The sequence below is a fragment of the Rhineura floridana genome, chromosome 8, assembly GCF_030035675.1.
Source record: "Rhineura floridana isolate rRhiFlo1 chromosome 8, rRhiFlo1.hap2, whole genome shotgun sequence".
Lineage (NCBI taxonomy): Eukaryota > Metazoa > Chordata > Lepidosauria > Squamata > Rhineuridae > Rhineura > Rhineura floridana.
The window spans coordinates 41,573,126-41,841,476 of record NC_084487.1 but is presented as its reverse complement, the minus strand read 5'-3'; the positions used below and the strand labels follow the sequence as shown (position 1 = coordinate 41,841,476).

Below are 268,351 nucleotides of genomic sequence, written 5' to 3'. Positions count from 1 at the left end.
CAAAAGGCAATAATAAAAGCATCAGAAGAATTCCTACAGCAAATCAGTATGCAGTCCCATACGCACAACCCTCAATCCATGCAGTTGCCCACATGGCGCTTTGTCTTCGGGCTTCATGGAGTTCCCAGTCCAAGCTGATCCCTGCTGCTGCCTGCAGGGTCTTGGGACTCCTCTCCAGGAACAGATTGGTTTCCTCATCAGCACACAGCAAACTATAGCCATTTTCCTCCCACTCTCTGCTCTGGGAAAAGTCTTTAAGCCAGTCCACTTCATCTCCTGCCTCAAACTCCAAATCAAAGTCCTGCCACAAGTCTTTATCTGGGGGCATCTTTAGCTGGCCTAGCCCACCCAGGTTGGCAGAAAGAAATCTTCTCTGTTCTCCCTTACAATCTCCAGTGTGAAACATGGGCCCAAACAGAGGCAGGTAACCCTCCCAGTGTCTCTTGCCCTTCAAACTCACAGGGTGCTGGGTGCCTCTCACTGCTGGAATTTGCCCAGGGACTGCACCCATCATAGGAGCTGCATCCCACCCTATAAGACCATTATAAGACCCAAGGGGCAAAGTCACTTGGGGATTTTATCTCACCCATTTCTCCAGGTGCTGGGAGCTCCTCTTGGACTTGCACTCCCACCTCAGGCTTCTCCTCCTGAACTTTTTCTTGCACAGCCATCTTCCAGGTGCTGGGAGCTCCTCTTGCACACACGCCTCCAACTTTTCCTCCTCTACTTTCTCTTCCACAGCTGGCACACATGGGGTGAAGAAACCTATCAACAGCTGCTCCTCTATAGCCTTTAGTTCACCTTTCTCTAAGACCTTTTCTTCCTCTTGCATTACTCCTTTAACAGCAGGCACACATGGAGCAGAGAAATCTATCAGCAGCCTCTCTTCTCCAGGATCTACCCCGCTTTCTTCCAAGGCATCTTCTGCTTCATTTTCCAGCCTGTCCTCCTTCAAATCTTGGGGCTTTACTTCCAGCTTTCTGGTGTCTTCCCCCCTGGCAGGCTCCTGGACAATCAAAGTCTCTTCTTCTTTTTCTGCTACTGACTGAAACTCCTCACAGTCCAAACCCTCCAGCTGCCCATCCACTTTCTGGATCTCTTTAGCCACCCCAGTCTGGGTGTTCTGCAGCTGGACTCCTGGGTCACTTTCGACCCCTTGTAGCGGCTGATCAGGCAGGGCTCTCACTTCCTCACATAGGGTCTCCCTTTCCTCTCCCAAGAAGCTTCCAATCATCTCCCCCATTCGTTGCCAGTGCTCCCATTCCTCTTGGCGCTCTCGTTGCCTCTGCTGCTGGTTCTTCTGGCTATACTGCTGGAGCATCAATTTTATCTGTTCCAGGAGGATTGCTGTTTCTCCCTCCATTTTAACTCAGGCACACCTTGCTCCCAATGCTTCTTCCAGGAAACTCAATCCCACTTCTTACACCAGTGTTGCACGCCACTTCAATCTCCAAGCGATGAGATTTCCAGAGGTCCCTGCACTCGCCCTGGATTTGGTTTCCTTGGGAAGAAGGTCAGCGGAGACTGTGGTGTCTTTACGAAATATGGTTTGTTTATTTATAACAGTATCTTGGTTGGCCACTGTGAGAACAGAATGCTGGACTAGATATGCCTTTGATCTGATCCAGCTCTTCTTATGAGAAAACTTAGAAAATACACACTGAACAGTTATCCAAATCCCACACAACCTCATTCATTCAGGTAGCTGGCTGCTTCCACATTATCTTCTGTTAGGCCAGACATATTGCTATTCTAAAGCTTTGCTGTTTGTGTACTATTAATATTCCTTCTCTCCAGATATGCCAATTTAGATTTCTTAATCACTGAAATTTAAGGGTTGGGGAAGCAAAGCACACTGGAGCCCTTTTCAGATGCCATAAGCATGGAGAATGTGCAGACAGGCATGAAAGCTCATTTCAGATTCTGAAACTCTTAGCATGTACTTATTTGACACATTTAAATCGCACCCTGCAAAATGTAGCATTTTCCCAAAATAATGTCTGAATAGGCCTAAATTCTTCTTCTGTCTCAGGTACAATCATGCTACACTTGAGCTTCAGCAAACACTACCCCCAAGCCCAGAGGCAGACACATGATGAGAGTGTAATTTAAAAAGTAAACCTTCAAGCTGGAATATTACATTCAGTAAACAGCAGTATATACCTGCTACTGTGGTAGTATAATGCCTGTTCATCCAGATACCCATTTGGTTTCTGCTCTGCTGCAGAAATTTCTCCTACAGCTGAGAGGTACATTTCCTATCTCAAACAAAATATGTGGACTTTTCCCTGTAACGGAACCCTGAATTTTGCTGGATACAGCATCACTACATCTACTTGCACAGCTGCTAAGATATGTTTCCACTGACCTACCTTCTTACACCTGCCCTAAGTCACAGAGCATGAACCAAAGGTGAAGGAAAATAACGGTTTTGTGTCACTGTTATCCAAACCTTTCTGCTTTGCTGACTTGTACACTTGGTTGCTGTCTCTAACATTTTCCGTGTACTACAGTCTTGAATGCTCACTAACTTCAGAGTTCATGTTGGATGGCTTTCTTATTAGGGAACAGCATTCTGGGGAAGAATGTGACCAGAATTTACATAGGGTTTCCATTCCTTTGTGCATCTCAAATTCTGAGCATGTAGCAGCCTAGAGGATGCCTACAATATTTTTTGCAGTGTCAGCACTGTCCTTATGTCCTTGCCCTCTAATTTTCAGTGATTACCAAGGAGAAATAATGAGCAAATACTCCCATTGTTCCATGCAGCTTCAATTTTATTCAAAAGCTTCCAAGCAAAAAATGGTTTCAGACATTCAAGACACTATTGACTTTTGCTTCCTGTTCTCTGTGATTGTTTGTAATATCCAAAGAGCATTCATGGCCACCCACCCTCAGAAGCACATACTTGAAAGCGAGCACTACTGCACTCAGTGGAATTTACTTCTGAGTAAACTTGTAGAATAAGGCTCCAAACCATTCTTCGATTAATGCTCTTGGAATCTCTTCTTTAAAACGTACAAGGAAATCTCATGTTGTTCTAGCATTGTTAAGTTAGAGGTACTTACAGTATATTGTTCCAAACTGTATAAGCTAAGTCCACTCCGCAGCACCTTTGTTTTTGCCTTTGCTTACTTGCTGAGATAAATAGTTGCTCTCCCTTCCTCTGTATGGCAGCCTTTGAAAACTGCTCGTATGTCTCCCCTAATTTTGTTTTTAAGTTAAACATACTCAATTCTTTCATCATTTTCTTATGTGTCATGTATTTCAAATCCAGTGAGTAGAAGACTGCCTTTCACACACACACACACACACACAAATTAAGGCTGTGGGTAGATTCTTAATACCAAGGAGTTTCTGATAATAACAAAAATCGTATGCCTTGAATAAAGGTTTCTTCATCATCCTGTTTTCCTTCTTTCTTTGTTTTGCTCCCCTCTCTCTTCCTGAATTTTGTTCTATTTTTTCCCTTTATCAAGTCCTCTGCTCACACTTTTTCTGTCAAAGGCCCATACATACCTCCTTAGGGTGGGTCGACTCTAAGAACAATGGTTTTACAGTCTGTTCTTCAGAACACCGCTTCATTGGCACTGTAACTATTATATTTTCTGTGTCCTGTTAGATCTGTCTCCCACAGTGTCTGACCATCTCATCACATTGTAAGAAAACAACTGTTAACCTCTACAGATAGAAATCTAAAGTATAGTGTGAATTGAATCTTAAGAAAATGAATACAAGAGGGAGCTAAATCCACACCTTCTAAGTCCCAAGCGAGTGTCATAAGCAACCTTCCTCACACTCTTACTTCAAGAGTTCCCCGCTTTCTTATTTGAAAGCTGCTCTCCTGACTCCCTGAGGTAGTCACAAGGAACTACTGCATTTTCTAAGGTTTCTCTAGTACAGCAGTTCCCAAGGAATTTACTAAAAGAGGTTCGCAACCTCTGTCAAAACTGGAATTAGGGACCACAGTTTTACAGTTTGAGATCCCTTTTATCCACTTGAGCTATTCTGAGGTTGTTACTGATTTTACCATCTGGATTTTATGAAGCTTTTTTCCCTGATACTTTTACTTACGTTGTTTTTAAGTTCGTATTGTAAGTTATGTTGAAGCTATGGCCAGGTTCAGCCAGAATAAACCTAGGCTGATAAACAATGAATTCTGGTTTTATATATTTAGGACCCACCCTTTTCTATTGATTGTAAACTTTTAACAGGTGTTATATTATATTTTATATTGTTGTGAACCATCCTGGGACCTTGGTAAAAGGCAGGTAAGAAATCTAATAAATAATAATATATTGGCTTGGAGGGAGCCATGAACCATAGGTTATCAGACTAAACTGAGTTTACATTTGATAAGGGTTGAAAACTTGTAAATGCAGACTTCTGAATAAACATAGATAGGATCAGACTGTGCTGCTTTAGAGTTGAAAAGTATTTTAAAAATAGCTGGCCTGTGTTTGCCAGGATAATTGGAACACGGGCCGGGACACTTACAAGGCATGATTATCACCCAGGAGGGAAGATGCTTCTTGAACCTACTGATTCTTCCCTTCAAATATACTCCTCAGATCATTTCCCTGTGAGCTGGGCTCACTTCTCATTTTAGAGACAGCTGAGGAGAAAATGCTCTAAAATTATCAGGAAGGGTATGTGCAGGGAAGAATCTGCAGGGAGCAGAACAGAATCTTCCTCCAACTACCATTTCTCCCCTTGCAAATATCACCCAGCTTTTGCATGTTTCCTTGGTAACATTTAGTTCCACCCAATTTTAGCCTTTAACTAAATCTGACTTAATTAATCAGTGGGGCTAGATTTTAATTACCAAGGACAAATTTTAATTGGTAGGGCTGCAAGTTAAGGTCATGCTTATTTGTTTTAAAAAAATTGTCTAGAGCATTGTTGCAGTATAAATAAACAAGAAAATATTTAAGATAGCATGGAAGTTTTTGTTTAATTTTAAGATATCTTACACTTTCTCCAATATTTAAAAAAGACACTACATGGAAGCTTTGATAATATGTAATTTATTTAAAATGCATTAAGTTGTTCAATAGTTATTTGGCAACATAAGCCTTAATGGGGTGATGGGGGAGTGAAATTGTTAAATGATCTTTGGCAATAAAGATCATAACATGTTTTGTGCATTAGGGAGGATCTGTATATGACATAATAGTAGTTTAATATATATGTATATTTTTCTTGGTTCCATTCTTGTTATTTTCTGTGATCCAGTTCCTACCCACCTGTCTTTCTGGTCCAAAGCCACTGAGTTTAAAAAATCATTAATACTATCTACTGTAATTTTATTTCATTCTTAGTATTTTCAGTTGTCTTTACAAACAGGCCCTCTATTTTAAGCAAGCATTTACCCCCTCCATTCATTTTAATATGTACACTTGGATGGAAAGAAATTCAGTAGCTACATTTATTAAAAGAAAGGTACAGGGTCTCAAGCCTGCTTAGAGCCCCTAAACTCTAGCCAAAGCTTGTTTGGGGATGAAAGGATACTCTTGCTGATATTAACTCTGCACCCTAGTCAGAGGCAGTATGTTTCTGAAAACCAGTTGCTGAAAGCCTCAGGAGGGGAGAGTGTTCTTGCACTCGGGTCCTGCTTGTGGGCTTCCCCCAGGCACCTGGTTGGCCACTGTGAGAACAGGATGCTGGACTAGATGGGCCACTGGCCTGATCCAGCAGGCTCTTCTTATGTTCTTATGTTATGTCCTTAACTGGCACACTCTCCTCTTTCTTGAGGCTTCATGTTGGTAAATGTAGGCTTTTTAATTCAAATTGGCTTTTGGTGGCCAGGAACAGAACAAGATTCGGGCAGTAATCCTACATCCACTTACTTGTGAGTGAGCCCCATTGAACAAAATGGGACTTACTTTTGAGTAATTAGTTTAAATACAAGTTTTGTGTGATTAATATATTGTTTCTCAACCTGAACCCATACGGTGGTTAGGGCTCTAAATTAAAAAGGAAGTATACAACACATAATTAGCATGTGGAATTCACTGTCACAAAATATGGTGATGGCCACTGGCTCAAATGGCTTTAAAAAGGAATTCACAGAGGATAGAGTCTATGAAATGGCCAATAGTCATGATGTCTAATGGAACCTCCATGTCCTGAGGCACGATATCTTTGAATGTTAACTGGAATGTTAAGCAGAAGGCTATTGCCATCATGCACTGTACTTTGGTCCAGAAGAATTTTTGCATTCTTTTGAATTCAGCAATTTATTAAATGTTTTGAGTCCACAGGGTTGCCAGGTGTCCAGTTTTCACCCAGAGACTCCAGTTTTGGGGGTCCTCTCTGGGTCTCTAGGTGAGTCACCTTAATCTTTGGACTCTTAGCTTTCATTTTAAAAAAATTAAGAATCTAGGTGGTCTGGTTCAAAAGATATAAACCAAAATGTCAGCTGCCACACACACCCCGCAACTTCTGTTAATAACGGCTGCTATAATCCCTGCCCTTTCAGGTTTTAGCCAATAAGTGAAGTCAGGGTTGTGACTGAGGATAGCAAGAGCTAAACCCCATTTCAGGTTCTGGGAACAGTTTCCTTTTCCTGCTTGTCTCACATTAGGAATTCAGTAAATATATAGCTTTCAGCAGCATAAAGAGTACTTTCTCTGTACAGGATTCGGACTTGCTTCTGAGTAAAGATGCATAGGATTACGCTACAACAGAAGATCACAGCAGGATATTGGTAGGCATAAAAGTATATATGCAGTGTTTTTTAAATTATTTGCAAAAATTGTAGATTATACTTTTTATCTTTCAAATAATTTTTGAACAGAAGTTTTAAAAAGTGTACATGCTGCAATGTTATACTTTGCTAATTAAGGAGTCAAAGTTTAAATTTTACTGGACTGTTAAAGAGGGCAGTTTATTTGTCTTATTCATAACCTGTTTTGAAAACCTTTCCAATAAGAATTTTTTCCAGGAGTAAAGCTGCACTGCTAATTCCACATATCTGGGAGTTAACCCCATTGAATTCAGTAGGACTTACTTTTGAGTAGACATGGTTAGAATTGTGCGGAAACTCAATGGGACTTGAGCAAACATAGAAAAGATTGTGTTGTAAATCTTTCTCTCCCCCTCCAATCCTTTTTTTAAAAAAGCAGTTAGGTAGGGCTTCCTTGGTGTCATTGCTTTTATTTGGCAGGAAACTAATTTTTTTTTTAAAAAAAAATGTTCTGCCATGGCCAACTGGTTTTGACAATAAACTATTATATGGGATGTATGTATTTTTACATCTCCAGTGTGTATATATGTAGTCTTTCCAACAACCCTGTGAGGTAGGGTTGAAAACCAAGGCAGCTCACAAGAAATAAAGCAATTTAAATCCAATAACCATAAAACACATATAAAACAGTTGGAAAACAGCTTAACATGGCCTGATTCTGAATTTTGGATTGGGTGAGTGAAGTTCCTTATCACTGAATTGCAGTCCTGTGCATGCTTCCCTGTCTGAATAAGCCCCATTGAATACATTGGGACTTGCTTCTGAGTAAACATGCATAAGATTGCACTATAAATATCTTTGCAGGTTAATAAACATATTTGACATTCATACTTATATAAATATTTCTTCATACTATGTTTTGATATGTACCTGATTTCACACTATGGTTGTAAATTATTATTTACATATGATTATTTCCTCTAAGTTTTAAGTGTGCCCTTCTTCCTTGGGGTGGTCATGGTCCCTCTCTGGTGTTTTCACCCTGCAGGGCAGATTAGGCTGAGAGATGGTGCATAGCCCATGGTTATCCAGTACAATTTGTAGCTTATTTCCATTTTAAAATTTAATTAAAATTATTTATACATAGGCAAAGTTGATGAAGTAATGCAGATCCACATAATACATTTAAAGCACATCCAACTTGTGTTTAAAGCACATGACTTTGCCTAAAGAATCCTGGGAAGTGTATTTTTCCCCTTATAGTTCCCACCACCCTTAACAAACTGCAGTTCCCAGGATTCTGTACTGGGATTCATGTGCTTCAAATGTACATTGAATGTGCTTTAAATGCATGGTGTGGATTTGTCCTAGTATGCTGTGCATTTATTAGTGAATTGAAAAAAATAATTTTAAAAGAAACATTTTTCAACAGGGCTGTAGCTCAGTGGTAGGACACATGCTTTGCATGCAAAGGTCCAAAATTCAATCTCTGGAAGAGACTATTGCCTGGAATCCTGGACAGCCAATGCTAGTCCATGTCATTACTGAGCTGGATGGTACCAAATGGCCTGACTCGGTACAAAAGAGGAAAGAGACCCAAGGGCCACAGTTCACTCCAAAATTTATTTATTTATTTTATTTACAACATTTATATACTGCTTTATTGTAAGAAACCTCAAAACGGTTTATGTTGTTGTTGTTATGTGCCTTCAACTCGATTATGACTTATGGCGACCCTATGAATCAATGACCTTCAAGAGCACCTGTCATGAACCACCCTGTTCAGATCTTGTAAGTTCAGGTCTGTGGCTTCCTTTACGGAATCAATCCATCTCTTGTTTAGCCTTCCTCTTTTTCTACTCCCTTCTGTTTTTCCCAGCATTATTGTCTTTTCTAATGAATCGTGTCTTCTCATTATGTGTCCAAAGTATGATAATCTCAGTTTCATCATTTTAGCTTCTAGTGATAGTTCTGGTTTAATTTGTTCTAACACCCAATTATTTGTCTTTTTCGCAGTCCATATGCGCAAAGCTCTCCTCCAACACCACATTTCAGATGAGTTGATTTTTCTCTTATCCGCCTTTTTCACTGTCCAACTTTCACATCCATACATAGAGATCGGGAATACCATGGTCTGAATGATCCTGACTTTGGTGTTCAGTGATACATCTTTGCATTTGAGGACATTTCTAGTTCTCTCAAAGCTGCCCTCCCCAGTCCTAGCCTTCTTCTGATTTTTTGACTATTGTCTCCATTTTGGTTAATGACTGTGCCAAGGTATTGATAACCTTGACAAGTTCAATGTCCTCATTGTCAACTTTAAAGTTACATAAATCTTCTGTTGTCATTGCTTTAGTCTTTTTGACATTCAGCTGTAGTCCTGCTTTTGTGCTTTCCTCTTTAACTTTCATCAGCATTCATTTCAAATCATTACTGGTTTCTGCTAATAGCATGGTATCGTCTGCATATCTTAAATTATTGATATTTCTCCCTCCAATTTTCACACCTCCATCTTGGTCCAATCCCACTTTCCATATGATATGTTCTGCGTACAGATTAAACAAATAGGGTGATAAAATACACCCCTGTCTCACACTCTTTCCGATTGGGAACCAATAGATTTCTCCATATTCTGTCCTTACAGTAGCCTCTTGTCCAGAGTACAGGTTGCACATCAGGACAATCAGATGCTGTGGCACACCCCTTTCTTTTAAAGCATTCCATAGTTTTTCATGATCTACACAGTGAAAGGCTTTGCTGTAATCTATAAAGAGGGTGATTTTTTTCCTGAAATTCCTTGCTCCGTTCCATTATCCAGTATATGTTTGCGATATGATCTCTGGTGCCTCTTCCCTTTCTAAATCCAACTTGGACATCTGGCATTTCTTGCTCCATATATGGTAAGAGCCTTTGTTGTAGAATCGTGAGCATTACTTTACTTGCATGGGATATTAAGCCAATAGTTCGATAATTACTGCATTCCCTGGGATCCCCCTTCTTTGGAACTGGGATATATATTGAATGCTTCCAGTCTGTGGGCCATTGTTTAGTTTTCCATATTTCTTGACAACTTTTTGTCAAAATTTGGACAGATTCAGTCTCAGTAGCTTATAGCAACTCTATTGGTATGCCATCTGTTCCTGGTGATTTGTTTCTTCCAAGTATTTTAAGAGCAGCTTTCACCTCACATTCTAAAATTTCTGGTTCTTCATCATATGGTTCCTCCGTGAATGAATCTGTCATCCTGGCATCTCTTTTATAGAGTTCTTCAGTGTATTGCTTCCATCTTCCTTTTATTTCATCTCGGTCAGTCAGTGTGTTCCCCTGTTGATTATTCAACATCCCTACTCGTGGTTTAAATTTCCCTTTCATTTCTCTACCCTTTTGGAATAGGGCTCTTGTTTTTCCCTTTTTGTTGTCCTCTTCTATTTCTATACAATAACTAATGTAATAGTTCTCTTTGTCCCTACATACTAGTCACTGTATTGTTGCATTTAAGGTTCTGCTCGTGTTTCTGTCGCCTTTTGCTTTTGCTTTCCTTCTTTCTTTAACCATTTTAAGTGTTTCTTCAGTCATCCATTGAGGTCTTTCTCTCTTTTTAACTAGAGGTATTGTCTTTTTGCATTCTTCCCTGATCATGTCTCTGACTTCACTCCATAGTTCTTCTGGTTCTCTGTCAACTAAGTTTAAAGCCTCAAATCTGTTCCTTATTTGATCTTTGTATTCTTCTGGGATGTTATTTAAATTGTATTTTGGCATTATGATTGCTTTGTTGTTGTTCTTTAACATTACTCTGAGTTTCAATACGACCAGTTCATGATCTGTACCGCAGTCTGCTCCTGGTCTTGTTTTTGCAGAAAGTATGAAACTTCTCCATCTTCTGTTGCCAATTATATAATCAATTTGCTTCCTATATTGACCATCTGATGATGTCCACATGTACAGTCGTCTTTTTGGTTGCTCAAAAAATGTGTTTGCAAGAAACAAATTATTGGCTTCGCAGAATTCAATAAGTCTTTCTCCTGCTTCATTTCTGTCTCCTAAGCCCCATTTCCCCACAATTCCTAGTTCTTCTCTGTTCCCTACTTTTGCATTCCAGTCCCCCATGATTATCATCATATCTTGTTTTGGTGTGTGATCAATTTCCTCCTGTACTTCTGCGTAAAATCTCTCCAGTTCTTCTTCTGCGTTTGACATTGGAGCGTAGACTTGGATGATGGTTATGTTAATAGGTTTCCCATTTAATCTCATTGATATCACTCGCTCAGACCTTGCGTTGTAGCTCCTAATTGCTTTTGCAACATCACTTCTATAGAAGGAAATAAAACAATAAAATTATTGGCAAAAACAGTGATAGGCAAGTCTTTACAAATTCCAAATAATAACACCAACAATGAGCTTAAAACAGATAAAAAACATAATAGCTTCTACATGCGTGGGTAGGCTTGCCTAAACAAAAATGTTTTTAGCAGGCGCCAAAATGAGTACACTTAAGGCACCTGCCTAATGCAAATAGGCAGGGCGTTCCAAACCATAGGTACTGCCACACTAAAGGATCGATTTCTTACAAGAGCACAAGTACTACATGGCACCCGTAACATAAGAACATAAGAAGAGCCTGCTGGATCAGGCCAGTGGCCCATCTAGTCCAGCATCCTGTTCTCACAGTGGCCAACCAGGTCCCTGGGGGAAGCCCGCAAGCAGGACCCGAGTGCAAGAACACTCTCCCCTCCTGAGGTTTCCAGCAACTGGTTTTCAGAAGCATGCTGCCTCTGACTGGGGTGGCAGAGCACAGCCATCACGGCTAGTAGCCATTGATAGCCCTGTCCTCCATGAATTTGTCTAATCTTCTTTTAAAGCCATCCAAGCTGGTGGCCATTACTGCATCTTGTGGGAGCAAATTCCATAGTTTAACTATGCGCTGAGTAAAGAAGTACTTCCTTTTGTCTGTCCTGAATCTTCCAACGTTCAGCTTCATTGAATGTCCACGAGTTCTAGTATTATGAGAGAGGGAGAAGAACTTTTCTCTATCCACTTTCTCAATGCCATGCATAATTTTATACACTTCTATCATGTCTCCTCTGACCCGCCTTTTCTCTAAACTAAAAAGCCCCAAATGCTGCAATCTTTCCTCGTAAGGGAGTCGCTCCATCCCCTTGATCATTCTGGTTGCCCTCTTCTGAACCTTTTCCAACTCTATAATATCCTCTTTGAGATGAGGCGACCAGAACTGTACACAGTATTCCAAATGCGGCTGCACCATAGATTTATACAACGGCATTATGATATCGGCTGTTTTATTTTCAATACCTTTCCTAATTATCCCTAGCATGGAATTTGCTTTTTTCACAGCTGCCGCACACTGGGTCGACATTTTCATCGTGCTGTCCACTACAACCCCGAGGTCTCTCTCCTGGTCGGTCACCGCCAGTTCAGACCCCATGAGCGTATATGTGAAATTCAGATTTTTTGCTCCAAATGCATAATTTTACACTTGTTTATATTGAATTGCATTTGCCATTTTTCCACCCATTCACTCAGTTTGGAGAGGTCTTTTTGGAGCTCTTCACAATCCCTTTTTGTTTTAACAACCCTGAACAATTTAGTGTCGTCAGCAAACTTGGCCACTTCACTGCTCACTCCTAATTCTAGGTCATTAATGAACAAGTTGAAAAGTACAGGTCCCAATACCGATCCTTGAGGGACTCCACTTTCTACAGCTCTCCATTGGGAGAACTGTCCGTTTATTCCTACTCTCTGCTTTCTGCTTCTTAACCAATTCCTTATCCACAAGAGGACCTCTCCTCTTATTCCATGACTGCTAAGCTTCCTCAGAAGTCTTTGGTGAGGTACCTTGTCAAACGCTTGTTGAAAGTCTAAGTACACTATGTCCACTGGATCACCTCTATCTATATGCTTGTTGACACTCTCAAAGAATTCTAGTAGGTTACTGAGATAGGACTTTCCCTTGCAGAAGCCATGCTGGCTCTGCTTCAGCAAGGCTTGTTCTTCAATGTGCTTAGTTAATCCAGCTTTAATAATACTTTCTACCAGTTTTCCAGGGACAGAAGTTAAGCTAACTGGCCTGTAATTTCCGGGATCCCCTCTGGATCCCTTTTTGAATATTGGTGTTACATTTGCCACTTTCCAGTCCTCAGGCATGGAGGAGGACCCGAGGGACAAGTTACATATTTTAGTTAACAGATCAGCAATTTCACATTTGAGTTCTTTGAGAACTCTTGGGTGGATGCCATCCAGGCCTGGTGATTTGTCAGTTTTTATATTGTCCATTAAGCCTAGAACTTCCTCTCTCGTTACCACTATTTGTCTCAGTTCCTCAGAATCCCTTCCCGCAAATATTAGCTCAGGTTCAGGGATCTGCCCTATATCTTCCACTGTGAAGACAGATGCAAAGAATTCATTTAGCTTCTCTGCAATCTCCTTATCGTTCTTTAGTACACCTTTGACTCCCTTATCATCCAAGGGTCCAATCGTCTCCCTAGATGGTCTCCTGCTTTGAATGTATTTATAGAATTTTTTGTTGTTGGTTTTTATGTTCTTAGCAATGTGCTCCTCAAATTCTTTTTTAGCATCCCTTATTGTCTTCTTGCATTTCTTTTGCCAGAGTTTGTGTTCTTTTTTATTTTCTTCATTCGAACAAGACTTCCATTTTCTGAAGGAAGACTTTTTGCCTCTAAGAGCTTCCTTGACTTTGCTCGTTAACCATGCTGGCATCTTCTTGGCCCTGGCGGTACCTTTTCTGATCTGCAGTATGCACTCCAGTTGAGCTTCTAATATAGTGTTTTTAAACAACTTCCAAGCATTTTCGAGTGATGTGACCCTCTGGACTTTGTTTTTCAGCTTTCTTTTTACCAATCCCCTCATTTTTGTAAAGTTTCCTCTTTTGAAGTCAAATGTGACCGTGTTAGATTTTCTTGGCAATTGGCTATTTACATGTATGTTTAATTTAATAGCACTATGGTCACTGCTCCCAATCGGTTCAACAACACTTACATCTCGCACCAGGTCCCGGTCCCCACTGAGGATTAAGTCCAGGGTTGCCGTCCCTCTGGTCGGTTCCATGACCAACTGGTCTAGGGAATAGTCATTTAGAATATCTAGAAATTTTGCTTCTTTGTCATGACTGGAACACATATGCGGCCAGTCTATGTCTGGGTAGTTGAAGTCACCCATTACTACCACATTTTCTAGTTTGGATCCTTCCTCAATTTCATATCTCATCTCAAGGTCTCCCTGAGCATTTTGATCAGGGGGGGCGATAGATCGTCCCCAGAATTAAATCCCTCCTGGGGCATGGTATCACCACCCACAACGATTCTGTGGAGGAGTCTGCCTCTTTTGGGGTTTCGAGCTTGCTGGATTCAATGCCTTCTTTCACGTATAGAGCGACTCCACCACCAATACGTCCTTCCCTGTCCTTCCGATATAGTTTATATCCAGGGATAACCATATCCCACTGGTTTTCTCCATTCCACCAGGTCTCCATTATGCTCACTATATCAATGCTCTCCTCTAAGACCAAGCACTCCAGTTCTCCCATCTTGGTTCGGAGGCTCCTAGCATTACCGTACAGACACTTGTAAGCAGTGTCTCTCTTCAAGTGTCTTTGGCACTTGTGGTTTGGCCTGTGGTAATTTTGCTCTTCTGAATTTATATCCTGTGCCCCTGCTCTCATAATGCCTACTTCTAGGCCTACCCCTTTTAAAATTTCATCATTTCTTTGGTCTTTATCCCAGGGGGGAGGTTTATTCCGAACCGGACCTTCCTCAGCTCCTGTCGGGTTTCCCCCCTCAGTCAGTTTAACAGCTGCTCTGCCACCTTTTTAATTTTAAGTGCCAGCAGTCTGGTTCCATTCTGGTTCAAGTGGAGCCCGTCCCTTTTGTACAGGCCTGGCTTGTCCCAAAATGTTCCCCAGTACCTAACAAATCCAAACCCTTCCACCCAACACCATCATCTCATCCACGCATTGAGACTGCAAAGCTGTGTCTGTCTGGCTGGTCCTGCGCGTGGAACCGGTAGCATTTCAGAGAAAGCCACCTTGGAGGTCCTGGACTTCAGCATCCTACCTAGCAACCTAATTTTTGCTTCCAGAACCTCACGGCTGCATTTCCCCATGTCGTTGGTGCCAACGTGCACCACGACCACTGACTCCTCCGCAGCACTGTCTACCAAACTATCTAAACGACGGGTGATATCCGCAACCTTCACACCAGGCAGGCAAAACACCTTGCGGTCTACACGCCCATCACACACCCCACTGTCTATGTTCCTAATGATCGAATCACCCACTACGAGGATCCCTCCACCCCCTGGAGATATATTTTCGGCACGAGAGGATAGCTGCTCATCCCCCAAGGAATGGGTCCCTTCTAAGGGATCGTTTCCCTCTTCCTCAGCTGGATGCTCTCCTTCCCTGAGACTGTCGTTCTCCATGGTAGCAGAAGAGCTATCATTGTTGGAGCAGGACACAGCTATAACGTCCCTGAAGGCCTCTTCCACACACCTCTCTGCCTCTCTCAGCTTTTCCAGGTCCGCTACCTTGGCCTTAAGGAAATGAAGTCGTTCCCGGAGAGCCAGGAGCTCATTGCTCCAAGAGCACACCCACGACTTCTATCCAACAGGCAGACAGTCGTACATGCTGCAGGCGGTGCAAAACACTGGAAAGCCCCCACACCCCTGCTGGCTTCTTACCTGCATAGTTTTGTTTAATGTTTATTATGTCAATGGGTTAGAAACTGCGGTTTAGTTGAGGTCAGGGAACAGACGGGCAGAGTGGGGGGCCCTGGCCTCCTTGCCCTGCTGCCGAACTCCCTCTGCTGCTTAACTCGTCTTGACGCTTCGTCAGCTGGGGCTCCCTCCAGCTCGTGGAGCAGGCTCCCTCGCTAGGGTGCTCTCACTGGAAAACACACCTTGAACTTGGCCTGGTAGCAAATCGTCAACCAGTGCAGATTTCAGAGCAGAGGTGTTATGTGCTCATAAGGTCTCACCCACGTCAGTAATCATGCAGCAGCTTTCTACACGAACTGCTGCCCCTGGGTCAGATTGTGCTGCATGGGGATTTCTGTGACCTTGGCTAACTGGCTGCCAGGATTTTTTTAGTTTTGGTTAGGAACCCTGACTAATTGTGGGATGCTGAGTTTTCTGTCTTACTCACAGGAATCTTGTTGTTATGGTATTGCATTTAGGAAATCATCGTTTTTTCTTTTTCTTTTTCTAATTGCGTTTCATTTACCTCTGACTGATTGATTGGTTTTTTATTTACGGTCACAGACCAAACTGAACAACCTCTGACCTTACCCCCTTACATCCATAGAAGCAACAACAGTAGTTCCATGCACTCATTTCAATCCCCTTAAACCCACTGATGATGCACCTTGTTATTTGCATGATGGTTTGTTTCTTGCCCAATAGTGGTAAAAAGAGAATTCACATACTGGGAAGTGTGGCTTCAATTGCTGTTGTTCCCAATCTACTGCCTGTGAAGGTAGACCAAACTATATGTGTTTTTTCTTTGTCAGTTATTAGTGGAATTGGGTTGGCTGTCAAAGTGAGTTTATAGCAGCCGGCAGAGTAGGCAGGAAAGAATAGAGAATCTTCTTAACTCTTACCCATTTCTCAAACCTCTCTCTGCAGTGAAGGGTCAAGTCTGTAAAGAAGTTTGAAGCAGCCATGTTAAAAAGTAGGCAGGACATTCCAGGCAGGGGGTTGCCTACCCTGCTTTGATATGGATATCCCTAGTAAAGAGGGATCTCTAGTCAAGCCTTACCAACAGAATAATCCCGACAATATCTACTCAGAAGTAAGTCCTGTTGAGTTCCGTGGGGCTTAGTCCCTTAGTAGGTGTGTTTAGAATTGCAGCCTTCAGGAGCATCCATCTTTACTCCCCAATGTTCCCATCTAACATCTCCACAACACTAGGCTCCCTTTTTCCTACAATGCCTTTCTGGTGATTGGCCTGGCCTGAGGGCATTTAAACCTTCTTGCTAAAAGCTAGTAGGCTAGATTAAATGTTCTTTACCCAAGCTGTCTAAGCAGGTGAGCAGGAATGATCCCATCACTTCCTCCTACTGGGAGGAAGGGCAGGATATAAATCAAATGATAAATAAATAAATAAATCACTTCAGCTGGACCTAGAAACACCCTAATTTAGCTAAGATTTCTATCTTAATTTCCAATCAGCTATTTTTGTTTGTTTGAAAGTATGCTCCAAGCAACTGTAGTTAATGCTTAATGTATCATGCTTAATGACATCACTAGGGCCACCCACTATGACATCACTAAGGGCCACCCACTATGACATCACTAAGGGCCACCCACTATGACATTACTAAGGCCTGCCCCTGAAATCTCAGGGTTTGGGATGCTTCTGACCTGGCAACCCTAGCATGTGTGAAGTCAATGTGGTATAGTAACCAGAGTGTCAAAGTACAATTAAGAGGCAGATAGATTCAAATCTACACTAAACCATGAAGTAAACTTAGTGACCTTGGGCTTGTTCAGGGCCCCCCAACCTTTTGGGATCTGGGGACATGTTTGGAAATCTAACAAACTGTCACAGGCACCACAAAATGCCCATTTTACAGAAAAAAAAACCTGGCAATGCTCAGAGCAGCACACACACATATAGACATATCCAGCAGGAAAAAACCAACACCAGTACACACAAATAAAACAGCCAAAACAAACAAACCAGACAACCTCACAACCAAACACCTCCCCCCAAAACTCATTTTTAAAAAATAAAAATGGGAAGGGCCAGGAGCTACAGGTACCAAGGGGGTACTGGAGGGTGCCCACAAGCATCATATCGGGGGCCTCAGGAGTAGTCATTACTACCTCACAGGGATGTTGTGAGGATGAAAAGGGGGAGAAACACATGGCACCTTGAAAGACAGTATCTTTCCCGGATTAAAAAGCAGATAAATTCACTAATAGGCAAAAAACCTTGCAGTTTAAGAACGTACCTATAGCCCACAGATATTTCTATCAAACTTTAAAAAGCAGGGAAACTGGGCAGCTATAGTGAATGCACCAAGGAAGCAGATGGTCACTTTAAATATTTCTGATTTACTTTGCAATTTTAGTGACGTTTCCTATACTAAATCATTTTCTTTTCTTTTGTTTCTGTTTCTGTGAATATGTGAAGTACAGCAACACTTTGTAAAAATTACACTAAAAAAAAACTCCAAACATAATTGTGGAATAATGGCACTGACTATCCTGTAGAATAGTCTCCAGTGGACATCAGGAGTGTTTCAGTTTGCACAAGATAAAACAGTGGAAGGTGAAATATATTCTAGCAAAACTCTAGGCATGCTCTATGTTTTTAATTGACCATGCCCACCTTGCCTTAAATGAAGTAATTTAAACATAGGAAGCTGAAACATGCATCCTTTTTTTCCCAACAGCTAAGAGTCATTGCTGAAGTAGCAACATATTGTAATCAGTCTTTTTACATTAACTGCAGTTTCAGATTCAACTGTTAATGCACCCAAAATAGAAATAGAACATAACCTCCAATTTGAAACACAAAAGGCTGTCTTCACCAGCATATGACACTTACCAATAAAAAGGCTTCGAAATTAATAAAAATAAATTTGACACAGATTTCTAGGATATTCTCCACAGCAAAAGGAGTACAGAGATATTCTCCAAAGCAAAAAGGGTACAGAGTAATAGATCCCAAAACTGGCAAAGTTGAAGTATTTGTCCATTTTGATGAAAGAAAGTGTGCACACCAACCAGAAGGGGCACCACACCAAACAGATGACAGTGAAATGGAAGAAGAAGCTGAGTTATTCTTCCACCACAGAAGGTACAACAATATACCTGCAGAGGAAGGTGAGGAGTCTGAACCAGAAGGGGCATCAGAGCCAGAAGGGGCAGCCGAAGTGCCAGCACCCAGACACTCTGAATGCACCAACAGAGGTGTACCACCAGAGAGACTTGCTTACCTTGTGAGAGATGAACTTCCAGAACCAGAGACCTGGAAAGAGATTGAAGCCTTACCCAAAGCCGAAGCTGAGAGGTGGAGGCAGCCAGCCAAGGAAGAGCTGGAATCTCTACATCAAAATAAAACTTGGACACTGACCAAGCTTCCTCAAGGAAGGAAAGCTGTAGGCTGCAAGTGGGTGTTCAAAAAGAAGTCAGATGCTGAAGGAAATGTTGAGAGATACAAGGCAAGCCTGGTAGCCAAAGGATACTCTCAAAAATATGGACAAGACTACCATGAAACATTTGCTCCTGTAGTCAAATACACAACTATCAGAACGCTTCTGAGAGTTGCTGCCAACAGGAAAATGCAGGTGGGGCACATGGATATAAAAACAACATTCTTGCATGGAGAAATAGAAGAAGCGATCTACATGCAGCAACCACCAAAGTTTGAAATCCCAGGAAAGGAAACCCTAGCGTGTAAACTTCAAAAATCCATCTATGGACTTAAACAGGCTGCCACAGCCTGGAATGAGAAACTGAGGAAATGCTCTTGAAGGAAGGTTTTGTACAAGGCAGAGCAGAGCCGTGCTTGTACAGCAGATTCAAGAACAATACATGGACTTACTTACTGATTTATGTTGATGATCTGTTGCTGGCTTATCAAGATCCAATGGACAAGCACCAGCTAGTAAATCATCTCAACAAGGAGGTTGAAGTGAAGTGCCTGGGTGATGTCATTCACTACCTTGGAATACAAATTGAAAGAGAAGAAGATGGATCCTTCTTGCTGAATCAAAAACAAAAGATCCAAGACCTTCTCGAGAGTTTAGGACTGAAAGATGCACATTCAGCACCTACTCCAATGGAAGTAGGATACCTGAAACCAGACCAGAACAAATAACCATGGGAAGACCATGAGAGCTACAGACAAGCCATTGGAAAACGTCTGTATATCAGCACTGTTTGCAGGCCAGATGTGGCGGTACAAGTGGGATACTTGTGCAGAAAAACCAGCTCGCCAACCAAAAAGGACTGGGAAGCAATAAAGAGAGTGGCAAGATATCTAAAGGGCACTGCAACAATGAAACTGAAGTTAGCAGCTACCCAAGATCCCAAACTAGTGGGATATGCAGATGCTGATTGGGCTAAAGACATTACAGATTGAAAATCCACAAGTGGAAACATCTTCTACTACGGAAATTCAGTGATCAGCTGGGCAAGCAAGAAACAAGAGACTGTAGCACTCTCTTCTACAGAAGCAGAGTATGTGTCAGCTTCTGAAGCAAGCAGGACAGTTGACGTGGCTGCTTGAACTGTTTAAAGATTTAGGCATCTCTATACCTGGGCCTGTGTGATGCATGAGGACAACTAAGGATGCATCAGACCCATGGAGTCAGAAGGGGTGAGTTCATGGACCAAGCACATAGACATGAAGCACCATTTTATTAGAATTACCTACTGTAGAGGACTGCTCAAGATGGAGTATTGTCCAACAGAAGACATGACTTCAGACGCTGTCACAAAGGCGTTGGGCAAGGTCAGACATTGCAAGCTGTGAGACAAGATGAATCTCGTGGGCTGAACCAAACACTCGTTGAGAAGGGGTGTTGGAAGTGGGGCAAGAGCAACTACTGTTTTGTTCTTTTGTTTGTACTCCAGAAGGGAGATAGAGCTAGGGTCCTCCAGATGGATAGGCTTTGTTTTCCTTTTACCTGTGATGCTCTGACTGACTTCCTTCTGGCGCTAGACTGTGACTCCTTTAGGGAAGCTTACCTGCCCCTCCTCCTTCCGCCCTTTCCACTCCTTTGTCCTCCGGCTGTCCAGGAGAGAGGAGACATCCCTTTGTCTCTGCTCTCTCCAAGCCATGAGGCTAACCTCCCTACACCTGGGCGTTATGCCTCCAACTTAGTTAGTTAGTTAGAACTAGGTTTGCTTTTCTATCTACTATGTATTTCTATAAATAAAGTAGCTTTTCGTATTCTACTAAGTCTCAAGTCTCAGTGATGCTGATGCAGGGTAAAAGCCTGCTTTCTTAGGCAAACGCACGCACACACTGGCACACTCACATTTCAACATCTGCTGTTACTCTGCTGCTGTTGTGTTGCTTTAAACGAAATTAAGCACACAAATTACACACAGCGCAACAGTTTGTCGCTGTCACTGTCTTTGCTGTCCCTTCAGAGCCCAAAATAGTGACAGATGCAGCCATCCTTCTCTCTGCTTATCCACCGCCTCCCTTTTGCCCCAGAGGAGCTGTTCATTCATTGCCTTGGTTTGAGAAATCACAAGGCAAGGAGCTCGTGGTCCCTTCCTATCCTGCCAACAGTAGCCACCAGCATTCAAATAATTCCTCCCCCCCCCAATTCATAGAACTGGTGCCTGGGTGACACAAGCATCAAACGTTGCCGTCAGTCAATTAAGAAAAGGGCGGGGATTGTGGGCGAAAAGCGCAGCGACGCTCGTGGCCGTTGAAGGCGGTTTGAATCCACGTAGCTTCCATGGCCTTTTGCTGCCCTCTCCCAAAAGAGGGTGAAGGTGGGGGTTGGGGTTGGGGACAGACAGTGTCAGTCTGCGCAGGCGCGAAAAACTCAGTTAACCTTGCGCGGACCGCCTTAAACACAACAAAGTGCATAGGAGCTACATAATGGCATGGGAAGCTCCACTATTGAGTGGTGGATGGGGGTGTTTAGGAGTGTATTAGGGAAATAGACTCCGCCCTCTGAGAATTTGGGGCCTCACAGAATCTTAATGGAAAGGCGTCATTGAATCTGTAGAGTAGTTGAAGACCGTTTAATTATAGCCATTTTTTCCCTAGGAGCTTCAAACAACAAAAAATGATAATTCTGTCGTAGTGGTACAGTCCACCTGAGTGTAACCAATCATAAAATAGGTTCTTCGGCGTATCATAAATCACCGGGTAGAAAAAGACGTCTTGGTCCACGCAAGCAAAATTGTAGCTTTGCATGACTTCATCGCTTCCTAGGGATGGGGGCAGGGACGTTATAGCAGTGGACCGGAATTATTTGAAATGACTGACCATAAGCTAAACCAATACATACCTAACATTCCTTTGATCGACACTGAGAACTAATGAGCTGAGGACATTGACGTGAGAGTAAACCGCCAATGGAAATGTAGGCGGGCACAAAGCGCAACCAATCGCTTATTTTACGATGGGGGAGCCTCCGCCAATAGGGGTATCGGCGGTGGTGGGGAAAGGCTGTACGTTTTAGAGTCCTGTTGCTAGGACAGCGCTGAGGTTCTGTGTTTTTGTATGAGAGGAAGGAGAGTGTGGTGGGAGTCACTTGGGAGCCTGTGCTTTTCCTTCTCCCTTACTACCCTCATGGTGGCTCGTCCTCTAGCAGAGTCCTAAGGGGACTTGCAGCCTAACCACCGCTATACGCAAAACTAAGGAGGGCCTCTTCTGAAGCCCCTTCCCTGGCTTCCTTAATTGAAACCTCTTCATCCCGACACCTCCCTCCCCAATACGTGCTAGTCTCTTCCTCTCCCCGTTCCCCACAAAATCTTATGGTGAGAGGTAGCACAGACCATGGTGAAGCTGGCTGCCAAATGCATCGTGGCAGGTGAGTTCCAAAACTGGCCGCCTCGGCAGCATCTCTTTAAACTGTGTCTCATATAATGGGCCTGAGCATCCCTTGCCAAGACATGCCCTCATGACTGACACCCCCTACTGGGAGAAACAGCATCTCTGCCTCTGAACAGCGTGCACAATCTAAGGCTGCAGTTATAAGCAGTACTGAAATTCGTTGGCCTTTGAAGGTGCCGCAAGGTGTTGTGTTGTTTTTGCAGCACAGCCACCCCTCTCGAAATGGTTACTTGTAAATAATTCCCCCTGAAATAATTAAGAATTACTTCTCACTCAACATGGCTGGGCTGTTTAATAAAACGTATGCCTTGGGTTGATTTTGTGTCATGTAAAAACAAAGATGAGCTATCAGGTAGGTGAAGTTTCTCCTTAAAACACATACAAACAAGGAGGAAACAGTATAGTACACCCACTCTGATTATTCTGTTCTGAGATAAATCTGACCTTCCAATGTCAAGCATCACCTCTCCAGGTCAGGAAATTGCTGAATCCATCAGTCTCATCCTTTATTTGTTTTTGTGATGTGAGGTTTAATGTTTTGTCACTGTTGTTGTAAGATACTTTGAGTAGGGAGGTGGTATATAAATGTGATAACAATAGGTTCTTTCAGGAGCAAAGGCCTTAACAGAGCAGATTGTAATAGGGGTGCAGCTGCTACTGCCATATAAGGTTCAGTCTCAGTTTGATGGTTGCTGAAGCAACATCAGAGTTCTGCTCTTCTGTGTTTTTATGCTCAGGATGGATCCAACTCTGCCTGTCGGGTATTCCTGTCCTGGCATCCATAGATGGGTATAAAGTTTGAGTAGGGTACACACACAGGCCTGAAAAGCATAAGTTCCCTCAACTATTCATGGAAACATTTGCTCAATTTGAGCCTAAGTGCTGGATTTTTCATGCATATGCCATATTCAGACTTGATTCTCATGCATTTACGTCTAGCAGGACAATTATGTCGAGTGGGCAGGCAGGAAGATGTGATCAGAGAGCAACTATTGTTAAATCTCAGTGATTAGTGTGACTGATGCAAAAGAATTTTAACCATTGTCCTTGCAAAATAATGATGCCTACAATGTTCATGCTGTCTTCTAACGATATTGTTGTGATAGTAATTTGAAATATCTTTTCCAGACCTAGAAGTATATTGCATCTTTAGAAAATGTTATCATCTTTCAACAGTGCTATTGTGTTCTGTTCATTTTAGTGCATTAGAGCTCATATCTTCAATCTCTGTTTCATTATGAAGACTGTGAACACGGTTATGCTTAACATTCCTTGATAATAAAAATGTTTTGGCAAATTCAAAGAAGCAAAGTAACATTTATATAGCAACAAGTAAAATATATAAGTAGACCAAAAATGTTGTCCTAATAGATGAAGATGAATGCATTGAAAAATCTGTTTGTGTAGTGATCTAAGCCAAGATTCAGGCCAATCATATCACAGAAGATCTTTGGAGTTTGTGTATTTTCAGAGATGCATGTTGCAGGAAATTGAGATCAGGGATCTTACAGCTTCATGGTCAAACTAGATGCAGCCCTGGAGTATCCTGAGGAGCTTTAGGATTAGGGAGAGGTAGTTTTTTATCTCCTTGCCACAATCCTGAGAAAAATCATTTCTCAGTCTGCTCTTTTCATTTCAAGGGGCAGCAGAGGCTTCCTTTGAAATGCAAATAGCAGTTTTGAAGAGGCAGTTTTTTGGGGGGACTGTAGCAGGGAGAAAAATGTTTCCTCCCCTCCCCCTGCGGTTCAGAGACTGCTCAGGAATACCCCAGCCGCTATTTACAGTAAAAACATGTGTTTTTTAAATTGCATTCACACAATAAATGTTTTGTCTAGTTTGGCACTGATGCTTTGCAGAGTTCGGTCTCCTTAAATCCACTTGTTTCAAAGGGGTTAGGTGTGCATATAAAAAATGTAATATTGGGCTGCTAATTGATTGCGTTAGTGTGTGTTTTTGTTTTGTAAGTAGTATCATGTTGGAAGACGACCTATAATTGTTTAGAATATACTGGGAGGAAGAAAGTGACAGCCAAATTAGAACAAAGGTCTTTTGCCTCCATTTGTCATGCAGGTGACTCGGCAGTGGGGAAAAGTGCCTTGGTCCAGATGTTCTGCAATGATGGGGCTCATTTTCAGAAAAACTACACATTGGTGAGCCACTTGGTGGAATGATAGGTACTGGAGAAAAGAGGCATCAGTAGGATCTTTCAAATATGGACATTAATCATGTATCATGGGATCGCGATCAGTGCTAAATATCTTGGTCACATTTTAGAACATCCCATCAGAAAAGTGCCAAGAATATATTTACCTGGGTCTAGTTTGTGCACATACCCAGCCAATTATCTTCAGATGCAGGAGAACCAAGAGTGCATCCCATTCCATTCCCTACAACACGAGTTGTGGAGAACCTTTGGCCCACCAGATGTTGCTGAACTATAACTTCCATTGTCCCTGGACATTGACTATGTTTGTTCAGGCTGATGGGAGTTGTAGTTCAGCAACATCTGGAGGGTCAAAGGTTCTCCACACCTGCACTACACACTGAAGAAAATGTGGAACAGGCACCACATACAGAGACCTGTACATGTGGAAACCCAAGGGGGGTGGGATTGTACAAATCAGGTCTCTGCATGTATAGGTCTCCATGGGGAAACCAACTTTTCATCTAAAGTAGAGCAGAAGGAGAAAGATGCACTACTTCTGTTCTGTGGATTGTTGGCTGAATATGTGTGTGAAACAGACCTAAAGAATATAGAGCTAACATTAGACCTACAGGAAAAATAAACTGTGTAATACTATGAGTAACCTTTATTTCCCAGCCTAGTTTTGTTTTTTCAGGCTAGTCCCAAACACCCAGTTTTCAGATTCTGAATGTTTCTATAACAACAAAAAAATCATGTAATATTGTGATAATGATTTGAAAGACCTGAAGGGTTCTGTGGGGCCTAGGCAAGCATAGTATGAAAATAAACTAGTTTTCTCTGAATCTTTGTAACATGTTTACCTTATTCTGATTGATAGACAACAGGAGTAGAACTGCTGGTGAAGACGGTACCCATTCCAGAGACGAGTGATAGTGTGGTGAGCCCAGTTATGATTTCAACAGAGGAGAGTTCTCAGTTTTTTCAATGACAGTGCTTGATTTAGTTGCATTCTGTTGGATATGTCTGCCCATATTTTATTAGTTTATTTGTGTAGCCTTAATGTTGACAGTACAGAAACTTGGACTCTCTAACTGATTCCAAGAACTTCATAGCCATTGGGACTATGGCAGGATCCCAGTTGTCATTGTCAGGATCCCAGGTGTCATTTTGTGTATGCAAGAAGTTAATACTAGGAATAAACGCTGAGCTTGTTTATTACAGAGAGAAGCACTTTTAGATCTCTGGATCATCTCAAGTGTATTGACTCTCACCACCACCACTCAATGCAGCTGTTTGCTGCCACCATTTGGTGTCTCAGCCATGGGCAGACTGGAAACACAGGGCAATGAAACATCTGCAAGCTGGCTATGACTTGCAAGGCTATCCTGGAACATGGAGTGTACTTTCTTCAGGGTTTAAAACTAAAGGAATGGGTTCGTTTCCAAAACTCAGTGGGTTACATGTATTAACATTAATTATTGTTACTGCGAGAACTGCTATAGCCTGAAGGAAACTAGTATTTAAAACTGTTTAGTTAGTATATGGAAGATTCCATGGCCACACATTATTTTTGCTTTTGCTTTCAGGAACTCTTCCTCTTTGACTCAGCAGGCAAAGAAATGTTTTCTGAAGTGCTAGAGAAACTGGCAAGTAGACTATAAGAGTTTTCATTCAATAGATATGCTGTGAAACAAACCTGACCTCCAAATGTTAATTAAAGCTTGTATAAGGGCAAGAGATAACCATTCTTGACTGCCTCCCTTTTTGCTAACAGCTCCATGGGTCATCACTGGAAAATCCCCCCTCCTTCAGTGTAAATGCTATGGGGAGAGGGGAGGATATTGGTATGGTACTTTGCATCTAGACCTCTAGTGTTGAGTATGCCAAAGAAAAGTGTAAGCTGAAATCTTCACATTTCCGAACAGTTCTATTATACCCTCATTTGGGATGTTTTTATACTTCTTCTGCTTTGACTCTGTTATATCAGTTTATACTATGGTGTTTTCATGCAGTATGGATCAGCTACTGCTGTACTATAACCCCGCATCACCAAATCTACCATCCTTGAATGTGTTTGTTCTTGAGGTTTCCTATTAGAATCTGGCTGAAACACAGAAATGGACCTTTCCCTTTGAAAGTCAGGGACGTGTCCATTAGGAATCAATAATGGAATCCTTTTTATCAGACTTGTATTTCTAGCTCTGGTTTTGTGATGCTCCTTATATGCTAAAATTACTTTCTTATGAAGCCTCTGGGGTTGTACTGGCTATTGACCATATCCATTTCTATAGAGTTGACAGTGTTTTCCTCTTGCTGCGCAGTGGGAACAGCCTAATGCCCTGTGTATTGTATATGATGTTACCAATGAGCAATCTTTCAGTAACTGTGCCAAGTGGGTGGAGAGGCTGAGGACCCAAACCTTTGGAATGCACGTCCCAGGTAGGAGGCTTTAATCATCTTTTCATGTATATTTTGAGCCTGTATCTCCTACTCTCAGATGTCAGCATCTTAATTCCAAGCTGTTAGAATGGCTTTCTTTTGTTCAATCAGTATGTGAAACAACATGGGAAGTAAATATTCCATTTGACTCCCTTGTGGTCTTCCCTTCCATTTCCTTGTCAAACAACCCATTTTCCTGTCTCTTTTACCTGTTAACTTGCTATGTATTATAGTGCCATTATTAATAATTCAATGCTTCTTTTCCTCTTTTATTTTTGTAGGTGTGCTAGTTGGCAATAAGACCGATCTGATTGATAGGCGAGTCATGGAACAAAAACAAGCACGAGAATGGGCAAAAACCAATGGCCTAGAATATTGCGAGATCTCAGCGGTGAGTGTCTTTGTATAACTGGGTGTAGGGAAAGAACTGCTTTAACTTTTAGATAGAGGAGGCACTGATTTATGTTGCAGGTTTATATAATGTAGCTTGTTTCCAGCAACAGTTTGTTGAAGTAATTCTCTTCCCCATTGATCATTTTAAATTTATTTTCTGTCTTTCCAGAAAGAGATGAAAAACTATGAAGCCCCTTTTCACAGTGTGGCAAATTCCTTCCACCGGCTGTACAAAGAGAGGGTGGAAATCTTTCACTCATTAGTGTGAGGTGTCTTTAAATGTGATATGCTTAGCTTGTTGTTTCTTTTCTTTGTGCCTGGAAATAATCAAATGTTTAACAATCACAGACTAATCATATGAGAGAGGTTAGCCTTTTATTAGCTTATGATCATTTTTTTTAAAAATATTCTTTACATTCACACACAAAAATACAAAATACATACCTTACAATCAATGCTTTCCTGTAATTCTAAGCCAAAATAAACCTATAGGAGATTGACTATTATTTCAATCCTCACTTGTCTATTACTTGTCCAATGACTTACATTTTTTATTGTGTGTGCTTTTTACATGATTGCAGTTTAAATGTTGTGAAAGCAAGTATAATGTGCGTATTCGGAGAAATTTCAAAAAAATAAAATCTAATGACCAACAACATACCATACAATATACCAAAGAACAGCATGGTCACTTTAGTAGAACCTAACCATCAAAAGTAGATAATGGGGTGGGGAATAGACTGGAGTGGGTGACCTGTGGCCCACCCGATGTTGTTGTATTCCAGCTCCAATCAGTCCCAGCTAGCATGGCCAAAAGTTGAGGGTGGTGGGATCTGTAGTCTAGCAACTTTTGGAGGACAACGCTTCCCACCCCAGTGTTAGAAGAAGAAGCAAAAGATGTGAGGGTTAGGGCTAGAATATAAGGCACAACATTGAGCCATTATATCCTCTGTAGTGCCGATACAACCTCTTAGGGTAAAAGCCCATGGACTGGTTTTCATAGCTTGGAGCTCTTCAGCATTATTACCATGACTGATCTCTGTTTGTGACTTCATAGAATTTATTCTGATTATTTTCATTTAGCACATTCTCTCTAGCTGTTGGTAGCCAAGATTTTCTTCTCTATCTTTTATAACCTGAGAATGCACTGCCCTCTGCTGGTACCCAGAACATTTAAGGGGGGGCTGGGGTAAGAAACCATTACCTTCAGTGGATTGCATTACATATTGAAAGTTGCTTTTACTTAAGTTTTCTTCCCATTTTACTACTGCTTATCACATTGTGCAGTTGTAACTGATGGGCTTCTGACATTTCCACATGGTATATAAAGAATTAATCTTGTGGGAATGATATAGAATACACTTGCAACTTTTAAATTGAGAGATTATACTGGAAAGACTTGTCATAACATATTTATTTATTCTGATTGTTTTTATTCTTATCCCAATGTCTCAGGGCAGGTCATAACATGCTGCACATAAAATAAAGCCTACAAATATCATGTTATAAAACCCACACAGCTCCAGCCATATTAATGTGTCTCAACATATGCAGAGTTGTAGCACACTTACTAAAAGCTAATCCAGATACAAAAGGCGTATGACTTTCCGTATGCCATCTACAAATGGCAACAAAATAGAAGTGGAGGAAACACAGTAAAAGCAGTAATTGAGCAATCTCATTAGAGTAATTCAAATAACTTTGACTAGAGTTATGAGGTACAGGTTACCAAGAATTTCTCCCCATGCCCCACTTACAATGTTCTTGCAAAGATCCATTCTTTTCAGTAAGGCTTACACAAGAGATATTCCTGAAAAACTAGGACTTTCTTATTGGTGAAGGCTGATTGAACTCCTAGCCAACATTAACATATATTTACTGAAAAATAATGTTTCCTTGAATCAGCAGTTTGTGTAGAACTTGTCCTTTAATGCAGAAGAATGGAAGATGGGTGAACTCATTTCATACAAGATGAATGGCAAGAAGTGAAGGTGGTGCTGTGTTTGAGCACTTCTGAATTATACTTTTAAAAAGGCAGCAATTAAAGGCAGAATTAGTAGGGCTGCTGCTAGAATCTGGTAATAAATCTACATTCAAGAACTGTCTTAAGAAAAACCAGGATTCTGATGCGGGTGCTGACAAGGAAAAATGCTTCATATCCTTTTGTTATGCAGCTCTTGCTTGCTTTAGGGACTTGCACGTACATAAGCAGAGAGAGAGGCACTCTGCGTTGGTACCAAATAATGGCTCTTCACACAAATTGGCAAAACATCTGAAGAGCAACTGCTTCCCTATAACTGGTGAGGTTCTCTTAGAACTATAATATGCTGATAATACTTAAACATCTCTAGTTTCTACCCAGTGATGACTTTTCTCCATGCTTCATCCATGTATACCAACTCTTATCTCACTTCTGTAAATGGATGGTTGCCAGTTATGTTTGCATTTTATCATCTTTTTCCTCCTTCCAGACTTACAATGTATGCATAGCTTGAGGGTGGGGGTGGTAATACTTATACACTAAAGAGTTATCCTTTGAGAGTGATGCAGCTGGATGGATATAATCATCGATGTCACATGCTTATTCACCCCCTTAATTAGGACACAGTTCCTTCGTTTGTCGTCTTGGCCTATAGTTCTCATGTTCCCAAATACCAATATGTGGGTGACTGGGGGAATTGCTGAGTTGCAGGTTCTGGTTTTCCAGTCCTTTGTGATAATTGCTGTGGGAAATACAGAGTCCTGACTCTCTCCAAGCAGCTGCAGGTAACTCTCCACCTAACTGACCCCACAGGATAGTTGTGAGGATAAAATGGCAGGGAGGATCATGTGTGCCACCTTGAGTTCCTTGAAGGTTAGATGGATATAAAAGTAATATATTCATAAGGTGTCTTCCCTGCATGTTAGCCTCCAGCAGAGTGCTGGCAGCCTAATCCAGACTTTGCTGAAGTTGCTGCAGTTTAATTTTCTCAGGTGCCAGCTATTCCTGTTCTGATTTGGGAGATTTCTCTCTTCCCTCTCTTGAAGGGACAATTTACTTCATTCTTCTGTTATAGCTTCACACCTCTCTTTGTCTGGAGATGTTTCCTTCCTTCAAAGAGGTCTGGAATTGTGTTTTCCTCTGAGTACAAATCAAAATCTGGCAATGCCCATAGGGTGAATGTGACAGACCCTGTGTGTCAAGCAGGGATTAGGGTCAATTTCATGAATTTCCCTCAAGCCACATGAGTATGAACAGGAACATGGAACTTGCAATAAGACAGCTGAGTAAGCACTGAAAACGTGTTTATCTTTGGTTCGCACTAGAAATATCAGTCATGCAGCAAGTGGATGGAATGGAGCTATTTACTTTATAATAACCAAAACCAACTCCCACATCAATGTTTCTTCTAAACTCATGCCGCTGCCACCATTCACTCTCACTCCCTCTGAACCCTTAACTTGCCTGGTAACAGGTACAGGAGTGATACAAAGGCAGTCAGATGCAGATCGTATATTTAACAAAGGTATTTATGTTTGTTTATTACAAGATTATTAAGTGCACAAGCTTATCTGGTTACTTTAAAATAGTGCTGTATTTTTAATTAAGTATATGCTTTGTTAACTTGTTACTTTCACTTTAAATACCAATGGCTTATATTCAACTGTTAGCGTTATACTAAGAAAGTTGTTAGATGTTACCTAACTATTAATATACTTAGAAAGGAAGCAGTTAGTTACCTTGTTAAAACCATTTAGCCAAATTACCCTTCTCTCCACCCCAGTTCACCTCCCCAACACTATAACTGAGGACTCAAAAAAGCAAAAAATCCATGCTGACTATAATACATTTCTTTAGGCCCTTGTAGTCCAGCCCCAGCCAATCACACTGCCTAACTCAATATTCTAAACCTGCACCCACTAATGACAAAGGACATACCTTCTGTCCTTTTGCATAAAGAGGATTCTAACTCACAGCTGTCAGTTAAACTTTCAAGAGACCAGACAAAAACCTTCCCACATCAAATACATTACAATGCAAATATCAAAATACATTACACAATGCCCATTAAAATTTAATTCAAATAGGATTTATTCACACAGTATAATGTAATACTTGCAAAAATCATGAAGTAGCTAGGTAAAGCAGAAAAGACCGCTGTTCTTGGCTTGCACATATCCCTTAAAGAAAAAAGAGAAATATCTGTTTCTAGATTTCTCTCTTACTGTCATGCATAAGCATAGATAATTTTTAAAATACCTATATTCCTTTATCTGGTCTAGCCTTGAAATATCAAAGCTTCAGATCCCATTTTGGCCATTTATTTTCTGCTGCATTATACAGCCACGAGAGTGGCTGTGTACTATAGCCAGCGTGGATTTTTCACATTCTGCAATGTTAAATTGAAAATACCCCCATGCCATTCTGATGCTTCCCATAAGCTCATTTCAAAACAAAATCTTACAAAACTTATAGTCCTGAACTCCAACGCTTGCTCAACAAGCCTCTCAATTTTCATGGCAATATACAAAACAGAGAGAATAGAGAGTTCAAAGTGTAAAAAGAGAGAGAGAAAACAGCCCTTTTGGACTTTTTTCTGATAGAGTTCTCATAACCTGTTGAAATTCATTAAAAATCAGCCATGTTCACAAAGTACCTGTAATCCTATTACTGACCTTGCCCCATACTCTGACCTTCATCTTCTGCAGTTTAAAAGTTTAAAAAAAATGCCTGGCTGATTTTTAATTAATTTAAGAAATTTAGCACTGATCTGAATGATAGTGTTGGGCATGCTCAGTAAGAACCAACTGTCAGTGTTCTAAAAGCCAGATTCACAGCTGCTTGGCTTGGCTAATCAGGGGGCCACAGTCATGCCAGACCTTTGTTTCACTTGAGGCAGTCATGGCTTCCCCCAAAGAATCCTGGGAAGTGTAATATGTGAAGGGTGCTGAGAGAAGACTCCTATTCCCCTGAGAGAGCTCCAGTGGCCAGAGGGGCTTTACAGTCAGCCGCCCTGACTGAAGCTCTGTGAGAGGAATAGGGCATCTCCTAGCAACTCTCGGCACTAACTACAATTCCAAGGATTCTTTGGGAGAAACCATGATTATCTAAAGTGAAATAAAGATCTGGTGTGGATGTGGCCAGGGACAGTTTTGGTTTAGCTTTGATGGAAGACTACATGTGCCTGCTGTAGAATAAAAAGGTGGGGGATGTTGGAAGTGGGGCAAGAGCAACTCCTGTTTTGTTCTTTTGTTTATGTTCCAGAAGGAAGAGAGGGTTAGGGTCCTCAGATGGATAGGCTTGATTACCTTTACCTGTGATGCTCTGACTGACTTCCTTCCGACTGATACGTCTTAGAGAGCTTATCTGCCCCTCCTCCTTCCACCCTTTCCCTCTTCTCTTCTTCGACTGTCCGAGAGAGAGGATACACCTTTGTCTCTGCTCTCTCTCTCCTGAGCCATGAAGGCGACTCCCAAGCCTGGGCGTTGCACCTCCAACTTAGTTAGTTAGAACTAGGTATGCCTTTCTATCTACTATGTATTTCTATAAATAAAGTAGCTTTTCTTATTTTACTAAGTCTTAAGTCTCAGTGATCTCAATGCAGGGTAAAAGCCTGCTTCTAAGGTAAACGCACACACTGGCACACATGCATTTCAGACCGCTGATATTCCCTGCTAACATTTACACAATAGGAAACCCTGAAAAAGAATGATACTGTTCACAATGTTTTCCTTTTGGAAAGCAAAGGGGCTTCCCCTCTGCCCAGTGCCCACCCACACAATCTCCTCCCCTCCCTGACCCTCCCCCAGGTCAGTGTTGGACTGCGACCTGGGAGACGAGGGTTCAAATCCCCACACAGCCATGAAGCTCACTGGGTGACCTTGGGCCAGTCACTGCCTCTCAGCCTCAGAGGAAGGCAATGGTAAAACCATCTCTGAATACTGTTTACCATGAAAACCCTATTCATAGAGTCACCATAAGCTGGGACTGACCACTATAAACTAGTATCATTCTGATGCTATGGTGCTTTACATCACCAGTAATGAATTCAAATAGTTGTCCAGGTACAGGATAATTAAATTTGAAGTTGATATATAGCATTTTACATGTGTAAAGTGCTGTATAATTTTTACTTTGCCCTTGCAACTACCCTGTAGGTAATTTCTATTCCTATTTTACAGCTGGGGAGCAGAGGCTAATAGTGATGCCTAGTCCGAGGTACAATTTGAACCCAGATCACTTGAGATTAAGTTCAGTGCTCTCTGCTGAACCATAAAGATTTTCAGTAAGGTCATAATGAATATTTGAGGTGCACAATTCCAAGCTAATTGTGTGCTTGGACCCATTAGTTATTTTCACTGAAATCAGTGGTGCCAAATGGGTTTAAATGCAATTACTGTTGAGAAGTAGCCAGAAGACTTCCTTTAAGGAGTTAATAGTTTGGAGTTGATTTCTGAAATAGCAGTTGTATCTGTTCCTGCCTGTTGTATCTGTTCCCTGCTGTTGGCAAGAGGTCATCCAACCTGCTAACTCTTAGCAGAATCTGCAGTTTTACAGGCCACTTGCAACATAGGTTGGGTTCAGCAGTGGTGTTGCAAATCTGAAACAGCTCTTGGTAACTCCCTCCTCCCCATTTATCCCTCTTGGAATTGCTCTGGGTGGCATTCATATTAACCACATTTAAACTAGACTCCAGTACAGGGATTAAGTCTATTTTTACCCTTAACGCATCCCCCACATTTTGTTGAAAAAATATTTGTGGGAGGACTTCCGGGAAGGGTGACTCCGCTTGTGCCTGCTTTTGAGACAGGCTCCCGCCTCAGAAGAAGCTTATTCAGATATAAATCAGTCAGAACATTTTTTTTTTTTGACTGATGAAATTTCTCCCGGGCAGGGAGAAACGTAGAGATCAACCTCAAAAGCCTGTTTTTGTTGGGAGGACTGGATTTCATTAATTTATGAGAAAAGGTCCAGCCAGCAATGCCGGATGGACTTCCGAACAAGCTCTATCTGATTAATGCGACACATTTATCTTTTCTTCAAAGAGAAAACGGACTAACAGGCAAGCACCCTTCTTTCTATTATTTTTTTTACTTGGTTTAAATTGTTGCAGCAAAAAGAGATTTGTCAAATGAATCAACTTTAAAGAACTTCTGGGTGAGCTATAACTCTTCTCTGTTATTCACGAAATTAACAGCTTATCTCTGCTTCTATTGCAAAAAGCTGTCCTGGAAGTGCATTCTAAAGATATAAACAGAAGAGGGATTTCTATTTCGAGGAGAAAAAAATAAAAAATATGAACTTTGGAACATTATATTGTCTGGGACTATTCTCTTTTTGGTCTATTTTATTTTGACGAATCTGCTTCTTCACGACGCCACTAACTGTTTTGATGCTGGGAACTAAATTTGTTTTGTATTCTTGAACATAGAGAGATAAGGCAGGCTGCTCTGTTTATACTGTGATGTCATCAAGCCTGGAATATTAACCCAATTGTTGCTGAAATAAGAAGTGGTTCTTCTTTATTTTTGTTTTGTTTTGTTTTCGTGGTTTTAAAAATGGCAATCAAGAAAATGGCTGAGAATCTGGAAGTAATTATGTTTCAGAAAATAATGGATGAGATTGAGATAACGAAACAAACCCTGCGACAGGGCAGTAAGGAGCTGAAAATTGAACTGAGCAAAATGACGCAGGAGCTTAAAGAAATAGGGGATCCTGTGAGAGAGGAGAATGAGATCAGAGATGAGAAAAGAAATAATAAAGGGAAGATACAAGCCCTGGAGATTGGAACAAATGTGGAATTGGAAAAAGATCTGGAGTTTATGGATATTAGAAATAAAATCTACTGTTTGGAATTTAACGTTATCTCTGAAGAAATTGATGAAGATATTAGAGATAAAGTTATCAATGGCTTGGATAATTTTCTGGACTGGAATGACGTGATGGAGCTTGATATAGAGAAAATCTATGGAATTAACTGCAGCCATGTGACAATGGAAAAACTCTCAAGAGATGAGCCAGTGCATTTTGTAAAAAAGAAGAACAGAGATATGACTTTACAACAATATTTCAGCAACTTATTCAGAATCGATGGCAAGAAAATATTTGGGATAGAGGAAATTCCCATCAGACTCTTATTATATGACTATGGCTATGACAGCAAGATTATTATGGAATACTGATAATGGAAGATTGGACACTGAAATTACTGGACTTAACAGGACTATTGAAGATGGAAGATGGAATTAATATGGATAATGGAATAATGGCTATTGAAATTATTGGACCTAACAGATTTTGATGAGATGGATTAATCGATATGTTTATTTGGACTATGGTTATGACAATAAGATTATTATTATTATTAACGAGATGGATTAATCGACATGTTTATTTGGAGAAAAATTGATAGATATATTTCTTAAAGAATTGAAACCTCTCTTTGACTTTTTGTGGAAAGAATAAAGTAATGTTTATGAGATTTGATGATTAATTAATTAAATGTAAAATATATATATATATTTGCGGGTGTAGGTTGCTGGATATACTGCCAAGTTCAAACTAAATTACATGAGTGCATAACTTGTATGAATAGGTTTATTGCAGTCATAGACCAGCATCAATATAAACATCATTAACATCATTAAAAAGAGCAAAATTTTCAATAAAACAGCGCAGGATAGTTAAAATCTCATTAAAATCAAATCTACATCATCAAATTATCAATCAACTTAAGAGATTTCTTCTGCAATGGATTGCGGCAGAGCAGAAGCTAGCTATCTTGGTCGAAATCTGGGGGGATTGATCAGATAAAAGAAAATCGACATAGAAAGCCTCATTTCTGCCAGGAATGTTTTGTAGGATTGGGGTAATTAGGTGGGATCTAAGGTCACGATAGAATAGGCAGTGCAATAGCACATGTTCGACTGATTCTACTGCCCCGTCACCACAGGGACAGGCCCTCTTGTCATAGGGGATTTTTTAAAATCTGCCCTCTAAAAGAGCAGAGGGTAGGATGTTAAACCTGGCCAGTGTGAAAGCTTTTCTGAATTTAAGGCAGAGCCTGGAAAAGTTACTTTTTTGAACTACAACTCCCATCAGCCCCAGCCAGCATGGCCACTGGATTGGGCTGATGGGAGCTGTAGTTCAAAAAAGTAACTTTTCCAAGCTCTGATTTAGGGATAGTCAAAGTCGCTAGATAATTAACGGGTACAAATGGCCTTGCATTGATTCTGAATTTTGTAGCCAGGGTCAAATGGGCTTGAAAGTCAATATCAAGGATTCGTTGGAGAATATGTTCTTTTGCTTTTACGTAACCCAGATGACGGATCATGGAAGTGGATAACTCTAAGTTTAGTAGTTTGGCATTAATCAACTTTTTCCATTTAGACTGGAAAAGGTCAGATAAGATGTAGGGGGCCAAACCCACTGGGGCAAACATCATCTTTAGCCATGATTTAATTCTGCACATCCAGATGCGGGATTCTATTGTAGGAAGTCCAACCTCTAAGCGCAGAACATAGTTGGGGACACAACATGGAACGGAAAGTATGGTGCGTAGGAATTTGTTTTGAACTTTTTCAAGCGGGGTGTATTTGTCATAGACACAGGCTTGTACCCTGTACAACAGCTGTGGGATGACTTTTGCCACGAAAACCTGTATAGCTGCTGGACGATATTGGCCCTCTTTATTATAATAGAAGGAGAGAAGTGCCTTCGTACTTCTCTGGGCGTTGGCAATGGCAGTCTTTACTTGAAGTCGCCACGCTCCCGTTGAGTGGAATATCATCCCTAGATAACGAAAGGAGGCGACCTGGTCAATTAGATGGTCATTTATCCGCCAGCGATGCTTTGTCCTCTTATTAGAGAAGACTACGACTTTTGACTTATTATAGTTGATTGTCAGTGATTCAGTTCTGCAGTAGTTGGCAAGAGCACTAAGCAAGCGCCTTAAGCCAGTGCACGACAGCGATAGAAGAGCTATATCATCTGCATAAAGAAGGATGGACAGAGGTCTTTTAGATAATCTGGGCGGAAGTAAGCAGATGGGCATCAAGGTGTCTACTAAAGAATTAATATAGAAGTTAAACAGTAAGGGGGCTAGTATGCACCCCTGCTTGACTCCCTTAAAAATAGGGATAGGCCTGGATAGATGCCCAGCATTGTTACATCTAATACGTAAGTAGTTGTTATCATGGAGACCACGTATTAGTAATAGGAGGCGCTTATCGATATTAGTAGCTTCTAATTTTTCCCAGAGTCTGTCCCTAGGGAGCGAATCAAAGGCTGATTTAAGGTCAATAAAGGCCGCATAGAGAGCTCCACTTGTGTGATGCATACAACAATCTCCTCTGTATTAAATCATGTTTAATAGATCTAGAATGTAAGCAAAGCTTTGTTGTTAGCCACTACTTTGCAAAACACAGGGCAAAAGCAAACAAGCACCTGTTGAACAAAAGATTTATTCAAGAAAATAAGAGCTTCAGGCATTTCAAAGGTGTTTTGCCTAATATTCTTTGGCATGTTATAAGCCATAGGTCAGGGCAACATATTTAGAATTACAAAGAATCCATGGTTGCTTATATACGCGGCTGGAGGAAGCAAAATTACAGATTCTGCCAACAGCAAGCAAATCAGACAAATGGTTTGCCCCAAGAAGGTAATAGCCATCTTACAGCTGTGCAAAATATTGTCACTACAACTAAACTATATATTAGCATTCACATAATTCCGAATATAAAATGTTTGGCAGGGTCATAAAATAGCATAGCTGATAAAGAACCAAGCTAAAAGCCATTTAATAAAACTAGAATGAAGAGCAATAAAAGATTCTAAATGGATGGTTTCAGTGCATGCCCGTGTGGATACTGTATCCACTGTCACACTGTCTTTTGTCTACACTCTACAGCAGTGGTTCCCAACCTTTATGAGCATGGGACCCCCTTTATAAGCTGAAAAAAAATTTTGACCCCCTCCCCCCAGGGAGGCAGGCTGGCTGCCAGGAAGGAAGGGGGAAAGCAGCCTTTCTTTGCAGGCTTGCTTCTTTTTGCTTCACAAAAAGCCCTCTCCTCTCATCCTAAGCAAGGGCGTTGCCAGTAGCAGCAGTACAAGGAGACGGGAATCAGTGATAGTAATCCCCTCTTCTTCCTGGTAGCTCTACCCTCAGCCTCCTTTGGCATCTGCCATGTATTTTATAGGCAGATGCCTGCCCTTAGTGCGCCTGAAAGACGCTCTGGAGCTTCAACAAAAGGCCTCCCCTCTCGTTTGGAGCAAGGGGGAGGTGTCATCTGCAGCGGCAGTGGGAAGCAGACAGCGTAGAGGGAGTGAAGGCTTTTTTAAAAAAATTAATAATTCATTTCTTTACTGTTCACGGCCCCCTCTGGATTACTTCGCAGCCCCCCTGGGGGTCCCAGCCCCCAGGTTGCGAACCACTGCTCTACAGAGTACCTGGTAGATGGTGGCAAAATTAGACAACTACAAATGGAACCAGAGGAAAAACATAACTGCCATTGCCAGTTCTGTGTTGATCATACTGGCCTTCCAGGCACATCTGTTACCAAAGATCCAGTGTGTTTACAACAATATTTCAGCAACACATTCAGAATTGATGGCAAGGAAATATTTGTGATAAAGGAAATTCCCATCAGACTTTTATTATATGACTATGGCTATGACAGCAAGATTATTATGGGATATGGATAATGGAAGAATGGCTACTGAAATTATTGGACTTAACAGGATTATTGAAGATGGAAGATGGAATTAACATTGATAATGGAAGAATGGCTATTGAAATTATTGGACCTAACAGATTTGATGAGATGGATTAATCGACATGTTTATTTGGAGAAAAATTGATAGATATATTTCTCAAGGAATTGAAACCTCTCTTTGACTTTTTGTGGAAAGAATAAAGTAATGTTTATGAGATTTGATGATTAATTAAGATAACTACTGGAGGAAAGTGATTTTGTAATATAATTTAAGAGACAGGTTTGTTATATATTGTAGACCTATAACTGATCTGCGACAAATCGGAAGTCAACATTTTATTTTATTGTTTAATTATTTTTGTTTTGTTTTGTTTTTGAAAATTTGAATAAAAATTAATGATAAAAAACAACCAAAGATCCAGTGTGAATGCCTCTGACAGTGTGATGAGACTATACTCGTAAGCAGCAGATTCTAGCCTTTAAATCTATTCACAGCAGAATTCAGTGGTGTTTGGAGCAAGGAGGCTCTGGAGTGTGTAGGAAGAAGAAACTCTCTTGAGTGTTCTGTGGTACATTGCCCCAGGGTGCTTCCTTGCCAAAGTTTGTTGTAGAATCTGTGCTGCTCAGGTACACATGTTTTTCACACCATCCACATGACATTGTCATGTGTCAGTTTGTAATTATTTTACATTTAATCTGGATTTCCTCTTACCATAACAAATCCAGTAAATAAAAATAATCTGCTATACATCCACAGTCACCACTGGTTGGAAGTCATTAGTGGGTTGTTGGGTTTTTTGGTGAGTAATTTGTTATATGTTTGGTGAAATTCAGTGAGTGGTACCTATAGCCATATCCCTACTTCTGTATGCTCCTCACTTGAGCATGCCCTAGCCATTTTTTCCCTGACAGCCCAAAAGATAAGTGTGTGCCTATTTCCACCATTTGGTACATGCTGAAGGCACATCAGAATTTCAACAACCCAGTTCTGGGGAACTATTCTTTCAAGATCCCAATGTGTGTGGGAGACTCCAATCACAACAGATGCATAAAGGGCTTATCCAAACGGAGCGGGATAATCCACTGTTTCCTATTCGGGTTGTCAGCTGATAGTCCTCACTTTGCCTTTCCCCCCCGCTGTTTCCCATTGGAAAAAACACTTTTTTTGTGGCACAGCGAGATTCCCGATTTCAAACAGCAAATCGCATTTTTGCCGGTATTGGAAGGAGCGGATTTAACCCGCGAAAATGCGTAACACCGCGCGACGTCATTTGGACGACCGAAAAATAATAAACACACATAGCGCGCGTGTCACACATTTTACGGTCGTCTGGATGAGCCCAAAGACTTTAAAAAAATAAAATAAACAAAGAATTTGCTATCAGAATCGCAGTATAGCTAAATAAAATCAGGTTTGCACAAGAGCTCTGTATTACTTTTTTTTCCCAAAGAAACACCAAATGGAAATGATTGTTCTTCCCACTCCACCCAAGAAGCACTCAAAGTTCATTTTGCCCATAGTGAAAAATGGTAACTAGGGATTGGTAATGTTTGCTCTTCCACACTACTTGAGGGCAGTGTTAAAGGTGCACAGGTACAGAAATACCTGCATCAACCCTAGAATAGGTAAAGGTGGTGGAGGGTGGGGAAAAAGTGATTGAGGGGAAAGGCCAGAAAACTGCACAGAAACATGCTTACTGGTGTGGACAGAAAAACTGGAATTCCTATGGGGAAAAGCCCTAAGACTAAAAAAGTTAGTATGTAGATGGTCACATGCCAAAATTGGATCTGTTTGTGGCATAAAGTCCCTGTCTGGGAGCTCTTCCAGTGTCCACTACTGGCAGCCTGGCAAACAGGCCCTACTTAAAAACACATGGTGGTTTGAGTGTAGAAATAAATGTGATTGTACATGAGGATCATTTGCTTGGTAGGATGTGTCCCCCAGGGAGGGGGGGTTAAGTCAAGATCATCAAGCAGGTGTGAAGATGAGGCAGTCTAGCAGGATCAAAGAATGATCAGTACTTATAAGTTGATTACTAAGCCCTCTTAAGCAGGGCTAGCCAATGTGGTGCCCCCCAGGTGTTATGGACTACAAGTCCTGTCAGCTCCAGCCAGCATGGAAAAAAGAGAAGATGGGAGTTATGGTCTACTGCATCAGAAGGGCACCATGTTAGCTAATCATGTTCTTAATAAAATATAGATTGATCCAGATTGCTGATCGGCCCATTATAAAGCAAGTCCAGCATCCGCACGGGAGCCTGGAGTGGAAGATTTCTAGGTTTAACAAGAAGATGGATGCTAAGGCTCAGCAGGAAACTCTTAGAGAATGTTTGTGGCTAGATTTATGTCTGTGGCCAACATACTAGGTAAGACTTGGGTTGTTTAATGGACGAGTGTTATATATGTGTGTCAAAAGCTAAGCCTCAAAACAAAGTTCTTTCCATCCTCTGTATTCTCATGTTTGAAAGCCTGGGGATGTTTCTCTTGGGCAAGGATTGAGTCACAGCTGCTGCTGCTTCTGCTGCCAATAGCCCTGTGGCCAAAGTCAGCCTTGTGGTGTGGCTTTCACTTGTTCTCACAGATAGGAGACATGACTAAACAAAAGTGACAGGGGCTTGCAGGAGAGATGGGGAAGAGGGTGCATAGCCAAAGAGGAGGCTTCTGGGCAGCAGGTAGCTCTGCTTCCTTCCTCTGCCAAGCTGAACTGGGTTGTGCCTTGCCAATACTTTCTATGTGTCTCTAGCCACTGCCCATGAACTTCATTATCAAAGTCTGGGAAAGACAACAAATCTGAGCTCGCTGTGGCATGTCTCCCCTTCCCCTTTTACAGAGCCAATCATGTCCATTCCCTCCTTCCTGTCTCTAGATTCCCTTCCTTTCTCCGGCTTTTATTTGTTCCACTTGATGCTCAGACCAGAGTCTGGCCGCTGCTTTACTCCAAATTGATGGGAAAGAGGTTGGGCTGGAACAGGATAAGCAGGGCATGACTTGAGTTTGTATGTGTATGTGTTTGAGGGTGGTGGTATCCTAGGCAGGCACTCCGTCCCCCTATCAGACTGCACCCATTTATTATACCAACTGTTTTCTCAGTGCCAGAGATGATGCTGGGGATATGTGACTTGGGGCACTCAGGCGGAAGCTGGCCTGCACAAGGCTGGGCATGTGTTTGCCTCCTAGTAATGCAGCGGTTAGCAGCAAATTCTTTGCTGCCACCGCCATCTCCTCCTCTCAACATGGGAGAGAGCGAGTAAGGGCCTGGTAGCGTTTGAGATGCAGAGAGATGGACTGTGGGAAGGAGACCAAATCCATCAGAGATTTTGGGAGATGGGCAATGTTTGAGTAGTGGTGGAAGGAAACGGACTGATGGGCCAGGTAGAGAAGAGATAAAAGGAGGGAACAGCTGCTGGGGAAAGGGAAGTTAGGAGGTAGGGGTAGTCGCAGTCAGTAGACACAGACAAAAAGAAGAAGAAAAGAGCAAGACGAGTGTCCCCTTGCGCCTTCAGCACAGCCACATGACACGAATAGCATAAATCAATATTGATAGCTAGACTGATGTGTCAGAGGTAGAGTGAGAAATGAGTTGTGTGGACCAAACTGTGGGGAAATGGCAGAAAAAGGGGAGGTGACTCGTGGGAAGAAGAGATATGGACCAGCGTGTGAGTTGAGGATATCCGGCATTCTGAGGAAGACACCTGGCTGACTTTGACAGGCTGTCAGGAACAAGAGAGTTTTGTTCCTAAGATACACAGAGAAGATGATGTGCTAGTTGTCTCAAATCTTAATGCAAATTCAAAGTTCCCTAACATACAGGGATAAAATCAGAGCTTGGAAAAGTTGCTTTTTTGAACTACAACTCCCATCAGCCCAATCCAGTGACCATGCTGGCTAGGGCTGATGGGAGTTGTAGTTCAAAAAAGTACCTTTTCCAAGCTCTGGATAAAATATAGATGATGATGCTGTCTCTGTGGGGCAGGTAGACACCACTCATGGTGGGTTAGGAGAATGTATTAATAATATGGGATGCAGGGAGAGGAAGTGAGACAATGGACTTCCTGGTTCTTCGAATGTGGGAGTGTAAGAAGCCTATTAATGCATGTACCAAATCCTTGCATGTTATTAGAATTCTGAGTGACATTCTTCTTTAGGCTAGTTCCTTATTAGTTGCTTAATAAGATAATCTTGAAAAGACTTGGTAGTTTGGGCCACACCCCTTATGTAGGACCTAGACTGGGGTTCCCAAACTCATGTGCGGATCATCAGTGGTTTGTGAGCTTTATTCAAGTGGTCTGTGGCATGCCTGTAAAAATACAATTAAAATGCATGCATTACAATTTCTACAGCAAGCAAGCATAAAATCATGAAGTAGTCTGTGACGCCCTTCCCTGGCTCTCCCTGTCAGGTTCCTACCTGCGCGTGGCTACTGCCTGTCACTAGGCACCACCAGGGACTCCACCAGTCCGGACTGTCCTTTTTTATTTTTTCTCTCCCCGCTCTAGCACAGATCTCAACAGATCCCCCTGCTAGGCAACCACCAGTCACGTCCTAATACTAGTATTCCCAGAGACTCTGAATACTGGTATTGTTATTCTCTTCACCGCTGCCACCATTTGTTACAGTTTCCCTTCAGCCTTGGTCATTACCTTACCCTCCCTTCTGGTCTGTGAAACCCCAGCCAAGGATCAGGCCTTTGGTAAACCAAATTAAGTATTTATTAAAGATAACAAAGCTAACAAGATTAACAAGATTTCTTCTTAAGGCACATAAGCATATGGTTTTACTCAATACTAATCCGAACTCCACCCCCCTCCTTCTCCACTCTCTCCTGGCAAACAACTGTCTAAACCCCACCAAGCAACCCACTCAGTTCACCTCATCCACCACCACCACCTCTCAGATTCCACTGTCTCTCTTCCTTTTATACGTTCAGCCATTTTAAACACTCAGCCAATCATCTAGCATTCTACTGCCCATTCACTCCCCCTCCTCTTTCACTTCACTTACCATGTATCTTCTAAACAACAACACTTACCATATATACATTAATATAGGAACATCACATAGTCCACCAAGACCCTCAGCAATTTTCAAGAGATCTGTGGGGAAAGGTTTAGAGAATCACTAGCCAAAATAATAAGGGGTATGGCCAAATATAAGTAGTAGTGTAGAAATCACAATAGTGGTATTTTATCTTTACTGATGGTGTGTACACCTCTGGTAAATTATATTAGGGGAGTCATATTCTTTTTATTTATTATTTATTTTATTTTATTTATTTATTATTTGATTTATATCCTGCCCTTCCTCCCAGCAGGAGCCCAGGGCGGCAAACAAAAGCACTAAAAACACACAATGGTTGACATGTGGTAGTAAAGTAATCAAAGACCCTGACTGTGAACACTAGAGATTATGTCAGGGTAGTGTTAGGATTTTTTGTTATATATGGGATGTTTGTTTGTTTTTCAACTTCATCCCCTTTTTGTCCAAATGAACTCATATATGAAACCATTTGGTGGTGGCTGTTAACCAAAGCTGAGTGCATTTCTACCCTTGCCTTCTACTCTAAAAAAGCTTCCAGGATGACCAATGGTTTAAAACAATAATAATCTCTTTAAAACAGGGGTGGGGAATCTGTGGTCCTCCAAATGTTGGACTCCAGCCAGCATGGCCAATAGTCAGGGATGATGGGAGTTGTAGTCCAGCAACCTGTGGGGAGCCACTGGTACCCACCCCTGCTTTACAATAATAGAACATTGCTGCTGTTGCTAATGTTTTGCAATGGCAAAACCATTTAAAAGCCTGCACCAGTGTAGTGGTGTGTAGTGAACTATTAAATATATTTTGACAAAGCAATTTTGTTTGCCTATGGAAATCCAAATGTTCTGCCCTTGTTTGCTGAAGTTTGCTCTTACTGCTAGTCTGCTGCACTAGGGCAGTCAAGTGTGGGGTGAAAGCACATGGCCTTAGCTCTAGCCTAGAAAGGGAGGGGTACTCGCATCAGGAGTCTTCCAGCATACCCATGCTGCTGGATTTTACCGGTTTGTATATAAAAATGATGGCAACTTAAAAGTGGCAACAGTGATTACAAGGATTCCTATCTCCATTGGGTGCAAATTATTTAGTCCTCTGCTTGCTCTCGCTCTCGCTCTCACTCTGTGTGTGTGTGTGTGTGTGAACTGAACTGAATTTTTCACCATATATATATATAATGATTCAGTTCCCAGTTAAAGGGGAACCTACTTAATTTGCACTTTCCAAACAAGATGCAAACTGAAACATAGCCATTCTTTGCAGTTTCCACTTCTCTAGATTTTGCAATGCGGTTCTCCAGCCAAGTGATGTGTACAAAAATGCATTATATTCATGAAATATGTTTTGCAAAAATATGTATATTAGGAATTAGAAAAAGGCTTCTCCCCCCCCCCTCTCTCTCACACACACACACATATATAGGTCAGATACTCAGTTTTACCAGCTAGGCAGCACTTTGTAAAAGGCAGTATTACAACAGCATATACTATATTATAAATGGTTCATCAGCACCTTTGTTCAGTGCAAGCCCAAGAAATTTTGCTACCTGAAATGAGCCCAGATGCCAGTACATTCACACACCAGTTCCTGTCTTCTTCATCTCTCCACAAACTCATGATGCCACCTGATGCAGGTCACTTCAACCTGCTGCGTGGCAGAGCCGGCCCTGCCTTTTATCATGGATATGCCTTCTATTTATAAATCACTGCACCAACAACTGCTAATAAGGGCTGTGATGCTCGGTCATTTGTATACACCCCAACTGTATGAATAGCACCAGTGTACGTTACAGTTACTTGCGCCTGTCTTTCCTCAATCCAAAGAACATTCTTGGGGAACATGCACCTTCCTTTCTCTCCCTTTCTTAATTTTGATCTCAGCAATATCTGATTATTCTATTCCTCTCCCCAATCTTTCAGGCTCTTTCTCCTTCTAATTGTATTTATGTACCATCCTTCCTTCTTGTTGGCTCTCAGGTAATTTCTTTTCATACAAAGTACTCCTTTCCAGTTACCTGAGTTTTTCCCCCTTGGGCTCCACTTTTAGCTCTGCTCTCTTCCATCCCCTTTTGTCTATCTCCGTCTCTCTGTGTGTTGAACTAGGCTGTGAATTCTATCAGCATCATAACGGGACAAGCTGTAAAACTGAAATTCCCAGTGGGTCAAGTTGTGATCATTTTATTTTTACATTGTCCTTGGATGTGAAAGGTGTTTATTCAAGGGGGAGGAGGGGTGTGTGTGTGTGTGTGTGTGTGTGTGTGTGTGTGTGTGTGTGTGTGTGTGTGTGTGTGTGTGTGTGTGTGTGTGAGAGAGAGAGAGAGAGAGAGAGAGAGAGAGAGAGAGAGAGAGAGAGAGAGAGAGAGCGCACGCGCGCGCGCACAGGCCAGAACAAATGGAGCTTAATATGAATATAGGTCAGTTCCAGGTAAGACCCTAAGTGGTCTGTGTGAAACAATGTTGTTGCTTTTGGCAAGCTACCAAAAACATGGCAACTGAATAGTACAGCTACACATGTGGATGTGTTACTACACACGTGCCTATAGTTAAAAGGCAATTACTCTAATCCTGCAAAGAACATCTGCGAATTGCTACTCTGCACACAGCTGATGGAGAATACATATCCCCAAGATGTATACTTTTATATGCACTGTGTTGAGCATTAACATTTGAATTTGCTGGATGCTGACTACAGACAGGGGAAAAATTCGATCAGTTTGCATTTAAAGCCAAATTTATAAAATTTGCAATATGAGAACTGAAACACAGCCGTCCTTTGAAATTCACATTTATCCGAATTTTGCGATGCAGTTCTTCAACCAAGCAATGTTTACAAAAATGATATACTGGAGAGAGTGTGCATACAAATGAATATATTTGTGAAAATAATGTACAAAATGCATTATATTAGTAGAAATTGCTTGCAAAAATGTGACTCAAAACTGTATTTATTAGGAGAAATTCACACTAAAATTCTGAAGAATTTTCATGAGAATTTTTTTAAAAAACTGTGAATTTCTTCTGAAATGGGGAGAACCAAATTTAATATCAGAAATATGAGAAACTAAGAGAACTGAAACTGACAGAACCATCCTTTTTGCTGACTTCACTCAGGCTTCTTCTTTGTTTTCGTCCTTATGGTATAGCCATGCAAAACATTCAGCCCTTAAGTTCATTCTTGTATACTTAAACTTATATATGTTGTCATACAAGCATGGAATTGGTGGGATTTGTGGGAGCTTTGTCTGCACTGATTTTTAACTATTGGAATCAGATGCAGTCCTTTATTTAATAAACCATTACTATCCTGCCTTTTGGCCCTTAAAAGGGCCCTAACTTGGCTCTCAATGATAAAAGCATCAACAAATATACAGAAGACTAAAAACAGAGCCATTAAAAGCATAATCAGCCAAGCAGGGAGGGGCTTGGACTAGATCAATAGTTTCCTGAACCACCACCACAACAAAAAAAGTCTTAACAGTTCAACTAAAAATCACAAGGGGGAGGGCCGATGAGCCTTCTCTTATAGTGCCTGGGTGCTGCAACTGAAAAGGCCTTGTCTTGCATTTCCCCCAAGTGCTTTTCTGAAGGGGCAGGGCCTGTAGCAAGACTTCAGATAAGGACAACAGTGGGCAGGTAAATTCATCGGACAGAGGAGATCCTCTAAATATCTGGGTCCTAAACCATCTAGGGATTTATATAGAATGTCCAGCACTTTGAAACAGGCCAGGAAAAAACTGGAAGCTCATGAAGAAGACTGGAGGAATATGCTCCAAAAGGCAGACCCCACACCCCAATCTTTAGCAGGGCTTCAACCCATGCTGGTCTCCCATAGCACATACACCACTCCTGGGAACAACTGTGGCAGCAGCAGAGGACTGTGCAGTCTATGCAGTTATCAGGGTTTGAGCCAGGATTCAACCCTGATAATTTGGCAGGACTCAGACCTGGGGGAAAAGTGGTAGGAAAATATCTCTGGCAGGCATGCATGAGTGCTTTTCTCCCTGTCTTCCGCCCCGCCGCCCCGCTCCCCGTAGCCACAAATCATAGACAGGGAAGAAAATATTTTGATTTTATTTCCAAACTGGCTTAAAAGCACAGCACCTTATTTTAGAAATTAAGCATTTTCCCCTTCCAGCTTTTGACATGGGCTGATGGAGTGGCAGCATAGTGGAATCAGTAGTCATTCTTTTTCCAGAAATTCTTTTCCCACTTCTGGTGTTGTGCTCCAGTGTGAAATCCAGAGTACCGCAACTGCCTCTGTGTCTATGATGCTCCAAAACCAATACATGAAACATTTGAAGTACATAGTAAAGTTGATCCTTTTGTCCTTGTAGTTTTGCTAATATTTCCTAGACTTTGCAATATATTGGGTCATGTCAACAGCAAATGCCTTCAGGGCTTCCTGCAGCAGCTTTGTCTTAAGTGTCAAGGTGCATGGTTTCCCTCAGTACTGTGTAAATGCACTTGTATTCCAATGTCCACTTGACCGTGAAGACAGAAAGATGCCATGTGAGATCCTCAAGATTTGACCCTTCTAGGCTACTGTACTCACTGAGTTCCTAAGCTGTTGGTTTGTCTGTTTCTCTCACTGATCTTTTCTGTGTCTCTGGAAAGTCAAATATGAACTGGCTAATGCATATCCAGGATCTGTTTTCTTTTATTGCACTGCAGATATGCTCTTTGGAGTTTTTGTTTTGTTTTGTTTGTTTATATAACATTCTCTAGAAACTCCATTTTTAGACTCTGCCAGTTAGGTATGGGTGAGAATTTCAATTCAGTTTGCATTTCAAGCCAAATCTCTCAAATATGCATTTTCCAAAACAATATGAGAAGCAAAACACAGCCATACTTTAAAATGTGCACTTATTTGAATTTTGCAGTGCAGTTTGGCAACCAAACAATGTTTACAAAAATGCATGTGTTAGGGGAAAGTGTGCATAAAAATGAATATATGAGTGAAAATAACATACAAAAGGGTATTATATGATGAGCAATTGCTTGCAAAAATGTATACACTAGTCAAAACTGTCTACAAAAATGTGTTTATTAGGAGAAATTCACACTAAAATGCTGGAGAATTTTCATGAGGATTTTTTTTTAAAAAAAATCACAAATTGCTGAAGAAATGTGGAGAATTAAATTTAAGATTGGAAAAATGAGAAACAGAGAACCAAAATTGATAAATCCTTCCATCCCTACTCAGTCCTGATCTGGCTCTTGACACACTCATACCCACCCTGGCTGCCAGTTGCTCAGATGTGCATAGCTGAACATTGCAGAATGAGTAGACTCTGCAGCCATATTGCATTCTTAATGCCCCAAGCTACAGTATATCAGTGTTTCATAAAAAGGGCAGAAAGGGTGGCCCAAAGGGATCTTAGTAAAAGCCTTCAGGACTGAACATATTTTGAAAGAAAGAAACAGCCCCATTGATGACTATTAGACAAGACAGTCCGAGATGCTCCTAAATCTCTACATGCCAGGACAGGGGCGTAAACAAAGGATAGCCCCCTCCTCCTTTGGCCCTGTAGCATCCTTTGCAACATCCAGCACTGGCCACTGTTGGGGTCAGATACTGAGCTCCATGGAGCGACAGATTAATCCACTGTGGCAGTTCTTATGTTTTTATGATTGCTTGCCGAAGCAGGCAAGTCTGTTCCATACAGAATTCAGGTGATGACTTTTCCAGGAAAGAGTTTTGTGTGTTTCTGACTGATGAGGATCAGATGCAGAGCCTGAGCAAACTATGGATTGTGTTTTGAGCCGATCTTGAAAGTGAGAAGGCTGAAGATGCAAATGGCCTTCCTTCCTCACTTCCATCTGCACCTTCCACTCATAGGAACAAGACCCATTACCATTCTGTATTGATAACCATCAACATGAATCATCCCCACTCCAGGGCTCAATGAGTCTTGCATCTTTGTTGTAGTCACATTGTTGCCCAGAAGACTTCAAATGTTTAAATGTAGAAACAGTTTTTGGTTTCTCTTTCTTGCTCCGTAACTCTCCCCCTCCCCCTCCCTCCCCCTCTACACACACACACACACACACACACACACACACACACACACACACACACACACACACACACACTTTCCTCTCCTGCCTCTTAAGTATTAGATAACTCCCCATGGGAAAATCTTTATAATTAGGATGGGCTGCCTTGAGCATCCTACCTAATAGCTATGGATATCTTCCTTTTTAAACAATCATTTACAGTGGCGGCCAGCCTATTTGGGATCAAGGGCTACATTCCCTGGGGGGGGGAGTGGTTAAAGCAACATATTGGTAGTAGACAGGGCCAAAGCTAAAAGTGGGTGGAAATACCCATTCCTCCTGTGTCACTCTCCCTGTGTACCCAAACACAGATAGTCCCAGTCCCAGATAGAGTGGGACAAGTGAACCTGTTTTGGGGGGGGACAGGACTCAGAAAGAATTTCACATGGCTCACACACACTGATGGTGGTTTATCGTTCTTATTAGTATTCATATATTGTTTCTTTTTCTTTATTTTATTTTTCTACCTTTAATATTTTTATTTCATTATTTTTCTTTGTGTTTTCCCTTTCATTGTTAAGTTTGTAAATAAAAAGATTATTTAAAACACACACACACAAACACACACACACTGAGGGAGTCCTCATTATAAATAGCATAGTGGATCCTGAAGTTCCTGTCAATATCCCTCTAGATCATCCTTTGCCAGCCTGGTGCCTTGCAGCTGTTTTGGACTGCAATTCTCAGCAGCCCCAGCCAGCATAGCTGGAGCTGGTGGGAGCTGTAGTTCAAAATAGCTGGAGGGCACCAGGCTGGTGAAGGCTGCTGCGGATAATCTTCTTTGAATTCCTCTAAAATGCCTTTTAAAAAAATGAGTGATACAGGTATCCATCGCCAGTCCTATTGGCATCACCAGTTATAATATTCCTTTGCTGAAAGAAGGCACTGTATTTGCTCATTATGAAATCACTGTAATCAGCACGAAGTACTAATATATGAGGTGAGGAGATTAATTCTACCGAAGACCCTCTCTTTTTTCCCCACCACACTTTTTGGAGGGGTGACATGCTCTCTCTTTTTGCCCCCACCACACTTCTGACCTCATCAAATTCAAGACAAAAGTCCAGAATCAGTCCATTGTTAAAGTACACATCCAAAATCCCTTCCTGAGGATCATTTGTCTCACTGTGAAATTTTACTATCCTTTTAAATTTGTGATACAAGTGGTTAAGGAATGGTCAGAGGATGGATGCATTTTTCTTTGTTGAGTCTATGCATGCTTATTAGTGGATTAGGGCTGCTAATCCAAGTTAATTATCATGCTTACAGAATGAAGGGAAAGTAGTCATTCCTAATTCATTAATTTGGAGTAAAAAAAAGAAGATATAACATTATTTATGATCCTTATGCCTGTTTTTAGAGAAACTTCCCATCGCCACTGCTTGAGATCCATCCTTTTTGTCATCTTTGTTGAGCAGTCATATTTTATTGTTTATTCATTTAAAACACTGCTACCCTGCCTTTCAGCCACATCATCCATCATCCCCAATACGGCTTGCTGCTCATCGTTTAAAGCAAAATCTATGTAAGATACACAAAAATACAGAGAGAGAGAGAGCTATATATACAGTAGGGAAAGGGCTGTACCAAAGTCAGCGCTAGAGCATCTGCTTTGCAAGGTTTAATTCCCAACATCTCCAGGTAGGGCTGGGAGACTCCTGTCTGAAATCCCAGAGAGTTGCTGCCAGTCAGTGTAGATGACACTGAGATATCTGGACCAATTGCCTGGCTCAGTATAAGGCAACTTCCTAGGTTCTTAATAAGCAAAGCATAAAAACAGCCCAAACTCCATTGTTATCTGATGCTATTAAATGTGTATCCCCTCCAAACCTCCCTGTTCCATTCCTGGTTTAAGCCTCAGGCAGGCTGTTTTCTTCATTTCAACCCCTTGAAGTCCAAGCCCTGATCTACTGAGGACTAGTATCTACTCACTACTTTATCAGATATGCCCTATACGGAAGCCTGAGGAGAGGGTTGTTCTGACCCCTTCCTCATATGTTTTCTGCAAGGGTAAGGCTTCTCTACTGTACAGACCCTCTCCTACCACCATGATCCCTGGCACACACATACACCCCCCCAAAAGTAGGCATAGTGAATGTCTATGACCCTGCACTTCCGAATTTGCAATTATGTTACTGGGTTCAACACAAAGAGCAATCAAGCTTCTCTGTGTCTCTTCAGCTTCCCAGGTCCAGACCAGACTAAAAATACCCAGGCTACTTCCTGGTCTGGGGGGGAGGTGTTCTTGACCAAATCATTTGATATGTAGATTGGGTGCTTGACAGACCTGGCCAGATCCCTTTATCCTAACAAAGGAATTGATTTGACCAGTTCAGCATATTCCTTTACTACAAATTCCGTATTTGCAAACACAGCATTACAGGCTTGGAGGGTGCCCACAGACATCATCCATACCAACTACCTAGTCCTTTTGTTGTTGTTGTTGTTGTTGTTGTTGTTGTTATTTAGGACTATTATTGTGGATGGCTTATTTTCTATGAACTACTCTGATCACAAATGTATTTGTAGAAAATATGGTATATAAGTTAATTGGTTCTTTTTGATATCTCAAACTGATGTTGCATATTTCTGTGTCCCATTAGCTCCCAATATGATGTCACATCTTATTTATTCTGAATTTGCCTCCCCCTTTAACCTATTAAGATAGTCAGCAAGATGTTACTCTTAGTAAAAAAAAAGTTACTCATAGTTAAAAAAAAAAAAAGCCAGCATACATATTATATACATTATAACATTAGGATGTCATTATTAACTGTTGGTGTGTAGTTAGCAGCTTGTATCCAATGTTAGTTATACTCAGAGTAGACCCACTGAAATTAATGGGCATAACTAGGTTCATTAATTTTAATAGAAATTAATTGGACACAATCCATTAATCATTCATTTATTTGTTATTTACATATACATCCTGCCATTTCCTCCAAGCTCAAGGTAGTGTACATGATGCTGCCTCGCCTATTGGGTCCTTGAAACCATCATGCAAGGTAGTTTAAGCTGAGATATAGCAACTGACCCAGAGTCACTCAGTTACCTTCATGGCTGAGTGGGGTTTTGAACTTGGATTTCCCCAGACCTAGTCCAACATTTGAACCACTGTGTCACATTGGCGAGAGCTACCAAGCAGTGCCAAAATTATGAAAGGAAAGACAGAGCCCCTCGATGAATTCCCAAGCTTCCAACTCCTCTAAATTTTAGTGGAGTCACGGCCAAGCTGGCTGGAGCTGATGGAAGATGTGGTCCAAAATATCTGGAGGGCACACAGTTGGGGAACACTGGCATAATTATATATTCCTTGCTGGAAGAGCCCATTACCCCAAATCTGAGTCTGAAAAGGCAACAGAGCTCCCACAGCCCAACATCCTGCCCCAGGCACAGTTTCCCTTCCTCTATACTGGGATGTTTGCTGTTAATACAAGGCAATCTTCATGCCTCAAGTTTTCACTATTAGATTAAAAATATCCCATATCCACACTTTTCTAGTGAATTCTGCGGCTACATCCGTACCAAATATCAGCTTTTTGAGTAGTCTGGAAGTACTTTAACTATTGTGGGGCACTCTTTTTGCCACCTGTTTCTAAGGGAAGAATTCCCAGTGTCTCTGTTTCAGATTTGTATAGGCATTTTGGACTATTTGTGTTCTTAGGTAGAACAGCATTACCATTGGGGGAAGACATGTTTAGTTCCCCTGTGTGTGAGAGAGAGAGACAGACAGACAGAGAGAGATGTCCGCCTTTCAGAATAGGGAATGGCTGTACCTATTTTGAAAGGAAAGCAATGGAGGCTGCTCCATTAGGGGAAACAGGACACTGCCCCACCATCCTCAGTCTTACCACCGGTGCAGGAGGAGGCACTGCCTGTCACCTCCCTTCTCCTCCTCAGTCTTAGTATTGCCCTTGTAGAACTCAACAGGAGAGGATGGGGACAAAACTAGAATTAGAGGACAATCAAAACCCAAGATCTGCCAGGATGAATGAGTTAGGGTCTGGTAGATCTCCAGGTCAGCCAGCTGAACCCTGGCTCAGCCAGGGTTACACCAATGTAAGGCCCCAACCCCGGTTCAACTGCAGATACACACCAGAGTCAGTTCCTCAACTGAGACTAGCGTAAGTCCCAAAAAGTGGTGTTCCAGGGGCATGGAGGGACTGGGCAGGGGAAAACGTAAAATCAAACCTCTTTCAGCACACTCACATGTCCTGGCAACCCAGCAGAGCTTACACTGGCAAAAAGGGTGGTGTGAGTGAAATTCTATTTTAAAGGCTTGTTTAAAATAACCAGCTCAACCGGCAGTAGCACCACTTCTGAACAGAGTTTGGAATAGGGGTAACTTTTGCCAGTGTAAATTCTGCCATCTTCCTATGGTTAGGATTGCTTTGTTAGTTGGCTCTGCCTGTCATTGGCTGTGGCTCCACACACTGTTTGGGCTTCTTGCCTTCTGCCCAACTGGTCACAATGGGCGCTGGCCACCACTGGAGGAAAAGTATTGCTTTCCTCCTCTGAGACACTGCAGGTGAAGAGAAACACATGGCTGCTTGCATAATGATTTAGGGACACTCAAAGACAGTTCATCGTAGGCTGCCTCATCCTTTAATCTGGCCCTGTCCACAAAATCTACCTGCCTACCTCCCCATAAATATTTCATGAAAAACTGTGATTCCAGCTGGTATGCCTTGTTAGCAGCTTGTCCCCTGTTTGGAGCTAATGACTCACACACATTGATTTCTCTCCTATTGATTAGGTAGCTGCTGAACATACAAACCCCCACCAAAACATGCAAAGAGAAGGGAGATAAAACAGATCTCAGAAACCCGGTGCTGTGCAGAGAAAGTGCCAGGGGAAATCTGGCCGATTGCACTTCCTATATCTCCCCAAAGGGCTACGACCCCTTTCCTCACAAGAGGGAGCAATTCACAAGGTGCAGCAGATAAGGTAACATTCATGGAACTGTGATCTAAAATAAAGATAGTATCCACCTAGGATTACACATGGTGAACATGCATATGCCTAGAGAAATTCCAGGACAGCCTTCCCCAACCTGATGCCCTCCAGAAGTTAGGGACTGCAACACCCATTAGCACAGCTGTACTGGCTGGGAGTGATGGGAGTTGTAATCCAAAACATCTTAATGGCTTCAGGTTGGGGAAGGCTGTTCAAGGAGTTTGGAAATAGGGAGAATGAATTTTGGATTCATCTCAGAAAATGTAGAAGGGGGGACAGAACAAGAGCTTTGACAGTTCAGTTCCAGATACTTGAGGAGGTATATAACAGTCCAGAATACCAATAAAATACTCAATATCACATTGTCCACTCTCAGTTCCTGGAAGTTTAAATGGCTTTCTAGTGTTTCTTATGGAAGTGCCCTACAATGGAATTACATTGCTCCAGCTAGCATTCCCATTGTGGGACAATTGCCCTTTACCAGGGCTCATACCTTTAGCCAGAGTTGCAGGTGAATAATAATTCCTGCTTCTCAACTGGCACAGCTATTGCACATCCTTTGGTGTGGGGAAAGTTGTTCCATCACTGCAGGGATTGAACTTAGCCCAGTGGCAGAATGGCAGCCAGTGCAGATCCCACAAGTAAGGTGTTATATGCCCCCATGAGCAACATAGCTGCCATGTTCTGCACCAGCTGCAACTTCCAGACCATGCTCAAGGGTAGCCCCAAATAGATCACATTGCAGTAATCCAACTCTGACGTTACCAATGCATGGACAACTGTAGTCAAGCTGTCCTGATCCAGGAACGACCACAGCTGTCTCACCAGCCAAAACTGGTAGAAGGGACACCTAGCCAATGCATGAATGAATGAAGTTAATAACTGCTTATCTTAACAATTAACAATAATATCCTACCATTATAACGAATAAAATATACATACTGTAAACAAAAACAGAAAGTCCTATGTGATATGTAACTGAGAGGAGCAAATGACGTCTGACCATTTTAAGAAGCTAAAGGGGGCAGAAAATTGGAAAGAAATAATATGACATCATATTGGGAACTAATGGGACACAGAAATGTGCAATATTGGCATGAGATGTCAAAAAGAGCAAAGAAAGAAAATACTATAAAAATGATGAGTAATAATAGCTCATAAATTTGTGAAAGTAATAAATTTGTGATGAGAAGAAGAAAAAACACAAGGCAAGTGACGGGAAGAAGGCAGGGAGGACAGAGAGAGACAAAGGTTATAAGTATGAAGCTCATTTGTATGCCCATAAATCCTATTGTAATCAATGGGACTCAGAAGTTCACAAGTGTCTTCAGGAGTGCAGCCAAAATCTATTACATAGCATGAATCTGATTGCTCGGGAAAGGCATAAGAACAGCGAGGAAAGAATTGAAAGCTAGAATTGGTGTCTCAGACATGAATGAAGCTGGTGCAGAATGTCCCTAAGGCTTTGACTGAACCAATTGGGCATAAGTCTGTTCACAGGCAGAGTGAAGGTGGCAATTGGTAGTAGTAAAGAAAAAATGATAAAGCAGAGTTCAGGGACATGAGTGGTGCCTTGGTTATTGACCAAAAAAAAAGGCCAATGGAAGAACCAATCTACCTTGGGGATTGGACTGTATTTCTTTATATTAGACAGCAATGCACCGACCCCTTACCATGGTCTAGTCCTGTTGACATCAGTGGGGCCTCATCAATATAAGTGACCACAGAAAAGCAACACCCCTAAGTGGTCTCCTTTTGTAAAAGAAGTTCAACTGAAGCAGGGGTAGAGGTTTCTTGTGGCCCTCTAAATATTGTTGGAGTCCAGTACACATCAGCCCCAGCCAGGATGGCTAATGTGAAGGATGATGGGAGTTATAGTCCAGCAGCATCTGAGGGCCACAGATTCATGGGTCATCCCATTCAAGTTAGTGCTCCAACTATGGATTCAGCATATCTGCTAGTATGTGTGAAGCAAACCTTAGATGCTGTTAGACCCAAATCCTGACAATGTAACAGACAGCAAATATATTGTATCATTTTCTTTGGCTCAACTTTCATTTGCTCAGTCTGATTCCTTCCTGTCATAATTTCTTTGACCTTTTTTAAAAAAATAAACAATTTCTAGAAGTGACTTCTTTCACCCCTGATTCTATCTTTAATCTGCACTTCAGGCTTATCCTTCAAAAATCTATCCTGGATCAGTGCTAATTTGATTTAACCAGCAGTGAAATGGCAGCATCTACACTAAAAATCTGGGAACTTGTGAGAAATGCCTGGGTGTAACAAGCTTACGAGCCTGAAGTTGTGTGGAAATGATGGAAAGGACCAAAAACTATATGTACTGAAGTTGGAGAAGGAGGGAGGTGGCTCTTTTTTCTCACTCTCACCCTGCTTGCTTCCCCTTGTTCCCCTTGTTCCTCTGCTCTCATTTGCACCCACTGAGCTCCACAAAGCACAGATGTTTCAATGAATTTCAGCTTCGGCATAGCAGTCTTCAGAAATCTTGGGGTGTGATTACTGGGACTATTTCTTTTTGAAGTCTTGTGAGAGGTCCATCAATCGCATGGTCACATGGAACTGTAGAACTGCATCAAGCACAGTCCATGTTCTCCCTGACATCCCTGGAAGTTCTATTTGCATCCTCCATTCTCTCTCAGTACCATATGTTCCTGACAGGAGATGCGTGCCCCATGCTATCTTCTAGCTCTTGATACCATCTCTAGGGAAGCATCCAGACAGACTGATATTTTCCACCGGCTGTTCCTGAAACTTCCTGGTTCTGCCTGTACTGCCCAAACATAGGAAGATAGGAAACAGCCTTATATTGAGTCAGATCATTAGTTCATCAAGCTCAGTATTGTGCACAGTGAGTGTCAGTGGCTGTCCAGGATTTCAAACAGGGGACATTCCCCACCCTACCTGGAGATGCCAGAGACTGAACTTGGGATCCTCTGCATTCAAAGCAGGAGCTCTATCACCATGTTACAGCCCTTCCCAGCAGCAAGTCTCCCTTTGGTTTCTTGTCTACATTTACTTCCTGACTTTCTTTGGGGCTAGCCCAGGGATGTGGCACCTGTGGCCCTGCAGATGTTAGTGGGCTACAACTGCCATAATCCCTGATCATTGGCCATGCTGGCTGGGACTGATGGGAGCTGAACTCTAACTGGGTGATCCCATTTCCATTTATTTTATTATACCATTTATACCACAACAGCAAAGGGCACCATAAACAAACCAAGACCAGATTATGAAATGAATTATCTTGACTATTGGTTCTAATATCCATTCCCCTGCTCCCCTTCTACTCCTTACTGCCTATTTCATCCTTCCTCTTCCTGCACTGTAAAATAAAAAGTTAAAAGCACAGGGTCCCAAAGTATTTAGCCTTCTTTGTACAATGTAAGAAATATTCCCAGTGTCAGAGTTTCATAGACCATATAATCAAAAGGGTGGTGCCTTCTGATCATGCGCTGAGAGATTGCACACAACTACTTGTACATTACCATTGTGATGGGAGGCATCTGAGTGCTGGTAGCTCATTGCTTGCTTGGTACAATAAAAGTTGGGTGGCCACTTACACATTGCCAAAAAAAAGAGGATATGCATCACCAAAAGAGGAGGCAAAAGAAAAGACATATCTGCCTAAAATCCCTTCCTCTTTCAACAAGCCTTTTAGGTAGAAACCTTATCCCAGTCTGTGTCTGTGCTGAAATTGCTTTTTAAGATGTTTTTAAAGTTGTTTTTTAAATACGTTTTTAAGATGTTTTGTTTACATATGTTTTTAAAGATGTTTTGTTTTTAAGATGTTTAAAGCACGTTTAATGTTTTTGTTTGCTACCTTGGGCTCCTCCTGGGAGGAAGGGTGGGATATAAATTTAATAAATAAATAAAATAATAAAATTGGCTTGTGTTGATTTATATGTTTAGATCCTCTTTAGAAATAATTACTATAATAGAAATAGAAATACAATATCTCTTACCTTAGTGGGAAGACTATGGTCAGGTGACCTGTGTGCCTGCTTAATCCACTGTTCAGGTGCTAACCATTGATATGACAACTTCAAAGCCCTTGCTCTCCCTTCATGGGTTTTTTAAAATTTTAAACTGGATGTGGACCAGATAGCCCTTCAAATAGAAGTCAGTCCTCTGTAAAATAAGATCACCCTAGATAAAGGAGATGTCTTCTGACTAGGCAGAATGCTTCCACAACACTGCTATACATGATTGTACCTGGAGGTGTGGCAAAATGCTTCCACAAAAGGTCAGGAACAACCCACATTGTCCTGGAATGGGTCCTGCAGTGCAGTACGTATGCAGCAGAAGTGTCTGTGTAGTGGGGTGGGGGGTGGGATACATGGCAATGCAGGTGGAACGAGCAACAGAAAGTTTAAAAGGGGGGAAATGGTGGTGAGTGACAAGTTGAAGCAAAAAGGGAAATGGCCTGGACAGAGCCTTGAAAAAGCAGGGCAGGAAGAGTGAAGAAGGGAAAGGATACTGGATGTGCTGGGGAGGGAGGTGGCTTTTTTTCTCACTCTCACCCTGCTTGCTTCCCCTTGTTCCTCTGCTCTCGTTTGCACCCACTGAGCTCCACAAAGAGCCACCCTGCAGAGCCAATTAGTCCATAGCTTGTATTCTTGCAATGAAAGCCTGTGGGAAGCAGGATGCAGGGTGAGAAGGAAAATGAGGGGAATCCAAACTCAGGGTTGGCATGAGCTGAGTGTGCAGATATAGGGCCAATTCCAAAGCAATTCTTTCTTCCAAGTGAGTGCTTTTGGAATGGTTCCTGTGGAGTCATACACTTGGAGAAATATTAGTTTGACCTACTGATCAGCCATATGGATTTTTCAGGAAGGATTTCATGACCAGAAGACTAGATCGTTGCTACTCTTACTTACATGTCTGTCTCAGAAATACTGGCTAATTTGAACACAACTTTTTCACCTATATAATTTTATAGGCTCTTTCTCAGAACTCTCTCCTTGAAGGCAAATGTCACACCAGAAAATGTCATGGCCATAACACCAAGCAGCTGCCAAGACTCAGACAGAGAGTGGGAAGAGCTGGCCAAGTCTGTCTTGCACCCCTAGCAGACTAGCAAGACCCAGCCTCTGACCTCAAGCCTGGTGCCAAGCAACCTAAGACCCTTTAATTAGAGCCCCAGAGCTGGCGCAAAATATTCTTCTACCTGGAGCAGACCAGCAGTTATTGCTGCCCTTATGGCTGGACTGTCCCTGGCAACCCGGAGATCACTGGGTGGAAGAATGTTTTTAAACTGTAACTGTGTTTTAGAACATTTTTAAACTATGGTTGTAAACACACTAGTTGCCAGAACAAATTGCTTCCATTCGCCACACCTGGAGGGGGAATGGCTTGATCTGCCTATCAGCTGCAAAATCTCTCTGAAACTGAATTTTAAAAATGCATTCAGGCTGGTCCCACCAGGTTTTAGGGCTGGGTTTGACTAGTGTCTTGTGCCCCCATTTTCAGAAGAGAGAGGTGGAGGCGCACTGGAACCAGTAGAACAGTGAGTGTGTTTCTACCCTATAACTGTGTTTTAGAACATTTTAAAACTACTTTTAGAATGCTGTCTTTTGGTTGTTGTTAAATTGTTTTGTTATGTTTGCCTCTCTGGGCTCCTTCAGGGAGAAGGGTGGAATATAAATTTAATAAATACATATGTGGCACTGCTGTGCAGTGTTCCCATGAACTCACCTCCTCCTTACCCTGCTGCGGCTGCAGCTGTTTTTGCCACTGACAGTACTGTGTTCTGATGGACTCTTTGTTGTGACACAGCATCATAGAATCTTAGAATAGTAGAGTTGGAAGGGGCCTATAAGGGCATCAAGTCCAACCCCCTGCTCAAGGCAGGAATCCAAATCAAAGCATTCCCGACAGATGGCTGTCCAATTGCCTCTTGAATGCCTCCAGTGTCGGACAGCCCACTACCTCTCTAGGTAATTGGTTCCATTGTATGGCTCTAACAGTTAGGAAGTTTTTCCTGATGTCCAGTCAAAATCTGGCTTCCTGCAATTTGAGCCCATTATTCCATGTCCTGCATTCTGGGATGATCGAGAAGAGATCCTGGCCCTTCTCTGTGTGACAACCTTTCATGTACTTGAAGAGTGCCATCATATCTCCCCTCAGTCTTCTCTTCTCCAGGCTAAACATGCCCAGTTCTTTCAGTCTCTCCTCATAGGACTTTGTTTCCAGTCCCCTGATCATCCTTGTTGCCCTCCTCTGAACCTGTTCCAGTTTGTCTGCATCCTTCTTGAAGTGCGGAGACCAGAACTGGATGCAGTATTCAAGATGAGGCCTAACCAGTGCTGAATAGAGGGGAACTAATACTTCATGCAATTTGGAAACTATATTTCTGTTAATGCAGCCTAATATAGCATTTGCCTTTTTTGCAGCCACATCACACTATTGGCTCATACTCAGCTTGTGATCAACGACAATTCCAAGATCTTTCTCACATGTCATTTTGCTGAGCCAAGTATCCCCCATCTTATAACTGTGCATTTGGTTTCTTTTTCCTAAGTGTAGAACTTTGCATTTATCCCTTTTGAATTTCCTTCTGTTGTTTTCAGCCCAATGCTCCAGCCAATCAAGGTCCCTTTGAATTTTGTTTCTGTCTTCCACGGTATTAGCTATGCCCCCCAATTTTGTATCAGCTGCAAATGCGATAAGCATGCTCTGTTCCTCCTCATCCAAGTCATTAATAAAAATGTTGAAGAGCACTGGGCCCAGGACCGAGCCCTGTGGTACCCCACTCATTAGTTCCGCCCAGTTTGAGAAGGAACCATTGATAAGCACTCTTTGAGTATGATTCTGGAGCCAACTGTGGCTCTACCTGATCATTGTTCCATCCAGCCCACATTTAGCTAGCTTGCTAATCAGAATATCATGGGGCACTTTGTCAAAACCTTTGCTGAAGTCGAGATATGTTATGTCCACAACATTCCCACAGTCTACAAGGGAGGTTACCCAATCAAAAAACAAGATAAGATTAGTTTGGCAGGATTTGTTCTTCATAAATCCATGTTGGCTTCTAGTAATCACTGCATTGTTTTCAAGGTGCTTACAGAATGACTGCTTTATAATCTGCTCCAAAGTTTTTCCAGGGATTGATGTCAGGCTGACTGGTCTGTAGTTCCCTGGTTCCTCCTTTTTGCCTTTTTTGAAGATAGGGACAACATTAGCTCACCTCCAGTCATCTGGCACTTCACCAGTCTGCCATGATTTTGCAAAGATAATAGATAGCGGGTCTGAAAGTTCTTCAGCCAGTTCCTTCAATACTCTAGGATGCAGTTTATCAGGCACCACCTTCGTAGCCATTCATTCACACAGAGTATTTTTATTTCCCTTTCTACTCCTCTTCTAAGTACTGGAAAGATGGATGAAAAAACTATCTGGGCCCCAAAGTCCTTGAGTTTCCTTCTGAGAGCTTCAAAGTCTGATGTGATTTCTTCATAGATCCATTTGGCAGTATCATTTGTTCCCACATAGATGAGGAGAAAGGGATACCTGTCGGTGGGCTTGATGAGTGATGGCAACCCTTCCATCACATCTCTAATCCATCTTCCTGGTAGACAGCATGCCTGGAGAGTCCAAGGATCTTCTCAGCATACTTGGGTTTCGATCCCATGTAGTAGGGAGTCTCCCACTACTAGTACTCTTCTCTTCTTGTTGTGGGGCATGGTTTCATTGCCCCTGCATGATTGAGCTTCAGCCTCTTGCTCATTGTCGCACGGGGTCTCCTGTAATTCTTCCACCACAGGCTGTCCTCCAGTCTCATCCTCAAGTGGTTGAAAGCAGTTCCATAGTTCCACTGGTGAAGGGTGTCTTCTAGCTCTTCTGCTCCTATCACCCTTTCCCATGGAGTTTCCCCACTTCATTGCTCCTCTCCAAAGCAGCCTCCTCTTCTGCTACCACATGCTGTTGCTCTTCCACCTCCACTTCTCTTTGCTGCTGTTGTTTCAGTGTTCTGCCTAAGAACTAGTGTGGCCACCCGCTGTTCCAGGCCTCTCACTTTTTCTTCCAACAGCATCACGAGCTTGCACTTGTTGCACGTGTACACCATGTTGTTCTCAGGCAAGAAAACAAACATGCCACACACCTTGCAGGTCCCAACCACTGGAGTATCCTTCCCATTCCTACTCTCTTTACCTTTTGTTTCTTTGTAACTACTGGTGGCCTGTGCTTTGTCCTGTCCTACTTCAGGGTAAACTTGAGAATCCCACTGGTATGTGGTAAGCTGTACAAGGAGAATTAGTAATTTATTTATTTGTTAGGGACCTCCCCCTTGACCTCCCCTGTCAAACTCCTTTGTCAAACTCCTGTTTGCTCTCCCTGTTCACTCTGTTCGCTTGCTCTCTGAAAGCCGGCTTGCATATATCTCCTCACCTGTGGACCAACTGAGACAGCTCCATCTGCTCTGCTCAGTTAGCAGTCAGGAAACTGAATGAAAGTCCCAGCACACACAGCTGCTGCTTGTTGCCCTCAGCAGTTCTCAGGCTGAGTGCAACATTATGGGATCCCAAAGAGCAGCTGTGCTGCTGCCCCTTTGCCATGGCAGTGGGTTCTTATACCTTTCAGTGAGTGCTTATGGTGCTTTTTGTAGAGGATAGAGCATCTGTGGCCTTCCAGGTCATGTTGGACTCCCTGACTATTGGCCATGTGCTAGCTGGGGCTGATAGAAGGTGGAGTCCAAGAGCATGTGGACGACCACAAGTTTCCCACTCCTGATGTAGAGTGTCATAACTTTTGAGGGCAACAGAGAAATAATGGTCCCCAGCTGCCACTCCTATATTCCTGTGAACAAAGGTTTTCCTGGGCAATCTAAGTACATCATCACCAGTAACCAAATGAAGGGGATTGGAAATTACCATTCCCCATGCCACACAAATAAGTTCCAGAGAGGTAGCCATGTCAGTCTGTTGCAGCAAAAACAACACCTTTAAGACTTAATACATTTTATTATGGCAGATGCAGCATCTGACAAAGTGGACTCTAGTCCATGAAATGCTGTAATAAAATGTATTCATTCTAAGAACAAAGTTCTGCTCAAAGTATACCCAATAAAATTAATGAACCTAAGTTAGTCATGTTCATTAATTTCTATGGATCTACTCTGAGTATGACAAGCATTGGATACAACCCTTATCTTTAAGATGCCACAAGACTCTTTGTTGTTTGTACATGAAAATGGCAAAGTAAGCAAAAGCAGTCTTCCCTTCCTCTACCCAAACTGCTTTGGTTGTTTTCCCCTGAAATCCCCCCCATTTCTGTGGGACAGATTTGCTGTCTCTCCCCTCTCCCCCAGGCCTATAGTCAGCCTAAACATTCAGGAGGGAAACACCAAGGGGTTTTTTTAGAAAAAATGTAATAAATTTAATCATTTATTTAAAAAAATGGGAACAGAAGAAAAGACAGACTTGTCTCCCCCAACCCCAATTTGCTGAAACAATCTGGTTTGGCAACTGGGTAAATACCTTAGACACAGTAGCATGGTTGCAAATGCAGAAGTGCAGGGTCCTTTCATGAGAGTCATGCCACACACCATCTCAGCCACACCCTTTTTCCACTTTCCCTTGCCTCCCTTGCTCTCCCTGTCACCTCATGAGTTCATACTCCCTAGGAGCCAATTAGCATGAAAGGGAAGGCTGTGTGTTAGCTTCTGTCTTCTCAGTGGCTGACTCACTTCCTTTCACTCTGATTGGCTCCAATCAGCATGAGGACAAGGACTCTTCTCAGTGGCTAACAGAGTTTCTTTTCATGCTGACTGGCACATACATAGGGACCTGGCTGGGACCCTGCTCCGCAAAAAGTAACTGGACTATGACCCCCTGCAACCCTAGACAACTACACCACTGCTTAGATGTGACATCGTAATGATTGTGGAAACAAAATAAAATGTCTGGCTTTGAAACAAAATGGCAAACCTGCTGTTTTGAGAGGTCCCAGAACAGGAGAAGGGGCACCAGAAGAGGAGGGGGGCACTTTTTGGTCCACAGACCACATTCATCCTTGGCCAGCCCTTTAGGGACTGCATGCCAGTGGTGTGTGTGACCACTCCACACTCTTGCACACACACTCTTGCATGCAGATGCACAGAGGATGCACACAAGTAGATACCCTGCCCCCAGCTAACCCCTGCAGATCAGAGGAGGAGGAATCGCCACCCCCTCTCCACTCATCAAATGATTGACCTGATAACCGAGGAGGCAACTTGCATTCCCATAAGAGCACTGAGCTCTGCCCATCCCAGCACAGTGTCTTCTTCTTTTGCCATCACCACCAAAATCAGCATGTGTGGGGTGAATCAGGCCCCCAAACTGGGGGTTAGCCACCCTTATGCTAAAACCTTAGGAAATCATGCACTGCTTTTTTCAGAAAATTTGAGAACATTGAAAGTTGAACCAACAAAGGTATTGAACCAACCTTTTTTTTAAAAAAAAAAAATCAAATTCTGTAATACATTTTTGTTTTTACTCACAAGCTTGACTGTAGAGTATCAGAAGTATAGCTGATGTTTCTTTACTTTCCTATCTGATTTTAAATCATCATGAGAAAGAAGGGTGGCGATGTAACAAATTCCAATCCAGTGCCATGCTTAGTTGCAATGAAGCTCCAAAAACAAACAGACAAACAGATCCTGGCCTGATAAAGAGGAAGGCCCACTAGAATAGGAAGGAAAAGGGCTAGAATAGAAAAGGCACAGTTACAAAGTCAGGCATCCTCCTCCTCTTCAAAGCCTTGCTCCATGCAGAAGGAAAGGAACGTCTGCTACAGAACAGACCAGATGCTGATATGGCTTTTGTCACTAATGCTGCCAGACACTGGTGTACATATGTTGACAAACAAATTCTTCTGAATTGCCATTGCTGCCATTTTATTTTGGCTGGGCTCCATTTCTTGGTGGCTTTCTCTTTGGCAAGGAGCAGGAGAAGGAAGGTTTACTAAGGTTATCCTGAAGCTGGCACGATGAGGAACCTGGTATGATTGGTTGGAATGGTTTTGTCTGGTACAATGATTTGTCATTGAAATGCATTGATGCACAAAACACATGAGGTGGCATAGTTACTGTCAAACCCTTAGTGCAACCCAGATTTCATACATTTTTATAGGACGATGAGAGCCAGGCTTTCACAGAGTTCAAACCTGTACCAAGTGGGCTGAAACCCAACGGGTGCTGAGCAAGGTTTGGGTTTGGCTGGAACTGAAGTCACCAGCACTAGGGATGGACAAATTGTTGATTTCCTTTCTCCCAGTTTCTCATTTTTTCCAGTCTTAAATACAGTTCTTCATATTTCTGCAGCAATTTGCAATCTTTTTTTGTTAAAAAAGCTCATATGTATATATGACTAATGTACATATTTTTGCAAGCAATTTCCCCAGTACAATGCATTTTTGTATCTTGTTTTCACTAATATATGCATTTTTAAGCACATTCCACTAATATATGTGTTTTGTACACATTGTTTTGATTGAAGAACTGTGTTGAAAAATTCAGTGAAGTACAAATTTAGGAGGATAGCTGTTTTCCAGTTTGCATATTAGAAGTGTGAATTAAGTAGTTTCTCAATAAAATACAAAAAAAAAAGAATTTCTTCCCCATTTCTACAGTAGTCAACAAGTATCAGAGAAGACTGGTTCTAGGGAGTGGGTCGCTATGCTCCCCCCCCAAAAAAGAAATCATACTTTGATGAATTCATTGTGTCATTTAAATCCAAACTATAGTAGGTTCCACAAGAGATGTTTCAGTCCATTTTGGCATGTCCTACACCTGTGTGATGATTTCACACCATTTCACATTAAACTTATTCAAACATGCTTATGTACAATCAGTAGAAAGGTTTCCACCAGTGTAACTCTGTTGCAGCCTCATTTACCTACAGTGAAGTTTGGACTGACTTTTGCTGTTATTTCCTCAGGTCAGTGGGTGGGATGGGGATCAGAGTGAGATACTGATCTTGGCCACATGACCTCTAGTACCATAGGTCTCAGTACACCCCTCTAAACTGGCACAAATGTGTTTCCACTTCTTGCCTTCTTCTGGATATCAGCCCTCTAACCAGAGCTCCTCTGAGCCATAAACCTGGTCAGTCCAGATTTGTTACATTTTAACAGGACATGATGAGCCAGTTACAGACTTCAAATCAGTAGTCACTGTGCCAAAAACAATTAACCTGATATGGCTTTATCTGCTTTATCTATGTGCCCTGAAGGCTCTCAGGAGTGCATTTCCCAAACTCAGAGCCCTTTGAGGTGTGTTAGAAGAATTGAAAAGGGGATGCTCTCTCTGTAGTGATGGAAATCTCACTTCAGAGTAGGCAAGTTCACCCTAGTTCACCCCTAAGTCACACAAAACTTGCATCCAATTTTGGGTATCATGTTCCAATTCACAGAAACATTGGGAACTGATTCTTAGGCAAAGGAAGCATCTGTAGATGTGGGTCAGCATGCCTCAAGGATCCTACAGAACCCCAAGGTCCAGTGCAGTGGTGAGTATTCTGCAAGCGCCCACATGAAAAGGAGATGATACACTGGTCCTGAAGCAAAGAACCAGAACCCCCAGTTCCATTAACTCACCAACCACCCAAGATTCCTTACTGTTCTGTAAACTCCCAAAAGAGAAGGTAGAAGGTATACCCAGAGGCCATCCAGTGATGCTGGAGTGCAAAGCTCCAAACCAGGACTCTGCACATTATAATGTTAATATGTATAATGATATCCCTATGCCTATTTTCTTTCTTTCTTTCTTTCTTTCTTTCTTTCTTTCTTTCTTTCTTTCTTTCTTTCTAATTTAGTAATTGGGAATGCTTAACCCTTTCCCACTCCAAATCATTCCCTGGCAAATTCTGAAGAATTTCAAATATGTGTTTGCTGCTCAGTGCAAAATTTGGAGAGGAGAAATGGCAGGTGAGAAAAGAGTTAAGTTAAGCAGTCCCTCCCAAGTCACTTCAGTTCATAAGAACAGCCTGCTGTATCAAGCCAGTGGCCCACCTAGTCCATCTTCCTGTTCTCATAGTGGCCAATCAGATGCCTATATCATCATCATCATCATCTATTACCTGTCCTTCACCCAAAGGTCCCAGGATGGGTCACAACAATTTTAAAATATAACATTAAAAAACAATTTAAAACAACCTATAAGAAGCCTACAAGCAGGACATGAGCACAACAGCACTCTCCCCTCCTGCTGTTTCCAGCAACTGGTATTCAGATGCATCCTGCTTCTGACAGTGGAGGTAGAACATAACCATGAGGGTTAGCATCCCTTCCAATTATCTCTTCCCAAAGTGTATTTTCCTGTTAAAGGGGTGTCATCCATTACCCACATTTCATCCAGAGGTCCCAGGGCAGGTTACAACAATTTTAAAATATGGCATTAAAAACAACAGCTGAAAACAACCTAAGATGGTAGGCTTGGGCATTCAGTAAGCCCGTCTTTCTGTTTAGGAGCTCATCTGAACTCAAAGTGTTTTCCCTGGACCAAACTACATGTTATGTTGAACGTCCCTAATTGGAACTGCTTGATGTAATTTTTTCTTCATCAAGCAGCTACAGGGAGAAGGGGCCATTTGGATCAGCACCATGGTATATGGAAGGATTTCTTAAACTTTCATCACTGTGCTGCAGCCCTGATCCAAATTGTCCCCTGAAGCTATTAGCCATGGGAGGGAAAGCATGGACTCCAAAATTCTGTCCATCTGATTTTCCCTGTATGGCTAATAACAACTTTGGATGGATGATTTAAGTTAGGAAATTGGCATGGGAGCAAAGAGTTACACACACACACGTGGCATGTTTCCTATATAACCAACTTGTTGGGAGATCTGAGTGCAAATCTTTGTTCAGTTCCATGAACTCTCTACTTAGCCTTATGCAATTCATTTTCTCATTAATGCAAGTTCCAGTGTAATATTTTCTTCCACATGAACGCTTTGGGCATGATTCTGAGGAAGGAGTGCGCTTGTAAAATGGTATGTCTTGCACTTTGGTTGATCTTTATCAGAGATAAGCAACCTTCCCCACCACCATCACCCTTGAGGGCTGTAATCTCTTGGAAGTAATATGACAGGGGTATACATATTGACAGAGGATAGGACTGGAGTCTAAAGTGGATGAAGCCAGAACCAAAGATGAGTGGGACCATTCCCTCTCTCCTCTTTCTACCACCCCCTTTATCTCTCCCTCCCTCTCTCTGCCACCCCCTTCCCCTTAGTTATTTTTCTTGCCATCCAAGTGAAATTAGGCAGAGAGCTACATGAAATTAGACCTAGACAGGCGTGTGGTCTTCTAGGGTCACAAGGGGTCATAGACCCATTACTTTTTGGGGGGAGGGATCCCAGCCAGGTCCCTATGTATGAGCCAATCAGCCTGAAAAGGGAGCAGGTTAGCCACTGAGAAGAGTTTTAGTCCTTTTATGCTGATGGGAGCCAGCCAGTGAAAAGACTTCTCTCAGTAGCTGACACACAGCCTCCCCTTTCATGCTGATTGGCTCCTAGGGATGTCTTTTGTAATGGAGTGTGGACTCGCAAAATGGCAGGGAGAGCAAAAGAGACAGGGAAAGGTGGAAAAGGGGGCTTGGGGTGATAGGGGTGTGGCATGATTATCATGAAGGGACCCCTGCACATCTGAATTTGCCATTACACTACTGGAGCTAGGGCCACACGCTGCCTTTCTCTGGTCTATATTGATGATAAGGAGGAGGAAAAAGAGGAAGGGCCGTAGCTCAGTGGTAGAGTATCTGCTTTGTATCCCAGGTTCAATCCCCAGCATCTCCAGGTAGGGCTGGAACAGACTCCTGTCTGAACCTAAAGGTGGCTTCCTATGTTCCCATCTTCCTATGTTCCTATGACAGAATTTAAAATCCTCCAGGCTTTCCTAGGAGGTCAGAATACTATATTCATGTGAGGGGAAACAACAGGGTCTTTTTCACAGGGTCACTGGAAGGACAAACAAAACCACAAGTGAAAGACTGCAAGACAACTATGAGGGCTAGAAGCTTAGAGGCTTTGGGAAATGCAGGATAAGATTCTCAGGAACACCAAGTATGCTTCAAGATACCACGATGTCCCTGCACCTGGATGAACTGATTAAGCTTTGATTACAAAAAAGTTGTTGAGTAGTTTGTGAATATTAATTATCTTTAATAGAGGTATTTGATATAATCCTTGAAAACCAAGTTCAAACCATCTTTTTCCCCTTGAGTTCGATATATTTAAAAGCATCTTAAATGAATCTTTTAAAGATGGATATTTCCCCTACTGTATGTGAACCTGACAGGCTACCCTTCATCTTCTGCAAACTTTATAATGTTTTTCAGACCTTTGAGTGATTGTTTAACAACAACAACAATCTTTAAAGCAAGAGAGAGGTAAAGAAAGGCAAAAAGACAAAGCTATGAAATTGCCATATGTCTCAACCCTTCCACAGGTTCAGCCTCGCCACACACCCCTCTGGCAAAACTGCAGGCAACCCCAGGTGGTCCTTCTACTCTCTCATTCTCTGATCTATGAAACTGATCAGAGATAAATGAAATCAGTTGGATCAGAAATTAGATGGGAGTCATTTTATTTCCTTTACTGTTGTTACATTACTGAACAATTACACATTAAGAACCATGAGGTGACTGACGTAATTAACCTCATAAAAAGAGACTACTGGGGAAAGGGAGACAAGGATTATGACATACTTTGATGTCAATACTGAATTTGGAAAAATGATATAGATAGATATTCTTGGGTCCACGCTAACTAGTTACAATTGGCAAGGAAGCTTAGTAGATTTAGGCTGCATACATGTCACATTTTATTCTAGAAACAATGGACTACTTGCTTCTTCTATGCAGTCCTCACACAATTTAGATCTATTGTATATTTTTGCCCCTGAAAAGTGCGTCTTGAGAAACTGGTTTCATTTCAAAAATAAAAGCTCATTGCAGAATGATTCTGCATTACCCCACTGTGTGTCCATTTGAAAACAGCTGAAAACACATGTAGGTGGTCCCAGTAATGGGGGGTTATATCCACACCTATCCAATGACATTGTGGGTGAGTGTATACTACTTCCTTCTTCATTCACCTGGGGCATGTGCAGAGAGGATAAGGCATGGATAGCCTAATCAATGAGAGCCAGTGTGGTGTAGTGGTAAAGGTGTTGGACTACAACCTGGGAGCCCAAGGTTCGAATCCCCACACAGCTATGAAGCTCACTGGGTGACCTTGGATCAGTCACTGCCTCAGCCTCAGAGGGAGGCAATGGTAAACCCCCTCTGAATACCGCTTACCATGAAAACCCTATTCATAGGGTCGCCCATTAGTTGGAATCAACTTGAAGGCAGTTCATTTCATTTTTTCAGCCTAATCAATGGGAGGGTTTTCAAAAACATATCAGTATCCAGCCTTGTGGATGGCAGGATCAAGAGTCAATCTAGATTGAAAGCAGCATGTTAAAGATGAGCATGAACTATTCCAGACTGAGAAAAATTACATTTCTATGCTACAAACAGGTTATTGTTTACACAGAAGGAAATAAAAAGGAGATGTGTCGCAGTGCTATTGGTAATGCACTGTTTATTAAGCTCAATGCATTTCAGATAACACTCCATCAGGAGCTACACTGTTTACTTCCTTCATGTTGACAAATTATGGACCAAAGACATCTAAATAATAACAAATTATTCTTGTTCTAGTAATGTATCCACAGATAGTTCTAATCTCAAGCCAATACTCCCAGGTACACATGATACTTGATGTGTACATAGCCAGCCACAGTGAACAATTATAGTTTTGTTTTTAAATGGAAGGGTGTAAGAAGTGGCTTCTCTCAAGGATCTATACTAAGAGTGGTGCTTTTTAGCTTGGTCATAAATGATTGATGTTTGGGATGAGCAGTGAGGTGGCCAAGTTTTCTGACAACACCAAATTATGGGTGGTAAAAACAAAAGTTGAGAGGAGTGCCAAAACAATCTCTTCAGATTGGCTGGATAGCCAATAAAATGCCAAATGTTGGTCATTATAAACAAGTGTAAAGTGATGCACAGGGGTGGGAGGTGCCCTAATTTCACAAATGGACTGATAGGGTCGGAGATGGCAGTGACTGACCAAGAAAGTGCTCTTAGGTCATGGTGGATAGTTCAATGAAAACATCAGTAAAGCATATGCCAGATGTGAAAAAGGCAAATTCTATGCTAGGTATCATTAAGAAAGGGTTCACAACTAATAATATTGTCAACTAATAATATTGTCATAGATTTATAGAAATCTATGGTGCAACCATTCTTGGAATACTATTTACAGCCTTGGTCAATGCATTCCAAAAAGCATATTGTAGAGCTGGACAAGGTACAGAAAAGGGCAACCCAAATAATCAGTGGGCTGGAGCAATTGCTTTATTAGAAAAAGTTACAACATTTGGGGCTTTTTAGTTTAGAAAAAAAGGTAAGAAAGGTGGAACATGACAGAGGTTTATAAAATTGTGCATGATGTGGAAATCGGGAATGTGGATAGAGAGAAGTTTTTCTCCCTCTCATAATACTAGAACTCAGAGTCACCCAATGAAACTGAGTGATTCAGGATAGACAAAAAGAAATACTTCTTCACACAGTGCATACAAGTAGTAATGACTGATGACCACCAACTTACAAGGCTTTAAAGGAGGATTAGACAAATTCATTGAGTGTAAGACTATCAGTGACAGTGACTAATAGTTATGATGCCTATATATTACCCCCAGTATCACAGGCAGTATTCCTCTGGATGCTAGTTGCTGGAAAACAAAAGTGCCCTCATCTCCTGCATGTGAGTTTCCTACAGGTTTCAGGCTGGCCAGTGTGGGAAAGAGGATACAAGACTAGAAAGGCCTTTGGTCTGATCCAGCAAGACTCTTTCTTCTGTTCTGATGTTCTCTCTTTTTTTGTATAAGAGCAAGGACATTTGAGGACAAGATTCTACACATGCATCAACTTCCTTATATGTTCTGCCTTATTTTGCCATTCTCAAACCTTCAAAATCAGCTTGTTGGAGCACACAATCTGGTATCTCACACAGAGCTTTCAACAGAAAGACACACAAAATAGATCCACACCCAACCATTTAAAGGAGGAAGAAGAAAAAAATCGGTTTAGATCAATAACAATCCCCCCACCCCAAAAAACATGTTTTAAGCACCCAGAGGAAAATAAAGGGAACTTTTTTTTCCAACGAACCTACCAATATATACAATATATTTCAAATTACTCTTCCGTGTTGAATTTTCACTGTCTCTTCCTAGGAAGACAAACAGTTGATTAAAGTTTTGTGCTGGACTAATTGTAATGTGAGGGTTGCATTAGGAGCTCTGGGTCTGGGCACATATTACTGGACTGAGGAGGCTGGACGGGAGGGAGGAGAGAAGAAAAGAAAGGTCCTGCTACGCCTTTCTCTGAGCTTCTGAAGCCTAAGGGAGGAATCATTTCGAGATTTGGAAGAAGAGAGGTGAAAAAACGGAAAAGATCAAGCGCGAAGGCTAGTCGCCCCCGCCCTTTCTGCTCCGGAGAGCCGAGGAGGGTTACTATCTCTTGCAGATGCTAGAGAAGAGGATCTAGGAAGTGGAAGATTTCAACCCACCCACCCCTCGCCCGCCAATCCTCCTCAGTTTTCCCAGCAGCACCCCGGGCAAAGAGGTAAAAGAGCTGTTCTTCACCACCGCGGAGTGATCGGTGCAGGGGAGCTGTCCGTTTCAGCACCACCACGTTAATGCAGTATGTGGGAGCGGAACTAGCAAGGCGAGAAGAGGCGCGAGACATCAGCGAGCAGCGTACCCTGCAGCAAGCCTCCTGGTTCCCCTGATCTTCAGAAGCTTTGCAGAGGGGGGAGGGAGGAAGGGAAATCCGTCTTGATTCTCGAAGAGAGACTCCCTCCTCCTCTGCCCATTTTACCACCACTACCAACATCACCACCAATCACAACTGCTGCTCTGCCGCTGCCGTGAGGGGGGAAAGCCATGGAAGGCAAAACCTCAGCACCTGTTCAGCTGAAATCAAGGGCTTACAATATCCCGGCAAGTCTGGTCTGGTGGTAGAACACGGGGAGAAAAGGAAAGCTTTTGGAGCAGAAGCAAGCCAACAGACAAACAAACAAACAAACAAAACCCACCAAAAACCCAAGGAAGATAACTGGGAAGGAAAGGGATTTTTCATGGCGCAGGCTGCAGAGCTAAGCAAGAAGACTGAAGGTTGCATCTCTGCTCTTACGGTCTCTAACTGTCTAGGTCCAGATAATGAGAGAGTGTGTTGAGGATGCTGTTTCTGTTGCCGCTACTGCTGCTGCTCCCCTGTTCACTGTGGAAGCCATCTCCAAATTAGCCATTACATATGGAAACTGGAGACCAGAATTTTAGGAAAAGGGATTAAGGCATCTCATTTTTGGGGGGGTTATCTATTTTTTCCTTTATTTTATTTTTATATATAACAGATAGATAGATAGATATAATATAAACTGCCGGAACGTTTCTCTTTTAAAAGGCAAGCCTCTTCCCGTGTGATTTTTTTTCATTTACACTGATTCCGTGGGCTTTCTTACCTCCCTTTTTTATATATAGATTTCTCTCTATTGATCTCGAATAGATACCCATTATATTATTATTATTGCTATTATTATTATTAGAGGAAATATTATTCTTTTATTTTATTATTAACATACAAACCACAGACACACAGACACACACACACAGCCCAAGAATCAGAAGGCGGTTGGGTATTTGTATAATGAAGAATTATGGGGCTCTTTGACAGAGGTGTTCAGATGCTTTTAACCACCGTTGGTGCTTTCGCTGCCTTCAGCCTCATGACCATAGCTGTGGGGACCGATTACTGGCTTTACTCCAGAGGGGTTTGCAAGATGAAAGGCACCGGTGAGAATGAAACCAGCAAAAAGAACGAAGAAGTCATGACCCATTCTGGATTGTGGAGAACGTGCTGCTTGGAAGGTATTTGATTCCGAATCTCAACCTCTCTCCCCCACACACCGCATTCCCTCCCATCTCCCCAAAACTCTTCCCCGTTCCACCATTTTCTCACTTCAACCCTGCCGCCATGGAACTAGGATGCTTGGGTTAGTTTCTGTGGAAAAGTTATAAATATCTAAGGTACACGTCTCCATTCTGTTTGCGCTGACCCCCCTTATTTTTCCTTGTCCCCATGAACCCCTGCTAATTTGATTAATGGTCTCTGAATTGTGAAAACACCCAAGAGATCTTCTGTAAAAACCACTCTGTATATGCGTGTGTGAGTGTTCCTGTTCCTCTCTCTGGATCCTTTAGCGTTCCTTTTTGGGAAGCGAGGAAAATGCTATATTATTGGAGTGCGCTGTCGGCTTCTAATGACAGGGGGGAAATAGCTGCTCTCCTTTTGCGAACTGATGTTGATGACGATAAGTCGGGGGGGGGAGAAGGCACAACAACTTCCTATGTCTGGTGGTGCGTTGTGCCCCCGCCCCCGCTTCTTCACATCGACAATTTTCTTAACATCAACAACAGATCTTGTTGTGTCTCGGCCGCCTAATTGGGTGAACTCGAAGGTTCCCAGGCGTCTCCGGCGGAGTTTTCAAGAGGCTTTCGTAACGTCTCCGCCCTGGCTGTGGTTTTGTTTGGGCTCCTTTCAAGGGGGGTTATGGCCATCTCACCGAATGAACAAGTGGTGGAAAGAGAAGGAAGGGGGGGAACGCCCTTTCCCTCCCTTCGCATCCTACCTCCCTCCTCTTCTCTACTAATGGGAAAGTGAACGAGAGCAAAGTCCTCTCCCACCCGGACTGACAGGCAGGATCACTACCGCAGCCAGTTTCCAAAATCAGGCGCTGTGAACAGGCGGAGGGAAGAGGGTTGTCAGTGCTTTGATTTGAAATGTGCTATTCAGCATGGCTTTCGGCATAGATGTGCAGAGCTGGGGAGTGTGGGGGGGAGGACGCTCTTCAGTTCGTGCGTGGAAAGACGGGGGAGGGAGGGGTGCTTTGTGGACACGCAGAGCCTCGCCGTAGTCAGAGCGTCTGTTTTAAGAATAGGATCGAACTGGGAGGGGGAGCCGCGGGCATGGCTTGCGAACGTGGGCAGGCGTGTACGCGGCTTGCCTCGCGTCCTCGCCTCAAACCCGAACCGATGCCGGTCGCTGCCGGTGATGCCTGCGAACGGGGAAGCAGATCCGGCAAAACCTGGTGGAGGGGAGGGGTCCGTAGAGGAGGAGGGGAAAGAGAAGATAAACTGTGCATCTGTCCACTCCTCGCTCGTGGCCTCTCTTGCCCCCAGCCCCAATCCCCACACACACACCGCCCTTAAAAAGGGGGGGGGAGGTAAGCGAGAGAGCGATCTGCTCTTTGGAAATCGTTGTGGCCCGGAAGAAGAGCGACACACACACACCCCTCGCGCGCTTGTTCTTGGTGCAAACGGTTGAGTGATGGCTGAACATGTTTTGAATAGCTAAGTGACTTCATTGAGCGATGGTCTGTTTGACGCATACTGCATTTGGTGCCCTTTCTCTATCCAAGCCGCTGCCTTAACATATTCTGCAGAGGACCTCCATGCTGAATACTCTATGCTATCTCTGAGCCAGAGGGGAGTGGGGGTTAGTGGGGAGGGGGGTTAATACCGGTACATTAACCGGCGGCGTCTTTAAACACGCAAAACGCACAGCCCTCCAGAGAAATGACATATCTAGACATCATCTGTCTCTATCTTACGAGTCTGTCAGGCAGCTATTCATTAACAGCGAAGGGAAGAGATCATCGATTGAATGAAACATTGATGCGATCTCTTGGCTGCTAAGAAGCCAAAGGAAAGAGGCTTGCTCGCCTCGGAGGCTGGCTGGCGGAGGGGGGGAGGAGGGGGACTGAGAAGCTTTCCTGATCTGTGCGTTTAGGATGGGCAGCCGAGCAGGCCGGATGCGGCGAACCAGGAGATCTTCCCGGGGACAGGCGAGAGAATGTTGCGCTTCTAGCTCCACAGACACGTATCTCCGGCTGCGAGCTATGGGCGCGAGGCTGCGGCCGCGGCGGCGTGGGGTGGGGGGGAAGAGGGTGCGGGTCGCTCAGGGAGGGAAGAGGAGCCGGGCTCTTTCCACCAGTTTGCGCTAGCCTCCCCTTCCCAGCAGCTCTCCTGTGCTCTGATCGCCCGCAGATTCAAAGGGCGAGGAGCCGGTAATTAAAAGCTCCTGATGGTCCCCATCCCAAGACGCGCCGTCAGCCTGTTTAACTCGGCGCGGGTAGCAGGCGCTGAGTGCCGCTGTCTCTCTGTGTGTGCGTGTATGTGTGTGCGCGCGCTCTCTCTCAACTGCCTTGTGTGTTTTGTAAATGGTAGCCCTACAAAAGGGGTGTGAGAGAGAGAGAAAGAGAGAGGCGACGGCGATCGCCTTGGTTGCCTCCGCGGGCTGCTGTCAGGGCGCCGAGCACACGAACACACACACCCCAGCGTTAGAGGAGGATGTTCTACACACGCAGAGGCCCACCACGCGCCCTCAGCCCCGCTCCCCGCCCCCCCCCCGTTGTGTAGCCCGTTCCGCGTGGAGCTGAAGTTTCCCTGCTAACCCCTTCTCCACCGCTCCTGCCCAAACCCGAAGAGACGGCTCAGCAGGACGGAGGCACACTCTGCCTGTTGCTCGCCGGTTCCCGGAAGCAGCGCCAGGTGGAAAAGCTTCCCATTTGGGCTGGGGCGAGGGCTGCTGCTAGCCCAGGGCTAGTCAGCAACAGCTTCTCCAGTCTCGATTTGCGGGCGCGCTCCGAAGCCGCCTCGGGAGAGCAGATCGCCCCCGGAGGTCCAAAGCAGGCGGGCCTCGGCCGGGGGGAGGGCCTCGGCCGGGGGGAGGACTTCCTGCTTCGCCCGGTGGCCGTTCCAGCTGGAGAGAGGAGGGTTCGCTTGCCTTGCCGCCCTGCGTCCCCTGGCCCAGAAAGATAAACATACGGGGCGCCGGGGTTCAGATAAGCCCCGTCGAAAGGCATCTTGGTGTGGTTTCCTATCTCTCTCTCACTCTCCCCCCTCTCTTTTCCACCCCCTCTTTTTTTTAATCGTGTGGCCTCATGAGGCATTCCTTGGGTCTTTCCCTTCTGAAGAGGGAAAGCAATCTGGGAAGCTTTCCTGGCTGGGCTTGAAAGTTGCCCACTGGAGAGGGAAGGACTCTAGCTCTCTTTCTCATCCCCCCCCCGCTTCGTTGTGATACTGAAAAGTGGGAGAAAAGAACAAAGACTAGACGTTAAAGCATCTCCCCCCCCCCCAAAAAAAAAGAATTCTGGGCAGGGTAATTTTCTCCTCACGGAGCTACAATTACCACTACCCTTAGCAAGCTACAGATGCCAGAATTCCTGGTAGTGGTTGGGGGATGCGCCTTCAATGCATGGTGCCTAATGCAACATTTTTGTTTTGTTTGTTTGTTTAGAAATACTGGCCATTCATCCCTTAGCTTCAGGTTTGTTACAGTGCAAGCCTATGTATGTCTACTTCAGAAGTAAATGTCACTGAGTTCCATGGGACTTACTCCCAGGTAAGGTTGCAATCTTAAAGGGTTTATGGCCTTGGAGTAGGTGGGTTACCACTTAGATTACCACTGCACACACACCCCTATGCTTTTAGTCCAAGATCTCCCCCCCCCACGAAGGTGTACAAAAATGACACCAAAAGTTTGTCCCTGTATCTGTTATAGATCTACAGAGATCCTCAGCAGTCTGAGCTGCATGTGTGCCAGTGTGTGTATTTAGCTAAGAAGCAGCCTTTACCCTGCATTTAGATCACTGAGACTTAAGACTTATTTATTTTTTATTTATTTGATTTATATCCCATCCCTTCTCCCAGTAGGAGCCCAGACTTAGTAAAATAAGAAAAGCTACTTTATTTATAGAAATACATAGCAGATAGGAAAGGCATACCTAGTTCTAACTAACTAAGTTGGAGGCGCAATGCCCAGACTTGGGTATTGTCCTCATGGCTCAGGAGAGAGAGCAAAGACAGAAATGTGTCATTTCTCCTCAGACAGTCGAAGAAGAAGACAAAGGAAGGAAGGGCAGGTCAGCTTCCCTGAGCATATCAGTTTATAAAAGAAGGGAGTTATGTACGGGTAAAGGCAGGCAAGCCTAGGCAGCTGGAGGACCCTAACTCTATCTTCCTTCTGGAATACAAACAAAAGAACTCAAACAGGAGTTGCTCTTGCCCTACTTCCAACAGTATCAGTGCTCAATTTACAAAGGAACCTTTTGTGATGGCCCTCTTGGCTACTGTTTTTAGAAGACCACAGGTGATCATGACTTGGCTAGTACTGGAGATGATAGTCAGGAGGGCTTGTGAATTTCATTCAGAGGGCCCTGTCTTTCCCATCATAATTCGAGCATTGCCCTGTATCGAGCAAGGACTGTGAGATGGAGAGTGATAACATCTTTCAGGTGGGAGATGATATTGGCTTTTGTTAAATAAGGATCAAATCCATATCGTTCAGAGAAGTCACATATGTAAAGTCATGTGGCTTTTAAAAGTGTTTTAATGTCACTTTTGTTGCTCTTTTGCTGAATAACAGGCAAACATCTTTCCTCAAGAAAATGTTTTGGTTGTACTCTAAAACAGCAATATTTTGGTACTGGAAACATGGGATTTTGCTCTCTAACAAGCATGGTTGTCAACCACTAATGTCAGGACTGTGACTGCATTAAGAGTCACAGCTTGGATACTGTATCCTCAGTGTTGTCTTGGGGGGCAGTTAACTTTAAGAGAGATTTGTTGCTGTGCTTGGATGTCTTTGAAGGGAAGGGCTGTAACTCAGTGGTAGAGCATCTGCCTTGCATGCAGAAGGTCCCAGTTTCAGTCCCCGGCATCCATCTCTAGGTAGGGCTAGGAGAGACTCCCACCAGAAACCCTGCAGAGCTGCTACCAGTCAGTGTAGACAATACTAAGCTAGATGGACCATTGGTTTGACTCCATATAAGGCAGCTTCCGATGTTCCTATGATGTCAAAGGACAGCAAATTGCATGAGTTCCTGGGGACAAGCTTAGGCCAAGGTGACCTCCAGATTGCCCAGCGGCCTTTCCAACTGAAATGAAGAGGATAAGAGAAGAGTGCTGCTGCACTCAGGCCATGCTTGTGAGCTTCCCATAGACATCTAGTTGGCCTCTGTAAGAACAGGATGTTGGACTAGATGGGCCTTTGGCCTGATCTAGTAGTGCTTTTACAAAATAGCAAACCCCAGGTAGTTGCTAATGTTCTCCACTGAATTGCTCTGTCACTTCATGAGGGTTCAGCTTTTTAAAACTTTTGACTTTATTTCTTTCATTTATTTATTTGAAGGGTCTGTTGCTCTTCTTTTATTAAAATGGGAGGGATGAGCAGTAGTATGGCTGTCCCCATCCAGTATTATCTGTTACCTGAATTTCACACTGTTGTTGTCTTTGAATCAGGACTTGCAGAGCTATCAAATCAGAAGCTAACATTCAGTTGGATCACACTTTAGTCAGAGCTGAGGTGCCCATCTGAGTGTCTGCAGGTCAGATCTAGTTCCTGAAGCAATTTTGTCTGGTCCCTGATGGTCCTAGCAAGTGTTAATCAAGGTATAGTTCTAAAAAATCCCCAATTTTATTCATAAGGATTTTGTTTAAGTTGTAAGAAACAGAGATATTCCACACTGAATGTTACATCTCCCTTTTGGACTTTATAAGTAATAGGTCCATGTCTGTATGTAATGCTGTGCTCGAGTGTATGTACTCCATAAAGATGGAACTATGTATAATACACATAATACATATATGTAGGGGAAAAGCTTCCGGAAGGGCTGGTTTGGAACCGAGAAGTTGTACACATAGGTGACAGTTAATCCCTTCCCAGCCTCTTCATTTTTCCTCTCCAAATCACCACTTCTCAAGCTGCCTTTCTACCTGCGAGATAATACATGTTTGCCAGAGCAAACTGTGAAGCCTTTAATGTAGGAATGGGGACCCATGACCCTCCAAATGGTGATGGATTCCATCTCCTATCAGCCCCAGCCAGCATGGCTAATGGTCAGGGATGATGGGAGTTGTAATTCTGCAGCTAGAGGTCCACAGGTTCACCTCCCTGCCTTACTGCTTGATGTTCATAACTTTATTGTAATCTCACCACTCAATGGGAGGGGGCATGTTTGTGTGACAAAACACTCTTTGTCCCCACTGTTTGTGGAATAATATCCCCCACTCAAAAAAAAAATCAGAAGTTGGTTGTCCCTGATTTAGAAGATCATGTGCTAGGGATTCTTTCAAGGAGAATTACTTTGATACTCAAGAGATTGGTTTAATCAGCACTCCTGATGAAAATAGGTGAAGGAAAATATAAAAAATTACTGGGGTAATTATGATTACTGAACTAGTGTATATTAAATGCTCTGAACAGTTAATGCATGTGATGTGAATGATAATATTTCAAATAAAAAGGGTTATGGTTGGTTGAGTGGGGAGATGCACAGTCTTACATCTGTCCAGATGTTGTGGACATTGACTCCCATCAGCCCCAGCCATCATGATCAATGGTCAGGGATGATCAGAGTTGTAGTCCACAACACCTGAATAGAATGGCATTGGCTATCCCTGATCTAGAGTGCCTTCTCTTAAGACAGCTATATACCCTGGTGATTGCCTCAGTCCTGGTTTCAACTGTCAGTTGCTTGTTTCTTTATTCGTTCATTTCTTATACCTTCCCTTCAACCCAAAATTTCCAGGATGGTGTGTTAGCTGCCACCTAATCCAAGGATGGGGAACTTGTGGCCCTCCAGATGTTGTTGGACTACAGATCCCATCAGCCACAGCCACCATGGTCAATGGTCAGAGACTTGGGAACTGTAGTCCAGTCCACTGTAATCTGGACAGCCATAGGTTAGGTACAAAAATAGGTTCACACTCTATATTCATTCAAGATAAACCACCACTTCATATAAAATGATATCATAAAAAATGGGGGGGAACCATGCTTATAGCTCAAGTCATGATTACAGTTGCCATCAGTATTTTGCCTCAAGTGGAATTTGAAATGAATCTCGAGCTCCACCTCTGATAAAACACCTGTAATATTCTGAGAAGTCAGGAGAAAGACGAGGCAGTTAAACATCCATAAAAATGTTTATCAGAAAGTGCTGAGTAAACACCCCTGCAAAAAAACCAGGTTTTAATCTTCTCCTTTGTTCGTAGGCACTATACAATTGTCACTCAGACCCATCCTGGAGGGCTTTCTTCCTCTTGACTGGATTGAACAAGGTTGTCAGCCTTTAGCTTCATTTCTGCACTGACATTCAGAAATATATTCTTTTCCTCATCTTAACAAAAAGTTCCAATCCACCCCTAGAGTATTAATCTTCACTAGATTAGGTTCCCCACTCAGACTCTTTCATTCACATGTACTAGAACCATCACATTTATTATTATTATTATTATTATTACTACTACTACTACTAATAATAATAATAATTCAGACTTCATGCTGCAGCAGTGACTAGTTTTCCAAGTTGGGGGTTCAGAAGAGACCTTTTGGATTTTTAATTGCTCATTTGTATGCCAAGCAGCTGAAATCAGAAAACTCTTATCAGCATCTTATCTGGTCCTGCATAGTTCTTTCTTTGATGGCTATTTCCCTTTTGGTCTCTATTAATTTTGATGAATGCTGTTTCTGAGCCCTGGTTAAATCTCCATAACTAGGGTTTAATTTGGTCTTCCTTTTTATAGAGATCCAGAAGGCAAACCTGATTGGTTCGCTGATGCCTCATGAAGCAAACAGAAATGTTTTTGATTTTCTGTCTCTGCACGGTTATTGGTATTGTCATGTCATTACTATCAGAGGAGGGATTGGTCTTGGAGGCTTATATATGGGACAATGGGCAGAGATAACAATCCACTGAGAGTAAGCCCGAGTGAGGCACAAGACGTTAGACATCCCTGTGGATTTGCCAGGTGTTAAGGGAAGTAATTGAATGGAGGCTGGTGATGAAAAGAATCCCAGCAAAGAGACCCTTCCTAAAAGAAATTAACAAGCTCATTGCTCCCTCTTTGCAGCTTGTCATAGCTGAGCTGTGCAGTGTGCACATGTGTTTGAGTGCAATTTCAACCAACACAAAAGCCAAGCATTAACACACACTGAGGTGGGAACCAGGCAGGCTGCTTTCTTGCTTTTCTGACATTTCCTTGACCCCTTGCCTCAGTCCCCCATATTTTTCTGCCAGCATTGTTTAGCCATGGTTCATGTCCTGGCTCTGTCATCTGAGTTTTCCACCCCAAGGCCCCTATATTATTCTGCCAGTGCATCTCAATTTCAGCTTGTCCTCAGCTTCAGAATCGCTCTCATATTAATCAATCCCCAGCAGAGTTCTTGCCAACAGACCCACAATCTTGATCTGCAGTAATAGCTGGTTTTCCCATTCTGGAGTCTCTGCAGTGCTTTGTGTCCTTAGTTTTGCCAGTCCAAACTCCTGCTATTTGTGCTAGGACTCGCATAGCTTTGTTTGTGCACGTCCAGCCTGATTTATAATACCCCTTGCGGTTCCAGCCTTAGATTTCCTCTGAGCTCAACACAGTTAATTGCTGTGGATTAAGGCAAGGTGGTTGTATCTTTGCAAACAGCCCAGATACAGCACTGTGTCTCATGCAGAGCAGCAAGTGATTGCCCAGCACATTGCATACACTCTAGTGGTAGGCTGTCCATATGCAGCAAGGGCTGAATAAGGGCTGTAGCTCAGTAGGTGAATTGATGCCATGCATGTAAAAAATCCAGTTGTTGGCATCTCTGGGTGTTGTTGGGTTTTTTTAAAACTCAAATAGCAGCACTTGGAAACCCTTCTATCTGAGAACCTAGACAGCTGCTGCTTGTCAAGGTAGATGGCACTTGAACACAATGAGCTCTTTGGTCTTTGTGCAAAGACTCGCTCATTAGGATGGTTTCATCAGGGTAGGATTTGTCGGAATTCTCTATTGAGATGCGTAGCAGAGTTGCGTAGCACTGCAGAACGGAGAGTATTGAGCGAGCTTAGTGTGTGTGTGTGAATCTTTGCTAAGATTCTACCTTCCCTGCAAATTAGTCAGACAGAGACTTTAAGCTTTAAAATAAGTAACAACTACTTTATTCTGGAAGTACATGCTTGATAGGAAAGAGTTCTATATCTAGCTAACTGGCTATGCTGGAGCAGCCTGCACTGGTCCCAGTGCTGGCCCTCATCCTGGTTGAGAGGAGAGACAAAGAGAAGATGTCTGCTCTGCTCTCGAGAGAAAGAGAACACTGAGAAAGGCGGGAAGGAACTGGGATCAACATTCCTTTGCTTATCAGCCTAGCAGGAAGGGGAGAGACAGCAGAGGATCAAAGGGATAGGTATAGCCTCAACCAGCAAGAGGTCTAGCTCTCTAGCTACCCTTATTAACCCCATGCAGCCTCAACTCACCAAGTTGGAGTTGAACCTCATACATTCCAACAGGATTTTGGGTCAGCAGCCCAGACAGGATGAGCAGGAAGGCCACAAACACTGCAGAACTAGTTTACCAAATTTTGAAATAAGGGAGGTAATACACACCACCATCTAAAGAGCACCGCCCCCCATAAGACCATTATGCCCAGAGTCTAAAACTGTATCACTGTCTGAGTGAATACAACAGTGGTGGCTGGTGGCTCCATGTCAGTGGAATCTGCTCTGGGTTTTAGCTTGAACTTCCAAGGAGCTGTCCAAGGTGCTTTAGCCTAAACTTTCGAGGAGCTGCCCAAGGCACTGAAGCTCCCTGGACAGCTCCTTGAAAGTTTGGGCTAAAACCCAGAGTGGATTCCACTGCCCCACTGACATGAAGCCACCAGCTGCCACTGAAGTACAGGCTAGGTCCTTATATTTGATACAGCTGGCAGGTTTGTCATGGTGTGGTTCCTATTGCTCTTGAGACAGTATGAAGAAAGGGGTTAAATGGGGTTACTCTGGAAGATCGACATATAGAGGCACAGTTTTCATGGATGTCAAGATTCTCCAGATATTGTCCCCTGATTCTGGTTTATTTAATTCTGCAGAAGGATAGTGACAAGAGATTACCAGGGTGGGCAACCTGTCAACATCCTGTTGGCCTTAACTCCCATCAGCCTCAGCTAGAATATCTACTGGTCAAGGATGATGAGAGCTCTAGTCCAACAATATCTGGGGGGGGCACCATGTTGGTTAGCCCTGGATTAGGCTATCATGTGATACGCAGGCCTCAAAGATAAAGCATTAAAGACTGTATGAAAATTAAGAGCAACGTGCCAGCTGTGCAGGGGGTGATAGATAGGTTAACATTGTCCTGAAATGCACCATAAATTGCCGCCTTCAAGAGAGTGGGAAGGAAGCGTAGTGAGAGGGATGTGGATCTGCAGTGTAGCAGAAGCAGCACACCACTACCATACAGATAAATTGCACGGAGATATGGAAAAGATTCTGACTCTGTCAATCACCAATCCTTCTTCTCCCTCTTCCCATGCCATTTCACATTTGTATAGCTTTAAGCAGGCCTCTGTGTGCATGCATGTTTATGTGATTTTACATTTGGCTAAGGAGAAAATGAGCTGGGAAAACAATTCTTTCTGAATCTCAGAGCAGTGAGGAACCCCCCCCCCCTTCGTCCGATGTGCCAATAGGTTTCCCAATCAAACTGGGTGGTGTATCTTATTTCAGGGACAGCTTGCACCATTCTTGTGCCGTTCTTTGCTTCCTGATCCTGAGACAGCATTTGTTAGGAAAGAGGAATGCACAATGCATGTTTCCTTTTCAGAGTAGGAAAAAAAATGTTTTAGCAAGTTATTCAGTGGCTATTCCCTGCCCTAAATCAGAGTTTTTTCTTCAAACTTATAAAAAGAATTAGGGCAGGTAAAGGATTTAGGGGGCAGGCATGTATCTAATAAAGTTAACCAGTCATGACACATATTTTTCTTATCCAAGCTGGAATAGAAAGAAAGGGAGAGGAACAGTGCATCAGAGAGAGAGAGAGAGAGAGAGAGAGAGAGTGAGAGAGAGAGAGAGAGAAGAGAACACTGAAGATAAAACTCTGAACCCTCATTGGCTTGAATGTGTGTAGGGAGAGAGAATAGTCATCACAATGGCATCTAATCTATGAGTATATAATCCTTTGATATATATGAAGTCCAGCCCTACCATTAGGCAGAATGAAGTGGTCATCATAGGCAGCTGCTTTGGAGTATCATGAAAAAGCAGCAAATGATTAGTTATTTAATTTATTTAGTACTCTATTTTTACACTGTCAAGATGGGGGAGAGGCACTTGTACGATTTTCTTGCATCAAGTGCCAAAATAACTTGAGTGGGCTTGGGTACTATGCACCTTGACTTCTTTTCTCCCTTTCTTTTCCTTTTCTTTGGACAGGGCACCATTTGCTGTTTTGCCTCAAGCAGCAAAATGCCTTAGGCCAGCTCTGTTTGGGAGAAGTAAGCATAAAGGCCCCGGCCCTCAGATGTCTCTTGAAATCTCCTTTGCCTGGTCTCTCCTCCTTTTCTCCAGGTTCCCACTGATCTCTTTCCCCTTCATGCCTATTATTTCCTCATCCCTATTGCTTTTCTCTTATCCTCTTCTTATTTTGTTATGTTCTTGGATTCATGCTTTCTGCCTCCATGATTCAGTATCATGCCTGCACTCTTCCCCACAACACCATTTCTCACCACTGTTTTCCCACTACCACCACCTGCTCTTCAGCAAAGTCACTTCTTCTGTATTACAGTCTCTACTGCTGTTTCCCACACACAATCTTTTTGAAGGTTTCTTCTTTGCTCCCTCTCTCCTCAGCTTGAGTCCTTTTTCTCTCTTCTAGCCAGCGGCGTAGTTGTTCAGGGTCTCGTAAGGTCTTAGACCCCTTACTTTTTTGAGAGCAGGGTCCCTATGTCTTCAGCATCCTACGAGCCAATCAGCATGAAATGGGAGTGTGTTAGCCACGGAGGAGAGTCTGCTAACATGCTTCCTTGTCCTTTCCTGCTGATTGGAGCCAACCAGGGTGAAGTGAGATAAGTCAGACACTGAGAAGGCTCTTCTTAGTAGCTAACACTCTCCTCTTTCATACTTATCGGCTCCTAGGGATATCTGTTCTTGAGGGAGAAGGCATTAACAAGGATCTCATTCTCAATCTTAACTCATCAGCAAAAAGGGGATGAGGGGTGTGATTGTGACTAACATTATGGGACTCTGCACTTCTGAATTTGCCACTGCACTGCTGCTTCTAGCCGAGGAATACGACAGCTGCTATTGCTCGTAAGGGTAAGAAGAAGCCATATTTTGTGTTTCTGTGCCTCCTCTAAAATCCACATCTCCTTTTCCACCTATAGTTCCCTCTGCTGTCACTTCCAATGAGAAATTAGGCCTAGTTCTCTTATTTCCTGATTTCAAGAGGGGTAGCTGTGTTAGTCTGCTGCCGCAAAAACAACAGAGAGCCTTGAGGAACCCTTAAGACTAATGAAGAATAACACAATTGTTAGTCTTTAAGGTGCCACAAGACTCTTTGCTGCCTTCTCTTCTTGTCTTACTTGCCTTGCTTGCAGGACCCCTCTATTGTTTTGTTACCCCCTTAATCTTTTGCTGTTGAAAGCAAATCTGTAAGCCTGAAGGAGGCATTCTCACAGGTACCAACCAGGTAGCTAGGTAGCTTAAGTATTGCACATCACCATTACATAGTGGATAAAGCTGCTGGTAGCTACAGGAGGGGAGAGTGCTCTTGCACTTAGGTCCTGCTTGCAGGCTTCCCATGGCCATCTGGTTGGCCACTGTGAGAACAGGTTGCTGATCTAGATAGGCCACTGGTCTGATCCAGCAGGCTGTTCTTATGTTCTTAAAGGCACCATATTTTGTCATTTGGTATTTCTTATGACCTTAGTATGAAATGTAGGCCATGGCCCCTTCTGAATTTTTGATAGTATTAATGTTTGCCAGTGATACCAAGATAATTAACTTATCCACACTGTTCAGCGTATCTTATTTACACTTTCAGCTGAAACAGTTTCCTTGGCAGGCACACTTTGCAACATGCTTTAAAGGACTCTGGAATTTTTTATCTAACTTATAATCCGGGCATGTTCTTTTTGACTCAGCAGAAGTCTTCCAGAAGAGGAGCCAGTTATGGGAGCATAGTGCCAGTACCCCTCAGTTCTTGTTTGGTAGACAGCCTGATGGCTATGTTACAGCAGAGTTTCCTAAGTAGGGGGAGGGGCAATTAGTTTGACTCTTCCAATAGGAAATAATCCATTCTGACCTGGTTCACAGAGTTGAGATAATGTATTTTGTCATGAAAAGAATCTGTCTTTCTAGATCCAGAAATAGCCAATGTGGTTTGCTCCATAAGTTATGAACTACAACTCCTATCAGTCCCTGGCAAGCATGGCCTATGTTCAGAGATGATAGGGATTGTAATTGTACACACTATATCTTTCATGCACATTTGAAGCACATTTTGCCCACAAAGAATTCTGGGCACAGTAGTTTACCTCTCACAGAGTTACAATTTCTAGCAAGCCTTAACTAACTACAATACCCAGAATTCTTTGAGGGGTGTGTGTGCTTTGAATGTGCTTGCTTGCATGCTTGTGGATGCATCTTCCCTTTGTTGCACATGCATGTAACTGCACCTACATGAACACAAACACACCTTGTAGTACGCAGCCAGACATTTCATATGCCACAGCTGATAAAGTCCATTGTGACCTCTTCAATATGATAACATCTGATACGTATGCTTTTTCTACTTTATCTTTTTAACTAAAAGAAACCTTTTATACTTTTAAATCAGAAGGCTATTGCAGAGAAAATGAATACAACATACTGGGTAGAAAAGAGCCTTCAGCAATGTCTATTGATGTATGGGATGGGGCTCAGGCAAGAGTGACCATCTGGATGTTATAAGTACATAAGACGGTCTCTATTTTCACCTGAGAAACATTGCAAGGCAGCAGCAAGAAACCTGTCTGGCCCTCCAAATGTTTATGGACTCCAACTCCCATCCGTCCCAGGTGGCCAACGGTCAGGAATGATGGAAGTTGTACTCCAACAACTGCTGGAGAGACATAGGTTCCCCACAAGTGTTTTAAGGTGAGAAACTTTGAACAAGGCCTTGTGATTCTGATGGTGCCAGCAGCTGTCCCCATTTGACAGAAGTGATATCCAATCCAGGACTTTTTCATTGCACTGTGAATAAGGGAAGAAGAGTAAATGGGAGAAATCCATGTTTTTCTCTTTGGGGTGGGAGTGGTTCTAATATGGAAAAAGCAGTGACAGTTGGCTATCAGGTAGTGCTGGATTTCTTAAAAGGGAAGGGCCAGTGCCTAGGTCTGTTACGAATGGCTTTTGCTCTGGAAGCCAGACTCCTTAACCTCAAGTTAACTGAGTAACTTGAGTAACTCAAGTTAACTGTGGTTACTCAGTGGGAAAGAAGAAGGCATTCTGTACCTCTTCAGAGCCGTATTTCATTAGTCGGGTTGCCAACAAGGTGCCTGTGGGCAGCATGCCACCCCAAGAGGACCTTCATGGCGCCTGTCATCAGACTGTTACTCCCCCTCCCTGCCCCAAAGTGGATTAAAAGGGTCTCCCTGTGCTGCTCCTTCCCTGCTTGCAATTCTTTGCTAGGCTTTGCTGTGTATGTCCTCTTCCGTTCTGGTTGGATGGTACAGCAGGCCTCTGGATTGGCTGGATGAGAGAAGGACTAGTGGTGGCTGAGCTGTGCCTGTGTGCCTATGGATTGAAGGAGGAAAGTAGGAAATAAGGAGCCATGGGAGGGGGACAGAAAATGAGGTGGTTGGCACTTTATAGGAGTGAAAAGAGAGCAGCTGGGTCAGGGGTGGGAGAGGGCAGAAAATGAGGTAGATGGGGCCTTGGACCCAAATGGAGAGGGAGTAGGGTCATAGGAGGGAGGGCAGAAAATGGGGTGAGTGGGTGGGGGTCTTAGGCAGGACAAAAAGAGATCAGATCGGGCTGTGAAGGGTGGGGGAGGAGCATGTGTGTGTTGGATGAATGGAGTGCATGCTTGAGAATGGATAATGGGGTGCAAGGTGCATGTTTATAAGTGTGACTGTAATCTGAAAGAGAGAGAGGTTTGGGGTAGTAAGTGTATCTAGAGGAGAATTGGGGAGATGAACTGATCCATTCTGGCCTGTTGGACAGAATACCAAGGATTCAAATAGATCGATGTTGTGTTCCTGGGGCTCTGAGCCTGGCTATACCTTGTATTCAGTTGCTTGGGCAAGTATTGTCTGGCCGCTCAGCCATCTTTGAAATTGATTATTTGCCATTTGCAACACAACAGCATCAAAGGAGTGGGGTTTGTTGTTCAGAAGCTCAGACCATGCTCTGCCGAGTACTCTGTTTCTTGGGCATTTGCCATTGCAGCCATTTTGTGGTGTCACCTCTCAACTGTTTTTCACATTTCAAAAGGTGTCCAAGAACCCAAAGAGGTGTGTGACCCCCTTCTTTAATACTAGCTCACATATCATGGCCTGAAAATAGATTCTGGTGCTGAGCCCTTGCTCAAATTAAGCTGTGGCTGCTATCAACGCAAGTACACATACCGGCTCTTTGAGCTTTTATTTTGCTACTTAGGACCCAGCTGGAGATATGGGTGATAATTATTGATTTGTATGGGATTTTCCATTGATCAGAATGCTTTATGTGTTGTGTTGGACTACAACCTGGGAGACCAGGGTTCGAATCCCCACACAGCCCTGAAGCTCACTGGGTGACCTTGGGCCAGTCACTGCCTCTCAGCCTCAGAGGGAGGCAATGGTAAACCCCCTCTGAATACTGCTTACCATGAAAACCCTCTTCATAGGGTCACCATAAGTCGGGATCGACTTGAAGGCAGTCCATTTCCCATTTCACAGGTGAAAGGATAGACACTCCAAGCCTGCCCTGTTCTTGTGTAGTTGAGACAGACAAATCCAGGGTCCACAGTCCCACCTGCTGGCCATCTTGCCCAATCTTGCTCCTTCTGCATTCATTCATTTATTATTATTTTTATTTATTATTTGATTTTTATCCTGCCCTTCCTCCCAGCAGGAGCCCAGGGTGGCATGAGAATGTTTGTCCAGCATACACAAACAACATCAAACATGCAATCAATGCCCTTGGTTGATGCTCTAGGTTTGTTTTGCTCTTTTAACAAATATATGCCAGACTGCCTAGGTGGTGGTGGTTGTTTTCACTCACACATTGGTGTAACTCATGCGTCACTCCACTGAACGGGGGCGGGGAAAGAGAGAGAGAGTTTTATACTTGGTATTGAAGCAGTTTAAGCAAGAAGAGAACTGGGCACTTACATAAGAAGCAGGCTTATACTTATACAGGCCAAAGTTCCATAGGCTAGCATCTATGCTGACCACCAGTAGCTCTAAAGTCAAAGCTCTTTCTCTTAGCCTGCTACTCTTAAGATGCTATTACTGAAGAAGCTGGGGGGGGTGTTCCACCAGAGGTCTTCTACCTGCAAGGTGTGTTCTCTGTCACTGAGCCATCACACCATTTAGAAACAGTTAGTTTTACATCACCGGATTTAGCGGGGGGGGGAATGTAGCAATATTTCGCCCTTTTTACATTTCCTCTGCTATTTTTCTCTCCTTTATTTTTTTAAAAAGTACCGGTCAAATTTAGTTGTGATTTAAGGGTTCCATTATTTCCTTCCTTCTAAAGTAGGTGTGGGAAACCTCCAGCTTCTGGGCCAATCATGGCCCCCCAGGGAGTCCAATTTGGCCCCTGAAGCCATTTTTGCCAAACCATGCCTATCAACTGATATAGCTAATGATGGTGAGTGTTTGGAGGCCTGCTCCCATCCCCCATCACCTGATGGGTCAATCAGAGCATGCTTTCAACCCGTCCGTGCTTCTCCGCACAAAAGGGGGTCACTTGAAGATGTATTCTCATCCGCCCTGCAGCAGATGGGCTGATTGGAGCATGCCGTCAATCCCCTCCACACTTCTCTGTGCGTGGGGGTGGCATTTGAAGGCACACTCCCATCCTGGGCAGTTCGGAGCATGTCTTCAGGTTTACTTTATTTATTTATTATTTGTTTATTTGATTTATATCCCACCCTTTCTCCCAGTAGGATCCCAGGGCAGCAAACAAAAGCACTAAAAACACTTTAAAACATCATAAAAATAGACTTCAAAATATATTAAAACACAACAACCATTAGAAACATATTAAAGACATTTAATGTTTTTAATCTTTAAAAACATTTTTTAAAAAGAAGGTTTAAAAACATCTTAAAAAGAAATTCTGACAGACTTAGATAAAGTCTCCACATAAAAGGCTTGTTGAAAGAGGAAGGTCTTCAGTAGGTGCCAAAAAGATAATAGAGGTGGTGCCTGTCTAATATTTAAGGGGAGGGAATTCCAAAGGTAGGCGCCACTACACTAAAGGTCCGTTTCCTATGTTGTACGGGATGGACCTCTTGATAAGATGGTATCTGCAGGAGGCCCTCACCTGCAGAGCACAGTGATCAACTGGTTATATAAGGGATAAGACAGTCTTTTAGGTATCCTGGTCCCAAGCTGTATAGGGCTTTATACACCAAAACTAGAACCTTGAATTTAGCCCAGACTTCAAAGGAATGCATCACCTGATGCCACTATGATGTCAGGTCTTTGACAGGTGGGCAGCCCGATCCACCTGTCAACTTTGGCCTGCCAGGGGTTGGGGAGATGAAGATCTGGCCCTGTGGCCAGAAAACATTCTTCACTCCTGTACTAAAATGTCACTCCTGGACATAGTTGAGGTTAGAGCTGAGCCAAAATTTCTCCAAGTGCATTTTCCTTAGAAAATTTCCAAGAGTTTCAATTTTCTCACACATGCACACATATTCCTAGAAAAAGATCATTTTGCAGAATTTTCTCTGAATTATTAGTATTAGTATTGTGACTGCCATCCTCCCCACCTTCCTATGCCCAGATATTAGGTCTGGGGCACTCTGAAATGGAAGCCAAACTACCAGAGCAGCTACTTGCAATGGCTGCAAAAAGAAAGGAAGAAGCTGTGCAACTCCCACTGCTAATGGGGAGCCCTGCCTGTGAGAAACCGTTGGAGAACTTCTTCTCCACCAGATTTCTTTGCCCACAATCAGGGTAGAGAATTTTGAGAGGCCATTTGCTCTAGTTGACACAGCAAGAAGGAACATCCTTTGGTCAAATATAAAGCTTATCAAGCAGCGGTTAAAATATGAGCCATGGCCACTAAGCACATCAAGGAGAATTGATAGGTTAAGGTTGTTATCCTTCCTGTATCAGCTACTTTTGATTATATGGTATTTGAAGCCTTATTGCAAACCCTCCATGGTATCTCAATGGTCAAAGTGACTGCACTATCAGTTACTGTTTTTGCTTGCTTCATTGATGGGAAGGCCTATCCTTTCACAATATGCCATAACCTCAACAGGCGTCGTCCTTCTGAAAAAAAACTACCTGGAATAGAGAGTGCTGAATAGTTGCCTAAAAGTATATAGATTTTTCCTTTAAATGCATCATGTGTGAACAAATGTTCAGCACCTGCCAGTCCATGGAGCCGAATAGAATTCTAAGACCCCTACTTATTTCATTGATAAACTCCTATTGCTTCACGGCTGTGTGATCTTTGATGGAGCAATTCCATGCCAGCTGCTCACAGATGCCTCCCAGGCCATTTTCCCTTATTATGAGATTGGCAATTTGTTTCTGTGAATGTGCAAAAAATGACAGATGTGCCACTTGACTCTGGCTCTCTACCCCCAAAGTTCCCTTTTTTCTTTGTCTCGTTGACTCTTCTTTCCTTCTGAGCCTTCACTGACTCATCCTGCCCTGCCCTGCCCTCTACCCACCTCCCTCCCTTACTTTTACCTTAATTCCCCCACCCTACCCCCAAGGATCTTATTCTCTTGCACCTAGACTGTCCTACCACCTATAGATACCTAGAGATATAAAGCCTTTGGTCCTTTGGGGGGCAGTTGAGAGGGAGGGCTATTCCCCCACACCAGTAATCCCGATCCTGCTCAGGAGCTCCACTACTGCTATTTGCCTTTCTTTTAAAAGCACATTAATTGCATTCACACAATTAACATCGGGTCTAGTTTGTCTCAAATGAAGGCTGTGGGTGGAACAGTGTTGAAAACCCTCCTACCTTCTGATTTAACTGGTGTTTTTATTGCTTTGTTGTTATTGTTAATATTATTTTGTTGGTATTGTTAGCCTACTCTTTAGCAAAACAAAAAGGGGGTGGCTCACAGAGCAGCTTACAAATATCAATCCTTGCCCTCAGGTTCACAATCTAAGGCTGCATAGGCACCATACATTTAAATCACATGGTCTCCCCCAAAGAATTCTAGGAACTGCAGTTTGTCCCTCACAGAGCTTCAGTTCCCAGCACCATTAACAAATTACAGTTCCCAGGATTCTTTGGGGGAAGTCATGTGTTCTAAATGTGCTTTAAAAATATGGTGTGTACACAGTCTAAGAGACACAACACAAACGGAAAAGGGATTGGGAGGGAGTGGGGAAAAAACAAGCTCAGGCAGTAACTCCTAGTTAAAGAGATCTTATTGTGAACAGCGGGAATGGAAAACTTTGGAAAGGAGCCACATGTTACTGGTCTTTCCGGATCAGGAAGTGATGGAGAGGCTCTGCAGTCCCATATCTCTGCCTCTCATGCATCCTGATGGAATGGCTATTCATAAACCTTAATCTATATGTGACACGTCAAGGAGCTTCCATTTTCGCCTTCTGTGGTTTTGGCTGTAAGCAGAAGTGGTCTAAACATTTCACATTTTACATATTTTAAAGCAGTGGCATCGCCAATCAAGAGAAGGAAAGCAGAAATGTTTCCTCCTCAAACCTATGAGCTGGACAAAAGGTGAATCAGTGTTTGGGCCAGATCTGCTTGCAAACCAAAGCCACGGTGGTGGGATGGAACAGAAAACTCTATGGCTGCATTTTTCCTTCATGGCCACAGTTCAGTCAAAATAAACAGGCACATGAGGAAGAATCACAATCGCAGCCAGGCACCAGAAGTGTTTGGATTGCAGCCATATGCACAACTGGAGATACAAACTGGTTTTCAGGGCAATACAAAAATTTAAATGAAAAAAATGAAAAAGTGATAGCCTCTTCAGTATATAGTCAGATTGTCAAAGAAATGTGACTGGCTCTTCAGGTCTTTCCTCTGTTTTTTTCATCATGGTCTTGAGGGCCACATGAAGTGCACAATTCATAAACCACTGCATATTCAAAAGTCTTAGGCATTGTCCTTTAGATCAGTCATGGGATGATAAAAATAAACCAGTGTTTCAGTTTAGGTTATCTAAACTAGTGCTCATATTGTAAGTTCAGAACCAGTAGGTTCAAATTAGAAGAAAATTGAACATTAGAAAGAACTTATTGATAGCACAAGCTGTTTGACACTGGAACAAGCTGCCTTGGAAGATGGTGGGTGCTCTTTTTTTAAGCAGAGGGTGGGTGGCCAACCAATCAGGGATCCTGTCGTAGGAGGTTTACTGTATCAGTAGGAGACAGGACTGGATGACCTCTGGAGTTTCTTGCAACTCTATGACTCTGTGATTCACACAAATTACTCATAGGGCTCAACATGTCTTTGTTCTCTCAAATTTGTAAATGAAAACATTGAGTTTGCAAACACTTTCTAATGTATGTATGTCCCCCCCCCATCCAAGCTGCCCACAAACAAATATTGGCTGCTTCTGCTGAGAGCTATCACTTATAGAGGAAGGGAGGAATAGGCAGAAATGCTGAGTCCTCAGATACATCCAACTTCCCTCTCTTCACTATCCTTATTAAATGCCAACCTTGATGATCCCATCCCTGAGCGGCATAGTCTACCTCTCCTCTCACTTCGATGGTCTGACAGCTATCGCTCTAGTAAGGGTCTCCAAGACACAGGGCTGCATCAGCAGTTCTCAGAGCCAGGCTGGAGGCTGTGGAAGATGGTGAGGCCTTATTATCGGCTCACTGAGTTACGAAAGGTAGAACCTGCCACTCAAAACTCACAAACTAATTCAGTGCCAAAAAGTGGTGGTGGAGAATGGACTGTGCAAAAAAGTTGGGCCATGGGTGCTTGTCAATATTTGCTGGGCTTTCCATTTTGACTGAAGGGAGGATATGGGAGCACAGCAAATGGTTCCTTCTTAAACATGAAAGGCAGGGCTTGCTCTGAGCCAGTGCTCAGCCCTGGAGCCTACTTTTAGTGTCATGGGAAGCACTAGATGGGGAACCTGTGGCTGTCCAGATGTTGTTTATTTATTTATTATTTGATTTATATCCCACCCTTCCTCCCAGCAGGAGCCCAGGGCGGCAAACATAAGCACTAAAAACACTTTAAAACATCATAAAAACAGACTTTAAAATACATTGAAACAAAACATCTGTAAAAACATTTTTTTAAGCTTTCAAGACATCTTAAAAAAGAAAACGTTAAAAACATATTGGGGTTTTTTAAAAAAAGTTTAAAAACATTAAAAAGCAATTCCAACACAGACAGACTGGGATAAGGTCTCAACTTAAAAGGCTTGTTGTTGGAATGCAACTGCCCTCCCCCCAGCCCCAGCCAGCATGACCAATGATCAGGGATTATGGGATCTGTAGGCCAACAACATCTAGAGGGCACTAGGTCAGGGAAGGCTGCATAATGACTGAGGAAGGGCATGCTACATGTCATTATGGCTCCTGAGGGTATATCTGGATGGGAACTTCCTGCATTGCCTGGTTGGATGCTGACTGGTGCACAAGTGGGGAAATGACATAGAAAATACCAAGTATTTCCCCTTCCCTCAAGGACACACCTGTGCTACACTCACTGAGGGAAGTAATCTACCCAGATAGCACAGTATCTACAGGGTCCTGTTCTGGTGCTATTGGTAGACTAGGCGGCAGTAGCATAGGCTGATGCAGTCCCAAGCAACACAAAAGCTGGTGTTTTATTGACCCTGGTCACCTGCCTTACATGGCTGGTGGCTCCATTTGTGCTGGTCAGATTCTAGGCTGCTGCTAATCAGATAAAGTGTAGGGAGCCCAGTGCGATCCATTTCTTATTCCTCCATGTTGGTGACAACCTCCTGGTGGCTGCTAGTACCCCAATCTTGACTGCCATATTTCCTTAGATCAGGCAGCACTAACATGGTGCCCATCCAGCTATTGGCTTGGCTCTCAACAAACAATATAAAGCTCCTCTCCATTGCTCTTTAGGATTAGAGAAGTGTGTCCAACTCCCTTTCCCCTAAGTATCTTCTAGTGGCAAATGTAGGCCACCTGAAAATAGAAATGGACTGCCTTCAAGTCGATCCCAACTTATGGCTACCCTATGAATAGGCTTTTCATGGTAAACGGTATTCAGAGAGGGTTAACCATTGCCTCCCTCTGAGGCTAGTCCTCCCCAGCTGGCTAGGGCCCGCTCAGCTTGCCACAGCTGCACAAGTCAGCTCCTTCCTTGTCCACAACTGCCAGCAGCGGGGCAACTGGGCTGCTTGGGACTATACAGCTTGCCCACGGCTGCACAGGTAGCAGGGCATGTAACCCCTGAGCCACTCCCTGTGGGGTGATCTTTAGCTGGCCCTTGACACCCAGGAGACACCCAGGAGACATTTAAACTCACAGACTCTGGACTCCCAGCCAGACTCTCCTCCCCACCGTGCTATACCAGCTGTCATCTAGTAAGTCTTCTCTACCATGGTAGATGTCCTATATTTCAATTTAAATTATAATAATGATTTCTAAATTTGCATCTCCACATATAAATTAGCAGAGGCACATCTCTACTGTCTTTTTTATGATGCATTTCCTCTTCTTCTTTTTTTGTAACAGCCACTTACACTTTACCAAAAAAAAGAGGAAATGCATCACAAAAAAGACAGTAGAGATGTGCCTCTGCTAATTTATATGTGGAGATGCAAATTTAGAAATCATTATTATAATTTAAATTGAAATTTAGTGCAAATTTCTCATAAACACATTTTGTTGGCAGTTTTGACTAATGTACACATTTTGCAAGCAATTTCTGCTAGTATAATGCATTTTTGTGTGTCATTTTCAGTCATATATTTATTTTTATGCACACTTTCACCCAACATATGCATTTTTATAAGCATAGTTTGGTTGGCAAACTGCATTGCAAATTCGAATAAGTGCAAATTTTGGAGGATGGGTGTGTTTCAGTTCCCATATTGTTTTGGAAAGTGCAAATTTGATCGTTTCAGCTTGAAATGCAAACTGAATTGAATTTCTAACCCATCCCTAGTCCCAGCCAATATTGCCAATGGCCAGAGATGATGGGAATGTAGTACAACAACATGTGGATGGTACCACATTGGCTATCCCTAGAATAAACTGAATGAGAAAGACAAGTGATGGAAGCAAGCAAACCTCTGCAAGAAAGTAGGAGCTTTGGACATCTAAATAAAACAAGGTGAAAGAAATGGGAGGAGGCCAGGGGTAGCAGAAATGAAAATGTTAGGAGGGAGCAGCACAGGTTCATGTAGTCCAAGTCAAGTGAGACTGTGACCCTGCAGATGTTGTTGGACCCCAATCCCCATCATCCTTGACCATTGGCAGTGCTAACCGGGACTCAGGGGAGTCAGAGTCCAACAACATCTGGAGGTCCACAGGATCCCCATCTCTGACACACAGAAAGAGAAGAGGAGATAACGATTCATATAGTTGTGAGATTGCCGCCAGTTTACTGTATGTGGGTTTGCCTTGCAGCAGTGCTGGCTTATAATTTGGGATTGGACAAAGGAATGCTATTGCCTCAGGATGGATGGCTGATGTTACCACAGGGAGAAACAGCTAGGAAAGAGTTGGAGACCTCTCTGGGAAATCTGGACCTGCAAAAGCCATCAGTAGGTGACACCCTCTTTCCACAGCTTTGGGAAAAGGGGCGATGCAAGCTCTCTCTGTGTCGAGTAAAACAACAGAAGTAGTGTGAACAGAGACAGAGTTTGTGCTGATGATATCTGAAGGGTGCAGGGATCTCTCCCTAGGGATCTGATACAGGGAAATGGATCTGTCGACTGCTATGAGTTGTTGTTTATAATTCTTTCCTCCCAAAGGAGCCCAAGGACAACAAAGTAGCAAAGCAATACAATTTATGCCACTTGCTTCCCACTATGCTCTGCTTCAGAGGTGGGGAATTCTTGGCCCATGGGTCCAATTAGGCTACCAGTCCTCACCATTTGACCCATGACTCTGTTTTGCCCATGCCACACCCACCTGCCCTACACTTGACAGCATATATAATGTCAGGTGTAGGGGAAGATAAAGGTGCGATTGGGCCAAAAGGACTCACATAACTCTGTGTGCAGTGATAATTGGCATGGGCAAAAAAGGAGTAACCTTGGACAGCTCCTTGGAAAGCTCTTTGAAAATTTGGACTAAAACCTGGAGCAGATTCCACTGCCCCACTGACATGGAGCCACCAGCCGCCACTGCCGCACACCTGTCAAACTTGGGTTGGGAGGGGGAGATAAGAATCCAGCCCCCTTGCCAGATCCAGTTCCCCGCCCCTGCTCTACCTACCCTGTATGTTTGTACATAACCCAAACCAAACATCACAAAATTGCCATATAGTGATCTCTCCTCCAAAAGGAAACCAAACCCAGATAATGCCGCCCCTGGAACTTCTTGCCACTCAGGGAAATGCGGAGTGAGTAACAACACAGAGAGAAGGCAAAACATCAAAACGCTCTGCTAATTTCTAGCTGTTCCTTCTGTCACATTCTCAAGAAGAGTTTCCAGAGTCCCTTAACATAAGCCATGAAAGTCACATTGTTGTTGTTTTAAAAAAAAACCTCTAATACATTTGTAGTGTAGAAGCAACCTTAGGAGTGGTGTTGACAACAGGCTGTCATATACTTCACAATTCCTGTTTAAACAGTAGCCCTTTGCCGTTCTCCTCATCTTCCCACTGCTGCTAAAGAAAGTGCATGACAAATGTACAATGTCTTTCCCTAAGAGGAGCGAGTATCTGAGCTGTGATGGTTGCTCTGTCTTTGTCTAGTAATTCCTCCACACAGTAAATCTTCACACAACTCCTTTATTTTCCACTGGGGCTGAGACTGGAAACTCTTATTAGAACCATGACCTTCTCTGTTGTTACAACACTCTCTTTCAAATGAAGTTTCTAGCCCTTGTGGATGCGGGGGAAAGCTTGGAAATGTGCTGGCAGAATTTCCAAAAGACTTGGGGATGTGAAGATAATTTTTAAAAGAAAGAATTCTATGTCCTGCTTTTTAAAAACTTTAAATCAATATAACAGCGGTATGGAGGGAGAAGGGCAATTTGGGGGGGTTGCAATTTGTGAGCAGCTGGTAATTCAGTTGGATGGAAGATTCAGCTACAGAAACAGATTTATCACAATTCCCAAACATGTTAATAAAATATGCAGATTAGCTACAGATCTCCAGCTCATAAATTTCCAAGATGGCCCCTGGTGCTAGACTAGTCCCCCATCCCCGTACATAATTAAAGACAACAAATTTACATGAAGAACGGTAATGAGTAGCAGTGACAAACTATTTGCAACTTTAAAAAAATGATTTGACTTCCTTTCTTTGGAAATAATTCTCATCATAGGCCAGCATACCAGCCAATATGTTGGGGTTCAACTCGCTACTGGCTTGACAGCCCTTGGTGTCCAGTAAGGAAAAATCTGATCACTTTCACTGTGGTCTGTAAACCAGATAATCCCTAAATGTACCCTATGTACAGTATATTTATTTGGGAGCAAGTCCCACTGAACACAGCAAACCTTCCTTCAAAGAAAACATGCACAGGGATCAGGCTGCACAGCTAGTCCTTCCAAAAGGAGTTCCACTTGGCATTTCTATTCATGCTCCAAAATTCAAAACAGCTCAGCGTCTATCCAATGGTTTCAAAACCACATCTCAGTCCTCCTTATTTCAGTCTCATGTCCCTGAACTTCCCAGTCATATCAGGAGCCTGCTGCGGACATGCAAAGGGACAAGAGCCATCAAGATTTGTTCATGGGATGTTTTTGTTACATTCATGGTTTACAAGTTGTGTATGGACACTTAGGGTGCTTCTGCATAGAAGCTCCCCATGTCCCATCTTGAGCTTGAGCTCAGCAATTAGCATACAAACAGTTTCCTGGGAAATAAGGTACAAATATATGCTGTGATTTCTCATGCAAGTATAATACTTTCCTGTGTGCAGTGTACTCTGATCTGAATTTCCAGCAGCTGTCATGGGCACAGTCTGGGAATTAGAACGAGCTGGGCAGCCTGTGTGTTTATCAATTGCTTTCCTGGATCAGAGCAAAGGTTCATGTAGTCCAGCCTTCTATCTTCCAGCAGAAGCAAGCCTGATGCCTCTGGGAAGTTCACAAGCAGCAGGATATTATGACACTAGGTATCCCCAGCATATAGTAATTGGGGGTATACTGCCTCTAACCATGGATGTTCCAGTCTTACTTATCCTGGTCATTCCTCCATGGATTTCTCTAACTCTTTTAAATATCATCTAAGCCTTAAATTCTAAGAGAAAGGCCGTTCTCAGTGGTAGAGCACATGTTTTGCATGGAGAAGGTCTCAGGTCCAATACCTGGCATCTCCAGCCTCTATCCTAACCCAGGTATATAACCAACCACAGACAGACAACCACATATATTCCTCATATAAATTCACCCTAAGGATGCATTCTGTATCACAGTGAAATACATCAACCTTCTTTTGAGTTTAATACACACTGAGTACACCCTAAGAGTCCATTGTTTCTGCACAGCCATGTTCTCAATTCAGCTGAGATTGGTTTAATGGCCCGACGCCGAGGCTAAAGAGTAAACCATTATGACAAGAAACAGTCTGAAGACACAGAAGGGAGGGGCTATATCAGCATAACATTCTCAGACACAGACTATTGCATCTTAATATGCCTACCTGCATTGGGGGGTGGTCCTTGAAGCAGTAATTAAAGGCCATAGCTCAGCAGCAGAGCACATGCTTTGTATGCAGAAGGCTTCAGGTTCAATCCCTCACAGCTCCAATAGGACTGGGAAAGCCTCCTGTCTGAAATCCGTGAGGGAAATAAGCTGCTAGTCAGTGGTGGAGATAATACTGAGCAAGATGGATCAATGGCCTGACTCGCTGTCAGGCAACTTCCTATGTTCCTAGTGGTCATTGCTGTCTCTTATGGCAATTAGTCCACCGTGGCTAAGGAAATATTGTGTGTTGAAGTGCTGATGATTAGTCTTGAACCAACTGCCTTATATTTCAATGGGTTGGATGACTTCCCCCCACTGCCCAAAAAAACAAACTCCATGCAAAAGTGGCTTTCTATTAGTGCCTAAGCAGGGGTCTGAGCTCTTCCAATCCACTATCCTAACTGATGCACAATGTCCTTCTTGTTTTGCTGGCAGAGCTGAGAGGTCAAAGACTAAATGGGCCATGAAGGCCCAAATTCTCGATACTTCCCCCTTGGGGTCATGACTCACACAAGTATAGCTCTCCTGTTGGCAAAGGTGTTGTGGAGATAAATAGTAGTTTTCCATCTGCAGGGGTGGTGCTAAGCTCATTTTATTGCAGAAAACTAGGCCCAGCAGGATTAAATGGCAGAGGAAACTTGATGTTGTAGCTGCAGCTCCCTGACAAGGAGTATAATTGGTATCAAATGCACATTTACCACCACGTAATAACAGCTGGAGCCCTTACACTATGTGCATGCAGTTGTTATACATTCTCTGTATTTCCTAGATATCCTTCCTCAAAAGACTCCACAAGCTTTCTGGGAGCCAATGTGCCACTGAAGCAGTACAAATTGGGTTGAATTCCAAAGATGTAGCCATATTTGTTGTGTCAAAACACACCAAGAAACTTGTGGCATCTTAAAGGAAAGGGTTGACTCCTAGGGTTGCATCTCTGATGGGTGACCCATTGTTGGTGTTGAGTAGCTGATTCAGGTTGGAGGGTTGTCTGTCAACAAGGTAGGGCTTCCACTGAGAGAGGGAAGGTATCACCTTCCAGGACAAGTTAGAGATCGTTTTTAAGACAAATATGTTTCTTGTATTTTTCCAACAAATAATATCAATATACTAAAGAAAACAAAAGCATAAATCCAAAAACAACCAGAATATATGCTGCATGTATTGTAACCAAAATTGAACATTGTCATTATTTAAGACAGATCATTCGTGCAAAATACATACAGTAATCAAGTCCTTCCAAAAAGATCTGTGTTGGCTTGAGAAGCACTATAATAAAGAATCATTGTTTATATATGAAAGAAACATAAACCATCTATCAATTGATAAGTCCAATTGTGTTTGTCCATCAGACACCAAAACTTATCTGTCAATTTGTCCATCAAGACTAAATCTCACTCCCTGGTATACCACTGCACAAGTGTAAGCTGATTATCATGGGTTGTATTCAACTAAATCCTACTCAGAGAAAGACCCATTGAAATTAATGAACCTAAGTTAGCCATGTCTATTAATATCAATGGGTCTATTCTGAGTAGGACTAGAATTGAATTCCACCCTGTTTTTTCCATTTATAGGCAATGTTCTTCAAGCAACAGCAAAATGACTACATCCTTGTGAGGCAAGTCACCAAAACCCCTCTGAAAACTTCCAAATAAGGATAACTTATTAGAGTTTGGAATTAAATTACAACATATAATTTTGCTTATTTCAGGATAAAATTAAGTCCAGTTTTTAAAAACAATATTACAGTTCCACTACATAATATGACCCAGTAGCTTTACAGCTTCTCCAACAAAGAGAAGTTTTATATATATGTGGAGAATCTGTAGATCAGGGATAAGGACATTATTTTCAGCCTGAGGCCATGTTCCCTCATGGACAGCCTTCTGGGGGGCCACATACCAGTGGCGAGTGGAGCAGAGATAAGAGTGAGTGAAGCAGCAGATGTGACTTGGGTGAGGGCCGTAGCTCAGTGGTAGAGCACCTGCTTTGCATGCAAAAGATCCCAAGTTTAATCCCAGATATCTCCAGGTGTGCGTGGGGGGGTCCTGTCTGAAATCCTGGAAAGGTGCTGCCTGACAGTGACTTAGTGTAAGGCATCTTCCTATAATCTTTTGGAAAAGGACCCTAGTTCAGTGGTAGGACACATACTCTGCATGGAATCCCTGGCATCTCCAGTTAGGGCTGGGAGAGACCCCTATCTGAACCCTTGAAGAGCTGTTGCCAGTCGTTGTATACAATACTAAACTAGGTGGTAGTTGTTATGTGCCTTCAAGTCAGTTACAACTTATGGCGACCCTATGAATCAGTGACCTCCAATAGCATCTGTCATGAACCACCCTGTTCAGATCTTGTAAGTTCAGGTCTGTGGCTTCCTTTATGGAAACAATCCATCTCTTGTTTGGCCTTCATCCTTTTCTACTCCCTTCTGTTTTCCCCAGCATTATTGTCTTTTCTAATGAATCGTATCTTCTCATGATGTGTCCAAAGTAGGATAACCTCAGTTTCATCATTTTAACTTGTACTAATAGTTCTGGTTTAATTTGTTCTAACACCCAGTTATTTCTTTTTCATGGTCCATGGTACGTGCAAAGCTCTCCTCCAATACCACCTTTCAGATGAGTTGATTTTTCTCTTATCCGCCTTTTTCACTGTCCAACTCTCACATCCATACATAGAGATCAGGAATACCATGGCCTGATGGATCCTGACTTTAGTGTTCAGTGATACTGAGCTAAGTGGACCTCAGTATAAGACAGCTTCCTAGGCTATCCTTTGTACAGTAAGCTACATTCCAACTGCACAAAAACAGACATTTCCACACACTCAACTCTCCATCCTCCACTGGGGCAAGAAAGAGGCATTATCACAGTTCAGGGACACATTCCTGACAAGGATAAGCACTGGAAAATGGTGTAGAGCAGGGCCAGTCAAAGGTGTGGCCTGGGGTGAGGGGTGTGGCTTGGAAAGGGGGTACTGCCTAGACAAAGTCTCCATGATCAAATAGAGAGATCTGAAGGTTCCCTACCCTTGCTGTAGATTCCCGTTGATGTGCTGGAGAGGTTTTATTGGGGAGATGTAGGTAATGACAACTCGACCCTCCGTGGCGCAGAGTGGTAAGCGGTGGTAACGCAGCCGAAGCTCTGCTCACGGCCGGAGCTCGATTCCAACAGAAGCAGGAAGTCGAATCTCCGGTAAAAGGGGTCGAGGTCCACTCAGCCTTCCATCCATCCGTGGTCGGTAAAATGAGTACCTGGCATATGCTGGGGGATAAAGAAAGGCCGGGAAAGGAACTGGCAATCCCACCCCATATATACAGTCTGCCTAGTAAACGTCGCAAGACGTCACCCTAAGAGTCGGAAACGACTCTCACTATAAGTGCGGGGACACCTTTACCTTTTTAGGTAATGACAAGCAGCTCTTTACTTCCTCAACTTAAGAATGCTTGATGGAAACCCTGCAAGAGTTTGTCTTTCTCCAAAGGACTACAGCAAGTACATTTATATCATAGGGCTTGGCCACAGACAAATTAATCATGCACTGATAATCTGGCTCTGTGCTAGAGCAGTCTTTCCCGTCCTTTCAGTGCCCAGATGTTGCTGGACTACAACTCCCATCAGCCTCAACCACCATGGCCAATAGTCAGAAATGATAGGAATTGTAGTCCAGCAACATTTATTTATTATTTATTTATTTATTTATTTGGGGACCTAAAGGTTGGGAAAAGCTATGCTAGAGTTTATGCTGACCTACATGACAATGATTCTTAAATAAAATCTGGCCAAAACGTTAAGAGCAGAAGAGTTTGGATGTGAAAATAATTTTTCAGCCAGTATTGCACAAGAGAAAGCCTGTAAAGCAGTGATGGAGGACCTCCAGATGCTGTTGGACTCAATCAGCCCCCGGCAGTGTGGCTAATGGCTAGGGGATAATGAGAGCTGTAGTCCAGCAATATCTGGAAAGCCACAAGTTCCATACTCATGACCTAAAGATCGATACACTGGTTTACCATGTCAGACAGAAGACTTAACAACTGGACTTCTCTGATATGATTTCAACATGGGGCCACATTCAGATAAAAACCTCCCCATGTAAAATGAGGTGGCGAGGAATGAAGACTCAGAAACGCATATTTGAATCTTGGACTTCAGGCTATGTACTACCAGACTGCTAAGGATTATCATTCTTGAACTGGCAAGTTTGATGGTGGTCACCTTTTCCCTTGCTGCTCTACCACAATTGTAGATCAGAAGTACCATCTATTGAACTGCAGCCCCTTTGTACTGATTAGCTCCTGCTGGCACTATTTGGCTGTAGAAATTTGATTTATTTATTATATTAAATTTATATCCTGCCCTTCCTCCCAGAAGGAGCCCAGGAAATACTTCCAGGTGATCTTCCTTGAGGATTCTGCAACCTCTTCCTGTTTACATGTCAGTGCAATTGGTTCTCTAGGATACCACTTGGGAGGGCAGCCATTTTCCCCTCCTTGCTCAGATGGAAAGAACTTTTTGCCATCTTGGTGCCTGTGTGTTTCTCTTGCTCAGGGCCTGAAACAAATAAAAGGTCTTGTGCTCTAAGAAAGGGGCAAGAAATGGGCAATGGACATGCTTAGCCATTAGAAGTAGTAGGGGGAGAACAGAAAGGGGGTGCTTTAATATTTTACATGAGGACCACAACATTACTAAGGTCATTTCTGGCTTCAAAGGTTGTCTTCCAGACTTCTAGGATCCTACTCTGAGCTACACAGTAAAAGGGTGCAGGAGGGAATTCTCAGTGGTGAATTCTCAGGATGCTATGGAGAGCACCTGACCCAATGGCCCGATTAACCACATTCTGATATGACTAAAACTGGCTTCTTTTAACAAGTAGCCTCGTTGCCTGTGATGACTAAAAATGGCATCTAAGCAACCAGGCAGAGAAGCTCCAGTAAACTAGTCAGGCATGTGTGTTTTCCCTTCCTTTTAAGCTATTGACGAGCCACAAATGACCAGTATATATATGTGTGGGCATGCTAGCTATTAAAATTTTGCTTGCTACTTATATTTATGGGTGTATTTACAAGGTTGGTAGAAAATCTACAATAATTCTACAGTGTATTCGTTTATGTGGGCTATGTTGGCATGGTTTCATTTCATTAAATATAAAATATGGAGGGTATAACTGCATCCTTTGCTACTGTCATCTTTGCAGAGGTGGGCAGAAGATAGATCAAGAGATCTGCTGGTTAATCTGTGGGTGGTTATTGCAGCAAAAGTTTCTGACTACCAATTGTTGAACAATAGCAACAACAAAATGACTTTTTCTACCCAGATTGGGCTGCTAAAATGAAGAAAACTAACCAGGGGCAGATTTTTTTCTATGAAAGGAACATGAACTCAGTTTAGTTGGTCCTGAAAACAAATTCCAAGGCTCAGAATGTGCTCAGTAGGCTCTTTAATTCCAGCTGTTCTTTAATTCCAGCTGTATATCTCTTGCACTTGGCTCTGGCTGGTAGATGTTGGGTTCCAGTAAAAAAAAAAAGTAGACCTGACAAACCAGAAGTCTGCCCATTCTGAGCTATGGCATATTGTTGTCCAAGATAAAAAGGTTATATAGTAAACAATAACATATTGTCACAATGAAGCTTTGCAAGCAAGGACCGTTCATCAGTGTTTACATTTGTACAGACACACAAACCACCACCTCTGCACACCACTCAGCAGTAACTCTAATCATGCAGCTCATAGTCCTCTAAATTTGGTTCTACTCCAGAGCAGGGATGGGGAGATATTTGTTTGGCTCACATTTTAATATGAACGTATGCAATTCACACTTCCAAAGCAATAAATGAATCAAAACACAGCAATCCTTTGCTGTGGAGAAGGGCTATAGCTCTGTGGTAGAGCATCTGTCTTACATGCAGAAGGTCCCAGGTTCAATCCCCAGCATCTCCAGGTAGGGCTGGGAGAGACTCCTGCCTGAAACCCTGGAGAGCTGCTGCCCGTCAGTGTAGACAATACTGAGTTAGATGGACTAATGGTCTGACTCAGTATAAGGCAGCTTCCTATGTTCCTATCCTTCAAAATTTACACTTCTCTGAAATTTTGATGCTGCTCTCCAACAAAAAAAAAATGCATAAAGAAACATGTATAGTAAGAGGAAATTCACACAAAATGTGTTTTATTAGTGAAAATAATGTACAAAAATATATTCGATTAGGTAAAATTGCTTGCTAAAATACATATATTAGGCAAATTGCATACAAAAATGCCCATAGAAAGAGACCTGCACAGAAAAATGTGTACAACATTTTATGTACTTTTTAAAAAAATCAAAACTCATGAAGAAATGTGACAAATTGAACTTAAAGCTGGAAAAATAAGAAACTAAGAGAAACTTAAAGTGACAGATTCATTTATTCCTACTCAGGAGAAAGAAGATGAAGAGATAACAATGTGCAGTGGGATAGTTGCATGCTGCATACCATTTACATCCCTGACCTTTATTTTACAGTCCTGGTTTGGCAGGGGAAAGAGAGAAAGTACCAAGGAACCCATGCCTCCTGGCAACTGTTGGAGCAGCCGATTAACTATCTCAGTTGAATGTGATAATCAGCATTTTTTTAATGATCAATTCAGACTATGCTATCAAAAACTTGATTTGCTTCCCTTGAACATCAGCCAATTGAACCTGAGCTGATAACCAATGAACAATGCAGTCATTTATCACAACAAGGATTACAGCAGAGCAGTCCCATTTGCTTGATAGGAAATGGCATAATAAAAGAGGAATGTATTTAATTACGCTTTTGTGAGTTAGCAGGCCATTTAATTGGCTGAATCATCCAGTGGGTGTTCTTTCTAAGCCAATCAGAGCACAACAGTTCAATAAAGCCGCAGCAAGCCACGCTGCTGCATCATCCAGCATAGTCTCTTGAGAATGATTATACCATTTGCAATAATCAGATAACCACAGGATCAATGCAATGGGTAATACTGTGTTGGAGCAATGCCTCTGTATTGGTCATTTTAGGTTCTATGGTATCATGTAAATTTCAACTGAGTCACAGATTCGCATCAGGATTGCATTTACTTATGGCAGCCTATTAATTTTTCTACTGAGATGTCATTTCTTCTGTCATACACTGGATTTGTTAAGACTCCCATGAGACTTTCTAAAGGGCATGATGGCAACAACATGTTGGCATAATGTCTCCATCAGAAGCAGTCTGCTGTTTCCTTCCACAGATGTGGCTGTTGTTCAGACATTGAGGGAGCCCTATAATATATGTAGCTTTGAAACAAGTACTTTCTTGCATTATACAGATACTAAACCCAAGGATTCTGGGCACAAGGAATCTGAATCCTATAACCCAGGTGTGGGAACCTTTGGCCTTCAGATGTTTATTTATTTTATTTATTTATTATTTGATTTATATCCCACCCTTCCTCCCAGCAGGAGCCCAGGGCAACAAACAAAAGCACTAAAAACACTTTAAAACATCATAAAAACAGACTTTAAAATACATTAAAACAAAATATATTTTAAAACATTTTTTAAAAAGCTTTGAAGACATCTTTTTAAAAAAGGTTAAAAACATTAAAAAGCAATTCCAACACAGACGCAGACTGGGATAAGGTCTCAACTTAAAAGGCTTGTTGAAAGAGGAAGGTCTTCAATAGGCGCCAAAAAGATAATAGAGATGGCGCCTGTCTAATATTCAAGGGCAGACAATTCCACAGGGTAGGTGCCGCCGCACTAAAGATCCATTTCCTATATTGTGCAGAACAAACCTCCTGATCAGATGGTATCTGCAGGCGGCCCTCACTTGCAGAGCGCAGTGATCAACTGGGTATATAAGGGGTAAGATGGTCTTTCAGGTATCCTGGTCCTGAGCTGTATAGGGCTTTGTACACCAAGACTAGAAACTTGAACCTGGCCCGGTAGCAAATGGGTAGCCAGTGCAATTCTTTCAGCAGTGGGGTGACATGTTTGTGATACCCTGCCCCAGTGAGTAGTCTCGCCGCCGCATTTTGCACCAGCTGCAGCTTCCAGACAAACCTCAAGGGTAGCCCCACATAGAGCGCATTACAGTAATCAAGCCTAGAGGTTACCAGTGTGTGGACAACAGTGGTCAGGCTATCCCAGTCCAGAAATGGCTGCAGCTGTCTTACCAGACAAAGCTGGTAAAAGGCACTCCTGCTGCTGAACAACAATGCTCATCAGCCCCAGCAAGCATGGCCAATGGCCAGGGATGATGGGAGGTGTAGTTTGGCAACTTCTGGAGGGCCACAGGGTCCCCACACCTCCTATAATGGGCAGTAGGAATTCATTGCCTAAGTGACATGGGGACAGGGATGAAATTTAAATCATTTCAAAAATTGGATCAGTTAAACAAGAATGCAATGTACAGAAGGTTTACGTTCTGTCTGAGGCATAGTAGTCCACCAACAGAAGATATATTGTAAAACTGTGCATGGATTGTACCACTTCAAACTAAGAGTAGGGAATTATGTGACTGAAGAATCCTCCTTATTAAAACAAAAACGTTGTTCATAAGAAGATAAAAAGAGCCCTACTGGATCAGGCCAAAGGCCTATCTAGTCCTGCATTCTGTTCCAACAAGCAGGACATGAGCATATTCTCCCACCCATGTTCCCTGGCAACTGATATTCAGAGGTCTGATACATCATACAAAGATTGTCTTACCCCTTATATGCCCAGTCAATCACTGCATTCTAGGTGAGGCCCCCTACAGATATCTTTTCTTTTCAGCACCTACTGAAGACCTTCCTCTTTCAATAAGTCTTTTAAGTAGAGACCCTATCCTAGTCTGTGTCTATTTTGGAATTGCTTTTTAAGATGGTTTTAAAGATGTTTTTAAAAGATGGTTTTAAAGATTTTTTTAGTGTCTTGTCTCTGTTTGCTGCCCTGGGCTCCTTATGGGAGGAAGGGAGGGACAGAAATTTAATAAATCATCAGCATCATCATTATCATGGCTAGTAGCCATTGATAGCCTTATCCTCCAGTAATTTGTTTAATCCCTTTTTTAAAGCTGCACAAGTTGGTAGCCATTGCTATATCTTGTGGTCTTTTTCCTTGTGTTAGCTTTATTTTTGCAGAGGGAAGCATTCCAACATGTACATATCCTCTGCAGTTTGAAGTTTTACATGCATATACACACATTTGCATGCATGCGCACGCACCCACCCGCAATTTATGGCCTGGTAGCCACCATATATACTGTCAAGAGAAGAACTGGTCATGCTGCCATTGAAGCCACAGGAACTGCTGAGAAAAGGTGGCAACTGTAGGAGTGATTAACTGAATGGGGCTTGAAATGTCTTGGGAGAAAGAATAACTAAAAACTAGCACAGTGGGGAGGAGAGCCTGGCTGGGAGTCCAGAGTCTGTGAGTTCAAATCCCACTCATGTGTCCTGGGTGTCAAGGGCCAGGTAAAGATCACCTTCACCGTGAGTGTTTCAGGGGTTATGTGCCCTGCCACCTGTGCAGCCGTGGGCAAGCTGCATAGTCCCAAGGAGCCCAGTTGCCCCCCAGCTGGCAGTTGCAGACAAGGAAGGGGGCTGGCAAGCTGAACAGGTCCTAGCCAGCTGGGGAGGAGTAGCCTCAGATGGAGGCAATGGTAAACCCCCTGTGAATACCGCTTACCATGAAAACCCTATTCATAGGGTCGCCATAAGTCGGGATCGACTTGAAGGCAGCCCATTTCCATTTTTTCATTAAAGCCTCAGGGAGATGCCAGGAGGACGCTTCAAGAGGCCATTACTAGGAGGGGTGAGTCTTGGAAAATCCGTCTTGCACTAGCCTTTTCTTAACATGCACTCCTGTTTGACATGGGGGTGTTTTGTTTTGTCTTAAGAACACAAGAAAAGCCCTGCTAGATCAGACCAAAGCCCAATCTAGTTTATCATACTGATTTCACAGTGTCCAGCCAGATGCCCTTGGGAAGCCTGCAAGCAGGACTTAAGTATAACAGCACTCTCTTCTCCTGCAGTTTCCAGAAACTGCTGTTCAGAAGCATATACTGCCTCTGACTGTGGAGGCCGAACATAGCCATCGTGGCTAGTAGCTGCTGACAGCTTTATCCTCCATGAATTGGTCTAATCCCTTTTTAAAGCCATCCAAGTTGGTGTCCATCCCTATATCTTGTGGGAGCAAATTCCATTGTTTAACTGTTTTGTGTGAAGAAGCTTTTGTCTGCCCTGAATCTTCAGACATTCAACTTCATTGGATGGCCCCGAGTTCTAGTATTTCTCCCTATCCACTTTTAATATGAGCATGTTTAAAACAAGTGACTCATCACATTGATCCTGAAGTGTGGTAAACATCATGTGAAGACTGAAACAGATTTTTAAAAACAAGACAAAACAAAAACATCTCAATACTGTCCATTTTAATCAACCCTAAGTTTTATCTGAGTGTTCCACTATGTACTGACACTCTAGCAAGCCCAGACAAAAGGTGCACATGAAGAGCTTAGGAAGTGCTATGGGGAATGACATTGTTTGCTGTCATAAGGATACAACATCTGGCTTGAGAGTTTACATCTGGTTTAGCAACATATTGTACCAACTCTTAGTTTCTTTCAGCAAATGTGTCCAAGATACCACAGAATTTGCACTGGGCTCTACTAAGATATGCTATATGAAACAATGAGTAATGCGGAAAGAAAGGCTTCCCCCTGCCATTCATAGTTATTTTACCTTGTTTTTCCATCTCTGAAGCAAAAGTCGTTTCATTCTCTTTAGTTATTAGAACCGAAGTGGAAAGAGAGAATACCAGAGTATTGCTTTTGCTGTAACTTCAGATGCAACTTGTGATGAAAACAAAAGAACATTGTTTCACGCAACCCACTTTCCTGAGTGGTAACAAAGACCAAGGGCAGCTTTACATGTGTCAGTTTCCATATGAGAGGAGAGAACTGGAGATTGTGGTGCTTTGGGTAAGGCCTGTTTTCACATCTCAGCACCAGCATCAACACACTGCATAAGCAGGCAGCTGCCTGGGCCCGCCCTACATGCAGACCTATTTGTCTTGATCCCTACCCTTCTGCCCCTCACACAAGGGGTTGTAGCCAATACTAATCATACTCAGAGTAGAGCCATGGAAACTGATGGACATGACTCACTTAGGTCCATTAAGTTCAGTGGGTCTATTCTGAGTAGAACTCAGTTGGATTCAATGCTATGGCCGGTGCTACCAGTCCTTACCTCTACCCCCTGGTGGACTTAACCAATGGCATCACTGCACTTCTTATGGAAGACACACAGTCACCATTTTAAAGTTCCCAGAATGCAATGGTGAAGAGTGCCTGAATGTTGGCCACTGAGTTCCCCATAGGAGGCATGTAAACACTGCCAGGTAAACCCATCAGAGAGGTCTCTAATGGGCACTGCCAAGCACCAGCACCAGTTGGCAATGGAGGGAAGCAGTGCAGGTTTGTGTAGAAGAAGATGGTCCTTCAAATAGCAAGCTCCAAAACTGTATTGCCAGCCAGCTCCAAAATTAAAATTCCCCAATCCCATTTCAAAAGCCAGCCTATTTCACCTTCAACCCAGTTAGAGTGGGTGTTGCTTAGCAGGATAATATCCCCAGCTGCTTTTGGTTTTCCATTAAATAGCATCCATTCTTAGTGGGCCATTCCTGCCAAAGCTAAAGGGACACTTTTTGAGTAACAAGACAGCATGGCCCACAATGGTATTATACAAAAGGAAAGAACTCCCTCTCTAGAAATTTGAGAATACTAAGTTGCATTGCCTAGCAGGAATCTTATGCCCAGATCAGACACTCTGCTATTGAGTCAGACACCTGGCATCAATTTAAGGGAGCATTGTGTATTTTATACTAGCTGAAGGTCTTTTTATAAATCTCTTGTCCAGCCTTCTGGGAAGGAGAGCAGAATTTTACACTCCAATATTTGGCAAAGGAAATTAACTAACATTCTTTCATTTACTACACAAAGGGTCGGTAATATGCTGTTGTAGTTTCTATAGAATCCGGTGGCTTGGATTTTTTTAAATTAACTTTAAATCATAGAAAGATAATGTTCTAGGGTTGCAATATTAACAGAAGTGGTGGCTAACCTGTGGCCCTTCAGTGGCTATTGAACTCCATCTCCCATCAGCCACAGGGCCAGAGTTCAGCAACATCTGAAAGGCTACAGGTTAGGTATTCCTAATTTACAGCACAAGCCTGTATATGTCTACTCAGTCGTTAAGTCAATGGAACTTATTTATTTACTAGATATATATCACACTTTCCCACATAAGTGCACATAGGATTTCAGCCTGGAGTACTAGTCATATCGGCCAAAAAAATCCCCCAGAGACATCTGTAAATCAATTGGATCCATCAGCCTCTGAGGGTGCCCCTTTAATATGTCCCCCACCTCTGTGGAGGGAGAAAGCCATTAAAAACCTAAATTTCAGCACAAAGTGATCTGACCATGACAAGGAACTGGTGTTAAAATCCTTCACTTTTAGATCACCATCTTCATGCCCGGTCAAAAACACCAAATCCAGAGTGCGGCCTGCAACATATATTGGAAGTAGGGTTGCCAGGTTCATGGCCTGAGAATGATCCTGTATCTTTAAGAGAAGAGAAAGTCAGCCAAGTGCAGGTGTTCTTGCAACTCTGTAATGGGAAAAACCACAAGGTGGAATTCTCCCTTCCCCCTGCAAGACTTTTAAAGATACAGAAGACCTCTTGGTTGCCAGGCCCGGCCTCCAAGAGGTCTTCTGTGTCTTTAAAAGTTGTGCAGGGGGAAGGGAGAATTCCACCTTGTGGTTTTTCAAATTACAGCGTTGCAAGTACAGCTGCACGTGGCTGACTTTCTCTTCTCCTAAAGATACAGGATCAGTCTCAGGCCATGGACTTGGCAACCCTAGTTGGAAGACATGTTGGGACAACCACCTAGTAATCATGGCAGCCATTAAGTCCTGAGCCACTCCAGAATTAGTGGCCTCAACAGCCTGAGGGTCTTCAGTACCATCTCTGCGACCACCTCTATCAGTTTAGGCAGGGAAACTGCTGGGCAGTGAGGTGGGTGGTAAACCAGCACGATCCCTAATCTGTCCTGATTGCCCCATGCAAGGCACAAACACTGTAGATCCCCACTTAAGCAGACAGGAAATCTGGATAGAGAGAATCCCTATAGACTATAGCAACCCCCCTTGCCGACCCCCCAGTCTGCCCTGATGCTGCACCAAGTACCCAGGTGGGCAAAGCAGGGTAACACCAGTTCCACTCTGCTCACCCACCCAGGTCTCATCCACAATGAAATCATGGATGAGAGAGATTTTATTCAAACTGACCTAGCATCCTGGGTCCTGGGCCCAGTGCTCTTTAACATTTTTATTAACGACTTGGATGAGAAGGTACAAAGCATGCTTATCAAATTTGCAGATGATTCAAAATTGGGGGGCATAGCTAATACCATGGAAGACAGAAACAAAATTCAAAGGGACCTTGATAGGCTGGAGCATTGGGCTGAAAACAACAGAAGGAAATTCAACAGGGATAAATGCAAAGTTCTACACTTAGGAAAAAGAAACCAAATGCACAGTTATAAGATGGGGGATACTTGGCTCAGCAATACGACATGTGAGAAGGATCTTGGAATTGTCGTTGATCACAAGCTGAATATGAGCCAACAGTGCGATGTGGCTGCAAAAAAGGCAAATGCTATATTAGGCTGCATTAACAGAAGTATAGTTTCCAAATAGCATGAAGTACTAGTTCCCCTCTATTCAGCACTGGTTAGGCCTCATCTTGAATACTGCGTCCAGTTCTGGTCTCCGCACTTCAAAAAGGATGCAGACAAACTGGAACGACTTCAGAGGAGGGCAACAAAGATGATCAGGGGACTGGAAACAAAGCCCTATGAGGAGAGACTGCAAGAACTGGGCATGTTTAGCCTGGAGAAGAGAAGACTGAGGGGAGATATGATAGCACTCTTCAAGTACATGAAAGGTTGTCACACAGAGGAGGGCCACGATCTCTTTTCAATCGTCCCAGAATGCAGGACATGGAATAATGGGCTCAAATTGCAGGAAGCCAGATTTTGACTGGACATCAGGAAAAACTTCCTAACTGTTAGAGCCATATGACAATGAAACCAATTACCTAGAGAGGTAGTGGGCTCTCCGACACCGGAGGCATTCAAGAGGCAGCTGGACAGCCATCTGTCGGGAATGCTTTGATTTGGATTCCTGCCTTGAGCAGGGGGTTGGACTCGATGGCCTTATAGGCCCCTTCCAACTCTACTATTCTATGATTCTATGAAAATAAATTAGGAGGGAGGGGATAATCTATGGGGAAAATGCATTTATGAAGTGGACTTCACAGCAGATCCATTAGGCTACAGTCCCGTACCCTACTTTCCTGGGAGTACACACCCTGTTGAAATTAATGAGACATTTGCATGTACATTTCACCGGTGACAGCTGGTGGCTCTTTGTCAGTGGGGCAGTGGAATCTGCTCCAGGTTTTGGTCCAAACTTTCAAGGAGCCGTCCAAGGTGCTAAGCTACTCCTTGCATATCAGAAGCAGGCTTGGGCAGGCTGAAGCATCTTGGACAGCTCTTTGAAAGTTTGGACTAAACCCTGGAATGGATTTCACTGCCCCACTGACATGTAGCTACCAACTGCCACTGCATTTCACTGAGGTTCACACAGCTATGTATCTGGAAATTATAGGGAAAATGCTTCAGCTGCACCAGCTCCTAATCTGTTTCCAGGGCTGATTTAAAATGCTTGTTTTAAAGCCCTTAACTGCTTGAGACTAGGTTTCCTAGTCTCTTCTCCCACCTACATGATCCTTAAGATCTTCTCATATACCTACATGATCCTTAAGATCTTCTTCAGAGACTCTGCTTTGTGTGGCCGTGCCAATTGAGGTGAGGCGGGTAGCTGGAACAACTCCACTATGAGGAAAGGTTACAGGAAAGATTAAGGAGGTGGTAATGTGTCCCCTCCTTAAAAAAACTACCATGAGTCCCAGTAAGCAAGGACAATTGCCAGGAATGATGGGAGCTGTAGTTCAGCAATATCTGAAGGGCCAAAGGTATTCCACATCTTACCTAGATCCTTTCTAATCTGGGTTCAGATCTGGTTTGGAGACTACAACAGCCTTGGTCTCCCTGATGGATGACCTTTATCGACAGAGGGACAGGAAGAGTGCCATCCTGGTGCTGGTGCTCAGTCTCTTGGTGGCTTTCAATACCTTCAACCAGTGAATTGAATAGTTGTCTTCCATTGAATCTGAGACAAGAAGTATGGTTGGGAGAGGATCCTGGAAATCAATGCAAATGACAAGGTTTTTAGGTGGGGAAATATGAGGTATATAAGATATATTTGATTTTATTGCGATGTAGACTCCATTTGTTAACTTCAATTTATGAGAAACTGTAAAAGCTTGACTCAGATCCTGGAGTTTTATCTGGGACACGGGAGTGAGGGTGAGAGTAGCTGCTATTCTGCTGAAGAACTGTTGGCAATCTTAAGAACAAAGAATGAACTCTACAGCAAAGTTTAAAAGAAAGCATCTGTGCTCTCTTTGACCTTCCTATGTTGAATCTTCTGTGATGTTTTCTTCACTGTTCTTCAAATGCAGTGTGAACCCAAGGACCATTTGTGCTGGTAGACACTGCAGATTAAGCAACTGAACCAATTGCTTCTAGGATTGTTAAACATTGTTTAACAATCTCCAAAAAGGAGACATGTGAGGCATTCAGTTGCCTAATAATCTCTTCTAGACCAGTGTTCCCCAACCTATTGTCCTCCACATTTTTTGGGTGTCAGCTCACATCAGCCCCACCGATATGGCCAATGGTCAGGGATGATGGATGATGAGATTTATAGTCCAACAGCATCTGGAGGGCTCCAGGTTAAAGAAGGCTATCCTAGGGCATGTATAACGAGTGAATCCCACTTGAAAAGAGCAACAGTCTAGAAGTACCCTTAGCTACACATACATGGGATTAGTTACAGGGATGAGGAAGAAATGTGATTCGATTTAGAGGCAAAACTACCCAATTCACACTTTCCGAAACAATATATGAACTGAAACACAGTTATCCTTCCAAATTCACACTTCTCTAAATTTTGCAATGCAATTCCCCCGCCAAGTAACGTGCACAAAAATGCATATACTAGGTTAAAGTATGTATAAAAATGCATGTATTCATGAAAACAAAATGCATTTTGTTAGGGAAAATTGCTATGCAAAAATGTGAGGCATAAGTGCATACTAAAATGTTGAAACTATTAGGCAAAAAAGCAAACTAAAATGTGTATATTAGGAGAAATTCACATTAAAATGCTGATGAATTTTCATGAGGACTTTTTTTTAAAAAATCGTACTGACGTGGAAATGTGAAGAAAGAAACAGAGAAACCAAAATGGACAGGTTCACACACCCATCCCTAGTTCCAGTGGGCTATGGGAGTGAAGTGGATCACCAAGTCAGTTGCACCAAGTCAGCCTTTTTGAAAGCTTGGGATGAGTCGTCCAAAGCTGCAGTCCTATGCACACTTACTTCAAAGCAAACACCATTGAAATCAAGGGGACATAACTTCCACAGAGGTGTGCTATGGATTAAGATGTAATCCTTCTTAGAACGACTGGCAGTAAACAGCACTCTTGAAGAGCTCAGTTTCTTTTGGCCTCTTCTTTCTTTCATTTGCGGCTGAGAAGGAAAAAAAGTGCATGCGATTAGGACTAGTGACCTGAATTTCCCTTCCATTCCCCTGACTCCTTCACTGCGTGCAGAAACAATCACTGATGCCCTTGCTCTAGCTCATACACAGCAGATTTCCAAACACAGAGTCTTGCTGGCCTCCACAGTAAGTAATAATAGTGGCAGGTGAATCTTGAAGAAAATAATTTAGGGAACACTGTCCAAATAGTAAGAAGTTTCAGGATTCCAGCATTTAGGGCTCCTCCAGATTACCTGTTTATTGAGCATTCATCATGATTTCCTTGTACAAAGTTTATGCGGTGGTTAGACTACATCCAGTCTTTATTGAACATTTGGTCTGGTTTGTTTGTGGGGCAATCATATGGCAATAAACATTCATCCTGCATTTATTCATTTCCTTGCAGGATGTTTACATGTCTTCCCGCTAGTTATTTGTTCATCCCGCACTTTTCTCATTGCATCTTCCCATCACTTTCCAAGCAGCAAAAAGTCCGTTTTTTATAAAAAGTGGATGTGTTGCACTAGGGTGACAGAGCCCTTTAGTCCACTTGAAATACACAAACCTAAAGGTCTGGTATGTGCTTGAATCCCTCCCACCAAATGCTGACAGTCACCTTACCCAGCGTATGGTTTCCTTTGAAGAAATCACTAGAAGTGTTGGGGCGGGGTAGATTTATGCTATTTTCCACAATTTCAATGCATTGGGAATTTCTCACAGAGGCCAATTCTGATTTGAAATGGGGTGGGTGGATGGGAATCAGCTCTACCCAGAGCCAGCCCAGGATATGTTGCTACCTAAAGCAAAGGACAAGATGGATTTGTCTGCCCATTATGTCTGTCTTCTGTCTCCAGTGTCGGAGGCTTTATGCCTCTGTATGAGTACCTGGAAGCACAAGTAGGGAGAATGCCATGGAGCTCATGTCCTGTTTGCAAGCTTCCCATAAGCATCTGGTTGGCCACTGTGAGAACAAGATGCTGGACTAGATGGGTGTTTGACCTAATGCAGCAGGCTCTTCTGCTTTGATATTTCCATATACAAAAGCCAACGAAGTTGGCAGGTGAATCTTACTTGAACTCTGATGACAGGCAAGAGTCCTCCACTGCACCTGAGGGCAGCAGGTTAGCTTATGGGGTGCAAGGCAGGTCACGTGGCATAAAGTGCTCTGTCATCCAACACCTTGCATCTGCTGTCTGCTCCCTAGGATCTGCCGCCTGAGGCCACCACCCCACTCTACTCATACAGGGGTCTCCAACCCATCAGCCATGAACACTATGGTGCTCATGAAAGCCTTCAGTGGCATTCCCAGCAGGTAGCCCAGAATCTGATATTTCATTTTTTTTAAGTCTCTAGTGCTCCTAGAAAGAAAGTTATGGAACAAAGTGTGCATGTCCCTTACTAAGCAATTTCTGTGAAATGAGCCTGCCTGGCTGCTCCAGGCTGTCAGTGTTATTAGCTAATGGGTGAAGTCAGAGCTTTGACTGATAAGTGAGTTGTTTGGAGTAGACACCAGGTAATAGGAATCTCCGAGATCCTAAACAGCTGCTGTTTTGCCCTCTTTTTTAGTGTACTTTCCCTGCTTCTGTCTTTTTTCATAGTCCTTGGAATCTCCATAGTTTGCTCTTCCTTTTTCCCTAGCAACCAAGATGCACCTTTCCTGTGCTGGGTTCACCTGAGATCAGGTAGTGCCTACAAATTATTTTCTGCAAATACTACTACACAGTAAGCATAGGTGAATGTTAAAGAATCCCCCCTAAAAAAATGCAAATGTGAAAATGTTGCAATGAGCTAAAGACCAGGGACTCATTAAGAATTCACTGTATAGTTATCTTCCAGTTCAATGATATACATGTCTACTCAGAAGTGAGTCTCTTGTGTTTAATGGGGCTTACTTCCAGGTAAGTGGATACAGGATTGCAGCTTAGGCTTTGGTTTAGTGTTGGCATTGGAGAAAAACCTGTAACAGTTGTATGACAGGCAGAAATTCAACAAGCCAATCCTTATCTAGTATAGAAATACAGTTCTGGGAAAAGCTTCACTATGACTACTCTCTAATTTTGTTTTATGCCTCACCCCCATGACAGTCATTTTGTGAATGGTGCCTCCAGCACTCTCTCAAAATTTGAAATGTGCCTTCCTGTCCAAAAAGGTTGACAACCCCTGGCCTTGTGGAAGGCCAGGCCCTGGCTCTGCCTCTTGCCTCTCTCTGTATGTATTGGACACTGAGATTTGGTGGGGCTCACGCTTTTAGGCAGTGGCATCACTAGGGTTGGTGTCACCCGATGCGGTAACTCATGGTGTCACCCCCATGGACCTCCTCCCGTACAAGGTATGATAGCATTCTTCAAGTACTTGAAAGGTGGGCTGGAATCTCTTCTCGATCGTCCCAGAGTGCAGGACACGGAATAATGGGCTCAAGTTGCAGGAAGCCAGATTCCGACTGAACGTCAGGAAAAACTTCCTAACTGTTAGAGCAACGTGACAATGAGACCAATGAACTGGGGAGGTAGTGGGCTCTCCAAGCCTGGAGGCCTTCAAGAGGGCAGCTGGACAGGGACCTGTCAGGGATGCTTTAATCTGGATCCCTGCATTGAGCAGGCGGTTGGACTCGATGGCCTTATAAGGCCCTCCCAACTCTCTACCATCCTATGATTCTATGAAATTTACACCTTGGAAAGGGGACAGTTCCAAAAACATCCATTTCGTAAACAAAAGTCACAACTCGTGTGCTAGAAGTAAACGATTTCTGATATACACTTTCATCCATTTTGGAAATACAGGCTGTTCCCTGCAACAGGACAGGGGAGGTCTGTGGTTCTCCGGATGTTGCCAGACCCCCAACTCCCATCAGCCCCAGCCTTAAGTGGCAGAAGGAGAACCTGGATTCCTGGTAGGGTTGCCAGGTCCATGGCCTGAGACTGATCCTGTATCTTTAGGAGAAGAGAAAGTCAGTCAAGTGCCGGTGTTCTTGCAACTCTGTAATGGGAAAAACCACAAGGTGAAATTCTCCCTTCTCCCTGCACAACTTTTAAAGATACAGAAGACCTTTTGGTTGCCAGGCCTTCCCTCCAAGAGGTCTTCTGTACCTTTAAAAGTTGTGCAGGGGGGAGGAAGAATTCCACCTTGTGGTTTTTGCCATTACAGAGTTGGAAGAACACCTGCACTTGGCTGACTTTCTCTTTCCCCAAAGATACAGGATCAGTCTCAGGCCATGGACCTGGCAACCCTAATTCCTGGGCAGTCGTGTAGTGGCAAATCCAGAAGTGCAAAGTCCCTTCAAATGGTCACAGTCATGCACCCCTCACAGCGCACACTCCCTTCTAAGATTCTGGAATAATCTGGCCAGGCTCGAATGCCACTTTCTGCTTCTCTATCGCTGTCATCGTTTGACTGTCCTGTCTTACAGTCAGAGATATTGCTTGAATTACTGCATTCAGTGTCTACACGTTTATCTCCCTAGGAGCTAATCAGCATGAAAGGGGAGTGTGTCAGCCACTGAGTCTCAGTGGCTGACACACCTCCTTTCACCCTGTTTGGCTCCAATCAGCAGGGAAGGACAAGGAAGCATGTTAGAAGACTCTTCTCAGTGGATAACACACTCCCCTTTCATGCTGTTTAGCTCATAGGATGTTGAAGACCCTACTGAAACCCTGCTCCCCAAAAAGTAAAGGGTCTAAGACCCCCTCGGACCCTGGATGACTACACCCCTGCTCCTGAGTCCCTTTCTCATCTCGCTATGGCTGTGTACCCACCATACATTTAATGCACATGGCTTCCCCCAAGTAATCCTGGGAGCTGTAGTTTACCCCTCACAGAGCTACAATTCCTAGCATCCTTAACAAACTACAGTTCCCAGGATACATATGGCATGTACACAGCCTAAGAGTAGTGGAGTTTGATGGCAAAGAGGAACTAGAATCCCTGGCCTGTCTGTATATGGTGAGGGAAGATTTATACCGGACAGACAGTATAGTATCACCATACATCTGAAGCACATTTTCTCCCCAAAGAATCCTGGAAATTAAGGGTGCTAAGAATTGTAGCTCTGTGAGGGGTAAACTACAGCTCCCAGGATTCTTTGGTGGAACCCATGTGCTTTAAATGCATGGTATGTATGCAGCCATAGTGAGAGGAGAAAGAATACTGGAAGTGTAGTTTGTTCAGGATGCTGAGAGCTATAGCTCTGTGAGTGGTAAACTACTGTTCCCAGGATTCTTTTTTGGGGGGAGTGATGCACTTTAAATGTTGGTGTTTACGCAACATGAGTGCTTAGACTAAAGCCACAACATGCACACCATGTAGTCATTCCCAACCTTTGGGTCCCCACATGTTGGTGGGAACTATAGTTTGCCCTCTCAGAGCTACAATTCTCAGCCCCCATAGCAAACTACAGCTCTCAGGATTCTTTGGGAGAAGTCATGTGCTTTAAAATGTATGATGTGAATCGGTGACTTCAGACTGCTTAGAGCAGGGAGCCTTGATGTCTCTACCACTGAAAGGGTAGCACTAGGATGCCTGGGTTCTTTTCTTGACCGAGTAGGAGTGGGCAGAAAAGTAGAACTTGAGCAGCCTCATCTGAAAGGGCTGAACAAATGATATAGGACTGTTCTGTTAAAAGCCATGCGTGTGCCCACATAACAACACGCACCCTTTTAGTGCAATAGTCGTTACTCCCAACTAAGGTGCAATCCAATACATGTCTACTCAGAAGTAAGCTCCATGGGTTTAATGGGACTTACTCCCAGGTAAATGTGTATTGGATTGCAGCCTAAGTGTGTGTGCAATTTGAAGTTGTTTTTAGTTGTTTCTAATTCACAGCCCAACAAAAAAAAATTTTTTTTTAGTTGCCAAGGATGTTTGAATGACTTTAGGGTATTTTGGCAGTGCTAAATCCAAAACTGACATTAGTTTTGCCGAATTGGCTCTAGTTTTTGAGATAATGGATGTCCCTCAAGTGACAATTGTACCCCAATACAACCTGTAGCTGCTGACATATGCAGCAGGGTTTGGTCTGTCATTTTACTCTTGAACATTGTTTTGCAAGTTTATCCATTGCATGTAATATCATATTGATACTTTTTTTTTTTTTGAAGAGGAATATGAGTCGTCACGAAGAGGCTGCTTAAACAATCCTAATGCATTCTGCTACGTTTGTGGTGAACAGGGCCGGTTCCAAAGGGTGGCCAGATTGGGCACTGGCCCGAGGGCCCCGCAGCTCTAGGAGCCCCTGGGGGGCCCTCCGCTCCCCTTCCGCTATCCCGCGGATCGCAAGACGAGCTTCCAAGCCGCCCGCCATCCCCCGTGCTTCACCTACCTTTCTCTGCTGTTCGTGCAGGGTTGCCATCAATAAAGATGGCGGCTGAGGTTTCTGTAAGGGACTGAAGCCTTTGCCGCCATCTTGGTTGGTTTTCTGCAAAAACAAAGAAAAAACATCACTGACTTTGTAAAACAAGCATATCTTGCTTATTTTGGAGTGAAGCTTGGAGATCAAGATAAGTCTTGGGCTCCCCATAAGGTTTGCAAAACCTGTGTAGAGTGCCTACAACAGTGGAAAAATGGAGAAAGGAAACGTTTAAACTTTGGTGTGCCTATGGTGTGGAGAGAGCCGCAAAACCATCACGATGATTGTTATTTTTGTGTTGTGAATGTGAAAGGCTTCAATCGCTACAAGAAACATAAGTGGGAGTATCCTGATTTGGACTCAGCAAGGTGACCTGTGCCACACAGCGAAGATGTTCCCATACCAGTGTTTACCTCACTGCCTGACCTTCCATTGTCAGATGCTGAAGAAATGCTGGACATGGAGTGTAGCACAGGTGGTAGCCCTGGAAGTGGATATGAAGAAAGCTTTTCAACACCTGAGCAGTTCTCCCAAAAAGAACTCAATGATCTGATACGAGACCTCAGTCTGTCAAAGCAAGCATCTGAACTTTTAGCATCCAGGCTAATGGAAAATAACTTTCTACAGCCGGAAGCTAACATAACAGCTTATCGGACAAGAGAGGAGGGACTTCTTCCATACTTCAGCCAAGATGAAGAACTTGTCTACTGCAATAACATTCCTGGACTTCTTCTCCAAATGGGACTACCGGAATATGGACCAGAAGATTAGCGGCTTTTTATAGACAGCTCCACCAGAAGCTTGAAATGTGTTTTATTGCACAATGGTAACCGCTATGCATCTCTTCCAATTGCTCACTCAACAAAACTTAAAGAAGAATATGAAAATACCAAAATGGTCTTGCTGAAGCTCTGCTATCATGAGCACCAGTGGTCTATTTGTGTTGATCTAAAGATGGGGAACTTCTTGCTTGGGCAGCAAAGTGGATACACAGAGTACCCTTGTTTCATCTGCTTGTGGGATAGTAGGGCAAAGCGAGATCATTGGAAAAAAGTGACATGGCCTTCAAGGGAACACATGACTGTAGGTGCAGCGAACATCATTAACAAGCCATTGGTTGACAGAGAAAAAATCATTCTCCCACCACTCCATATCAAGCTTGGACTGATGAAGCAATTTGTTAAGGCCTTGGACAAAGATGGTGATTGCTTCAAATACATTTGTAGATCGTTCCTTGGACTGACTATGGAAAAACTAAAAGCAGGAATCTTTGATGGTCCTAAAATTCGTAAACTCATCAATGATTTGAATTTCACTAAATTTATGAATGATGTTGAAGCTTCTGCCTGGTGCAGTTATGTCTCAGTTGTCAAGAACTTCTTGGGTAACCACAAAGCAGACAATTATGAAGAATTGGTGCAAAACATGCTCGCTAACTTTAAACATTTGGGTACTAATATGAGCATAAAGGTACACTATCTCCATAGCCACTTAGACAGATTTCCGGATAATCTTGGTGATTTTAGTGAGGAACAAGGGGAGAGGTTCCATCAGGATATAAAGGTGATGGAGGAAAGGTATCAAGGCAGATGGGACAGACACATGATGGCAGACTACTGCTGGAGCCTCCAACGTGATTATCCTGATGCCCCACATAAAAGAAAATCATACACACAGCATTTTTCTATGCATTAATTGTGATTATTTGAATCAGCTTACTTTGTTTTAATGTTATTGTACTGAATACAACGCCATTAGGTATTTCATGTGTTTACTTTTGTATGATTTGAGATAGTTTCCATGTCATTTGTGGGTAGGCTATGCCTGACCATTAAATTTTTTGAATTTGTTATGTTTTTCAATGGGGGCATCCATTATCTCAAAAATTAGAGCCAATCTAACAAAACCAATGCCATATTTGGAATCAGCGACACAAAGTTACCCTAAAATCGATCAAACATCATTGGCAATAAAATTAGTGTTGACTAGTGTTATGTATTTTAAACTGTTGTAACCCACCTTAGGACCTCAGGGTGAAAGGCAGGTATAATAATAATAATAACACAGACTGTAGCATAAAGCACTTTACACAATGACAAATGTGAGAGAAGCAAAATATAGTTCTCATCACCACCATCAGTAATGTCACTATCATTAACAATAGTTATTATTTATTCACGACATATTTTATACCTTACCTTTCTTGCAAGGAGCTTAAAATGGTGCACAACAGTCCTGTAAGGGAGGCCTCTTTAATTATCCCCCTTTTGCAGATTTGGATGTGTGTGCCTGTTGATGCTGCTAGGGTGCAGGGAGGTTGCTTTGAGGTCACTTAATGAGGTCATGGCAAAGATTCAAGCCGATCCAGAGATTTCCTGCAAACTGCAAACATCCCTAAGTGAACACTTTGCAGGGCTGTTGTGAAACCTGTAGAGCCGATGGACACTGAGCTGTAACAGAGCACTTCTGAGCCGGTTTACTCAAAAGAAAATCCCATACATTCCATGGGATTTACTCTCCAGGTAGTGAGTTTACGGGATTGCAACTTGAAGCGTTCCAAAGGGCTTATATTTCAGACCAAATTGTGCAATCCTGGGCAAGTTTACTCAGAAGCAAGTCTCGCTGTACTCAAAGAGGCGTACTCCCCAGGAAGTGCTTCCCATAACGGGCATCTGGCTGGCCACTGTGAGAACAGGATGCTGGCCGAGGTGGACCACTGGCCGAGGTGGACCACTGGCCCAATCCAGCAGCCAGCCAGACTCCCTTTCAGATTTTCAGGCTTGCAGCCAAAACTTTGCAAAACAAATCCAACAGGATAAGCATGACTGATGCCTCTGTCTTCTCCTCCCCCTTCTTCCCATCCATATGGCGTTGGGGGTGGAGACAGGATACGTCACAGACACCAAGCCGCCCAACCTCATTCACTGTGTGCCCCCGCCGACGCTGCTCCTTGTCTCGCCTGCCCGCCTGCCTGCCTCCAAGGAGAAGTTGGCTGCTCCGATACCAACCCAAAGTGCTTCTTGGTTCCTTTGCCGGGCAATGGTGCCCTGCCCCGTGATGCTGGGTGTCACCCCTCTCATGGTGTCATCCAGGTGCAGTCCACACACCCCACACCCCCTTAGTGACACCACTGCTTTTAGGTTTATCTGTCCCTGTCAATCGCTGGGACCAAGTAGGCAGTCTATCCATACTTCTCTCTTGTTAATTCTGTAGCAGTCATTCTACCTGAGAATTAGCTTCGCTGGGGATGAAAAGGACTCCCTGGCCCCTTTGAGGTCTCTGCAGCAGCTCCATTAACACCATTTCCTGCCAATTATGTAGGGCACAGCTTTTCCTTTGTGACTGAAAGCATTATTAAGGGAGGATGGTCTCAGAACTGCTACAGGTGCTCAATTTAACAATTTTATTTCATCCTCATTTTAACTCACCTCATTTAGCTTGACCACTTTCAAATGAATAACTGAGTGAAGCACTTCCCCAGGTGCTCTGCCAGTCGCTCAACTCACACCCCTTGGATTTTGCTTCCATGGTAGTTCAGCCGCTTCTGCTCTTCTGGGATTTTATGCACTCCTATTACCTCCCTTAGTTCTACATCTGAAGCAGCGGGTTATCCTACCTGCACTTGCTGGAGTAGACCAGGCAGAGCCAGCTGCAGCCATGATACATGGCAAGAGATGGGGGAGAAATTTGTTTCAGGTTGCATTTAAAGGCAAACTTACCTAATTCATCCTTTCTGAAACAAGAATCAAAACACAGCTGTCCTTTAAAATTCACACTTCTCCTAATGTTGTCATGCAATTCTCCAGCCAAGTAATGTGTACAAAAATGCATAATTTAGTGAAAATAGCATACAAAAATGCATTATTTTAGGGGAAATAGCTTTGCAAAAATGTGTACATTAGGCAAAATTGCATGCAGTTCGCATGTGTACATTGGGCAAAATTGCTTGAGAAATTCACACTAAAATGCTGATGCATTTTCATGAGGATTTCTTTTTTCAAAAAAATGCAAACTGATGTGGAAATGGGGAGAACTGGTTTAAGATTATTGTATTGCTCACGGTTTTAATTGTACTATTTTTAAATTGTTTTTAAGTATCTTGAGTGTATGTTGATGTTTTAATGTTGCAAATAGTTTAATTTTAACTTAATGCAGATTTTTGTATGTTTTTATTATATGTATCCACTTTTATCTGTAAGCTGCCTTGAGTTCCAACTTTGGAAAAAGGGTGGGGTAAAAATAAATATAATAAATAAAAACATAAGTTAAGATTAGAGAAATTAGAAACTGAGAGAAACCAACATTGACACATCCACCCATCATCAGCTCATGGCTTAAACTGGTCTCCTATGCCTTTAATATCCATACAGCAAGGAGACAGTGCTGCAATACTGACTTATCCAAACACTGCATGTGGCAATAGCTTGCTGACCACAGGAGCAACTGTCAAGACCAGCTGTTGGCAACCTTACCCCAAAACAGGCTACCCTTCCTTTCTCCAGCTGAATGTTGATATTTTGCATGATTAAGGAATTGTGTGTGTGTGTGTGTGTGTGTGTGTGTGTGTGTGTGTGTGTGTGTGTGTGTGTGTGTGTGTGTGTGTGTGTGTGTGTGTGTGTGTGTGTGTGTGTGTGTGTGTTCCCCCCTCCAAAGAAGAAGGTGAAAACTCATTGTTTCCACAAAGTATTTTCTTCCCTTTTCAAAGATTGTATAAGATCATTTGCTACCTAGAAATGAAAAAAGAAAAGGTGAATTGTGTGATTCAGTTGAAAATGAATATAATAGTTAGCATAATTTTTTCTTTTTGTTAAAAACAAGTGAATTATACAAAATGAAAGACAGTATGCTGGCTACCGTGCCTTTTCAAATGGGACATCAGCAACCTGATCTGACTTTTGTGTAACCTCTCTTACAAAAAGTGGGGGAGGGAGAGTGGTTATTGTAGCTGACAGAGAACTTGTGAACAAACTGTGAATTAACAAAGTGCTAGCTAATGGAAAAAAACCCACTTGCTAGCAGTGTTGTGACATTCACCGATGCAAAGGAAGTTTTAATATTTGCATGTACAAGGCCAGATTCTGGAAATGAATCAGATACTTGATTCCTATTCAAAACTGTTCCCAGGCGTACAAAAACTGTCCCAAATGGAATCTTCGGGATCTCCTGTGAATCTCTTTCTTGTGAGACTTTTTCTTTGGGGGGGGGTGATTTGTTTTTGTTGGGCCCTTGGTGAAAGTCAGTGTGGATGGGTGGAGTCCTCCTGGCTGAGAGATGTTAAGTGGGGAAGTGCGAGGGAATTGTTTTGGTATTTATTTATTTATTATGTATTATGTGTGTATTTGTATTCTGGTTTTATTGTATACTTTTATAACACTTGTTGTTTTACTCTTCTGTACACTGCTTAGAGGTATTTTTATATATACTGAGCATATACTGTATCTTTAAAAGTTTTGCAGGGGGAAGGGAGAATTCCACCTTGTGGTTTTTCCCATTACAGGGTTGCAAGAACACCTGGACTTGGCTGACTTTCTCTTCTCCTAAAGATACAGGATCAGTCTCAGGCCCTGAACTTTGCAACCCTAGTCAGGAAAGATGGGAATTGTAGTCCAACAACATCTGGAGGCACACTGGTTGGGAAAGGCTGCTCCAGAGCCTCACAACTCTTGCCTCTTCCAGGAAGGGAAAGTCTCTTCCATCCACTACAAGACAGGAGGAGCTGATGTTTTCAGATGGGCCTGTTAAGTAGGGGGAGCAGGAAATCAGTTCAGTTTGCATTGAAAGGCGAACTTACCTAATTTACACTTTCCAAAACAATATACAAACCACAACACAGCCATCCAAATCCGCACTTCTACAAATTTTTCAAGGGAGTTCTGTAGCCAAGCAATGTGTACCAAAAATGTATATACTTGGGTGAATGGAAATGGACTGCCTTCAAGTCTATTCCGACTTATGGGCGACCCTATGAATAGGGTTTTCATGGTAAGTGGTATCCAGAGGGGGTTTACCATTGCCTTCCTCTGAGGCTGAGAGGCAGTGACTTGCCCAAGGTCACCCAGTGAGCTTCATGGCTGCGTGGGGTTCAAACCCTGGTCTCCTGGGTCATAGTCTTAACCACTACACCACACTGGCTCTCCATATATATACTTCGGTAAGTGTGCAGAAAAATGCATCTGTTAGTGAAAATAACATACAAAATGCATTCTATTAGGGAAAGTTGTTTTGCAAAAATGTTTATTTTTTGGAAATTTTATTCAAAAATGTGCATATTTGGAGAAATTTGCATTAAAATTGGTGATGAATTTTCAGAAGGACTTTGTTTTTTAAAAAAGTTATGAGCTGTTGGAGGAAATGGGGAGAACTGAACTTAAGATATGAAAAATGAGAAACTGAAATTGACAGATTCACCCATTCCTCTTGTTAACAGACAAGGGAAGAAAGAAGCAATAGAAGGGGAAAGGGGAAAACCTAGCAGAGCCTGAATGTCAGGTTGTTTTCCCTCGGCAAGTCCTGTTGTCAGTGTTAGGACAAACAGCAGGGGGAAAACAGCCCCTGAAACACAAAGTGACATTAAAAAGACAACTTCCTGTTGCAGGGGTTTTGAGTTACCTTTGCTAATAAGGAACAACATAAGCCTTAATCGCCCTTCCTTTCTCCCTCCACTCACTACTCCATGTGCAGCTGCAGTTATCAAAACAAGGAGCACCTTCCCCTTCCTTCCATCTCAACACATGGCTTTATTAGGGTGATCAGCACTCTCCATCAGCATGGCAGCTGCAGGATTATGACACCTAGAGGGGGGAAAACCCTATTATATCGAAAGAACCCAATGGTGCCATTAGATATTTTTAGGCTCTGGGCTGCATGGTCTTTATGGAGCCCCCACCCCTTACATGGTAATGTGTGTGTTTTTTTTTTACTTAGGTCACTTTCAGGCAGCCTGTTTATAGAGCATTGATCTGTTTGCCCGAATTTTACGGGGATGTTATATACCATTTAGCGAAGCAGTTGTCATCCAGTACATTTTCCCATCCATTTCCTGATGGCAAAACGTTAGATATTGGGGAGGAGGAGTAGGTTTGCTGCCAAGAGCACCAGCTCCATGTTAATTGCACAACCTGAATTTGCAAGCATGAGACTGAATCCCACACACAAACCAGCAGGACTCTGGAAGGCGCCCTTGCTTCAAAATTGGGTAGACCAGCCTTGCTGCATTTTGGGACTCTCCTGCTCAGTCTACTGAGTGGGCCTTAGATGCCTGCCCAAAAGTCCTGACCTGATGGCACCAGTTAAGCCACCTGAGATGTGGCAGCAACTTGCAGGCACCATGAGCTCACTGAGTCCCTGGGAAAATTCTGGAGCACATTATAAAGCAGTCAGTCTGTAAGCACCTTGTAAACAATGCAGTGATTACTAGAAGCCAGAATGGACTTATCAAGAACAAATCCTGCCAGACTAATCTTATCTCGTGTTCTGATCAGGTAACCTCCCTGGTAGACTGTGGGAATGCTGTGGACATAATATATCTCCACTTCAGCAAAGCTTTGACAAAGTGCCCCATGATATTCTGATTAGCAAGCTAGCTAAATGTGGGCTGGATGGAACAACTATCAGGTAGATCCACAGCTGACTCCAGAATCGTACTGAAAGAGTGCCTATCAATGGTTCCTTCTCAAACTGGGTGGAAGTAATGAGTGGGGTACCACAGGGCTCGGTCCTGGGCCCAGTGCTCTTCAACATTTTTATTAACGACTTGGAAGAGGAGGTGCAGGGAATGTTTATCAAATTTACAGATGATACAAAATTGGGAGGCATAGCTAATACCATGAAGGACAGAAACAACATTCAAAGTGATCTTGATAAGCTGGAGCATTGGGGTGCAAACAACAAAATGAAATTTAACAGTGATAAGTAGGGATGGGAAGATCTGTCAATTTTAGTTTTCTCAGTTTCTCACTTTCCTAATGTTAAATTCAGTCCTCTACATTTCTTCAGCAATATCCGTATTTTTTTTAAATCCTCATGAAAATTCTCCACCATTTTACTGTGAATTTCTCCAAATAAACAGATTTTCATTTTGACAAAGGTACACATTTGTGCAAGCCATTTCTCATCATATTATGCTTTTTTTCATGTTATTTTCACTCAAATATTTATTTTTATGCACACATTTCCCTAATATATGCATTTTTGTAAATATTGTTCAGTTGGCTAACTGCATCCCAAAATTCTAATAAACGTGAATTTCAAAGGATGGCTGTGTTTCAGTTCTCATATTGTTTCAGAAAGTGCGAATTTGATAAATTCTGCTTGAAATGCGAACTGAATCAAAATTCTCACCCATCCCCAGTGATAACTGCAAGGTTCTACACCTAGAAAAAAGATACCAAATGCACAGTTGTAGATGAGAGAATTATCTTAGAACTGTTGTTGATCAAAAGCTGAATATGAGCCAACAGTGCAATGTGGCTGCAAAAAAGGCAAATGCTATTTTAGGCTCCATTAACATAAATATAGTTTCCAAATCATGTGAAGTACTAGCTCCCCTCTATTTGGCATAGGTTAGGCCTCATCTTGAGTACTGTGTCCCGTTCTGGAAACCACACTTTAAGAAGGATGCAGACAAACTGGAATGAGTTCAGAGAAACATAACGAGGATGATCAGGGGACTGGAAACAAAGCCCTGTATGAGGAGAGGCTGAAAGAACCGGGCATGAGAAGAGAAGACTGAAGGGAGATATGATAGCATGCTCCAAGTACTTGAAAGTTTGTCACAGAGAGGAGGGCCAGGATCTCTTCTTGATCATGGAATAATGGGCTCAAGTTACAGGAAGCCAGATTTCTAGCTGTTAGAGCAATACAACAATGGAACCAATGACCTAAGGAGGTGGTGGGCTCTCCAACACTGGAGGCATTCAAGAGGCAGCTGAACAGCCATCTGTCGGGAATGCTTTAAGTTGGATTCCTGCATTGAGCAGGGGATTGGGCCCCTTCCAACTCTATGGTTCTGTGGTTCTGTGAGTCATGTTACAAAAGACAGCAAACGGGCCAAGGAGCGCTCCATCACTAAGCATTTATTCAGGAAGTGCCACTCTTTGTTCATTTATGTTTGTTTTAAATCTGTATTACATCAGTGGCAAATTGTTGTCCTCTTGTGTTGCTTCTATTATGTTGCTTCCATCTTTTTTCAGACTGCAGAAAATCTGACTCTTTGGGGTTTTTTTAAGAACAAAACAACAAGGCAGTCACAAGTGTGGATCGTTCTCAGTGCTACTCTTAGAGAAGGACCTCACTTGGGAGATGTGGCGAGGAGGATGAAAAAGTGCCTGCTGAGCCTAGGGATCTGTTGGGACAGGTGATGCAAGGCCCAGAAGTCCCAAGATTCTGCACAAAGGCAAGAGGCACCATTTTAATATTTCACCTGGAATTCAAAGTCAGGTTGCCCCTTCTTGCTCATTTAAAGTGCCCAGATGCAAAAGAGAACAGGGCTTATGTACCTTTAATAGTTGTGTAGGCATAACCATTGCTGGACTATTCAGAGTGAAGGAGATCTGTCCTCTCTTTTTCTAGACCACCCTGCAGTCATTGTCCTTCTAATTTCCAGAGGGATAGCATGTTAGTCTGTTGCAGTCATTTTAGTGCCAAGCAAAATCCATTTTCTTGCCCCCCAGGCCTTGAAATTCAATTTTATGTCTTTGGTCGAGTGGGTTTGCTATACTTTTTGTGCTTCTCTTGTTGATTTTGCTCCTTCTGTCCATATAACATTTTTGCAAGCCATCACCCGCAGTGTGACAAAAGCATTCCATGGGAGGGCTGGGCACGCGGTGGGCATGAGGCAAGCAAGGACCCAGACCAGTGGGTGGGCAAGGCAGGCATGAGGTAAGAAAGCAAGGTGGGAGGGCAAGGCAGCCCAGGTGAGTCACGGACAGCTTAGGGTAGCTCCTTACCAACTGTCCTGCTCTGCTGTTGCTGCAGCCCCACCTCACCAACAGCCGCAGCAGCAGAAAGTGAGGAGGGAAGCAGCAGGAGAGGTGTCACTCGCCTTAGCAGGCCACCACTCTCCTCCTCATAGAGGGGCTAAAGGAGAGGAGGAAGCTTAGCCACTCGCTTGGGGGGAAAAAGAAGAGGAAATTAGTGGCCCATTTGGCATGGAGGGTGACCTGTCTGGGAGTCCCTTTGTGTGTGCACAAGCAGACCTGTGTGTGTGGTTGTGTGTTTGAGAGTCCCAGGAGGGGGGTTGGAAGCGTGTGTGTATGGCTGTGTGTGGGAGTCCCTGGGGGTCAGGAGTCCCTAGATGAGTGTGTCCCTGGTTCATGAGCGGGGGGGGTTGGCTAGTGGAGCAAAGAGGGAGGCAGAGTCCCCCTAGATTAGTATATTTTTGTATGCTATGAATTTGTTTTATAGCCTTTTGAAATTATGTCAGCTGCCCTTTTAGTTTTATTGAATGGTGGAGTATAAATCCCTAAAATAAAGGTTAAAAATAAAAACAAATGTCTAACAAATTTATTACAACTATGACACTTGGGGGGGGTAATATCTTGAAACTAATAGTGATGCAAGATCATTTTAGCCCCCTTCCCTCTTTAGATGGTACTGTGTATTTCATACACATCTTTGTCAGGTAAACTCTGGTTTGTTGGAAGGTTATACTGTAATTCATTAGTCTTTAAGATGCTACAAGGTTCTTTGTTGCCTTTGCTCTTTTAATGAACGCAAAGAGCTGCCATTGGTCTTTCTAGCCCTCTAGATGTTGCTGGATTCCAACTCCCATCAGCCAGCGTGGCCAATGGTAAGGGGTGATGGGAGTTGTAGTACAACAGCATCTAGAGACTCACAAACTCTCCATTGCTGACAAAATCATGGGCCAAACGCAAACAGAAGTTAATTGTTGTTTGTTTGTTTGAAATCATTATCTCCACCCTTGATCTGAAAATATCAGGGCAGGTAATAATAAATAGATAAAATCACAAGAGAACATCAATAAACCTACCTCTTAGTTGACCGTCAACATCAGAAAGCTAGCCATGTCTTAAACTAGAATTTGCTATGGAAGCCTTTTGCAATGTTTTTGTGAAATCCCATTAGGCCCCTGGCTCTCTGTACTTTGAAATTCAGCAGAGTATAATATTCTAGTGCACCAATCATATGGAGTTGTGCCCCTCAATTTCAGGGTACAAAATCAAGTCTATAGAATTTTATTTTCCCCCACATCATTCCATAAAGGTATGCTTGGATCTATATCTCTTTCTCCTTTCCCAGCCTTGTAACTAGTGTGAAAACCAATACCTTAGGCTGCAATCCTGTACCTACTTACCTGCCAGCAAGTTCCACTGAACTTAATGAGACATTCTTCTGAGTAAACATGCATAGGCTTTACTATTAGTCATCTAAAGTTTTCCATCCATTTTACCTTTGGATGCCCAAATCTTTTTGTGTGCCTTTCGACTTACTTGGGGAGGATCAAAATTACAGTAATGAAATTTGTATCCTGAATTTCCATTTTAGTACTTCAAAGTGACCACATAAGGAATGAAGATGGTGTGAGGGATTGTGGCATTAACATTACAGAAGACCAGCTCTTGAAATGGTCTTTTCTGGTTTGATATAATTAACTTGCGAAGAAGATGATCACATGCAAGCAGTCCTAATTTGATCTACTTGTTACCTGCTTTTATCTTCTTCTTCTGTTGCTGCTTCTTAGTCTTATTATTATTTATGTTTAATAGTCACTTTTATCAAATTGAAAGCTCAAAGTGACTTACATTAAAAAGGAATATAAAATCAAAAATAAAAACATCCTAAAATACTTAAATTATATAAAAACAACCTTCACATCTTAATGTGGTGAGGGGGTTTGAGAGTGTTGAAGAAGCTGAGAGCAAAGCCGTCAGGAGGCTAGGCTCCTAGCAGGGGCACCCAAGGCAGAATGGTTAAAGCTGAGACACCAGACTAAGATGCATCCAAACTCAGAGGAAGGCAATGGTAAACCACCTCTGAATACCTCTTACCACGAAAACCCTATGAACAGAGTATCCAAACTGCAACACGAGATAGTGCTGGAAGATGAGACCCCCCCAGGTCAGAAGGCACTCACCGAGCTACTAGGGAAGAACATGCTGTTGGAGATCGCTGATTCATAGGGTCGCCATAAGTCGTAGTCGACTTGAAGGCACATAACAACAACAACAACAAATAAAAACAAAATCCAACTCCTCCCCAGCTGACTAAAAACAGAAAATTAAACTCCAAAGGCCCGGGTGAATAAAAGCGTGTTTACCTGGCATCTAAAGATGGTGACAGTGCCAGGCATGCCTCCAAAGAATCACAGGAAATGTAGTTTGTTAAGGGTGCTGGGAATAGTAACTCTGTGAGAGGTAAACTACAGTTCCCAGAGTTCTTTGGGTGAAGCCATGCACTTTAAATGTGCTTTCAGTGTATAGTGTGGATGTGACCCTAAACTGCTACATAAAACCACAATCCCTTATACCAACTTCATTCCTTATTTGGTCATTTTAAAGACTTAAAATGGAAATTCAGAATAAGATTTTCATTTCTGTAATTTTGATCCTCCCCAAGTAAGTCAAAAGGCACACAAAAAGACATTTTGGCATTCAAAAATGAAATGCATAGAAATCTTGTCCTGCTATTGGGTGAGAAAGTCTACTGAAGAAATGCATGCCTTGCAGAACAATCTGAAGCAAAAGGCGATAGATGAAATTCAAAATCCATAGTAAGAGTATGCATTATAAAGTATAATAGAATACAGTTTGCTGCCTAAATATGTAGACTTGGCTGATCTAGGATTTATTGCTGGCTGAGGCTGCTCAAGCAGATTAATAGATTTCCGTGGCTGAATTCATATGAACATATTTTAACATGCAGTTTGTTTTACTCTGGGCAAAATGTGCATTAGTAGCTGTTAATGCCAATATTTTTCCCCCTGCAGAACAAGGATTGATAAGAAGGCTCTTTCCACAGAATGAATATCCACTCTTCTAACATATGATTGTGACCCACACAGTAGTAACATAACATTACTATGAACTGTAATAGCAACAGTCAGTCTGCCTAGCAGGGAATAAGCAACACATAAAGTAACAGTTTTAGGCACGCTGTTTGGAGAAGCTGATTCTCCAGTTCTTGAGGGTAGTTCTGGTTAAAACAAATGCACAAAGTCATACTGTTTAACACCAATGCCAGCCTCACTGTCACTACCATATGCAGACACCATGTTAAGGCACTTCCCAAACAGTGACACACTTTGTTCTTGTGCTTTTGACAGATTGTATGGAAAAATTTAACAAAATTGCAATGCTGATTCTGGGAAAGGTGGAGGAAAAAAGTAACTAAAATGATCTGGTTGCTAGAGCAATTCCCCTGTGAGAAAACATTATAATGATTGTAGCTTTTTAGTTTAGGGGGGAAAGGCAAGCAAGGAAGGACATAATAGAGGTGTATATGCATGGTGTGGAGAAAGTGGATAGAGATACGTTTGTTTGTTTTCTCCCTCTCTCGTAAAACTAGAGCTCAGGATCATCCACTGAAATTGAATGTGGGGAGATTTAGGACAAATTGATGTGCTTCTTCACAGTGTGCCTAGCCAAACTATGGAATTTACTACCACAAGATGTGATTATCTTGTTATTATCTACCGTCTCCATTGCTTTTTCCACACATACTGAAGGCCTTCCTCTTTCAACAAGCCTTTTAAGTTGATACCTTATCCCAATCTACATCATTATTGAATTGTTTTATAAGATGTTTTGAAGATGCTTTTAAAATGGTTTATCATCTTTGCCACCCTGGGCTCCCTTTGGGAGGAAGGGCAGGATATAAATTTAAACAACAACAATAGCCACCAACCCAGATGGCTTTAAAATGGGATTAGACATATTCATGGAAGGGAAAGCTACCTAAGACTATCAGTCATGTTGGCTACATATTCACTCCAGTGTCGTGGCAGTATGTCTCTGAATATCAGTTGCTGGGGAACAACAGCTGGAGCGGGCTGTTGCACTCTTACTGCTTCTGGGCTTCCTAGAGGCATCTGGATGGACACTGTGTGGAACAGGATGCTAGACTAGATGGGCCTTTGATCTGATCCAGCAGGGCTCTTCTTAAATTCTTATGACAAGGGCTAAAACTGGCAACTCTGTAGGCCTTTAAGCACTAACCCACTTCTCCCCATCCCCCACCAATTCCCTAATCCAGCTATTCAAGCCCCCAACTACTAGGGAAGACAGATCCCTCCTTCATTTGAAGTGGGGATGCTCTTAGGGATGTCATATTGTCCAATTAGCCAGGTTCTACCCAGATTCTAGCAAAGCTACCTGGTGCCCACTTAGCCCATTAGTTGGCCTGGAATCCCAGCTTTCATATTTTTTAAAAAGCAAGTTTCTAGCCCTTGCAGATCCAGAGATACAAGCCAAAATGTGGAGGCAATTTTCTGCCCTATTATTTTGTGAGAAATCAGCCTACTCCCTTTTTCTATTGTTCTTAGCCAATGAGGGACACCAAAGCTGTCCTGGGAAAATCAAGAATTTTTGCCTGCCTGCCTGCTGCATATTAGAATTTAGACAGTTTAGAAAATTGCACATGCTCATTTGGTTTGAATCCACCAAATGATCTCTTCCCTGAACAAATACAAGATACCATAATAGCAAACCTCTCTGTAGAAAAGGCCGAGATGTTAGCATTTGCCTTTTTTTGGCCCCGTTCCCACCCTGTTAAATGGTGCTTACCCCCAAGTAAAGTTGCACTGGAATGCAGCCTCCCTCATCCTGTAAGCCAGCAGAGCCTCTGCTCAGCAATTCAGAAAAGGCTAAAAAGGATGTTTTTTTAAAAAAATGCATATCCTCCTTCAAAATGACTGGCAGGCATCTCCCCACCAAAGATCACCTTACTGGGCTCCTACTGGAAGGAAGGGTGGGATATAAATCAAATAAATAAATAATAAATACTTCATTTCCTTCCCAGGGATGGATGGACACATACCCATACACATTAGGGATGTGCTAGAATTCTGCCCAATTCAGATTTGGTACCAAATTTTCCATTAATTCACTTATTCTGAATTGCTGAGGATCGGATTTTAATGCAGCGAATTTCCATGGCTATTTTTGAAAATGGACTTTTTTTTTTAAAGCCACCTCTAAAACATTGATTGCAAGAACAATCATTTCTTGATATTTCCTTCAAAACATTGATATTTTAAGGGAAATACTGATATTTCCTTTAAAGATATTGATATTGCTGGTTTTAAAAAAAATTAATATCAATATTTTTCTGAGTGAAAAAAACACATATATATAATCTAGTGGGGGTGAAACCTTTCCCCCCCCCTTAGACCAGCAGGAATGGAACAATCCACCCCACACCCTGGAAAAAGTTATTTGCTTACTTTGTGGTATTGTTTTCCTCTTGGTCCTATATGTCTACCCCCTGGCAGTGGCTGAGATCTTTGCCATTCCCACTGCTATGCCAGGTTCCTGGGGGGAAATGCCAGCTGGGGCTTTAGCTCCTTCAGGGGACACCAACAGCAGCATTATTCATGGATGGCAGAAAATGGCTGGGTGGGTAAATATACCCCCTCTCTCACCATAAGCTGCCCTGTCTAATGCTAGCTGCTACTACTACTTTTGGCAGGACTCTGTATATACTGTATGCTCATACTACTCTGAAGTTCAGGGAAACCTTGCTGCACACCAAGATTCTATTCTTTCTAGTGACATATAAAATACTCCAAAGATAGAATGCATCATTCCTATTTACTGCTCAGCATAAGTTTGGATATCTCCAGGTAGTTCAAATTTGGGGGGGCAGGAGTACTGGGTTCCTGCTGGGAAGAAGGGCAGGAAATAAATCAAATAATAAATAAATAAATAAACAAACAAATCTATGGTGCAACCACACGTGGAATATTACCCCAAAAAGGATATTGTAGAACTGGAAAGGGTGAAAAAAGGGCAATCAAAATAATCAAGGCACATCATGAGGAAAGGTTGCAATGTTTGAGGCTTTTCCATTTAGAAAAAAGAGGAGTAAGGAGGGACAGGATAGAGGTGTATGCATGCTGTCTAATTTGAGGTGAAAGATGACATGGTGTATGCAGGGAGAGGCATTACCCCATTTCCATCATGCAGCTTTTCTGCTAAAAATCATCCCTTCTAGTTGTCTTTACCCACAAAAGAGAGAACATATGGGTATCTATATATTTTTCCACTGCAGAGGTGAATGCAGCAAGGGGGGTAATTTTCAGTGGGATGAATACATGATAGGAAAGGGTTAATGTCACACACACACACACACACCAGTCCTTCACTTGCAGCCTCAATAGCTGTTTTGGGATGAGAGCATCATGGAACTGCATGTCACGTGTAGTTTTATGTACTGTGAAGGACCATGCATGTTTTCAAGTCTGTCATGGTCTCTTTGTATTTAATAAGTCTGGTTTTGTATGAATTGGTTCTTTCTTTACTAGGACTAGGGATGGAAGAATCTGTCAGCTGGGGTCCTCTCAGTTTCTCATTTTTCTCCACACTACTGCAGCAATTTGCAGGTGTTTTTTAATTTTAAAAAATCCTCAGGACAGTTCATCAGCATTTTAGTGCAAATTTCTCTTAATAAATATAGATTGTTGTCTACCATTTTCACGAATGTACACATTTTTTCAAGCAATTTCCCCAAATACAATGCATCTTAGTATGTTATTTTCACTAATATGTTCATTTTGAGGCATGCTTTCCCCAAATGTATGCATTTTTGTAAACATTGTTTGGCTGGTGAACTGCATCGCAGAATTCAGATGTGAATTTCAAAGGATGATTAAGTTTCTGTTTGTTTTCATATTGTTTCGAAAAGTGCAACTTAGATAGATTTGCCTTTAATTGTGAGCTGAATCTAATTTCTCCCCCATCCTCAAGTCAGACCTACCCTTTTATCTTGTGATATATCTGAAGGTTCTCTCATTTTCCTGTTTATTTTTCTGTATTGTTGCCACTATCATGATGTATATTTTGACACTCTCTCAGGCCTATTGATGACAGGCTACTCTTTTTCAGCAACTGAAATCCCTAAGATCACATGAAAGCTGAAAACAGCAAGGAAAGAAGTCTATAGCCAAAATGTTGCAGTCCTAAATAATGTGCCCCGTTAGGAGGAGTAGCGAAGGCTATATATTTCAGGCTGGCAGAGATCCTTAAATTTCCAGTGGCACACAGCATAAGCAATGTTCAGTTTTTAATCCTGGTGATTTGTGGGTTATCAGACCTTGAAAGTCACCCGGATTTCTCAGCCGAGCTGTGCTTTCCTGTACTGATCCATGACGGGAAGATTGCAAGTCCTAGACCAAGCCCTGCTTATGCTGTGTATATGTGGCAAGCCAGCCAGAGTAGGCACTTCATTTGAATTTTGTCGAGATTAGCATACTGCAGCAATGAAAGAATATGCTGAATCACAGCCTCACTTACCATGCTTAAGCCCATAGATTTCCACCACACATACAACTCCGCCACTCCATCCATTACTTTGGCAAAGTAAGCACATTTCCCTAATGGATGTCTATAAGAAGCAGCTAGGACTGAGAACCACCTCCTCCTTTAATGTTGAAAAATGGAATAAGGAGATAGATTTGTAGCTTCCCCATGTGCAGTGGGAAACAAATGAAGTGTTTGAACACAGGGAATTACAGGTGGTGGAAGGCAGTGATGAACCACTTGGGAACTGCAAACATTCCCTCTATTTCCAAAGTTCGGGTTAGGACTATCGTTGCTCAAGTAGCCAAAATGGCACCACACACACACACAAGAGGGAGGTTATCAACAGGTTTGGGAGAACTTTAAGGTGCACAGAAGTACATATTTTTACAAGAAAAAATATCCCAAGGTGGGGGGGGGAGAATACACCAAAGCAAAACAATCCTAAACGGCCCGATGAGAATGAAGCATTGTCAGTGGAAGCATGAATGCTTGCTGACTGAGGTCACATCATACATTTAAAGCACATGGCTTACCCCAAAGAATTCTGAGAACCCCTCCCAGAGCTGCAATGCCATCATCTTTAACAAACTACAGGTCCCAAGATTCTTTGGAGGAAGTCATGTGCTTTAAGTGTATGCTGTGGGTTTCAGGGTGGAACAGAAAACTGGAGGGGGTGGAATGTCTAGAACCCTGGAGCCCTCCACACTGCAACATTTTGTTGCAATTCCCATAAAGTGAAAGATTTCTGGCATATGCCTTTCAATAATCTCAATATCATGGCTTGGGGAACCTGCAGAAATCTTTATTGGGCTGAAGTATGGAGGCCCTCCTCTGAGTGTCTTTGCTATCCGAGATGTGGCATGTGCAACTTGTGGGGAGAGGGCCACTTTGTTTGTGGGCATCCTCTCTTTTTGCAGTGCTCTCTCCTGGGAGACTTGCCTGGCACTTGCTCCTTTTGGTGCCAGGAAAAGGCCTTTTTTTCTTTCCCCAGGGATTTTTTAAAAAAATCTTTTCCTCCTGTAATGTATTCATGGTGTCTTGATATCTGCTGGGTTTTTTTTTTTCAATGCTGTCTTACTTTATCTTTCTGCTTTGGTTGCTTTTTTAAAAAACTGTTTTTGTTAGCATCCTTGGAAATAAGTGTAATTGAAGGGCATGGTATAAATGTGTAAAATAAAATAATAGCAATCGTAAAACATCTCTTGACAGATTTGTCTCTGGTTTCTGTGGCCCATTGTGAAATGGGGTGATGCTGTTTGATTCAGTGTGGGTGAAACTGTTACATAAAGTACATATGTGTCATTTGCTGGAGTTATGCATAAATGTCAGTCCATCCCTTCCTTTCCTGGAAGCAAGCAGTGAGCTTGGTATCAGGCTGGCAGAGTCTCTGTGCTCTAGTATATCAAGGATTGCTATGAAAAAGCAAGGTCCTGTCAGGCAAGTGTAAGATTTTAAATCCTTGCCTCAGAATGTAGGTCCCTGATGGTTACCGAGAGAAATATCTTTATGCAATCAGATCTGTTTGGCTCTTTGTACTGCATTAGACAATAGCCCCATCATGTAATGCATAGCTGCATCCAATTTCCCTAGCAGGATAGTGCAGGCATAAGAGCAGCTATACTGAGGCAGCTCTGTCAGGGGGAAATGATGCAATAGAGAAAGTGTCTTTTAGAATGTTTCAAAGCTTCTTCTTGGCTGGGTTAAGGTTTACACACCAATTTCTTGAGATGCCTGAGTTCAAAAGTTCCTTTTGACGTACCTATGATATACTATCAGAATGATCGTACCCAGCAGTTTTGCTCTTGTTGTGGTTCGAAAAGATTTGACTGTCTGAACCAATGTTAGTCAATAGCTCAGCAGACTAAAAGTGCACATTATTGGAGGTCATATGGTATAATCCTCCACTGAAACTATTGAGTAACACAAGGATGTAATGACATACAGTCAATATTTCATACTGATAGATGCCTCCCGGTCCATACTAACCTGTGAGTCATGGTTTATGGAGTGCTGCCAAAGCAGACACTTCTTGGTCAGTGAGCTGCTTCCTCACCTGGGACAGGCTGAACTTTGGGTGTGGTTGTCAAGACCATAGTTCCACGCTTCACACAAAGTGCCACAGCCATGTACTCTGACTGGATTCTTGCTTTCTTCTAGTCTTCTTGAGTCAGAGTGTGGATCTTTCCCACAGCAAGCATTGCTTTTTGCAGAGACCTTGTAAATTGGATCTCGGTGAAGAACACAGTCTTGTGAAAATAAGGACAAACAGAACACATTAAAACTCATTATTTGCCTTGCAAACGGCAAGCAGATGAAAGTTAGCAATTGCTAGGTTTGTGTGGCTGCAGCCTTAATTCTGCCAGAGTAGTGCATATTCATTATGGTACAATCTAACAAAAAACCATCACATACCGTCCACCAGCCTCCTGCCTCATTAAGTTTGCCGGATGCAGAGAATAAAGCTTTGATGAGCAATTGTAAATCTAGCAGTTTTGAACATTTGAATGTTCAGTTTTGCAGACCTACATAATAGCATTTTAACATAATGTGTTTGAGTGAGACAGGGAGAGAAAGACAAATTGTGTCAAATGAGTTTATGATCTCTCAAACATAAATTATCTCCCAATCCAGCTAAACTTAGTCATCGCTTGCTACAATTCCATATACACTTACCTGGGAGTGTGTCCCATTGAACTCAATGGGGCTTCTCATAGGGATGGAAGGGTATAAGAACAGCCTGCTGGATCAGGCCAGTGGCCCATCTAATCCAACATCCTGTTCTCACAGAGGCCATCCAAATGCTTACAGGAAGCCTGCAAGCAGGACCTGAGCACAAGAGCATTAGCCCCTCTTGCGGTTTCCAGCAACTGGTATTCAAAAGCATGCTGCCTCTGAACATGGATGTAGAGCATAGCCGTCTTGACTAGTAGCCATTTATAGCGTTATCCTCCGTGTATTTGTCTAGTATTCTTTTTAAAGCCATCCAAGCTGGTGACCATCAAGGATCTGTCAATTTCACCTCTCTCAGTTTGTCACTTTTCCAATCTTCCAGTTCAGTTCTCCACATTCCCGCAGCAATTTGCAGATTTGTTTTTAATCCTGATGCAAATTCTTCAGCATTTTAGTGAGAATTTCTCCTAGTATACACTTTTTGTCTGCAGTCTTGACTAATGTACACATTTTTGCAAGCATTTTCTCCTAATACAATGCATTTTTGTATGTTATCTTCATTAATATATTCATTTTTAGGCATACTTTCTCATTAGATTGTGTGAATTTCAAAGGATGGCTATGTTTTGGTTCTCATATTGATTCAGAAAGTGTGGATTTGATAGATTCGGCTTAAATGTCGACTGAGTAGAATTTCTCCCCCGTCCCTACTTCCAGGTAGACATTTAAAAGATTATGTGTAATCCCACTAAAAGCAGTAAAGCAAGTGAGACCTGTAGCTTTGAAAGTGACTTAATTATGGCTGGATTAGAGCTTCTATATTGTTCCAATGTATAAATCGGGGTGGATAACTCCTAGTACTCCAGATGTTCTTGTACTACAAGTCCCATCACGTCTGACCATTGGCCATGCTGAGTGGAGTTGAAGTCCAACATCTAGAGCAGCCTTTCCCAACCAGTGTGCCTCCAGATGTTGTTGGACCACAATTCCCATCTTTCCTAACCATTGGCAATGCTGGCTGAGGCTGATGGGAGTTGTGGTCCAACAACATCTGGAGGCACACTGGTTGGGAAAGGCTGATCTAGAGGATCACAGATCAGCCACCCTTAGAGGACTGTTCTAAAGTAGGATGCATGGCCACACTAAATGATCCCATCCCCACACTCCCACAAGTGGTCTGCAGTATGGGTAAGGGTGGTGTGTTTGTGTGTGCGTTTGAGAAAATATGTTTGTGTGTAAGTACGTACAGGGACGTTTATTTTTCTTTCTTTGCATTTACAAAAAAACACTTATTATCAGCCCTACCCATTGGTACAAGACAAAAGCAAACCAACAAACATTTAATGATAATATAGCTTCTTTGTTGTTGTTAACAGTAATCCATCTGATTTCAGCTGCATTCCCCTTCAACATTTCCTAAATCCGTTATAAGCACCATTGATCTACACATGTATAAGAGTAAAAGCAAGGCTCACAGGAGAGCTGTCCTGAAGCTGGGCTCCTGCCTTGTGCTTATAGGCAGCTGCTTATAAGGAAATTAATGAAATGACTTTTTTTTTGCCCTTTCGCAATGTTTATTAATGTAAAACACAAAAGGAAAATTGCATCAAAGAAGGCAAGTCCACAACACTATGAACATGAGGACACGTAATTGAGGTAGAACTGGCTTATCACTTTAATAACCTTGATTTGACATTCTAGGGTCTGAACAATCTGGATAATCACTCCCTGATTCTTTTCTTCCCTTTCCTCATTCTCTCTTTTGTATGCTGATCTTTTGGTATGCTGAAGAATACAGCTGCTGAGGAAAGAAATAATTTGTTTCAGTTTTAAAGGATGGAATTTCTGGCAATTTACTGTCTGCTTAGTACAGCACATGCTGGGTGGAATACGGAATACATACAGTCTTTACTGTCTCAGCAAGATTGAATGGGGAACCTGTGACCCTCCTGATATGACTGGACTCCCTAACTCCCATTGTGGCCAATGGTCAAGGCTGATGGAAGCTGGACTCCAATGACAACATCTGGAGGATCACAGGTTCCCTCCCTGATATTAAGAGTGTGCCACAGGTTAGAAAAGAATAGGCACTCCAGGCATGTGCAACTGACTCCATGTGTAACTGACTCCAGATAGTGCAGAAAAAATAATTGGGGGGTGGCGGAGTGATGAAATCCATGCATTGCTTCAGCTGCCCATTCCTTTTTCAACAGTGTGTGTTCCATCTGACTTAATGATCTGCTAGTGTATTCATTGTTAACTTGCAAGATGGATACTGGGTGCATGTTCATGTGTGTATGTGCTGCAATGTGCTTGCATCTGTGCACATTGAAGTTGCAATATCTATTAACAGACAGGGCAGATTTTAGTTTTAAAACAGCTGAAGTAAGAAGAAATAAAGCTACTCTGACCTCTTCCAATCCAGACAGAAAGAAATTCACTGCCCCACTGAAAACTTCAGTAGAAAAATGAGAAGCACTAAAGGGATGGAAATTCTTGTTATTCCTGGCATTCTTTAAATAAAGCAAGGTAACTTGAAAATGAAGGGGACTACTTGTGGATGTCCTTAAACAAGTGCTTGGAGCAGTCAGTGATGGACTGGAGATAGCTCATAAACAGAATCTTAATCCAGGGAAGACCAAAGTCCTCTTTAAGTGTTCACTGCAGAACATACAAAGAGGTCTGTGAGAATGTAGGCAAGGCTAGCTGCCCCCTCAGTGATTTCCTGTGCACAGCAATGCTCCCAAACCAACACACAGTCAGCTGAATCTGAAAGGGACCATCTTCACTGCATGAAGAGTTTCCAACACAGGGATACGAACCTGGTGTGATAAAGGTAACTAGCTTTGGGTGATGAAGATTGCCCCTTTCAGGCTCAACCTGCTCCAGCTATCCTTGTGAGGACTGAGCTAGCCCTGGGCATCTCTCACAGACCCCTTCATCTGTTCAGCAGCAAACACCTGAAGGAGGGCTTTAGGCTTTGTTGGTGAATAGCCTCTCAGTCCAGAACCGAGATATTTGATCTGATCTTCACAGAGTTTCACTGCCTCTTAAAAAGTATATTTGCAGATTTGAGGTACTCTTATATTCAGCTTTGTTGCAGGATGTGCTGGTGGCCTTCATAACACAATGCCTTTCACCAGCTTTGGCTACTGTGCCAGTTGCATCCCTTCTTGGAGAGAGATGACTTTGACACAGTCCCATGCCATCATAACATCCAGGCAAGACTAATGTAATGTAATGATACATGGGGCTGTTTTTGCATTTGGAAACTCCAACTGGTACAGAGTGTGGTGGCTAGTTTGTTAATGCAGACTGCTAACTGCAGAGAACATAAGACACCAGCAATATGTTTACTGGCTACCAGTATATTTGTATGCCCAATTCAAAGAGCTGGTATTAACCTTAAAAGCTGTAAATGGCCTGGAACCTGGGGACTCAAAGTGAGATTTGCTTCTGCTTTTCCAGATCCCCTATCTTCCAGATCCCCTGACTACCAGAGTTGAGGACCTTCCCATTTTTGAAACCTAAGCTGTGGCATTCTCCCCCCCATACATGCACATCTGGCACCTTCCTTGCTATCTTCTGGGTGCCAAGTCTGTGATTCTGTGCAAATGGGAGCTAATCCCATTTGAGTCAATGGGACTCAGTAACCCTTCTCCAAGACCATTAAATCCAAAGCCTGTCCTGTTTTCTCTTGCCTTTAGTGGGTTTAAATAATGTCTGGCACACTTATAATTGCTTTTTACTGTTACTGCTATTGATTTGTTTTTTACCGGCTATTTTTCAGTCATTTTTGTTTGCTACTTTTTGGGGTTTTATTGTTGCTATTATTTCTGTCCCATTATTGTAAGACATCATAAGTCCATTGGCAATAATGCAGGTTGTAAAAGTTGTAATAAAATAAAATAAAACATGGGGTATCTCTCCATTCTGTGACAAGGCCTTCTGAGACAGAATCCAAAATCTGTGCATTGAATCCATTATAATCAAGGGTCCCTGTGCAATATCTGCCATGTTTCACCTGGTCTGCCCTAGAAGGAAAAATTCACAATGTGACTGGAGCATAGAAGAATCTGATAAACAGTCCAAGGATGCTCCATAATTAGGTATAGATAGGTGCTCTCATAGTCTGATGGATAGGATGGTCACTTAAATATTGCCAAAAAAGAGGAAATGCAGCACCAACCAAAAAGAGAGAGAGAGGACAAAAGATTTTACATATTTGCATATAATTTGCATAAACTAATATACATGGATGGCTGCAAATTTAGAATAAGTGCTATAGTTTAAATAGAAACCCAACGCATCTCCCCACAGTGTGGAAAACTGTGACCAGGTGACCTGTGGAAGATGATAGCAATTTCCATTCTGACCTATATTTTTCAAAATCAGCACTGTTTCCAGTCAACTGCAGTTCAGTTTCTGTGAATTACTTTGTTATTTGTCTCACGATTTGCTACTTAACATAAGTTATGTAACTATTTACATAACTTATGTAATGTAAGTTTTGTAACTATTTGTTTGTTTGTTTTATTACTGAATGAATGAATCATTTTATTATGGTCACAGACCACATATTAAAAAACATACAATATAAAAGATTAAAATACAGGCCAGGGCGGCAAACAAAAGCACTAAAAACACTTTAAAGCATCATAAAAACAGGCTTTAAAATATATTAAAACAAAAATATCTTTAAAAACATCTATTTTTAAAAAAAGAAAGTTTAAAAACTTATTAAAAAGCAATTGCAACACAGACACAGTGCTTAAGTAACTTCCATTCATTTCCATGTAAAGGAAACATCAAAGCAATGTAAAAAAAAAGAGTAATTAATTGCAAATGTTTGTGGACTTGAAAAAACAATGATGTGGGTGAATACTGATTGTATTTGCTTGACTGATTTCTGTTCCTGACCACAGATAAACACTCAAACTGCAGCAAACTGCAGTTGAAATTTTCCAAAATTCCTACCTGTGTAGTCTGCTCTCCAGATTGTAATGAGCAATTGATATTGATGAGCAATTTCAATATTTATTATGGTTCATCTTTAAAGCAGCCCTTAAAATAGAGGTCATCTTAAAATAGAAGACTGTCCTCTGTAGAGAAGGGCACATGTTGCCCCTTGATGAAAGCCAACAGGGCATGTACCTAGAAGGGGTAACATGGGATGGCAAGGTCAAAGGTATGAGGGGAGGAAAGGCTAGGCAAGGTGAGGCAAAGGCTGGGTGGAACGTACATCACAGCAGGGAAGGGCTTAAGTCAAAGTCCTTTTGTTGCTCAGACCAGAAAAGGAGGCTTGAGCCTCCTCAAACACAAACACTGTGATGACCTAAACTTCCACCAATCAGCTGGGTGAAGAAAATGACACCAACAAGGGAGGGGCACCTTTCTGGCACAGGAAAACCCGCTGCTGTGGAAAGGCATTCTGCTCGTTATTTGGTGCCAAATATGTATAGATATAGATATGTAAAAATGTAGGCCTTGTAAACTGACACTGTGCAAGTTTATGCTGTACTAGCAATGCAGATAAGCCCCAAGAGGAAAGAAAAAGAAGGACTGGATATGTAACAGACATAAGAGGTAGGACATCATAATTATGCATGAGCATAATAAGATGTAAACAAAATGGAAATAAACAAACTCCACACACAAAGATGGGGAGGGGTAGATCAAAAAGAGGAGGAAATCAACTGCAAAGAAGGGCTTAAAAATAAGCAGCTGGAGTTGGGGGTAAAGAAACTGATCTTATGATACTTACCTTGGAGTCTTACACTGTTTAAAAGTCCTTCCTTCTTTCCAATGAACCCTGAGAATATATCGCCCACATTGTATGCTGTAAAGTGGAAACAGAGGTTTTTATTTTATACTTTTAGGTGATTAACAGAATCCTTATAGGGATCCAGAGCAAGCGTGGCTGAAGTCCTGTTTGTTGCTTTCAAAACTCTCTCTCTCTTTATATATATATATTTATATATTACTACCCCACTCTATTATTCTGATTGTAAATTGTTTTAACTGATTTTAATATTGTATTTTTACAATATTTTTCTATTGTTGTAACCCACCTTGGGACCTTATGGTGAAAGGTGGGTAAGAAATCCAACAAATATATAAATAAAGTTGAGAAAGCCTCTACCCCTATTAAAGATAATTGTGCCTCAGAAATGTAACATCCAGTACATTTGCCTGAACCATACTCCTTGCCTGCATCTCATGTGAATCTGACCTCTGTCTGCCTCTTGACTCTTCCATAGCATTCTACAACTGACTGTCACCTTCCCTGCACCTAGGTGAGAGACTCACCAGCGGCTGTTGCTTCGTTCAAGCACTGAATGCATAATTTTTTCTGTCTCTGTATCTAAAAAAGGTTTTAAATCACTTCAGTGTTTATCTTCTGTAAAAAAAAAAAAAAGACAGTCTGGATCAAATTTATTTCCCCTGCTACATTTCAGGAAGAAACTATGTTGGAAGTCAGAATCACTAACTCCAGAGCGGGGAACCTTTTTCAAGTGCAAGGTTCCAGGTTCAGTCCCTGACATCTCCACATAGAACTGAGAGAGAGGCATGTCTGAAATCCTGGAGAGCCACTGTTAGTGTGTGTAGAGGCTACTGAGCTAGATGAACCAATGGACTGACCCAGTATCAGGCATGTTCCTATGTTTAAAGCATATGTTTTCAGCCAGTGGAGCTAGAAACGTGAGGGTTGTGATGATGGTGTTAATTGAATGTTGATATCCCCAAATCTGAATTCTTCAATAAAAAATTGTGTACTTTAGGTTTTTGTGAAATTGTGGAGTACAATAGCCCAGCCTCTAAGGAACCCTAGTGGGATTCTCTATGAGCTCATACAACAGATATTGTCTGGGTTTGATCACACACAAAAAGAGTTCCTGGTGCACCTTCAAAACTAGGGCTGCAACCCTTACCTGTCTTATTACTTAACTCAGAAGAAGAAGAAGTCTTACTTAACTCAGTGGGGCTCATTTCTGAGCAAACACAAATAGGATTATAGTGTAAGGATTGGACTCAGTCTAAATTGCACTTAAATCCAATGGAGATGAACAGGACTTAAATTACAGTGCTATTCTGTACATGTCTATCCTGGAGTAAGTCCCACTGAGTTCAATGGGGCTTCCTCCTGGGTGAGAAGGCACAGGATTGCAGCCTCAGCCATTACTAACTTTTTACACTGATTTCAGCAGGACTCAAGTATGGTGGCCAGGTGTAAAAAAAGGACAGGGCTCCTACATCCCCCTCTTCTACACAACTATTAAAGATACAGAAGCCCCATCCTCTTTTGCATCTGGCTACTTTAGATCTAAATGCAACTAACTTGGTCTGGATCCAACCTTTGCAAATTTATTGACAAAAGTTTTTTGTGGACTTGTTACCCTTTCCGCTCTTAAACCATTCTTTTGTATTCAGAGTCAGGATAGTTAAAGAATAAGAGGAGCTGGCATCCCCAATCACCCCCAATCTTTCAATGCCTATGTATAGGTAGAATGGGCATTCTTAGGCACCATAAAGAACCAAGACTCTTGGGGCATCTTAAAGATGAACCAATTAATTGTGGCACATAAGCTTTCTTCCACTAAAGCCTACTTGAGCCGATTCATGAAGTATTATCCTAAACTGGAAGATACAGCTATAGAAGGGTTTAAAGACTGGGGAGGTTGGAATGTGTGTAAAGGCTACATTTTTTTCATTTTGTGACATTTCTATAGCAAACCAATTGTAGGTGAAGCCAAGGCCAATGACAGGTAGAGCCAACTAATTCTACTTTTGTCTCCATCCTTCACCCTGCTGACTTCTACCAGGGTAACACCGAGACTAGGAGGAGAAAGGTTGCAGGCACTGCCACACCTTAGGCTGCTTATAAGTAAGAAGGCAGGCAGGTGGGGAGCTGGCTGAGTACCCCACTTGCCCTAATGGACCAACTTTAACAATATATTTATCTGTGATAGGGTTGTGGGGGCGGGTTTGGGTGATATCTGGGAGACCCTTTCTAGCTCATAATTGTGTGCCTATAAGAGATACAACCTACAAAGAAAGACACCTGCACCACTGTTCAGACTAGGGTTGCCGGGCTCAGGGCCTGAGAATGATTCTGTATCTTTAAGGGAAGAGAAAGTCAGCCAAGTGCAGGTGTTCTTGCAACACTGTAATGGGAAAAACCACAAGGTGGAATTCTCCCTTCCCCCTGCACAACTTTTAAAGATACAGAAATCTTGGTTGCCAGGCCCAGCCTCCAAGAGGTCTTCTGTATCTTTAAAAGTTGTGTAGGAGGAAGGGAGAATTTCACCTTGTGGTTTTTCCCATTACAATGTTGCAAGAAAACCTGCACTTGGCTGAATTTTCTCTTCTCTTAAAGATACAGAATCATTCTCAGGCCCTGCGCCTGGCAACCCTAGTTCAGACTAGTCTCCTTTGTTAATCTAATAGACTGGCCAAGTGAGCTAATGGGTCTGTCAAGTGCCTATTAACAGGTGAATAGATTTTGGGCCAGAGAGATCCTCTTGTTATTGGAATTCTTTTCAGGAGAGAGGCCTTTCCCCACCCCCATCCTGGAGCCAAGGAGAGGCTTGTGTTTTTAGTCTAGTCGTGGGAGAAGCTGGAAGTGGAGACAGACAGAGAGGCTTGCTTGCTCTCTGACCCTCCCAAACCTATGGGCAACAGGGAGCAAGATCTGATGGACTGTTAATGCTTTGAACCCCTCCATCTTAAGCTCAGGTTGGAATGTGTGTAAATAAAAGCCATATTTCCTAAAAGACACCACAGGCTCTACCGGCCTTTTTTCCAAGGAAACCAAACCCTGGGTAAGTGCAGGAACCCCTGAAAGTCTTGCACCGCTTGGAGAGTGGAGGCTCGTGCAACAATATACAATGTGTAAGAACAATAACTATTCACAGCTGCAGCAATTGATGATACTACATCCTTTCTGGCTTTGCTATGTTAGTTTAGCAACTGGAGTGGGAGAAAAGCTGTCTTGCTCCTGATGAAGACTTGAGGCATCATAGTGATTGCAATAGTGATTGCTAGTATTTTTCTTTATTGATTTACTGCATTTTTGTCCCACCAATCCTCCATAAAGCTCAAGGCGATGTGCATGGCTCTCCCCCTCCCCATTTTATCCCCGCAACAACCCTGTGAGGTAGGTTAGGTTGAGAGACAGGGACTGGCCCAAGGTCACCCAGTGTGTATCGTGGCTGAATGGGAAATTGGACACTGATGTCCCAGGTCCAACACTTTAGACCAACACTTTTAACCGCTACATCACATCAGCTCATGTTTATGGCTCACGACAGGAAGAGCCCTTGCCCCTTCACAGTGCAGCTTCTGCAATGGGTCCAAGGCTGCTCTTTTTGAGCCAGGCCTTTTCCTGGGACAGCAACTTGTCCTGCATGATACCAAAAGAGCGAGCATTCACTGCAGATTCCTAGACTGTGACGGTGGATTAGAGAAACGGTTCTTTGTCAAGCAATATAGATCAGCTCACACAAGCAAACCCATCCCATTCTTCTGGGACACAGAAGCCCAGAGGCACTCTGGAATATGCTGCAGCCATCTTGCTGGCTTGGTGTCCTACTTTGAGTCATCATCCCTCCCCGAATCCATGCACTGGCTTCTGATCTCCTCCTCTATCAAATTCAGATTTACTAGTCTCGCAGTCAGAGCCCTACAGAGCTCTTTCATCAGGCCTGCAACTCCTAACCGCGTGTCCCACATTGTACTGAACTCAGCATGCCTCAACACTACTAGTGTCTCTCTGCATCTCAAGCAACTATTTCCCCCCCCTTGGCCTTCCCTCCCTCTCCAAAAACTCTTCAACAAGTCTGCATATTGCACAGCCTCTCTCTCTCTCTCTGCCTCTCCCTCCACCACTTTCAAATCCTGACTTGCTTCTTCCATTTCCATTTTGCCTCCCAGCGCTGATTCTGTTCAGGCAGTCTTAATGGACTTTCCTCCCCCAGACTATTCACTTCACTGAATTTAATATAATACACTTTATATAAAGTAACAATATTACACACACACACACAAATTTGAAGACTTAATAAACAGAAATGCACAAAACACAGACTATACAAAAGCTTTGCATTCATGGCAGATGCAATCTTGATCTTTTATTATTTATGTTGTTATCCCACCATTCCTCAATGAGTTCATGGTAGCATACATGCTATGTTTCTTCAGCACAATATTATGGTCATTACAACAAACTTGTGAGGTAGGCCAGGCTAAGGGGAAGTGATTGGCCCAATATCATCCAGTGAGCTTCATGGCAAAGTGAAGACATGAATCTATTTTCTTATTTATTGCATGTAATCATTTCAAAATCATCAAGTAAATAAATCGACAAATACCTCAACAAGAAATATAATTCCTTTACAGCATTCTTAAATTACTTCAGCACAGGAAAAGGAACTACTGAATCCTGTATCTCAAAGTTCCTGTATGTTATGAAAATATTCCATTTTCCCATAAACTTGTGGTATGATTCTCTAGAGACATAAAACTGTTTTCATAAAGCTCAGCTCCCCCACTTCTTTGAGACCATACAAATTATGTAACTGTCTCAGAATGAGTCCTTTTATTCTTCTCTAGCTTAATAAGTACAAGAATCCCTGCCAGGCCAGACCAAAGGTCCATCTAGTCCAACATCCTGTTCTCTCCAAGGGCCAACTAGATGCCTCTGGGAAGCCCACAAGCAGGGCATGACAGCAATAGCCCTCTCTCCAGCTGTTGTTCCCTAGCAACTGACCTCTGTTCCTGAAAGTGGCATATAAACCATGATGACTAGTATCCACTGATAAATCATCCTGACCATTAGTAAAAGGATAATTTGACATCAGGTGCCACTGTGTGGTGAAATAGTGACTTGAGGCTCTCTGTATGACCTTCTCATGCTCCTACTTAGGAAATAGGAGCCGTCTTGTACCAACTCAGACCCATCTACCTCATGACTAGCAGTGGCTCTCCAAGTTTCAGACAATAGACTTTCCCAGCCCTACCTGGAGATGCCAGGGATTGAACCTGGGATATTTTGCATGCAGCTGGGCCTACCACTTCTGCTAGCCCTGAATGCAAAGCATGTGCTCTGCTATTGAGCTACAGCCTTTGATTGCTTCTTCAGAGCCCCCAAATTTAGATCCTCTGATTAAAATGTGATAGCCTATGTCAGAGGGCTCATCCAAATGGAGCGGGATAATCCACGTTTTCCATCTCCGGTTTGTCATCTGACAGTCCTCACTTTGCCTGTTTGTTCTCTCTTTCCCAATAAAAAACCCCGCTTTTTTTGCGCCCACACACGCAGCTCCACCCATAACACTCCCCCCTATCAGCCAATTGGTCCGCAAAAATATGACGTATGCTCCTCTCCCCCTTTGCAACAAAGCACAACAAGGCACATGCGCTTGAACGTACGAGCGCGAAAGTTTGAATTTCCTGATGGTTTGGTAGTAGTGGCTGTAATGGAGTTCCTTGTCACTCACCACTCTGGAGCAGCGCTGGCTGGGGGGGTGTCTCCAGGTGCCCCTGACCATCCAGGGGGATTGTGGGCAGTGCAAGGGATCAGCGCTTGTAATTGCCAGGCGAATCCCCCCGTAACCCTTGGGCTCATTCACTACAGGGTTCAGCCCCGGACCATTATGCGGCTTGGCAGCAGCAATGCTGCCCCTGAGGGAAGCAAACAGCCCCCCCCATGGGTGGCCGCTCTTGGCTCGAGCAGGGAATGCAGGCAAACAGCCCCGCGTGCTGCTGTGTCAATCTGTGCTGAAGCGACCAGCACAGGCTTTGCGGTGTTCCCTCTGATAAAAGAAACGTGCAAACCACTTATATGCCTATAATTCCTGTATTTTTGTTCGTTTGTATTTGCAATATTTCGCAAAACCGACTGTATGCTTTTCTACCTTTAACGTTTCTGGAGATACACATGATTGCAATTCCACTTATTTCTCCAGAACAGCAAGTAATGATGTGTCATGTCTAGGAAGGTAGACCACCAGTCTCTATGGTTGCGGGTGGCTGAGACGCTCTGGCAAACCACTTATATGCCAATAATTCCTGTGGGTTTTTTGCTTGTATTTGCCATATTTCGCAAAAGCGACTGTATGCTTTTCAGCTCATCTGGGCTGCAGAGAACCTGCAGGCTGTGGTTGAAAGTGACAAGGCTCAAAAAGAGTAGCCTTGTAGGCAGGAAAGCGAAATTGACTAAGGGTGCAGTGAGTGTCTGTAATCCAAGAGGAAAGCCTCTATTTCTCTTCTCTCCCCTCTCCCTTGACTCTGGGTGCCTGGAAGCAAAGACCAATACGTTCAAGAAGGGCATTTGATGCGGGGGGTGAGGGGTGGGAGGTGGAGGTTAGTCAAAGATAAATATTTTCTCCCTTGAAAAGGTTTACAAACAACCACAACTGGAGATCTCACCCTGAGCAGCTGCCCAGTTTGCAGGCTGGCTAAAAATTATCTACTGTTGCTGCTTCTGCGCAAATGCGCTTTTTTGCATGTGCGCAGTAGAAGTGGCAGGGAGGCCCCCCCAATACCACACCATTGCTCTGATAGGTTCCTTTTTTCCGGGCTTTCCCCGGACATTCGCGCACATGCGCAACAGTGGAAATACGTGATTGGCTGAGAATGAGGAAAGGGATATGGGGAACCGCCCAAGAACCGCCCATCAAATGGCCACAGCTGTAAAGTCTGTGGTATTGCATCCGAGCGCCTGAAGGTACAGCAGATGATTCCTGGTTTAAAAAAGCAAATCACATGATTTGCGATATTGCAGGAGCGGATTTAACCACGCGAAAATGTGCAAAAGCACGCAGCGTCATATGAACAACTGAAAAATAATGAAAACATAAAGCAATCATGTCATACATTTTACAGTCGTCTGGATGAGCCCTGAGAATGTTAGGCTGATAAATACTCACCCACCCCTTCAGCATTTTCAGAGAGTTTCCCTTAGTCACTAATGCATGTGTGGTCTGAATGGTTTGTGCATGCACACATGCAAGGGAATGTGCGTTGGCCACTTCAGCCATGCTTATCTCTGGCGTTCAGCCTGTCAGAGGGGCCAACTCTCAGTGTAGCCTTTGGGCCAAAAAACAGAAAGGTTAGCCATCTCTTCCTTAATGGTTTATCCCTTAGCCTTGGGCCCTCAAACAATTCTCAACTGAGTTGTGAACATGGCTATTTAGGGTTGTATTTAACTAAGCCCTACACAGACCAGGCCCATTGAAATTAATGAACCTAAGTTAGTCATGTCCTGTAGGACAAGTCTGTACTCAGTTTCCACTAAAATCAATAGAAGGTTGATTTACTTCACCAAAATGAGGATTGCATCCTTTCAGTAAATTTATACTGTATGACCAATATCAGTAGTTGTCTGTCTGTGGTTGGTTACCTACCCATGTTAGGATAGAGACTTCTACTTAAATATCAGAAGTGTCGCATCTGATGAAATAGTCCACAGAAACTTAATCCATAGTTGTCCTTAAAGGGCCATATTTTTTGTTTGTGTGCAACAGTCCAACATAGCTCTGCAATCTGTTTAGATATGTAACCTCTTGAGAAAGTCTACCCACTCAGTGCAATTAGGCCTATTGTAAATATGCTGTGCTGTACTTAGGCAATGCTCAAGAGTCACTAAAGTGGCACTATAGTGTTGCTTATATAGGCTATCTACATCTTGTTTCTCGCTCCCACTCCTCCCATGGATGGGTTCCTGGTTGCTCATCTGCTGTGCCCACTGGCCTGTGTGTGATGTTGTTTAATGCCGGATTGGTACACAATAAGACTATGAGGATGCCAATTTGGTGTGCATTACCGAGACCTGGGTGGGTGAGCTGGGGAGAGTTGATCTGACTCAGCTTTGCCCATCTGGATACTCTGTGCAAACCCAGCACAGGCTGCAGGGACGGGGGGTGGAAGGGTTGCTGTGGTCTACATAACTTCCATCTCTGCCACCAGGAAATGACATTGTCGTACAGCTGGCTGTGAGGGCCTGCACCTGGTGTCAGGCCAAGGAGACAGTAAACAAGGGTTGCAGCTAGTGTATCATCCACCCTGCTGTCCAGCAGCTTCTCTGACTGAGCTGGCAGAGGGCATCTCGGCTGTGGTATTGGAGGAGCTCAGAACAATAGCCCTGGGTGATTTCAGTGTCCATGCTGAGGCTGCCTCTAGTGTTCTGGCTGGGGACTTCATGGCCCCCATGACAACCATGGGGCTATTTCAAGTTGTCACTGGTCCAACACACAGGGCACACCCTCGATTTGGTTTTTGCTCCACTTTGGAGATGAGTGGTGGTGGATGTCACCCCATTGTCATGGTCAGACCATTTCCTGGTGAACTTTAGACTTATGGCTCCAATACTCCTCTGCAGGGTAGTGGACAGATTAGGATGGTCCATCCCCCACAGACTAATGGAATCCACTGGATTCCTGAATGCTCTGGGGGAGTTTTCAGTAGATAGAGCAGGTAACCCTGTTGAATCCCTTGTCACACTGTGGAACAATAAGACGTGTTGGGCTCTTAATACAGTTGCCCCTGAGTGCCGTCTCTGGCACTGTGGAGCCCAGTTTGCATCTTAGTACATCAGTGAACTAAGGGCAATGAAACAGGATGACGATGGCTAGAGCACAAGTAGCAAAGGATGTGCTATGAGGCTGATCGGGCATTAGTAAAACATCATAACTGTGCCTACTGTGTGGCAGTGAGGGCAGCGAAGAAGGCACAGTTCTTTACCTCCATCGCATCCTCAAGTAGCCATCCAGTGGAGCTTTTTCATATAGTCAGGGGTCTGTTGATATCAACTCCAGGAAATGGAGATTTAGACCCTTCAGAGTCCCACTGTGAATTGTTTGCAAGGCACTGTGAGGATAAAGTTGCCTGCCTCGATAGCAATCTTGATGCCCCATCCACATCTACTGTAGTCCCTAGTGAAGTATCCAGTGCAACATCTGCTACAACTTCTTGGGATCGTTTCAGTGATGTGGCCTGATGACGTGGACAATATGCTTGCAACGATGTGGCCAGCAACGTATCCTCTTGACCCTTGACCTTCTTGGATTATTAGAGCTTGCTGAGAGGGTATGACCAAGTGGATCCAGGGTGTGGTCAATGGGTCTTTGCAGTAGTCCCAGCCACCCTGAAAGAGGCGGTGATGCGACCTCTCCTGAGAAAGCCCACCCTGGACCCATTGGTTTGTGACAACTATCGCCTAGTCGCAAATACTCCCTTTTTAAGAAAGGCGATTGAGAGGGTTTTGGTGCAGCAATTGCAAGTACTCTTGAATAAAACAGATTGTCTTGACCCATTTCAATCTGGGTTCAGGCCTGGTTGTAGTGTAGTGGTTAAGGTGTTGGTCTACGACCTGGGAGACCAGGGTTCAAATCCCCACACAGCCATGAAGCTCGCTGGGAGACCTTGCGCCCAATCACTGACTCTCAGCCTCAGAGGAAGGCAATGGTAAACCCCCACTGAATACTGCTTACCATGAAAACCCTATTCGTAGGGTTGCCATACGTCGGAATCGACTTGAAGGCAGTCCATTCCATTTCATGGAACTGAATCGGCCTTGATCACCCTGACCTTTCTCAGGAGGACAGGGGAAGTGCAACCCTATTATTCTTACTTGATATCTCAGTGACTTTTGATACCATTGACTATGGTATCCTTCTGAGCTGACTTGAAGAGATAGGTATCAAAGGCACTGTTTTACAGTGGTTCCGATCCTATTTCCAGGGTTGTTTCCAGAGAATAACATTGGGTGATTGTCTTTTGGCCCCCTGGCAGTTGTGCTGTGTGGTGCCACAGGGTACCATCTTGTCCCTGATGCTGTTTAACATCTATATGAAGGTCTTGGGAGCAGTCATCAGGAGATTTTGGGTGAGGTGTCAGCAGTACACTGATGATACCCAGCTCTACTTCTCTGTAACATTTGAATGGGGAGAGGCCATGCAAGCCCTGGACAGTGCCTGGACTCTGTGGTGGGCCCAATAAGGGCCAATATACTGTCTGAATCTTAGCAAGATGGCGGCACTGTGGGTTGGTGGTTCCCAAGTTCGGATAATTGGTCAATTGTCTGCTCTGGATGGGGTTGTACGCCCTCTGAAAGAGCAGGTCCATAGTCTGGGGGTGCTCCTGGATCCATCTTTGTCACTAGAGGCCCAGGTGACCAGCGGGTAGGAGTGCCTTTTACCACCTTCAGTTGATAAGACAGCTGTGGCCATTTCTGGACCAAGATAGCCTGACCACTACACTGGTAACCTCCAGGCTGGATTGCTATAATGTGCTCTGTGCAGGGCTGCCCTTGAGGTTATTCCAGAAGCTGCAGCTGGTGCAAAATGCACTGGAATGACTGCTCACTGTGCAGGGTATCACCAACATGTTACCCTGCTGTTGAAAGAATTGCACTGGCTGCCCATTAGCTACCTGGCCAAGTTCAAGTTTCTGGTTTTGGTGTACAAAGCTCTATGCAGCTTGGGATCAGGATACCTGAAAGATCGTCTTACCCCTTATATACCAATCACTGCACTCTGCAGGTGAGGGCCTCCTGCAGATACCATCTTATAAGGAAGTCCATTCCGCACAACATAGGAAGTGGTCCTTTCATGTTGTGGCACCTACCCTGTGGAATTCCCTTCCTTTAAATATTAGACAGGCACCATCTGTTATCGGTGCCTACTGAAGCCCTTCTTCTTTCAACAAGCCTTTTAAGATCTTATCCAAGTCTATGTCTGTGTTAGAATTACTTTTTTAGTTGTTTTCAAAGCTTTTTTTAAAAAATATGTTTTTTAAAGATTTTTTAATAAGTTTTTTAAGATGTTTTGTTTTGATATGTTTTAAAGTCTTTTGTTTTTAAGATGTTTTAGAGTGTTTTTGTTTGCTGCACTGGGCTCCTTCTAGGAGCAAGGGTGGGATCTAAATTTAATAAATAAGTAAATAATCTACCTACAGCATCAGCTAATAGAACAGACAGGAAGACCTCAATTGGAAAATTATTTATCCATTCCAGATAATGATCTATCTGATCCATCCATTATGGAAGGGGGCATAATCATTTCCTCTTCTGTGGGAAGCATCTCATACAAGCAAGCAATGGAGGAAAATTTGAAAACAGTAACCATATCAGAGAATCTTCAAGGGAAAAAGGACTATGTTGTGACACTGAGGCAAGTTCATGGGCTTGAACGGAAGTGATCAACAACCTATAAGGGGAATATATAAGCAAAACACCCATGGCTTGTTAACTGATAAACCCACCTTTAATTATACAGCCACAAGAATGGCTGTACACTATAGTCAGCATGGATTTTTTGCATTCCACAATGTTAAATTGAAAATACCCCACATGCCATTCTGATGTTTCTAATAAGCTCATTTCAAAACAAAACCTTATAAAACTTATAGTCCTGAACTCAGAAACACTTGCTTAACAACCCTCTAAATTTTCATGGTGATACACAAAACAGTCAGAGAGAATCGAAAGTTCAAAGTGTAAAAAGAGAGAGAAAAACCCCAGACTCCTTTTGGACCTTTTTCTGTTGAAATTCATTAAAAATCAGCCATGTTCACAGAGTACCTGTAATCCTATTACAGTAGGGCCCCACTCATACGGCGGGTTACGTTCCGGACCCCCGCTGTAAAGCAAAAACCGCTGTAAAGTGGAACTCATTGAATAGAATGGCGTGCGATGCCGGAAAACTTCCATAAAAGCAGAACAAGTGCCGTATGAGTGGGGCTTTAGTCTAATTGCATCTAATTGATATCGCTGTATTAGCAAATCGTTGTAAAGCAAAGCACCATAAAACGGGACCCTACTGTACTGACCTTGTCCCATACTCTGACCATCATCTTCTGCAGGTTAAAAGTTTAAAAAATGCTTGGCTGATTTTTAATTAATTTAAGAAATTTTGGCTTGAACTCAATGATAATGTCAGGCATGTTCAGTAAGAACCAACTGTCAGTATTCTAAAAGTCAGACTCACAGCTGCTGGGCTTGCCTAATCAGGGGGCCACACCCACACCAAACTTGGTTTCACGTGAGACAGTCATGTCTTCCCCCAGAGAATCCTGGGAAGTGTGGTTTGTGAAGGGTGCTGAGAGGAGACTCCTATTCCACTGACAGACTCCAGTTGACACACTGGTTTAACAGTCAGCCGCTCTGATTGAAGCTCTGTGAGTGGAACAGGGCATCTCCTAGCAACTACACTTCCCAGGATTCTTTGAAAGAAGCCATGACTGTCCAAAGTGAAATAACAGTCTGGTGTGGATGTGGCCAGGGACAGCTTTAGTTTAAATTTGGGTGGGAGGCTACATGTGCCTGCTATAGAATAAAAAGGTAGGGGGAACCCTCAAAAAGAATGATACTGTTCACATTGTTTTCCTTTTGGAAAGGAAAGGGGCTTCCCCTCTGCCCAGTGCCCATCCACCCAATCTCCTCTCCTCCCCCTCACCTTCCTGCCCTCCACCTCCCCCCACCCCTCCCCCAGGTCAGTTTCACCTATCCTAAGCATGATTGCACAGGAGTAAATCCCCCTGAACTCAAAAAGCATGCAAATGATCAAACCTGCCCTCCTCCTCCCTCCTATCCCCTCTCTCTTGCCCCTTCCCTCTCCCTTCCTCCACCCCTCCCTTCCCCTCCACATCCCTTTCCGATCCCCTCCTTCCCCGTCCTCATCCTCCTCCTTCTGCTCCCCTCTGCCCTCTGCCTCCTCCTCTCCCATGGTCAGTTTTACCTATCCTAGGACTATGACCTGGGAGACCAGGGTTCAAATCCCCACACAGCCATGGAGCTCACTGGGTGTCCTTGGGCCAGTCCCTGCCTCTCAGCCTCAGAGGAAGGCAATGGTAAACTACCCCTGAATACCACTTACCATGAAAACCCTATTCATAGGGTCGCCATAAGTCAGAATTGACTTGAAGGCAGTCTATTTCATTTTCAAGCATGATTGAACAGGAGTAAATCCCATTGCACTCAGTAAGCATGCAAATGATCAGACCTGCCCTCCCCTCCTACTCCCTCCCATTACTTCCCTTTTGCCCCTTTCCTCCCCCTTCCTTCACCCCTCCCTCCTCCCCTTCCAATCCCCTCCTTCCCCCTCCCACTCCTTCTGCACCCCTCTCCTTCTTCTTCCTTCCGTCTACTCTCCCCTCCCACTCCTGCTCCCCCATGGTCAGTTTTACCTGTCCAAGCCATGATTGAACAGGAGTAAATCCCATTGAACTCAATAAGCATGCAAATGATCAGACCTGCCTTTCCCTTCTTTCCCCTCTCCTCTCCCTTCCTCCTCCCCTCCCCTCTTACTTCTTCCATTTCCCCTGCCCACTGCAGGCTTCCCTCCCCATGGTCAGTTTTACCTATCCTAAGCATGATTGCATGGGAGTAAATCCCACTGAATTCAATAAACATGCAAATGATCTAACCTACTCTCCTACTCCCCTCCCACTCCCCTGTTGTCAGTTTCACCTATCCTAAACATGATTGTAGGGGAGTAAATCCCACTGAACTCAATAAGCATGCAAATGATCAATCCATTCTTGGCAAACTTGCACAGGATCCCATTTCTTACTTCCGGACTAAAAAGTAGGGAAATTCACTAATAGGTAAAAAAACCATGCGGTTTTAGAATGTACCTATAGCCAACAGATATTTCTATCAAACTTTTAAAAGCAGGGAAATTGGTTAACTATAGTGAAGGAAGCCTGCCTTCCTGCCTTCAAAGGAAGGAAGCCTGAGAGAATACTAAAGAGTTAACCCCCAGCTGATAGCCATCAGCCTCAAGTAACATATCATTGGCTGGCAGCAGTAGCTGGGAGGAACCAGCCACACATATAAAGTCAGAGCACCCTAGCGAGGGAGCCTGCTCCACGAGCTAGAGGGAGCCCCAGCTGACGAAGCGTCAAGGCCCCAGCTGACGAAGCGTCAAGGCCCCAGCTGACGAAGCGTCAAGGCCCCAGCTGACGAAGCGAAGCGTCAAGGCCCCAGCTGACAAAGCGTCAAGGCCCCAGCTGACAAAGCGTCAAGGCCCCAGCTGACAAAGCGTCAAGGCCCCAGCTGACAAAGCGTCAAGGCCCCAGCTGACAAAGCAGCAGGGCGAGTCAGGCAGCAGGGCGAGGAGGCCAGGGCCCCCCACTCTGCCCTTCTGTTCCCTGACCTCAACTAAACCCATTGACGTAATAAACCTTAAAACAAAACTATGCAGGTAAGAAGCCAGCAGGGGTGTGGGGGCTTTCCAGTGTTTTGCACCGCCTGCAGCATGTACGACTATCTGCCTGTTGGACAGAAGTCGTGGGTGTGCTCTCGGTGCAATGAGCTCCTGGCTCTCCGGGAACAACTTCATTTCCTTGAGGCCAAGGTGGCGGACCTGGAAAAGCTGAGAGAGGCAGAGAGGTGTGTGGAGGAGGCCTTCAGGGACGTTATAGCTGTGTCCCACTCCAACGATGATAGCTCTCCTGCTATCATGGAGAACGATGGTCTCGGGGAAGGAGAGCATCCAGCTGAGGAAGAGGGAAACGATCCCTTAGAAGGGACCCATTCCTTGGGGGATGAGCAGCTATCCTCTCGTGCCGAGGATATATCTCCAGGGGGTGGAGGGATCCTTGTAGTGGGTGATTTGATCATTAGGAACATAGACAGTGGGGTGTGTGATGGGCGTGTAGACCGCAAGGTGTTTTGCCTGCCTGGTGCGAAGGTTGCGGATATCGCCGTCGTTTAGATAGTTTGGTAGACAGTGCTGGGAAGGAGTCAGTGGTCGTGGTGCACGTTGGCACCAACGACATGGGGAAATGCAGCCGTGAGGTCCTGGAAGCAAAAATTAGGTTGCTAGGTAGGATGCTGAAGTCCAGGACCTCCAAGGTGGCTTTCTCTGAAATGCTACCGGTTCCACGCGCAGGACCAGCCAGACAGGCCCAGCTTCGCAGTCTCAATGCGTGGATGAGACGATGGTGTCGGGTGGAAGGGTTTGGATTTGTTAGGCACTGGGGAACATTTTGGGACAAGCCGGGCCTGTACAAAAGGGACGGGCTCCACTTGAACCAGAATGGAACCAGACTGCTGGCACTTAAAATTAAAAAGGTAGCAGAGCAGCTTTTAAACTGACTGAGGGGGGAAACCTGACAGGAGCTGAGAAAGGTCCGGTTCGGAATAAACCTCCCCCCTGGGATAAAAACCAAAGAAATGATGAAATTTTAAAAGGGGTAGGCCTAGAAGTAGGCATTGTGAGAGCAGGGGCACAGGATATAAATTCAGAAGAGCAAAATTACCACAGACCTAACCACAAGTGCCAAAGACACTTGAAGAGAGACACTGCTTACAAGTGCCTGTACGCTAATGCTAGGAGCCTCCGAACCAAGATGGGAGAACTGGAGTGCTTGGTCTTAGAGGAGAGCATTGATATAGTCAGCATAACGGAGACCTGGTGGAATGGAGAAAACCAGTGGGATACGGTTATCCCTGGATATAAACTATATCGGAAGGACAGGGAAGGACGTATTGGTGGCGGAGTCGCTCTATACGTGAAAGAAGGCATTGAATCCAGCAAGCTCGAAACCCCAAAAGAGGCAGACTCCTCCACAGAATCGTTGTGGGTGGTGATACCATGCCCCAGGAGGGACTTAATACTGGGAACGATCTATCGTCCCCCTGATCAAAATGCTCAGGGAGACCTGGAGATGAGATATGAAATTGAGGAAGCATCCAAACTAGGAAATGTGGTAGTAATGGGTGACTTCAACTACCCAGACATAGACTGGCTGCATATGTGTTCCAGTCATGACAAAGAAGCAAAGTTATTAGATATTCTAAATGACTATTCCCTAGACCAGTTGGTCATGGAACCGACCAGAGGGACGGTGTAAGAAACGTAGTTTTAACATGGTTTTCTTTAAGGGAAAAACCCCCTATGAGACCCCAAAAATGGTCTCCTGTGGAAGACCCACGACAGAGACAAGTGTGAATCAATTTTAAAAGCTTTTATTTCGTACTTGCAAGGACGGGTGTCCTACCAGAAGGCAGACACACCCAACATGACATTGATACAGACTTTTATCCCCTAGCCCGACGCTATGATTCCCTCCCCTGCCTCCTGATTGGCCAGAGGCAGGGTTTACAATCTTATCCGAAGAACGCCTTAATGAAGTCCCATCCCTATTTAGATTTCTTATTACTTAATTCTACATTGCCCCATACCAATATTTATTATGTAAATATTAATTAAGCAGAATATCTTCAAAACACTCCCATTACGTCAAGCAAAGTAAAATTTCCCTATAATTCTGTCACGTGAAAATCCCCATTTTATTATTAAAACAGATTTTGACCGCAAACAGGTTTCATCTGTCTGTGTTCCAGATGGCCATCTTATCTTCTTCTATCTTTATGGGTGAAAAACCCCCTTCTACCTAGCAACGTCTTGCCTAAGGTCAATCTATGAAACAGTCATTTAAAACAATCTATTATTTAACTACTCCCCTTTTACATCAAGCAAAGAAATAAAACCTCTAAATTAGCCAAGCATGAATCCTTCATCTATTTTAAAATTAAGTTTGTCTACAAAGCAAACAAAGCAGCTGCAGCCTCATAGCTTGTGGTTGATCATATCCTGTTCAGAGAAAAAGCCCCTTTTCGTTTACTTGTCTTAGCTTCAGCTTCTATAAAATATCTACTGCAACCTATCAATTGAGTAATTATTTATTTTGAACAATAAAATCACATATTTTATTTATCCTTAGAATATTCTGAAAAAGCAACATTTTATATACATTTCTCTCAACGGCAACCCTGGATTTAATCCTCAGTGGGGACTGGGACCTGGTGCGAGATGTAAGTGTTGTTGAACCGATTGGGAGCAGTGACCACAGTGCTATTAAATTAAACATACATGTAAATGGCCAATTGCCAAGAAAATCCAACATGGTCACATTTTACTTCAAAAGAGGAAACTTCACAAAAATGAGGGGATTGGTAAAAAGAAAGCTGAAAAACAAAGTCCAGACGGTCACATCACTCGAAAATGCTTGGAAGTTGTTTAAAAACACTATATTAGAAGCTCAACTGGAGTGCATACCACAGATCAGAAAAGGCACCGCCAGGGCCAAGAAGATGCCAGCATGGTTAACGAGCAAAGTCAAGGAAGCTCTTAGAGGCAAAAAGTCTTCCTTCAGAAAATGGAAGTCTTGTCCAAATGAAGAAAATAAAAAAGAACACAAACTCCGGCAAAAGAAATGCAAGAAGACAATAAGGGATGCTAAAAAAGAATTTGAGGAGCACATTGCTAAGAACATAAAAACCAACAACAAAAAATTCTATAAATACATTCAAAGCAGGAGACCATCTAGGGAGACAATTGGACCCTTGGATGATAAGGGAGTCAAAGGTGTACTAAAGAACGATAAGGAGATTGCAGAGAAGCTAAATGAATTCTTTGCATCTGTCTTCACAGTGGAAGATATAGGGCAGATCCCTGAACCTGAACTAACATTTGCAGGAAGGGATTCTGAGGAACTGAGACAAATAGTGGTAACGAGAGAGGAAGTTCTAAGCTTAATGGACAATATAAAAACTGACAAATCACCGGGCCCGGATGGCATCCACCCGAGAGTTCTCAAAGAACTCAAATGTGAAATTGCTGATCTGCTAACTAAAATATATAACTTGTCCCTTGGGTCCTCCTCCGTGCCTGAGGACTGGAAAGTGGCAAATGTAACGCCAATCTTCAAAAAGGGATCCAGAGGGGATCCCGAAAATTACAGGCCAGTTAGCTTAACTTCTGTCCCTGGAAAACTGGTAGAAAGTATTATTAAAGCCAGATTAACTAAGCACATAGAAGAACAAGCCTTGCTGAAGCAGAGCCAGCATGGCTTCTGCAAGGGAAAGTCCTGTCTCAGTAACCTATTAGAATTCTTTGAGAGTGTCAACAAGCATATAGATAGAGGTGATCCAGTGGACATAGTGTACTTAGACTTTCAAAAAGCTTTTGACAAGGTGCCTCACCAAAGGCTTCTGAGGAAGCTTAGCAGTCATGGAATAAGAGGAGAGGTCCTCTTGTGGATAAGGAATTGGTTAAGAAGCAGAAAGCAGAGAGTAGGAATAAATGGACAGTTCTCCCAATGGAGGGCTGTAGAAAGTGGAGTCCCTCAAGGATCGGTATTGGGACCTGTACTTTTCAACTTGTTCATTAATGACCTAGAATTAGGAGTGAGCAGTGAAGTGGCCAAGTTTGCTGACGACACTAAATTGTTCAGGGTTGTTAAAACAAAAAGGGATTGCGAAGAGCTCCAAAAAGACCTCTCCAAACTGAGTGAATGGGCGGAAAAATGGCAAATGCAATTCAATATAAACAAGTGTAAAATTATGCATATTGGAGCAAAAAATCTTAATTTCACATATACGCTCATGGGGTCTGAACTGGCGGTGACCGACCAGGAGAGAGACCTCGGGGTTGTAGTGGACAGCACAATGAAAATGTCGACCCAGTGTGCGGCAGCTGTGAAAAAGGCAAATTCCATGCTAGCGATAATTAGGAAAGGTATTGAAAATAAAACAGCCGATATCATAATGCCATTGTATAAATCTATGGTGCGGCCGCATTTGGAATACTGTGTACAGTTCTGGTCGCCTCATCTCAAAAAGGATATTATAGAGTTGGAAAAGGTTCAGAAGAGGGCAACCAGAATGATCAAGGGGATGGAGCGACTCCCTTATGAGGAAAGGTTGCAGCATTTGGGGCTTTTTAGTTTAGAGAAAAGGCGGGTCAGAGGAGACATGATAGAAGTGTATAAAATTATGCATGGCATTGAGAAAGTGGATAGAGAAAAGTTCTTCTCCCTCTCTCATAATACTAGAACTCGTGGACATTCAAAGAAGCTGAATGTTGGAAGATTCAGGACAAACAAAAGGAAGTACTTCTTTACGCAGCGCATAGTTAAACTATGGAATTTGCTCCCACAAGATGCAGTAATGGCCACCAGCTTGGACGGCTTTAAAAGAAGATTAGACAAATTCATGGAGGACAGGGCTATCAATGGCTACTAGTCGTGATGGCTGTGCTCTGCCACCCTAGTCAGAGGCAGCATGCTTCTGAAAACCAGTTGCCAGAAGCCTCAGGAGGGGAGAGTGTTCTTGCACTCGGGTCCTGCTTGCGGGCTTCCCCCAGGCACCTGGTTGGCCACTGTGAGAACAGGATGCTGGACTAGATGGGCCACTGGCCTGATCCAGCAGGCTCTTCTTATGTTCTTATGTTCTTTCTTGTGAATGCACCAGGGGAGCAGGAAACCTGACCTCCTCTCTGAGATATTGTACTGCACTACAAATTTGTCAAAATGCAAACACAATTTGGGTTGGTCTTTCATAGTCCAATCCACTTGCTGTGTAGCTTGGAAGAATTTGGTAACGTGCCTCTGAGCTTATGGTGAGTCGTGGCAACACCTGCAATCAGCCCAAATAACAGAAACAAGACATGTGCTGTGCTGATCTTGTTCTACCAGGGAGGAAGCAACTATATTAAAACAGCTGATATCCTTCAGATAGTCACTTTAAATGTTTGATTAAATATGTTTGATTTGCAATTTTAGTGAATTTCCTACAGTAAACCATTCTCTTTTGCTTCCGTTTCTGTGAGTATGTGAACTACAGCAATACTTTGCAACACTAAAAAAAGCTGCAAAAACAATTGTGGAATAATGGCACTGACTGTTCTGCAAAATTGTTTCCAATGGACATGAGGAGTTTCTCAGTTTGCACAAGATAAAACAGTGGGAGGTGAAATATATTCTAGCAAAATTCTAGGTGTGCTCTAAGTGGAGCAGTTTAAGCATAGCAGGCTGAAAACATGCATCTTGGGCAGGTCAAGTTTGTTTTTTCCAAAAGCTAGAGTCATTCCTGAAGTAGCAACATATTGTAATCAGTCTGATTTTACATCAAACTGCCGTTTCAGATTCAACTGTTAATGCACCCAAAATAGAAACAGAGCATAACCTCCAGTTTGAAACAAAAAGGCTATCTTTACCATCATATGACATTGACCAATAAAATGGCTTTGAAATTAATAAAAATAAATTTGACACAGATTTCTAGGATGAATAACGAGAGAAATATAATTTTCTAGGTTAGATTTTCTCTAGAAACATTAGTAACACAGGAAAGAATCAAAGTAAGAACACCAACAAACATACAAAAATGTAATTCTCCATCTTTGGAGATGGCAGGTGTTGCCACCACTCACCATATGCTCAGAGGCTCATGTTACCAAATTCTTCCAAGCTACACAGGAAGTGGATTGGACTGTGAAAGACCAAGCCAAATTGTGTTAAATAAATAATAAATCATGATGAAATCAGCCCAGTAGAAAACATAATTTACAGTGTAATCCTATGAATGTACTCAAAGACAAACCCATCGAGTTCAGCATCAGTGTGTATAGGTTCACACTATTATAAGCTCTATTGACTGCACAGTTTACTGACTTATACCAGTCCATTGGAATGAGATTTGCTAAAGCCACCATACAAGAACAATAATACAGATTTGACTTGTTCCACCTTGGATCTTTCTGAGCTACTTTGTTACTAGGGATGGAGGAGAATATCCATTAAATTGGACTTAATACCGGATTCCGACTGAATTTGTCAGTCTGCTATCTTTTCGGTCTGGCACTGATTTCTTGCAGTGGGCTGCAGCTGTGACTGGCATGGATTTTTTGTGGTGGGATGTGGCTGTAATCAGCACAGACGTTTTTATCCCCCCCCCCAATTTTACATAATTATCTTTGTAATTTCATCTAAGTTGATGCATTTGCAACAGTGTGTAGGTGTGATAAATAGGAAAAAATAAAGCACCGTGATCATTTACACAGGCATTTACGTTAAAAATTATGCATGTTTTTTCACAACAACAACAAAAAAAACCCCAGCAGATCGAATTGGCAAGTGCCAAAGCCAGGGGGAACAAAAAAACAGCAGATCGGGATGGAACGACAATCAGAATACAAGCGGATCGGAACTAGGCAGTGGACCTCATCCCTGTTTGTCACTGCACAATATCAGCATGTAAATGGCAAAAAAAAAGATATTTCAAAAACCACCCAAAATGTCGATGTGGACAGATACATACTATGGATTTTACTTATGTGCAGGCCAGGAAGGAACTGAATCCCCACATACCCAGCCCAGTTCAATTAGAACAGAGTACCTCAAGTGAATAGTACTGTCTTTCAGTGGCATTGCTGGTTCCAATGTCAGTGGGACAGTGAATCTGCTCTGCATTTCAGTCCGAACTTTCAAGGAGCTGTCCAAGAGCTATAAAACCTGCAGGATGTTCTATAGGAGCTTGCTATGTCAGCAGGGACTTAGGCCCCCATCTGCATGATACATTTCAAGCAGTAGCATACCACTTTAAACGTCATGGCTTCCCCCAAAGAAAACTGTAGTTGTTTGAGGTTGCTGAGAATTGTTGGGGGACCTCTAATCCCCTCACAGACCTGCAATTCTTAGAGTGGCTTAACAATCAATCCCTCTTCCCAGGGAACTCTGGGAACTGTAGCTTTGTGAGGGGAATAGGGGCCTGCTAACAACTCTCAGGACCTATAACAAATGACAGTTCTCAAGATGCTTTGGGGGAAGCCATGACTGTTTAAAATGGTATAATACTGCTTTAAATGTATAGCGCAGACAGGGCCTTATACACAGTACATATTTATCATTTACAAAACATTGGAGCCCCTCTTTGTAAAGAAACAGTTTGTGCAGTAGCAGTTCCTTCAGTCATTGGCCTTATTTTTATCCTATCAAGGTTGACCATATCTGGAAACAAAAACAAATGGTCATTTCTTCTCCCAGCTCTGTGGCCTAGGAGAGCTGAACAAAGTGTGATATGTTGCTACTTCAGAAATGACTCTTGCTGTTGGAAAAAACAAACTTGACCTGCCCAAGATGCATGTTTTCAGCCTGCTATGCTTAAACCACTCCACTTAAGGAAAGGTGGGCATGGTGAATTAAAAACATAGAGCACACCTAGAATTTTGCTAGAATATATTTCATCTCCCACTGTTTTATCTTGTGCAAACTGAGACACTCCTCATGTCCATTGAAACTATTCTGCAGAATAGTCAGTGCCATTATTCCACAATTGTTTTTGGAGTTTTTTTCAGTGTTGCAAAGTGTTGCTGTACTTCACATATTCACAGAAACAGAAGCAAAAGCAAATGATTTACTATAGGAAACTTCATTAAAATTGCAAAGTAAATCAAACATATTTAAAGTGACTATCTGAACTATGTAAACTTTCTTAATATTGTTTCTTCCTCCCTGCTAAAACAAGATCAGCACAGCACATGTCTTGTTTCTGTTATTTCGGCTGATTGCAGGTGTTGCCACCACTCACCATATGCTCAGAGACACATGTTACCAAATCCTTATTACCAGAAATAAATGGCTGGTGTGGGTGCGGCCCCTATTAGGCAAGGCAAGCAACTGTGAATGGCTTTTAGAACACTGACAGCTGGTTCTTCCTGAGCATGCCCAGGCTTATCATTGATTCCAGTGCTAAATTTCTTAAATTAATTAAAAATTAGCCAGGCATTTTTTTAAACTTTTAAACTACAGGTCAGAGTATGGGGCAATGTCAGTAATAGGATTACAGGTACTCTGTGAACATGGCTGATTTTTAATTAATTTCAACAAATTATGAGAACACTGTCAGAAAAAAGTCCAAAGGGGGTCTGGTTTTCCCCCTCTCTTTTTACACTTTGAACTCTTGATTCTCTCTGACTGTTTTGTGTATCATCATGAAAATTTAGAGGGTTGTTAAGCAAGCATTTCTGAGTTCAGGACTATAAGTTTTGTAAGGTTTTGTTTTGAAATGAGCTTATGGGAAGCATCAGAATGGCATGTGGGGTATTTTCAATTTAACACTGCAGAATACAAAAAATCCATGCTGGCTGTAGTATACAGCCATTGTCATGGGTTTATAATAACCGTCACATAACCTTTGTTCAAATCAGAATGAATGCCGAATAAACAGTTCATTTAGAGGGACTGTTGATGATGGAATTTTGGGTTACTTGTCCTGTATTATATTAACCTCTTTCTGAAGGGGGGATTGAAGGGAGACAGCTTTGATAGTGAGTTATTGAACTATGGGAGTTTCATGGATAAAATGGGGAAGGGCCGTAGCTCAGTGGTAAACCATCTGCCTTGCATGCAGAAGGTCCTAGGTTCAATCCCTGGCATCTCCAGATTGGGCTGGGAGAGGCTCCCTATCTAATATCTTCAAGAGCCACTGCCAGTCAGTGTAGACAATACTCAGCTAGACAAATCAATGGTCTGAGTCAGTATAAGGCAGCTTCCTATGTCCCTGAAACCTATTAGGCAATGCACTCAAAATTACAAGAGGAAAAATAATTCTGCATAAACACCACTAGCTGGTGGAAAGGACAAGGTAGCAGAGCAGGGGTGGGGAGCCTGTAGCCCTCCAGATGCTGTTGGAATGGGCCATAGCTCAATAGTAGAGCATTTTCTTTGTATGCAAAATGTCCCCTGTTCAGTCTTGGCATCTCCAGGCGGAGCTGGAAACACTGTCTGTCTGAAACCCTGGAGAGCCAAGACTAGTCACTATAGATAATACTGAGCTAGATGGACCATTGAACTGGGTATAAGGCAGCTTCCTAAGTTCCTGGCCATTGACAGTGCAGCTGGGACTGATGGGACTTGGATCTAATGAAGGGCCACAAACTGGCAGCCATAATGATGATGTAGCTGTCAGGCCTGTAGCAGAACAAGTAAGCCCACAGATATATCTTACCATATTTGAAATACTAACTAGCTTTTGAGTCCTGATAATGTGCAAAGCTCAGTGTAGGATACTGAAAGAAATTCTGGCCCAACTGACCACACAAAGCTGCCTTATGGGAGAGAGGTTTGATTTAGTTCGTATCTAAAGGCATACCTACCGAATTTGCACTTTACAAAATTAATGCAGCCATCCTCTGAAATCCGTACCTCTCCCAATTTTGCAATGCAGTTCTCCAGACATAATATGTACAAAGATGCATATACTAAAATGTGCATTAAAATGCATGTGTTAGTAAAAATGACATATAAAAATATTTTATATTAGGGGAAATTGCTATGCAAAATTGTGTATATGAAGCAACAACTGCATACAAAAATGTCTATATTAGGAGAAATTCACACTAAAATGTTGATGAATTTTCATGAGGACTTTTTAAAATGCAGAATGATGTGGAAGTGTGGAGAACTGAACTTGAGATTGGAAAAATGTGACTTCAGTGGCTAGGAGTGCCTTTTACCAGCTTCGACTGGTAAGGCAGCTGCAGCCGTTCCTGGACAGGGATAGCCTGACCACTGTTGTCCACGCACTGGTAACCTCTAGGCTCGATTCCTGTAATGTGCCCTATGTTGGGCTGCCCTTGAGGTTGGTCCACAAGCTGCAGCTGGTACAAAATGCGGCGGCAAGACTGCGCACTGGGGCAGGGTATCGCCAACATGTTACCCTGCTGTTGAAAGAATAGCACTGGCTACCCATTAGCTACCAAGCCAAGTTCAAGGTTCTGGTGTACAAAGTCCTATGCAGCTTAGGAACAATACCTGAAAGACCATCTTACCCCTTATATACCCAGTCAATCACTGCGCTCTGCAGATGAGGGCCTCCTGCAGATACCATCTTATCAGGATGGTACAATATGGGAAACAGACCTTTAGTGTGGCGGCACCTACCCTGTGGAATTCCCTCCCCTTAAATATTATCCATCTCCGTTATCTTTTCGGCACCTGTTGAAGACCTTCCTCTTTCAACAAGCCTTTTAAGTTGAGACCTTATCCTAGTCTGTGTCAGTGTTGGAATTGCTTTTTAATATGTTTTTAACCTTTTTTTTTTTTAAGGTGTCTTGGAAGCTTTTTTAAAAAATGTTCTAAAATATGTTTTGTTTTAATGTATTTTAAAGTCTGTTTTCATGATGTTTTAAAGTGTTTGTAGTGCTTTTGTTTGCCACCCTGGGCTCCTGCTGGGAGGAAGGGCAGGAGATAAATCAAATAATAAATAAATAAAAATGAGAAACTGAAACCAAAACAGACAGATTCACTCATCCCCTGCTGATAGTAGGAGTCTGGCCCATCTAACTTACTCCTGTCAATATTGACTGGCAGTGGTTCTCCAAGGTCTTAGCGGAGTTCGGCAAGACCTAGTAAACTAGTGGTCAACACTCCCCCCCACTTTTTTTTTAATGAATGCAGCTGGGGGAGGCTCCTATCATGGGGGTGGAAGGAATAGAGGTGAACTCTTTCCTTGCTGTGCCATGTAAAATCAGTTAATCCCCTCCAGCAGCCTCTCCACCTCATGTGGAAAATATACTGATACTGGTATCTCTTCTGTTGTCTTGGGAAAATCAGCTTGGGATATGCAATTTTGAGCAGAAAATGACATAAAGGGAAAGGATAAAAAATCCTGTCTGTCACCTGTGTTTTGTTTGTGTGTTTCTTGTTTTTAAAAAAAAAGAGTCAGAAAAAAATGACAACAACTGACTCAGCAACTGAGCCAGATATCTTCTGCAGGTTAAGGAGGAGTTCTACCACTGACCTTTGGCCCCTTGATGACCCCAAATTTACTGACTTTCAGCATTTGGAAAAATGCTATTAATGTTAACTTTAAAAGCAACCAAAGCATTCAATTGTTAAAGATCACAGAGTAACAAATAGTAACATGAAATGTTGGGTTTTATGAGGACATGGAAAGAGAATTTACACAGCAAATCTTTCTCCCCTCTCTCCCTTTGTCTGGCTGTTCCTCTCCCATTGTTACAATTTAGCATCCTTTACCGTGAGTCTCAGCTGTGCTTTGCCATTTTTTGGAATAGACCCAGCATTGGCTCTCTGTCTATCTCGGCAGGTATTCCATACACTGCAATTCCAACTAAGTAAGAAACATTCTCTTGTCTTCCCTCTTTGCTGGAAATCTTCTGTTGCCGGGATTGATACCAATATATATATTATTCTTAAGTCATTCATTATTTTTTGGAGGCAATTAATGGCATCTCTGCTTTTGCAAACAGTTATGATGTTTCAGCAAGACAACAGATCAATAGAGAGAGGGATAGTAGCCCTAAGGGTGTGTTTGTACCACTGATCTGACAAGAGATGGCATTTGTGATGGACAAAATCAAGATGAATTGGGAGTTCTGGATTTGAAAAGCTGGACATTAAATGAGAAAAGATCTCAAGTGAAGTTTGAGTTCAGGAATTAATAAGGTGTGTGTGTGTGTGTGTGTGTGTGTGTGTGTGTGTGTGAGAGAGAGAGAGAGAGAGAGAGAGAGAGGTATACTCATTGCAGTATAACTTCATAGGACAAGGGTGTGGAACCAGTGACCTTTAGATGTTTTTGCACTACAACTCCCATCATCTCTGACCATTGGCCATGCTGACTGGGGCTGATGGGAGTTGTAGTTCAACAACATCTGAAGAGACAAAGGTTTTCCATCCCTGTCTTAGAAGGTCTATAGGTTCTTTCAGGTGGATGTTTATTGTGGAATTGGTGCTCCTCATGCATGCAAAATTTTTGCAGTGTCCACACGAAGTCATTGGCATAAAAATATCTGTCCATCTTTTCCCCCATTTAATCTGGGTTTTCCCTTTCCAAAGAAAGTTTAAAAAAACAGTGTTACCAATGACCCGTTTGCAATATCTCAACAACCCATTTGCACCTGTAAGCCCCTATCTAGAAGTACCGTTTGTACTTTTATATTTCATTTTTTTTTTTATTTATCTTTTTTTTTTTTTAATAATTTTTATTCAAATTTTCATACAACATACAAAACTAAACATTCAAAGACAAAAAACAAAATCAAAAATAATTGAACAAAAAGAAAAAAAAATAAGGAATAAAATATTGACTTCCCATTTGTCACATATCAAATCAGTTATAAGTCTATAATATATAACAATCCTGTCTCTTAAATCATATTATAAAATCACTTTCCTCCAATAGTTATCTTACTTAATCATCAGATCTCATAAACATTACTTTGTTCTTTCCACAAAAAGTCAAAGAGAGGTTTCAGTTCTTTAAGAAATATATCTATCAATTTTTTTCCAAATAAGCATATCAATTAATCCATCTCATTACTAATTATAATAATCTTATTGTCATAACCATAGTCAAAATAAACATTTCAAACAATCCGTCTCATCAGAATCTGTTAGGTTCAATAATTTCAATAGCCATTATTCTATTGTCCCTATTAGTTCCATCTTCCATCTTCCATCTTCGATAGTCCTGTTAAATCCAGTAATTTCAGTGTCCAATCTTCCGATAGTCCTGTTAAATCCAGTAATTTCAGTGTCCAATCTTCCATTATCAGTATTCCATAATAATCTTGCTGTCATAACCATAGTCATACAATAAGAGTCTGATGGGAATTACCTCTATCCCAAATATTATCTTGCCAACCATTCTGAATAGGTTGCTGAAATACTGCTGTAAGATCATATCTCTGTTCTTTTTTTCAAAATGCACTGGCTCATCTCTTGAAAGTTTTTCCATTGTCACATGGCTGCAGTTAATTCCATCCATCACATCATTCCAGTCCAGAAGATTATCCATGCCATTGATAACTTTCTCTCTAGAATCTTCCTTAGTTTCTTCAGAGATAACATTAAATTCCAAACAATAGATTTTATTTCTAAAATCCATAAGCTTCAAATCTTTTTCCTGTTCCACGTTTGTTCCAGTCTCCAGGGTCTCCTCTCTCACAGGGACCCCTATTTCTTTAAGCTCCTGTGACATTTTGCTCAATTCAATTATTCCAGTCTCCAGGGTCTCCTCTCTCACAGGGACCCCTATTTCTTTAAGCTCCTGTGTCATTTTACTCAATTCAATTTTCAGCTCCTTACTACCCTGTCGCAGGTCTTTTTCCTGTTCCACGTTTGTTCCAGTCTCCAGAGTCTCCTCTCTCACAGGGACCCCTATCATTTTGCTCATTTCAATTTTCAGCTCCTTACAACCCTGTCGCAGGGTTCGTTTCGTTATCTCAATTTCATCCATTATTTTCTGAAACATAGATACTTCCAGGTTCTCAGCCACTTTCTTAATTGCCATTTTAAAAGAAAAATATAAAAGAACCACTTCTTATTTCAGCAACAATTGGGTTAATACTCCAAACTTGGTGACATCACAGCGTAAACAGAACAGACAGCCTTATCTCTCCATGCTTAAGTAAACAAAATGCAGTTCCCAGGATCGAAACAATTAATGGCGTCGTCAGAAAACAGATTCGTCAAAATAAAATGAACTAGGAAAAAAGTAATCTCAGACAATATAATATTCTTCAGAATAAAAATCAGGAATAGAAATCCCTCTTCCGTGTATATCTTTAGGGTGCAAATCCAGGACAGCTTTTTGCAACAAAAACAGAGATAAGCTATTAATTAGTGAATAGCAGAGAGAAGTTATGGCTCCCCGGTGAGATGTCAAAAACTGATCAATCTGGCAAATCTCTTTTAAACAGCAACAATTTAAGTCAAGTAAAAGAAAAATATAGAAAGAAGGGTGCTTGCCTGTTAGTGCGTTCTCTCTTTGAAGAAAAGATGAACGTTCGCTTTATCAGATAGAGCTTGTTGTTGAAAATCCGTCCCACCTTCGTCGGCTGGACCTCGTCCCACAAATTAATGAGATCTGGTCGTCCCAACAAAAATAGGCTTTGAGGTTAATCTCTTCGTTTCTCCCTACCCGGGAGAAGTTTAATCAGTCAAAAAAAAAAAAAATCTGACTGATATATCTGAATAAGCTTCTTTTGAGGCAGGAGCCCGTCTCAAAAGCAGGCACAGGCTAAGTCACCCTTCCCGGAAGTCTGTACTTTTATATTTCAGAAGTACAGCTAGAATGTTAAAATTGAATTGCATCTTCACTTTTCAAATGCTGTCTTTTTCATATAAAAATGGTGGTGTGGAAAGGGGCCCGCACATGTATTGGGCCCATTGAAAATTTGACACACACATTCTGTTTTGAAAGCTGAGCTGAAAATATTAACAGAATTGCTAACATTTGGAGAGGGAAAATGTTGCCAAAAAGCTAACGGCTGTCAAGTAAGTTTTTTTAAAAAAAGAAAAGAAAATTAAACTGAACAGGTCCAAATGTGGAGGTTTGGGCTTGATACTACCACCAGTGTCATTGTTGGGGGTGGGGGGATTATCCAGAATACAGGAACAGTTGATAATAATACGGAAACTGTGAGTTTGTATTAACGCAATGGGCCCCAGGCCAAACTGTCATGGGTTTCCGCTAGGGTTGCCAGGTTCATGGTCTGAGACTGATCCTGTATGTTTAGGAGAAGAGAAAGTCAGCCAAGTGCAGGTGTTCTTGCAACACTGTAATGACAAAAACCACAAGGTGGAATTCTCCTGCCCCTCTCCACAACTTTTAAGGATACAGAAGACCTCTTGGAGGCCGGGCCTGGCAACCAAGAGGTCTTCTGTATCTTTAAAAGTTGTGTTGGGGGGACGGAGAATTCCACCTTGTGGTTTTTCCCATTACAGTGTTGGAAGAACACCTGCACTTGGCTGACTTTCTTTTCTCCTAAACATACAGGATCAGGATCAGGCCATGAACTTGGCAACCCTAGTTTCCACAGGTTCCGTTTTGAACAACGAAAAGGCAAAGGTACCAGCGGCATAAGCCACAGGATCTAAAAACAACAAAGGCTCCCCCTTGATCAGCAGCTGCCCAGCTGTGTATATAGTAATCACAGACATTCTGGCAGGTCCAAGAAAAGAGATGCTGTTTGGGGCATTATGAAAAAGTGACACGCCAGCTGATATGGATGTGTGGAGTGAAATAAAATGCGTGGTAAGGAGGGTAACAGGCTTTAGGTGGCAGCCAAAGAGCTGACAAAGGAGGGATTTGTCTATGAAGGGGGTAAGGAAGGAAGAATGCAGTGAAGTTGGAGTTGCCTAATCTCATACTGTCTAATCACATACCTTCCAACTGTACCTATGTGATAGGTGCAGTATTTATTTTCTCACACTGAATATCAGTTGCTGGTGCGTGTACTAGTTTTTAACAAATACCGGAGCACAAAAAGCAACTGCCCTACTTGTAATTCCCATTGCTTTTCTTTCTTTTTTGTATGTCACAGAACAACTGTCCTTTTAAAACTCCATGACTGGCAGAAATTCAATTGGTGAAGCTTTATGTAACAGATATGCAGCAATGGAGGACTTTACCTGTTGAATTTTTGATTGTCGCACAACTGCTAAAAGGGACTGTCTGTCAGGGTGTCTATCAAAGGGAGAAAGTGGCAAACGAATTTGTCTGCCAATGTGTTCCATCTGTCCTAGCTGGGACCTAGCTCTCACAACGTGTGCTCAGTTTTTTGTTTTGTTTTTTTGACATTTTGAATATTTTAAAAAGTGTGAAATGTGTGAGGATTTTTTTGAAACCCAGTATGATATCTAAATCTCAACATGTTGCCTTCTGGAATATAGCAAGATTATTATTTGGTTTTCAAATATTCTTTGGCAGGACGTGATCCCAGAAGCCATGGTAACAGCTTGCTACTTTGATTTGCTCGTTAGTGGACCACTTCTTTGTTTGATTATAAAACAAATGATGGCTCTGCTCTGCCTCCATGGTTGAAGGCAGTGTGTTTCTGAATTCCAGTTGCTGGAAACTGCAAGAGGGGAGAGAGCTCCTGCACTCAGGTCCCACTTGCAGGCTTCCATAGGCATCTGCTTGGCCACTGGGAGAACAGGATGCTGGACTAGATGGCCATGGGTCTTGTGGTCTTAAATGTTCCTTCTCACCCCCCATCAGATTTAAGCATGCAAAGCTTCATTAGCACTCAGTACAGTAGATTGATTAAATGCAGAAATGTATGTAATAGGAGCAGCATAAATACAGTGGGGTTCTTCCCATTTATCCTCACAACAATCCTGTGAGGTAGGTTAGGGTGAGGGATAGAGACAGACCCAAAGTCATGCAGCAAGTTCCATGGCTGGGTGGAGATTCAGGTTTCCCCAGTCCAAATCCGACACACTTGGCCATCTCTCTTGATTCTCTTTCATCAGTATATTAATGATAATTGTTCAGCTTCAGAGGGTGAAACTTCAAATCTTAAAAAAATGCTGTTTAATTAATCTATTTTTCAAGTAGTAGGAGTGAAGCTGGGAGAAAACTGCTTTGATGTTCAGTAGTTGAACCAGGAGGAAGGATCATGGGTGGATCCAAACTTTGTGCAATGACCTCAGAGAGAATTTTGCAGAAATTCTGCTAATTGGGTGAAATATCCCGTTGAGTTTGGCTGAGTACAATGGCTTTGCAAATCACTGCAAACAAAAAGAGTATGTTCGGATGCTCCCAAAGTGTGTGCACAGATCAAGCTGCTATCGCTTAACTAAGCTCTTGTCATAAGGTTCTATGTGTAATTCCACATTTTGTGTAGCTGTCCTTAATTTACTCTACAGGAAGAAGTCATTTTTCAGAGCAATTTACAAATCCATTGAATCTAAATGCCCAATGAGTGGAGAAAACTGCTTATGACATAATGATATATTTTAAAGTCAGGAAAAGGCAAAAAATATAGATATAGATATAATTTTGCAATAATTGCGGTATAGATTTCTATAAGAGATTTTGATTACTGGGAAACAAGCCAGCTCTGTGTTTTTGCAGAGAAAGACATAATGAGATCCAGCAGATGGAACCTTTTCAGGTGAGAAATTTTTGTAAAAATTGAGGGCTAAGTCATGATAGACACAGATGTTGGCGCCTCTCTTGCAAGAAAAACCATCCATTGCATATTCATTTGAATTTGTCCATATTTAAAATTTCCCCTCTGATTAGCATTGATGAAAGGCTTTTTAAAAAAACATGAAAAAAGATGCAAAGCAAATCCTTCAGGCTTGTAACAAATGCGCCCAGCTGGTACCACCCTAATCAATGTACCCTGAAAAATGTATTATCTGTCACTTGAATTCTTTTAAGGGCATATCACAAACTTATATTGGTCTTGTGCCATTAACAAAAATGAAAAGCAGTAGGATGGCACTACACGTGTTAATATAGCTAAATACAAATAATACATACAGCGTTAAGAATTTCTACAAACCAAATGTGAGAAAGGATTTTCCAGTTTTGCAACAATTCAGGCTCCCATTCTAGTTCTTGTCCCAGAGCCTGAGGAATGCCTCCATCATTCCTATTGCAAGTCTATGCTCCCTAATTTACAACTACAAACATGTCCCATATGGCAGAAAAGTCCAGTGCTGACAATTTTCCCTTTGCTACTCGCAATTTGTAAGTCAGTTTTTCAGACATTGAATAGGTATGGAAAATAGCAACAACAACAACAAAGATAGATTTATTGCTCTGTTGGTAGAGTCATTCTGGTTTCAAAATGGAAAGATTCTTCCTGGGTCAAATGACAGTTGGGGAGGTTTTTATTGGGACTGCAACATGGAGGCCCAGGGTTAACCCACCTTCTGGTACAGCAAGATCCCAAACCTGATCAGCGCACACACACCCTCGCTACATGAAGTTGTGACTTACATTTTTTAAGACATGAAATGCATTCACACTGGGATGTTGTATGGGGTGGTCTTATGTGCTGGTCCCTAGATGTCCCTGGAAACATAAATATCAATTCCCTGTTTTTGCCCCCACCCTCTGGGAGGCTCTTTTATATAATCTTCCAGGTTTTTCTTTTTTAAAAAAATTGTTACATCGCTCAAGCGTTAAGTATTCCGATCTCTAAAATGGGCAGGCATCTTCTGGAAAATCTTATGCAGGTTTAATTCCTATATGATTTCATGAATATCATGTGCAGCTTGACTAACTTTCTTCAGTTATTTGCTCTGCACTTAGGTCATTTTCCTGCTTTCCAGTTGTGACACAGATTATGATGATGTACTGGCCCCAGAAAATCCTGTTGCCACCCCATAGCTCCGAGTAAGCCCTGATAACAAGAACCAGAGTTTTTTTCTCCTTTGAAAGTTGGCCTAAATTTGCATCTATACATATAAATTAGCATATGCAAATAGACCTGTGCCCTGAGTCCTTTAAGTTCCTAGCAATCACGCAGTTCATGTATCATCTAATTTGGCCCATATCAGATTCCAAAAAATAAAAGAATTCCATCTCTGAAGGGAATAGAACATGTCAAAATCATAGGAATATAGGAAGCTGCCCTACAGACCATTGGCCCACTTAGCTCAGAATTGTCAACACTAAGTGGCACTGGATCTCCTGAGTTTCAGGCAGGAATCCTTCCCAACCTTACATGTAGATGTCAGGGATTGTACTTGACACCCTGAGTAGGCAATGTATGCAGACCTTCCCTAAACAAACCTACTCTTTGGCCATGTGTTGTGAAAGGCAAAGAAAGGTGGCCTCACCTACCCCTGTCCAGAATTCTCCAATCTGCCTTTAAAAAATCTGCAAAATAATAATACCGGTGGCCCTTATGCTAACTGATCACCTGACATTCCCTTGAGCTGCCATTGCTTTCCAGACACAGCAAGCAAAATACACTAAGCTATGCTCAACTGATTGTGAGAAATGCAGCTGCTCCTCCAAGGAGCAAACTAGACTCCTCTGCAGCTCTTGGTTGCATTTCCCCCCCCAAAAAAACCTAGCAACAAGAATACTCCAGGCCCTGTTCTGTTGACTCTGCCCTGTCTGCCATATTCTTGCAGAACTGGCTACCTTTGTTGCCTCTGTAGCTAGTTCAGACCGCCCTCTCTCCTGCCCTTGACGCCCACAACACTTAGAGTCCAATTTACAGTAAACCAAGCATGAAATTTATTTAGGAAAGTAATAGGATAGTCTGGGATGGGGTGAGATTGGAGAGATGCAAAAAGCATTTTCAGGAAAGAAAAATACAAAATGCAGCTTCTGTCCTAATGCTTTAGACTTCTGTCCTTGAAGATAAGTTCGCTTATCAAGCACACTGTCATGAGTCATGCTGTTGTGCTGAGCAAAGTGGTGAGATGGCTTTTCTCCCCAGGCTTAGTATAGCCTGGTCATTGATAGGAAACAACAGACACCAGTGTTCAATTGGGCTGATCTTTGTGTGAAGCCAACTTGGAATGTACCTTGAGTCATGCTCATCTGCAGGGTGAGAAGGGGCTGGAACTGGTTTGCCCATTTTGAAGGCAGTGGGTGTGTGCTTCAGTTGTGCAAGTTGCAATTTTAAGATTTTCACGTTGTTAAGAACATCTTAGATTTTGTGGAATTAGACTGAAATTGTTGTGAATCTGGCACTGTCTGTGTACTTGCTCCTGTATCCCACTTATCTGGTACATTTGTTAACAGATTCTTGCAAAAACACCAAGGTTCAGTCCTTTTCCTCCATAGCAAGTTCACCTTGGTATAAATGTCCTATCTTTCAATAAAATATATGTGTGTGTGTGTGTGGTGTGTGTGTGTGAGTGAGTGAGTGAGTGAGTGAGTGAGTAAGAGAGAGAGAGAGAGAGAGATAACACTGAAGATAAAACTCTGAACCCTAATTGGCTTGAATGGGAAGTATCCCACTATTCTGTTACTGGCTACTTGCTATAGGTTCCTTGCTGACAACCTTTTTTTGTGGGATCCTTGGTTTCTCACCAAGATTTACTGAGAATATGCTGGTCATTCTCTCCCCACCCCCAACTGTATGATTCACCATTTTTCTCTCCAGTTCCTAGAAAGGCACCAGTTAAATTATTTTTGGCAGTTAATTAATTGTACATAGGGTCTATGCAACATAACTTTCTTTATACATGGAAGGGCCAATGGGAGGGCCTTGTTAACTGAAAAAGCCTATAATATAATTCCCAGTAGTGGATTGCAGAGCAGAAACTGAAAGGACCTGAGACAGCCATTTGGTACCTTGATTATAGTTTCTCATCTCCGCCATGGCTCGGCTCTGCGCTTCTGTAGACTCTGGTATATACTAGCCCCTGATACTAGTGCTTAGTTTCCTCACACTGAGCACCATTCAGAATTTAGGTTTTTATTTATAGGAATTGACCAGTGACCTGTAAGGAAGATTTAAGCACCCCGAGGATCCATAATTGAGCCTTTAAAAAAATCTTTGCTTTCAGTCTTCAAAATGGGTAACTTGCCAATTGTAGCAGTTGTAGATAAGGTCTTGTGAACATGCCAATCAGCTGTGAAATCAAGGAACCATGGGAATAGGTAGGGAGTACAAGAATCACACTTTTAAAGCCAATAATATATGGTTCATCTGACATTTAAACTTTTTACATTCTTAGCTTGCAAGTTTGGAACTAGAGACAGATATTAGTTGACTGAACTTTGATTGATCTGTTGTAAGAACCCAAACTGACATATGATGAGCACATCACACACACACATCTTTTGGATGTGGGACAACTTTTGAACATGTTAGCAGGGAAGGAGAATCTAAATTCCTCCTGAATCAATGTTCACGAAATAAATTATTTCATATAAAGTAGGGGCAGGGAAACTGTTGCCTTTCAGATATTGCTGGACTATAACTCCCATAATCCCTTGCAATTGGCCATCCTTGATGGGTCTGGTGACAGCTGAAGTTCAATTCCATCTGGAGGGCCACAGGTTTCCCCACACTTAAAGTAACTGTCCTGCTCCATGCATAGCAAGCACTAACAGAGTTTAACCAGCAAGACTTTTCTCCCTGGGCCAAGAATGCCAGGTTTTCAACACTCATTGTTGCTCTCACCCAACCTGGTATACTGCTCCTAGCCAGGTTCCCTTCTAGCCCTCCCTGGTGAGCTGCCTAGAGAGGAGTGTGGAAGGTCTCGGAACTCTTTCTGAACAGGAAAAATAGCTGATGATCCACCCTTGCTTAATAAAACTGATTGTGATCTTTAAGGGCATGAGTGAGAGAGGATCACTGAGCACATAATGGCTGCCATGTTTGTCTACAGGGTCTCTGCACTGTGGGATCCAGTAGTGTAGTGGCAAATTCAGAAGTGCAGGGTCCCTTCATGTTGCTGCTAGGTTAAGAATGAGATCCTTTTTAAACCTTCTCCCACAACAATAGAAATCCCTAGGAGCCAATCAGCATGAAAGGAGAGTGTGTTAGCTGCTAAGAAGAATCTTCTCAGTGGCTGACTCATCTCCTTTCACTCTGATTGGCTCCAGTCAGCAGAAAAAGACAAGGAAGCATGTTAAAAAAACTCTTCTCGGTGACTAAAGCACTTCCCTTTCATGCTGATTGTCTCATAGGATGGTGGAGACATAGAAACCCTGCTGAGAACCTGCTCCAAAAAAAGTACAGGGTCTAAGACCCCCTGAGACCCTGGACAACTATATCCCTGGTGGGGTCTTTTCTCAACATTGCATGAACGGCTTTGGGCTCCCTGGGGTTCAAGAATCCCCAGCCCTCCTATCCTGCTCATCTTTCACTTTCCAAAATAAACTCTGCACAGCAAAGCAGTTTCTAAGGCCCTGGTAAAAAAGGGGGGGCACCAGGTCCTGCAATGCTGCTGCTTCATCTTGCACAAAAATGGCCAAAGAGGGGTGGGGAAATGTTTGCTTAAGCTGAAGGTGGCACCATAGAGGCATTGTTCCCCAAAGTATACACACTTGTTTCTTTTGTCCCACAGTCATCGCCTGGTCAAGCAGGCTTTGAAAGCTTTTCAGGTACTTCAAAATCCTCTGAAACTGTTTGATGACAGAGAGATGAGTGGGCAATGGTGCCTGCTACATACCACCTTCAAGCCCTTTGAAAAAACTATTGTTTGCCTCCTTTTGCTGTTCTCTCTAACTCCACCTGGCAAATAAAAATAGACATCAGATTGTTCTCTTTTGCTCAGTAGCAAAGTGGAAAGAAACAATTTTCTACTGTGGGGAGGATCTTTTTGTCCAAGCCTAGGAAATCCTGCAGCTCTTTGCAGCGGCAACAGTATCTATAGAATTTGAAAGCAGCTGTATCTCACAATTGTTGTAATTTTTTCCTCCAGAAGTCTAGCAGAACCCTGCCAGTAACTATGGAAGGTTGTGCAATTGGACCTTGCAGGCAGCAGAAGCCAGAAATGCCCCCTAGGGGGCCTAGTGATTTATTCCTCAATTCTATCATTGTCTCCATCTGGCCTTCATTAAAACAGTACTCGTCCACATTACAAATATTAAAACAACAGAACATAAAAAATTAAAAGTAAACCATAATAAAATACCCCCCCTAACAATAGTTAAAAAGCCTGAGCAAATGGTGCTCCAAAGATAACAAAGTCAGCACCAGGCAAGCTCTCTGGGAAAGGGTTTCCAAAGATGAGGTTTTGGATCACAACCCACCTCACTTGAGATAGCAAGGGCGACCCAAAAAGAGGCATCCGGTTATTGAAGAAGATCTAAGGGCTTGGGCAAGTTCCTATGTGGGAGCAAGCAGTTCTTGAGGCATGCTGGTCCCAGCTCACTACGCCATAATAATATACGCATATGGGTAATTAATTCCAGTAGCATAGCCTAGATGCAAAGATTGAAGTTCATGCTGTCACAGTTTGCAATGATTGAAAAAGACTTCACAGGGCCATGTGCAATCTGTGTGTGTGCAAGGCAGGGGTGGAGAACCTTTTTCAATGTGAGAGCCACATTCCCTTCTGGGCAACTTTCCAGGGGTCACATACCAGTGGTGGGCGGGGACAGAGGCAAAAATATGCAGGACAACAAATGTAAATTTTACCTTTGTACAGTGGGCTAGTTTTTACACTAGTTTCTGTCCTCTGTCCAATCAAGCAAGAAGCATTATCAGAGCTCAAGGACACAGTCCAGCCAGGCAAAAACAGTCAAGGAGAGTGTGGAGCAGGGCCAGTGAACAGTGTGGCCTGGGGAGAGATGGCTTGAATTGTCTGGGGAGAGGGAATGGTGTGGGAAGAGTCCCAAGGGCCATAGAGAGAGGCTTGGAGGGCCACATTTGGTCCCCAGGCCTGAGGTTCCCAACCCTGGTGTAAGGTGAAATTGGTGTCAAAGGAATCCTCTCTCTCGTTTCAAATATCTCTCCTTACTTCTTACAGCTTTGAAAAGCTGCAGAATGTCAGCATACACATACTGAGATCATAACCCAGTGACTGCAATTGTGTTTTCCAAACAACTGTGTAATAATGGGGTGGATAGAGGGAGGAATGAAACCAGTCACTAAGAACAGGGGGAGCTGGACTGAAAGATGCCTGTATAATTGGCTTGCTACGTTCTCTGGATTATTTCCCCAAGAGCTCTGGGGAATATTTTATTATTAATAATAACTTTTATATAGCTCTTTCCATCCTGAAGGACCTCAGAGCACTTACATACTTGATAAACTAATTAGGCAGATTCTGTCTCACTTACAGTGGAGATCCAAAAATAATAATAATCATCAATCTCATGAGGTAAGCAAATTACTCCAGAATTACACCCATTTAACTGAGACAGAATCTGCTCTGGTGGACACAGATAATCTTTTTTCCCCATCCACTTAAGACAAGAGCGATTTGCAGCTGGGATTGCAAGTTGCAGTGTGTGCTTACAGTCACCGCCACCTATGTTCAAACGGGCTGCCGAATTTTGTGTCGTTTAAAACAACAACCAGAAACAACAATGGGACAAAAGATGTATGTGGGTACGTCATGGGAAGTGAAGGGTCTCTCAAAGCCCTTCCAACTTCTTTTTAAAAATGCGGTCTGTCTCCAGCCTCATAAACCTAGGCGATACTGTATCAGGGAGCATGTAGATACAGATGCGTTACAGTGACTGATCAATTTTCTTTTGCAGAGGAGGTTGCTTGCTAACGTGTCAGAATGACTGGGAGAACAAAGATGGGAGAACCTAAGGCCTGCCAGATGTTGTTGGGCTCCAACTCCCATCAGCCCAGCCAGCTTGCCCCATAAGCAGAGATGAGGGAAAGCTGCAGTCCAGCAAGACCTCTGGAGGGCCACAGGTTCCCTACTGCTGCTGGTACAGGTTTTCTTAATGAAAGCTAAAGCTTGAGAGATAGCAGCCCCCTTCTGTTTTTTCTCTCCAGGGGATCAAATCAAGTTGAGAGAGAGAGAGAGCAGAGCAAACACTGGGCCTGCCCCTGCCCTCTAGGTTTGGAAAGGTCAGTCAGTTTTGGTTCTCTGTTTCTCATTTTCCTATTCTTAAATTTGCTGCAGGAAATGTTCCAACATTTTACTGCAAATTTCTCCTAATAAACACATTTTTATAGGCATTTTTGACTAACGTACACATTTTGCAAGCAATTTCCCCTATATATAAAAAACATGTTTTGCATTATTTTCACCAATATATTCATTTTTATGCACACTTTCCCATGACATATGCATTAGTGTAAATATTGTTTGGTTGGTGAACTGCATTGCAAAATTCAAAAAATAGCGAATTTTGAAGGATGGCTGTGTTTTGGTTCATATTTTGTTTCAGAAAGCGTGAATTTGATAGATTCAGCTTGAAATGGGAACTGAATCAAATTTCTCGCCCATCCCTACTGCCATCTCATCCCCTACTGGCCCCACCTCCATCCCATCATCCATGTATTGGGGCTGAAGGGATGAAGTGGGGACCCAGGTTCTAGACTAGTAGATGTCCTGGATGGTTTGTTTATTTATTTATTTATTATTTGATTTATATCCCGCCCTTCCTCCCAGCAGGATCCCAGGGCGGCAAACAAAAGCACTAAAAACACTTTAAACCTTCATAAAAACAGACTTTAAAATACATTAAAACAAAACATCTTTAAAAACATTTTTTTTAAAAGCTTCAAAGACATCTTTAAAAAAGGTTAAAAACAAATATTTCTTTTTTAAAAAGGTTGAAAAACATACTAAAAAGCAATTCCAATGCAGATGCAGACTGGGATGGTTTTCTGGGCTCTAAAATAGGGGTGGGGAACCTTAAGCACAGGGGCCAAATGCAGCCCACCAGAGTTCTCTGTCTGGCCCTCAGGATTCTCCCCAGACCACATACCCTCCAGAGCCACACCTGTCACCTGCCCTGCTTTGCACCCTTGTCGAGTGTTTTTGCTTGGCTGCTTGCCTAATCAGAGGCAGCATGCCTAGTCAGAGGCAGCATGCTTCTGAAAACCAGTTGCCGGAAGCCTCAGGAGGGGAGAGTGTTCTTGCACTCGGGTCCTGCTTGCGGGCTTCCCCCAGGCACCTGGTTGGCCACTGTGAGAACAGGATGCTGGACTAGATGGGCCACTGGCCTGATCCAGCAGGCTCTTCTTATGTTCTTATGTTCTTATGAATGCCTCCTTGAACTCTGATAATGCTTCTTGGTTGCATAGATGAAGGACAGAGAGGGATATGCGAGTGTGAAGAAACTAGCCGACAGTGCAAAGGTAAAAATTCACATTTATTGTTCTGCTCACTTTTGCCTCTGGCCCCGCCCAACACATGCTTGTGGCCCCCAGAAGGTTGCCCAGAAGGGAATATGGCCCTTGGACTAAATAAAGGTCCCCCGCCACCCCTCTTCTAAACAGAGGCATTTACAGATGGTGGCAGAGGGGACCCAAACCCTAGGTCTTTTGCACTGGGTCTCACATCTCCTGCCTCTTCTCCCCATTTTTGAAGAACTTAAAAAAAAAAACCTGTGCTTACAGTTTTGGCTGCATGCACTACAAAACGCAGTGCTGGTGAGAACCCATCTCAATTCCCCCAGAGACACTCTATACATATATGCAAGTTTGTGTTGCGGTGGGCCTCTGCTTTGAGATCTTTAAGTGCCTTAGGCTGCGATCCAATACATGTCTACTCAGAAGTAAACTCTATTGGATTCAATGGGACTTCATCCCAAGTAAGTATGCATTGGATTGCGGCCTTAGTAACACTAAAACATGGAGGGAGTCTGTTAATGTAGAACAGGCTCCCCGGTTCAGACTTTTGGCCCCAATGCATGGGTAGCAGGAACCAGGGAATATGAGATGGGCCAGCAAGCCTGATCCTAATTGTTCTCATGTGAATGGTGGAAAACAACTGAAGGGAGCTATGCAGAGATAATCTACACAATGCCTAAAATGTGAACATTATTAGAGCTTGGGAAAGGCGACATCTCCCCCTGTTAAGGGGAGAAACTGAGAGCTACAGTCTTGGAAGGAGAGGAGAAACAGAGAAAGATGCAGGGAGTTGGCAAAAAAAATTGGGGGAAGTATCAGGGTGCAAGGTGATTTTCTCTCTGGAGATCTATATGGAGTAGCAGACCTGCTATATGATTAGAGTATGTATGCTGAATCCACCTATGATCTACTTGTTTTAGAGTAGAAGTAAGAATAGAAGTTCAGGGATACGAGTGCATGCAGAAGGTCCTAGGTTCAATCCTTAGCTGGAAAGCTGCAGCCAGTCAGTACAAGTGATGCTGAGTTAGATGGTCTTGGAGTAAGGCAGCTTCTTCTATATATTTGTAAAGAAACCCAATGCTACCCCTCCAAAAGGCCAACAGCATGAGGCTCCAGTCCACTCCTCTTCAAATCAAACCCAAAGTAAGTGCTTTCTACTGAACTTCCCATTGCTAAGTTCAGGGCAGGTCCACACCATACATTTGAAGCATATCCAACTCACATTTAAAGCCCATGACGTCTCCCAAAAAATCATGGGAATGGCAGTTTCTTAAGGGTGCTGGGAAGTTGCAGGTCTGACAGGGGAAAACCACAGTTGCCACAATTCTTTGGGGCAAGTCAAGTGCTTTAAATGTGTGCTGGATGTGCTGTAAATGTATGGTATGGATCTAAAGTGGGGCGCATAGAACAGTAACTACCAAAGAAAATACCTTCTCGTTTCACCTACTTGTTGTCTTAATGACATTATAACTCTGCCTGTTTTGTTAGCATGTGCAGCTTACTCTTTGACAGCCTGGCACATTTTGATGGCGTCTTTGTCCAAGGCTGCCACAAGCCACACCAGCACTTGTCTGTCTGTTGCTCCTGGTGATGAGTGCCTCGACACAATAGTGATGCTTTAAGAACAATACTCTCTCTTTTGAGTTCTATGTCTGCCCACAGTTGCTTAGTTGAAATGTGTCACAATTATAGACTTGTGCTGAATAAACAGCAGGAAGTCTTCCTTGACAACTAGCTGTTCTCTCAATCTTTCTGGGATATGTTACCTTTTTTCTGTTGCCATATTGGCTATTGCAGAAGTATGAAGCAAATAAAACCATGAATGTGTTTTTTTTTAATGAGAGGGAGGGGTGGAATGAACTGGGAGCAGCTGTTTTATAATGCTATGTCATACAAAAACTAGAAGGCCCTGGAGGAAATTAGCACACAGCAGGTTTTCACACAAACCAAACACGCAGGGCATAAACCTGGCTGCCATGCAACAGAGTGGTACTGCCTAATATTATAGCTGAGATTAAATATATACTAGGCAATTTCATGGAGAATACTAGTTCTTATGAGAAGGGGTCATGGCTCAGTGGTAGAGCATCTGCTGTGCATGCAGAAGGTATCAGGTTCAGTCCCCGGCATCTCCAGGTAAGGCTGAGAAACACCCCTGCTTGAAACCCTGGAAAGCCACTGCCTGCCAGTCAGTGTAGACAATACTAGGCTAGACTGACCAACTGGCTGACTCAGTGTAAGGCAGCTTCCTATGTTCATTTAGTCAGGTTAGTCAAGTCTCATACTCAAGGTATCCCTCAACGTCAACATGATGAAATCAGTCTATGGATACCCTGGAACTAGTGAGTGCTGTTAAGATTCTACATTCAGATCACATCCACACCATACATTTAAAGCACATGGCTTCCCCAGAGAATCCTGGGAACTGTAATTTTCTGATTTTGGTGTACAAAGCCCTATGCAGCTTGGGATCAAGATACCTGAAAGATCATCTTACCCCTTATATACACAGTCAATCACTGCACTCTGCAGGTGAGCGCCTCCTGCAGATACCATCTTATCAGGAAGTCCATTCCGCACAACATAGGAAGGGAGCTTTAGTGTTGCGACACCTACACTTTGGAATTCCCTTCCCTTATATTAGACAGGCGCCACCTCTGTTATCTTTTTGACACCTTCCTCTTTCAATAAGCCTTTTAAGTAGAGTCCTTATGCCAGTCTGTGTCTGTGCTGGAATTGCTTTTTAAGGTGTTTTTAAAGTTTTAAAAAGATAGTTTTAAGATGTTTTGTTTCAATATGTTTTAAAGTGTTTTGTTTTTAAGATTTTTAAAGTGATTTTTAGGGGGAGGTTGTCACCCTGGGCTCCTTCTGGGAGGAAGGGCAGGATATAAAATAAACTAAATTTAATTAAATAATTAATACATAAAATAAAATAAACGTATGGTGTGTATGCAGCCTATTCTACTTTGAACAACTCCCGTTTTGGAGGGGGAAAGTGGAATATATATATTTTTTTACATAAACAAATATATATTGGTTGTCTGCTTGTAAAATGCTCACACCTTACTAAATAATATGTTCATTGCGGGATTCTACTAAAGTGTATCCAAGCTAGGAGGTCATTTGTATATGAGTGCCTATGCTTCTTTAACGGCTACCAGGTTTTAGATGTGAGCTCTGTATACACAGCAGTGGCACGTTCAAGCGCTGAAACATGTAATATAGTGGAGTTTGTATGATGCTGTCTCCAAGGTAGCATGATCAGTGGGTTTTCTTGTCTAGCACCCTCTCCCTTTTTGTTGGTTTTAATTTTGTAGAGAACTGTCAAGTCATGTTGAAGGTATTGTCTGTATCCAGTTAGATGTGCCCTTTGGAGCTACTCAAAAGCCACGTAGAAGATGTCAGGAGTCCAATGAGGTACCAATAATTCTTGATGACTCAGCTATCAAACAGACAAAGGCAGAACTTGAATAAAGGAGGGATTCTCTCCTAACCTCTCTTGGTCTGGTACTTGAGAAATCCCATAATGAGCCTGTGGTACTTCCGTTGCTTTTTCAGCAAAGACATATCTTATAACAACATTTTTGTGTGTGTGTGTTCGTTTTTAACCAGTATATTTTTCCCCCACCTCATTTTTGAGTTCTAATTCTTTCTTTAGTACACAGGTGGGGAATCTGTCGCCCTCTGCCTAATTTCCAAAGCTCTCTGCAAGCAATCATGTCAGACCTCTGGCAAGAGTAATCTGTCCCACCCTGGCAGCCCATTGGGCAAGAACAAAAAGAGAGAGAAAGAAGGGTGGCCCTGTCAACTGCTGGCTTTGGCTCACTCACCATCACCACGCAGCCGTCCACAGATTACCCCCCAAGGGAAGGTGACCCTCTACAGAAAAAAAGATTGCCTTCCTTTTTTAAAAATATATCCATATATTCGGCTTAATTGCATCTGAGCTCAAGCACAATGTGAAAGGTGCCTTATTCCAAATTAGACCAGTGGTCCATCTAGCTCAATATTCTCTACACTGACTCCAGGGTTCCAAACAGGGATCTTCCCCAGCCCTGCCTGTAGATGCTAGGGATTAAACCCAGGCCCTTTTGCAAGCAAAGCATGTCCTGTACCCACTGAGCTAGAGCTCTCCACAAAACACCAACACAACAGTCTGATGTGTATGAGAAAACTGGGTGTATTCTGGCCCTTTTTAGGACACAGAAATTGAAACTTTTCTGTGCCTCCAGTGCAAAAACCTGAACAAGACAGGGTCATAATCAAAAAGACTGCTTTGAACTGTGTCAGCTGTTTGTTCCATTTGCTAACCTAGCGGATGGGCTCATCTACACAGTAGTTTAGTGTGTGTTTGGTGCTACTCACATCTCCTATAAATTTGCATGGTTCACATGACGTTACTGGCAAACAGAAGTTATTATGCAGTTTTCCACCTGTAAATCTGTACTAACCCAATCCACTGATAATATGAAAAGGGAAGGAAAAAAGTCTTCACTCCTTATCTCTAGCTAGTGCTTTGCTCCAATGCGTTTCAGTTGGTGTGTCATTCATTCCCCTCTCCATGCCCACTTCCTCCTCCTCCCTTCGTTCATTTCATTTCCTGTGGGCTGACAAGCAACTTCCGATTGCTCTCTCCACTCTGCTAACCTTTATTATGCTGCTGCAAACTGTGCCTTTTTCAGAGCTTGGAAAAGTTACTTTTTTGAACTACAACTCCCATCAGCCCAATCCAGTGGCCATGCTGGCTGGGGCTGATGGGAGTCGTAGTCCAAAAAAGTAACTTTTCCAAGCTCTGCCTTTATTTTCTTTCCCCCCTAACTTGTGCACAAAAGCATATCATTGCTCAGACAAAGATTTGTATTTCAGCGGTATCCTACCAGGGAAAATGCAAATTATCACACTCCTGGGTTGTTTTTTAAATGAAATTTACTGGTAGAACAAACTGAGCATACTCATTTGCCAAGTAACCAGAGACAGTGGAAATGTTAAATTAGAGGGCGTGGTCATTAGGCAACTGCATGATTGATCATTCCCCTCAGTGTGAATAGAAAACACCATGTTTGCAGCTGGCATTAAACCCTTAATGTGGATGGTGCAAATAGAAAATGGAGATAAAAACAGCATCTTTAGTACGAAGTTATGCTCCCATGTGGATAAGCCTCACATCCCCTGGCCTAACTACAGAGACAATCTAGGTAACTTTAATTATAGGAGGAGGTGCACAGACGCTGCTCATTGACATTCCAGGGGGTCTGATTGCCACTGGCTGCATGGAGCAATTGTGAAAGGGAGGAAGTAGTGACAGAGAGTAAACACTGGGGGGGAGCGAGGAGGATATATTAGTTACTTCTTGATCATTTAATTTAAGATTATTAATACGTATAAACTTTTCTGTAAAACAAAGTGTCTTCTGGCAAAAACAGGAAAATACAACATGGCAAAAAATAAAGTTGAAAGCAAGAAATTAGATGTAGCATCACAGCCCAGCACCCTCAAAAAGCTGCCCTGCCCTGATGCCTGCCCTGGGTCTGTGAGCTGCCATTTTAAATTCCCAACCATTCTGCCGATGTAGTATTGCTTCAGGGCATTGTGGGAAATTTATGGGCTGCCTGCTGCCACCACCACCAAATAAACCACTGGCTAGAGCCCACTGATATCAGAGAGCACTTTATCAAGGGCCTCCTCAAACCTGGAGCCACTCTTAGGAACACAGGAAACTCTCTTATACCAAGTTAAACCCATTGGTCCATTGAACTCAGTACTGTCTACACTGACTGGCAGCAGCTCTCCAGGGTTTCAGACAGGGGACATTCCCTGCCCTACCTGGAGATGCCAGGAATTGAACCCGGCACCCCTGGCATGCAAGACAGATGCTCGGCCACTGAGCTGTGGGCCTCCCCCAGTCCTTCAATAAATCAACAATAACCATCAAATGGCAGCAATTAAAATATTAATGAGCAGCAGTTGAAAACTAAAAACTAATTAAAAATTTTAAACAGCAGTTTATACAGTATAAGCTGAGTAGAATTTTTCAAAAAGTCTTTGCTAACCCACTGGGCAGGGAATCTGGTGGAGGTGCTATTGCTGTACATCACAGCATATGATAGGAGCCAGGGAAGGGGAGCACCACACATTTTTGATTTACCTGGGGCAGCAAAAAGTCTTGCTTAGATCAGTGTCAAATCTATGTGACTAACCAATGAACCTTGGAAAATTGTAGGTTTGTACAAAGTTCAGATGTCCCGTAATACAGAGGTCTCAGCACCTCCACAAACGTATAGTTCCCTGGATCCCTTGTGGGAAGCCATGACAGTTAAATCAGCTTTAATATGTAACATTTTAACTTTTAGTATACTTGTAATGTACACAAAATTTAAAGGGCATGTGGCTCCTTCAGATCCATTTTAAGTAAACACATGAGGTGGGTCTGTAAAGCAAGACATTGTCAAGAAAAATGGCCCTGTGTGAACTGGCTCATAGACTTGGAAAGGACCCCATTGAGTCACCTTGTCCAACCCTATGTCCTAGGACAGGACATCTAATACTTAACATACCTCTGAAATGTGCCTATCCATCCTTTTCTGGAAAACTGCCAAGGAACAAGATTCTATAACCTCCTTTTTTTTTCATTGCTTAAATAGAAATCTTCCATCATTCTCACTCTAAGGGTTGTTCACCCCCTTGTGCATTAAATTAATTTTTGAAGGAATACCAAGAATGCATCCACTAGTCATCCTTTCCCATGCCTCTGCACTCACTGACTATACTGCCACCACCCTCCTGAGAAAGTTCCTTACACACATATAGCTTATGATCAGGAACCTTCCACCTTGGCCAAGAGGTCTCAATTGCAAGGAAGAGTCAGTCCTACATGCATCCAGCCCTTCCTCATTAAAATATTGTATGCACAATCACTAGAGGGTGTGGCCAGCAGGGATGTTGGTATTTTTTGGGGGAGTGGCATGCCACTCATCACTCCCACATTCACTGAACACTTGCGAGAGGGGAGGTTGCGTTGTATACAGAGTTGTATTCAACTAAGTCCTACACAGAGCAGACCCATTAAAATGAATGAACCTAAGTTAGTCATCTCCATTAGCTTCAATGGGTCTACTTTGAGTAGAACTAGCATTGAATACCATCCACAGTCCTTCAAAGCAGATGGGATCAAGGATCAGGTACTTAGGCAAACACAAGGAGTTTTGACTCACAGTGGTCCTATGTACACTTCAGTTTTAGGGTAGAGACACACTCATTTTTCTGTCAGTTTCAGTGCGTCTCCACCTTTCTTTACTGAATATGGGAGCGCACAATACTAGTCAAGCCCCACCCCTTTTTACTGTAAAACCTGCTGGGATCAACTTGAGAGTGTGTGTGTTTTTTAAAATTCAGCTTCAAACAGATTTCATGACTGATTGGCAGATCAACCCATTGCCCCTCCAGGTGTGGCCAATGGAAATGCTTTGCTGTAGATTACTAATGTGCTCACAGAATTAAACTGGTATGTATTATAGTCATTGCACCATTTCCAGAGATGGTTTGTCCCATTGCAAAGGCCCAGGCAATCACAACCTGAGTAGACATCAGATGCAGGGTGAGGGAGGCTATTCTTTTGTTCTAAGGCAGAAGGTCTACATGGGGAAGCAGCCTGCCCCTTCTTAGGTGACACTAGTCACCTACCGCAAAGCATTTCCATTGGCCACACCTGGAGGAGGAATGGGTCGATCTGCCAATCAGTTGTGAAATCTGTTTGAAGTGATTAAAAAAAAACACTTGAGCAGATCCGACCAGGTTTTACAGTAAAAAGGAGGGGGCTTGACTAATGTCGTGTGTCCCCATTTTCAGAAGAGAGAGATGGAGACACACTGGAACCAGCAGAACAGTGAGTGCATCTCTACCCTTAATCTGCAAAGTACTCCATTGAAATGTGTTTGCAGGCCACTTGTCCTATGTAAACTGCTCTGCCATCTTTTTCCTGAAAGTGTTGCATAAATATAAAAAAAAACGAGCAAGCAGAAATTTTGGCTGGTGCAGTTTGTCATGTAAAGCTGCACTTCTTGAAATTTACTTTTTTACTTAACTGGAACCTGCATCAAAATGTTGCAGAGTAGAGTGTCCAATTTTAAGAGCAAAATGGGCATGCAGGTGGGGGTACTAAACTCCTTGCCTCCCCCCATACACGCCTCTGGCTTAGCATCCACAGCCTGTCCCCACCTTTCCCCTCAACTGGGCTATGATATTAGAAGTGAGCATGGCTGGGGTGGGAGTAGGGGAAGCACTTAGAGAGAGGGGCTCCTGGTAGGGCAAGCAGATGGCAGGAAAGAGATGAGCTCTCCTCAGCCACATGCTCCAGTTTACTCTTAAAAGTGGACTACACATCTGATTTCTACATGATCATGGTAGATCAAAGATTAAAGGCATGTATCTGCCACCACCACATCTAATTTCTTAGAAAGTATGGGCTCATGTACACAGTGGTTTAGTGTGTGTTTGATGCTACTCACATCTCCTTTTAATTTGGATGGTTTACGTGACATTACTAGCAAACAGAAGTTATCACGCAGTTTCCCCCTTTTAAATCTGTATTAACCCAATCAGCTGATAATACAAAAAGGGAAGAAAAAAAGTATTTGCTCCATATCTCTAGTGCTTACAGACACTTTGCTCCGATGTTTTTAGGTGGGTGTGTCAATATTCCTCTCCCCATGCCAACTCCCTCCTCCTCCATTCGTTTTATTTCCTGTAGACTGACAAGCAACTTCCGGCTGCTCTCCTCTGGTCTGCTGGCCTTTTTTATGTTGCTGCAAACTGTGCCTTTATTTTCTTTATCTCCCTAACTTGTGCACAAAAGCATAACACTGCTCAAACAAAGATTTGTATTTCAGCTGTATCCTACCAGGGAAAACACAGATATTCACACTTCTGTGTTGTTGTTTTTAAAGGAACCCACTGCAGCATGTTTGGTTGCCAAGCAACCAGAGGATGTGGAAATATTAAATGAGAGTGTGTGGTCATTAGGAAACTACGTGATTGATCCTTTCCCTCAGTGTGAATAGAAAACACTGTGTTTGCAGCTGGCATTGAGCTCTTTCTGTGGGTGGTGCAATAAGAAAACAGAGGCAAAAATGGCATCTTTAGTATGAAGTAATGATCCTGCCCTGCGTGTCACTTAATAAAGTGCATATTTGCAGAAGCAGGACCGGGGGTGTGCGGTTCTGTAGAGCCACTCTCCCAGCATCAGCATCATTGCTGCTTACCTGGACAAGGAGGCAGCAAGGTCAGGGCTGAGCAGTTGCAGGCTCTGTTGGTGCACGCATGTAGCCCTGCCCACACTGTTGTCCTGCCCCATCCAGAGAAGTAGCAGTGACACCAGCATTGGGAGGCTCCGCCCCACTACACATCCTGCTACAGATTCATGTTCATATTTGTTACATTTTCAAAGTGCATGTGGTTTCCTACAGGTAATCAATTGCACTCACATTCCAAACATGTAATGTAACCTTCTTGATACAAGAAAGGACCAATGGGAGGGTTCCCTTCATTGAGTGTGGCCAGATGCGAAAACCAGCAAGGGCTCCTGCATCTTTAATAGTTGGGTCAAAGAGGGATTTCATGAGGCGTAGTTTGCATGATACTTGTTAAAATTCCTGATTTACACAGCTATAAAAGGTGTAGGAGCCTCAGCCTCCTTTTTTACCTGCCCTTCATATCCTTGTTACTAAGAAGCACAAAAGTGGAGCACCCAAGGTTGGTACGCAGATCAGGTGGGGCTTATTTCCAAGCACAGTCTATAGCATCAGGTTGAGTAGCTGCTTGCTAGGAGTAAACTACACAACCCTCAGTGAGACTTATTTTTTAGTAAACAACCATAGCATCAGTCTGTCAACATCTTACAAAGGGCCCTTCCAGATCACCAAAGCAGGCAAACATTTATTTTAGTTCAAGTTCAACTTGAACTTGAACTTGAACTCTATTTTAGATGTCTACAATACACCAGGGAGAGGGGGGAGGCTGTTAAATAATGAAATTTGTCATGTAATCTTAACAATAGCTTTTACAACTGCCTTGTGCACAAATTAGTAGTGTGGCTAGCTTTTGAAGAATACCTCTTTTATTTGTCAGTCTGCAGCAACATCACCCAATAGCTTAGAATTTCATAGGAAATGGAAAACACTGCCAACGTTTCTAAGAAATAGGCTAAGAGCTCTACCCTTGGGAAAAGTAGAACCTAATAACTAACTTGTCCGGGCCTTCCTTATGATTTACTCAAGGGAGTAGATATGTGATGCAGTTCAACTTCTATAACTACTGTAAGCTAGGGCTGAAGTTCTGAAGACTGCTTGAAGGAAGTCCAAAGGAACTCAGTTTATATAACCTGGAACCTTTGTTTATTTATTTATTTATTTAAAATATTTCTATCCCTCTCTTCTACCCTGTAATAGGGCACTCACGGAGGCTTACAAAAATAAAATCTATCTATCTACCAAAATTTATCTATTTATCTATTACATATATATCCCACCTTTCCTCCTAGTTGGTATACAAACATGGTTCTCCTCCTTCCAATTTTATCCTCATGACAATCCTGTTAGGTAGGATAGGGTGAGAGACAGTGACTGGCTCAAGGTCACCCAATAAGTTTCATGGCCGAGCAAGGATTGAACCCAGTTCAACACTTTAACCACTACATGTTGAATTTGACTTAGTTATTTTCTTACGTTTATATCCTGTTTTTCTCCTGTCATGGTACCTGAGTAGAATTGCCAGGCACAGGGCCTGAGAATGATTCTGTATCTTTAAGAGAAGAGAAAATTCAGCCTAGTGCAGGTTTTCTTGCAACACTGTAATGGGAAAATCCACAAGTGAAATTCTCCCTTCCCCCTGTATAACTTTTAAAACAGAAGACCTCTTGGTTGCCAGGCCCAGCCTCCAAGAGGTCTTCTGTATCTTTAAAAGTTGTGCAGGGGGAAGGGAGAATTCCTCCTTGTGGTTTTTCCCATTACAGCATTGCAAGAACACCTGAACTTGGCTGACTTTCTCTTCTCCTAAAGATACAGGATCAGTCTCAGGCCCTGAACCTGGCAACCCTAGAGTTGGCTGAAGTTGGGATATGTTTCCAGCAGCTCCAGCATTGGAACATCTATATACCAGTACTGTACTCTGATCTCCTGATGACCCCACACCTGACCACAGACTGTCCCTGGCCTGCTTTGCCCACAGATTGAATGGACCTTGATCTTGATCAGTCTCAGGCCCTGAACCTGGCAACCCTAATTATAACTGAAGCCTTTCTGTTTGACCTCATGAGCCAAGGGCCTCTTTGAAGTAAGAAAGGCCTATATCTCTAAAGGTTCCTGAGATAAATGGAGCCCTGGCTAACCAAACAGGTTGCATCCAGGCTACCTGCTTAATTGTCTGTGCTTTTCCCTTGACGGGAGAGGCTGTGGTTATTGAGGGTGAAGGATGGGGGAGAAATGTGTCCATTTCGTATTTGCATGCAAACCTACCAAATTCACATTTCCTGAACCATTATGAAAACCGAAACACAGTTCTTCTGAATTTCCAGTTCTCTGAATTTTGCAATACAGTTCTCTAACCAAAGAATGTATGCAAAAAATGCCTATATTAGTGAAAATAATGTACAAAAATGCAATTTATTAGGGGGAAGTTCTTTTAAAAATGCATATACCAGGCAAAATTGCATACAAAAATGTATATATTAGCAGAAATGCATATAAAAAGGCAAAAACAACAATTCAGAAATGCAGGCAGAAATGGAGCGAACTGAACTTAAAATTGTATAACTGAGAAAGTGAGAGAAACTGGAATTGATAGATGTATTCATTCCCTATGGAGGGTCCATCACAAAGACCATTTTGTTTTTTTCTTCTTCTGGTACAAATGTTCTATCTATTTCTATTTTCTAGTTTTTGATAAATTACCTTCCTGATATTATTCCTATGTGAGGGATATTTTGGTATGCCTTTTAAAAATTTTGTCCATGTGCACAGGGGTGCTCTAGAGTCTTTAGTTCATGTCTTGTCTCTCAGGTCTCCCAAAATTAAATATTGGAGGTGGGGAGACAGAAGCATGTCACACATGTGCATGTTAAACAAACTGCTTTGGAAGATACTGTGCTCTCCTTTGAGGTTTTTAAGCAGAGGCTGGATGTCCACCTATCAGAAATGCTATAGCAAGGAATATCCTAGATCAGCAGAATTTTGGATGAGAACAGATCACCTTTGAGGGCCTTCCAACTCGATGGGTTGTGTCCAACTAATTTCTACTCAGAGTAAACCCATTGAAATTAATGGGCTCAAGTTAGTCATGGCCATTAATTTCAGTGGGTTTACCTTGAGTAGAACAAGCATTGGCTACAACCCAATGATTCTGTGATTAGGTTTGCCAGGCTCAGGGCCTGAGACTGATCCTGTATCTTTAGGAGAAGAGAAAGTCAGCCAAGTGCAGGTGTTCTTGCAACATTGTAATGGGAAAAACCACAAGGTGGAATTCTCCCTTCCCCCTGCACAACTTTTAAGGATACAGAAGACCTCTTGGAGGCTGGGCCTGGCAACCTGAACAGGGTAGATGCAAGATCAGGGCCTCATAGTCACATTGGTGGACTTCCCCTGATGCACCCACATAGCCACAACCTTATTGCTGCCCCACCCTACCATTCAGGTAAGCAGCAATGACAGCTGTGTTGGGAGGGTAGCTTCACTGCTCAGATGTACCAGAAGCACCGTTACTGTCAAGAAGTAGATTCTCTTTCTCCCTTTTTCTGCCATTTATCATCTCCTCCTCTTCCTTCTTTCCTAATAGCAGCCAGGAACCACTCACTAAAAGTAGAACTCCCACTTCAAAGACTGGTTTGCCACAAGATGTAGCAATGGCCACCAACATGGGCAGCTTTAAAAGGGAATTAGATAAATCCATGGAGGAAAAAGTTATCAATGGGTACTATCCATGACAGCTGTTTTCCATTTAAAGTATCAGAAGCAGTATGCCTCTGTACCAGTTGCTGCGAAGCACTAGCAGGAGAGTGCTATTGCACTCATGACCTGCTTGTGAGCTTCCCAAAGGTATCTGGCTGGCCACTGTGAGAACAGAATAGTGGACCAAATGGGGCTTTGCTCTGATCCAGTTGGGTTCTTCTTGTTATCATTAATTTTTATTCAAATTTTCAAAGACAAAAAAACAAAACAAAACAAAAACAATTAAACAACAAAATAAAATGTCGACTTCCGATTTGTCGCAGATCAGTTATAGGTCTAGAATATATAACAATCCTATCTCTAAAATTATATTATAAAATCACTTTCCTCCAGTAATTATCATAATTAATCATCAAATCTCATAAACATTATTTTATTCTTTCCACAAAAAGTCAAAGAGAGGTTTCAATTTCTTGAAAGATATATCTTTCAATTTTTCTCCAAATAAACATGTCGCTTAATCCATCTAATTCAAATCTGTTAGGCCCAATAATTTCAATAGCCATTCTTCCATTATCTATATTAACTCCATCTTCCATCTTCAATAATCCTGTTAAGTCCAGTAATTTCAGTAGCCATTCTTCCGTTATCAATATCCCATAATAATCTTGTTGTCATAGCCATAGTCCAAGTAAACATATCAATTAATCCATCTCGTCAAATCTGTTAAGTCCAATAATTTCCATAACCATTCTTCCATTATCAATATTAATTCCATCTTCCATCTTCAATAGTCCTGTTAAATCCAGTGGTTTCAGTATCCATTCATCCATTATCAGTATCCCATGATGATCTTGCTGTCATAGCCATAGTCATATAACAAGAGTCTGATGGGAATTTCCCCCATCACAAATACATCTTTGCCATCAATTCTGAATATGTTGTTGAAATATTGTTGTAAAGTCACATCTCTGTTCTGAGTGCATCTCTGCTCTGTCACATATTTGTAGTTAATTCCATAATTTTTTTCCATGTCAGGCCCCATCACATCATTCCAGTCAAGAATTCTGAATATATTACTGAAGTATTGCTGCAAAGTCATATCTCTGTTCTTCTTTTTTACAAAATGCACTGGCTCATCTCTTAAGAGTTTCTCCACTGTCACATATCTGTAGCCAACTCCATAGATTTTTTCTATGTCAAACTCCATCACATCATTCCAGTCCAGAAAATTATCCAAGACATTGATAACTTTACCACCAAAATCTTCATTAATTTCTTCAGAGACAACGTTGAATTCCAAACAGTCAACTTTATTTCTAACATCCATAAACTCCAAATCTTTTTCCAATTTCACATTTGTTCCAATCTCCAGGGCTTGTAGCTTCCCTATCTCATCAAACTCCTGTCTCACAGAATCCACTATTTCTTTAAGCTCCTGTGTCATTTTGTTAAGTTCAATTTTCATCTCCTGTCTACCCTGTCTCAGGGTTTGTTTCGTTATCTCAATCTCACCCATTATTTTCTGAAACATAATTTCTTCCATGGTCTCATTCACTTTCCTGGTTGTCATTCTTAAAACCACAGAGACAAAAATTATTTCAGCCACAATTGGGTTAATATTTCAGGCTTGCTTGTATCAGTGTAGACAATACAGCCTGCCTTATCTCTATGTGTTCAGGAATACAAAACAAACTTAGTTCCCAACATCAAAACAATTAGTGGTGTCGTGAACAAGCAGATTCGTCAAAATGAAATAGACCAAAAAGAATTTCCCCCCCTCCTCGAAATAGAAATCCCTCTTCCGTTGATATCTTTAGAATGCACCTCCAGGACAGCTTTTTGCAATAAAAACAAAGATAAGCTTTTTCGATTTCTTTCCTCCTTAATTTCGTTAGTGAGCCAAAACTCACCTAAGAGTTCTTCACAGCTGATTCATTGACAAATCTCTTTTTTGCTGCACCAATTTAAGCCAAGTAAAAAAAGAAGATAGAAAGAAGGATGCTTATCTGCCTGTTAGAGTCTGTTTTCTTTAAAGAAAAGATAAACGTGTCGCTATAATCAGCTAGAGCTTGATGAAAGTCCGTCCAGCATTGCAGTTTGAACTTTCTCTCATAAATAAATGAAATCCAGTCCTCCCCACAAAAACAGGCTTTGGGGTTGATCTCTACGTTTCTCCCTGCCCGGGAGAAAATCTTTATCAGTCAAAAAGAATGTTGTGACTGATTTTAGAGCTGAAAAAGCTTCTTCTGAGACAAGAGCTCGACTCAGAGGCAACACAGGCAAAGCAACCCTTCCCGGAAGTCCCAGTTGGGTTCTTCTTATGTTTGGGTAAGGCTTGAGGTCTGGCACTTCTCAATTAAGCACTGCCTGGAAGAAAAATAGCTGGGAGAGGCCCAATCACATTAGCAAGTACAGCAGGGAGGGATGGGGAATGTCTGACCTTACCAATTGTTGTTAGTCTACAATTCCCATCCCTGACCATTGGCTATGCTGGTTGGCACTGATAAGGGCTGTAATCTAACAACATCTGGAGGGCCACAGGTTTCCCCATCCCTTCAATACAGGATCCCTATTCTCACTGGAAAAAAATGGTCTCGGTCTCTCTTTCAAAACTGGCTCTTACTTTTTGTAAAACATTTGCACCCCTGATGATTAGAATTTATTACACTGCATTACCGTTGACTGTGCCTCTTTGCCATCATTGTGCTTCTGCCGCGGCCCGTGTTCCTCCGCTGCCGCCGTTGCGGTTCGAGCTTTCGCCGCGGCTGTGCCTCTATCGCCGCCGCTGTGTACTGCGCTCCCGCCGCTGTTGGGCCTTGGGGTCTCGGAGCGCTCTTTATTTGGCGGGGAGTGGCGGGCGGCGGGTGTAGCGTGGTGGAACCAGGTCGTGGGGGTTTTGGATGTGCCCACGTTGTTGGGCTGCTTGGCGCCCCGTCGAAGGGGGTGCAGTACAGTGTGCCCTATATTGGCCGCAGCGGTAGTCCAAGAAGGAAGAACAGAACATCTGAAGGGGACTGTGTTTGTGTGTTTGGTTTTTGAATGAATGTTGGTGTGCATGCTTGATTGTGTTAGACGTGTGTGTGTTGTGTGTCCGTTTGTAAGTTTTTAATATGTGCTTGGGAAAGAGGTCTTTTCATCAATCGGGGGGACTTGAGGAGGCCCCAATTACCGTAGTGACGGGCAGAGGGAGGTATGGCATTGTGAGAGGGATGGGCCAGGTTAGGGGAACGCGGCCTAGACATGTAGTGGCTGTGCCGTGTTCCGGTCCCTCTCACACCCGCAGGGTTGTTGGTTGTCCTCTCAGCCAACTCTCAGATCTCCAGTTGCTGCTTTTAAATGCCAGATCAGTATATAATAAAACCGCCCTCATCCACGATTTGATTGTGGATGAGGCAGCCGATCTGGCATGCATAACCGAGACCTGGGTGGGTGAGCAGGGAGGAGTTAGTCTCTCCCAGCTCTGCCCACCGGGGTACTTGGTTCAGCACCATGGTAGATCTGAGGGTCGGGGAGGTGGGGTTGCTGTCGTCTATAAGAGTTCCATCTCACTCACCAAGCACCATGTCCATACAGTCACTGGCCTGGAGTGCTTGCACCTTGTGTTGGGCCAGAGGGACAGGCTGGGACTCCTTTTGGTGTATCGCCCACCTTGCTGCCCAATGGCTTCCCTAACTGAGCTGACGGAAGTGGTCTCAGAGGTATTGCTGAGATCCCCCAGACTATTAGTACTGGGGGATGTCAACATCCATGCCGAGGCGACTTTGTCTGGGGCAGCTCAGGACTTCATGGCATCCATGACAACCATGGGGCTGTCTCAATATGTTAGTGGTCCAACACATGTGTCGGGGCATACTCTAGACCTTATTTTTGCGACTGGACATGGGGATAGTGATCTGGATGTGGGGAGTTTTACATCTCTCCCTTTGTCATGGACAGATCACTGCTTGCTGAAGTTTAGACTTTCAGTAGCCTCTTCCCTCTGCAAGGGTGGGGGAACTATTAAATTGGTCCGCCCCCAGAGACTAATGAATCCTGAAGGTTTTCAAAGGGCTCTGGGGGTTTTTCCGGCTGACAGGACTGGCGCTCCTGTTGAAGCTCTGGTTGATCTGTGGAATGCGGAGATGACCTGGGCTGTTGACACGATCGCTCCTATGCGCCCTGTCCTGTGCAGAGCTCATACAGCTCCTTGGTACACTCCAGAGCTGAGAGCGATGAAGCAAGATAGGAGGCGGCTTGAGCAGAGATGGAGGCGAACTCCCGACGGGTGCAATTATGCGCTGGTTAGTGCTTCTACCAAGCTATATGTAAGAGCAGTGAGGGCGGCTAAAAAACAACATTTTGCTGCCACCATCAATTCATCTCTCTGCCGCCCAGTGGAGCTTTTCAGAGTTGTCCGCGGGCTACTTCAGTTACGCCCGCAGGACACGGTAGAACCATCGGTGGCTCGCTGTAATGAGTTTGCTGAGCACTTCCAGCATAAGATCTCATGCATCCGCCAGGACTTAGACTCTCAATTTATAGCAGCTGATCCTAGCGAGGTGTCTGGAGCACAGTCTTGTCATGTTTTATTGGATGAGTTTCAGTTGGTTCAGCTCGAGGACATGGACAAGGTGCTTGGACTGGTGCGTGCAACCACTTCGATACTTGATCCGTGCCCCTCTTGGCTAATAAAAACTAGCAGGGAAGGAACAATTGGCTGGGCCAAGGAAGTGATAAATGCCTCTTTACGAGAGGGAGTGGTCCCTGACTGTCTGAAAGAGGCGGTGGTGAGACCACTCCTGAAAAAACCTTCCTTGGACCCAGAAAGTTTCAACAGCTACAGACCAGTAGCAAATGTTCCGTTCCTGGGCAAGATCTTGGAACGTGTGGTTGCCGGTCAGCTCCAGGCGCAATTGGATGAAACCGATTATCTAGATCCATTTCAATCGGGTTTTAGGCCTGGTTTTGGCACTGAGATGGCCTTGGTCGCCCTGTATGATGACCTATGTCGGGAGAGGGACAGAGGGAGTGTAACTCTGTTGATTCTCCTTGATCTTCTCATCGGCTTTTGATACCATCGACCATGGTATCCTTCTGGGGAGGCTCGCGGAGTTGGGAGTTGGAGGTACTGCTTGGCTGTGGTTCCGCTCCTACTTGGCGGGTCGTCTCCAGAAGGTAGTGCTTGGGGAACATTGCTCGACTCCGTGGGCTCTCGAATGTGGGGTTCCGCAGGGGTCGGTTCTGTCTCCCATGCTTTTTAACATCTACATGAAGCCGTTGGGTGCGGTCATCAGGAGTTTTGGAGTGCGTTGTCATCAGTACGCTGATGACACGCAGCTCTACTTCTCCTTTTCATCCTCCTCAGGTGAGGCTGTCGATGTGCTGAACCGTTGCCTGGCCGCGACAATGGACTGGATGAGAGCTAACAAACTGAGGCTCAATCCTGACAAGACTGAGATGCTGCTGGTGGATGGTTTCTCTGATCGGATGGTGGATACATACCCTATCCTGGATGGGGTTACACTCCCCCTAAAGGACCGGGTTCGGAGCTTGGGAGTCATTCTAGACTCTTCCCTTTCACTTGAGGCTCAAGTAGCCTTGGTGGCACGGAATGCGTTCTACCAACTTTGGTTGGTAGCCCAGCTACGTCCCTATCTGAGTAAGGAGGACCTTACATCGGTGGTACATGCTCTGGTAACCTCGCGTTTGGACTACTGCAATGCGTTCTACATTGGGCTGCCTTTGAAGACAGTTCGGAAGCTGCAGCTAGTGCAAAATGCGGCTGCCAGATTGTTGACAAGGACCAAGCGGTCCGATCACATAACACCTGTTCTGGCACGCTTGCACTGGCTGCCAATATGCTTCCGGGCCAGATTCAAAGTGTTGGTATTAACCTATAAAGCCTTATACGGCATGGGACCACGATATCTGTTGGAACGCCTCTCCCGATATGAACCTGCCTGCTCACTGCATTCTGCTTTGAAGGCCCTCCTCCGGGTTCCGACTCATAGAGAGGCCCGGAGGGTGGTGACAAGATCTAGGGCCTTCTCAGTGGTGGCCCCCGAACTGTGGAACAGTCTCCCCGAGGAGGTACGCTTGGCGCCGACACTGCTATCCTTTCGGCGCCAAGTTAAAACCTTCCTCTTTCCCAATGCATTTTAACTTAAGCTATTGATTTTTCATTTGTTGTAATTGATTTTAGACTGTTTTATTGTTATATGTTTTTATTGTATTGTATTGTGTATCTTAGTATTTTTATTTATTTATTTATTTATTTATTAAATTTATATACCGCCCGACTAGCAATAGCTCTCTGGGCGGTGAACATAAAATAGCATAAAAATACAATGAATAACAAAATAATACTAAAATACAATCATCAATCCAATACAATAAACATTTTAAAAACTAAATCAGTGTAACTTAAAATGCTTCAGAGAATAGGAAGGTTTTGACCTGGCGCCGGAAGGAGAGCAGAGTCGGCGCCAGGCGTACTTCCTCGGGGAGACTGTTCCATAGTTCGGGGGCCACCACTGAGAAGGCCCTAGATCTTGTCATCACCCTCCGGGCCTCCCTGTGAGTTGGAACCCGGAGGAGGGCCTTCGTAGCAGAACGTAGTGCACGGGCCGGTTCATATCGGAAGAGGCGTTCCGCAAGGTATTGTGGTCCCGCAACGTATAAGGCTTTATAGGTTAATACCAACACTTTGAATCTAGCCCAGAAACATATTGGCAACCAGTGCAAGCTGGCCAGAACAGGTGTTATATGCTCGGACCGCTTGGTCCTTGTCAGCAATCTGGCCGCCGCATTTTGCTGTTCACCGCCCAGAGAGCTTCTGCTAGTCGGGCGGTATAAAAGTTTAATAAATAAATAAATAAATAAATATCTGTGATTAATGGTTCTGCTGGTAGACCAGTATAAATATTTAGAGTCTTTGTCTCCTAGACGCTGGCACACAAATCTAGGTGTTCAGGAGGAGATCTAGATAGAGCAGGAATGGGTAACCTGTGGCCATCCAGATGTTGTTGGACTCCAAATCCCCAGCATCGCCAATACATGGCAGTTTGGGAGTTGTAGTCCAGCAGCATCTGGAGAGTCACAAGTTCCCTACCTACCCTTGAACTAGAGCTTTTGTTGGGTCAGGAATCCAACTCCTGTTGTTAATCTCTCCAAGTTTGGCCACTAGCCCAAGATTTGGAATATACGTGTGAATTCAGTTCCTAACTGTGGAATGAAAGGGGGTATTTCTTTACTTTATTATATTAACAAAACCCAACCCATTCCATTTAATATTACTTACCCTTTGAACTCTTAAATTATTAATAATAACCCTGGTAACTGTGGCATATAGGCATAGTACAAAGCCAGTCAGATATAGTTACTATATTTAACAAATATATTCATATTTATTTATTACAAGCTTATGTGGTTACTTTAATATAACACTGGCTCTTAAAATGGATATATGTTTTTCTGACTTGTCACTGTAACTTTAAAATAAACCATCTGTTTATTTTACACTGCTATTACTAAACCAAGACAGCTTTAAGGAAGCAGTTGCTTATCCTGTTAAAACTATTTTGCCATATTCTCCTCCACCCCAGTTATGCCTCACCAATGCTGTAACTAAGAATTTTTGTTGATGCCTCTGTTTCAGTCCCTTCTGACCTACTGAAACATCAGCCTGTTTTTCTTGCACTGTCCTAGAATCTTCCTCTATCTCTCCTGAAACCAGAACCAAGCATTCCAGGCTACCTCTCACTTCTCCCTCAATGCTGTAGCCAGGTTCTCCCCTCATCTCTTCTGCCTAACCCAAATGATTCAGCAACCCCAGTAAGTCTTCAGCCACCAAGCCACTCTGCCTTCCCCTCAGCAGGGGCGTCACTACCAGGGTGCGGAGGGTGCGGCCCACACCCGGGTGTCACCATGAGGGGGGTGACACCCAGAGCCGCCCCGCCCCGCGCCGTTGCCTGGCAAGGCTGCTCCAACTCCTCGGAGGCGGGTGGGCGGGGGGCTGGCGGGCGAGCATGGGAGCAGCGTCAGCGGGGCGAGGGAGGCGCGCCGGCGTTTCCAGGCCTTCACCGGCTGGGTGCCCCTCCGGCGCGCGCCCTCCCAGGGGCATGGACGGGGTGGCTGGCCTCGAGTGCGTGCGCACGCGCACGCACACACAAGCCCAGCCACCTCGTCCATGCCCCTGGGAGGGTGCGCACTGGAGGTCCACACCCCCCCACACTCCCGCTAGTGAAGCCGCTGCCCCTCAGGTCTTCTTCCTCTGCTGTCTTCTTCTTCTGGCTGTACACCGACTACCTGCCACACAGCCGTATATTCACTTCTGCCACCCGCCCCCAGTCTAGCCCCAGCCAATCACACTGTCTAACTTAAGAATTCTAAACCTGCAACCACCAATCAGAATTTGCATACCTCTTATCCTTCTTCTGCATACTGAGAGTTCTATTTCCAACCCCACCTCAGCTGTCAGTTAAGGACACCCTGTGACAGTTAAACCAACTATCGCCTGACCTCTTCGCTATCAAACAAATTATAATTTGCATTACATCACATTACACAATACCCATTAAAACACAGTTTAAACAAACAGAATTTCTTCACACTGACTATGCTGCAAAATTTCTGTATGACTTTGGATGACCTCTGGCCCAAGATGAGCAAGTCAAAAATTTTGCATAAATGGTTGATGCAGGGGAAAGTAGAGAGCAAAGTAGAGATGTAGAAAATAATTGGGGGAGGGAAGAGTATATGTGGCTTGCCAATGTTTGCTTCAGAGAATGACGGAAATCTTGTAATGGAGCTGAGTCAGGATAGAGGGAGGTTAAGTTAGGTTTCAGTAACCATGATTCAGTGTTGATGTCACTTACCATTTAAAAACTCATTTATTGTTTGGCCAGCGAGGCATAAGTTGAATGCTTCAGTCACAGCTGTACTCAACTGTCATTTCTACAAAATGGCCACCAGCCTCCTCAGAGCACTTGAGGATGGGCTGGTGCATATAAAACAGCTGCCCCCTGGAGGTCACTTTAAATTGCTACTCATGGCAAGCCATTCATTTTGCTGCAGCCCATCACTCAGCTCAGGCGGTTTTCTTCATGCCCAGTGCAAACCTTTTTTTCCTTCCCTTTCCTTTTTTAAAGTTTGTGGTAGCATAAATGTAAAATATCTTTTGGCAAGCTGCTGTACATAAATAGCTTAAATGTGCAGGCTATGGAGTGTAACATCATCCTAATGAACTGATGTACTGAGATTATTGGATAATTCTGTTTGGGCTGGGTATGCTAATGGGAACAAGTTGGGCATGGGTTGATGATCTCTCAAAATATGTTTGGAGTTTTGTTTGGGCTAGAATTATTATTATTATTATTATTATTATTATTATTAGCTAAAGTTTATTTATTTTATTTATTTATAAATGTATTTCTGTAACCAGCATCTCATAAAATATCTGGGCAGTATACAGCAATTTTGTTATTTTATTATTATTATTATTATTATTATTATTATTAATTCATATCCCATCCTTCCCTTCCAAAAACACTAAAAACACTATAAAACATCATAAAAACAGACATGAAAGCATATTAAAACAAAACATCTGTAAAAACGTATTAAAACAAAACATCTTTAAAAACATCTTTTTTAAAAAAGCTTTAAAAACATCTTAAAAAGCAATTCCAACACAGACGCAGACTGGGATAAGATCTCTACTTAAAAGGCTTGCTGAAAGAGGAAGGTCTTCAGTAGGAACCGAAAAATTTATAGAGATGGTGCCAGTCTAATATTTAAGGGGAGGGAATTCCAAAGGGTAGGTGGCACTACACCACAGTTCTGCCTCCTATGTTGTGTAGAACAGACCTCCTGATAAGATAGTATCTGCAGGAGGCCCTCACCTGCAGAGTGTAGTGATCGACTGGGCATATAGGGGGTAAGATGATCTTTCAAATATTCTGGTCCCAAGCTGCATAGGGCTTTGTACGCCAAAACCAGAACCTTGAACTTAGCCCAGTAGCTAATGGGCAGCCAGTTCAATTTTTTCAGTAGGGGGGTGACATGTTGGCGATACCCTGCCCCAGTGAGCAGTTGTGCCACCGAATTTTGCACCAGCTACAGCTTCCAGACCAACCTCAAGGACAGCTCCACATAGAGTGCATTACAGTAATCCAACCTGAAGGTTACCAGCTCATGGACAACAGTGGTCAGGCTATCCCAATCCAGAAACTGCCACAGCTGATTTACCAGCCAAAGTTGGTAAAAGGCACTCCTAGCTACTGAGGTCACCTGGGCCTCTACCAAAACCAACAAAGATGGGTCCAGGAGCACCTCCAGACTACAAACCTGTTCTTTCAGAGGGAGTACGACTCTATCCAAAGCAGACAACTGACCAATTATCCGAACACTGGAACCACCAACCCACAGTGCCTCTATATTGCTAGGATTCAGACTCAGTTTATTGGCCCTCATCCAGCCCACCACTGAATCCAGGCACTGTCCAGGGCTTGCACAGCCTCTCCCAATTCAGATGTTACAGAGAAATAGAGCTGGGTGTCGTCAGCATACTGTTGACACCTCACCCCAAATCTCCTGATGACCACTCCCAAGGGCTTCATATAGATGTTAAGCAGCATGGGGAACAAGTTGGTACCCTGCGGCACCCCACAGCACAACTGCCAGAGGACCGAAAGACAATCACCCAATGCTATTCTCTGAAAATGACCCTGGAGGTAGGATTGGAACCACTGCATAGTCTATTTATATACCACATTCTCCACAAATGTATCTGTGCTCAAAGTAGTTCACATAAAAAACAAGCAGTCTAAATAGAGTACTACAATAACAATTTGTAGTAAACATGTAATATCATGACAACATTACACACACGCACACATACACAAACCAACAATTAACAGTACATCAAAACGTAAGTGAGCAGAGCATAAAGCTCATCTGTAGGTCAAGCAAAAACATCCATTAAGTTCACATCCAAAAGTAGCCCCAAAGATTATGGCAGTAGCACCTCACAATCCCACATCACCCCCATTGTTTATGTCTTAACCCAAAATGACAGAAAGTCCCCCTCTGAGTTTTTCTACAAGCAGCCCTCTTATGAAGGCTTGAGGGCAGGGCAAAGCAGCTGGAAACAGCTATCCCCTAACGGCAGATACAGAGCCTCCATAACACCAGAAGATGATCAGCAGACAATAATTAAAAATGTCTGTCAGGAAAATCTTGGGTAAATAAAATAAAAGGTCTGAAAGAGTAGACTGTTGCCTTTTCTCAAATGGTGGGAAATTCCACAATAGGGTACCCGCAACACTGCAATGAATGCCTCCTACTATTGGACAGAAGGCAAAGGGTAGGAACAATGACTGTGTATATACCATCCATTTAAAGCACATTCCTCCACCCAAAGAATCCTGGGAACTTTAGTTTGTGAAGGATGCTGGGAATTGTAGCTCTCTGAGGGGTTAACTACAGTTCCCAGGATTCGTGGGGGAATGTGCTTTAAATGTATAGTGTGTATTCAGCCAACCCTTGTGCAGATAAAATGTCCACCATATGTGGTAGTAGTAGAATTATTTATTATTTATTAGATATGTTAGTCGCTTGATACCCAAAGGTGCCCAAGTGACTTACACAATGTTAAAACAAATACAAATAAAACACACTATAAAAACATAACAATAAACAACAACAAAACAATAGCAATAGCACCCCCATGCAGCCATAAGAAGGTCTGGCAGCACATTAAAACAAAACATAAATCTCAGACTATCAAATCCCAGGGAGAGAAGGTATGTCTTTATTGGATGCTAAAAAAATGTCAATGAAGGCGCCAGGCAGACCTCACTGGGGAGCATATTCCACAGATAGGGAGCCACAACAGAAAAAGCCCTCTCGTCACCACCCTCCAATCCTCCCTCAGAGAGGGGACCTCAGAGAAAGATTGAAGGGTCTGGGTAGGTTCATATTCGGAGAGGAGTTCCAGAAGATATTGGGGTCCTGAGCCGTAAAGAGCTTTATAGGTCAAAACTAGCACTTTGAATTGAACTTGGAAGTGTACAGGCAGCCAAGTGGTAGATGTGGACAGCAAGTATCTACCTCACTTGACGGCCCTAAACCCAAACCCTAGCATACCTACACCAACTGTGGGATTGTAGATATGGGGACACATTTATGGGAAGGCAGCTCTGTGTGCACATAATATGCTGTCTCAGTAATAACTGGCATGTGTAGAAAGCAGTGTGATTGTTTACACTGGAATCCTACAGTGGGGCATTACAGCACATTTCTAGAAAAACCTCCTGGTTGCACAGACAGTTTAACTATCATGACATGAGAATGTAGGCCATATTTTTCACTGCTATGCATATGAATATGAAATGTGCATATCTGTGCAAAAGAATGTTTGTATTCTACCAGCAAGCATGCATAAAACAGCTGTGGATGGAAGCATATTGTAATTCACATAGTTTATGTAAATAAGATACAGTAGGGCCCCACGTTTTGGCGGCCCGCTTTTCAGCATTCCGCTAATACGGCGGCTTTCAATTAGAGTAAGGCCCCAGTCATACAGCACTTGTTCTGCTTTTACAGTGTTTTTCGGGCATCCGGTGCCACTTTATTGACGGAGTTCCGCTTTTTGGTGGGTTTTGCTTTTCGGTGGGGGTCTGGAACATAACCCGCCATATGAGTGGGGCCCTACTGTATATGTGTGCGATGTGTGTTTGGGTAGATATAGATGAGGGAACACCTAAAGCCTCATTAGAGGACAAAAATGATTTTATTCTTCACACTAAAGTAATAGCCCTAACCAGAATCCAGTTTCAGTGGGGCAATATCCAATCCCTACATAATACATGGAGAGAAGGGTAGTTTTGCTGTTAGGGAGATAGCTTTGTCTGTTGCTGATCTTTTTTGTTTTTAAACCATCGGGGGAGATATGAATTCTTGTACTGGAGACAGGGTCCACAGCCATTAAAGAGCTAAAAGAAAAAGAAAAACAGTGGAGAAATGTTTTTAGAATGTTGTACATTTTTGCAGGAAATTTTATTTGAGTTTGTGTTTTTGTTCTGTTTGCTAGTTCTAACACGGTGCCTGAGTGCACTACACATGAATACTCCAGTGGGAAGTGCTCAGCCTTTAATTTGTTAACAAAAGAAAGAAAGTTAATTTAATGCTCTCAGTTCAAAATGGCACAGTTTCAGCACAGTGATGTCATCATGGGCATTATCCAGTAGGTGACAGTGGCACTTGTATAATCTCCCTCCATGCTATTAATTACTGCAATGCAAACACTTACTTAGAGGGCCAGGAGGGGAGAATTACATTTTCTCAACCATAGAGTACTGCAGTTTGAATGCTAGAGAAATGTGCCAGGGTGGCTAAAAGGATCTGGATTCCCTGCAACACATGAATTGCATATTTATTTGTACACCCAAACCTTCATCTGGAAAGCCCTTAGAAAGAAAACAGAGAGGAGAGAAGAGGAGCTGTTGCCTGGGTTTCTGATGTTCTCATTTGTTGTTTCTTCTCTTGTATTGTAGGGAATTTTAAAGGTCTGTGTAAGCAAATCGATCACTTCCTCGAGGACACAGAATATGAAGCCGACACAGCAGAATATTTCCTCCGTAAGTCTGCAGCTTCTTTTTCCTTTGAATGGATTATCATGTGTGCTGGCACTGGGTGCCCTTTGTTCTCTGCTGATGACACTTATACAAAGCTCATTCCCTTGAGGATGGATACGCTGGATGAAGCAAAATGTGAAAACCAGAACGAAGGACCTCTTTGACTGTCTGTGTGTCTGCCTTGAAAAGTTTGGCCAAAGATTCCATCTCATGCCTCTCCTGGTTCTCTTGCACACATTTCCTCATTTTACAAATAGTTACATGATAGATGCCAAATGTTGCCATACTTCACATAACATTGTTAAATAAAACACAATTTACAATCATAAAAATACTTATGATACAATACTTTTCCCTGCTAAAACTTTCTGATTGCATGCAGAATAAGTTGGTGTCATTAAATTACTTAATGAGGTGGCCAGTGGTGGCTGGTTCTCATTGGATCCCCATCCTCCTCCCTGCTGAGTTCTACAAAGGGCAACACTGAGACTAAGGAGGAAGAAACTGACAGACAGAGCCAGCCCCTGGATTGGATGCAAATAAGGAGGCAGACAAGTGGGAGCTGACTGAGGGCAGGCCAAGGTTGGTGGCACAGTGCCCCATTTGCCCTTATGGACCAGCTTCCACCAGGGTTGGCCTAGCTTTTTCACCATCATCCATGTCTCCCTAGGAGCTCCACCTGTCCTGTGCATCTTCAGCTTATGGTGATGGCCAGCAACCCAATTGCGGGCCATCAACATTCCTGAAAATCAACAGAGAAAGATGCAGAGTTATTTAGCAATAGAAATTGGAGGGGAAGAAGCTCAGAGCCAATGGATACGCTCTGTGGTGGTGGCTGGTGCCCATTGGGATTGGTGGGGCAGAAGGCAGGGAGTCCAACAGCAGATAGAGCAACAGGCAATGACAGCCAATTGCTGTAAGCCACTTTGAGACCTAGATGGTGAAAAGTGGGGTATAATTTTTAAATAAAATAAAAATAAAGTACAGTTGTGAATGACAGGCATGCATTATAATAACCAGACTTCCCCGCAGTAAACATGTTGGAGTAGATTCTTTCCCAGTCACTCCCTTTCTCTTTAATTCAGAGGTGTCATTTGGAATTGATGATACCACATAGTTTATTTTGCCATTTAAACTACAGTAGGGCCATGCTTTTCGGCATTCCGCTAATACGGCTGCTAAAATTAGAGTAAAGCCCCACTCAGACAGTGCTTGTTCTGCTTTTTTGGTGTTTTTCGGGCATCGGGTGCCATTTTATTGAAGGAGTTCCACTTTTTGGCGGGTTTCACTTTTAGGTGGGGGTCTGGAATGTAACCCACCATATGAGTGGGGCCCTACTGTACGACTTTAAACTTTATGTATCCATGAGAATTTACTTTTTAAAAAACATTTGTAGCCCATGGGCTGCAAACTGTGAAACAGAAAACTAAGTGAACATGAAACTAAGTGAATATAAAGTTGCCTTATTGCAAGCCAGAACTTCGGTCTATCTAGCTCAGTATTGTCTACAGAAACTAGCAGCGACTCTCCATAGTTTCAAACAGGGGACATTCAAAGCCCTACCTGGAGATGCCAGGAACTGAACCTGGGACCTTCTGCATGCAGAGCAGATGCTCTACCATTGAGCTACGGCCCTTCAGGTGCTTAGGAAGGTGTGCCAATTACTAATTCAGTGCAACAACTTCAGATATGGCATACTGCTCTACAGAAACGTCATGATGATGTTGCAAATGTTTGGGATGCTTGTCTTTTTATTTCCTTCCAGCTTTATAGTCATGGGGTCTAGACTGGCAGTAGCTACTAAGGAAAGAGATCTTAGGAGCGTAGGGCCATACTAGATGTTCTGAGAGATATGGAGCTGCTGTCATTCCATCTCTCTCTTTCTTTACTCTCTCCTTCTTGTGATGAAAAGGCTCCTCCTTTTTCATGACCCAGTTTAATCCTATTTATTTTGCATCTAGCTTAGCACAAAAGTGCCAGGGGCAATGGTTACTTCTAGACTGTTGGAGTTTTGTATGATCACTCACTCATTCAGGTTGATACCAGAATATGTCCTTCATGGAATCAAATACACCTTCCTAACAGTTGCAAAGAAAGCTGGTACATTGCTATAAATAACAATAGCACTGCACCACTCTTGTGCAGCACATCTACATTTTTTTAAAAAAATGCTTTTTGCTGTGAGAAAGGTGACAAAATCTATAGCAGAAAGTGCATGATAACAACCACTTGATAGTAATATAGCAAGTGAGTAGCATCAGGAGCAATGAGAAGCAGCATTCTGTGTTTATCCCTTCCACTCCCTCTGGCCAATGATATGGATTAGACCCACATGAATAAGGGAAGTGAATGGCCTCTCATCAGTGATATCAGGCAGGAGGAGTGCGGTCCATTCAGCAAGGAGGGGGCACTGACAGCATCTTGGCAAAGGGTTCTCCAAAATCTGGAGCTAGCCGTGATAACTAGGATTGGACAGATTAGCCTAAATTTGTTCCATTTCATTTTCACTGGCACTCAGCCAGAGTTCTGTTCCACCCATTTTGTGCAGATTATTTTGAAAGAACACATGAAAATTTGCATTTAAATATGCATTATTATGTACATGATTGTGTGCATTTTTGTATGCATTTCTCCAAAGTATATATTTTTCAATGTGCTTTTAAACTAAAATATGTAGTTTTGTGCACTGAAACTTCATTGCAAAATATGAAGTGCATAATCCAACTAGCAGTTGAGTTCCAATCCAGGATTGTTGAACTGGGTCAATCAACTGTGAAAAATGCACCAAATGAATTCCTTCTCTAGCTCTAGTGATAACTAGCTCTAGCACATGCTAATTAACTCACAAGAAGCTGAGCTGCGCTGGAAAGTGCAAAGCTTTACATTTGGACAGTAGTAAGCATTGTAGTATCTGAGCTCTACTTAACTATAAATTTAGCGACCTCTGAACTGCTGGACAGCTCAAATCTAAGGCCTTGCAACAGACCTTTCAAAAGATTCCTGCCTTCAAATTAACAGAGTGGAATAATAAAGGCTTAAATCTTCTATTGAGCCTCCAAGCATACTGACATGAAGTATCTTATTATGTTTATTTTAAGAATATATTTAGTAATACAAACTAAATGAATGCAACTATTAAAATATTCACCTTTGTCTTTTTGGTTTTACTTTCATCATGGATTAAGTCATGGGGACAGAGGTTGAGATCTTCAAAGTTAGGAGAAGGAACCTAAATATCCTTCTGGATTTTCAGAAGTGTGCAAGTAGGGGCATTTGTGCATTTCAGGGGCATTTGTTATTAGTGAGGGTTCCGGCAACTACCCAATTTAGATACTAAGGTGCTGAGGTATTCAGATACATTCTGCCCTGGACACAATGCAGCCAAGAGTATTTATTTCATTTATATAAACATTTTTGGGGCCCTGCATAGAGTCCCAAAGCAGCGCACAAGATTATAAAAACAATCTTGATTCGGATAATCTTCCCACTGGTGACAAAGACTGAAGATGGCTTTGCAAACGCCTTTAACACATTGGGGAGGAGGGTGGTGTTGTATGAGATGAGAGAGCTATAGTAGACCAGAGAGATTTGTTTAATCCCCACTCAGCTAGCAAGCTTTGGGGTGGCTCCAGAAAATCCTTATTTCTAACCTGTCAGGATAAAATGGAAGAAATGATAGCTGGAACTGCCTGGAGAAAAAAACAGGATCCAGATGTGATAAACATATGCATGCAAGGTGGTGTCTGTGCACCACATGTACAAGATGCACTTTCAACAAAGTGTGTTTATGGTGATCCCTGGTACTGGGGTTTGATAACTTGTTGCTCCTCTTGAGTGCTGTGTTATCAGAAAGCATCTTACTAGAAACATGCACTTTGAATACAGGTCTATATGCGTGGTGCTGAGCAAAAGTCCTGCAGAAAGCTATGTACACAATGAAGGCACTTGTGCATTTCCACCATCTCGGGGCCAAAGGCAAAGAGACAATTGTTCCATTTCTGCTTAATGGTCTGATCTCTGCCTCTCATTGTCTCTTGCCCACCAATCACAGCTATAAGAAGCTGACCCCAAACCCAGTGGCATGGCTGCTAAGAGGAGAAACATTTTCCCTAAATTAGTTCAAAAGAAAAGGATATTAATTCTCTAGGCCAAGAATGAGGAAGCTGTGACCCTCCCTCCAGATGTTAATGGATTATAGTTCCCATCATCCCTGGACCATGGCCATGCTGACTGGGGCTGATGGAGGTTCAAGCCTAACAGCATCTGGAGAGCCACAGGTTCTTCATCCCTCTTCTAGGCAAAACATTAGGCCTCATCTCTTGTGAAGTTCTCACCAGCTGCAGTTATGTGTGTTTGTGTATCTGAAAGATTAAGGAGGTTAAGGAAAAGATGCCATCTTCTTGGGAAGACTTATGTATCTTTAACATCTTCAGTACTGGCAGGAAAATTAATCAAGTACAGTTTTTGCCTGCATAGGGCTGCAGTGATGGCAAAGCAGCATGAGTTGTATTTATTTATGAATTACATTTATCTCCCAGCTTTTCTCCAAGGTGCTCAAGACAGTGTAGATAATCCACCACATCCCATTTCATCCTCACAACAACCTTGTAAGGTAGCCTCTGCTGAGAAATAGTGACTGGACCAAGGAAACCCCATGCGCTTCATAACTGAGGTGGGATTTGCTCCCCAGTCCACTTACTCCACACTGGCTTTTTTGGCACCCTGGATTCAAAGTGCTGGAGTAGTTAGAACACATATACTGGATTCTTGATTAGACCATTTATTTTTAAAGCTAAAAGAACATACTCGTTTCGTTCCATTTTTCCCCTATGTAGGGCTGAGGCTGCACCTTCTCATATAGCAGATTTGCTTTCTTACAGTAGGGCTGGTCCTTGTCATTTTATGGCTGGAGGCCTGGCTTGTTACATTGCCAGGGCCCCCATCATAGATTTGGGATGAAGTAAAAGAGCACTGGAGCATTTATGCTGAGTAAGGCTTTCAACCTGTACAAAATTTTACAGTGGCTAACTATTGCTATTAGTCAGTCAAGCAGAAAATCAATGAAACTGCTACAGAGCTTCAATCCACATTTTGGACCAGGGGGTGGAGGTTTACTTAATATTGGGTGTAGTCAGAAATCAGACCATCCAGCTCAGCATAGTCTACTTTAACTAGCAGCACTTCTCCAAGGAGGTGTATCCATCACCATTGCCAGATATCTTTCAGATGAGATGTGGAGGGTTGAACCCAGAGCCTTTTACATGCAAGGCAGGCAAAGCATGTGCTTTGCCACTTAGCTGTGGCCCTTCTGTTGTCTTTACACTAAGATTTGGTAACACATAGTTATATACCTCCAAACACATTTATTCACAATGCACTTGATTCAAGGGAGAAGTCAGATTACACTGTTTTCTTTTATATGCTTTCAGTTTTGTGGATTGGAGCGGGGGGGGGGATCATGTGCCAGCTTTTCAAAGTGGAACAATAGCAGTAATGGTTCATTGGTAAGGTTGCCAACTGGTCAAAAATATTTGGTCAACAAACCTAATCTGCTCCTGTGCCTTTAACAGAGGCTTGATATGCAGAAATCAACAACTGCACATTTATATGACAGGGAGCTAAATATTTCCATCTGCTAAATTGTTGCACCTCAAAATTGCTGTTAAAGGGATGGGTTCAAAAGTTGGAAACCCTACTAGAAGATCCTTCCATTCAAGCCAACCCTTCGTGGAAGAACAGAGGAAGCCCAGATAGGATAACAAGGCACAGAAGCTTTCCCCATAAATGAATGAATAAATAGAAATTCAAGACATACTGCTAGAGTGGCCAGGTGAAAAAGAGGGCAGGGTTTCTGCACCTTTAATAGTACTGCAGAGGAGGGAATTTCAGCAGGTGTAGCTTGCAGGAGCCGTGTCCTCTTTCTCACCTAGCCACCCTACGTAATGCCTATAATTCTTGAACTTGCACCCAACAATGTCTACACCTTTCTATAGAGCTATACAATGATGCAACAGAGAACATAGTCACCCTTGCTTCTGAGATCAGTTCCGCATATTTAAGGAGAGTGGATGTCACCCCATTGTCATGGTCAGACAACTTCCTGGTGTAGTGTAGACTTACAGCTCTAATTCTCCCCTGCAGAGGTGATAGACAGATTAAGATGGTCTGCCCCTGGAGACTAATGGAATCCATTGGATCCCTGAGTGCCCTGGGAGAGTTTCCAGTAGATAGAACAGGTGACCCTGTTGAAGCCCTTTTCATGCTGTGGAATGAGACACATTGGGCTCTTAACACAGTTGCCCTGAAGTGCCCTCTCCAGCATTGTGGAGCCCAGTTTGCAACTTGGTACACCAATGAATTAAGGGCAATGAAACAGGCTGGATAACTGCTAGAGCACAAGTGGCAAAAGACGTGCTGTGAGGCTGATCGGGCACGAGTAAATCATCATTGTGCCTACTGTGTGGCGGTGAGGGCAACGAAGAAGGCCCACTTCTCTGCCTCCATCACATGCTTAAGTAGCAGTCCAATGGAGCTTTTTCATATTGTCAGCGTTCTGTTAACATCAGCTCCAGGAAATGGAGTTTTAGACTCTTCAGAAGCCCACTGTGAATTATTTATAAGGCACTTTGAGGCTAAAGTTGCTCGCCTCCATAGCAATCTTGATGCCCCATCCACATCTACTGTAGTCCCCTCCCCAGTGATATGTCCAGTGCAACATCTGCTGCAACTTCTTGGGATCAGTTTCAGTTGATGCAGCCTGATGACGTGGACGAGGTGCTTGTGACAATGCAGCCAGCAACGTGTCCTCTTGATCCTTGCAGTTCTTGGCTTATTAAAGTTTGCTGAGGGAGTATGACCAAGTGGATCCAGGGTGTCATCAACACAACTTTGTGAGAGGGGGTGGTCCCGGCCATCCTTAAAGCAGCAATCGTCTGATCGCTCCTGAAAAAGCCCACCCTGGACCCATTGGTTTGTGACAACTACAGCCCAGGCGCAAATACTCCCTTTTTAGGGAAGGTGATTGAGAGGGTTTTGGTGCAGCAATCGCTAGTACTCTTGGATAAAATAGATTATCCTGACCCATTCCAGTCTGAATTCAGGCCTGGTTATAGGATTGAATCAGCCTTGGTTACCCTGACAGATGACCTTTATTGGGAGGACAGGAGGTGTGCGACCCTCTTATTCTTACTTGATCTCCAGTGGCTTTTGATACTATTGACCATGGTATCCTTCTGAGCTGACCTGATGGGATGGGTATCAGAGGCACTGTTTTACAGTGGGTCATTTTCAGAGAGTAGCATTGGATGATTACCTTTTAGCCCCCTGGCAGTTGTGCTATGGGGTGCCGCATGGTACCATCTTGTTCCCCATGCTGTTAACATCTATATGAAGCCCTTGGGAGTGGTCATCAGCAGATTTGGGATGAAGTGTCAGCAGCACACTGATGACACCCAGCTCTATTTCCCTGTAGCATCTGAATTGGGAGAGGCTGTGCAAGCCCTGGATTTGTGCCTGGATTCGGTGGTGGGCTGGACGAGGGCCAATAAACTAAATCTGAATCCCAGCAGTATGGAGGCACTATGGTTGGTGATTTCTGATTTCAAATAATTGGTTAATTGCCTGCTTTGTATGGGGTTGTACTCCCTCTGAAAGAGTATGTTGTAGTCTGGGAGTGCTCCTGGATCCATCTTTGTCACTAGAGGCCCAGGTGACCTCAGTGGCTAGGAGTGCCTTTTACCAACTTTGGCTGGTAAGACAGCTGCAGCCATTTTTGAACTGGGATAGCCTGACCATGTTGTCCATGCACTGGTAACCTCCAGGCTGGATTACTGCAATTCACTCTATGTGGAGCTACCCTTGAGGTTGGTCCAGAAGCTACAGCTGATGCAAAATGCAGTGGTGTGACTTCTCACTGGGGCAGGGCATTGCCAACATTTTACCCGGCTGCTGAAAGAATTGTACTGGCTGCCCATTAGCTACCAAGCCAAGTTCAAGGTTCTGGTATACAAAGTCCTATGCAGCTTAGGAACAATACCTGAAAGACCACCTTACCCCTTATATACCCAGTCGATCATTGCACTCTGCAGGTGACAGCCTCCTGTAGATACCATCTTATCAGGAGGTCTGTTCCTCACAACGTAGGAAGTGGACCTTTAGTGTTGTGGCACCGACATTTTGGAATTCCCTCCCCTTAAATATTAGACAGGTACCACCTCTGTTATCTTTTCAGCACCTATTGAAAACCTTCCTCTTTCAGCAAGCCTTTTAAGTGGCGACCTTATCCCAGTCTGAGTTTGTGCTGGAATGCTTTTTAAAATGTTTTTAAAGTTGTTTTTTAATGACGTTTTTAAGATGTTTTGTTTTGATGTGCTTTTAAAGATGTTTTGTTTTCAAGTTTTTTGTTTTTAAGATGTTTTAAAGTGCTTTTAGTGTTTTTCTTTGCTGCCCTGGGCTCCTTCTAATAGTAATAAATTATCACTAATAATAATTAATAAATATTCAAGCACATGTACCAGTAGGAAACTCACAATACAAACACCCATGGCATATGTTTACTTTTCTCTATCCTTCGTCAAAGAAGAGTTTATATAGGGTAAGGACAAACAAATATGCAGGGCTGCATGACTGACTCTGCACTCTGCAATTGCAATGAATTATGCAAATTGAGTATAGTTTGCAATCAACAGGCTTGCTTCTGCATAATATATTCTGAATGGTGATCCTTTCCTAGCCAGTCAAACAAAAGTGGCCCAGAAAAGGCTTTGTGTTGCTGCCACAAGATTCTGTTGTCGTTTTTGTATCAGACTAATTAGTAATGGGAGGGAGGCAAACAGTGGCACACACTTATGGTATACTTATAAGGTCCCTGAATATGTAGGGCATCCTCTGATGGCAAGCCTGTCCTGGCATTTGCTGACATTCCCCACTGTTAAATCTCATTAGTGTTTTCCTGAAGTCATTAGTGTAGCATACCACTATATCTGAAACATGACCAGGAAACTGAGAAAGACAAGAGATATTTGTCTTGTCCAGCTAATGCAGATTTTCAGTCCTCTGTATCAGGATGGCATTGCTGCCATGCTATCTGCAGCAGTGAGCTATGTGTTGGCATGTATTGTAGTAGTAGTATGTAGCCTGTAGGGAATGTATAAAAGCTGGTCCGGGATCTGAGTGTCCCTTTCTAACTGAAAAATTGACTCTTCTTCGCCTTCTCTTCCTTTTCCTTGCTTTTGCTTTATGTGTGCTCTGTGCATTTACACAATATTCATGCATTCTTGAGTAAAACAGCCAAACACCTGGCAAGTCAGGTGAGAAATAGAATTGCTTGGTGTGTGATCACCTTTTGAATTTGCCAAAGCAGATGAAAGGATCCAAAGGCAAGAGAGGGCACAAAAACCAAAGTTTACCCAATGGCAGGCCCAAAGACCCAAATATGAGGATAGCTTGTGGTATTTGTCTATTTTGTGCCCTTTTCCTTATAACAGTTAGCCCCCTTCTAAGTGGCACAGCTTTATTCAAGTGAGTGCAGGAAATGTTTTTACTGGGAACTTTTCAAAAGCCCAAAAATCATTTTGAGCTTTAAGAGTTTTTCGTCAAGGGAGTCCAGTGGCTTGTTTTTTTAAAAAAATCTTTCTCTACTCTCTTCAAAAAAAAGTGCATAACATCAATTTCCTGTAGGAATTAGAAAACAGAACTCCTCTTAGAGAACATAAAGGGAGATTTTTAAGCAAATAAATGATTAAGCAGAGTTGGCACAGTTCAAAACACATTGGGACTTAACTGAGAGTTTTGAAATAAACATGTTCATAAGAACATAAGAAGAGCCTGCTGGAACAGGCCAGTGGCCCATCTAGTCCAGCATCCTGTTCTCACAGTGGCCAACCAGGTGCCTGGGGGAAGCCCGCAAGCAGGACCCGAGTGCAAGAACACTCTCCCCTCCTGAGGCTTCCGGCAACTGGTTTTCAGAAGCATGCTGCCTCTGACTAGGGTGGCAGAGCACAGCCATCACGGCTAGTAGCCATTGATAGCCCTGTCCTCCATGAATTTGTCTAATCTTCTTTTAAAGCCATCCAAGCTGGTGGCCATTACTGCAACTTGTGGGAGCAAATTCCATAGTTTGACTATGCGCTGAGTAAAGAAGTACTTCCTTTTGTCTGTCCTGAATCTTCCAACATTCAGCTTCTTTGAATGTCCACGAGTTCTAGTATTATGAGTGTCAGGCCCAGGATGGGACTCAGGAATCAGACTGGTGGTTGAAAGCAATTCAGTTTTTATTAAGGTAATATCCAAACAGAGACTGCGCCTTCTCATGAAGCAACACAGAGTTACAGGTCCTGCGACGTAGAAAGAGAGTTGACAGAGCAAGGAACTGCTTTCCCACCTATCTCTTAAGAAGGGGGCAAATGGGCGCGAAGCCTTTCACTCCTCCTTAACGGACCCTCAGTCACCACCCTCCTTCCCCCCCTCCTTTCTTGTCTTTTCAACTGTCTTCGAGTACGCGGCGACGGGGGAAGCACGGGCCCCTCCTCTTCTGAAGTCTCCGACTCCGGTATGGGGGAAAGGGGGGGCAGGTTTAAAACAGTCTTGTGGCTTTTCTGTCTTGGGCAGCCCTCCCTCTTCCCCCACCTGTTCTGAGCTTCGGAGCAGAGGAGGCGTGGGAACTTCAAGGGAAGACTCTGAAACTGTAAAGCCTTCAAGGTCCCCGTTGCTAGGTAACTCTATCTCTGGAATTTCCTCTGCTTCGTCTTCACTCCACTCTGGCGAAGTGACCCCCTCCCTTCTCTCCAGTTCTTCTGAATCCCATTCTTCTGAATCCCCGGGACCCCAACCCTGCACCCCGACATCATCCCCTCTCCCAGGCTGTGCTCCCCCCCCCGACTGGCTTGGGGCGATGGGGAAAACGTTGGTGAAAAAGTTTTACCCAATCTGGAGCATGCACATCAGTTTCAGCTTCCCAAGATCTATCTGCTGGTCCATAGCCCTTCCAGTGAATCAAATACTGCAGTTTGTTATGCCTTATTCTGGAGTCCAGGATTTCCTCAACTTCAAACTCAGTCTGCTCATTTACCAGGAGCGAAGCCCCTGGAGGCTCCTCTGGCCGTAAATCACTGGGAGGGGCTGCTTTCGTTAGCAGAGATCGATGAAACACAGGGTGCATTTTAAACGTGTCTGGTAACTTCAGTTGGTACGCCACGGGATTGATTTGAGCCTCTATTTCAAAAGGCCCCACCCTCTTGTCTTGTAATTTCCTACATTTGCCTGGCATCTGACGGAAACGGGTGGACAGCCATACCTGGTTTCCTGGTTGGAGGGGGTGGCCCTCTCTCCTGTGCAGATCAGCAACTCTCTTGTACTCCGTCTTGGCTTCGTTTAGCTGCTGTTTCAACGTCTGTTGCACAGCCTGTAATTCCTTCAGAAAGTCTCCTGCAGCTGGCACCAACACCCCTTCTGAGCTGCTTGGGAAGGCTTTAGGATGAAATCCATAATTAGCGAAGAACGGGGTTTGCTTAGTGCTGGAGTGTAAGGAGTTGTTATAGGCAAACTCTGCAAAATGCAAATATGACACCCAGTCAGTCTGTTGGTAGGACACATAACAACGTAAATATCTTTCCAAAACAGCGTTCAGTTGTTCCGTCTGACCGTCTGTCTGGGGATGATGAGCTGAAGAGAGTTTTAGCTCCGTCTGCAGCTGTTTCCACATTGCTCTCCAAAACTTAGCTGTGAACTGAGTTCCTCGATCCGAGACTATACTGTTTGGCAATCCATGCAACCGATAGATTTCCTTGATGAATAACTTGGCTGTCTCTTTTGCCTCTAAGACCCCTGAACAAGGAAGAAAATGTGCCATTTTGGTGAGTAAATCTACCACTACTAGGATGGCCGTCATTCCTTGTGACTTTGGTAGATCAGTTATAAAATCCATGGAAAGGTCCTTCCAGGGTTCGTTTGGGACAGGTAGCGGTTGTAACAGCCCTGCTGGTTTTCCTATTTGTGTTTTCGCTCGCATACAGACAGAACAGGATTTTACATAGTCTTCAATATCCCAACGCATTTTAGGCCACCAAAAGTCCTTGGCCACGTTCTGAATGGTTTTGTAAATACCAAAGTGCCCCGCGGAGATGGAGTCATGGCATTGACGTAGGACTCTGAGTCTTAACTCCCCTTCTGGCACATACCTGGCTGCTTTAAACCATAACAGTCCATCTCGCCAGTGGAAACGTACTTCAGGGTCTTGATCCTGTCCCGCCTCCTGAATATATCGTTGCATGCCTGCATCTTCCTGTTGGGCCCTTTTGAGTTCTTCTTCCCATGAAGGCTGACATGATCCCAACGTTAATTTCTCTGGTGGGGTGGGATCACGTACTGAGGCTGGTCCTCGGACTCGCTTCCTTTGAATTGTGGCTGCCTGGATAAGGCATCTGCTCTCTGGTTTTTGGCTTGGGCATGATAAGTAATCTTGAAGTTGAACCTAGTGAAGAACTGGGACCATCTTATCTGTCTCTGGTTCAGCTTTCTGGCTGTTTGTAGGCTTTCTAGGTTCTTGTGGTCGGAGCGCACTTCGATCTGATGAGAGGCCCCCTCCAAATATTGTCTCCAGTTCTCAAAAGAATCCTTGATGGCTAGTAGTTACTTCTCCCATACTGTATAGTTCTTCTCTGCAGGCTTTAACTTTCTAGAGAAGTACGGACAGGGGTGCAGCTCCTTCCCTTCTTGGTCTAATTGAAGAAGGACCCCCCCGATGGCAAAATCCGAAGCATCTGCCTCCACGACGAAAGGGCGGGTTGGATCAGCAAAGCGCAGAATGGGCTCAGTAGCGAATCTTCTTTTCAGCTCCTCAAAGGCGTTTGTAGCATTCTCTGTCCATTGGAATTTCTTTTTTCCCCTTAAATAGTCAGTCAGAGGAGCTGTTAATTTGGAAAACCCTGGGATGAACTTTCTGTAATAATTGGCAAACCCTAGAAAACGTTGTACATCCTTTTTGGTAACAGGTTGGCCCCAGTCCAATATACAACTCACTTTCCCTGGGTCCATCTCCACTCCCCCCGCTGAGATTCGGTACCCAAGGAAGTCCAAAGATTTGAGGTCAAATCCACATTTCTCTAGCTTAGCATACAGATGATTCTCTCTCAGTCTCCTCAACACAGTTTTCACATGCTGATCATGGTCTTCTTGATTCTTTGAGAACACCAGGATATCATCTAAGTAACAAATTACATACGTGTCCAACAAGTCTCTAAACACGTCGTTCATGAACTTCTGGAACATGCCTGGGCTCCCCGAAAGTCCGAACGGCATGACCAAATATTCAAACTGTCCGTAAGAAGTCAGAAATCCTGTTTTCCATTCATGTCCCTCCTTCATCCTGATCAGATTGTACGCTCCTCTTAAGTCTAGCTTCGTGAAGATTTTTGCTGAGCGCAGTCGGTCTAACAGCTCTGAAATCAGGGGCAGTGGGTAACTGTTAGGGATGGTGATCTGATTCAATGCACGGTAGTCGTTACAAGGCCTGAGCTCCCCCCCTTCTTCTTCACAAACAATAGGGGCGCTCCAGCGGGGGACTGTGAGGGACATATGAATCCTCGCTTCAGGTTCTTTTCCAGAAATTCCTTCAGGGCCTCCCTCTCAATCTCTGTGAGAGAGTAAATTCTTCCTGATGGAATGCTGGCTCCTGGCACGAGATCAATCGCACAGTCGTAAGGGCGGTGGGGGGGTAAAGTCTCTGCCTCTTTTTCATCAAATACATCTTTGAATTCCTTGTACTTCAAGGGGAGGATCACTTGCTCGATCTCTTGCACCACCCCTGCTAAGGTGTTCTTGATTCCTTCTGGTTGACAGTTTTTCTGACAATACTGAGAGGTGAACCACACCACCGCCTCCTTCCAACTTATTTTGGGTTCGTGCTTGGCTAGCCAGGGCATTCCCAGGATCACCTCAAAGTTCGAGAGATCTGACACGTACAGCAAAATTAACTCTTCATGCCCAGGAATTTGAAGTTTCAATTCCTCCGTGGCTTGTGTCACTCCTCCTGACTTCAGGGGTCTCCCATCGATGGTCTCCACAGATAGGGGAGCGTCCAGTTTCCACCTAGAAATTCCGTAATGCTTGGCTAACTTTGCATCAATAAAATTTGTGGAGGCCCCACTGTCAATTAGTGCAGTAGAATTAAACACCACTCCTTGGGAAGTTGTAATCCGAATAGGTAGGACCAACACTCCTTTAGAGGGAGGTTGGATCATTGGAGGGCCTTTATACAACACTGCCCCCAGTCCACCGGCCTGCACGTGAACTGGGTGTTTTAGTTTCCCGACGGCTCTGCTTTCCCCCCTTTCAGTCCACAGTCTCTGGCCACATGGCCCGGTTTCGAACAATAAAAGCATAGACGTTCTCGATGTTGTCTCTCCTTTTCTTCTTCTGACAGTCTTGGCCTAGCCCCTCCCTGTCCCTCGGTTGCATTACCTGCCGTTCCTGAAGTGGAAAGGGCCTTGCTGCGGGATGCCAACGCTGAATATCTCGGGACCTCCTGTTTCTTTTCCAGGCGCCTTCCTTCCAGCCGGTGATCAATCTGCAGGCACAGCCGGATTAGCCCTGGCAGGTCAGTGGGGGTGGTGGTCCTGGCCAGCTCATCCAGGATTTCAGCATTGAGTCCACTCCGGTACATAAACATCAAGGCTGCATCATTATAACCAGTTTCCTGGGACAAAATTTTAAAAGCATTAGTGTACTCGGAAACAGTCCCTTTTGCTTGTTTCAGAGCGCCTAGCTGCCGCGCCACTGTTTCAGCTCTTTGCGGGTCTTGAACCATCTCGGTCATTTCTTGTATAAATCCTCTGTATCTTCCTAGGAGGACATCCTTTCTCACCAGATACGGAGTCACCCATTTTGCAGCTTTTCCCTCCAGGAGGCTGATCACGAAAGCCACTTTAGCCCCATCACCTGGAAATTCTGCATTCCTGACATCCAAGTATAACTCACATTGAGCCATGAAAGTTGCCAACTGATCACTCTGTCCCGCATACTTTGGGGGTAGTCCAATGGGAATCTTTACCGCAGCGGCTGGAGGGGCTGCCCGCATCCGATCGATCGTGGCGTTCAAGGCCTGATTATCCATTTTCAGCGCCTTGACTGCTGCCAGCAAGGTTTGAACGTCCGTCTGCAAATCAGCCACATTAGTCCTCAAAAGTCTCACTTCTTCCGTCTCAGAAGTGGGATTCGTTCCCCCCGCCGCTCCCTTTGACATCTTGTCACGGTCAAGTGGAGAGAGCGTTGAGGGTGATTTAGGTGGCTCTGTCAAGCTGTCAGGCCCAGGACGGGACTCAGGAATCAGACTGGTGGTTGAAAGGAATTCAGTTTTTATTAAGGTAATATCCAAACAGAGACTGCGCCTTCTCATGAAGCAACACAGAGTTACAGGTCCTGCGACGTAGAAAGAGAGTTGACAGAGCAAGGAACTGCTTTCCCGCCTGTCTCTTAAGAAGGGGGCAAATGGGCGCGAAGCCTTTCACTCCTCCTTAACGGACCCTCAGTCACCACCCTCCTTCCCCCCTCCTTTCTTGTCTTTTCAACTGTCTTCGAGTACGCGGCAACGGGGGAAGCACGGGCCCCTCCTCTTCTGAAGTCTCCGACTCCGGTATGGGGGAAAGGGGGGGCAGGTTTAAAACAGTCTTGCGGCTTTTCTGTCTTGGGCAGCCCTCCCTCTTCCCCCGCCTGTTCTGAGCTTCGGAGCAGAGGAGGCGTGGGAACTTCAAGGGAAGACTCTGAAACTGTAAAGCCTTCAAGATCCCCGTTGCTAGGTAACTCTATCTCTGGAATTTCCTCTGCTTCGTCTTCACTCCACTCTGGCGAAGTGACCCCCTCCCTTCTCTCCAGTTCTTCTGAATCCCATTCTTCTGAATCCCCGGGACCCCAACCCTGCACCCCGACAATGAGAGAGGGAGAAGAACTTTTCTCTATCCACTTTCTCAATGCCATGCATAATTTTATACACTTCTATCATGTCTCCTTTGACCCGCCTTTTCTCTAAACTAAAAAGCCCCAAATGCTGCAACCTTTCCTCGTAAGGGAGTCGCTCCATCCCCTTGATCATTCTGGTTGCCCTCTTCTGAACCTTTTCCAACTCTATAATATCCTTTTTGAGATGAGGCGACCAGAACTGTACACTGTATTCCAAATGCGGCCGCACCATAGATTTATACAACAGCATTATGATATCGGCTGTTTTATTTTCAATACCTTTCCTAATTATCCCTAGCATGGAATTTGCCTTTTTCACAGCTGCCGCACACTGGGTCGACATTTTCATCGTGCTGTCCACTACAACCCCGAGGTCTCTCTCCTGGTCGGTCACTGCCAGTTCAGACCCCATGAGCGTATATGTGAAATTAAGATTTTTTGCTCCAATATGCATAATTTTACACTTGTTTATATTGAATTGCATTTGCCATTTTTCCTCCCATTCACTCAGTTCGGAGAGGTCTTTTTGGAGCTCTTCGCAATCCCTTTTTGTTTTAACAACCCTGAACAATTTAGTGTCGTCAGCAAACTTGGCCACTTCACTGCTCACTCCTAATTCTAGGTCATTAATGAACAAGTTGAAAAGTACAGGTCCCAATACCGATCCTTGAGGGACTCCACTTTCTACAACCCTCCATTGGGAGAACTGTCCGTTTATTCCTACTCTCTGCTTTCTGCTTCTTAACCAATTCCTTATCCACAAGAGGACCTCTCCTCTTATTCCATGACTGCTAAGCTTCCTCAGAAGTCTTTGGTGAGGTACCTTGTCAAACGCTTTTTGAAAGTCTAAGTACACTATGTCCACTGGATCACCTCTATCTATATGCTTGTTGACACTCTCAAAGAATTCTAATAAGTTACTAAGACAGGACTTTCCCTTGCAGAAGCCATGCTGGCTCTGCTTCAGCAAGGCTTGTTCTTCTATGTGCTTAGTTAATCTAGCTTTAATAATACTTTCTACCAGTTTTCCAGGGACAGAAGTTAAGCTAACTGGCCTGTAATTTCCGGGATCCCCTCTGGATCCCTTTTTGAAGATTGGCGTTACATTTGCCACTTTCCAGTCCTCAGGCACGGAGGAAGACCCGAGAGACAAGTTACATATTTTAGTTAGCAGATCAGCAATTTCACTTTTGAGTTCTTTGAGAACTCTCGGGTGGATGCCATCCGGGCCCAGTGATTTGTCAGTTTTTATATTGTCCATTAAGCCTAGAACTTCCTCTCTCGTTACCACTATTTGTCTCAGTTCCTCAGAATCCCTTCCTGCAAATGTTAGTTCAGGTTCAGGGATCTGCCCAATATCTTCCACTGTGAAGACAGATGCAAAGAATTCATTTAGCTTCTCTGCAATCTCCTTATCGTTCTTTAGTACACCTTTGACTCCCTTATCATCCAAGGGTCCAATCGCCTCCCTAGATAGTCTCCTAATTTGAATGTGTTTATAGAATTTTTTGTTGTTGGTTTTTATGTTCTTAGCAATGTGCTCCTCAAATTCTTTTTTAGCATCCCTTATTGTCTTCTTGCATTTCTTTTGCCAGAGTTTGTGTTCTTTTTTATTTTCTTCATTTGGACAAGACTTCCATTTTCTGAAGGAAGACTTTTTGCCTCTAAGAGCTTCCTTGACTTTGCTCATTAACCATGCTGGCATCTTCTTGGCCCTGGCGGTACCTTTTCTGATCTGCGGTATGCACTCTAGTTGAGCTTCTAATATAGTGTTTTTAAACAACTTCCAAGCATTTGAGTGATGTGACCCTCTGGACTTTGTTTTTCAGCTTTCTTTTTACCAATCCCCTCATTTTTGTGAAGTTTCCTCTTTTGAAGTCAAATGTGACCGTGTTGGATTTTCTTGGCAATTGGCCATTTACATGATGTTTAATTTAATAGCACTGTGGTCACTGCTCCCAATCGGTTCAACAACACTTACATCTCACACCAGGTCCCGGTCCCCACTGAGGATTAAGTCCAGGGTTGCCGTCCCTCTGGTCGGTTCCATGACCAACTGGTCTAGGGAATAGTCATTTAGAATATCTAGAAACTTTGCTTCTTTGTCATGACTGGAACACATATGCAGCCAGTCTATGTCTGGGTAGTTGAAGTCACCCATTACTACCACATTTCCTAGTTTGGATGCTTCCTCAATTTCATATCTCATCTCCAGGTCTCCCTGAGCATTTTGATCAGGGGGACGATAGATCGTTCCCAGTATTAAGTCCCTCCTGGGGCATGGTATCACCACCCACAACGATTCTGTGGAGGAGTCTGCCTCTTTTGGGGTTTCGAGCTTGCTGGATTCAATGCCTTCTTTCACGTATAGAGCGACTCCGCCACCAATACGTCCTTCCCTGTCCTTCCGATATACTTTATATCCAGGGATAACCGTATCCCACTGGGGTTCCTTGCATTTGCTTCCATCACTATGCTCTGCATGAGGATTTGTGCTGCAATCCTCTGACCTGTGTAGACACACTGTCTGCCAGCATATGCACCAGTTCCCAGACCTCTCATTATGGACATGGAAGATAAGCTGCTGTTTAAATCAAAGTCCATCCCAGTGCTGGCTAGGGGTTACTACGTACATTTCCAGAACCTGTAGTATTTCGCTAATACTTGATATACGAACATAAGAACCTGCTCAGTACTGTCTGCACTGACTGGTGGTAGCTCTCCAGGATTTCAGGCAGGAAGTCTTTCCCAGTCCTAGCTGCAGATACCAGGGATAGAACTTAGGATCTTCTGCATGCAAGTCAGATGCTCTACCACTGAGCTACAGCCCTTCTCTATCTGACATCCCCTATCTGTCCATTCTTACCCATATTTAGCACTGGCAAAGATAAAACTCTTAATTAGGCATGGGTCACCATCCAATTCCAGTCACATACAACTAGTCATGTGTTAGTGGTCTTGTGTAAGGAAGGATTTGCATCTAGCCCCTTTAAAGCGGGCCCGGCTGAGCATTACCATGTGAGTGCAGACTTACATACAGAGGTACAGCCTCTTATGCTATGTGGATGTTAGTGTCCTTCTGCTCCCACAACTCACTTGTAGAGATGTAAGATTTCAGGAAATTTTGAAGCCACGGTGGAGGGACATTTTTCTTGTTTTATTTTGGTTGTGGGGGGAGGAACAGTTGTTTGGGGGAAAACTAGAGAAGTATACTTTCATATCAAAGCTCTGTAGAGTTAGGTGCAGTTCTAACCAGTTGTAGTCTGCTTCCTTCTGTGGGTCTTGGATATAGCTTTGTTCTCACCCAAACTTTCAGATTTTTCTTCTGAGGCTTTGGTACTGATGACAGACATATTTGCCATTTCTGCCTCACTTCCTTGTGATTTTTTTATCCTTCAGCAAGGTAAGGCTTGTTCCCCAATCTTAGCATGGTGTCTATATATCGCAGTTGTTTAAGGGGAGGCAATCAAGGTGACCTAGGGAGGGGCCAGGTCAAAAGGACAGCAGACCAGGAATGGCTGCATCTAGTATTTCCAAACTTAGATCCAAAGTTCAAAGAATAAGACAAGCAGTAAAGGCCATGTATGTTCCTCTCATGAAGATGGCAGTGGCCTCTAGGTACAGAAATGCTTTATTTATTTATTTATCATTTGATTTATATCCCACCCTTCCTCCCAGCAGGAGCCCATTTGGAGTTGAATGTTGTACAAGTCAGAATCATTCTTTTGTAATGCTGTAGATTGTCTTACAAAAAAATCTTCACACTATAAATGTTGACTGGGTAAAAAATTGTCTTAATGTAAGAATATAAGAAGAACATAAGAAGAGCTGGATCAGGCCAAAGGTCCATCTAGTCCAGCATCCTGTTCTCACAGTGTTCAGCGAGATACCTATGAGAAGCCCGCATGCAGGACCTGGGCGCAACAGGACTCTCTTCACTTGTGATTCCCAGCAACTGGTATTCAGAGACATACTATCTCGGATAGTGGAGGAAGAACATAGCCATCATAGCAAGCAGCCATGGATACCCTTATCCTCCATGAATTCATCTCCTTTTAAAGCCATCCATGTTGGTGGCCATCACTACGTTTGGGAGCAAATTCCATCATTTAACTATGTGCTGTGTGAAGAAGTGCTTTCTTTTGTGTGTCCTGAATCTTCCAACATTCAGCTTCATTGGATGGTCCCAAGTTCTTTTTTCAAGATTAAAAAAACCCCAAATGTTAAAATCTTTCCTCATTGGGGAGTTGCTTAAAACATATTTCACTCATTCCAAAAGAGAAATTAGTTCATAAGAGATTTTTTAAGCATGCCCCCAAATTTCTAACTTCTCCATTGGAAAAACTGGGGCATTTTTTTCTCCCCCTCCCCGGGCCTGGAAACCTCTGCTTCCTTGCCTGATTGAGGCAATGACCTAACTATATGCAGCAATGGAATTTTCCATTAAGTCAGAGTGAACAAACATGACAGTTTAACTTAGACTCACGTAATCCTCCCAAGAAAGAAAGCAGCTGCTAACAGTTTTGTTTTATCAAAATGTCTCTTGTGAGCTTCCTTACCTCCCTGCATCGGAGCACCTGTCATGCTCATGCTGTCGCATCATGGGATACATTTCTGTGAATTAGCAGTACAAAGTAAAACTGGAGGACCTGAGAAGGAGAACTTAGAGAATGTTTAACATAAGACTGTAAGAACAAGTCAGAAGGAAACTAAACATCTTGGTTTTCCCACCTCCAGGAAGAGAAGGGAGACATTTCTGACTACAAAAAATTAGGGGCATATTTTACAGGTTATTTAACATAGATTAGTTTTGTTTTAAGACACGTTTAATACAGCCATCCTTTTTTCAAACAAGCAAGATGGTTAGAGGATGGTGAATGGATGGATATTATCCATGTGTCAATGCAAATTTATTTGTGGCATAATCTGCATTGTGCTTTTGAAGACTGAACATCTTAGATACTGCTGTATGCATTATGTTTTAAGTGGGAAACATTAGCTCCAGTGTTTTCCATATCAGCTGTAGATGTCACACACATGCGCATGCTCATCTTTAAACACCCATGCACACACATCTGGGATACTTGAGCCAATCAGGTCTCCCTTACACAGACGTAGGTGCATGAATATATTGCCACATCCACATTTCACATTTCGTTGAAGCAGTGTTTCCTAGAGCAGTTGCAATTTGTAGAGCCACCCATACTTCACAATTTGTAACCTGAAATATATTACACACATGTGTGTGTGTGTGTGTTCGTGCGTGCGCGCACACACACGCGCACATCGCTTATATGTCTGCATGCTACTGCCATCTGCTGGGCAGAATGTATGAGGATGGGAGTGATGAGTGGGTTAATAGGACTGCCTTAATTTGTGTGCAAGTCATATGTCTTTTCTAAGTGTGTCTCTGTAAGCATGCACATCTGCAAGCATGGATTTATCTTTTGGCTCCCTCAGGAGACTCCTCCGCATCCACTTCTGCAAAATATCTCTATTTGTGTGATACCTCTGCTGATTTCTGTTGCCACCTATATGCTGAATACTGAGTTGGTGATGGTTTTCTGGCCATTAGATCTCACCTTCTGTTTGATCAGAGGGATGTGCCTGTGGGCGTTTTGGAAGCCATTTGGCCCCCAGCCCTAACTACACTGCTCATTTCTAACACCCAAGATGTTGACAGTTCATTTGTAACAGCTCTGTTCTCCTGTTGACACTCTGTTTCTCTCTCTTCCTTCTGTCTCCTTATTCCTCCCCATATCACTGGCCTTTCCAATTCCTGTGCTTCTTTGCTCCATCTTTTTTGTCCATCCTTGGTGCAATCCTCACCCTACCTCCAATCTCTTCACTTTTATCTCATTTGTCTTCCCTTCCTGCTCTTCCCTTGTCTCATATGCATGCTGTTATATTTCTCCCTTTCCTTTTCCCACCCACCCAAACCCTTTCTTTGCTTACAGGGGCTGTAAGGGCCTCTAGTATTTTTCCGATCCTGAGTGTGATTCTGCTTTTCATGGGTGGACTCTGCATTGCAGCCAGCGAGTTCTACAAAACCCGACATAACATCATCCTTAGTGCCGGCATCTTCTTCGTGTCTGCAGGTAAAGGGCTGAGGGGTGAGAGGGCTGCCCATCTGTGGGATCGAAGAACAAAAAGCACAAGTGAAGAAGGGGCTCATTGTGTTGAGAGGCCAAGAGAGCAGCCAGTAGCCAGCTGCCAGTGCAATGGAAGCAGGGTGGGGGAGGAAGGACATGCACGTTTGCACACCTACAGTGACAGAGAAATAAGTACCTGAGGCTCTGAAATAATTTATTTTAAATGAAAGAGAAAATCTTGAGAGAGAAAGGATTCATAGTTGCATACTCCAGAGATTCAATATTTTAGGGTTATAACATGTTTGAGGCAAGGGCCAAAGTAGACATGATGGTGGAAGAGTTATGTCTGCTCCAATTGCATACTTTCCTCCCAGCCAACCTCACTTCCAGTACTGGAGAAAAGTGCCTGGAGGGGGGCAGGCTTCTGGGATCTATACTGTACACTGCCCTGAAGTCTAATATGAATAACAGTGGGATATAAATGTTTTAAATAAATAAACAAACAAGCCACAGACAATGGGAAGGAAAACAGTGCCCTCATCCACCTATATGCCTCTTTTGCTCTAAAAATCAGACACTTCTACCTTCATTTTAAACATAAATGGGATATACCCAGGCTTAAGCAAACAAGTATTCCACTGTCATGCCTAGTTTGACCCTGAAGTGCAAAACTTCTCAAGTTTCAAAGAGGACTCTGCTGTCTTGCAAATTTTGTATTTGAATGTGAAACCAAGTTTGCCCCAGGTGAGTCACCTGCCAGTTCAGGATTACACTTCACATATGTGATGAAGACGACTCTAGTCCATAAAAGCTTATTCCATAATAAATTTGTTAGTATTTAAGATGTCACAAGACTCTTCATTGTTACTTATAACAGGGCTTCACAAATGTTGATAGTGATAGATAAGATCCTCGATTGGACCCCAAGGCTTATCCTTCACTGCCTATTTGTTTGGCAGAGAACGGTGCACAACTCTTCTGTGGCTGCATAGGCTTATCCTTCACTGACCAATTGTTGGCAGATAAAAACAGTGGTGGCATAGAACGAACAGGAAACAGCCCCCCTTCCTCTTTAGCAATATCTTAGATTGGGCACTAGGAAGGAGGGGGTGAGGCAATATAGGCAGGCACCAAATATAATGGTACTTCTTCATCTTAAATACAGTGGAGAAACAGGGCTACTCCTACTTACTATGGGAGACTTTCCATCCTTCTTTTCAGCCACAAATTTGCTGGAGATGAGGGCAATCTATCAACAGCGGAAAATAAAGAGTACCTCAAAAAGCCCAAAGATTTTCATTATTTTATGCATTATCTGCAAGGCCAAGAAATAAAGAGCAGCTCAGGAGAGTGAAGAAGTCTTGTCTGGCATCTCATGCCTGGTTGCGTCACTATGGTGGTAATCATATGTCTGGGCAAGGAAATATCACTTCACCTTCCAGATGGGGCTCACGCAATTGAAAGCTCCTCTATAAAAAAAAAATTCCCTCCACACAGAACATTAGATATCAAGGACTTTTCTTCCTGCTGTACTGGTTTTTCAGGTGCAATGATTTGTATTTTTTATTTGTTTTCATGGAGGAATATTCAATCATGTGAATCCCCAACTGCAATCTGAAGTCCCAACTGCAATTGTTGGAACCCCCAACTGCAATTGGAAGTGATACAGCCCTGCCACAGGTTTTCTACCTCAGTGAGAACTAGGCCTTAGAAGAGACAGTACCTTGGCTGCCCCTAACATGAAAGTCATGTGGAAACAAATCCCAGCTTTGCAAGATTTTGAGCAATGATCTATACATCTGAAAATATTGCAGTATGTAGTCTTTTTGTTAGTGGCTTTTTGTTAGTAGCTTTTTGTCAGTAGCCTGTCCCATTTGTGGCTTTTACCTCTTGCTTCTAATTATTGCATTTGTATGTTGTCCATAATGATATCAAAGCTGTTTACAAAGGAAGTCAAACACAAATAAGTATATAAGGCAATTTTTAAAAATACAGTATATAAACGTCAAAATCCATAAAATAAGATTCCACTCAGTTGACTTCCAGTCACTCAATACTCACATAAATTCTACATCTGCTAACATGCCCCCATATCTCAATTAATCTACAGCTGCATACATTCATCCAGACTGAAACACAGAATCCTTAACTCTCAACAATTACAGATTCCAACAATCTCCTAAGTACATAAAGAAAAGACTGCACTACAACATGGGCAGCCTAACTCAGCGAGGCTAAAACCCAATTTAATCTAGGTCTCCACCAACCCAAATAAATGTCTCATATGATTCACCCAAACAATCATTCCAATTCTCATATGTCGGGTTAGCCAATGTGGTGCCTTCCAGATGTTTTGGACTACAATTCCCATGAGCACCAGCCAGCATGGCCATTGGCCAATGGTCAGGGAGGATGGGGATTATAGTCCACAACACCTGGAGGCCACTACATTGGCTCTTCCTGCCATAGGTTTATCGTCTATGGCTGAGGAAGCAAGCTCTCACCAAGTCATCAGCCATTAGTTCCCAGCTTCCACCTCAGAAGTGAGCAGATTCCAATACCTCTCCCAACTGCCCCACACGATCACCCTGGGACAACACTACACAGCCCTACACTCAACCAAAACACAACCATAAGGGGAGAGGAGCACCCCAAAGCCATGTTGGCTCTTTACAGCTACATAGGCAGAAGTGGAAAGTCCAATGCCTCTCTATTGGTTCTTGCTGCCCAGTGATGTTGGTCTTTGCGCCCGTGCTTTTTATACAGCAGGGGATGATTTCTGCTTGTGGGCTTCCTGACGGTTCTGGTTCACCAATGTTAGAAACAGGATGCTGGACTAGATGGACCCCTGGTCCAATCCAGCAAGGATCATATATGACAAGGTCAGTGATTAATATGTGAATATTTTGGTGGTACTTCCCTACTTTCACTATTAGCTATTTCCTTTATCCATGCTCTGCATGGAGGTTTTATCTGGAACCTGGGATGTATTCTTTCAGTGCATCTGATCCCTGCAAACACACAGGACTTTGTGGTGGTTGCTGTCTTGGGGGCTCATGACTTTATCTAGACCTGGACTAAAAGCTGCTCTGAAGTGCAACATGCAGAAGATACTGCTCTATTGGCAGGATGCCAGGCTGGGCAAATCCAGAGGTCTTATTCTGCCTGCCATTCACAAGAGCCAATATTACACACCTCTTCCACTCAAGAAGATGGCTCTGAGGCTTGAGCATACACCAGAGGTACCCAACATGGTACCCTCTAGATACTATTGGACTAGAACTCCCATCACCCCTGAGCATTGGCCATGCTGATGGGGCTGATGGGAGTTGTAGTCCAAAACATTTGAAGGCCACCATGTTGGCTACCCCAGGAGTCTGAGTCCCTCACTAGGCTAGGTCATTAGACATAGTGGGTACGTTACTACCAGATTAGTGAAGCACTGACATTCCTAGACCAAAACCCAGAAATACTGTTCTGATCAGGCACACCACCCAGCGTGAAGTAAAGGCTGAACCAACCCTTAAAATCATAGTGTTGGAACGTGAAAGGGACGGAATTTCAAAGATCCAAACTGCTGCTGATGCAGGAGAGCCGTTGCTACAACATCCCTGATGTTCTGGGATGTATCTTGGAGAAAACAACTTGAAGGCATATCTCAACATAATGCATTTAGGGTTAAATGGAAATTGCAAAATCAGCAGTTGGACAGAAGTGGAAATGGCATTGTTGTTCACCACATGTATTACATCAAGTATTCCTCTATAACCGCTCAGAAATACCAATATCGTTTTGGAATGGAAACATTTCTAGCATTGTGGCTATCAGTGGGGAGTTCAGACCAATAACTGTGCCCATAATGTTTGCCACTATTGGAACTACTAGAATTAGCACCTGCATGCAGAGCACAATGAAAGAAGTCTTGGAAATGCTATCACTTTCTGAACTCTAGAGTGCTTTCAGGTGGCGGCTTAATATGCAAATCAGTCATTAAGAAATTGCAAGTGGCTCATTGGCAACACGGTGGGTTTGGGTTCTTTTACTTATCAGATTTTCTCTGGAAAGGGTAAATCCAGATTAAATAGGGAGAAAAATATGGGCTGGCATTTTGATGCCAATGACAGTGTACAAACTCTGCAAAAAACATGCATGCATGCATGAGGAGCACAAATCCCACAATAAACACCCATCTGGAAGCACTTCTAAAGAGCAATCCATATATGTTTTTTCCTCCTGAGGGAACAGGGCAGCAGCAGCAAAACACTGAAGTCTAAGAAATCATGAGGTGGGGACTAGAGGAAATTTTCATCTGGAGGTCATTGAGAACCTTGGACCGGAGAACAGAATGAATCAAATTTGCCCAACCTGGGTTCTTCCTGATAAATCCCTCTTTGATGGATTCAGTACACTGTGAATACTGTGGAACTGCAGCTCTAATTTTATTTTATATTTTTTTGCACACTACTTGGATATTGCTGGGGATCTCAGATAACCTTTTTCCCCTTTAGCATCATTATCAATGTCAATGCCACCACTGTGTTATGAAAATTGCAGACCCTAGGGCAGCCCACTGAGAAAGGCCCCTTTAACTAGTAAATTTTTAGGGGAAACATAGTAAGCTGCACCAGGGCCATATTATGAAACTCCTGGGCGAGGATCTTGTTAACCTGTTTAATAAATCTGGATTTGGTCAAAACAGCCTCAATCAAGTCCAGAGCCAAGTGCAGATATTCTCAGCTTCTCAGATTGAACCACTCTGTGGACCACCTGAATGGAGATAATGAACCACAATTGGTCTATAGGCCACAGTTTGAGAACCTCTGCTCTAATACTATAGTTAGTGTAAACAGATTTATTTCTTTCAGTACATGCCCGGTATAATGCTACACACTTTACAAATTAAAACCAAATCTAAAAGGTGGGGGGGCCAAAAGAAAACCAGTGTGTGATTGTGCTACACTCAGATTGGAGAGGCCTGGACTCAGATTTCCCACTCAGCCATAAAGCCTACTGCATGATCTTGAACAAGTCAGCCTACACACAGGGTTCTTGTGAGGATAAAAGTGGGTTTGTATACTGCCTTGAATTCCTTGGAGGAAGTGTGTGATAAAAGTCTGACAGAAGGGAACAGAATAATTAGAATTGTTAAAGTGAATAGAATAGTGTCCTTTATGGGGCAATCCTATCCCAACCTTGATGCCAGCTGAAAGGCCTGAGGAAGTGGGGGAGTTGACACTTTGCTCAGAGAATGACATATATACCACCAAAAGTTCCCCAGAAGCTGCCAACACTGTAAGTGACCCGTAGGATTGCTATGCCCAACGGCCCTTACAGTGGTCATAATTTTTGAGTAATAAATGGACAGCTTATTTGTGAATTTGAAAATACATTTTTTCTCCCCAGCTACCCTGTTCACTGTGAGTGCTGTGTAGAATGTGGTTGTGAAATTAGTATTTTTAAAAGAAAGCAGTGACATTACTCTGTTGTCCTCTCTAGCACTGCATCACAGTTTGCAAATGCTTTAACTTCTGAGGAAAAAAAGTGCACTAGACTCTCCCTTCCCCATCCTGCACAAGGCTATCCCTTCTTTCTTTACATGGAAACAGAGAATTACACTGGATTGGTACTATTGTAAATTTTCTAGTCTAACAGAAAATAAACACGGGTGGTTTTTTCCTGTTGCCTGGAAAGGTACTAAGTAGTTTGCAAACCACCCACTGGCGTTCAGTACATGGTAAGGGGTAAATCACACAAATCACTTTTTAATAATGAAGCCACCACAAGCTGCCCTTTTTGGCATGGTGACTGGTCTTCTGAATTTGCCAACACCGAGAGTGCAGCTCCCTTCACACATTCTATGCATAAAAGGGCTTGATGCTATTAACAGGAAGTGGGGCTATCTTCTGAGACATGGCTGACCCCAACCCCTTGGCGCTGAAACATGGAACATTGACATCTTTTATAGGGGTGCCTGGTTTGAATCTGGACATCTGTAAAGGCCATCATGATTGTGCAGACTCGGCCTATGCATGTTCACATGCTCATGTGTAGGCAAATATTCCTCTAGAGTTGCTTAGTGCATGGATATCAGTAAGGTGGGATCAATGATGTGCAGGATCAGGATCAGGGCCAGCAGTGTGGCCCTGTTTCTTCTTCATGTTTCAGATTCACCACATTCTAAAAAACTCTCCAAAAGAAGATTGAGCCAGGAGATGACATCATGACCTTGATCCATTTTGGAACATTTGGATTATCAGATAAATGCCTAAAAAATGACTTTATTCACCACTGCACTACTCTGTTGTTGTTGTTTTATAAAAATGTGAACTGGTCTTTAGATGGGAGGGCGTAGATGTTGTTATACTGTACCAACTTTCTTTCAAGGAACTCAAGTGGCCATACATGGTTCTTTCTCCCATCACATCCATACAATAACCCTTTGAGGTAGGTTAGGCTAAGAGACAGTCACTGGCCCAAGGTCACCAAGTAAGCTTGATGGCTGAGTAGTGATTTGAACCTTGGTCTCCCAGATCCCAAGTCTAACACTCTAACCACTACACCACACCAGATCTCAGACTTGGCCTAAATATCTGGGTAGCATATTTACTTAGTGTACATAGAGCACATGCTAATGGTTTCTTCTCTCTTGCCCTTTGTCCACAGGTCTGAGTAATATAATTGGCATCATTGTGTACATATCAGCCAATGCTGGAGACCCCTCGAAAAGCGACTCGAAGAAGAATAGTTACTCTTATGGTTGGTCCTTCTACTTTGGGGCCCTGTCGTTCATTATAGCCGAGATGGTGGGAGTGCTGGCTGTACACATGTTCATTGACCGGCACAAACAGTTGCGTGCCAGTGTTCATGCCACGGACTACCTCCAGTCCTCTGCCATCACCCGCATACCCAGCTACCGCTACCGCTATCAGAGACGCAGTCGCTCCAGTTCCCGTTCCACTGAGCCTTCACACTCCAGGGATGCCTCTCCCGTCGGGATCAAAGGGTTTAACACCCTCCCATCAACGGAGATCTCGATGTATACCCTGACCAGGGACCCCCTGAAGGCTGCCACTACCCCCACCGCCACCTACAATTCAGACAGGGATAACAGCTTCCTCCAGGTTCACAACTGTATCCAGAAAGAAAACAAGGACTCTATCCACACTAACACAGCCAACCGCCGGACCACCCCCGTATGAAGCCATTGAGAGGGGCTGAAAATGGGGGACAGGGAAGGTGGAAGTGGGACTTGGGTGCAGAATGGGAGGGAGCAGTGGGGGAGGGCAGGGGGAGAAGAGAAAGCAACCATGGGGAAACCTTCCAAAAGCAAAAAAATAAAAAAATAAAAAGAACAGAAAACAAATGTAAGTGAAACATCCGAAAAGAAACGACAAAACGTTTTAAAAAAAGAAAAAAGACAAAAACCTTCAAAAAAATCAAGAGAAAGAAATTTAAAAATATAAAAAATAGAAAATAAATTTAAAAGAAAATGCATGATTTCCCATGTACCATTATTTTAACATTTAATAAAAACAGATTTAAAAAAGGAACCGAGAAATAACAAAAAAAACCCATTAATTAAAAAATCAAGCAGGAAGAGGAGGAAGAGCTTTGGATTGGGGGGGGGGTACTCTTTAATTTTTTAGTTTGTTTTCTTTTCACTTTTAACCCACTGTGGACTTGCAGGTTCTTAAGGCTCTCCAGGGACAGATGGTAATGAAATGCAGTGATTTCAGTGTCCTTGTGGATGCCTTTGTTTGCACATGCATTGGGGCCTGCCTAAACTTACCAAAATGCCTGGAGTGACTGATGAATCAACATGTTCTTGTTGGTCCATGGGGCTTAACAGTGACCTTCCTGCCCTTGGGGATTTGAGGGGTTAACGCTGATTCACTGATCTCCAGGTCTCAGGAAGCTAAGGCTGATCCACTCAGCCTTATCAGCTTGTGACTACCCTGGGACTAACAGTGACCTTGAAAAAAAAAGCTTCATTAAAAAGTGGCAATTTTTTAATAAAAGAGAACCAACTATAAATAAATGTAAATATGTGGATTTACTTGCAAGAAAGCCAGATAGTATTTTTATTTTTGTTTGTTTTTTCCAGCTTGAAAGCTGTGAAAACTAAAATCCTGGGGGTTGAGAGGCTTCTAAAGAGAAAATGGAAACTGAATCCATTTAATAACAAAAAGTTTTTAAAAGACACCCCAGGACTTGGCCGCTTCATTGGTGTGGGTAGAATTTCCTCACAGGCCATGGGAATGTTGGGCCAGGAAGGGGGGGGATCTCTTCCCAGACAAAAGGCTGCTGCTGTTGCTGGGATTAGAAACGAACACTGGATAAGGACTAAATGTTAACATGGAGACCTCTGTTCATACTCCTTATCAGGCAAACATGCTGTCCCTGAACTCACTCCCAGATTTAAAAAGAAGCTGACAGGCAAAATGGCTGCTTCTTGTCCACAGTTGTCGGTTTCGTTTACACTGCTAGCTTTCCTGATATGTGGATAGCTCTTGCCATATTTGTTTGATACCCCCCCTCTCATATGCACCGGACACACCGATCAAGGCATAGTCTCAATGCTATTTGCATACTACTGCAAAGGTATTCCCTGACTTCATTCTGTTGTCAGTGTCAGCTGCGCAAAAACTGTAGGCTCAGCGTGCCTTACACAGAGTCACCCGCCTGCAGCATTGGCCTGTTCAAATATGGGACATTTTGGCCTCCAGGCCTTTAAGTGCCGAAGAGAGAATATTGGTAGGTGCAGTTTCACCACCACCATTGCAGCAACAATAATGGGTGGCGGGGAGGGGGGAGAGAACACTGCAATTGCTCAAATTCTTTGCTGTGCCTGTGTTTAATAAAGTCAGAGGAGCCAAGTTGTCCCACGTGAAAGCTGGCACCTCTGCAAGTCTCAACAGAAAGGGAGGTGGGATCCCCAAGGCTCAGCCTGTCTTGGGGACCCATTTCATCCTCTTTCTCCCCAGATTATCCCCTTCCCCTCACTGAAGATGCCTATGGCAGAGAGAAAGGAAGGATTTGACATGTTATTTCTGCCACAGGAAGTCTGCCAGGATGAGTTAGAAGCGGGAGTCTTTAGGAAGGGAAATATATGGAAGAACAAGGGGACTGCCTAACGGTTTGAGTGGGGAAGATGTGCCCATTAGTCTTGTCTTCCTTGGGGCCAACATTTCCCTCAAAAGGCCTCTTGGTCTACTACAAACTGACCCCCACCTGCTGTTGTTTATGGCCATAAAGAGTCATTGTCAAACTCCACCACAAACATACAACTAGGCCTCACTAGACCCTTGCCTGAAAGGGACGTCTGTGCCTTTAATAGCTGAGTAGCAAGCAGGGGGTTGGCATGTTCTGCCTTTCCCAACACTGTGTCCCCCTTCAGGTTGAGGCACATCCTACATGCCTATCTTGTATATGCTTCTTAGCACACTCCAGGAGAAGAGACAAATGTTAGAGTTTAGGAGATAAGCCTTCCACCACTACTTTGCTGATAGCCCTGGGCAGCCTGATCCAAACCTTTTCCCTTGCTCACCCCAGTAGTAATCTTCCACATTCATTCTGGGCATAAATCCTGTGCTGCAGGGAGAAGTTGGGTCTTCCCAATTAAAAACCTGATTCTTCTTCCTCACAACTTGGCCACTGCAGGCTTACATTATTAATTACTGCATTTGCCCCTAGTTTACATCTGTGAATAGCAAGCACACCCATAGCACACTTCCTAACTAACCTACACATATTGCCATGCCACACAGACCATCATGCGCAAGAGGGACATGCTTTGCTGTGGCTTGGGGGAGGGGGAGCTGAAGGGCAACAGTGTGCTGGGAACCCCTACTTCTATTCCCTTTTTAACACTGGGAATTTACTTCAATACCCTTTTTAACACTGCTAATGAGAGACCATGAGAACGGAGGATCCGACACGATAGTTATGAGGCCAACGGAGATTATGGCTACACCAGTTTGTGTAGCATTGAGTTAGCTTTAAGGTGCGGATCCAGCTCGGGCCACAAGAGATGGAGTGAACTCTCCATGGTCCTACAGAGCACAAAGCCCTTTACATTGCCTTGAAGTAGCAGGATTTGGGGCTAAGGGTTTACTGAGTGGGATTCAATCCTTCTTCCCAGCACGTTTAGACTCTCACCTGGCTCTCCCTGTTCAAACAAGTGCTGCTCTAGTTCAAACAGTCTCCGCTTCCCACAGCTGCTCAGCTCCTGCTGAAATTGAAAAGGGGTCAGAAAAAACAGCCTGCACTACTCACCCAAGGCACTGCTACTGTCTCCTGTTTTTCTTTTCTTTGAGAGGAGAGCCAAGTCCCTCTCAGGTCATGGTAGGAAAGTAGCATGTGGGTCACTGAGCCAGCAGCAGAATGCATTCTCCCCACGCCTCAGCAGAGCAGTCTGTCATGGTTGAAGAGCCTAGATACAGCTTGACTGACATCAGTAATCAGTATGGAACACCCCATTCTGTAGTGAATGTCTACAAATCCTGCTAAATCCCAACCCTCAGCCTGCAAACCTGTAACCATGAAAAAAAAGGGCAGAAGGGGGTCAAATGAGCCAAAGCCCCAGAAATGTGTTGAAACCTGGTTTCATGTACTCCAGCATAGGCAGAGGGTGCTAGTTTGGTCGAAATCCCAAAGCTGCTTTCGAGAACTTGATTCCTGTAGAGTTCTCTAGCGTTTCTGATCGAATAATGAATGAGCAATTGTGTGTGTGTGTGTGTGCTTTTGAATGAGTGTGTGAGTGTGTAAGAGAGAGTAAGGGAGAGAGAGGGAAAAAACAAGTAAGAAAGAGGGGGAAAGGAGAGGGAGGACTAGGACTGGTGAGGAATTCTTTTCCCAAGGATACTGCTTATGTTCAGCTCAAACCAGTTCAAAAAACAAACCTCCATTTTCTTTACTTTGTGTTGTTTTTTTCAGACTGTTAAAAAGAAAAAATTTAAAAACAAGGAAAAAAAAAAACCTGGTACATGAAATAAAGATTTTTTATATATACCTTGGTCTTTGTTTATGTGGGTATGTTTGGCGGCTTCAAACAATGGATTTCTTTTTCTTCATGGAGAAATCCCTGAGAAAAGAGGGTGTAAACAGAAGTGAATGGACGCCTTTTAGTCATGGCTGAATACCTGAGCAACAAGGGTCCAGTTTTGCTATTCTTATAAGGAACTCAGGACGAAAGATGTGGAAGGAAGAAAAAGAGAGAGTGTAGGGAGCATGGGGCATTGCTATTTTCAGTCTGAAGTAAATGTAATTCATTGGAATGCTCTAACAGACAGGTATATTGTGGATATATTTTAAATTTCCACTCATCTGATTTTCACAATAATATTTGATAGTTTAGATGAATATTGCTGTCAAAGTATCCATTCTGAATGGGCCCTGAAGCTGAGGTGATCAGTACTCCCTCATATACATCCCTGCTTGAGTCAGACCTCAGGTCTGTTTGTACTGTTATATGATTAGTGTACAGTGTGCTTAAATGCATACAATTATTTTATAACCTTTTTGTTGTGCTTGCCCTTAAACAAGAGCTGTGGTACACACTGAGGCTGAGAAAGAAGTTGATAAGAAAGCACACAATGAACCAAGTCTTCTAAAGTTAAGGCTTAATTATTTGTATTTATTTATATTATGATTTCTATCCCACTTTATTTTAAAAGGTTTCAAGACATTCTAATAAATTACCACAATACTAAGAGGAACACATTTTTAAAGTAGTAGGCAGTATAAAATCTATTATTATTATTATTATTATTATTATTATTATTATTATTATTATTATTATTATTATTATTGATAGATATCGATATTATTATTATTATTATTATTAATAATAATAATAATAATAATAATAATAATAATAATAATAATAATAATAATAATAATAATAATAATAATAATAATAATAATAATAATAATAATAATAGAAAATGGAAACAGACTGCCTTCAAGTTGGTTCCTACTTATGGCAACCCTATCAATAGGGTTTTCGTGGTAAGTGGTATTCAGAGGGGGTTTATCATTGCCTTGTCATCTCTTTTGTCACCTTTTTTTCAGAATGAAATTCACAAATAACAAATCCAGAGCCAGTTTTTTTTTAAAAAAAACTCATAAACTAGGGGAAACAAAATATCTATAAAAAGTCCAACTGAGAAGCCATTCAGATCCTAAGGGAATAAGATGGAGTTTGCCTGATACCCAAAAGATAAAGAAGGTACCAGGCACACATGCTTAGGGAAGGAATTCCATAATCTGGGTGCCACCATTAAGAAGGTCCTCTCTCCAGAAGCTACCCACCTAACCTGAAAAGGCGGGGGAATCTAGAGAAGGGCCTCTGATGGAGAACTTAGATCACATTCACACCATACATTTATTCCATTATTGTTCCACTTTAACCAGTTATAGCTTTCCCCAAAGAATCCTGAGAAGTGTAGTTTATGAAGGGTGCTAGGAGACTCATATTCTCCTCACAGGGCTACAGTTCCCAGAATAGTTTAACAGTCAGCCCCTCTTCCCAGAGGACTCTGGGAATTGTAGCTCAGTGAGGGGATTAGGGGTCTCCTAACATCTCTCAGCATCCTTCACAAACTACACTTCCCAGGATTCTTTGGGAATCTTCCCAGGATTCCCAGGACTGTTTAAAGTGGAATAAATGTATGGTGTGAATGTGGCCTTAATTCCAATCAGGTACATGTGGAGAGAGCCAATTCTTCAGATACTCCCCAACCACTACATCATACTGACAGAGATACACTTGAAAGAGATGGTCCTCTGATTCTATAGTACCTACCCGTTCACTACGCTCGACATCGAAGGCCCTTCTCCGGGTCCCAACCCATAAAGAGGCCCGGAGATCAACAACTAGATCTAGGGCCTTCTCGGTGGTGGCCCCCGAACTATGGAATGCCCTCCCAGACGAGATACGCCTGGCGCCTGCTCTGTTATCTTTTCGGCGCCAGGTAAAAACTTACCTTTTCGCCCAGGCTTTTTAAATTTTGTAAATTTTTAAATATTTTAAATTTAACATTTTAAACTTAATATGATCTTAATTTATAAATCTCAATGGCAATTTTATTAATGTTTTATAATTGTACTATATATATATATTTTTTCCACACTTGCTCATATTTTAATTGTGATTTTATTTGTTGTACACCGCCCTGAGAGCTTTCTGCTATAGGGCGGTCTAGAAATGTAATTAAATAAATAAATAAATAATATAGTAGCTGTCAAGATCTCAGGGATCTTAGCATTCATACTGATCTGCTGTAATGTAGTATACTTAAAATTGATAAAGCATGACTAGAAAACAGAAGGAAGAGCATGCTTTCACAACAAGCACAAGAAGCTATGTGAAGTCCATACGCAATCTTTTATTAAAGGATCATTTTAACAGTCACAGCAGCAGAAATGGTATCAAAGCTTAACAATCTTCTAGTCCACATGGTGGCAAATAAAATATTCAACAGATAACTATGCTACCTGTTCTACAAATTTAGAACCTCAGTTATCAAAATTCAAACATGTTTTAAATGTCAGTTATCAAGGCAGGTTCAGCTATACAGTTTTTCAGGGCAAAATCTAACTCAGGATTTTTAAAATGCTGTTATTTTTAGGGTCTTTTATTAAAAGAACCAACAGTATGCTTGCTGCTGCACAGAACAGCAAGTTGCCTGGCTGGTAGACTTTTAATTTGGTGTTACTATTCTCCACCTACTTACTTTGGGTAAAGTCCCATTTAGATAAAGGGAATCTCAACCTGAACAAATCTGTGGAAGTTTGGATAGGTTCACACAATTGTCGTTTCCGACTGCAAAAGGCTTTATTCTAGTCACTTTGTAGTAAACAGCCTTTTGAATCTCTATGTTATAAATAGTCCAACTCATGTTTAGATCGTGGACCAGTCCTTGTTTTGGAAGATTCAACTTATACAGCTTGACCCAGGATCTACACACATGCTCAGTCACTAAGAAACCCCAAGCATGTGGATGTGCCACAAAACGGTGAGCGCATCCTCCTTCCCCCACCCTTAGAATCAGATATGTGTGGATCTATTTTCTAGAACATGGAAGGATCAGGGAAGGAACTGGATTTGATGAAAGTACAGTAAGATTTTGGAAAGAAGTTACCTGGTGATAAACGAGTAATTAGAGCACTCTGCGATAAATCAGTAAGCAACAGTTAGTGGAAACTTCAGGAGCGGGGAGTGCTCTTATGCTCAGGTACTGCTTGCAGGTTTCTCACAGGCATCTGGTTGGCCACTGTGAGAACAGGATGCTGGACTAGATGGGCCATTGGCCTGATCCAGCAGGCTCTTCTTATGTTCTTACAATTTAAAGGAATACAGGGATTTAATACAAAAGTAAAGAGAAGACTTGACATTTGGAGTTGGCAACCCTAGACACTATTTCTGGATTTTTATTTCAGGCACAAGATGATACCTCACAGCCAGTCTATGCAGAAGCAGTGATAACTGGGGGAGGGGAGGCTGTGGAGGAGGGGAGAGAGAGTGGTGCATTGACTCATGTACTAGGTTTAGTTGTGGACAACCAAGTTCAAACCCTCACACTCAGTCACAAGACTCACTGGGTGGCCTTGTGCAAATTCCTGTTGCTCAACCTAACCTACCTCAGAGCTGTTGTGAGACTAAAATACCGCTGTGAGCTCCCAGGAGAGAATAAAATAAACATTCAGCTCAGTCATTCAAGGATGGAATGACCACCTCTTCCTTCACTTTACAAAATGACTCTTGACACAATGTGGCAAAATAATGTTGATGTTTTACATTATTTATTATTATTTATTGAATTTCTTAGTCGCCCATCTGGCTGGCTATCCAGCCACTCTAGGTGACGTACAAAATAGGCATACAAATATAATAAGACATTAAAAATCTGAAAACAATGACGATAAAATCTAGCTCACCCCAAAAGCCTGCCTGAAGAGCCAGGTCTTCACGGCCCGGCGGAAACTTATTATAGAGGGGGCATGGGGAGATCATTTGGGAGGGAGTTCCACAGGGTGGGGGCCACAATTGAAAAAGCCCTCTCTCTAGTCCTCACCAGTCTGGCTGTTTTGACTGATGGGATAGAGAGAAGGTCTTTTGAAGCTGATGATGCTGGAGGCGCTCCTTCAGATAAACTGGGCCGAGATCATATAGGGATTTAAAGGTCAAAACCAACACCTTGAATTGGGCCCGGCAAGCAAATGGTAACCAGTGCAACTCTTTTAGCACTGGAGTGATGTGATCTCGCCGGCAGCTGCCTTTAATCAGGTGCACAGCCGTGTTCTGTACCAGTTGCAGCTTCTGGACAGTTTTCAAGGGTAGCCCCACGTAGAGTGCATTACAGTAGTCTAGGCGAGAGGAGACCAGGGCATGTACCACTGATGGGAGCAGATGATTGGGAAGGTAGGGGCGCAGCCTCCGTATCAGATGGAGTTGATACAGTGCTGCCCGGCGCACAGCTGAGACCTGAGCTTCCATGGACAGTTGGGAGTCAAGAATGATCCCGAGGCTACGGACCTGGTCTTTCAGGGGCAATTGTACCCCATTGAGCACCAGGTCCAAATCCCCTAACCTTCCCTTGTCTCCCACGAACAGTACCTCAGTTTTGTCAGGGTTCAGTTTCAGCTTATTCCTTCCCATTCAGCCACTCACCGACAACAGGCATCTGGACAGGGTTTCTACAGCCAACATCGGTGAAGATTTAAATGAGAGATAGAGCTGCGTGTCATCAGCATATTGGTGACACTGCAGCCCAAATCTCCTAATGATAGCCCCCCGCGGCTTTATATAGATGTTAAATAGCATCGGGAAGAGGATGGAGCCCTGCGGCACCCCACAGGTGAGAGGCCAAGGATCCGAAAACTCATCCCCCAATGCTACTCTTTGGTGCCTATCAGAGAGGAAGGAACGGAACCACTGCAGTACAGTGCCCCCTATGCCTAATCCCTCCAGGCGGTCCAAAAGGATACCTTGGTCAACGGTATCAAAAGCCGCTGAGAGATCCAGGAGGACGAGGAAGGTGCATTCACCCCTATCCAATGCTCTCCTCATATCATCCACCAAGGCGACCAAGGCTGTTTCAGTCCCATGTCCAGGCCTGAAGCCCAACTGAAATGGATCCAGATAATCAGCTTCCTCCAAGTGCACTTGCAACTGTTTTGCCACCACCGGCTCGACCACCTTGCCTAAGAATGGTAAGTTTCAGATTGGGCAAAAGTTTTTCAGATCTTGGGGATCCAAGGAGGGCTTCTTTAAAATTGGTTTTATTACTGCCTCCTTGAGAGCTGATGGCATCACACCTCTTCCAAGGACGCATTTACCACCGCCTTGATCCCCTCGCCCAGACTGTTCTTGCAGCTCAAAATGAGCCACGATGGGCAAAGATCGAGTAAGCAGGTGGTTGGCCTTAAGGTTGAAAGCACCTTGTCCACTTCATCAGAAAGAAGAAGCTGGAACTGATCCCACATCACTGGAGAACCACTCTGGCTCACTCACTGTATCCATAACGTGCGGAACTGTACTCTTTAGACAATCGATTTTATCCGCAAAGTGCTTTGCAAACTCATCACAGGAGGTCTTAGAATGTCCCATCAGTTCCGAAGCAACTGGACCGACCAGGCTTCGGACCACTTGGAACAGCCTCCTGGGACAGCACTCTGTGGATGCAATAGAGGCAGCATAGAAATCCTTTTTTGCTGCCCTTATTGCCACATGGTAGGCTGCTGCAGCCGCTCTAACCCGTGTCCGATCATCATCAGAGCAAGATTTCCACCACCGGCGTTCTAGCCGTCTCACCTCCCACCTCAGAGTTCGCAACCATGGAGTATACCACGGTGCCATCTGAGTCCTATTCAGGGGGAGAGGGCGTTTCGAAGCCACCTGGTCTAATGCTCCGGTGATCACCTCATTCCACTCCTCCACCAGAGATTCGACCGAGTGCCTGTCTGCAGGCTCCACAAAATCCCCTAGCGCATTCAGGAATCCATCAGGATCCATCAAACGCCTGGGGCGGACCATCCTAATGGGTCCTTTGCCCCCGCAGAGGGTGTGTGGCATTGAAAGGTCTACTCTCACCAAGTAGTGATCTGACCATGACAAGGGGGTAAGAGATGTAGCCCCCATTTTCAGATCACTCCCCTCCTCTCCCGAGGCAAATACAAGGTCAAGTGCATGACCAGCTACATGGGTGGGCCCCATGGAAATAAGGTGCAGCTCCCAGGACGCCATAGATTCTATGAAATCCCGAGGTGCCCCTGTGAGGGTGACCTCAGCATGTACGTTGAAATCCCCCAGCACCAGCAAATTCGGGGATTGTGCCCGCACATCATTATATATGATATATACTTTAGATTTGAGTCAAGAGATCCAAGCTAAACTGCTAGGTGTTGACTCAAAAATCTGGGTTGATGCTTGCAACATGCACCAAAACTATACATTTTTTATGCTAAATTCAAAGCAAGGCTTCCTTTCAGTCTGTCTTTCAATCACTTTTATAATAGGGGTAAGGAACCTTTTTTCCCCAGCAGGCCAGATCCATATTTGCCCTATCCCTCACAGGCCAATATGGGCAAGTGGGCAGATTTGGCCACCTGAAATCACAATGATGTCATGTGAAAAGCCTTTCTGAAGGCATGCTCCCAGTGCAACTTCAAGGAGGCTTGCTCCAGGAAGAGGAAGTGGTTTCCATTGTGAACAATGCTAAAATAGAGAGTTTTTCCTCCATTTTAGCAGTGGTTTCAATGCAAGCTGCTTCCTACTCCAGAATAAAAGTGCACTCCCACTGCCCATCACCCCCAACAAAGTAACAGTAGGGAACTCACTTTAAGTTCCCAGTTGTTCCTTTGAAGCCACGTTGGTACCTTTGAAGCCATGACATCAGGTGTGGGGCAGGTGGGCATGGTTTGTCAAAAATAGCCTGGCAAACCAAATTGGGATCCCTGCCAGGCCAAATCTGACCCACGGGCCAGACGTTCCCCGCCCCTGCTTTACAAAATGCACAACACCTATTCGGCCTTTGCCAGTTCATTTGCTTGCAGCCTTCAGCTGGAAACCAGCTGGAGTTTTACAACAGAGAACCTTTAATATCATCCCCAAAGACTGAAGGAGGTATATGTGATGTAGTGGACAGGATTAGACTTCGAAAAAAGAGACCTGGATTCAAAGCCTGACTCAGGACTGGACTAAACATGATGGTGGCACAACATTTCTTTCAATGTGATTGCTCCAATTGTGTAAAACAGAGGTTATGATTTTAAGTACAGGGGGTTGCTGAATCTTGTTCCTGACTTCCATTCCACCTGGAGTCTGTTCTAAACAGTCATTTTCCCTCCAGCTGGGTGTTAATCATAGATGTGAGCCTGGCTGAGACAAAAGCAGCTGGGGGAGAGGGGTTGCAGGAGGAAAAGTGGTGGGTTGGGGAGGGTTTGGCATCTTCACCATCACCTACATACTCCTTTTGCACTTTAAATAACAGCTCTCATGCACACAATTTACATGTCATTGGAGCAGACTCAGATATAAAGACTTGGGTCTGCTGCTGTCATATAATTTGGCTGAGGGACAGCTCCATGTTTGAAGGGCCCTCAGCAGAGTGCCCTTTGATGATGTTCCTCCTGTTCCACTGATCTCCAACAGGCTTAATTAACAATGGTGATGGAGTGGTGGGGCAGCTGCAGCAGAACTATGAACAGTGCTAGGCAGCTGGGTCAGCCATTTAAATTTCCCACAATGCCCCGAGCAACACTACATGGGGGGACTGTGGCTCGGTGGTAGAGTGCATGCTTTGCTTGCAGAAGATCCCAAGTTCAATCCTTGGCAAATCCTGCTAGAGCAGGAAAAACTCCTGTCTGAAACCTTGGAGAGCTGCTGCCAGTCATAGGCAATATAATATGGAGCTAGATAGATCAGTGGTCTGAGTCAGTACAGGAATACCCCGCATTAAAGTATGGAATGGGTCCAGAGCGAGTATGTAAACCGAAAATGTACTTAAAGTGAAGCACTACCTTTCTTCACTTATCGATGCATATACTGCACTGCAATCGTCATATGCGGGCATAACTGATGTAAATAACTCATTTATAACTAAAATAAACACAGTAGGCCTTATTTTAAGAAAAAGTTTGTAGTTGGAAACTGATCGGGAGGTGGTGTCATGCCGTTAAGTGTCCGTTCTTGCGAAGAGAGAGTACGTAAACAGGGGAATGGTGCTACTGTAAATATCTCCGTACTCACGAGGTCTGTATAGCGGGGTATTCCTGTATAAGACAGCTTCCTATGTTTACAAATGAAAATAATGGCATATAAATGGCATGACATAAGAGGGAAATATTAAAATGCTGACAACTGGTTTTTATCCATGTTAGAAAAAGTCTCCCTCTCCCTCAGCCCAGGGCCCCATTCTGCCGAATGAGCAGGAGGCCCCCAAATGCAGCAAGTCTGGCTTACCACATTTTGAAGTAAGTGAACTAATATGCACACATGACCATATAAAGAATTAAAGAATATAAAGGGGGGCTGTGAAACCATTAGGCCCAGAGTCTAGAGTTACTTAAGTGCACCACTGAGTTGGCTCGACAATGATACAGGCCAATTTGCTGATACTTGTCACTTCTACACACAAATTTAGCAAAGACATTTTAGCCAATCAGAACAATGAGTTTTAGTCAATGAATTATTAGCAGATTAAATTTACATAAATTTTCTATATGTGTGAAACCGTGAGTTTTGAAGAAAAAGATGACATTTCCTGGATCAGGTTCCTTGGAAATAAGCCCCGCTCATTTCAATGTTTTCTCCTACACAAATTTGTGTAACTGTAGTCTCTTAATATTCATAAATTGACCAAAAGGCAAACATCTCCGGATACACAGCAGATGGTTACTATTATAACATAGAATTTCTGTCTGTGGGCAGAATCTAACTGGTGCCCTGTACTCCTGAAATGGCTTTTGATCCGGCCAACAGCTCCACTATCAAGAAAGGGAGGCAATATTTTTTTTTGCTGATTTGCTCTTCCTCATGCAACCTTCCATGCCACCTCCCACTCCATTCTATCTAGAGACAATTTTTGGGGAGTGCTAGGGGCAGCCCCTCTTCTTTCGTGAACAGAGGCATACACTAGATCAGAAATCATTCTGTGAGAACAAGGACATTAATTGGATTCCACCCTGTGGATCCTATTCTGCTGTTTAACCCTGTCTGATATGCCATAGCATCCTGCCGTCAAAAAATGCATATTTTCAGGTTGATTTTTTTTTAAAGGATGTATATGTACACAATTAATCTAGGAATAAAGTTGTTTTGGTACTTGACAACTTTGGAATAAATATGTAACACAATATAATGTTTTCTGAGAAATTCCCCCCATCACCTCAAATTTCAAAGTATTACTTTCTTCCACCTAAAACATGAATAAATTAACTGAGCACAAATGTACTGCCATGGCTACACTTTTTACTTGTAAATAAAACACATCTTGAGAACTAAAAAACAATGGCTTCCTAGACTAATATCTGTCGGACTCAGTAAGAAATTGGTAAGTAGATATAAACAAAGCATTTTGTAAAACTAATACGCTCATGTGGTATATTAGCATACAATAATGCCACTTCTAAATGTCATCAATACTGTACTCTTTATAACATTAATTACTTAGCAATAAAGTCTTCTGTATATCTAATATATGAAGGACGATAAAGAATGAATGTCTAAATAAATCTGTAGAATCATTGAATAGTAGAATTGGAACGGACCTATAAATCCAACCTCCTGCTCAATGGAAAAATCCAACTTAAACTAGTTATTTAGATAGAAGTTCAAAAATGGATTCTGACTAGGCTTACCAGGTCAGAAACATCCTAAACCCTGAGATTACAGGGGCGGGCCTTAGTGATATCACAGGGGCAGGGCCCTTGTAATTTCATGGGGCTTGGCCCTAGTGATGTCATGGAGCAGGCCAAAGAAATGTCACAGGAGCAGGCCCTAGTCATGTCATGGGGTGGTCTGTAGTGATGTCATAAGTATGATACATTAAGCATCAACCACAGTTGCTTGGAGCATACCATTCAAACAAAAACATGTCTCTGATTGAAAATTAAGATAGAAATCTTAGCTAAACGAGGGTGTTCCCAGGTCCAGCTGAAGTGACAGGATCATTCGTTCTCACCTGCTTAGGGAGCCTGTGTAGGGAACATTTAATCTAGCCTACTTGCTTCTGGCAGGAAAGGTTTAAGTGCCCTTAGGCCAGACCAGTCACCAGAAGGCCATTGTAGGAAAAAGGGATACTAGTGTTGTGGAGATGTTAGATAGGAGCACTCAGGAGTAAAGATCAATGCCCTTGGCGGCTGCAATTCTAAACACACTTACTAACTAAGGGACTAAGCCCCACAGCATTCAATAAGACTTACTTTTTAGTAGGTATGGTTAGGATTGTGCTGTTGGTAAGGCTTGACTAGAGATCTTCTGCAAATATATCCATATCCATCCAGGGTTAGCAACCCCCTGACTGAAATTCCCTGCCCCTGTCTTTTTTTAACATGGCTCTTCAAACTTCTTTACAGACTTAACCCTTCCCTTCAGAAAGAGGTTTGAACAATGAGTAAGAAGATTCTCTACCTTTTTCTGCCTACCCTGTGGCTGCTATAAAGTCACTTTGACAGCCAACGCAATTCCAGTGAGTAATAACTGACAGAGAGAAAACACACATGATTTGGTCTACCTTCACAGGCAGTAGATTGGGAACAACAGCAATTGAAGCCACACTTCCCATTATGTGAATTCTCTTTTACCACTATCGGGCAAGAAACAAACCATCATGAAAATAACAAGGTGCATCATCAGTGGGTTTAAGGGGGTTAAGCTGAGCATATGGAACCACTGTTGTTGCTTCTATGAATGTAAAGGAGTGAGGTCAGAGGTAAATGAAATGCAAATAGAAAAAGAAAAGACAGTGATGATTTCCTAAATGTAATTATCATACCAACCACATCAAGATTCCTATGAGTAAGGCAGAAAACTCAGCATCCCACAGCCAGTCACGATTCCTAACCAAAAAACAAAATTAAAAAAATCCTGGCGGCCAGTCAGACAAGGTCACAGAAATCCCCATGCAGCACAACCTGACTCGGGGGCTGCAGTTAGTGCAGAATGCTGTGCCACAATTGCTGACATGAATGAGACCCTATAAGCACATAATACCTCTGTTCTGAAATCTGTCCTGGTTGCCAGTTTGCCACCAGGCCAAGTTCAAGGTGTGCTTTCCATGTTACAGGTGCCACATAGTACTTGTTCTGTTCTTGTAAGAAATCAATCCTTTAGTGTGGCAGCACCTATGCTACTCCCCCACCATAATGAGGGGCCCTTGGGATGGCCTGCCACTGAAGGGGAGCAGGTGGGCGAGCGGCCAGGGGGGAGGGCGAGCAAGGGAGCCAGCAGAGGCAGAGGGCAAGCGAGCGGGCACGGGTGGGGCAGTGAGATGGGCCAGCCGACAAGCAGGTGAGCAAGCTCCCTCCCTGTAATCCACAGCAGCCTGCCAAGGAAGGGGAGTGCTACTCCCCCACCATAACGAGGGGCCCTTGGGATGGCGGGTGAGCGAGCAAGCAAGCAAGCAAGCTGGCAGGGGGGAGACCAAGCGAGCGGGCAACTCCCTCTCTGTGATCCGCCGCGGCAGGCCCTCACCATAGCAAGGGGCCCCTGTGGGCCGCGGGGCCCTCGGCCAGGGCCCCACCTGGCCGCACTTTAGAGCCAGCCCTGCCAGATACTTATCAGGACATAGTATGAAGAAATAGTTATATAAGTATGAGTGTCAAAGATGTTTATTATTTACACAACCTGTAAATATATGTATACTGCAATCCTAAGCATGTTTACTCAGTAGCAAGTCCCAACGTATTCAATGGGACTTACTCAAACAGGGAAGTGTGCACAGAAACCTCAAGTGATGAGGAACTTCACTCACCCAATCCAAAATTCAGGATCATGCCACTTTAAGCTGTTTTCCAACTGTTTTCCAACTGTTTTATACTTGTTTGTATGGTTATTGGATTTTAAATTGATTTATTTCTTGTTGTGAGCTAGCTTGGTTTCCAGTCGGCAACTCTTAACTCACAGGGTTGTTGGAATGACTCCATATACACACACACTGGAGATGCAAAAATACATACATCCCATATAATAGTTTATTGTCAAAACCAGTTGGTCACTGCAGAACATTTTAAAAAATATCAGTATTAGTTTCCTACAAAATAAAAGCAGTGACACCTGTGCAAGCCCTGCCTAATTGCTTTAAGATAGATTGGAAGAAGAGAGAAATATTTACAACACAAACACAATCTTTTGCTATGTTCACTCAAAAGTCCCATTGATTTACAGCACAATCCTAACTATGTTTACTCACCAAATAAGTCCTATTGAATTCAGTAGGGTTTACTTGTGTTATCTGGGATTAGCATTGAAGCTTTACTCACGGAAAAGTGAGTATAGGGTTAAAGCTTCATATTGGGAAGTTTTTCAAAACAGGCTATGAATTAGACAAATAAACTGCCCTCTTCAACAGCCCAGGAAAATTTAAACTTGTTTGATTCCTCATAATTAGAAAAATATAATAATACACTGTAATGGCATCATAAGCTGCATGTACACTTTTTAAATTTTCTGTTCAAAAATTATTTGAAAAATAAAATGTATAATATGCTATTTTCGCAAGTAATTAAAAAAACCCTGGAGGTACACTTTTATTATAATTATAACTGAAATTGTTTACTGTGCATGCCTACCAAGACGCTGCTGTGATTTTTTGTTCTACATCTGCACATAGAGAGAAAGGGAGTCTTGCTATTGCTAAAGCTATAAACTTACTCAATTTATGAGATTTTCAGACAAGCAGGAAAAGACAAGAGTTTTCTGGACTTGCAATGGGTTCTAGCTATTGCCTAGAGGTCAACAAATCCCTTGTCAATCACAACCCTGACTTCTCTTATTGGCTACAAACCTGAAAGTGCAGGGTTAGAGCAGCCAGCTACAAGCTAATTTAACAGAAGTCGCAGGGGGGCAGCTGACGTTTTGGTGTATATGTTGGGTTTAAGCAAGCTTGCATGCCGCCCCCTTTGATAGGGAGATGTTCCCTCTAACTAATATTTGGGGACTATCTCTATATACCTGTTTACCATGATGTAACTTCCTTAAAGGGTGGGGTTATTTACCTTCTTCCTCCTCCTTTGTATTGGGACATTGTAGATTCCTGCACATCCACCATTACTGAGCTTTAACCTCTAGTAGAGGCAGCATGGCAGATGCTCTTCCAGGAGCATCATCACCAAAGACTAAAATGGACTAAGACTCCTACTTTTTCCATCTAAGCTAGAGCCTATGCTTCCTGAACATATGAAAGGTTGTGAGTAAATATTCTTTTTACCTAAGAAGACTGTGTCTGTTGTTATTTGTGTCTGAGGGATAGGTGGGCTGGTTGATTCTCAAAATCTGCTGTTGTTACTAAATACTTCTGTTAAGAAATAGGACTACATATGGTTCCTATTTCATTTTTAAACCAAACAGTATATCTCTTGAACCAGACCACCTAGAAACTTACTTTTTTTAAAAAAAAGCTGAGAGTCTGGAAATTGGGATGACTCATCCGAAGACCCAGAGAGGACCCAAAAAATCCAGAGTCTCCAGGCAAAAACCTGAGTCTCCTGGCAACCCTAATTCTGCCTCCAAAAGGATTGGTCTCCTTGATAGTGGACAGCCAGTATATGTATTTTAGGAGAACATATCAATCACCAAAAAAAACCTTCAAAAAGTTTAGCTTTTTTATCATTCCGTCTAAAAGTGGACACAGGTGCTAAGTGCCACCTAGACTGTAGGCAGTGTGGGGCCACTGAGAAACAAGAGAGGTATCAGCATGCTCAGAGAACCCCTACATATGCAGAACTACAAAAAAAAATCCTAATGGAGAAAAAACCCCAAATGAGGTATTGCCATGGAATATAGAGTGACAGTTGGGGGGGCAGTGCTTTAGTTGGAAAGAATGGCTGGCTGGAACCCTGAACAGGAGTACTCCTTTTAGGAGGGTGAACACACTGCAGCACTCTGTTGCAGGTCCCACTTGTCACAGATATAATCCCAAACAAACCAAGGCCTCTCTAACTGGTAATAGGAATAAAATTCATAATCTTTTTAGTGGGATCTCTGATAATAGGTACATAATCAGTCATATCCCTCTGTCTGTTCAAACCTTTATGTAAATGTCTTTAATCCAAAGCACCCCTCTGATCCACAGGTTTGATGATGAAAGAAGTGTTAGGACCTCCAGAGAACGAGAGGGTTAAAGCAGCAGGTTGGCTCCCTGGTCTGACACTGATAGATTACAGTGTGTCCTCTGTATTAATAGCACTGCAGTTCTTCTCTCTTTCTTCCATCTCTTGCTCTCCTGCTGCATCTTGCACAGATCAATACTGGAGCCTCAGATTAAAATTCCTAGACTAACACACTTAGTCACTTGTAAACACCATCTCTGCCCCCTGTCTCCCATCTTCTTCCTCGCCATCACTCACCACATACTCCCTCCCCAGATACATTTTTCCAGTGCCCTAAATTCAAGGCTGTGTATAACATGTGCTTACACAGCTCAGGAAAAGAATTAGCTTTTTGGGTGCAGAATTCACCAACCTGAGAAATTCAGCATTCACTATATAAAATTCATTAAAAAAATGATGAGGAAGGGTCTCAGTCCAATAATCCTACTCCCCCTTTGTTAGGTTGTGACCATCATTCAGACTCAGTCCTGCAATGTCAGGAACAGTAAAGGCAGAGAGCACAGGCAACTGCCAAAATACCCAGAACATACCCTTCCATTTGGGAAATCTTCAAGGAGTATGAATGAAGAAAAGTCTAGGAATTTGCAGAAACAAATACCAACAGGATTTGAAAGTCCTCTAGCAAGTTTCTATCTGGATCTGAGCGTTAATGGTACAATATCCTTACTATTAACATCAATAACATTCTCAGTTGAAGAGACCAGGACTGGAGAGCAGTCAATAGATAGTACTGTGGCTCTTGCTAGACAGCTTCCTGTATTTGTTTCTGGGCCCTTTGATGCTTTGCTTCATCTTCTCCACCAGCGATAGGTAGATCATAGCATGTGTCCAGAAGTTAGCAATGGTTTGGGCTCCAAGATACTAAGCCCTAAAGATAGAAGAGTCCCTGCAGTCATCCAAGAGGTCCGTAAGGTAGTAAGATGGCTGCAACTTTGTTTCAGCTTCAAGTGTCTGTGAGGTTTTGTGTGTTTGATTACCAATATTTGTCTATCTTCTTTGTAAATCTTGGCATACCTGCACACCTGTCTCATTCACCTTCTTGCCTTCCCCAGTGAGTTCCTCTTCTCATCTGCTCCTCTGTGGACAGCCAATAGTCTTCTCAAGGTGGCTGTTTGATTTACTCTGTTGCCTTTCTTTTCCCTACCACCTCATTTTAACATCTCCAAATGCCTCTCCTTGACAATCAGCATTGCATCGTAATCTTATGTACCTTGCAGTTATTTCCACAAATCTGTAGAATGCATTCCAATATAATTTGCCAGCACATTATACTCCTTGCTTCTGACTTTATTATATTAATGCTGGTTGTATTTAGGGTAATGTTTAAATCCACATACAAAAATTGATTATCACCATTACATGGTATATCACAAATGTTTTTCATCTGTTCTGTATTGATTCCAATACAACACTGATTCCAATGTTGATTCCAGTGTAGAATTCGTCAACTAGGAAGCTGGGTAAAAAATGTTTCCACCACATCAAAGCTAGGGTAAAGGCTTACTTATTTATTTTAGTATCCCAACTGAAAGGTGTGGGAGAGAGTACACTTCTGCCATTGACAGATTTAAACTGTCAACGATGATTCCAAAAGAGCTCAATTCTGTTGAAACATCTGAGTTGATGGAATTCTCTCCTCCCATAATTGCTTATATCTAGCAATTGTATTCATTATCAGGATCTCCTAATTTTCTTCTCAATCTGATCATTTTTGCACCTCCTCAGACCTCCATATTTTAGCTGTTTCAATCCAGGCTGCTGCTCACATATGTGAAATCAAAAGCATCTGATCTTTCCTTGTCTAGTGCTTTACATAGGCCAAAAGCATGACAACAGGATTCTTTTGAAATTCAAATCCTGTAATTTATTTAATTATTTGATTAACCTTTTCCCCCAGTAATCTTTTATTATACTGCAGACCCACCATACTTGGGGGAAAGTGCCTCAAACTTTTTTACATCTCCAAAAAAGAACATCTATGGGTGTCTCCAGACTGTCAGTATTTTGTGGGAGGGATTCAAACACATACTGGAACTTTGAAAATGGAAATGGACTGCCTTCAAGTCAATTCCGACTTACGGCGACCCTATGAATAGGGATTTCATGGTAAGCGGTATTCAGAGGGGGTTTACCATTGACTCCTCTGCTAGTCCTCCCCAGCTGGCTAGGGCCTGCTCAGCTTGCCACAACTGCACAAGACAGCCCCTTCCTTGTCTGCAACTGCCAGCTGAGGGGCAACTGGGCTCCTTGGGACTATGCAGCTTGCCCACGGCTGCACAGGTGGCAGGGCACATAACCCCTGAGCCACTCACTGTGGGGGTGATCTTTAGCTGGCCCTCGACACCCAGGAGACATGAGCGGGGATTTGAACTCACAGACTCTGGACTCCCAGCCAGGCTCTCCTCCCCACTGTGCTATATCAGCTGTTTTGGAACTTTAGCTTTGCACATTTAAAGTGATTAAAGCACTGTCTTGCCATAGAGCAACAAACTCGTCCACTTCTTTAAAAAATGATTTTTTTGCAGTTTGGAAAGTGATGGGGAAATGCATTGAAAAGTGTGGGATGAATGAATGACTAGTGGAAAGACATGTACTCACAAGCAAATCAGGATGAATGCAGGATGACTGCTCATTGTCATGTTACCTCCCTGCAAACAAATTGGAATGAATGCTCAAGAAAGACCAGATATAGCCCACATCCACACCATACATTTAAAGCACTGTTATACACTTTAACAGTCATGGTTTCCCCAAAGACTCCTGGAAACTGTAGTTTGTTAAGGGTCCTGAGAATTGTTAGAAGACCCCTATTCCCCTCACAGAGCTATGGTTCTCAGGGTGGTTTAACAATCAATCCCTCTTCCCAGGGAACTCTGGCAATTCTAGCTCTGTGAAAGGAATAGGGGTCTCTTAACAACCCTCAGCACCCTTAACAAACTAGAGTTCCCAGAATTCTTTGGGGGAAACCATGACAGTTAAAATGGTATAATAGTGATTTAAATATATGGTACAGAGGTAGTCTTAGGCTGCTTTCACACTGCACTTTATTCCGTGATTCTGATGATGTCTTACCTGGTAATTTGTGCATTATATTTGATCTTTCACACGACACACAAGCTAGTTCCAGAATTCTAGTGGAATGTAGTGGAAGTTTAGAGCTAATTTCCGTGATAAATGATATCAGAACTAATCCGTTAGCAAGGCTGGGAACCCCGAAGATTGCAGGGGTTCATTGCTAGTTACAGCCACTCATGTGACAGGCATCCCAGCATGCAGTGCGTTCCTGCCCTTTAGTCGCGCAGGTTTTTTTTTTTTTTTGCCTAATGAACGTTGTACCAGTATTCCGGCATCAGTGCAGATAGCAGCAGCATTTCCCACACATACTTCTGTCTTGATACAACTAAAACAATTTAAAAAGTCAAATCCTAAAGGGAGAGGGCTTTCATGACGACGGGACAAGATCTCAGACCTCCTACACAGTGAGGAACAGTGTGCATGGGTGAGGGATGAAAACAAGCTGTGTGCAAGACAGTTGCACAAAATGCTGGTATATCAGCTGAAAAAGCTGCTGTTCCTTAACGCAACAGGTACTGCAGTGTGAAAGGGATTTTAGAAATCGGGATAGAAGCGCTACCTTTCGATCCATTTAACGAACACAATCAGCCCCATGTGTGAAAGCAGCGAAAGTCTAACCATCACATAAGCATTGTGCAAGCAAATCAGAATGAATGCACAATAAACAGGTAATCTGGAGGAGCCCTATAAATTTATGAGGAACCTGCAGAGTCATGATATATAAATAAAGGAAGGTTTTGAGGCTGTACACCTGTTCTGAACATCCAGATAAATGATTTTGGCAAGGAGTTTGGCCCATTCCAAGACAGCATGATACCTTTCCTTCCAATTTGTTTTCATCTTGCTTATTTGGTGCATAGCAAATCCTCTCCAATTCTGCAAGCTGGTATCAATACACAAACAAAGCCCCCCACTGTCCCTTTGATCTGCACAGTAGTGAGCTGCCACAGGAAGCCAGTGGGATGCCTTATCACAGAGCTAATTACA

At 43.0% G+C, this 268,351-nt stretch overlaps 2 protein-coding genes across 2 annotated transcripts; both read left to right on the top strand.

The window, feature by feature from the left end:
- The first annotated feature begins 21,782 nt into the window (after positions 1-21,782).
- On the top strand, positions 21,783-27,755 carry IFT27 (intraflagellar transport 27). Its single transcript, XM_061582784.1, has 7 exons — positions 21,783-22,230; positions 24,324-24,403; positions 25,277-25,336; positions 25,986-26,045; positions 26,721-26,838; positions 27,120-27,229; positions 27,401-27,755. Exons 1-7 carry the CDS (start codon positions 22,197-22,199, stop codon positions 27,497-27,499), a joined length of 561 nt encoding a protein of 186 aa, XP_061438768.1. The 5' UTR covers positions 21,783-22,196; the 3' UTR covers positions 27,500-27,755.
- Positions 27,756-74,728: 46,973 nt separating this feature from the next.
- Positions 74,729-247,181, top strand: CACNG2 (calcium voltage-gated channel auxiliary subunit gamma 2). Its single transcript, XM_061582711.1, has 4 exons — positions 74,729-74,939; positions 216,834-216,917; positions 238,823-238,963; positions 245,621-247,181. Exons 1-4 carry the CDS (start codon positions 74,729-74,731, stop codon positions 246,154-246,156), a joined length of 972 nt encoding a protein of 323 aa, XP_061438695.1. The 3' UTR covers positions 246,157-247,181.
- Positions 247,182-268,351: the final 21,170 nt, after the last annotated feature.

Excerpts from the sequence above, each read along its gene's own strand:
- IFT27 (XM_061582784.1), top strand. The coding sequence starts at position 22,197 with ATGGTGAAGCTGGCTGCCAAATGCATCGTGGCAG. Across the intron at positions 25,337-25,985 it reads CAGAGACGAGTGATAGTGTG|GAACTCTTCCTCTTTGACTC; the intron begins GTGAGCCCAGTT and ends TTTTGCTTTCAG. Across the intron at positions 27,230-27,400 it reads AATATTGCGAGATCTCAGCG|AAAGAGATGAAAAACTATGA; the intron begins GTGAGTGTCTTT and ends CTGTCTTTCCAG.
- CACNG2 (XM_061582711.1), top strand. The coding sequence starts at position 74,729 with ATGGGGCTCTTTGACAGAGGTGTTCAGATGCTTTTAACCACCGTTGGT. Across the intron at positions 216,918-238,822 it reads CACAGCAGAATATTTCCTCC|GGGCTGTAAGGGCCTCTAGT; the intron begins GTAAGTCTGCAG and ends CTTTGCTTACAG. Across the intron at positions 238,964-245,620 it reads CATCTTCTTCGTGTCTGCAG|GTCTGAGTAATATAATTGGC; the intron begins GTAAAGGGCTGA and ends CTTTGTCCACAG.